General features: G+C 35.4%; 23 protein-coding genes, 2 long non-coding RNA genes and 1 other non-coding gene across 44 annotated transcripts; 12 read left to right on the top strand and 14 right to left on the bottom strand.

Moving 5' to 3' along the window:
- Positions 1-308: 308 nt before the first annotated feature.
- LOC106169627 (acyl-coenzyme A amino acid N-acyltransferase 1-like) lies at positions 309-16,177 on the top strand. Of its 3 annotated transcripts, none has more exons than XM_087004869.1 (10): positions 309-433; positions 1,867-1,997; positions 2,656-2,818; positions 2,942-3,208; positions 3,426-3,595; positions 8,744-8,857; positions 9,568-9,656; positions 13,349-13,439; positions 13,828-14,032; positions 15,347-16,177. In XM_087004869.1, exons 2-10 carry the CDS (start codon positions 1,941-1,943, stop codon positions 15,466-15,468), a joined length of 1,278 nt encoding a protein of 425 aa, XP_086860995.1. In that variant the 5' UTR covers positions 309-433; positions 1,867-1,940; the 3' UTR covers positions 15,469-16,177. The 3 variants fall into 3 exon arrangements, with proteins under 3 accessions (XP_086860995.1, XP_086860994.1, XP_086860996.1); XM_087004868.1 differs by lacking the exon at positions 309-433 and adding an exon at positions 530-652; XM_087004870.1 differs by lacking the exons at positions 309-433; positions 13,828-14,032 and adding an exon at positions 530-652.
- Positions 16,178-17,250: 1,073 nt separating this feature from the next.
- Positions 17,251-24,613, top strand: LOC106169628 (acyl-coenzyme A amino acid N-acyltransferase 1). 2 transcript variants are annotated; one of them, XM_013549151.2, is made up of 10 exons: positions 17,251-17,663; positions 19,291-19,421; positions 19,767-19,929; positions 20,143-20,409; positions 20,597-20,766; positions 20,937-21,050; positions 21,472-21,560; positions 22,019-22,109; positions 22,402-22,606; positions 23,230-24,613. In XM_013549151.2, the coding sequence occupies exons 1-10, from the start codon at positions 17,636-17,638 to the stop codon at positions 23,349-23,351; spliced, it is 1,380 nt and encodes a 459-aa protein (XP_013404605.2). In that variant the 5' UTR covers positions 17,251-17,635; the 3' UTR covers positions 23,352-24,613. The 2 variants fall into 2 exon arrangements, with proteins under 2 accessions (XP_013404605.2, XP_013404606.2); XM_013549152.2 differs by lacking the exon at positions 17,251-17,663 and having other exon boundaries at positions 19,762-19,929.
- Positions 24,614-25,320: 707 nt separating this feature from the next.
- Positions 25,321-26,512, bottom strand: LOC106169582 (histone H1, sperm). Its single transcript, XM_013549074.2, has 2 exons — positions 26,157-26,512; positions 25,321-25,963 (listed from the first exon to the last, which is right to left on the bottom strand). The coding sequence occupies exons 1-2, from the start codon at positions 26,458-26,460 to the stop codon at positions 25,743-25,745; spliced, it is 525 nt and encodes a 174-aa protein (XP_013404528.1). The 5' UTR covers positions 26,461-26,512; the 3' UTR covers positions 25,321-25,742.
- A 569-nt stretch (positions 26,513-27,081) lies between these two features.
- Positions 27,082-33,537, bottom strand: LOC106169568 (extracellular serine/threonine protein kinase FAM20C-like). Its single transcript, XM_024075767.2, has 6 exons — positions 33,358-33,537; positions 32,992-33,084; positions 30,453-30,568; positions 29,912-30,205; positions 29,551-29,632; positions 27,082-29,271 (listed from the first exon to the last, which is right to left on the bottom strand). Exons 1-6 carry the CDS (start codon positions 33,429-33,431, stop codon positions 28,992-28,994), a joined length of 939 nt encoding a protein of 312 aa, XP_023931535.2. The 5' UTR covers positions 33,432-33,537; the 3' UTR covers positions 27,082-28,991.
- Positions 33,538-41,201: 7,664 nt separating this feature from the next.
- On the bottom strand, positions 41,202-51,272 carry LOC106169636 (2-oxoadipate dehydrogenase complex component E1). Its single transcript, XM_013549164.2, has 23 exons — positions 51,043-51,272; positions 50,573-50,693; positions 50,019-50,193; positions 49,638-49,745; positions 49,098-49,209; positions 48,773-48,870; positions 48,486-48,549; positions 48,086-48,159; positions 47,738-47,881; positions 47,359-47,474; positions 47,181-47,256; positions 46,608-46,799; positions 46,170-46,271; positions 45,863-45,994; positions 45,469-45,589; positions 45,040-45,179; positions 44,682-44,838; positions 44,099-44,199; positions 43,659-43,760; positions 42,872-43,117; positions 42,507-42,570; positions 42,247-42,332; positions 41,202-41,838 (listed from the first exon to the last, which is right to left on the bottom strand). Exons 1-23 carry the CDS (start codon positions 51,200-51,202, stop codon positions 41,728-41,730), a joined length of 2,802 nt encoding a protein of 933 aa, XP_013404618.1. The 5' UTR covers positions 51,203-51,272; the 3' UTR covers positions 41,202-41,727.
- A 158-nt stretch (positions 51,273-51,430) lies between these two features.
- On the top strand, positions 51,431-57,460 carry LOC106169563 (tetratricopeptide repeat protein 8). The gene is made up of 11 exons (XM_013549051.2): positions 51,431-51,620; positions 51,963-52,144; positions 52,719-52,878; positions 53,095-53,229; positions 53,633-53,718; positions 53,995-54,193; positions 54,749-54,888; positions 55,219-55,390; positions 55,903-56,025; positions 56,244-56,327; positions 56,653-57,460. Exons 1-11 carry the CDS (start codon positions 51,519-51,521, stop codon positions 56,767-56,769), a joined length of 1,500 nt encoding a protein of 499 aa, XP_013404505.1. The 5' UTR covers positions 51,431-51,518; the 3' UTR covers positions 56,770-57,460.
- Positions 57,461-57,842: 382 nt separating this feature from the next.
- LOC106169603 (fermitin family homolog 2) lies at positions 57,843-94,110 on the top strand. The gene is made up of 12 exons (XM_013549106.3): positions 57,843-58,464; positions 73,568-73,801; positions 76,941-77,152; positions 79,550-79,782; positions 82,907-83,009; positions 84,747-84,854; positions 89,057-89,244; positions 89,532-89,656; positions 90,146-90,252; positions 90,880-91,095; positions 91,331-91,477; positions 91,723-94,110. The coding sequence occupies exons 1-12, from the start codon at positions 58,326-58,328 to the stop codon at positions 92,011-92,013; spliced, it is 2,103 nt and encodes a 700-aa protein (XP_013404560.1). The 5' UTR covers positions 57,843-58,325; the 3' UTR covers positions 92,014-94,110.
- Positions 66,290-70,121, bottom strand: LOC147763456 (uncharacterized). Its single transcript, XR_015332901.1, has 3 exons — positions 69,817-70,121; positions 67,574-67,698; positions 66,290-67,029 (listed from the first exon to the last, which is right to left on the bottom strand). It is a non-coding gene; the product is annotated as an uncharacterized LOC147763456 (long non-coding RNA).
- Positions 94,111-94,154: 44 nt separating the features above from the next.
- Positions 94,155-98,960, bottom strand: LOC106169604 (uncharacterized). Its single transcript, XM_013549107.2, has 5 exons — positions 97,235-98,960; positions 95,782-95,844; positions 95,247-95,440; positions 94,684-94,855; positions 94,155-94,432 (listed from the first exon to the last, which is right to left on the bottom strand). Exons 1-5 carry the CDS (start codon positions 97,329-97,331, stop codon positions 94,308-94,310), a joined length of 651 nt encoding a protein of 216 aa, XP_013404561.2. The 5' UTR covers positions 97,332-98,960; the 3' UTR covers positions 94,155-94,307.
- Positions 96,930-99,716, top strand: LOC112041953 (uncharacterized). Its single transcript, XR_002886396.2, has 2 exons — positions 96,930-97,186; positions 99,525-99,716. It is a non-coding gene; the product is annotated as an uncharacterized LOC112041953 (long non-coding RNA).
- A 7,638-nt stretch (positions 99,717-107,354) lies between these two features.
- LOC106169583 (mitochondrial amidoxime-reducing component 1) lies at positions 107,355-113,839 on the bottom strand. Its single transcript, XM_013549075.3, has 6 exons — positions 113,560-113,839; positions 112,012-112,188; positions 111,312-111,498; positions 109,874-110,014; positions 109,248-109,387; positions 107,355-109,039 (listed from the first exon to the last, which is right to left on the bottom strand). Exons 1-6 carry the CDS (start codon positions 113,781-113,783, stop codon positions 108,928-108,930), a joined length of 981 nt encoding a protein of 326 aa, XP_013404529.2. The 5' UTR covers positions 113,784-113,839; the 3' UTR covers positions 107,355-108,927.
- Positions 113,840-115,529: 1,690 nt separating this feature from the next.
- Positions 115,530-127,794, bottom strand: LOC106169624 (extracellular tyrosine-protein kinase PKDCC). Of its 2 annotated transcripts, none has more exons than XM_013549145.2 (7): positions 127,778-127,794; positions 123,111-123,783; positions 119,427-119,558; positions 118,089-118,297; positions 117,556-117,812; positions 117,097-117,273; positions 115,530-116,481 (listed from the first exon to the last, which is right to left on the bottom strand). In XM_013549145.2, exons 2-7 carry the CDS (start codon positions 123,687-123,689, stop codon positions 116,393-116,395), a joined length of 1,443 nt encoding a protein of 480 aa, XP_013404599.2. In that variant the 5' UTR covers positions 123,690-123,783; positions 127,778-127,794; the 3' UTR covers positions 115,530-116,392. The 2 variants fall into 2 exon arrangements, with proteins under 2 accessions (XP_013404599.2, XP_013404600.2); XM_013549146.2 differs by lacking the exon at positions 127,778-127,794 and adding an exon at positions 125,208-125,475.
- Positions 127,795-128,749: 955 nt separating this feature from the next.
- On the bottom strand, positions 128,750-136,448 carry LOC106169633 (uncharacterized). Of its 3 annotated transcripts, XM_013549160.2 has the most exons (14): positions 136,334-136,448; positions 135,708-135,866; positions 135,198-135,322; positions 134,815-134,967; positions 134,155-134,273; positions 133,738-133,889; positions 133,504-133,576; positions 132,799-132,910; positions 132,491-132,615; positions 132,269-132,344; positions 131,382-131,497; positions 130,867-131,004; positions 130,014-130,598; positions 128,750-129,690 (listed from the first exon to the last, which is right to left on the bottom strand). In XM_013549160.2, exons 2-12 carry the CDS (start codon positions 135,839-135,841, stop codon positions 130,876-130,878), a joined length of 1,314 nt encoding a protein of 437 aa, XP_013404614.2. In that variant the 5' UTR covers positions 135,842-135,866; positions 136,334-136,448; the 3' UTR covers positions 128,750-129,690; positions 130,014-130,598; positions 130,867-130,875. The 3 variants fall into 3 exon arrangements, with proteins under 3 accessions (XP_013404614.2, XP_013404613.2, XP_013404615.2); XM_013549159.2 differs by having other exon boundaries at positions 130,014-131,004; XM_013549161.2 differs by having other exon boundaries at positions 130,014-131,004; positions 136,416-136,434.
- Positions 136,447-142,049, top strand: LOC106169634 (actin-related protein 10). Its single transcript, XM_087004109.1, has 13 exons — positions 136,447-136,598; positions 137,154-137,226; positions 137,653-137,732; positions 138,049-138,157; positions 138,318-138,424; positions 138,629-138,697; positions 138,975-139,054; positions 139,421-139,456; positions 139,777-139,871; positions 140,059-140,132; positions 140,405-140,486; positions 140,614-140,815; positions 141,024-142,049. Exons 1-13 carry the CDS (start codon positions 136,522-136,524, stop codon positions 141,167-141,169), a joined length of 1,230 nt encoding a protein of 409 aa, XP_086860235.1. The 5' UTR covers positions 136,447-136,521; the 3' UTR covers positions 141,170-142,049.
- On the bottom strand, positions 141,445-143,279 carry LOC147763457 (uncharacterized). Its single transcript, XM_087004110.1, has 3 exons — positions 142,866-143,279; positions 142,347-142,462; positions 141,445-141,633 (listed from the first exon to the last, which is right to left on the bottom strand). The coding sequence occupies exons 1-3, from the start codon at positions 143,212-143,214 to the stop codon at positions 141,445-141,447; spliced, it is 654 nt and encodes a 217-aa protein (XP_086860236.1). The 5' UTR covers positions 143,215-143,279.
- Positions 143,280-143,691: 412 nt separating this feature from the next.
- On the top strand, positions 143,692-148,963 carry LOC106160855 (uncharacterized). 2 transcript variants are annotated; one of them, XM_013537621.2, is made up of 2 exons: positions 143,692-143,860; positions 147,805-148,963. In XM_013537621.2, exon 2 carries the CDS (start codon positions 147,815-147,817, stop codon positions 148,643-148,645), a length of 831 nt encoding a protein of 276 aa, XP_013393075.1. In that variant the 5' UTR covers positions 143,692-143,860; positions 147,805-147,814; the 3' UTR covers positions 148,646-148,963. The 2 variants fall into 2 exon arrangements, with proteins under 2 accessions (XP_013393075.1, XP_013393076.1); XM_013537622.2 differs by lacking the exon at positions 143,692-143,860 and adding an exon at positions 147,388-147,658.
- Positions 148,964-149,776: 813 nt separating this feature from the next.
- On the bottom strand, positions 149,777-156,438 carry LOC106160854 (uncharacterized). The gene is made up of 4 exons (XM_013537620.2): positions 156,168-156,438; positions 151,490-151,637; positions 151,122-151,263; positions 149,777-150,833 (listed from the first exon to the last, which is right to left on the bottom strand). Exons 1-4 carry the CDS (start codon positions 156,214-156,216, stop codon positions 150,801-150,803), a joined length of 372 nt encoding a protein of 123 aa, XP_013393074.2. The 5' UTR covers positions 156,217-156,438; the 3' UTR covers positions 149,777-150,800.
- Positions 156,439-158,409: 1,971 nt separating this feature from the next.
- LOC106169611 (estrogen receptor) lies at positions 158,410-170,803 on the bottom strand. 3 transcript variants are annotated; one of them, XM_013549123.2, is made up of 10 exons: positions 170,580-170,803; positions 164,132-164,932; positions 163,011-163,267; positions 162,643-162,756; positions 162,348-162,464; positions 162,010-162,092; positions 161,419-161,686; positions 161,056-161,194; positions 160,645-160,775; positions 158,410-160,225 (listed from the first exon to the last, which is right to left on the bottom strand). In XM_013549123.2, exons 2-10 carry the CDS (start codon positions 164,866-164,868, stop codon positions 159,933-159,935), a joined length of 2,139 nt encoding a protein of 712 aa, XP_013404577.2. In that variant the 5' UTR covers positions 164,869-164,932; positions 170,580-170,803; the 3' UTR covers positions 158,410-159,932. The 3 variants fall into 3 exon arrangements, with proteins under 3 accessions (XP_013404577.2, XP_013404576.2, XP_013404578.2); XM_013549122.2 differs by having other exon boundaries at positions 164,132-164,919; positions 170,580-170,802; XM_013549124.2 differs by lacking the exons at positions 164,132-164,932; positions 170,580-170,803 and adding an exon at positions 163,614-163,862.
- A 4,555-nt stretch (positions 170,804-175,358) lies between these two features.
- LOC106169601 (serum response factor) lies at positions 175,359-185,473 on the top strand. Of its 4 annotated transcripts, none has more exons than XM_013549101.3 (8): positions 175,359-175,862; positions 176,944-177,201; positions 179,546-179,759; positions 180,125-180,241; positions 180,813-180,887; positions 181,126-181,311; positions 183,654-183,709; positions 183,992-185,473. In XM_013549101.3, exons 1-8 carry the CDS (start codon positions 175,464-175,466, stop codon positions 184,079-184,081), a joined length of 1,395 nt encoding a protein of 464 aa, XP_013404555.2. In that variant the 5' UTR covers positions 175,359-175,463; the 3' UTR covers positions 184,082-185,473. The 4 variants fall into 4 exon arrangements, with proteins under 4 accessions (XP_013404555.2, XP_013404556.2, XP_013404557.2 ...); XM_013549100.3 differs by having other exon boundaries at positions 175,364-175,862; positions 179,546-179,765; XM_013549102.3 differs by lacking the exon at positions 180,125-180,241 and having other exon boundaries at positions 179,546-179,765.
- Positions 185,474-188,719: 3,246 nt separating this feature from the next.
- LOC106169602 (acylphosphatase-2) lies at positions 188,720-193,422 on the bottom strand. Of its 5 annotated transcripts, none has more exons than XM_013549105.3 (4): positions 193,014-193,422; positions 192,360-192,376; positions 191,375-191,484; positions 188,720-189,565 (listed from the first exon to the last, which is right to left on the bottom strand). In XM_013549105.3, exons 1-4 carry the CDS (start codon positions 193,273-193,275, stop codon positions 189,439-189,441), a joined length of 516 nt encoding a protein of 171 aa, XP_013404559.2. In that variant the 5' UTR covers positions 193,276-193,422; the 3' UTR covers positions 188,720-189,438. The 5 variants fall into 5 exon arrangements, with proteins under 5 accessions (XP_013404559.2, XP_086859901.1, XP_086859899.1 ...); XM_087003775.1 differs by having other exon boundaries at positions 192,317-192,376; positions 193,014-193,345; XM_087003773.1 differs by lacking the exon at positions 188,720-189,565 and adding an exon at positions 189,591-190,282.
- A 237-nt stretch (positions 193,423-193,659) lies between these two features.
- On the top strand, positions 193,660-213,846 carry LOC106169600 (proteasome activator complex subunit 4). Its single transcript, XM_087003772.1, has 44 exons — positions 193,660-193,853; positions 194,770-194,910; positions 195,263-195,379; positions 195,562-195,606; positions 195,842-195,991; positions 196,213-196,276; positions 196,437-196,511; positions 196,741-196,860; positions 197,254-197,343; positions 197,740-197,798; positions 197,972-198,178; positions 198,424-198,610; positions 198,782-198,871; positions 199,133-199,197; positions 199,375-199,534; positions 200,475-200,573; positions 200,824-200,893; positions 201,081-201,148; positions 201,380-201,595; positions 201,829-201,983; positions 202,228-202,320; positions 202,593-202,651; positions 202,807-202,925; positions 203,392-203,490; positions 203,709-203,771; positions 204,016-204,111; positions 204,306-204,431; positions 204,766-204,960; positions 205,433-205,569; positions 205,814-205,867; positions 206,055-206,184; positions 206,341-206,585; positions 206,883-207,078; positions 207,255-207,419; positions 207,645-207,749; positions 207,999-208,090; positions 208,446-208,577; positions 208,971-209,152; positions 210,105-210,224; positions 210,404-210,480; positions 210,760-210,888; positions 211,299-211,451; positions 211,784-212,065; positions 212,581-213,846. The coding sequence occupies exons 1-44, from the start codon at positions 193,660-193,662 to the stop codon at positions 212,713-212,715; spliced, it is 5,556 nt and encodes a 1,851-aa protein (XP_086859898.1). The 3' UTR covers positions 212,716-213,846.
- Positions 213,847-214,251: 405 nt separating this feature from the next.
- Positions 214,252-219,450, top strand: LOC106169625 (uncharacterized). Its single transcript, XM_013549147.2, has 6 exons — positions 214,252-215,528; positions 215,905-216,045; positions 216,199-216,386; positions 216,717-216,809; positions 217,157-217,306; positions 218,174-219,450. Exons 1-6 carry the CDS (start codon positions 214,484-214,486, stop codon positions 218,858-218,860), a joined length of 2,304 nt encoding a protein of 767 aa, XP_013404601.2. The 5' UTR covers positions 214,252-214,483; the 3' UTR covers positions 218,861-219,450.
- LOC147763458 (RNase MRP) lies at positions 217,544-217,772 on the bottom strand. Its single transcript, XR_015333300.1, has one exon.
- Positions 219,451-219,454: 4 nt separating the features above from the next.
- On the bottom strand, positions 219,455-222,283 carry LOC106169626 (cyclin-dependent kinase 2-interacting protein). The gene is made up of 5 exons (XM_013549148.2): positions 222,117-222,283; positions 220,773-220,935; positions 220,406-220,523; positions 219,922-220,045; positions 219,455-219,805 (listed from the first exon to the last, which is right to left on the bottom strand). Exons 1-5 carry the CDS (start codon positions 222,199-222,201, stop codon positions 219,609-219,611), a joined length of 687 nt encoding a protein of 228 aa, XP_013404602.2. The 5' UTR covers positions 222,202-222,283; the 3' UTR covers positions 219,455-219,608.
- Positions 222,284-222,394: 111 nt separating this feature from the next.
- LOC106169638 (ribokinase) lies at positions 222,395-227,174 on the top strand. 3 transcript variants are annotated; one of them, XM_013549168.2, is made up of 9 exons: positions 222,395-222,598; positions 223,322-223,379; positions 223,750-223,882; positions 224,193-224,256; positions 224,415-224,477; positions 224,852-225,016; positions 225,353-225,444; positions 225,689-225,877; positions 226,230-227,174. In XM_013549168.2, exons 2-9 carry the CDS (start codon positions 223,333-223,335, stop codon positions 226,410-226,412), a joined length of 936 nt encoding a protein of 311 aa, XP_013404622.1. In that variant the 5' UTR covers positions 222,395-222,598; positions 223,322-223,332; the 3' UTR covers positions 226,413-227,174. The 3 variants fall into 3 exon arrangements, with proteins under 3 accessions (XP_013404622.1, XP_086859903.1, XP_013404621.1); XM_013549167.2 differs by having other exon boundaries at positions 222,408-222,598; positions 223,327-223,379; XM_087003777.1 differs by lacking the exon at positions 223,322-223,379 and having other exon boundaries at positions 222,403-222,598.
- A 2,737-nt stretch (positions 227,175-229,911) lies between these two features.
- On the top strand, positions 229,912-233,877 carry LOC106169581 (ADP-ribosylation factor-like protein 2). Its single transcript, XM_013549073.2, has 5 exons — positions 229,912-230,072; positions 230,637-230,747; positions 231,122-231,284; positions 231,591-231,671; positions 232,847-233,877. Exons 1-5 carry the CDS (start codon positions 230,008-230,010, stop codon positions 232,979-232,981), a joined length of 555 nt encoding a protein of 184 aa, XP_013404527.1. The 5' UTR covers positions 229,912-230,007; the 3' UTR covers positions 232,982-233,877.
- Positions 233,878-234,153: the final 276 nt, after the last annotated feature.

Raw genomic sequence — 234,153 nt, forward strand, 5'->3', positions numbered from 1 at the left:
TAAATTATATTTGATATATTGATGTAGTTTGGTGTGTAAAGTCCATGATCCAATGATTGTACAATAAATATTCTTTCTTTGCGCTTTATAAATAATCAAAGTTTCTTTCGGAAACTCTGCTTTCCAATTTAAGTGTGTCTATATGGCTTCTTTTCCTAGTTTTTGTGGGATGTATCTTCTGGACCCTGTTCCACGTCGAGCGTATGTACATGTACTGGGCGTACCGCTATCAAGCTCTGCTGCTACTGTACTAGCTGTTGTAATTTAATTCCCGCGATTTTAGTACTGTAGGTCACCACAAAATCTCATTGGATATCGCGAGATAAAGGGTTGCCCGTTTGTAAAAAGCTCTGTACCTGTACAATAAACCGAACTTATAAGAGAAAACCTTTGACTATAGTACTGAATGTCGGAACAGATTAATTTACCATTGGTAAGTATCAGAAAATCGCCGTTTACCCCAGGAAAATCCATTTTTGGTCGAAATGAACAGCTGTTAATGAGTGTTATCTATATAAAATTTGTTGTTTAATCTTACGTGGTCATGGAAAAGGTTATCTTGTAGACTTTGAACTGTGGTTTACGAGTCGGGGTAGTCCGCGTATACAGCGGTCGGGGTACGATATGCTCCGGAGAATTAGTAGCTTGGTCGGTAAGTACTGAGTAGTAAAAGGAAATGTTAACGTTAAACCTTGAGATTAAAGATCATAAAAGATAGTAAAATACTTTAATGTCATTGTAAAGTTAAAGCGGGGCTAGATAAAAAAAATGTAATAAAAAAATCATAGGACACATCACAGGCCTGTTATTCAGGGTGGGCCTTTTCTCAGGTGGGCCTGTTCCTTTAAACCCCCCCCCCCCCCCCCCCCCCCCCCCCCCCGGGTACATGCAACTTCTGATCTAGGCAAAAACTACCTTTATTCTTACAGTTATAGGGAACATTCCCAAAAAGCCATCATACAAGCTGGCATGGATCAGTTTAACTCTGCAGGGATTTTGGCTAAATTGCACTCAGGTTTACAAGTGGCTTAAATGTCTGGCATGCCTGCTCAAGGCTTAGCTCTACTGGGAAATTAACAATAGTCACTTGAGGGGGCGTGCCAGACAATTTGACTGGGTTCCCATGCCTAGATCGATCCATCTGGATCAGTCTAAGGCTGCGTTCACATGAAAAATCTATTTTCTAAAAATCTATTTGCGGTATCTTGTGATCACAGTCTGTGCCCTGAGTACCCCACGGTGTTATTACGGGCAGCGCGAGCAAAGCTGTAATTAATTCTCACCAGCAAATTCAAAAGAGGGGTTCTTTTTCTGAAAAAGTGGACCTTTTACAATGAAACTTATGTGTACCTAGATCAAATTTTATCCAAAATGGACCTTTTCCTGACAAAAGGGGCGGTTCTTTTGAACCCCCCGAAACCCCCCCCTGGCTACGGACCTGCACAATATCATAAGTAAATGTGAGTGCATTCAGAACAGTGGACTAACAGATCTGCCAATAAAATATGACCAACTCACTTGAATGCTTGTTGTGCAATCCCGCAGGGAATCTATGAGTGGCTGATCGGGAATTAAGCAGCAAGCTTTTTAGTGGGTCATCACATTTGATCTGCAGATCTGTTAGTCTGCTGTTTTGAATGCGCTCCTTGTTAGCAATATCTTGCTAATGATAATTAACTGCCCTGGCTTTAAGGGGACTTTGGAACATATGCTTCTAGGACATGGACTGACAAAACGAAAGACATGCTGTTAGTAAAGAGGTGATTGAGTTTATAATTATGCCTTCAGAATATTGGTGGCAAATACCCAGTATAACATGCTATCAGAATGCATCGTTTTATTATTGATGATCATTTCAATATTTAGGAAAAGGACATATTCAGCTTAACAGTGTGTACACAAATGCAACTCCCAAAGCTTTCTTATCATCATGCAAGCACATGATGGATGTGCCAAAGATTCATGCAGTGCCTGGCAGGGTTTTGATGGACGAGAAGGTATATATACTGGTATTTGTACCCCCCTCCCCCTTCCCCCCCCCCCCCCCCCCCCCCCCCCCCCCCAAAAAAAAAGTACCTATTGTGTCAGGGATACATCATACTGAATGGTACAAAACTTTAACCAGATAACCAAATTAAGACTGAAAATTATTTAATATACTGGGCACAAATATACAAACGCCATGGTACATGTGTGAGTTGTGATATTTAGGCTGTCACCTATACCTGGGCTTCCTCTGAACTAAAGTATTATAGTCACTTGCCATGTGTATGCTAGTACCTGTCCAGTATGTTATTTACCATTCTGTAATTGTTTAAAAACTACAACTAGCGGAGTTAAATAAACCATTTGGTACAAAATTTAATTTATAAGAGTTTTTGTTAAAACAAATTTGTTAACAGGAAACCATTTTCATTCCTCTGATAGCAATCACCATCTAGCTAACTTCAAAAAAGATCTACCAACAAAGATAAACAAGTTTTAACAGATGATGAAACTTGTGACCCATGATCCTTAGAATAGCATTGTAACAATCAATGTTCAGTCCTTTTTTTTCTTATGGATATTGTTTACTACGAATACAGGTAAAGCTCCCTATTCAACCATTTACCTGTCTACCAATTGACAATCTGTTATTTATTTTGTGCAATTTAGGTTGAACTTCAAATCGAAGGTCTGAAGCCTGGTGCTGCTGTCACAGCGAAGTCATTCCTGGAGGAGAAGGGGATGAAGTTTGGAGCTTATGCACATTTTATTGCCAACAGTAATGGAGAAGTGAACACTGCCACATCTCCATCTCTAGGTGGATCATACACAGGTATAGACATTTTGAAAGCAGAATGATTTACTGCCTTTAGTTAGCATTGTCCTATAACTACTCCAAGGTATTTGAGTAGAAAAGTTAAATTAATTATTTTTGTATTTGCTTTTTTTTTGCAAGGGACAGATGCAATGGGATTATATTGGAGTATGGTACCAGAGCCTGGTCAACGAGATGGATTGAGACTGATGAAGAAGGATGTTACAACACCCTACAATGTACATATATCATTGCTCAGTGGGCACATTGACCCATACTCTCCCAACAACAACAAAGTTCAGGTCCCAGTAGCTGAGACTTATGTTGAAAGACTTTATATGGCTGATAATGTGGAAAGAATACCAGTTAGAGAAGGAGCTTTACGTGGAGCGCTCTTTGTACCAAAAGGTACATTGTTTCAGTTGTTTGAATTGTTTTTCATTTTCTGTCAAAAAAATAGTCCTTAAAAATCAGCCTTTGTTGAATTCTTAATACATTTATTTCTTCATTTGTTTTGTTTTTTAAGCCACAGTAGTTTCTGTACATATTGTCTTCACCTGAGTCTGTCCACAGAGCTGAAGGTGTTGCCATTTTGTTATTTTCTTATTTGATTTGTATCCTTTAGGCCCTGGTACTTTCCCAGGTGTGATGGACCTGTTTGGATCAGGAGGTGGCTTGATAGAACACAGAGCTGCACTGCTGGCATCAAGGGGATTTGTTGTGTTAGCATTGGCATATTTCTCCTATGAAGATTTACCAGATGATTTTTTAGATGTGGACTTAGCTTATTTCAAGGTATATTACAACAATTCTTGGTAGTTGTTTCCAGCAATGAAATTTTCACAGTATTAAAATATTATTGTACCACCAACATGAACACTAGGATACAAATGGCAGTGACATATGGTTTTACCCGCGGTCCCTCCCTTCGCCTGGTTCTGCAGCATGTCCAGCTGGAGAGCATTCACATCGAGAAGAGCCGAGGTCTAGCAAGGCCGAGACCTAAATATGGCGGACCTACATGAAAGGAAGACTGCCTAATCCTTTAATGGTCTCTCTACCTCTCACATGGCTCCCCATGTGTCGTCTTCAACCAGTTGAATTGAGCCGAGAATTTATTAGTGTGCCCCTGCAGGGACGACACGCGGGGAGGCATGTGAGAGGCGGAGAGACAATTCACCACTCTCATTCAGAATTGAAGGAAACCCTGCTTATGACAATATTTCATAATATTTTGGTAATATTACAGTGTAGTTTTTATTATAGCAAGAGTATATTTTAAATTTTTATGTACAGACACAGGTGTGTCTGTACATATAGCCGTCATCTGCGTCTGTCGTCGCCGTCGTTGCCGTCGTCGCCGTGCACTTTTACCGATAACACGATAAGTGGAAAACTGTTTTTTCTTTTTGTTTGAAACTTACAGAACTGATGAATATTCATAATACGCAGGTCGAGTTCGAAAATCAGCATGATCGGGTCACTTATATGGAATTTATGCTGTTTTTTCACTTTTTTCAGCATATATGCAGCACTGATAACACGATAAGTGGAAAACCATTTTACCTTTTGGCTTGAAACTTACAGAACTGATGAATATACATAATACAGAGATCAAGTTCGAAAATCAGCGTGATTGGATCATTTTTAGTGAATTTAGGCTATTTTTTCTCTTTTTTCAGCATATGTGCAGCACCGATAACATGATAAGTGGAAAACCATTTTACCTTTTGGCTTGAAACTTACAGAACTGATAAATATTCATAATACGCAGGTCAAGTTCGAAAATCAGCACGATCGGGTCACTTATAGGGAATTTATGCTGTTTTTTCACTTTTTTCAGTATATATGCAACACTGATAACACAATATAAGAAAAACAGATTGGCCAATTGTCATTATACTCACAGGAGGGGCCAATCTTACTAAAACGCAGGTTGAGTTTGAAAATCAGCATAATCAGTTCATTATTTTAGAAGTTATGCTGTTTTTTCACATTTCCTCACATTCAATTCTTAGGCATGTTAACAGTCTCATTATTGAACTAATAAGATACGTAAAAGTGTTTGTTTGACATTTCCTGCATCTTTACAACATTGTTAGTTGATTTTTTAAAAATGATGGTAAACTTGTTATCATGTATTGTGTAATAAAGTGTCAAAAATGGAAATAAACTCATATCATTGCAGTTTGTCAGATGCATTCATCCACTATGTTCAGAATCTCAGAATGGAGGAAGTTGGACATTTAACACTGTTCTATTGATACTTTTCCCATCTCATCAATTTTCTTCATTGGTCATATAAAAATGGCAGTAAACTGTTTATTTTGTTTTATGTTAAAAAAGTGTTAAAAATGGAAATAAACCCATTTCAGAACAGTGCTGTCTTGTTTACATTTTGGCATTTTCAATATGTGACTTTGAAGTTCCATGGGCCTGAAGACTTTTGCTTGTCACATTTTCTGAATAACTATGATGCTAATATTTTATAATTACAAATTGATGGTCATTATGCTGTAAAACATTATGTAATATTCCATCAAAATTTGAAGAAACCCCTATTTTGGGCACTGCTCCCATGATGACCATTTAAGGAAAATCATGTCACTTACTGTTCTCAAACTTACAGGAAAGAAACATGGGACTAAAATACATCTTCAGTAGGCAATGCAGTCTGTTTGGTAAATTTTTCTGGCAATTAAACAGTTTTTTGTGAAAATTTAATTTTTCACATATTGGCATTTCCAAGGTGTGACTTAGAACCTCCACGGGCTTGAAGACCCATGCTAGTCACATTTTGTGAAAATTCATGACACTTATATTTTATTATTAAAAATCGATGGTCATTATGCTGTTAAGCATTATGTAATGTTGCATCAAAATAGAAGAAAACACAATTTTTGGTGCTGCTGCCTTGATGACCATTATGGGAAAACCGTGTTACTTATGACTGTCAAACTTTCAAAAAAGAAACACAGGACTAAAATGCAGCCTGAGTTAGAAAAGCAGTCTAATTGGCTTCTTTTTCTGGAAGTTATACATTTTAGTGTAATATTTATTATCTTTTTGGCATATTCATTGTGGGACTCGGAGCTCCCATGGACATGAAGCCAAATGGTAATCATATTTTCTACATGTCCATCCTATTTATATTCAATAAACAAAAATTGGTGATAATTATTCTCTAATTTATTATGTAATGTTACATCAAAATTGACAACAATCTTTTTGCACTGCTACTGCAAACATTATGAAAAGAAAACTGTGCCACTTATTATAATTTTAAACTTACAAGTACGATTTTTAGGATTGGCCTTCAGCTCATGAGAAAACCAGCTCTATTGGATTATCATGTTTATTGTATTTATGCATTTTTTGTGAAATTTTCATTTTTCTCATTCTGGCACTTTCTAAGTATAAACTTGAACTCTGATGGGCCTGGAGCCTTATGCTTTTACTTTCGTCTGTGTGACCTGTTGTGCATAAGTTGATGTTGACTGTGCAGTTAAACATAATGTATTATTGCATCAGGATTGGTAGTCTCCTATTTTGGGCATTATGGTTTTGTGCTTTTCTTAAGGTGTGACTTATGGGCCTGAAGACCTTTGAGTGGGTCAGTCTGTAAATTACCCTTGGGTATCACTAGATTAATTTCAGAGTTATAAAGTCATTTGCTTTAATAGGCCATTAAATGAGATTACATAAAGCACACTTGTTGATATTTCCCTGTAAACTCCCAAAGGTAAAGCTCTCTGCTAGATTAATAATAAGGAAGCAGTGATAATTATGCAGGTAAATTTTGTTTAATATTGCAAATAAGTTTTAAATATATATATATATATATATATATATATCAAACTGGAAGATTAAAAGTTTGAATAGCATCTTCATTGGAATTATATTTACCTCAAGCTCTGCCAAGGAGGTTATATTTTCACCCCTGTTTGTCTGTCATCCACATAACACAAAAAAGTTATGGACTGATTTTGCAGAAATTTTCAGGAACTGTCGGAAGTGGGCCAAAGAGGACAATGATTAATTTTTGGTGGTGGTCCGGATCAATAATCAATCAATTATCAATAATAATCAACAATTGCTGCCTTGGCAGAGGTCTGCACTCTCAAAGTGCTTTTCTAGTTTTGTTATTTTCCTTTATAATTTTTTCTCAAACACTTGCATTTGTGACTTTTAACTCTCATCTGCCTGGGGCTCTGCACATTTTCTGTATTTCTACATAAGCAGTTGTATTGTTTTTTATGTCTTTAAACATTATGTAATATTATTTTATGCACTGTCATCATTTTTCAAATATTGAGACTTTCATAATGTGAATTTGAACTCTCATGGTCCTGAAACTGTAATCTTATTGAAGGGGTGGATTGAGACCGTCTTCTGGGTCTTCCGGAAGACAGGTTATTAAGTTTATATTGACTGGTATCTATTTTTTTCTGTTGGAAGACCATCAAAATGGAGGATGGATCAACATAGATTCTTTGTAATACTGTCAGAAAATATCTCTGGGTCTGCTCCTGTTATTGACCATGTTACCTGTTGTGCAAGATTATTTTTCTTTTTTTTTTTTTTTTTTTTTTTTTTTTTTGGCAGTTAAACAGTTTTTTGTGAAAATTTAATTTTTCACATATTGGCATTTACAAGGTGTGACTTTAAAGTTCCATGATCCTGAAGACTTTTGCTTGTCACATTTTCTGAATGTCCATGTTACTAATATTTTATTAATAACATTTGATTGTCATCATGCTGTTCAACATTATGTAATGTTGCATCAAAATTTGAAGAAACCCCTATTTTGGGCACTGCTCCTATGATGACCATTTAAGGGAAATCATGTCACTTACTGTTCTCAAACTTACAGGAAAGAAACATGGGTCTAACATACAGCTTCAATAGGCAATGCAGTCTGTTTGGTAAATTTTTCTGGCAATTTAACAGTTTTTTGTGAAAATTTAATTTTTCACTTATTTGCATCTTTATTTTCTGTTTTTTTGTCTGTACATTTGACAGCTTTGCTGCCTTGTTTTCCTTTTTTCTTTTCACTTGTCAAGGACTGTAATTTGAAACTTTTCAGTATATTAATCATGATTTAAAAACTCAGATTTTGTTTTCTAATTTTCTTTTTTTTTTTTTTAGAAAAGTAAAGTGCTTATTATTTTGCAATAAAAATGTGCCCATTTTATTTGGAAAAAGACTCCCACCCCCTCCCCCCTTTGAAATTGTTGGCTTCAGACTGAACTATTTTACCAGAAGCCATATGTTCTGTGAATCAAAATTGACCTTAAACCTAAAAAATGCACCAGAAAATGCACTTTGCACATTTTCATCTTTTTTATGTCCAAAACTAGATGAGATTCACCCATAGTTACCATTCAACTTAATAAGGAATAATATTGAATCAGGAATTTTGCAAAATAGAACCCATTAATTGAACTTTATTCTCTTAACAATTTCTTGTCAAGGCAGCCTCCTTATCAATAAGGGATTTTATGTATCTTCATTGCCAAAATTGCCTTTAACCAAGGTGTTTGTCATGTTTACACAATATTTACGATGGTTATGTTTCACATGGTGATTGACAACAATATTAAAGCACACTTCATACAAAGGTTCTTTACATTATAATAAATTTGGGTATATATGTATTACCATCCCAGCAAGCAAACGACATTGATTCTACGTTGATTCAATGTTGATCCAACAAAATTAACGTTGATTCAACGGTGAATCAATGTCGTTTGTCTGCTGGGATGTGCTATAGTGCTCTTGTTTAATATTAACAACTCTTTTCAACTGCTTATATATATATATATATATATATATATATATATATATATATATATATATATATATATATATATAGTCAGTTTGTCATATAATTTAATGAATGTGTAAAGAAAAATGACAGAAATTATATTATTCTGTCCACAGGAAGGTGCAGAATGGCTGAGTCACCATCCAAGTGTGACTCCAGGTGGTATTGGAGTGATTGGAACATCTAAAGGTGCACAAATTGCTCTGCTCATGGGAGTGCACTTTCCTCAGGTATGTATGTCACAGCCAAGATTGAAGTCCAGGCAGATTTTAAATCTGCCTAGCCAGGATTTTAAATTGTCTAGCCCAGATTGAAATTTCTATCTAGCCTAGGAGAGATTATGATTTAGATCTCGCCTATGCAGACTTAAAAAGTGCCTGGATTTCAATCTTGCCTGTGAGATGTATTAATGCAAATAGTTAAGGAGTGTGGGGTGGGGGAGGATGTAAATCCCACTTCTTGATGTCCTGTGTCTGCCAGTGATTTAAAGTGTAATGTTTGTTTTAACAAAATTAAAATTAAAATACTTAATTAAATTTTTTGATACTGAAATGCACTTTCCTCAGGTTTACATGTACCAGTACAAATTTATGTACTAGTATACTTACTTTTAAACCTCTTCAGGTATGCAATTTACATCAACCATTTTGTAAGTAAACTAGTTACCGTTAAAAGCAGTCCAGCCGAGGCTTATGGTATCTGTAAATAGGGTTCTCATCGTAACTTACTATTATAGTTATCTGACAAGTTGCCCAAGTTGCCAGAGAGATAGAAGAGGGGGGGTGGGGGGGGTGAAGATATTTCATGCAGTATATGTGTATGATGAAGTGTAGTGCTTATGTTTCAAGCATTTGTGTATGGATGCAAAGAGAGAACACACATGTGCACATACACACACACATAAAGATAATTTGCTCAGCTGTTGTCTGTGTGATTTCAGGTAATAAAGGCAGTTGTAAATGTCAGTGGCCCAGCATACCAATTTTTTCAGGCTATGAAGTTTGGGGATGAAATTATTGATACTGTTGAGTGAGTACACAGTGGACTGTGCTACAGCCTCATCCTAATTAGTGTCTTTGGGTGTATTCCCATAGATTTAGATCGATCCAGGGATTAAGATTTAGATCGACCTAACTCCCTGGGGGTTCACGTTAAATTGCAGTCAGCCGAGTGCGCACCATAGTTAATTACTCCCTTACTGTTTTCAGTAGCGGTATAGACGCTTAAGCCGGCTAAGCTGACAGTAATCTAGTGAGACTCCCCACAGGGATAGATCGATCTAAAATCTATGGAAATGGGGTCTTAGAGTGCATTCCCAGAGATTTAGATCGATCCATCTAGATTGACCCAAGTCCCTTGGGGTTCACGCTAAATTGATGTCAGCTGAGCGTGCACGGTAGAGAAAAAATCTTTTTTTAATTTTTAAAAGAGATTTACTAGTAGTCCACTTCAATTATTATTGGGAAGAGATTGATATGAAGGGTATCTCTGCTAACTGCATGCATTATGACAGTCAGCAAAGTTAAAATGGCCAAAAAAAATAAAAAATAAAAATAAAGTGAAGGCTCAAAATTGTAGAAATGTATGAAGATGATACATGTTTGTATGTTATTGGACCACCAGCGTTAGCGCTGGCGGTACACATGGTTTCGGTCCCGTCCGGATTGTTCCGCCGGCTCCGCGGGACGGCTACCGTTACCGCTTCTCCTCCTAGACGGTAAGGGCCCCCGTACCCATCTCATGGATTTAGGTCACCTATAATCTCAACTCGTTCCACGTAAAATTTGGGCTTTGTCGATATTGGGGTCTGGGTGTGGCACTCATTACAATGCACCCTTGTCTAAAAATGGCAAAATTAAATGCTAATTATCTACCCTACGGAAGGAGTTATGGGAAAAATTTCTATAGACGGCTTTCCAAAAGTCATATGTGTAGATTTCAAATATACCCTTGGATTTGACCTTTGACCTTTACTTCAAGGTCAAATGGGTCAAAATTTTCAAAAAAATGAAATTTTTTACGAAAAAAATTTTTTTTGCCCTGTTATTCAGACACTTCACAGACTTAACCAATAATATTATTGGAAAGTGTTACCCTTCAGGTCATCTTTCATCTCCATGAATTTGGGGTCAATCGGTGCATTTTCATGGGAGTAGCGGCCATAAGATACCGAAACTGAAAACTGTCTCTAATTCGGGAACCGTTAATGCTAGAGACCCATTCTTTTTTGCATTTTGTAGAGCATGTAAAGCCCAACACTGGAGGTGGTCTCGGTTTTTTTGTATTCCATACGGTTTTCGAGTTATGCTGTATCAAAAAGTACATATTGGTGGTAAAAGCAAAATGTGCAGTACGGTAATGGATAATAAATTTTGAATTCTGGAAAAATAAAACATAAGGCTTGGCAAAGCAGACAACTTGTGTTCAAAAATGACATTATTTCATCAAATTTGAACTTCTGAAACTTCAGAGCACCTCCTATTTCAAGAATTTTGACCAAAATGACATTTTCTTTATTTTAATTAATTTTTTCTGTGCGAAATTTAAGGCACATTATGGTAACTCCAAAATTATAACATTTAGTCCCTTATATCTCCAAAACTGGCAGAGATAGGTCCATAGTTACTATTGAAGTTGAATAGGAAGTCATATACTGGCAATCTTACTGTGACCTTGAAATTGACCTTTGACCTACTTTTTACCATGAACTGAACTTTGCAAATTTTGCTTCCCTTTATCTCCAAAACTGGCAGAGATAGATCCATTGTTACTATTGAACTTGAATAGGAAGTCATATACTGGCAATCTATATGTGACCTTAAAATTGACCTTTGACCTACTTTTCACCATGAACTGAACTTTGCAAATTTTTCTTCCCTTTTATCTCCAAAACTGACAGAGATAGGTCCATAGTTACTATTGAAGTTGAATAGGAAGTCATATACTGGCAATCTAAATGTGACCTTAAAATTGACCTTTGACCTACTTTACACCATGAACTGAATTTTGCAAATTTTGCTTTCCTTTTATCTCCAAAACTGGCTGAGATAGGTCCGTAGTTACTATTGAATTTGAATAGAAAGTCATATACTGGCAATCTAAATGTGACATTAAAATTGACCTTTGACCTACTTTTCACCATAAACTGAACTTTGCAAATTTTGCTTCCCTTTTCTCTCCAAAACTGGCAGAGATAGGTCCATAGTTACTATTGAACTTGAATAGGAAGTCATATACTGGCAATCTAAATGTGACCTTAAAATTGACCTTTGACCTACTTTTCACCATAAACTGAACTTTGCAAATTTTGCTTTCCTTTTATCTCCAAAACTGGCAGAGATAGGTCCATAGTTACTATTGAACTTGAATAGGAAGTCATATACTGGCAATATAAATGTGACATTAAAATTGACCTTTGACCTACTTTTCACCATAAACTGAACTTTGCAAATTTTGCTTCCCTTTTATCTCCAAAACTGGCAGAGATAGGTCCATAGTTACTATTGAACTTGAATAGGAAGTCATATACTGGCAATCTAAATGTGACCTTAAAATTGACCTTTGACCTACTTTTCACCATGAACTGAACTTTGCAAATTTTGCTTCCTTTTTATCTCCAAAACTGGCAGAGATAGGTCCATAGTTACTATTGAACTTGAATAGGAAGTCATATACTGGCAATCTAAATGTGACCTTAAAATTGACCTTTGACCTACTTTTCACCATGAACTGAACTTTGCAAATTTTGCTTCCCTTTTATCTCCAAAACTGGCAGAGATAGGTCCGTAGTTACTATTGAACTTGAATAGGAAGTCATATACTGGCAATCTAAATGTGACCTTAAAATTGACCTTTGACCTACTTTTCACCATGAACTGAACTTTGCAAATTTTGCTTCCCTTTTATCTCCAAAAACTGGCAGAGATAGGTCCATAGTTACTATTGAACTTGAATAGGAAGTCATATACTGGCAATCTACTAGTAAATGTGACCTTAAAATTGACTTTTGACCTACTTTTCACCATGAACTGAACTTTGCAAATTTTGCTTTCCTTTTATCTCCAAAACTGGCAGAGATAGGTCCATAGTTACTATTGAACTTGATAAGAAAGTCATATACTGGCAATCTAAATGTGACCTTAAAATTGACCTTTGACCTACTTTTCACCATGAACTGAATTTTGCAAATTTTGCTTCCCTTTTATCTCCAAAACTGGCTGAGATAGGTCCGTAGTTACTATTGAACTTGAATAGGAAGTCCTATACTGGCAATCTAAGTGTGATCTTGAAATTGACCTTTGACCCACTTTTTATCATGAAGTGAACCCTGCTAATTTCTTTCTCTTTTAACTTCAAACTTGACAGAGATAGGTCCATAGTTACTCTTGAACTTGAATAGGAAGTCATATACTGGCAATTTACTGTGACCTTGAAATTGACCCTTGACCTATCTTACAAAGAACTTAAATTTGATTGTACCATATATATTTTTTGCAATAGTTTAAAAATTCTTGTTGATTGCATTTTTACAGCTTGTCAAGCACAAAACTGGTGGCTGTGTCCCTTATTTTGTGTATGTGGGGGTCTATACGAATGCGCTTGCTCCAGCTGGTGGTACAATATTCGGAGGCGGTATCACCTCTCTGATCCTCTAGTTAGAAATTGTTTATCTAGAATTGAGCAGGATTTGATTATAGAAATTCTGCTTTCCTGCATTTTAGTCAAGATTATACAAAAGCAACAATGAGCAGTGATGGAATTTGCTTCAAATATATTTACCCAAAGGAAATACAGGATGAATGGGTCATAAAGGTACGTCTTTTTATAATGAAGCTATATATGTACACACTTTGTGATAAAAGGCCTACATAATTATGTAAAAATTACAATCCAATGGCAACTGTTTCTTAAATAATTAGATGTACTGTGATACAGTGAATCATCACCATAATTATTTTATTAATGTTAGGTGATTTAGCTAAAATAATTTTAGGTGAAGGAAATAAATCGAAATGATAGGGTTTTTAATTTTTTTCAAAGTTCTGGGTTTCACCATAATTCCGATAATTGATTGCTAATACTGCTAAGTGTTGTTCACAAATTAAGAATAGTCTTGATGAAAATATAGATTTGATCAATATTTTAAACAGATGGTGTGTTTGATAAATTTTCAATAATTTAATAAATCTACTTACCCTAGGTGGAGCTTATAGAGGTCCCTCTGTTGTTATTTTTTGGTGAAGATGATTCTTTATTTGATGCTCCCCAAAGTGCTGAAATATTTTCTGAACGGTTACGTTCTTATGGACACAAAGACTATGAGATCCATGTATATGATGGGGCAGGACATCTTATTGAACCTCCTTATGCTCCACATTGTCAAGGATCTTTCCACAAGTACCTAGGTTTGTACATTTGCTATGCATACTATATAAATAAGTGATATTGTAACTGCCTATATGTGGAACTCTGTAGATGTTATTGTAGACTTGTTTAAAAAACCTAATAATTTAAAGTTGTCATCAGTTTTTATGGTTACACAGAATGAGACACTATATGTTTTAATGTTCACTATCAGCACCTGCATGTCTTTGCCATAAGTGTCGCCATCACTGTTCACTTCTGGCCATGGGTGAAAGTTTTCAGGATTATGCCCTATTCAGGATTTTCAGTCTCCAGTTTGATCACTTATTTATTTGGTCTAAATGCAATGGGAACTTGCAAGCTACATTTTCAGGATTCTCAGATTTTACAACTTTCACCCAGAATTTAACTCATTAACACTGTAAAAGAAAAACCATGCTCAAACCATTTTCCTCAGACTTACAAAAATTAGGCTAAAATATGACTTAAGTTAAAACCCGGCTTGATTTAATTATATTTTTTTATATTATAAGCTGATTTTTCTTGGGATTATGAAGTTTTTTGTGAATTTTTCATTTTTTTACACATTGGAATTTTCAAGGTGTGACTGAACTCCTATGGGTCTGAAGCTCTGTGCTAGTGACATTTTCTGAAAGTCCACAGTAAAAGCACTGTACAATATAAATTGGATGATTATGCTGACACAAAGGCTATGGTGATGGCTTGATTTTAAATGGGGGAAAATGATCAAGCTTTCAGATACTTAATTTTAGAATCTTAAAAATTTCATTTCTACTTTGTGTGTGTGGTGCTTTCACTGTATTGGGTTAGAGTAGCCTGCTGTTTTGTTGCTACCACTCATGAGGGATGTTCTAATTTTATGAAATTATGGCTTAGAAATATAGTATCTTAAAAAATCATTTATCTTATTGAAAAAATAGATTCAGTACCATATTTTATGCACTGTCATCATGAACACTACAACACTATCAAGAGAAACCATTTTCATTTTTTCCATCAAACTTACATTAAAATTGTTGAGGACTAAAATTCACCCTGAGTAAAGAAACCAGGTGGACTAGATTATTTCCCTTGTTTCAGTAATTATTTTAAGTTTTGTCCTGCATTGATAGTTATAATGTAAATTTGGGCCTTGGTGTCAAGACCCAAAATTTATTTACATGAATCATTTTTGGTAGTCAGTATGTTTAATGTTATAAGCCAAAAGTGAAACTTAATGTGGCATTCCTGAAGTCATATCAGTAAATTAGTTCCATAAATGAATTTTTGCTTAAACAAAGTTTAAGGCCATGTAAAGTTTCAAAGGTGCATTCCTATTTATCTTTTGATTCCAGGAACTAATATGGCATGGGGAGGAGATGCACAGCCACATATAAAAGCTGAGGTCCATCACTGGAAGAGAACACTGGAATTCTTCAGGAAACATTTGTCTGCACCATTGCCCTCTAGATTATGACACATACATATGCATACTTTTAATTACTTATAGAGAAAAAAATATGGATATTTTGACAATTTCCCCATAAACAGCAAGGTACATGTAAAATTTATATAAATGTGTATTTGAGGACAAACTTTGAATTAAAATGACAAAGCATTTCAATGTACTGATTGAAATGGTTTAACACACATTTTGTATACATAACAGATACATACATGGTTTCTTGTTTTATTCAGATAGGAATTAGTGGTTTTGAGGTAAATTCTTCTGCGATTTTCAAAAGAATTTTTCAGCTACAGTAAATAACTGTTTTGTCCAGATATTTTGTTTATTGGCTGTTTATATGCCCATCTTGCTCTTCAAATCTAGTTTATGTAGCAAATGTGTGAAAACATAAACAACCAATTCAGTGACAACAGTCAAGTTATTTGGCAAGATAACATTTTTATCATCAGAATGTTTGCACGTCTACACTTACAGAAATGACTACGCGTTCACGCAATCATCTGTGCCCTACTAATGTTTACACACACTGAGAACAATTACTCGTAAACGACTACAAAAATAGTTAAAAATGGACGTTTTAACAAAGCAAAAGTAAAGAAGAAAAAAGATCTAAATCTTATTTATTGTCTTTTTATCATTCATGAAGGTATCATTCGGTGATTATTTATTTATTTGATGTTAAATATTTTATAAATAAAGATTATTTTAGCCTGTTAAATTTTGTCATATTATCCGTCGTGTGGGTAACTCTCCGTTGCTTTCAATGGGATCAGAATAGGTCTCTCTCAACCTAACATTTATTCGAAAAACAACTTACATATCACCATTCCGCGAATAGGCCTACTTAATTGTTACGCACGTGTTATGTACACGTCAGGCACGTAAGTGCTGACGAATCTGTAGCTGTTCTGACTTCACAAATAGGAGGCCAGATATCTGAGGGTAGGTACATAAATCGCTTAGATACGACTCATTATTTTCTGGATATGGAAAATTTACCACGCGTAATGCTGTTTTTCTAAGTAAGTACGATGAAAAAATTAAAAAAAAAAGAAAAAAAATATTTGCCAGCTACATCCATTGGAAATTGGTCATCGTATTGTAATTTAACACATTCTCAAAGTTCGATTGAAATTTCAAATGAAAGCAAACGAAGGAAGAAGAGAGAGCAAGAGATGGTGTTCGTCTTTGTGTCTTATCTGAAAGAAAAGCTCTAATCTGAGAAAGCCCGAAGTATAAAAGAAGAAATACAGAAAGGGCAACAGATGATGATAATAATAGATTGACAAATGAAATTAGGTACAGAATCCACATTTTGTATAAAAATAATAACAGTAAAATGCAGTTTATACAGAACAAATTCAAAATAACCTAAGTACTGACTGGTTTCATTACCATACAAACGTGCGACAATTGGTCAACAGAACTCCAACAAATCAGTAGGCCTATAAGCTACAGGAGATGATAAAACTTCCGAAGTTGTCCCTTGGCCTAAAAACGCAAACATACCCACGCGTGGTCTCATTAGTGAAAGATAACACGGTCATAACCTTCGCCTACTTATTTATCTGCCAATTCCTAAATACAATATGACCGTAAGTTGGGGAGAACCAATGTTTCTGCTAATTCATCAATGTTTCAATGTTTTGACAGTTACATTTTATACATGTGCGAAAAGGAAGGAGTTCGGGCTTGGGAAGGTCTGTTCTCACGCCACCCCCTCGTTCTCTCTCTCTCATTCTCTTTTAATAACTGTTGTCAAATTTATTTCGGTTATTTTTAGACAAATTTATATCATTTCGCGTAAACACTCTGATGAACAAATTTAAAATGTGTTGTTTCCCCCCGTCTTATCACCAGATTAGTTGACTGGTCGATATGGCGTAATAAATCAAAAGCCTAAGTCACATTCCAATCTGACGGTCGCTTGCAATCATTTTGCGAGCTAAATAAGAAGTAGCTTTAGCATATTTTGATCGGCAACCTGTCGCACACCGGTTGCAACAAGGCTTCGATACCTATTGCAACCTGCTTGCGATTGAGGTTGCTAAAAGGTTGCGAAAAGGTTGCAACCGCAGGGTGATCCAGGCTTTACGTGGTTATGGAAGATAAGAAGGATATCTTGTAGACTTTGAACTGTGTTTTACGGGTCGGGGTACAGTGGTCGGGGTACGATATGCTCCGGAAAATTAGTAGCGTGTTCGGTAAGTACCGGTGTGGCAGGAATGGTAGTCCCAGGAATGGAATTCCGGGGTTTCATATGATTAGTACATGTTCCGGTTAGTCGGCGGAGTCATACATGTAGTATTGCGTATTGTATGGGACAAATGTCTAAAACGGGAAACAGACTACGGTTCCTACTAGCGGACTAAACCATTCCTCTCACATCGTATAGGTCTATCATTAAAATGAAAGGTTGAACCTTGAGTATCTAAAGATGCTTAAGGGAAAACAAGATTTTAAAAATATATATTAAAAATCACAGGACACATCTCAGACCAGTTAATCGGGTTGGGCCTTTTCCCGGCAAAAAGATCGGTCCGTTTGAACCCCCCCCCCCCCCCCTCCGCCCCCCAGCTACGGCTCTGCATCTGCTGATCTCGGCAAAATTGCCGTTACTCTTATCTCGTCGTGCACACTAACAGATTGTTGTATGAGTGTGAAATGTTGACGAGCACCAATGAAGAATTAAAGCATATCCTTTATGTTGATTTGATAACCGAGTCGGAATCGCGATGTACTACAACTAGTAATATACATATGTATATACTGACAGTCAATGAAAAGGCATCGTTTATTTATCAAATAATATTTTAAGTTCCTTTGGCACATTTAGAAAATAACAGAACGTGTGAAATACGAAAATAGTTTTACAGCCCACTCTCTTAAGACCAAACAAGTGCATTTGTACTCGTTTATATGGTTGGAATCGATTCTCGGTCAAAAAAGTACAAGAAAGTTTTCTGATGCGTTTGCATTGACTGTCAGTATATTTTCCAAAATTTATCTTATGCAGTATCCACACACACACACACACACACACACACACACACACACCATATAACTCTTTGATTATTTTCAATATCTTTTCTGAATTTATTTGTGTGGTTACTTTGAGCAATGTTTCTGTTATTAAGATAGATAAGTTTGGCAATTCATTTACACATTAATAATGCTTTTTACATGGAAGTAAAATATGCCATCCATGTATTGTGACGACTGGGACAATTAATTGCAAGGGTGAACATTTTCCGTAATCTCATAGGTCAAAGAGCTTGAAAGTTTGATAAAAAAAAGATGAAAACTTAGTTATTTAATTTTCACACTAATTTATTAAAATAGCAGATATATATACTGATTGAAGTTAGTGCATAACTTAAATTTGTTTAACATTAAAAAGAGTTATTTGGGGAAACTACTGCAAAAGTGCCCAAATATGCCCCATCAGTATATTCACTTTCTCTAGTAATTCAAGTAAACAATGTGGCCATATTTTGTGGGAAAAATATTGAAGCAGGAATTGCCCACTAGCATAGGGGGATGTGGATGGAAATTTTGAACCACAATACCGTCAGAAAATATCACCAATAAAAAGCTAATAATAGTTAACTGCCCTGGCTTTAAGGTGCTTTTGGAAACTGCTTTCCATGGCTTTTTCTACTAACAAAACGACAGACATGCTGTTAGTAAGGAGGTGATTTTGTAATTTGTAATTGTATCTTCTGAACTCAGTAGCTAAAACTGTATATATAAATACATATATATATATAACATGCTACATATGTATCAGCATGCATGATTTATCATTTTGATGATCATTTCAATATTTAGGAAAAGGACATATTCAACTTAAAAGTGTGTACACAAATGCAACTCCCAAAGCTTTTGTATCATCATGCAAGCACATGATGGATGGGCCAGAAATTTGTGCAGTGCCTGGCAGGGTTTTGATGGATGAGAAGGTATGTGTACGTGTACCCCCACCCCTACTCCCGCCCTGCCAAAAATGATAATAATAATAAAGCATGTACCATAGATTGTATAGTCCTGTGACCAGTCCTTAACTTCAGAAAATAAAGACCTAACAACAAAGTTTTTAGAGAGAAGGCAACTTGTGTACAATGAGCTTTCAAAATATATTCTCAAAATCAACATTCACCCCCCCCCTTTTTTTTTTTTTACTAAATGATATTGTTAACCTCATAATTATCCCCTTTTCAACCATTTTTACCTGATTATCAATCTACAGGTACCTATTTTAACCGAAACTTTATTTGTCTAATCATGATATTATTTGTGCAGTGTAGGTTGAACTTCAAATCAAAGGTCTAAAATCTGGAGCTGCTGTTACAGTGAAGTCATTCCTGGAGGAGAAGGGGATGAAGTTTGGAGCTTATGCACATTTTATTGCCAACAGTAATGGAGAAGTGAACACTGCCACATCGCCATCTCTTGGTGGATCATATAAAGGTATAATAGCTGTCTATGATTAATGCAAGTACCTTGAAGATGCATTGTCTTATTATTGTCATATAATTCAGTGAATTGCTCCATATAAGGCCATTTATACTAAAGGACTTACGGAACTTTGCACCAACTATATGTATGTTGTGCAGCACGTGTAAATCAAACTAAATTAATACATTTACATGTACATATAATGTTCCATTTGCCTCAATCCAGGGACAGATGCAATGGGATTATATTGGAGTATGGTACCAGAGCCTGGTCAACGAAATGGACTGAGATTGATGAAGAAGGATGTTACAATACCCTATAATGTACATATATCATTGCTCAGTGGGCACATTGACCCATACTCTCCCAACAACAGCAAAGTCCAGGTCCCAGTAGCTGAGACTAATATTGAAAGACTTTATATGGCTGATAATGTGGAAAGAATACCAGTTAGAGAAGGAGCTTTACGAGGAGCACTCTTTGTACCAAAAGGTTTGAATTATCCTTTTTTTGTCACAAAAATTGAGTTATTTCTATTCAGTCTTATTGAACTGTTAACACTTTTTTTTGTCATTTTTAACACAGACACATTTGCTGCACATATTGTGTCCACCTCCTGAGTCTGTCCACATTGCAGGAGCTGTTGCTCATTTTGTTATTTTTTTATTTGTCCTGCTAGGCCCTGGTGCTTTCCCAGGTGTGATGGACCTGTTTGGATCAGCAGGTGGCTTGATAGAACACAGAGCTGCACTGCTTGCGTCAAGGGGATTTGCTGTGTTAGCACTGGCATACTTTGCCTATGAAGACTTACCAGATACTTTTTTAGATGTAGACTTGACATATTTTAAGGTATAGTACAACAGGTACACTTGATAGCTTTTACAGTCAGTTATTATGTGCATAAGATTAAATATTCACAATATTTTAACATAATTAATTAAGGATAAATAAAAAAGGACATAAATATTTTCTATCAAAAAAAATATATATATAGTCCAATAATATTTTCCTGCCCACAGGAAGGTGCAGAATGGCTGAGTCGCCATCCAAGTGTGACTCCAGGTGGTATTGGAGTGATTGGAACATCTAAAGGTGCAGAAATTGCTCTGCTTATGGGCATACATTTTCCTCAGGTATGTATTTTAAAATATTGAAATAAGATTACTAATAGAGTGTGTGGTGGATCATAGGATGTAATTCCTCCCCCCCCCCCCTCATCTTGATATCCTCTGTCTGCCAGTGATTGACATTAACTTGGGGATGCACTTTCTTCAGGTGTGCATTTACAGAAACTGAATTATATGAAGCCGTTTGTAACTTAATTTGGTTCTTTGACAACAAATATCTCCAGAGAGAAGAAAGAGGGGAGAGAGATTTCATGCAATGTATATGTATGACAAAGTATATTTATAGTGTTTGACATGTGCTTTTGAGCATTTTTGTATGGATGCAAAGATATTTATGCATACCAGTACATGTGCATGCATGCATGCACACACATACGTATATATATATAGAGAGAGAGAGTTTGTTAAGCTGTTTTTATGGTTTCAGGTAATAAAGGCAGTTGTAAATGTCAGTGGTGCAGCATACCATGTTTTTCAGGCTATGAAGTTTGGGGATGAAATTGTTCAAGTTGTTGAGTGAGTTCTATTACTGTGCTACATTTATCAGTAGCCTGACCTTATTTGAAATTGAAAAAGTACTTGTATAGGCAAGAATGTGATTTAGTAATTTCATGTCAAAAAGATTCCTTAGGTATTTGAGTGCTTATTTATGCTTATTTTGATACTTAATTTTAGATAATATCTGCTTAAAAATTTTAATGAGATATACTAGTAGTCAATTTCATTGCCCATGTATATTTAACAATTAATATTGGCTAGAGATTGATATATACTAACTGCATGCATTGTAATAGTCGGCAAAGTTAAAAATGGTAAAAAAAAAGAAGAAAACACAAATGAAGGCTTAATGCTGTTACAATGTTTTTAGCTGTTACAATGTTTGAAGATTATTCATCTTTGAATGTTATAGAATTTGTTTTAGTCTTGAATAAGACAAAATTTAATTTTAGAAATTCTGCATTCCTGCTTTTTAGTCAAGATCTAACAAAGCTGACAGAGTGCGAAGATGGACTTTGTTTTAAAAACATTTTCCCCAAGGAAATAAAGGAAGAATGCATCATAAAGGTATATTCTATTATTATGAAGTTAGAATTATACATATACTATGATAAAAAGCATACTTATGTAGAAATTACTATCCAATAAAAAGTGTTCTTTAAATCATAATTAGAAATATTTTTTTCAAAAGGAAGGTGTTTTAGCCAAAGCAAATTTGGATAAAAAAATGGATGCAAATAATCAGATTTTTATTGTTCTGAATTTTTAAAAAGTTTATTGGGTTTTGCCATAATTGCTTGCTAACACTGCTGGTATGTTTGATAAATTTTCAATAATATAATCAATCTCTTTATCGTAGGTGGAACTTATAGAGGCCCCTCTGTTGTTATTTTTTGGTGAGGACGATCCTTCATTTGATGCTCCCCAAAGTGCCCAAATATTTTCAAAACGTTTACATTGTTGTGGACACAAAGACTATGAGATCCATGTATATGATGGGGCAGGACATCTTATTGAACCTCCTTATGCTCCACATTGTAAAGGATCTTACCACAAGTTCCTAGGTTTGTATGTATACATGAAATGTTATTGTAACTTTTCATACACTTATCAATGTGTAGTTGTAATCAGTTCTTTTTATGAGCAGGGAGACAGCATGTCTTTGGTCGTTAAGTAGACTTATTTGACTAAAAGCACCTGCACCTGTATTTGCCATAAGTGACGCTGTCGCTGTGCACTGAATTATTTTCTTAGTTTTAGTGTTTATTTTATTAATTTTGGTCGTGCATTTATAATGCTAATAGAAATTTCGGCCTTGGTGTCAAGACCCAAATTTTATTAATATAAATAATTTTTTGTATGCAACATTGTATCTTTAATGTTAGGAGTTAAATGTGAAATTTTAAAATTATTTTAAATTATAAATTATTTAAAATTTAAAAATTGAAGTAGTTTCGGTGAACTAGTTTTGCTGGTGTAATTTAGCTTCATTTTTTTGCTTCAAATTTAAGGTATTATAAAGGTTAAAAAATGATTATTCTGTTAACAAACAGAACAGGGTGATTGCACTGCATGCCCCTCCCCCCCCCCCCCCCCCCCACACACACACACACACACACACACACACACACACACACACTTTTTTCTATTCAATTTAGCATCATTGCTATTAATATTTTGATTCCAGGAACTAATATGGCATGGGGAGGAGATGCACAGCCACATATTAAAGCTGAGGTCCATCACTGGAAGAGAACACTGGAATTCTTCAGAAAACATCTGTCTGGTCCTGTGTTCAGTAGATTATAGCAGAGCTGTACATGTACTCAATAGTGCCATATTCTTCTGTCAGCTATATTCAACAGGTTGTTTTCAAGACATATTATGGTATTATGTAGATTTAAAGATTTTAGGAGTTTGTTTCCATATGTGCCAGATGTATATATTCAAGAAATGTAACTATGTTTACACTTAGTGAAGATTTTGAATCAAATATATACATATGTATATAATAGAGGATACAAAACTAACATGTTAATAATTGCATAATTCTGTATCTTATAGAGAGCAAGTGATTATATAATGCATTTGTGAAATTAACAGATTTGAAAGTCTGGCAAATCCAGCATTTTGCAAAGGGGAGCACATTTTTTCCTTCCTAGCAACTATACTCATCTTTGCAAACTTAGAATAGTTTATGGGAAGCAGAGAAGGCCATCGCATTTAAATGCTGTTTTTCTTGTTTATTATTATTATTATTATTATTATTATCAATCTGCTTTATTACTGTATACAGTTATATGAGAATCCCAAGATAAGTATTTAGCCACCACTGAGAATGAATGCTGTAAGTCTATATATAGAATGCAGATGTTTTTCCCTTGATTATGAAGATATTGACATTGTACAATATTTCAAGCCAACTCAGTTTTCTAGATTAATACAATTCAATATTCAAGATGGCTATCATTTTGTACTACAGTTAAATAACATCATATTGTTTGATCCAACAGAATGGAAAATATAAAATCAGATATGTGCTTTACAAAAGTCATACCTTTTAAAAGTATTATCTTCATGTAATTGCCAGAATCCCTCCTTGTTAAGTGTCAGCTATTCCAATAATCTAGTGTTAAGCACTGATAATTTTTTTTTATCTGGCGTTGGTGCAGGGGCATAGTTCGTTAAGCTTGTTGAGTAATGGGATAATATGAACCTTAACATGTTATTAAAGTGAAGCAAGGTAATGCACTTTTGTTTTGAAATGAAGTGATCAAGGATTCTTACAGCCCTTTGCGGTTCCTTGTATTGGAACACGACTAATTTTCACAGCATTGGACAACGCACGCATTTTCCCGGTCAGTAAGCATAACGCTGTAGTGAACTAACAGCAAATCAGTAATATGTCAAGTTAAGGTAGTGTACAATGCGGTCACCTTTGTATTGGGGAGACATTATAAATTGCTGTGTAAACAGGATCACTTCGCAAAAGGTAAATGTTTTATACGATGACAAGGAAAGAACATGCATTGGCGCTCTAAAATTATGTCAATTAAAGGATTTTGAAAGACGTCTAATTTTTATGGTTTTCATGGTTTTATAGACGGAAATATTTCTTTGCACGACAAAATCAAAATCGGTATAAATTCTTGTCAAATTTTGTTTAAACGCTTATTTAGTTTGACGCCAAATCCATTCCATTGTTAATTTAATTTTTCCCAACGTTCCTGCAATTTTTGTCACATAAAATAAGTTCTGTTACCTTTAATCCACCAGCGCTTCAAACAGATTTTGACAGAATAGAGAATCATTCAATTTAGAAGTGTTAGCTGACTTTGGAACTTCAGTGGCCCGCGGTGTGAAGCGCGCATTATTTCTGTACCAGCTGACTGCCTGCATGACCTCGCCTTTACAACTAGCACCGTGAAAACATTTAACAAAAGCGCGTGTTGGTTTGACCTAATTTACGCGAAGTAGTGAATATACATGTTTATCGTTATTTGAGAGGGAAAATTCGATATAAAGTTTTCGTATCTTGCAATGCATTCCGCCTTATTTAAGCGTTTACTTTATTTGATGTAATAAATATTTCTTGACAAATTTATTATTAGCTTATGAATTATATCAAACTGTCGTTTCTTAAAAGATGAACTTTTCCTTTTGTTATTTTTTCATGTGGAGTAATACGTTGCATTTGGCGGACTTTTCGCAAGTTTCCACGCGAGAATATCTTTCCATATTGTGCAAAAAAGCTACTTAAAAAAGAAACAATAATAAATATATATAAATGTTTATTAAATTTTTATAAATATTTTTTATATATATATTACGTTAACATATAAAGATATTTGACACACCTGAGAATAGAGATTCATCTGAACTTTTAAGGCCGTCTGAATAACGTACAAACTTAACCATTTAACAGGTTCAAAACCTTCGGATTTCTCTGAAAGTTTTTGATCTGCCTAGAGAAAAAGAGTACTTGTTTGCCTAGCAATTCAATTTCCAACCAGTTGGAAAGTTGAAAAATTATTTTTTAAAAAGTACCGAACTAGCCGGTTCAAGTATCGTTCTCAATAGAGAAGTCATAACTGACTGGAGATTTTACGACCACTGATGGACGGAATACGGACCAATACTTTAAGTACCGATCAAAGTCAATAAATAATATTTTTAAAGTCTATAGCTTTGTTACAAAGTCTACTTTTTGGGCGCGGCCTTCTTTGGCTTCTTGGCTGCCTTTGGCTTCTTGGCTGCCTTTGGCTTGGCTGCCTTTGGTTTAGCTGCCTTGGGTTTCTTTGCCTTCTTGGCTTTGGGCTTCTTTGCCTTCTTGGCTTTGGGCTTCTTGGCCTTCTTGGCCTTGGGCTTCTTGGCCTTCTTTGCCTTCTTGGGTTTCTTTGCCTTCTTCACTTTCACGGCACCTGTAAAGATAAAAATGATTGGAAATTTTAAAATATTGTAGTTTAGGGTCTAATTGCAGCAACGAAATAAGTGCTTAAAGATTGATTCACAAAATAATTGATATCTTATAATCCATGGATTTGAATTGGGTATAAAAATACTGATCAGAGTTTTCTATTGTAACTAAAATGTAAATATGAACATTTTACTCACCAACTCTGAAGGATCCAGATGCACCGGTTCCTTTGGCCTGCTTCAGAGCACCGCTGGCGACACCACGCTTCAGGGCCAGTCTCAGCTGGGCGTTTACCATGGTGGTGTTCTTGCCAACATTGTAGGTCTTAAGGATGTACTTGAGGATGGCCTGGCGAGAAGAACCTCCACGCTCCTTCAAAGCAGTGATGGCTGCCCTAATCATCTCAATGTAGGTTGGGTGGGCTGCAGGCTTCTTTGGCTTGCTTGCCCTCTTCTTTGGGCTGGCCTTCTTGGCCGGGGTAGCTTGTACTGCATCTGCCATTTCGACTTATTGCTTCTAGATCTTGATTAAGAATCAGAATGCTTTGAAGTACGCGCTGGCCTCCAACTTATTGATTGCGCGCGGACGTCTTAGAACCTACCTAAACAACTTTAGCCAGGTAGCTGAAAAATGGACACCTGTGCTTTCCTATTTGTGTTTGTTGCCTCAAAAAGACTTCTGATTATTCCTTATAATCTGCGACGCTTACCCTTGTCATTATAATAAATGATAAACGAAATATGAAATTTTAGTTTAATATGTTTTTGGAGCCTGTGTGCCACCTGTATATGAAGCTGTGACATTTTTTACAAGAAACTTAGTGTTGCATTTTTTGCCATTCCTACATTCTAGATTGAAATAAATCAAACTCACAGAATCAAACTTGGTAAAAGTAATACAGACTTTTAGTCTAATATCTCCGGTAGCACCATGCAAAAAATTGTGTTCCAAAGTTGTTTAGGAGTGAAGTTAAGAAGGAATGAATGAGACGACAACTAACACACACTTCTGTCTGTAGTCAACGTCATTTAAGCGAACTGATCTAAATTGCAAGAAAAAGACACAAGTTTATACCGAAAGTTGCATTTTTATTACAACAGACAACTAAAACAGATAACAAAGAAGGGGAATTGAAAATATAAAAACCAAAAATTTTTGCGTTTGTGTTTTAAAACAATTTTTTCACACTCTACACCTTGAAGCATTCATGTTTATTCTGGTTGCTAAGGTCGAGCAGTTTGATCAATAAGCTCATATGAGCAAATGGTACAAGTAACATGAATGAGATTCTCCATTAGACATATGACTGGATATGAGAGAAATGATAGATGGTGGACTGTATAACTTTCACAGCCTCATAATTAACGAAATCGTCTTCATTTTACGAAGTAGACAACTGCGCAATTCAGAAATGAAAGGACTAAGTGCAATTCTAACTTAGAGATGAATGCTTTATTATAAAATTAAGCATTTGCTAATTTGTGGTATAAATTTATCTAATACTTTTAGGGATGTGAAAGTTTTACAGTGATTTATGCTAGTGAAATTTCTTATTTCATAATGATAGTTAAAAGAGTTCAGCTGTGAGCTAGCGCGCCGACGAGGTAACGGTTCACCTTGGAAGGTATTGAATTCCGACCATTGAACTATTTGTTTACATTATGCTCGATCGTTTGAATCGCCTCTTTGCAGTACCAATCCAACATGATCGGTGAATAAATATTTGCATTACAAAGAGAACTGTGGGATAAAAGTGTTTGGTGAAAATTTCCCTCGTATTTCGAAATGAAAGGTTAAAATTGCGCCAAAACGGGACACATTCCGAAGGTACTGTACGTTACTGGAACAGCAAGCCCGGGAATAATAAAGGATGGGATGAATTCTTACTTGAGCAGCTACACACAGTAATTGCTATTAAGTTATTTAGATTACTTTTTATTAATGTTATTTCGGTTCATGTTTTCTCTTGTGGGTATTATACACCAAAGCCTAAGAATATCCCCAGTACTTCGAGTTAAAATCTGTATTTTGAAGATGGCATTATTTTTTTTTCTTTTTATACTTCATGGCTTACGCTATAATGTTCAGGTAATTCATCTAGTAAAAATATTTTTTCAATCATAATTATATTAATTATAGAAAGAATACTGCACACAGAAAACATATATGTCGATCTTGTAGGTTTATGTGGTACATGTAGTAGACGAATTATTGAGTATACAGGATATTGGCACCCCACCCTTACTTCAAGCAGTCGACAGTAATGAAGCACATCATATTTCAAAATACATTGTTATACCTGCAAGTAAAATTTTTCTCTTCTCTTGTTTTGCTCTTTTTGTGTGCTTCACAAATACGTGATATTAAAACGTGCTAGAATTAAACGTCCACGCCCCCCCCCCCCCACCCCAAATTGTAAATGCTCGTTTTGATATTCGAGTTGGGCCTGTAGCCAGTGAGTCCATGGAATCAGCACCAGAATTTCCGGTTAAAACACAGACATCTACACAACTTGAACCTGAATCCTGGAAAACTAAGAGATAAAGGGGGTAGGGGTGCATGTAGAAAGCTGTTGTGGTATCGCCCGTCAATATGCAGGTCCCCAACCAGGGAAGGTAGGTTTGAGAGAGAGGGGTCGAAAAAGCGGAAGAGGTCGGTTCCAATCAAAAATTGATCTAGGTCCTACGCCACTTTCCAAGTTGGGACAAATGCGTGGTTATAAAGGACCAGTTTTTCAGAGAAAGAGCCCCGCCCCCCACTCATTGCTTGCTACATGCCTGAAACAGCGATCTGACACACACCTTGAAAACGGGTAGTGTGGTCCGATATACCGGTTAATTCAGGATCCTTAGGTGCCGAGTCTGGTAGTTGGGTAGGCCTGATATAAGTAGAACGTCAGACATATAAAATATAATTGTGAAATTAAAACTGATACGCTTGTCCCAATTTAAGCTCATTCACGCATTGATGTTTACCCTGCTCTGAAATCTATTTTGCTATGGCATTGTTCACAACTCATGTCAACAGTGAGTTCAGTTGCCATTTATGACAACACTTTGCGTGTTAGTTTCCAGTATACACTGACCGACAACGGCTATTACTTTTCTCAGTCGTCTGTTTACAGCATGTAGGTGTTGCTCAGTTAAGACGGGATCAAGTGTATCTCTCCTCATAGAAAATTTTAGTTTACTTCCAAGTTCTAATTCATCTCTCTCTAGTGCTATCAGTCTTAGGTGAGTGGTTTCTCGGATAATGCAGCACTGGTATAAAGGGGCCAAAATTGTCATTTCGTCGTGTGTACTTTTTCCAAAACTGAAAGCGAAAAAAAGTTTTCAACAAGTGTTTTTAAGCATGTTATAAATGTTGAGACTGTAACACAGCGGAACGTGAGTATTCAAAGATAATGATGCTTTCTATTGAATTATTTTCAGCCCTGACAGTTTCTGAGTTACAGTTGTCTAAAAATGCAAAATAATTGTCTACTTATATATTCTTGCTTGACCGCCAGCCTTTTTTTCCAGCTGAAGGCATTACCTCCAGCTGGTACAAAACTCAGGCCACCCTGACAGCTAACATAGGAATTACTTTTACCCTTTTGCTTGGTCGATGAGGAGAGGGAAAGAGTCGGTACCAAAGTTAGCAAATGTCTCATAGTGGTGTCTATCCATATTGCCTAAAAATGAATAATACCTTTTTCTGTCAATCATTTTTCTGCAAGCCTTTTCGCCGTATTTTGGTTTCTAGGGCGATTTGTTTTAAATTTTTCCATAAGAAACATGGAAAATCAACAAGGTTTTTAAACAAACTGCAAATTATCATTTACCCTGTAGTCTACATTTTCCGTTTGTATTATATTATTTAAAAAATAAAGTACCTTATCCTATTGTTTTTACAGTTAACTTATTCTCTTAAAAACATTTCACATATCATTTAAATGCACGGCGACCCATACCTATTAAAAAATCAAGTACCGCCATGTCCACCAAGTCCAACAGCCTCTGTACTTGCGAATATGGGAACACTTTTGTTATATTCTGACAGTACTTATCGTAAACCTCCCACACAGCTTTAGTCTGATGCTTGCTGTAAGTTCTCCGCCAGGGGTGCAACCATGTGTGCCTAGGAGCCACGTGCAGCGGGGGAAGCATGGCCGCTAGGGACGCTTCGATGACGTCAGGGCGGCCGCAGACTGCGTGTGCAGAGTCACAATACATCGCACACTCTCCATGGAAGCACACGTTACCGGCTTTCATTTTAAACAAAGAATCCAATAAATGTATAAGTGTTCTATTTAGAACAATAAAGCTGACAACGCAAATGAAAGCCCATTGTAATAGCATGGTCAACTTGAAGATTTACATCAAAATCTGATATTCTTAATAGCAACAAGTTATAATTGTCAATTAGAACTAATGCCCTCAATCATCAAGGAAGAAATCTCATACATATTATATATGAAACCCCATATGCCTGTGCTAATTCATAATTTTTACCTGGAGAACTAAAAAAAGTCTGTATTAATTCTGCATTTTTTGTTCGTAACAAAACCTCTGCCGTGATGTTAAGCCTTCTCCCGGCAACTGGTGGCGCCCAGTGAAATCCAAGTAATCTGAAATTAAGGATCCGAGATCAGAGATGGACTCTCAGGGGAAGAGATCAGTGTACTGCCATACGCATTTACATTAAGGATAATTTCTATCATTTTTAATTTAGTCAAGATTACTTTTGCAACGGGCGCCGTAAGAAATAAATCGTATACGGTTTTCCTTGTAATTTTTCTTTGACGTAAGTGGCCACGGTCTACGCGTCTTACGCTATTTGAACTACACCTTGATGCTAATTACAAAATGGGGTAGGGGTAAGTCGGCGACTAGACCAATGCGGATTGTAGAACCTTCGGATTGTTAGTGTGTACCCGAAATAACCGACATGTTGTGAAATGCATCAATAAACTATTAAACTGAATAAACCACCACAGGGGCGGATCCTGGATTATTTGAAGGGGGGGGGGGGGGGGGGGGGGGCGGTTTCTAGGAATGACAGGCCGCGGATGCGAAGCCGACCAACCCCCACTCCCCTTAGTGTGGGGTTCGGGGCTCGTTAAAGGGGCCCAAAATTTTTTGATATTTTAGAGGGGGAAAGGTGCCATTTCGCACGGTTTAGAACTATGATTCAGTTAGTCAAAATTCTAATTTCAAGAGGGGACCATTGGTGTGATTTTTTTTCAGAAATCAAAGGGGGGGGGGGGGTCAGGACCCCCCCTGACACCCCCCTAAAACCGCCACTGCACCATGATCTAGTATTTATTACTTCCGGGAAGGAAAAAATAGACACCAATACTGTAACTAATATAATTAAAATAATCAAAAAGGTGTTTTAAAGTACTCTTGATTCTCGTTTGATGTTCATGATGAACTTGTTAATTGATTAAACCTTATTTTAAGAAATACATTCTGTTACACTTGCTCGCAGAAATTTCTTTCAATGTTATTATTTCTAAGTATCTCAATTTGGTTCAGAGAAAAGGAATTGAGAAAAAGTTTTTTATGCTATACCCTCAGAATATAAATTTTGGGCAAATTTACAAAGTTATATAAGAATTATTCCACTTTTTAATTTTTATGTTCCGTTTTCAAAATGAAGTATTCATTTGAAGAATAGGTCGCCAAATTCAGGTCAATATATGATAGTTAAAACCAAAACTAGTCAAAATGTACCCGTCCTATATTTAGAATTATAGGAAAATTATATCCATGAAACAAAACATTTTAATGCGAATTTTGTAAATTTATACAAATTTCATTTATAAATATGGGTTGTTGGATTTTTTCTTTTTTTGTGTGTGTGTCTTAAAATGTTTTTAACTCCACTTAAATTCCACTTAAATTCCACTATTTACAATATGCCAGGTGTATTAGTTATTACGTTTACAACTGTTTCAATATCAGTAACATAGAAAACCGTCAATCACAAAAACATTAAGGTATTATTTATCAGATTCAGCAGATTGAACTTGAAAGTCCTCAAACAGATTGAACTTGAAAGTCCTCATTATTACATGTACTATCTTGATCATTTTTCAAGTTCTCTTACAAGAAATTCAAGCAAGTCAGGTTATCACCAAAAGTCGAGTGATAGCGCCGTTCATACCGTACATTTTGGATCACAGTGCGTTGTAACCAATAAATTCTACCATTCTGAGTGACATAAAAGTAACAGTGGGAACAGTAGTACAAAGACCCTTATACATACTTGTTGTCGTAAATATTCCGTAATTCGACTGCACATTTAGTATTTAATGGCGGTGGTTATTGAAGAAATAGTTATACTCACAAACATGTATTTGTTAAAGTTTCTACGCCTTATAAAAGCTCGACCTTGAAAGTGCGCCAAACATACTGTTGCGTTTACACCCAATCGTGTCCGACTGCCAAGTGAGCATTCCCGAAGACAGATCACATAACCACGAGTAACCTATTGTTATGCAAATTACTACAAGTATGGCTCATTTTAAGTGAGAGGTCGCTACCGAAAGTGTTCACAAATGTTTAATAAATCAGGTGGTGATGCCTTCACATAGGCTGAAAGTTGCGTGTATATTCGTACCTCTTTACGCTAGATGTGACCAGGGAATTATATCGGTATAATTCCCTGGTCACACCTGGCACAAAAGAGGTACGTATTGATGTCGTAGGTGAATTCGATTATGCGCGCAACTTTGAGCGTAAAAAATCATACTTTTCCAAAGAATAAAGCAGCGTATGAAAATGTTCTTAAACATGCTCAAAAGGTTTTATCTCCCTCCGCGTATGCCAACATGAACCACGCCTGCGTACTCGAGATGTATCTACGCCGTAAGTCTAACGGACCCCTACGTTTGTCTGCTTTTGTGCACTTTTTGTCATACGTTAGTGCTATACGCTAAGTGTGATAGTACTTTAAGGGTGAAACAAGTGATCATCATCTTAGTTGACTTCTGAGACCACTGTGCGCCTTTCCAAATGGCATGTGTTAACATTTTTACGGACTTACCGACTCAAATGGAAAGCGGCTATTTCTGCATTATGACGTTCATAATCATTGAAATAGAAAAGATCAGCTGGTGTTTCATAGTCCCTTGGCTGCCTGTAAAAAAGAACATTTAGAAATGCTATATTAAACGCAATAACATCGAAAGGCACTTGCCCGATTTATAATATATTACATTATCTGGATAAAAAAGGCGGCGAACTTCTTTCTAATTTAGATTTCTCAAAGTTTTTCACTACGCTTCAAAGGAATTATTTAGTGTTGCTACATGCTCTGACAATTTAAGTTCTGACTCGAAAGCTTACGTGCGAGGCGCATTCCTGCAGCGTTCTGTGCAAAAACATAAGTTTAAAGATGCACTTCACCTACCTCATAGGTTTCAATGCAGCTTTCTCGCCACTGGAGAATGTAACAAGCAATTTCAACTGTGTTCCTCCGGTCATAGGCTCTGAAAGTAAGTTTCAAACTTCACGACACCGCGCTTTATTAAAAATACCGCGTTCCAATGATCTATTGTGGGACTTCTAATTGTTCGATGTCGAACTGTTACAAGAAACTGATATACTGACCGGCTGCCATGCTATGGAATATGAAAGGTCGGGTTTTGTACTTTGCTGTCTTTAAGAATTTATATATTTGGTAGTGATTCCGCATTACATACTTTATATTCTCTTTATTCTAGGAGTCGAATCAATGACGTAATAACACAGGTTTTTTTTTAATAGTGTTTTTGCTACTTTTCCATCACTGTTCACAGTCAGTTTCGCTTTATTTCATTCAGTCAAAAAAGGTATCTATTTATCTACTGTAATCAAAACTATCTCTCGTAATTATTATATTCTAACTTTACAATAGACCCATTGTCAATTTTTTCATATTTTGAATATGCACGTTATGTTATAGTAAGCTTCTTCGATGTATGTTAAAATATATACCATACCTACGGCATCGATGGGCAAGGTAGCCATATCTCTCAATATGTTCTCCACGACACAACCGCGTTCATATAGTGATCTGGAGGTGATGCTCTGGTAAAATGTCTTCCAGCTACTAACAGACGCATTATTACAGATCCTGAGAATGGTCTGACTTGAGTATTATGAGTATTATGAGATACGTTATCAATCATGTGCCCAAAATATCCACTCTCAAATTTTGATAATTGTGCCATTTTTCAGGAAAAGTGCCTTCTCGGAGTAAACACTGATTTATACGCAACCCAGGGTGCGAAAATATTTAGATTAATTACAAAACGCATTTTGCGCATCTAAATTTTCACACGGTCTCTTATAATCATAAAAACTGGCTTATTTCATTCTTTATTTTTCCAAAATGTGCAAACATTCAATGATCAAAATCTGCTTGAAAAACGCAGTGGACACTCCGGAAAAATGTATAACAACACCACGAAACACAATAAAAAATTCTGACGAGAAAACTCGCTATTACTCAGACGACAGACACTCGGTGTCTAATCAATCGACAATCACCTGACCTCCACCCCAAAACCCCGTGGATCGACATTTGATGAGGTTATGGGTGAAAAAGAAAACCCACAGGCGTCATCCACAGATTAGCATGCGTGATGATCAAATAAATGCGCTTCCACGCACAAATCATAGTAGGCGTTTAATTTGCCAATGTTGCACATCTGTGCCTAGCCTGCGACTAAAACTACACTGCGAAGCTGGCAAATATACAGACACTAAAGAAAAAAAAAACATTCCCATTGCTATAAGTTTTAACACATTCCAGTAAATTGGAACTTTCAGTCTTTTTAGTTGAACGCCGCTCAGAAATTGATACATTTCATAAAAATGTACCGATCATTCTGAGTTTCGAACTGAGCCTAGCAATTTTATCAAATAATAATATCAATAAGAATAATAGCTACTAGTAGTTTTGAACAATACAATACAATAAATTTAATTTCATGTCGGGTATAAATTGATAGGAAACATTAGCTTTACAGCTATTCGCCGACTGGAAAGTTAAACATAAATACGGTTCGACACTAGTAAGTTGAACAACAGGCGTATCGGACAATTACGACGCTGACGCAGTGATCAGAATGTAAGGGGGTTGTGCGTACGTCATCTGCGGCTTGCATTCCCACACATTTTAGATCGATCTATCCCCGTGGGGAGTCTCGTTAGATTAGGCTACTGTCAGCTTAGCCGGCTTAAATGTCTGTCCCGCCTACTAATAGCTGTAAGGGGGTAATTAACTTCCGTGCACGCTCGGCTGACAGCAATTTAGCCTGAACCCCCAGGGTGTTAGGTCACCAGATGGATCGATCTATATCTGTGGGAATGCAGTCTTCGATTGTGCGGTGTTTTTTTAAACAATGTTTATTCAAAAGAAATGGAGGCAAAGCGATAAAAGCATTAGATGCTCTCCATGTAGAACAAAATTAAATAAGTAAATAAATAAAACAAATGGAAACGTATATGCATATACACAAGAAGCAACAGAATAGAATTGTGCGGTATGACGGGAATGATATTAGTAGCTCTCTTATCATTTGAACAGTTCACATTCGCCCCAAATACTGACCCTGATACTGTCTGTTAATCCTAACCCACACTGATCATATGTGGCCCTGGACTTCCATTCTTAGGACAACCATTTCTATTACACAGGCCTCAGTAGCAGACGAAAAGCGCAGTTCATTAAGCGGAGCAATGAGAAAATCGAGGATTTAAACTTATTATTTTACTTTTCAAAATGTCATTAACCTTTTATTTGAGTATATAAATTTGAGTATAATATAAAGGATCTAGTCTTTCTGTGTAATTGAACGAATTGTAGTTGGCTGGGCCATGAAACATTGGCGGGATTTCGTATCACCTTTTCCCCCACAGGGTTGCATGTTATTTTTCGACATCTTTTTGCTGGCTAGTCGCCGCTCATGGCTTAACGCGTCTGTATAAAACTAGGTAGCAAAGCTGCCAAACATACAGACACCAAACAGCAAAAAATGTATGCAAAAATTATTTTTGGAAAACAAACCGGTCGTGCTGATTTTCGAAGGGAATGTACCTTTTACCATAAAGAGCTATTCCCAAAGTTTTAAGTAACACAGAAATATCATTTTGGGTGGACAACAGATGCAACAGCTTCGGCAACGACACGGATAGACATAGGGCCCGTACCTCGAAAGCATCGCGAATAGCGATATCACATAGAGGCTACAATGTATTATATGGGCCGAGTATGGGCGATTTATGGAATCGAGACGCTTGCGCTCGGTCGCAATGCGCGATGCTTTCGAGTTACGGGGCCATGGTGACCAAAATACAGACAGACACTTAGACCATAGATTTTAGATCGATCTATCCCTGTGGGGAGTCTCACTAGATTACTGTCAGCTTAGCCGGCTTAAGCGTCTGTTCCGCCTACTAAAAGCTGTAAGGGGGTAATTAATATGGTGCGCGCTCGGCTGACTGCAATTTAGCGTGAACCCCCAGGGAGTTAGGTCGATCTAAATCTTAATCTAAATCTCTAGGAATGCACCCATACAGTGTATGCAGGGCCGGGTTTGGGTGTCTTGTTGCCCTAAGCACTACAAACACCATGGTAACCCCATGGTAGTGAACCATTAGTACTGATAGTCTTCTAAAATTGCATACATGAGATATGCATATTTGTTTAAGTTTTAATTATTCAAATGCATATAGGCATGACATGTTGTATTTCAGTTTAAGAGAAATTAATTTAAAATGTAAATCAAGATATAATTTAAATGTATTTACAATGAAGTTTTAATGTACATAGGCATGGCATGTTTCATGTCAGTTATGAAAGTTAATTCAAAATGTAAAGAAATGTAAAGGTATAGAGAAATGGAGGTACCCACCTCATTGCAAAATAAGGCAGTGACAGACACAGCGAAATATATAGTCTGAGAAAGAGATAGACTGAGAGAGTTAGAGACATAGTTATAGATACCGCAGAGAGAGATGGAGAAAGAGAACAGAGACCTGAGTTGTACAGTCGATTGAATAAATCATGTAGCAGTAAACTATACCTGCCTGTCTCAGTTGACTTATTGGTGAAAAAGTATCTCTAAGAAGGTGTGTATAACCACCAACTGGTTATTACACCATGCCTGAACAGGTAAGCATGCTTTGCACATTTAAGTCCAATTAATATTTACTTATTATCTATTCTTCTATTATTTCTACCTTTTTTGTTCTTTTCTCTCCGTCATCCAAACATCATTTCTCAATTTTTTAAAACTGTTTCTCTCCCCCCCCCCCCTTTATATACTTTTTTACTGTAGCAGCTTGGTCTGCTTGGTGCCCCTTTAGCCGTGGTGCCCGAACCACGCGCTTTTCTGCCGAAAAAAGTCGGAATGTCAGTAGCACCAGACCGGTTGTAGTTCGGATTAATAAGGCTCACTTTGATACAGCTTAAAAGTACTTCTGTATCATAAATTAACTGTACGTAAAATAAAATGGCGATTTGCACGCTTCTTGGAGATACTCTGTACAAATGGCCTACATTACATACCTACACATCTGTGAAAATATCTTGTGAAAAAACAATCTGTCGCCCTGGTACTTGTGGTAGAGGGTACAAATGACCTACGAATGCGCGGCCCGAACCAACTCTCCTTCCTACTGAAGCAGCGAAAAGTTGGCTTGTTTCATGCGAATACTGACGTACGCTATACTGACTGGCAACTTACTTAGAACTTTTATTTCCTTGCAAATAACATGGATCTGTAGTGGACAACCTTCGAAGTGAAGCACGACTTGAAATTTCCCTGCCCCCGTTGATGGCTTCATTGCCGGTCTGTACAGAATTACTTGTTACAGTGAAACTCCGTATAGTTTTGAATGTTCGTTTAGTCCTAGTTTGCCGTGTTTCTGGATCTTCACAGCTTCCCTTTGGACTCCAGAGCCAGTGAAATGCAAGGTTTCCTGGACCCATTGCCACGTTTAAATATAACAGTATCCCCAACACACTTAAAATAAGACGCACTTTAACTTTCATGTTGAGATTATGATAGTGTGACGGGAAATTTCTCATTTATTCGTTTGGAATCATGAAATTCAATACGCAGAATGACAAAAAGCAAAGTTTAGGTCAAAAACGTCGTCTAGGAAAATGAGACAAAGAATGACATTCACGTTACACTGATGAAATCATTTTACTGATTGCTTCACTTGGTGCTAAACGAAGCTATTTATTTGATATAAACACTAATCACGCAAGTTGTACATGTTTTAACACAAGAGTACAAAGAATAAATTATATACAACGCAGGAATACTTCATGATCTTAAATAGTGCAAAGATATGATATGACTAAAACATTCGGGGTTTCCCCAATATTTAATCGCCAATTTATAATCGTCTTAGTTCTTAACACAACTTAGGAAAAAAGAAACCGACCTAACTATATTGCTTGGCACGGAAATCATTTACAAACATTGTCTGGGAAGGTGGAAGATGTATTGTTAAATGTTAAATTTCGTTTTAATATTCTATAAATGACCATGATAGTTGTTACATGTATGTATAAGTAGTTTACACTTGAAAAACAAGAGGATGGATTTCTAGATAGTATTTTAACATTAGTATCTTGATCTACGTCAATGCATTTCTTTCTCTTATGGTCGCAGGCTAACTGAGCTATATATACTGAGCTGTATATCAAAGATTTCAAATAAAAAATAAAAAATGTGCACAAAAATCAACAATTATGAAATCCTGATTTAAAAACTGGTAGCTATTACATATTCTGTCTACATCAATAAATGTGTTCAGTATATTCGATTCAGTTCAGTGAAATGCTGATATCAACTTAAATATATTTGCATTTGATGACCTTATGAGCATGATATATTAGCGACTAAGGGATGAAAGAGGTGTGGCTGCCTCCTATACATGCACCACCAGTTGGGTTAAGCAAATCGGGGAATAATACACAGATGCAATTTTATTTCAAATTGGTAATTTGTGATATGTGATCACATGAAGTGAACTTGGTATGGTTCAAAAGGAATGGTATTCTTTGCTGAATGTATAACTGCTTTCCATTTAAAAAGATTCCATTCGCTTTTTAATTTTTTTTCCTTAGGATTCCTTCATGGGCTGCTTCTGAAATGGAGCAAAAATAGATATTTGACTCTCATGCAATTTTTTTCAAGTTAATCTAGTTCAAAACAGAAATTTCTTATAAGCAATGCACACAAAATATCAGAAAATACATGTTCCATAAAGAAAAATCTCTCCTTCATCACTGGTGGGTGCAAATTAAGCAAACTGCAGAGCTGATTTCTTATTGGAAGCAATTTTTCTACTTCATCATCCCTAAAACAAAGAAACATGCATTGATATCAAATGGACCAAATATTTTATATGCATCTACATGAAAAATCCAGTCTATTACAAAAAAAATCTCTCAGACAATGATTTATTAGTTATAAACAGCAACTTGCAGAAATTCATGCTGAAAAACGAGAACTCCTCACATGTAATGCGACAAAGTATGAAACTTAATCACAAAGCAATTAAAAAAACAAGAAATCTCCTTCCATGTAGACATGTAAAATTAACTATAAAAAGCAACTAACAGATTGTCTTCATGTTCTCACGAACTGCAACGTGTAACCTTAAATCACAAAATTCATTATGGAACGAGTATACTCTTCTAAATTGAAATGTCAGTTAAGGTAATGAGCAAACTATGACATAAGTTATACTTCATGGAAAAAGTCAGGCATAAATCAAGCCCAATTAGATTAATGGAATTCTTTTGAAAAAAAGTTTTCTTAGAAAGCAAATTTGATCTTAAAAACCATAAGATTCTTTAAGTGATAATTTGACAAAACATACAATGCTTTATCTATAATCAAAATTTAATTAGAGCAGATATGAAGTACCTCATTTTAACAAGTCAAATGGTTATATCTAGAAGACACACATTTGGTCCTTGCTAATTAATATATGTCAAATTAAGAACCTTCTTGACCATTAAATGAATTGACCTCAACTTACCATGATTTTTCACTCAAGAGAGTAAGAAGTTACTCCAAGTTCTCTTCTGGGCCGACCTCTTCATATGTCACCAATGCTTCATACACTTTATATGCAGTCGTCTTCTGGATCTGGCCAATAGCATAGAGATAATAACCGTAATGGAAATATATCCTTCATATGGATGTATATGTATTTTCTTATATATATCTGCAATTGCAATCGATAGCCCGAGGTCCGTACAAATATATTTCATCCTGTACAACGCTACTCCCCGTATGTATGAGCATCATCATTTACTCCATTAACATTTGATTTCTTATATCTATCTTCATTGTTATTTTTAATTTTTGATTTAATATAAACTGTTGTCCATGATGTATGGTGACAAATATGTCTACGCGACCGGGGTTATAACCTTGTCACAATAGTAAAATAATATTCTATAGATTGGCCTTCTTTGAGACCAATTTCTGCAGCAACTCTATATAACAAGAAATAAAATGAACATAAGCACTCGACAACAGCATCATACGTACATCAAACAATGTTATATCTAACGTAAGGTGTTACTGTATATTATGAGGGGAATGCAAAATGCATAAATGATCATTACTCGCTCAAATTGCTGTACATCTTTGAAAAAGAGGGACGAAATAAATCATTTCCCCTTCCAAGAAAGGTCATAAACTAAAAGTGCCTCCTTTTAGTTTTAGTCACTCAGTAAGATACTAATTTTGTAAGGAATCTCGCACAACTATATTTAATTACGTTTAGTCACAAGCGTCAATAAGTAATATCACCAACCAGGAGAAGAGTTCAGCACCTATGAAAGCCAAATTTTTTAACCTTAAAATTAAGGAACATGGACATTTTCAATGTAGTCATTTCTTTTCGGTTAAAACACAGATTGGACCAACCCTGCCAGTGCACATTTTCAAAACATTTCATGTACAAACTCAGACAAAAGCAACGGTCAGTGATATCTATGGTCATCTCTAGTGATTTGATTTTCAGCACTTTGCAATGGTGAATGTGGAAGCTTGCATCCTCATAGTAAAATCTATGATACAGGAACAACCCACTTCACCATCACTGGCTAATGGGTATCTGCATCCAGATGCAAGAAGTCTCTGCTAGAATTAAGATGCAAACTGCATATGAATTGTGTTCATCTGATGAAGAAAAATGCACCTCTGAGATTTAAAAAACAAGAAAAATGTGCATTGTGTTCTTTATAAGCACATATTATTGAACATAAAAAAGAGTGAATCCATCCCCAAAATGCCAATCACAATAAATAAAAGTTACATGATTTTCAGTTCATGACATGAGATTGCAAAACCAGGAATTTAGAAGCACACTATAATATACCTTACTTAATGTTTAAAGATATTATGCATAAAATATCTGACTTCATGGTAAAATTTCCCTAATCACAACCTTTCCTTCATTTAGTGCTGTATCTTGTATGAGAATCAGAACAGATGCTTAATTTATTTTAAAACATTTCAAATGTGTAAGTCTGAATTTGTGACTGATAAATTATTGTTAAATAATTTAAAAATGTAATACTGAATGTTGTTACAATGCTTTATCCTAAGCGCTTAATACTTTCTACATCTTACATCAATCTTACACATTACTTGAAACATTTTGGATGTATTTCACTGGATATGTTCTTCTGACAGTGCATATCATAATTATGATGATTAAACCCATTTTATCAGCACCTTTCTCTGAAATAGTTTTATTTGTTTTTGGCAAATGTTCTTTCCAATATGTCCAGAACTTCTCTCTGGTGCACTTGTCCAATGCCGACTGCAGGTGCTGCCAGCGGTCCACGTCCAACATATGCCAGCTGATTGAAATAGAAATAATAGCATTATTCAAGAGGAATATTAAATCTTTACATAAGAATCTAAATTTTGCAAGTAGCTTCCCTATAAAATTTATTGACCGTATGTATTTCTATAAAGTTCAACGAGTACATGTGCTTCTCTAAATTCTATTTAAACACAAGTAGTTAAAATATTACATTATCTTCTTTTCTTGGTTGCCAGAGAAAGTGTAAGAATTTCACTACTTATTCAAATTTCTCAATTTTTACTGTACAATTCATTTACATTATCCATTCTCAGTTCTTTGTTTCATAAATTGTTTGTTATTTTACAATTTCATTTAAAAATACAGTACAGCAGTCACCAAAAAAGAAAAAAAACCCAGTTTATAACCAGTTTTAAAAAACAAAATTAGTTTTTCTTTTTACCTTGCAGCCGACAACTTTTTCAAATCTTGGTGCTACAAAGGACCAGGCTCCTGAATTTTGGTGTTCCTCCTGACTCCAAATGAATTCTAAAACATCCAGAATATACAGTTTGCATTTGATGAGAATATGATTATCATAAAATTGATATTATTATTCTGGAACTTCATGATTTGAGTACTGGCAAAAAAGCAGTTCATTTTGCAGATTTTTAGATATTATCTGCCATAAATCATGTGTAAAAGCTTGTAATTTTAACCTACCTGTAGCACTTTTGTATTTGTTCAATTCTTGCCTAAGAGATTCTGCTGGGAATGGACAGAGACACTGTTGAAATAAAAAAAAGTTTTGAAATTTGTATTAAAAAGTACACAGTTTTTAATATTATAAAAGTGCTCAACATTTACTTTACACCTGTACCCCTGTCAACAAAGTACATAAGACAAAATCAATTAATAAATCAATATAATTATTAGGCTGTGAACATTTATCTACCCTGAAAAGTAATGTATAATAACTTTCATACACCAGACTTCATCTGAGCCAACCTTTCATTTTCAAAAACGTCCCTTTCCTTATGGGAAATTAATTTAAAGTTCCATTATCTATTAGTATGAACCATACATACCTCAAGTCTGATAAGTGCAGTATCTTTAGCTCCAACTGTTTCTCTCTGTTTATGCAAGGCATAGTAGTGCTTCCCAGAACAGAACACTACCCTCTTGACAGCACTGCCATCTATTTCATTGTCTCCCAGTACTGGACAGAATGTCTTGCCTGGTGCCAGATCCAACAAGCTTGACGTAGCTGCAGGAAGCCGCAATATCATCTTAGGAGAGGCCACAATAAGGGGTTTTCTGAAATTCCGCACCATCTACAAAGCAAACCAACAAGACAATATTCAAATCATTTTTATATATGTTAATAAATCTTTAAAAGTACATTAATTAATATATTATTATAATAAGCAAATAATAATGCCTAAGAAGAGACTGACAGCAGAGCATTATGTCATATGAGATTAGATAAAGTGCAAGGATCCTCAGGAAGTGGGGTTAACTTATTTAAAACCTTCAAAGCTATAAGGGTATGTCATCTTGGAAAAGTGAGATACAAAAAAAAAAAAAAATGGTGAAATCATATTGTTCTATCATATAAGCTATTTTAGTTGATGCTCTGCAGTCAATGATCTAACATAATTTCTGACTCCACTCTTCTCCAAATCTTCCTCCAAATCCAGCAAAATCATGCTTCAATTTATGATACTTTGGGCTACCTCAAGATGCTGCCCATTACATTTCATAGCAATTTTTTGCTCTGATCATGTCTTAATGGCTAAAACTTAAATTGAAAAATACACAAAGTAAAATATTTTATAAAATGAAAGAATCAAAATTGATTTTAAAGGTACCTACCTGCCTCCTGAGGAGATGAAAATACTGGGCAGGTGTTGTGGGATTTACAATTTGCCAGTTGACATCATCCCCATCAAAACCATCTTCCTTGCTATCACATTGCTGATCAAAATATGAAGTTTGTGGTTTGTCATTTGAATTTAAACCCTTCAAAGTAACTGGTGGTGGGTGGGGGGTATGTCAAAAATAATGGATGTCTTAATTCTATACCTTTATGTGACAAATGGTGAAACTATGTTTTGAGGCAACCAACTGTACAAACACAACATGAAAGAAAGACAAGAAGAAAACAAAGAAAAATACATATCACAAAAACTCTTTTAAGAGAGTTTGCTGAAAGCTTTCACAAACTTTAACCCACCATATATATAAAATGATTACAGATATTTGGCTCTCTACATATATGGCATTGGTATACATGTTAAAGTACATGTACCAACCAGTAGGAATCTTTCAATTCTGCAAGAAGAGTGCTCAGGGCCTGCACCATCCATACCATGGGGTAACAACATCACCAAGCCACTCTGTAGGAGCCATTTGGCTAATATGAAATACAATGAAAAAGTTTTGAGTCTAAAATAACAAAAGTCATTCTATTAACATTTGTATGGAATGGACTAGGCATGTTAAAGTAGTTTTAATTATAAATATTGTTGACAATTTTTGCAAAAAAGGACTTACAATCTAATTAACACTTTCAGACATTAAACATTTTTAGGCTTTGTTCACATGGAATGTCTATTTTCTAAAAATCTATTTTCTATTCTCGCTATCTTATGATCATGGTCTGTGCCCTGAATATCCCGCCGCGTAATTACTGGCAGTGCAAGCCAGTTACTTATAGTAACTAATAGTAACTGGCTCGCGCTGCCAGTAATTACGCCGTGGGATATTCAGGGCACAGACCATGATTATAAGACATACCGCAAATAGAAAATAGAATTTAGAAAATAGATATTGCATGTGAATGAAGCCTTAGTCTGTCCAAACATATTAACCTTCAATTTGTGAGCACATACTTACTTTCACCGGAGGCAATGTATGTATCAATTATAACTTGAGCTCCATTGAAAAAATCTCCAAACTGCGCCTCCCAAATGACTAAGGATGTAGGATTTTCTATACTTATACCATATTCAAAGCCAAGAGCTGCAAGTTCCGTAAGAGCACTATTGCAGACCTGTGAGGAAAACAACCATTTTCCTTCTTGTAAAGTTTATACAACAAGATGGATTATTTTGCAGCACTGAACACTATCAATATGACATAAATAATGTTTTATTCAGTATAATTTTTTATGAAATTATAATTATGATATAAATCAATTGAAAAATTATTCAAAATTCTAAAGTAAGTTCAGTAAGTCTACAGTTTCTCAAACCTCAAGAAAGCCCGTTTGATGTTCCGTCATGTGGTTAAGAGGAATGAAAATCCCATCATGCGATTGGTCGACCAGCATCATGTGACGATGGCTGAAAGTGCCCCTCCCTACATCCTGTCCACAAAATCTCACATTGTAACCTGTTATACAAATTTTGCAAAATTACATTCAAGGAGAAATAAGAAAGACAAAGGTTTTTTATAGTTGTTTTTTTTTTCTTTTTTTAGAGCATTCACAACAGAACAATTATCAGAACCTTCTAGACATCTTAGTTTAATTTCCTAAGCACACTATCATAATACTAATTCTGTGTTATTACTACTTAGTATAAATTTAAATGCTGTAACAACTTAATATTTCACATTCCCCAGCAAGTTGCCTTCACTTTAGACTTGGGAATGTAAAATACTGCTTATACTTCCTACTTGCCTTGCAAAAGTAAAGAGCCTACAGCCAAGGCTTCAGTAGTTGCCCAGTCCAAATTAGACCCATCCTCTATCTGCTGAACACGCTTGCCAATGTGATGCTTAGATAGCGTATTATGAACTGCCTGTAAAAATCAAATGCTCCTTTTCAAAATTTTAGATCTTGCCCTGGGTGTTACCACTACAACTAAATATTGAATACAGGTAGGGAAATTAGCAGGATTTTAAAATGTCTGGTCAACAAGACACATTTATTATAACAAAAATCACAAAAATTACCTTGCACATGTATTTATATGTGGAAAGCAAAATGTTATTCTTGAACAGAATTATTCCCTAATATTTGTTACATGTATAACACCACTACATTATTGTGGGGTGTAGCAATGAAACCTCACCACATCATCCTGTACTGCCACAGACTTAGCACCAATATACTTCAGGAGATCAGTGGGCACCCCAGTGTCCCATGTTGTTAGACTGGCAGGTGCTTGGACATAGCCTGACCAGTGCTTCTCCAAGTGATATGCCTAAAGAGCAAAACAAAACTTTAAAAGAATGTCAGCTTCCTCCAATATCTCTCTCTCTTTCTCTGAAATTAGTTTAGATGTTGTAAACTGTTAACAATTTGAAAAATATATATTCAGAATCAAACTTCATAAAGATGCTCTATTTATAATGGAAAAAGTCACACTACACCCTTGCCTTGGGAATGTGAGTATCAATATTGGTCATTTCATCAATGAGTTCTTTGTTCCAACTGGCTACTGCTGAGTCCAACTCCTCCTTAGAACAAAGACCTGCTTCCTGAAAAGGTTTCAATGCAAGATAATATGAATGCACTGGAAAATGATTAAACCCATTTTTAATGAAATGACTACAAACAACATGTACTCTCATGGTACATCCCTTATCATCTTAAAATGAACATTTTGCTAATACATCAGAAGCATGACAAAATGCTTTTAGACTCTACAATATGGGTATGCACTTAATACAAATTTAAATCAGATTTCAGTTTGATAAGGACGAGCTTATCAACCTACGGAAGATAATCGGGCAAAAAAATTAAATGAAGACCAATAAAACTGCATAAGCTTATGCTATGATATTAGTCACTTCTCAATACTTTAATTCACTTACTACAATATTCGTTGCATAGAGATCTGGTACACTGGCTCTGTTCTTGATGATTTCATACATAAGTGGCTGGGTAAACGAGGGGTCATCTAACTCATTATGGCCCCATTTTCTATAACAGATGAGATCTATCACAATGTCTTTTCTAAATTTCTGTCTGTATTCCATGGCAAGCTGGGTAGCTCTAATTACTTCCTAAAATGGAAATTACAAATAGACAGCAATGCTGACAGATAAACAGTTCAAAGTTTAACATATATATCTAATTGTGTCTGTTCATAACATGGGTTAAAAAAACTCTTGATTTTTTGGCAGTTGGTACATCCTTAAAATAGGAGACACAATAATGGTTATCCAAAACTTGATTTTGAGAAGTATGGCTTTATATGTAAATTTACATTTCTGTAAAATAGAATTATTCTCCATAACCTATATTTTTATGTTCTACACATATCTAATGTATGTATGTTCAAATAAAATTATCCTAAAATAGGTGCGCAATAAACATACTGTACACTTAACATATGCTTGGATGTCAACATTTTTTATAAAAATAGTGCTTATTCATGGCTATACCTCAGGGTAATCTCCATTTACATGTATCACGGGACAATCATTCATTTTTGCCAAATCGCTGCAATACAGAGATGATCTGAAACAAAAAACAGTAGCAATTACACAAACTCTCATCATTCGATTTATAAGCAAAATTTCCTTGCTGTTATTGATATACTAAAATCATTTTGAACCATACCTTCCCCTCTCAGATGGCGTAGTGAATCCCAGCTGGTTATTGACTATGAGGTGCACACTTCCTCCCACAGTGAAATGTGGAGTGTTGGCAATCACAAAGGTTTCTGCAACCACACCCTAAAACATTGATTTCAACATCAGTCAGGCTTTTTGTAGGTCTTACTAAACACTACTGTTTTTCCTTCCAAAAATCAAATTGTCATAGTTTGTTTTCCCATTGTAAATCAACAAAACCACAATGCTTACTTATTTTCAAATATAAATCTGAGAATGAGAATAAAAACCAAACATGCCAGCAGTCTGTATATAAATAGTACAAGGAAATCCGCCTCATAAATATATTTATCAAAATGTATATTGAATAAAAAAAAATCCCACACCTGTGCAGAGAATGATGCATCTCCATGGACTTGTAGACACAGCACCTTATCCCCCATCACAGCAGCTGGGTCATCAGAGTAATCTCCATCTTTAAGTGTCTGTTGTCTTCCTCTGGCTTTACCAACAGCTACTGGGTTGTTGGCCTATGCAAACATGACCAGTTTTCATAATTCATATTGCTAACAGCTTTTGCAACATGACCCCGTCTTCCCCATGTCAAAATTTAAACCAATGTGTCATCCTGCCACAATAAATCTTGCTACTTATTAAGATATTCCATGGAAGCTAACCAGGCAGCAGCTCACATTATATGCTAAATTATTGTTGGAGACAAATTATCTACTGACCTCCAGATGAGATGGATTTGGAATCATTGTGACATGGATCTTCTTTTCACCATAATCTAAATCTACTGAAGAAGCTGAAATATTTTTTGAAAAAGTAGCATTTTAAAATAGATATTAGTCCATGAAAATATCAAAGTTAAATCATGTATATTATTGAAGTGATTTTTCATATTTATCAATGCTGTTTTTTTTCATAAAATCTCCATTTGCTGGAGACAAACTTGCTAAATTCAGTCTCTGGGGTACAACAGCATAAATTATATAAATACTTATTATTTTCAATAAACCTACATATTAAAAATATGCATTCTAAAATCTAAATTTATGTAATCAAATTTTGTTTTAATAGTATTAAGGACACAAACATGAATCACTTTTCACCCTGCTCTGTTTCACTTACTTAGATGAGACAAGACATCCCCACTGCCTTTCACACCAGGAGGAAATTCACTGATGCCTTTCATCTACAAAAGAAAGTTGGAAAGGTCAGTGTAAGAGTTGCCAAGACAGTTAAACTCAGCCAATGATTGTATATCTATTTTTTATTCATTATGCAACAGTCCAAGGTTTACCTCTTTCACAGATCATAATTACTACTTCCTTGGATCTATAATAAAATATAATCAATCAAAGTTATATTATTACTACTACATTCCTAAGAACTGAATATTTCAAAAGAAAAAATACCTTCTGAAACATCTGCACTGGTGGAAATTTGAGCATGCATGTCAGCAAATTTAGTCTTCCTCTGTGGGGCATACAAATTATAACATCCTGAATGTTATCTGTAAAACAAAAGCAGAAAGTACTACTGGCATATGTGGGATATATATATATATATATATATAAATGCCATTTAGATTAAAAATCAGTTCATATAAATACAGAAAACAGGTGAACTTCAGCTTGTGTGTAAATCTCTACAACTTGCACTTAACTAACACAGCGATTACTAATTTTCAAGGTTTTTATTTTTCAACATCAAATATTAATATTACAAGTCTGTACTTACACTCAGCAGATCTTTCAAATATTTCTTGGAAAAATCCCATCATGCTCTCTGCTCCTTCACCTCCATACCGCTTCACAGTGGAAAATTTAGTGTGAAGAAAGTGATCAAAAGCCTAAAATGTGAAAAACATATTTCATATGACATTTTCTTTCAGCTTTTTAATAAAATATTATATATCAGATCCACAAAACAGATCCACATATTTTATTATTTAATTTGTATATCACCAAATTATTGAATATTTTGGAAGATTATGAAGAAAGACAGCATGGTCCATTGAAATGCATCTCTTTGAAATTTTTCTAATAAATGCACCATTCGATAACATTCATTTTCAAATAAATGACTTATGTACATTTACCTTTTCAAATGTCTGATTTAAGATGGCTTTTAATTGAATCATACATTCTTTTTACATAATATTGATTCAACTAATATAAATGATTTTATGAATTGAGAAGTAGACAAAATTCATGCCAGTTTTTTTCATAATCTTTAACTTATCAATGCCAATTTAACCATTAAAAAAAGCAAGGGTACCTGACATTTGAGCATAAGGTTTGCTAATGCAATCTTTTTATCCTTTGAAATTTCTTCAAATTGGCTTTCTTCCCATCTTTTGGCAAACCAGTTCCTCTCTTCCAGTGACTGGAATATTGGGTATGAGATTTAATTAAAACAACTGAATGACAGATTTTAACAACATAAATCATACTTAACAGAATATTTTTGTAATCTTGAACTTCTAATTATGATAATATGCACTTGCATTGTAAATTTCAATCCCAGTAGCTTATGAAAATATATTACTAAAAAAAGAGGAAGGAAAACCGAAAGAAACTTTCATTAAAAAAAGGCATAAAATCTTTTAAAAACAATGAAACTGTTGACAATAATAATAAAGACCTCTCATGTGCTTACAGGCAAATGTTCAAATTCCACTGCACTGTTTCCACAGTAAGTTTGCTCCAAGAACTGCAAGACCTCTTCAGTGGTGGCAGACTCCGATCCACTGTGCAGGATGCCATAAAGATTGTGAGCAGTGTACTGAGCCTCACCTAACCCATAGTAGACAGGATCCAATTCTGCACATTCCCTTTTTTGAATAAATGAAAAGATCACCCACATTTAAATATATTTGATCTTTAAAAAATTTAAAAAGTAACATGTAAACTTAATTATGGTCCTTTTATTTCAGGCATGGTTTACTAAATGTAGCTTTCGCACTGCAAACAACCAATTAATGAACTAAAAAGCAAGATGTGAAGTTGTGTAAACTTGACATTTATAAGGATTCAAACACTAGATCTGTAGCATACATGTACCAAGCCTGTCAAGGTACTGGGTATATACTAGCACAAACTACTGTATATATAGTGCCTCTCCAAATGTACCAGTACCATTACACACTGCATCGATAAAGTACTAGGATACCACTTGTTGTGATAAGAGCTTTCGTTCCTAAAAGTACTTACTGTGGTTTAAGTCTCCCTAGGGGATCAAGGGCTGCCTTTCTGTGTCCATGTCTTCGATATGCTGTCACCAATCTCAGTAAATTGCTGTTTTCTATCTGATTTTGGATCAAAATGGGGTCTTCTAATGTCGAAAAATAAATTTTGGAAGAAAAACGTAATTTTATATATTATATTTTGCATATATGACAATATGAAGACACTAAGGGCATAATCTAAGATAGTGGAAAATAAAAAGTTGCATGTTGGCAGAATTGAAACGATCATCCAATCAGATCGCATAATTTTGGCACACCTCCGAATTTTAGTATACTTTGCGATAATAAGTTTTCAACCATGCCCGATCGTCATTAGTTTTAACGACACGTCAATACGATATACAAGCAGTAAGAAAATAAAAAGCAATTACTAAATATGTACACAGTTGTAGAACACGCTGCGTTATTTTAATTGTGCAGTTAAGCAGGCAATACCTGAGCTAGAACCAAGCTCGTTGTTTTCTTGTGTCTGAGTTGGCAGTTTATATCCGTATACGGAATGCTTGGTGTGATAGCAGGCTCCCGGTGAACGTCTAAAGTATGCTGACAAACCCGACAGCCACTGACGTGATGATAATTTACACGCCGACAACATCTGTGTGTCCTGATGTGTGCCGATTCGGTGACCTCGTTTGTTGACCTTGACGGCAAATAATACTCTCGATCCAGAATAATTACCAAATATTAAATGATTCCGAAGGTAATAAAACGACTTATTTGTCCTCTTTTTATGGAAGAAGCAATAAAAATAAATTAATTAATTTAAAAATATTTTTCTATAAATCTTGATTGTTAAAAAACTTTAAGTCATAAAATAATAATTGCCGATGTATCAAATCCCCGCCATATTGAAATACCTGAAGAGTCATTAGAGACAGCCGACTGAAAATTTTACACCGCAATTTTGGAACATGGATCCAATGTTTCTAGCTTATAGTTTTTTCCGAAGACGCAAATTCGAACAGTGTGTTAATCTTTGTACTCAGCTCCTTGAAAAGAATCCCTATGACCAGGTAAATCCAGGTTTTAGTTTTTAGTTTTATGTTGAACAGTCAACTCACAGTCACACTCTCACAGTGACAGGTAGGGGATGTGGACACATATTCTACAAGTAGCACTGAATTGCGAGTCTTCGATACAGCTAGATTATTCAAGTTACACTTAAGTTTTATTTAAATGTTGATTATTGAAAACCGTAATTTAGAATATGATTTTTGGACTGGTATTTTATTTACAGTATATACCGTGTGTATATATATATATATATATATATATATATATATATATATATATATATATATATATATATTGCATTTCAAATTGCTGTGTTAAGAAGTTTGCTCTTCAACATTCAGGCTGCTTGGTCCCTAAAGACCAAAGCCCTTACAGAGCAGGTGTATGTAGATGAAGTAGAGATGGATGAGGAAGGTATTGCTGAAATGTTGATGGATGACAATGCTATAGCACAAATTACTAGGCCAGGCACTTCACTGAAGAAACCTGGAACAAGCCAGAGTGGACCTAGCCAAGGTGTTAGGTAATTAAAAACAATGTTTCTTCTGCAGTTTTTATAAAAGCCAGTTTTGGATTAAAGGTAAATTTACAAACTGACTCCACTTTTTTCAGACTGACTCAACATATTTGCATAACAGTAAATATGTTGAGTCAGTCTGAAAAAAGTGGAGTCAATTTGTAAATTTACCTTAAATCCAAAACTGGCTTTCATAATACAGAATAAAAAAGTAAACCAAATTTTGCTGTTGGCCCTTAAGATTCAAATTCTTTGAAATATGAACAGAATGAAAGGCCACCTGCAGCATCATCAAAATTTAAACTAAGTCATTACTTGATAGTATTTAAGTATTTCTCAATAGGAATTCCTGTAGTTTCCCATTTTAATTACCCTCTAGAAGATCTGTGTTCTAATTCATGCAGATTTATGACACAAGTAAAATTTCAGTTAACCTCATTTCGTCAACTTCATTTGTGTTCTCAAATCTTTGTGTTCTCTTCTTACATTTTATACTTACAAATGTTAATATAAAAATCCTACTATTTATACTGTCACAAATCTGTTTTAAATTAAACATGTCCATTTCTTTTGTATTCAGACCAATGTCCCAGTCAGGGCGTCCCCTCAGTGGTTTTGTGCGTCCAGGGACACAGTCTGGTAGACCTGGTACAATGGAGCAAGCAATCAAGACTCCCAGGACAGCCCACACTGCCAGGCCAGTCACCAGTGCATCAGGAAGATATGTCAGGCTAGGAACAGTAAGTTGACTAGTCCCAGTTGTAGGCTTTCGAAAATGTTTTGTTTTTGATATTGTAGTTGTTGTTATTAAGTTTCTGGTTTGGCTTACTCTTTCCCCTAGACAAACAAGTTTTGTGTAATTTTTATAAAATATAAAATATAAATTACATTTGACTTCAGTTTGCATATATCCCCTCATTTATGAGTAAAAGGGTTAATTAATATGTTTATTTCAGGCTTCAATGTTGTCTACACCTGACGGACCTTTCATTAATCTTGCAAGGCTGAACTTTAGCAAATATGCACAGAGACCTAACCTTGCCAAGACACTTTTCGAGTACATTTTGTATCACGAAAATGATGTGAGAAATGTGAGTATTTATGAATGTCTTGACTTTAACACTTTTGTATTTTAAAAAGTCATAATGATCAATGCATTTTAATTGAGTAAAGTAGGAGGACAAAAAATGTCTGTCTTTGGTTAATTAGCTCAAAAGAAAATGATCATTTTTTTTTTTTAATTTGGTCAAGTTAAGTAAGTGTGTAATATGCAATTGTTCATTTAAGAACATTTGTATATAATATATAAGTTATAAGTAAAAACATGATGTTCCATACCATATTAAAGATGGTGATTTATTGACTGATATAGACTATACAAGGTACTAATTCTATTTTGATACCAGTACCAGGTATGAAATTAGCTTAGTATTTTTATTGTGTAGCCTGATTTAATGTCAGACCCTACTAATATAAACATATGTTGTATTTTAGGCTTTAGAGCTTGGAGCTTTGGCTACCGAAGCCTGCCAGTTCAAGGACTGGTGGTGGAAGGTTCAGCTTGGAAAGTGCTTCTACAGGTATGTTTTGTAGTTGTTATTTTGATATGATGTAATTCATTTAAAAAAAGGGCAAGATGCATGAATATTAAAGCTGTTTAAAACAACTTTTGTCAAATAATTTTGGTCTCTTTTGATGAGGCATACAAATGATATATTCAGCAAAAGATCAGCATAATTTCAAATCTAGTTGTCAAAGACAAAATAAGTACATACATACAAGTACGTACATATGTAAGTATTAAAAACTTGTACGTAATTTATCGAAAGGAAATCACACCTATGGTTTGTTTCCAGACTCGGCTTGTATCGAGAAGCAGAGAGACAATTCAAATCGGCCATGAATCAGATGGACATGGTGGACACATTTCTCTATCTGGCTAAAGTATATGTTAGACTAGATCAGCCTTTAACTGCCGTAGAGATATTTAAGCAAGGTTTAGAAAAATTTCCTGGAGAAACAGCCATCCTCACTGGCATAGCAAGGATATATGAGGTGATTGTGTGGGAAATAGTTTGGAGTAACATTTAACTAGCATCAGGAAAATTATCATTATTATTTTTAATCCATTTATTTTTCTCTATTTATGTTATTATCTAGCTATTATTTTAAAACTATTTATTATCTTATTTTTCTTTGAAACTGGACCTTGCTTTATGATTTTGATAATGATTGCTGTTGGGCTGATATTCAAATGCAATTTTCTTTGAAGTGCTGTATTGGAATATTATGGTCTGAGCATAACTTGTTATATGAGTCCTTTGCCTCATTTATTTTCCTGTCTAATGCAGGTCCAAAAAACATTATTTGTGTGATTAAGGATAGATCAAAGGCATGATTAAAAGGATAAAATTACAAAGGCAGAAGGTTGGGCCATAAATGTCAAGTGATTAAGTTTGTTTTCCCCATGAGTATTTTGAAACAATTTTATGGGGGAAAGTGTTTGCATGGAAGTATAGGGTTTGAAATGAATTTTTATTAATGAAATATTAGGTCATAAATTAACAATACTTAAAAACATCACCACTTTATGCTTCTGTTTTACAACAGGGTTTAAATGATATGGAGAATACTGTGAAGTATTACAAAGATGTCCTTCACTATGACAACATGCATGTGGAGGCAATAGCTTGCATAGGGACAAATCACTTCTACACTGACCAACCAGAAGTTGCACTGAAATTTTACAGGTATGCATGCTAATAAAATTACACGGCAAGTCTTTTTTTTTAATAGATTTTCCTTTGTAATAAGTGTGTGTGTGTGTGTGTGTGTGTGTGTGTGTGTGCGCGCGCGCGCAAAGTGCAGAACAAAATTAGACAAGATTAATGTTCTGCTTGCAATTAGCACTTAATTTTAAGAAATTACACATATAAAATTTATAAATGTTTTCCTTTTTTTCTAATAAATTTTCAACATTTAATGTACATTAGATGATAACTTTTGAAAATCATCACATACCTGAGATATAACCTTAGTGTGTATATGCAGTATTATGAATTATTTATGGATTATTTCAGACGTCTGCTGCAGATGGGGGTCCACAATGCAGAATTATACAATAACCTAGGATTGTGTTGCTTCTATGCTCAGCAGTATGATATGACTCTGACCTGTTTTGAGCGTGCCCTTGCTCTTTCCACTGAAGAAAATGCTTCAGATGTTTGGTATAACATAGGACACATAGCTCTTGTAAGTGAAGAGAAAATATATCTTTGCTCATATGAATTTTTTAAAAAGTCTACCAATATGTTTAGGTAACTTAAATTTTTTTAAAATCATTTTTTTTTTAGTCTTGGAGGTTTCACTAATAAAAATAAGACATTTTCTTTATAAGACCATAATCCAAAAAACATTATTTGCGTGATTCAGGATACAGTGGCAAACAGTGTTGCTTAGAAGTTCATGTACAGTAGCAAATTTTTTCTAAAAATTTCATCAGTAATCTCATTGATTGCCCAGATATACCCTTTACAAAACCATGGAGACTATTACAATCTATAAACCTGTTTTGAAGTCGTAATTTTTTAGAAATGAAATTAGCCAGTATCTGTCCAAGGTACTCTGAAATCGGTAGGATTAACAAAAAAGTTTCCAAATTTCTAGGAAAATTAAGTGTTTGCTATATGTCCTGTTGTGGCTTACAAAATAAGTTGAATTGAGTCAGGTTTTTCTTAATAGTATTTTTCATATTTGATTTGTAGGGAATAGGTGATTCCAATTTGGCATACCAGTGCTTTAGGTTAGCATTAACTAACAACAATGACCATGCAGAGGCATACAACAACTTAGGAGTGCTGGAATTGAGAAAAGGACATTTAGAGCAGGTAACATTGTATAATGAATATGTGAACTGTTCTGTTTATATATATATATATATATATATATATATATATATATATGTTTCATAAGGTCAAATAACTCTTTTTCTTAAGGGTTAAGAATGATAAGTTTTACCTCTTTTAAAAAATTCATGGTGTGTTACAACAACAATAAAAAACATTGCTTGATGCTAGATTGAAAGTTTTCTCATTTTCTGTTTTAGGCTAGAGCATTTTTCCAAGCATCTACAGTATTGTCCCCACACATGTTTGAACCTCATTATAACTATGCAGTTCTTTCAGATAGGGTAAGCTAACTCAAGTTTTTTTTTTTCAATCTTGAAATGAGAAGTAGACATGATTCTCATAATTTTAATTTTGCACTAATAAAATCTACATATTTTCTTCTTACTCCTACTTTGCTATTTTGTATGATTGTTTCATACTGGTCTAAGTGGAAATGCCATTTTATTTGAGTCCAAATGTGTGTGAGGTTAAGACATTATTATAAAAAGATGGTAAACCCAACAAATAAGACGTGACCATCTTTTCAGGAGGCGTGTTTCACAAAGTCTTTATTATAATAGTATGTATGTATTTTCTATTTATTTATTTTTTCAATTACCTTTTCAGGTTGGTGATCTCCAAACAAGTTTCAGTGAAGCCCAGAAAGCTCTGACATCATTCCCAGACCATGCAGATTCAAAGGATTTGCTGAAACAACTAAAACAGCATTTCTCTTTACTTTAGTATGGAGTTTATCCCTTTGATTTTCCTTATCAGTATATTTATCCAAAGCAATGGGATTTATTAATTTATTAGAGTTTGTATGCTATACATAGATGGATACAAGATGAATGTGAAGGCAGTTTGCTGTAACTTTTGCCTGTTGAATTATTACACCAAACTTTTTCTTCAGAATTTAGGCATTTGGTGATTTTTAACTCAGTTCTGATGCAGCCCCCAAGGGTTGGTCCTACTTTAAATGTTCAAAGATTTTTTTTAATTTTTCAAAAACCCAAACTAAAATCAGATGTGAAACCAATTTGAAGACAAGTCTTTATATTTAATATTCTTTATGAATTTATGATTTACAATTAAAATCTGCTTTGTGAATTAATGATTAACATTAGAAAGTGTTTAAAGATATTTTTGTGAAACATTCTTTTACTGAATATCTATTTGTAATGAAGTAATTGAAGTATGTTTTTGCTCTACTATTGTGCAAATGCCTATAAAATAGATTTTTCTACAAGTTTATGATGATTTTGAAAATACACATACAGGAAACTCCGCGTCAAAGCATTGAGGAACGTACTACAATGTAGTACATGTAGTACTATAATGTCTCTATTTCAAAACACTTTGTGCTGGTCAGAGTAAACATAAAAAGTACTGAAAACCGTTATTTCAATAATAAACGCATTTAAGTTTCAAGTCATTTTTTCCCTTCAATGCTTTGTTTTATGTTATCGTGTTGACATTAGGCTCGATCTTAAAAGTGGATCAAATTCCTTCTAGAGCGGACAGTTGTGGTGGAAGTACACTCCCATGAATGGAATAAGTGACGTCACATGTCAAAACTGACAACCTCAATTTGATTGGCTTAGAAATAGGTAGAGGCTGAGATTATGTGCGCTGTTTTTTATCATAACATTTACAAATGGTAGGAATGCATCCATTAAATCGTGTGCTAAAATCATTTACCCTTTTAATAATCTCTTAAAGCGTTTGATCAGTTCGAAGTACCTTATATCTGTAAATTGGGTCAAGAAAAGGTCAACACTACTATGAACCAATCGACGCCTTTGTTTCAATCACAAAATGCCCGCAACTATTTGCATGCTGATGCCCAAATAGGGTCATAGGCATCTTTACGATCACATTGGACTTGATGGTTTCTGGATTTGAGGTGGAATTTGAGCTTAATTTCAGGAAGATTTCTACTTGGTGATTCGTAGGTGCATCACGGCGGCCATCTTTCTAATAATATATCTAAGAGTGGAAGCAGTTTACATCCGGAAGTGGGAAAGTCAACTTTTAGGCCAGTAATATCCCACGAACACGACAAATCTTCGGCACTGGAGGTGCACTCCGGATCTATCGTTGTTTATCATGTAGAGATACTGGTCTTCATAGGCTGGACTTTCTCTTTATAGTACTTAACACACATATTTGATTTTAAGTGAATCTGATTTCACAGAAGAACTATATATTTTAGGATTAACGCGTCGGAACTCGACTAGTACACCATTACTAGTACATAACAGGATAGAGTTATCAAGTTGCTACAAAAACCTTCCAAAATGATGACCGACGGTGGACTTATCGATGGCTCGTGGGAGCTGCAGATCCTGGTTACAGACATGCAGGTAGAGAGAACACTTCGAGTCAAGGGAGACCTGCATATTGGCGGTGTGATGCTCAAGCTGGTAGAGTCACTAGGTACGTGGTATAATAACATCAGTGTAGGAGACCACAAGCAGACAAGCCTTGGGGGCCACAAATTACGAGGGGTTATACCTCGGGCGTAGGGTTCTCATTCCTAACCGGGCATGGGATGAATGTTATTTGTATCATAACCTGTTTAAGTCATGCTGTAACACGCAGTTAAAGGATTAACACCACAGTCATCACAGTCATTTTGTGGTTGGTTGACTTATTAATTGATTGATTGCCAGAGGACCACCCTTGACCATTAAACTGACCACCTTTCTCACACCTCACTGTAGCACCACCACTGTAAACAAGTTAAAGCCAGTAGATGGATTGAGTTTGTATCCCCCTTAGTGCCCTTACACTGACATGTCATGATTTACCAATATGTGCCAATGATTTGCTTATTGCAGATTATTGAATTAACTGCCCTGGTTCCTGTGAAGTTGAATTAATGTTTTGTTTTTCCATAAGAATTAAACACACGTTTCAGGTGTAATGCATGTTTAGAACTGTAATCCAATACTTTTTTGTAAAGTAGTTCCAAGCCCCTGTATTGATAAACATTCAATTGGAAATATGTTCCCTTTTATTCCATGGCAAAGTGAACACAATGCCGTATAATGTTTCTGCCTATATATCAGGATTGAAAAATATACTTAACTTTACGTAAACAAAAAAGGTGTCTTCTGTTTGCATAATATACCTCATAGTGGGCAAGCATTTTATCCACATAGCAACTTGCTGAGCATGTAATAAATATTATGTATTCATTCTCTGTTTGGGGGTTTTCTTGATATGGAGTTTCTTTGATGTCAGTTACTAGTAAAGTATTATCCCATGATATCCCTCGGCAGTAGAACATATTGCACAACAAAGCAGGTTAAACTATTATGATAGCGAGATTTCATGTAGTAACTTTATAATAGATTACTATTCCTGTGAACATGCAGCTATGTGCTATTATGCATGTTAGGAAGTCTTTAGTCAGTGCAGCAGCAATAAATTATTCTTTATTGTGCTAACATGCGGGTAGTATATTTAATCGGTTGGGCAAGGCTTTCCCATGAACATTAGGGTTATGGTCATTAAGTTGGGATTTCTGGGCATCTGAATGTCAGTTAGGGTTCAAGAGAGGTCCTGGCAATCACAGAGAGAGATATGTGTGAGATTGGTAGAGGTTGGGTGCATTTGAATCAAAACACGGATGCCATTATATTCAGTTCAGATCCATAATATATGAGTGTTAACATTTACTTTATGGTGATATTTGCTTAAGCTTAGAAAAGAATATTTTTCTTGTGGACCTATGAATATCATATGTATTTTCAAAATATTTGTGTTCATCCGTCTTTCAGGTTCCTAATACTTTGTATGGAATATTTTCACATGCATGAATGTATCTTTTGTTGTGTGTTTATCAAACTTGTAGATATATTAAAAAAAAAAAAAAAACAATGGAGCCTTGTATGATAAAAATGTCTTGTAATAAAACATACAGCATGAATTTAGTAAAACTGCATATATCAGGATGACTCTTACTCGAGTTGAGAAGACATTACGAGGACTGTGTGATTATGATTCGTGTACCACCCGTTGAGTTTACCTGTGTACAGTGTTGTTATGCCACCTGACAACAAAGTCATTGTTCTTAGTAGAATCCAGGACTGAATATTGAAAAGGATGTTTACAGGTCAATTAGAACACAAGCAGAGCATTATAAGCCCAACTTAGAAGTTTCATATGGCCCACAATCCATATCTACATTAAAGCTTTGAAATGAGACTAAGCTGATGATAGTAATTAGGTGCAGCTGGCTAACTGACCACGGCCATTTATGGAACTCCAAGTTTGAGGAAATAAACTGCTGCTGCAGTATTTATCAGAGGTTATGGAGCTGAAAACCAGGCTCCAGCAGTGACTAGATGATGTTAGCTGCTGTAATGACTGCTTAATGCAGGCCCAAAAAGTATTGGTTGGAGATATACTTCAACATACCAATACTGCTTGTTTGCTTAAAGTTGTGGGTCGTGCTTGTTGTTTGACCCAGTTGATTAAAGGATTAATGTGGATAACCAGGCTGGGAAATCATTGATAAAGACCCTGGGTTTGATCTATCAATTACCTGATGATGTCCTCTTTGCCAAACTCCTAAGAAATGCATGTATATGCTCATAATGAATTATTGTTTATGTCGGAGACTTATTATACATTTTATGTCTCACATTAAAACAGTAATGAATGTTGCCCAATGTCAGTTTGTTCAGCTTTTCTTTTGGAATGAGTCCATGGGAAGTAGTGCTGTAGGAGACAGTATCATATGATATAACATTCACTTGAAACCTTTTGATTTTTGGCAGCAAATTGGGTTAAATGGAAAGTCAGTATATATACAGGCTGAATAATCAGGAAAACAGCTCAGATTGCTAGGCTGTGTTTGCAGTGAGTCAGAGATTCTAGACAGATGTGTAAGAAGTGATTCTTATTGAAAGGCAAATGAAATCACTGACACACCAGGCTAGACAGATAGTACCTCTGGGAGTGGGGCCCCAATCACCTCACATGTTGCCTGCAACCAAATGCTAAGGCAGATAAAGGACTCGGGATAACACAGCTCTTAACAAAACCCACTGCTAGGGAACAATGTTGTGGGAGAAATTTGATCAGCAAGAAGACCTGACATTAATATTGCACAATTGCTAGTGTCTGCTAGAGTAGAAGGTATTCAGTGCATCCAGTGGCTTACAGTTCAACTGTGCTGTATTTCCTTTTCTCATTTTTTTTCCTATGACATATTTCAGCTCCCCATGTCCTTGTTATCAGGAGAACAAGACGCATGGTTAATAAGTTTGAAATGCATTGTGAAAGAATTTTCTCCACTGTCAGCTCCTGGTGGTAATTTCCTATAGAAAACACACTGAAGTATACACTGGCCAAGATCCAGCTCTTTGTTTTGAGATTGCCGGTTGTTTGAGTGTTAAAAAGAGCCCCTGAGTTCTGTTTTGCTTTCAACAGAGAATTGGGATTTTCAGAGTTGGGGGAGTAACTGGGACAGATGCAGTCAATCAAGAATTTTTTGGAAGTAATTCAAGTTGGCTTGTAGAGATTCTGGGTTTAAGGCTCATTAGAGCTGCTCACTACATGATCTTTTTGGCATTAATGAAATGTCAAGGCATTTATACACACTCCGCAGGTTCCTCTCATACCTGTAGTCATGGGTTTGGCATAGGTATTCTGAGAGATCTAGTACAAAGTGCCATGATCAGTCTGCTTGTTTTGAAAATTGGCATTTGTGGCTATGTAAATGTTGAATATTGTGGCAGTTAAGAGTTGTTTTGGTAAATGAGATGGGGAAAAATAAAATGTGTAAGTTTTTGTCAAAATCTGTTCAAAAATTAACCAAATTTCATAGTATTCTTTGTGTTCAATGCTGAAAGAAATGTATAGGATGCTACAGTTGCCTTTAACAAAGCTAATGTGTGTATGTCCTAATATTTTTCTCTGCCAAATCGGTCAGAATGGCATTGTACGAGCTTGGGGTCACTAACTGTTTGAACAGACTACTATTTCAATTCCAAAGGAATTTTTTGGGTTAAGATCAACTGTGCAAATGTTTGCATTTCCTTAGTCTGTGATATAGAATGGGGATGTGAAAGTTTTTACGTGGAGGGAATCTGATTCAGATACATGAAAAGGATATTAAAGTTTGCAATTACATTGATAATGGATGGTAGCACATGGGTTTTGTTTTTTTATTCTGACCATGTTTCATTTTCAATGCAGTATAACTTCAAACAGTTTTTACACTTTGATGTTGAGGGATCTGGGAGTTAATGGTGGATTTAATGGCGTCTATTAACATAAAGAACATGTACGTCCTTAATCCATACAGCAGAGCTTTCCTACATTGCAAAAATCCTCTAGCAAGTGATGTCTCTTACTTGTATTACTGCTTTAGGTGGTACCAAAAATATTAACTTACTGGCTTTTCTTGTATTACAATGGGTAACATACTTGGCGCCAAACTTGCTCCTTAAACTACCCAAAATAAACACCAGTATCTAAACCACAGTTCAAACAAAGCTTTGGCAGAAAGGAAGGCAAATGCACATCCATTCCTTTATAAGAGAGAAGTATTCTTTTCTGTGTTTCACCAGGAAAGCATTTGTTTAACCATAAGAAATAGGAGAGTATGGGGGGGGGGGGGGGGGGGGGAGGATATTCAGTTTCTGGAATTGATATTAGAATTACAGGAAGATATTATAGATTGTACTGAAATGTCCGTCTTGATACTGGTTAATTTGAAATACAACTTTGTGAAATATATACCTTTTGATATCCTATTTACTTCAATAATCATCCAATAAAGATAGTTGAATTATTCAGAGCTACCAATAGATTTTCATAGATTATTCAAGTTCTTATATTGGCCTAGTCATGCTGATATCGTAATATAGAGAGGTTTGTAAACAACACTAGATTTCCAGTTTAATTGGATTTCTTTCAAATGATATTACAGTTAAAAGGATAGGTTTTCTTTTCACCAGGACATAATTATCTGAGTTATCTCAATTTTTCCACCTCAATGTCCTCTGTCACACCCCCCACCTCTCTGATATCCATGCAGGAGAATAATTTTATTTTATAAAACAGAAGTTCTTACATAATTTCATGAATAATCATTTAATTAAACCAGAAAGAGTGTAAATAAATGTGATACTGAAGTGAACCATAGAGAATCTGCATCATTGATGTATGTTTGCTCATGCACACAGTACAGTGATGATGGTTTTCCGGGCTCTTCAAACCCACAGAAATCAATAAAGAAGCAATGGGCAGAGAGAGAACAAGCAAATGAAGTGTAATTTGTTGAAGTAATTGGTAGTTTTTATGATGTTTTGTGCTTTTGAATTGTGTATCTGAGGCAGAATTCAACTGTTCGATTTGCTGTTGATTAGAGTGGGTCATACATATGAAAAGCAAAATAACAGCAACTGTGGTGATCACAAATAAAACAATGCATCATGCAAGTGAAATGCAGATGAAATTAGATACTAGTGTTTGGCTGGGCTGTTTGGCTAAGTTATCAGCCCTATTGCTATGTAGAAATGAGTTAAATATATGAACTTTTTTGGAAAGCTCAAAACAACCACGGTTCCCTCTTAAATTATAAGTGTCTTCAATGGGAAGCATTTGTGTTCCCTCTCCAGTTGATGAAATTATGCAATGTTTTGCGATCAAAATCACATGCTTAGCTGGTCTTCGTTTGTATTGTGATAATATTTATTTTGTGCGCAAGCCCGGTTTGACTTAGATTAACCATGTATGTAACCTTGAATCAGGAAGAATAATTGTTGAAATGTGATCTGAAAGAGTGCATTGTAGCAGGTGCTGTATGGAAATGTGTCTTTTCATTTTGGTTTGGAAATGGGTAAAGAGACTTACACAGTATAGCTTTACAGAAGAAAAAAGGAGAGCAGGGTCACTTGTTAACTAGGCAGACCTCCATGAAGTGGGACTGGATTCTTTCATTTGGCCCAGTTATTTGGGGCCCTGGTTATTTGATATAACTCTTGAGTTGAGGTTTTGATGTTTTGAGAGAGAAAGTGCAGTGCATTAAGTTGAGAGGTAGATCTGGACATCTTTTCTCCCAAATATGGCACCAGATTGCTCACGCAGTTACACATTATGATTTATCTTTAGTTTTGCTGATGACACCCATAAATAACACAAATGCATGTCTGTTTAATTGTTTCCATCCAGTTAGGATGTCAAGATAATCATTAATGACAGTGTTTTTGTGTGGGGCGACCTCCAGTGAATATTACACTGAGTAAGACGCAGCGGCATCTTATCATTGATTTCAATCTATTAAGACAGAAATAACAAGTTTTATTAGATTAGCTGTGTTGGAGGTAAATGAACATTAAGATGAAATATTGTCACATTTGATTTAAGCACTGGGTACCAGTTCCTTAATGTTAATGTGGCATGTAATGTGTTGACCAGTAACAACTCGATGACAACATGATAAAGCACCTGCAGAGAAATAGAAACCGAGCACTAGAGAGAAAGAATGAGCAGGTGCTCCTCAAGAGTACAAATTTTAATGAGATTTCCAGGGTGTACATGTATTCTGTGTATTAATGGCCATTAATATTGGCTGGGTAGGTATTTGAAGGCATCCCTGACCCTGGAGGTCAGCTGCCTAGGTGACTGACTGCAGCAAACAAGAGAGGAGAAGGCATTAGAATTCAAGTCTGTCTCTGTGCAGAAAGGTGCAACTATAGTTAGCGGTTCCAGCTTGGGTCAGGTGTACCTCTGTTTCTATTGAACTGTAGCTAGGTAATAAAATATCACCTGTATGCACATTTTGTCTCATTCAAATTGAAATCTTCCATTGGGAGACGATCACAAAATAACTATCTCAGAGGAAAGATATAAAAAGGATCATGAATGGTGGCTGTGTAGCCTTTCCATCATCAAAGGGGCCAACATATTAGTCAGAGTTTATAGCTTCTACTACATGTGATATGCCTTTACCTTTCGAGATAAATGCTATGTTTTTGCCAGTCTTTCAGCACCACTACATTTGATGCCTTATTAACTGAATAGACAATACAAAGCTCTATGTCAAAGTTTGACTTGCACTGCTGCATCTGATACTTTTTATATGAGAAGAGGGGTATTTGAAGTTACAGTGACCAGTGGAAATTTGAAGAATGTCCAGTCATACATCAAGTATGCAGTGAGGGGATATCAAACCCAGGATGGGAGGGCCAGTGGGTACAGTGGTCACTCTATGGTCAGTCAGGAAGTGAGGCAGTCATCAAGATGGTCTGTTTGTGGCCATTTTTGGATCAAAAGATGATGCGGAAATGTTTTTTGGAAGATAAGATCTGCATTCTTTACCCAAGAGCCAAAAATTTGTTTAGAGTAAATCATTTTGGGCTGTAAAATTGATGTTATCAATGGTTTATCTTTTAGATTACCACAGGGATTCCCATTTCAGTGTCTCTATTGTGGAGGAAGGGGAAAAAACAATTTTGAATAAAAAATTAATGGACATTTGTCATCCATCACTTACATTAGGTGTGTGTGTGTGTGTGTGTGTTTTTTTTAACTCAAAAACTCAAAACTCAAAATTTGGTTTTATATTTCACATAGCTCATATATAAAACTGTTTCCAGTGTTGTATAATGTACTGCTTTGCCTTATTACTATGTGTGTATCAAATATAATATAATTTACTCTAGTTCTAAAGATCACTTCTCTCCTGTAGGCAGATGGGGTATTTGTCTTTATTTGAGGCATCTCTCGTTTCTGTCAACAATGCCTTTTGTGTCACACTATTGAAATATAACTGGTCGTATTGATTGCTTTCTGATGACACTTCTTGCAGACTGTTTTCTTCTCTTTTTTGTTTGGGTAGTATGTTTGGGAAGCATTGATCACTACACTCTATGGTATTGATATATCTTTTGTCCAGTGAAATTATAGGTTTTGATGAGCACACTGAGACAGAGAATCTAAGACAAAACAGTCGTCGTGATACAAGTGCATCTGTAACCTCTATTGTTATAAGCAAGAAACGAGGCCTTATCCTGTTTTCATAAATCTTCTTTTCATAATTAACACAGATTGGATTTTCTAGACACACTGTAGAACGTCTTCTAGATTGCTGCAAATGACATGACCCAAATGATGAATCCAATAATATTTTTAAATAATTTAACCCCCCCCCCAAAAAAAAAAAATAATAAATAAATAAATAAAGATATTATAATGATAAATGTTTTTGCCTGTAAAATGAATATAGAAAGAGGAACAAAAGGGTTCATAACCTAGTCTCCAGAGGATGATCTGAAGCTGTTGTTGAATAAGATGAAGACAGATGGACTTTGGTGGAATATTATGGAAGATTATAAATCAGACCCTGGTTGTCATTAGGACAAACACATATCCCACACGAAGTTTGATAACAAACTTCGAGATGGAAGTCCTCCGCCTCCTTCAGTTGTCAGTGACAAGGGGGTGGTTCTGTTGGTGCTATTCATCTTCTCTTTGAAGTCTTGAAATCCAGGTGGAGGACTACATTACAGGTAGCCGTACATTTGATAAATGAATGGGACAGACACAAGACAGGACACTGTTTATACTGTTCTCTGGTCTTTTTGAAAAGACTGTCATAAGATAACGGTCATTATAGTGTGGAATATTGAATGCCTTCTACAGTTATACTTAAGTGTTTAGACTATGAATGAAAAGTTTTGAATAAAGGTTTAGAATTATATTTGGCTTTGGTTAGACTTGATTTAGTGTGAAGTGATTTCATAAAAACTAAACTGGAATAGAGCATTTGACAAGTTGACCTTTGGAGGATAGTGCTCTGTGTTCCGGTTAAAAAAAAACAAGACCATCAAACTAGCATGTTTTTTTGTGTGTGTATTATTAATCCATATTTATCTGGTGAGTAATCAACCCTTGTCTGAAGTGATTCCCGGCTACATCCTGACAGCTCAGTGTGGTCACAGGATAGTCCTCTTGAAGGAAAGGCATCAAATGTTTGAAACTCTGGAAGTATACAAATACCATGCTTGTTTATTGATACACTATGGCATGGCACTGGCCATGTGGGCTGTGGGTTCACCACTGGCAAAAAATATTGTTTAAATGATTCAACTGGATTTTCTGATTGAACATGATTAATTTAAAATCTTCCTGACTTTTAGTCTCCTTCCTAGTCTTCAGCCTTGTTTATAAACCACAGTTACTTTTGACTAAGTTTTTGTAAAGGAAAATGCATCTGCCAGGCTGTTGACATCAGCTACTACTCTGTACTTGCATGTACAGATATATTTGAATTTGTCAAGTTTCATGTCAAAATACAATACACAACTTTGTATTGAACCAATGTTCATCATTGTCATAAAATTAACATCATTTTCCCTTTCTATTAAAAGAGGTCATCATCATCATCATCATCATCATCCTAATAACCCAACAATTTCACATGCTAATGCACCTTCTTAAAGACAAACTATTGGTCACCTAGGTGGAACAAAACAGTAGAAGATAAGTAGTAAATAAGCCTAAGGATGTAGAAAGTGTCACTCACATGACAGGCGTGGACTATTTTTATCACTGGCAAGGAGTCTCTTTTGAATTCCAAATTAAGCAAAACCAGTTTGTGTGTAACAACAATGTAGCCATGTAATTGTACAGCAAAAACAGCATGTCCATCTGCAAGGGCAAGTGGTTTACCATGTTAAGTAAAGCAGAACCAGACATACACAGTGAAGTACAGACAGAAATCTACAGTATAGTGTCAGTGTGTGTGTGTGTGTGTGTGTGTGTGTGTGTGTGTGTGTGTGTGTGTGTGTGTGTGTGTGTGTGTGTGTGTGTGTGTGTGTGTGTGTGTGTGTGTGTGTGTGTGTGTGTGTGTAGGGGATTTGGTTTTACCTGTACAAATAAGTACATGCAATAGATTTAGACACTTTCGGACTGAAAAGAATGTTCAAGTTACCCTAAGATTCCAGTTAGGCAATATTCATGAATGAATATGGATTACAGCTAACATCAAAGAAAAAATCCGTGACATATTAGATAAATTGACTTTAAAGGTAACATGTTATGGAGAGTCTACCATAGTTCCTGAAGAACTTGAAATAAAACAGGTACATCAGAAATTCAGTTCTCATATTCATTATAGTAATTTTTAAGTTAGGTCAATTGGTTCTTAAGATAGGCTCATTCGTCTGTATTGCTTTTGGCATATATATGTATTGCTTTATTTTTCTGTTGTGTAACCCTGGGGGCACCTGATTTATGGCACATATTTGTACTCATCCTATAGGAAGCTGTATGTACTGTGGTTTTATAACATAGGTGAGAGAACAGGGGAGAGACCTAGATAGGCTGTGAACAGCAGGTGTGGGCCATATGCTTTATCTAGCTTTATCATGAACCCACTAATGTTCTGCTGACTTTCTCACAATGAAGTGGGAGGGAGTTTAGACATCAAATGGAACAAAAAGTTTCCAGCTTTCATTTTGTTTATTATTGGTTTCCATGTAAGTTTTTTGAGGCAGTGTTGTACTTGAGAATAAAGATGTGAAATTTCTTTCAATATGATTCACTGCAAAACAGTTCACAACTGGTTATGACCGTCTTTAAATTGGTAACCTCCTCCCCCCCCCCTCCACCCACCCTAAGGCACCTACACATAAGCATACATACATTGATCATACTGGTAGATGAAATGATGACCATATCTTTCTACCTTAGAGGGGCTCTTTTTTCTTAACATTCACTGAATACTTTGCAAGATAAATGTTTGTCAGCAAGAGGTCTATTGCATTCTAGCATTTAAAAAGAAATAAGACAGACGTTAGAGAGAGAGAGGGGGGTCTGCACGTAGTTTATAGTATTCAGGTATGAAACATTCTACCTGCAGTTGCAGAGAAATCCATGTGTTTTGCTGTAGGGGAGCAACAACTGGTTGCCAAATGGCTCAATTTTTATCATTGGCAGCATTTTTGCTGCCACAACCAGTAGAAAGGATGTGTGAGAGAAAGCTGATAAATTTTTGTTGTCTGTCTTTTGGCACTTGTTCAGAGGTTCTCTGATACTTTTTTGTTTCATTTTCTCCCTGTTTGAGATTGAAAATTCATAACTTAGACATTGGTGTTTGTATTGAAGTTAATGACTTTGCAGATTTTTATTATTATTATTATTTTTGAGAAGGTGGACTTGGTTTGTTAATTTAGTTTTTCATGTGCCAGTAAGGCGTTAGTTACCATGGCAACCTAACTGGGAATTCTTGGCATTAGAAAGGTGATACATGTTTTGTTAAATTGGTAATAATGGATGCATTGTAGTTGATGCTAAAGTTGACTGCGGTTCTGATCCAGTGTCTTCAAGGCTTATATTGCCAGCCTCTCCATACAATTACTTCCTTGTGCGATGGTTTTCTTATTACCTCTTTCTTGTTTTATCATCGTAATTTTGTTTTGATCATGATCTCCAAAGCGTTCTAAAACATTAATTAGCCAACTTCTGCATAGCATCATTATAAATGTGTTCCTGCAATATTCCAGTTATCGATTGAAATAGGAAGTCTGGTTCACATAGGATCCTTAAAAAAAATACTTGTTGATGACTGATATGTTGGAGAAGTATTTAGTAGTGATTTTTCTCAGTATGAATTTCTAAGATCCAGTTCTAGGAGGTCTAAGAAAAGAACAACAGTTGCAGACAAGGTGTGAAAGCATACATAACACCTGTATCTTCCGGAAACTGCTATTGCTGCTTGCTCATTTATTGCTTGGCAAAGAATCAAATGATTAAATTAGTACATACCGCTGTGACAGAAGGGTTAGTTCTCCTACATGGTTCATTCAATTGAAATTACTTCATGGAGTTACAGCAAATGAGGAATGAATAACACTGGGTACACATCACATTGCACTAACTCACCATATGATTTGTATTCCTTAGTTATATAGTGATCTGCAATGTTATGTTTATACTTGAAATCTTCGATTGCTCTTAGATTGCTGAAAATAGAACATAATCATGCTGTTTAGCACGTACCTAAACAGACTCAAGATGAACCTGAGAATAGCCCAGCTGTAATAGATGGGGTGCAGTCTTTCTCTTCCACTCATGGAATTGGACGTGGCATGGTTCCCTTACCTCATTCTACAATATTTTTTGTATTAAAATGTTTTCTTACTTATAGACATGTTAATATGCATGTTGTTGTGTGTATTTATGAAAATGCATTTAGATTTTGCTAAGGACTCTTTGTTTCATCAATTATCAAATGAAACAAGATTCTTGTTTCATTCTTCAAGTGTCTTTTATGTTTTCAACAGTTTCAGTTGGCCTTAAAAAGAAGATTTATTAGGTCGTGTTTTCTGTCAAAAACTCAAAATTGCTCTCCATCAGCTACTAGAAAGTGCCTTATCTGCAGCCTGTTAAGTATGTGCATTGAAATTGCAAACTGGGGGCTTTCTAGCATTAACAAGACGAGTTATCTTCTCGGTACCTTCTGTTGATGTGTACAGGTAGAGGTGAGGATGTAAATAATAAAGAACCAGATGACAATAAACCACAAGAATGTTCTGGGTGATTGTCGTTGCACAGAGATGACTATACAGGCATGCTGTCAAACACCCACCTGGGCCAAAAGGTCAGGAAGAACCCAATCTGCATCACGGCACTTTCCTTCTATCTGGGTTCATTTTTACAATGGAGGAAAAGTGCTGTGCTAACATGGAAAAGATGCTGTGAAGTAGGCAGTATAAGAATTGCACACATTGTCCTGATAAGCACGTTTTTCACCTCTATGGGCTGAATTTGTGGTGAATGCATGAGCTGTGCATGAAAGAAGTGAACCAGTGCTTGTTTTTCTCCCTTGTTCTTCTTTTATTTCTTTTGGAGTGTTAGGCAAAACATCGATATGGATCATCTAATTCACTGCTTGGTGCCTTGGTGTGTAACACTTATTAGGCACATTAGTGTACAAAATTGCTTTAAGTTGAAAAGTTGCACGGTTAGTTAAACAGAGTTAAGCTCCTGCTTAGTGATCAGGTAGAAAGTCCTAGTTGCTAACTCTGTCATTAAATCTAATGTGTCACAGTAGAATTGTTTTCAGCATTCCTGCTCTCTCCAGGTTTTTGTGGGTTTTTTTTCTCTCTAAATTACTGACTCCATAATTATGATAACAATCTTTGGGGGTTGTCAAAAATGATTTGACTTCTGTGTCTTGAAGAACAAAGTAGATATTGGTGTGCAGCTTTGTTGTGTAGTGTACTGGTAAAGGTTTTATTCATCTGCTTTGCCTTGCAACTATCTACTGTACTTTGGATCTTCTTTTCTTTTAATGGAGACATTTAACCTTTATTGGTTATACCTTTCATGCTCATGTCCATTACATATGAATCATTAGCCTTATGTCCTGATCTGGATTGTAGGATATTGGATGGTATCACATTCTCTGTAGATGTTATATTAATTTTCAGCCAAACATCCACCCCTCTTCTCTGTCCCTCCCTTATCTATTCATTATATCATTGTGTCTTTTCTTGAACAGTGAAATTTGAACCATTTATTTAGTCCAGATATATAATATAAGTCTATTATCAAATGTTGTCCTAATGAAAGCAAAGGGAAGAGTGCGGTTCCACTGGAGAGTCCATTACCTTGTCAATGGAAGGCATCTTCAGTCATGTCAGATAACTATCTCTTTGGCATTCACTGCTTAGCCAAGTGCATTGGAAATGTAACTGAAGTGGATGTTGGAAATGTGTACCTGTTATGTGGGCTACATGCACTATATGTGGGCTGTGTAATGTTTTCTCCTTGACAGACTCATTTAATATTGTATTTCATGAGGGTTGCAGCCATTCAGTTTTATATTATTAACTACTGTCTTAAGACGGAAACTGAATAGAGAGAGGATCAAAAGTATCGTCAATAAGCAAGCTGTCATTCTTTTGTGTTCCTGATAATATACTCTTGCTTCACAAAGAACCACTCCAGAAGCAGCCATGTCAATCTTATAAAAATCCTCTTCATTTTTTCTGTCAACTGAAGTGGAAAACAGATTAACAGATGTAAATATTTCTCTCTATTTGCTGAAGGAAATTGTGGGAATATAAACAGAAGTTGTTTTTTGTTGGCTGAAAAACAATGGTCACACCAGCCTTGCTTATGCAGAATGCAGCTTTAAATGTGCAAAGAGCATGGGAACGAAATTATAGCCCAGATATTGTTGGCTGGATGGAGAGAAAAACCCAGCCCTAAACACACACAAAACTTCTGCTTCCAGCTGTGCTTGAAGATTGTAACAGATTGCACAAACTGAATTACACTTTAAATAAGTGATTAACACTGCAAATTGGAAAGAAAATGTTTAAGTTTGCTTTAAATTGAATTGAATTTTGAACTTATGTCGCAGGGGTCTTTGGGTTTTACGTCAGTCATGCATTACATTATTATCAGGGGTCATTCCTATTAAGAAAATACAAAGTTCTTTATGATATTAGGGAAATTATAAAAAAAAAGTTATTGTTCATTAATTGATAAGGGATTTTTGCCTGTGGTTGGCACAGTGCAGATTTACATGTCATTTGCCAGTAGTTACCACTAAGTGGCCTCTTTTATCCATAATTACGATCTAGTTGCAGTTTCTGGTCATGAAAAGTTCAGCTGATATCTCACAGCAATTTAAACTGGACTTAGGCCTGTCTGTTCTACATATATAATTGGTCTGATTCCAGTTGGCTGTACAGTACTGCTGCATAGCATGTGCAAGTAGGTGCATATCAGTAGGTGCATATCAGTGCACTTGAAGATGTCATATCTTCTCTTGAAGATCAGATCATGTTCACAAGCAGACTAACTGGGAGCAAAAACTGCCTAACCGATTACTACTATTTGCTCAAGTAATGGTGTTTGAGTTTAAAGTTAGTCTTGTTCTGAACGCAGCCACTGTCCACCAGTCTCATGGGTCAGTGAGTCCAGTTCTACCTCATGGCTACTGCCCCAGTGTGGTGACCCTGTTCTAATAGAATAGTGAACAAAGCTGCTACAGTTTCCCTTAGCTGTTGATTTAAGGGCAATTTGAGCTGTTTAGTAATTGAAAGAATTGTTTAGCAGACCCCATAGTTCCCTATTAAAGTTAAAAAACAATATGGTGAGGTGCAAGGGCAGATTGAATGAGAGATCACAGATTTAATGCAATGTTGAGCTGTTCATGTTTGAACTTCAGTTTGAAATGATAAATAAGATTTGTGTCTAATGAATTTTGTCTTGCGATTGTTTAATATTGTCAGTGATAAATATTTTTTCTTGACAAAGGCTCAAGATGATAGATGGTTATGATGTTTTTTTTCTTTCTTTTGAAGATTTTATCGGAAATTTAATTTTCACTTTTGATAATATTTCAACAGCTATTAAAAGAAAAGCTGATTTATGAAAATATCCAAAGCAGTGGCAAATTGTAGATCGAATAAACTGATAAAAACAATAGTGGTATTTCTGTTTTTTATGAAAATATATTTAAATCAATATTTAATTAAACATTTATTCATTTCTTCTCCAGAATTCGCAGTGGACTGGTCAGATCACGCATTATGGTGGCCAGAAGAGAATATGTGGTTGTCCAGAACAAGGTCCACCCTGGACCAATATGGCGTTTCAGCCGAGGCCAGGCTGCACTTCACACCAATGCACAAGAATCTAAAACTACAGCTACCAGACCTACAAATAATGGATGTGCGTGCAGATTTCTCCGTCAAAATTTTCGCATCTGTTATACAGATCTGCAAAGAAATGGGTAAGTGGAAGTGTGTTGTTGCTTGCCCCAATATTCACCCTTTTTTTTCCAGAGGAAATAGTTAGCCGAGTGGTTTTCTGAACATTGTCCTGGATTTATGTACCCTTATTAACATTCCACCTGGTTTTCAACTAGCATTACACTTTTGTGAGAAAGAATCTGCGCCTGTTTCATTAACAAAGTGTATTCTATCCCAGATTGGCAATATATCCATATTGCAGTAAAATCCTCTGGGAGTACCAAGTGGTAATGTTTCAATTTCACCATCTACAAAGAGCTATCATAAATATTAACCCCAGGGCAGGTATTTTATAGATGTCATTTCTTTTTTGTGATGATGGCCTGACATATCTGTATTTAGCAGAGAGGGGAAGATCTCAGCCTAAAGCAAATGCCTGTGTTTTATGATGGACAAGGCCCTGTGGAAATTTCCTCCATCACGCTGCTACAATAAAGGGGTGTTTCTGACAGGATAAACCTCTTGCCAGATATACATTTTTGAAGCTAATCAGTAAACCAAAAATATTTATCAGATGTTTTACTTCTAAAGAATGTTTTTATGTATATTTTGCTCCCCTTTGTAGATTGGAGCTTGACTGATAGAATGTTTAGCTCTTTTTGGATGCTGCAGGGAAAACAGAGATGAAAGTCTTCTGATTTATTCACATATACTGATATTTGGGTATTATATTTATCCCACCCCCACCCCCACTTCCTGTATAAAGCTGTGGCTGTGCGCCTTTGGCACTTGCATTTTCAGAATTTTTCCAAAGGTCCACTTTCATCTCTGAAAACAAACGCAAGCTGCAGGTTATCTCCTGTCAGTGTGCAGCTTGAAAACAGAAACCTCAAATCTGTTCTTGCAAACTGCCAATTTACTCCATTCCTAGGAATACAGGTTTGATACTGTTATTGTAAGTGCCTGCTGTCTTAAACTTGGTGTCTTTAAGTCAAAACAATGTGTCATATTCAATCAGTATAGAAATATTCATCCAGCCAATGTCACAAATTTATCTCAATTAGCATTGCTTCTCTGGCCTGAAAATTGAAAATAAATGTTTATCTAAGATTTCAAATTGATCCACCAGCAAGCCCTAGGGAAAGTGTGATCAGTTCTCTATTGTTCCTCAATGGATTCCATTTCTTTTCATTCAAAAAGTGTCAAAAACATGATTTGAAATCTGCAAGATGGTTTTTACAATGTTATATAGACAGATGGCACTTTTTTTTTTTCAATATGCCCTTGCTGTTAGCATGAATTTTTTCCCTATCACCACAGAACACATATTTTCATCACAGATGGGAGAAAATTTGGGCTACTCTTGTATGTTTATTTGACAAAGGAGAAAATTCCATTAAATGGCTGTAGTTCGTGCTGGAATCCATCCTTTCCCCTGCAGAGATGGGCAAGCCTCCAGGTCTACCTGAACCAGGTGGTAACGGTGAAACCCCTGGAAGAACTCTGCTCACTGCTTGTTAAAGCTAACAAATTTCTCTGCTCGGCATCTGAATTGCATGAATCTGCTAATTCATCCTTCCCTTTAAATGAAAAGTTTTGGCATTTGGAATTTTAGAATTATTTCAACTTGCTGATTTTCTGTACTCGTTTTCTATCTTTCCTCTTAATATGAAATTATGTTATATTAACCAAATGGCATGTTTCTTTCTAGTTTGGGTTTAATGGCCCTTTCTCTGTGGATTAAGGAAAGTGTGTTTTGAGAATGATAAAGGTTGCGGGGCACCACCATGAGCTCACAGATAGGGCTTGAACACCAGTGGTTAACCCATGATATATTTTCCCAGACATTAATGTTCTCATTAATTATAATGCAATCCAGTGCATTTTCACCGTGATATAGCCAATTTTGCAGAACAGGGTTTCAGAAGAAGGAATTCCACAGTTAGATTTATTATAGTACTTTTAAAATACGTTAGATATTTGAAAATTGTCTTGAATAGTTAGTTGAGAGTTCAGGAGTCTGTGGTAAGCCTAGATATTGTGTACATAAAAAAATAATAAAATAGATCCAACATCTTTCTTTGGGTCTGACAGCCTGCTGGCCAATCTTCTCAGGAAAACATCTGGGTGATAATTCATTAAACTGAGAGCCTGTTTCTATCAAGACAAGTTTTAAATCTAAATTGGACAAACTAGCGATATCAGATAACCAAATAGATTAACCATGAATTTAAAAGTCTCAGAAAGACTGTTGAGTCTGTCTCTCTGCCGAGAATGATTTACAGAGAGACCCCATTTGGGCTCAGACTTGTGGATCCCAGGTTAATCAATCTGGTTATGGTAAGGCAGGTTGGTCTGATCTTTGATCTAAGGTGATCATGGTGTGAACATGCCTGGAGAACATCCATTAGTGGTTGGAGGCAGTAAGTGTTGGTAAAGGGAATGGTTGAAGTGGACATTCATTAAAGAGAGATAAATTACACTGGCCGGGGCATCTGGTTCAAGAATACTTACTTTTGCAGGCAGAAATTGTTTTTGATGTGCTTGATTTCATACTGAAAGTTAGAATGAGCACTCCTGGATTCTTTTAATTTTCTTAAAAATTCAGAAATCAAACTCCAATTTGAATATGTCTGTGTATGTGTGTGTGTGTGTGTGTGTGTGTGTGCATGTGTGTGCGTGAGAGAGAGAGAGAGAGTAGATGAGGTTTAAACCACATACTGTATATATGTTTTTGGTTCAGTCTCAGGCAGTGTGAGTGAAATTACATGGTTGAAGAGGACCAATAATAGTTAAATTGCCACGGTGTTCAAGTGAACTCCATCTTGTAGAGCACAGAATGCACTCCAGTCAGTACTGTGTGATGATGTTGTTCATCCACAGGTAGAGCTGTTAACATACCTAGTTACTCAGCATGTGCTTAGATGCTCCTTACATACCTGACCTTTTTCCTGTTGAAGGAGTAAATCAGGACCCAATTATAGTCCATCATATTTTATCAATGTGTATTTCTTTTCATAAATAAATAAAATATGAAATACTTTGAATAATCCAGGTGACAATTATAGGTTAACTTATAAATTTTTAGCCTGATATCAGTTTTAGACTGTTCATTTGGCAATACATGCTTTTTGGCAGTTGGTGAAGGATGATATCAATAGTAATACTTTTCTCTTTCAGGTATCAGGCACCCAGAAGAAGTATCACTGTGGAGGAAAGTTGACAGAGATGAGCTGAGGAACAGAAACAATGTCCAGAAGAGGAGAAGACAGCCAGACTCCCCCTCAGGGACCCTCAGTCCTGGGGGTGGGGGCACCAGTCCGTACTTAACGATAAATTCTAACCACAGTGGAGACTCTGGTCAGGGAGGTCTCTTTCCCAGAACACCGCAGGTCAGTAGATCAACTGCCTGGTGGGGCTAGGGTCAATCATAAAATGGTTCTTTTCTCTTGCATTAATACACTCCATGTTTTGTCACTAGGTGTTAACATTATCATTTGACTTATGTATTACATAGAATATTTTATGCAGATCCCCCATTCCTCCCTCTCTCGGGCCACTTTATAAAGATTATTATGAAAAATTCTTTCTGAGATGACTCCTAAACTGGTGATAAACATGCAGCTTTTATCTATTGACACTGTTGCCAAACTAAATTGATTGGACATTACTGGTTTGTTCTGGATGTCCTCAGGGTTCAGATTTTTATCTCTTTTATATAGTGTGTGTCAACAAGTGATGACAGCATGGGTTTACTGACTTAGTTATTTGTGCTATGCAGATGACGAACCAAGTCCAAGTTTAATGAGTCTTAACCCAGAATAACCTATGTTAATAGGATGTCAGTGTGTGTGTTTTCTGCATACTTGAACATAGATGTCCAGTGGGGGCTAAGTTCCTGTAGAAAAAAAACTCATTATACATTCAACAAGCGTGACTGAGGGTATCCATCAATGCGCCCTTTACCTGTCATATATCGGAATTTCTTAAAGCCATTAACACCTGAGGAATTCTATGGAAGCAACACTGATAAAAATAGGCGACAATTTTGATACCCAAAACAGGTTTCGACATGACATTGCGTGGCAATGTCAACTCGGGTTTCTTCCTTTTTTTGTGCCATGGTTTTACATGAGGATATATTTTATCCTTAGTTATGTCTGGGGAGGTCGGCTAACATGTTCTGCATCCGTGAAGATGTCACCACAGAGAGCTGTCAAATCCTATTACAGCCAAACTGTGTTCTATGTAGACTTGAGATTAACATAACATTGGTGTGGAACAGAAAAACCCCAGTGGTGGAAGAACTTGCATAATAGAATTTGCTGTAGTTACCACCTGATGTCACTGTTGAGCATTAGTGAAATGTGTCGTGAAATCATGGACACATAGTGTATGTGGAATAAAGTGAATAGATTGTAGTCAACACTTTTGCCCCCACTCCCACCCTACCCCTCCTCAGTGTTTGGGCAGTTTAACCCTTCCTGACCACATTTATTGACAACAGCAAGGATACTTAATTGCTCAACTCCTAATAAAAATTACTAGTACTAATGCCTTCATACTGGGGTCAACCTTGGTGGAAATGACTGTGGATTGTTTAATTATGGAATTAGAATAAGGATATGAGGAAATGAAGGAATGGTAGATGATGACCTCATTAAGGATATATTAAATATTTTATGTGCAGGGGACATGAGATTTTTCATTGAATGGGGTCAGTTGTTTTAGCTGCTGTATTGTTACTGTGGTGATAAGCTACATACTTTTTAAAATGCTAAAAACACCCCACCTTGTATGTGAAGAAATATTGGCTAGGAGGATTAGCCTTATTCAAACCTTGGCAAGCTCTGTTTGCAGCCTTCACTTTCTGGTGTTTTTCTTTAACTCCACCCAAAACCAGTCATAATAATCAGCTGTTCAAGCAGAGAAAAATTTTCTTCCACTGTCAGATCTTAACCCCCAAAATCTAAACAAGTTTTGAAAATTGAATGTTGTCTTCATGAATTGCAAGAAGGCAGCGAGTGGCAGAGAACTATGAAAAAAAGCAAACCAGAGAGGCTTGAAAATTTTATGAAGGAGAAGATGAATGGCTGGGTTTGATCAGTACATTTATACCAATGTCGACCTGTATTGACTCCCAGCTATGCATCACACTTGGTTTTAGAAATGAGTGATTATGTTAGCAAAGAGGAGAACGGGAGTCAAAATCGACCCATGGGGAGCAGAAACTCATCCAACAATCAATAAAACCGCATCTCCGTGTACTACTAAATCATTATTAATATCTATCTAATCAAATAACTTGCGGAAGGCTGGGGACCGAAACTGAAACATCAGACCCATTGCTCAATTTTATGTCAAAATGATGCAGGCTGAGCATCAGCTGTCTATTATAATAATGATAAATTATGATAGCCAGTATTTTCTTCCTATATTTCATTAATTGAATAATGTGCTCCTTTTAGATTTACAGAAATTTCCTTTGGCCTATATTTGTTTTGTATAGTTTAAATTGTCATGACAGCATACGGACGTGATTACTACAATCATTCTTCATGCATTTAGAATATTGACATTATATCATGGTTATCACGATGACTTTTTAAATCTCATATGTAATTAAGAGTTTTGTAATGAATTGGGATTTAAATAACAAAAAGTAGATTATATTTTTGATATATGAATTACAAACTTACTTTGAATAATATTTTTTGTTGCAAATGAAATCTAAATCATGATATTATAAGTATGTCAGTTAAGTTTATGATGATGTCTCTGTATTTCAGGGCACCCTCTTGCGGCCAGGTGGTTCCACCCCTGGGTCCCCTTTCACCCCCCACACTCCAGCCTCCCCCTACAGTTACAATGGCACCCTGTCCCCAGGGTCTATGAGCAGTCTGTCCTTTGAGGGCAGCCTCGAGACGTCCCTCATCAACAGTCCACAGACACCTAGCAGGGAAGCCTTCAACCATCTTTACAGACCCAAGTCATATGCTGATAAGGCAAAAATGAATGCATGGTAAGCCTACAGGTTTTTTCGTACAGAATAGAAAATGAGTTGATACTAAAGCAAAATTGAATTTATGGTAAGCCTACAGGTTTTTTTAACAGAATAGATAACAAGTAACCACTAAGGCAAAATTGAATGCAACTGTGTTTATGACCAATTTGTTTTGGAAGATTCACAGTTTGAGATAAAACAATAATTGTTATTACAATAAGGACAAAAAGTTTTCAAATTTTCATGAAAGTTTGTTGTTTTTAACCAAAGCAGTATATGGCAGATCTAAAAATGGCATAAATTTTGTGCAAAGGTTACTGGGTAGGAGTTCTTTTGAAAACCCAACTCAGATGGAGAGGCAGTTGATATATATTATATTGATAATGATGAAGCATCGTTAGAGAGACTTTAACCTTTCGAGTGGAGAAAGAAATGTTCTTACTCTTGGGTACATGGATTGAAGTCTTGTAAAATGGAGAGCTGCTTGCATTGATTGCTCGTGAATTGACTTTTATCTGCAAGATTGATGTAATTCAGTGACTTTCAGTTCGTGTTTTTGTTTTATTTTCTAATCTTAGCTCAAGAAATCAAATGAAACCACTGATAGTACATTGTCCTTCGTCTGACTCATTCGTTTGATTCTGTAGAAGCTTACATTTTCAGGTCTCCCAGCAAGGAAATGAAAGGCATTTACAAACAGATTTGTATTCTGTTGTTTTATATTAGCTAGAGCCCCTCATCCGCCTACGAAAAAAGACATAAAAGCCATGCAAGAATAACGACATATTGTCTTGGTTTTTCTTGGATGCATTGGAAACTTTGCATCTTTTATTACCATGAGGGAGCTCTTCTCCTCGAGCTACTTTTTTCATGACTGCAATTATGCAGGGACATGTCTGTACCCTATGGGACTTTTTTTTTGTACCTGGCCCTCCATTCAAGTTGTTTGTGACTGATTCAGCTCTGCCAGGCTTGAATACATTTGTATGGTAGGTGCTTCAGAACTGTGAGCCCACCCAGGAATCTTTTAATTCACGTCACTGGAAGTAACATTATCCCTTCACTGCTGATAAGACATGGTCAAAAAAGGCAACAGAGGAGATAGCAATAACTTCTGTTGTGCTCCTCTCTTTGTTTTGACCGGGCAATATCTTTGCTGCCAGTCATACTTTGATAATTGGATGAAAATGTGTTGTTTTTTCTTCCTCCGTTATTACTCCTGGTTGTCTTGTATAAAACATGTTTTCTATTTTTACAGCTTGGTGTTTTCACCAAGACAAATAGTTTGGAACCTCAGAACATCGGGTTGCATGGAGATAAGATGATGGCATGTTGTTGTGGTTATGGATTTTAGACATAATCATTTTTATAGAGTTGGAGCCAAAAAAGAGAAAGTCATTTTAAATCCTATATTGTTATACATCATCAGACTCTTTTTGTACAGGTTACTCATGTTTTGATTCGACACTTTGGTCTACAGTCAAATAGTTTAATTAGTTTAATTTACTAGAGCCATATTTATAGTAATTTTTTCTGTGAAAGGCAACATTCAGTTTCATTTTCTTTGCACTGTTACTGTATAAACCTCAATCTAAAATCTTTTTTTTTTTGTAAGCAAATTTTATGGGGAAAATGTGACCGTAAAGATGTTATTTTCATGACAAGAACAGCATATCTCACCCCTTGGACATTGCCTATCATATCAATTTCACTTCCTACAAGAAATCCAATAGAAAGGCTCACAATCATGAGTCACACAGCCCATAGAAAATAATCCATTAAACTGTGATATGTCACATGCTGGCTTTGCTTTTAGGGAAAGTCACAGAGAAAAGTTTGATGTCTTTACTATTGAGTACTCCTGCTGTGTCTCTTGGTTGTCCATTGGCTCAATGTATCACATTCATGTAGTAGTAAACAGTGGGGGGCTCTCTGGCTGTATTGATGGCTATCACACAGCATATTCAGTGCCCTAGAGTCCTTGTTCAAGCTTCATGGGACTTTTTGTGTTAAATGTGATTTTGTCTCTCTTTGCAGTGAATTTAATTTTGTAGCTTGTGTTCTCTGTTATACTGCCTCACTCTGTATAGCAGGATATTACAAGGGTTTTTATCACAATTGTTTGTGCTATTAATTGTGTTATTGTTGTGTAACATTGCTATTTATTATGCACGGCTGTCACCTTGATTGTTTAATGAATCTTAAAACTACAGGAAATGACTCAATAATGTCACACTTGTGTTAATGCAAGAAAATTCAAATTGGGTTAGTATTTTCAACAAATATAATAGCCATATGTACACCTTGGAGGTTGTAATATGTAGAGAAATTTTCCCTATAGTCTAGTACTTAACATTGTATTAATGAAACCAGTCATAGCCAGAAGAAATAGATTCCATAGTGTGGTTATACAAGGGTTGTCAGAGTTAGCATTATATTGTCACCCTGAAAGAACTATGTAATTGCATGTAATAGGAAGGAAATTGTCAAATTGTATTCAGAAAGAATACAGGGAATACATGTGTATGTACTTCATATCACTGTCTGTTAGACATGTAAAAACACTCAGTCTCGTCAAAGTGGGTGAGCAGCTATAATGATTATGTCAGTCCCATAAGATATAAATTGTAATAAAATGACGCATAGTAATGTAATGTTACAGTCCCACAACTTCCTGTTTTTTTTTTTAAGTTTTCAGTTATCTCCAAGACAATTTTGTTATGTGAAGTTAACTGTACACTGTGTACAGACTCAACTGAAATTGGACCAGTGAAAAATACTCAGTTGCCAAATTATTTTTCATTCACACACACACACACACACACACACACACACACACACACACATTTAGTTTAGATACATATTTAGTGAATGAAGATTGATATTCAGCATACATTTGTCTCTGCCCTTCTCTTCAGTGTGGCTGTTTGATATCTATTATTTTAATTTCACTTTACAAAATAGCTTCTGAGAATTTTTTTCCAATTCATACACTTGATATATTATAGATTACCAAGTTTTATACATTAGAACATAAACATACCAGAGATTTCTGTAGAAAATAAACAAAAGTGGCTAAAAAAAAAAGACAGGATTGGCTACAAATAAAAGGTATATTAATTTGATTGTTGCCATATTTCAGGTGGTTGGATTCTTCAAGGTCCCTTATGGAACAGAATATCAGGGAGAACGACACAGTCTTACTCAAATTCAAGTTTTACAGTTTCTATGACCTGAATCCAAAGGTAAGATTCCAGCAGACAGAAATGCTCTCAATATATGTGCACTTTCAAAGAATTCTTGGAAAAGCATAGTTGGCCTTCATACTGTATGCATGTAAATGAATAAGGGTTCTCGGAAACTGATTCTCAGAGCAAATTAGAGTATAGTTACATACAGACCACATATATTGTCTCAGTTTCATCTGTAACCAGTTAACACTGGTCAACATGTCATTGCTACAGGATTGAATAAGTAATTTATTGGCTCTTGTGCATGAATACTGTGTAAATTATAGCATGGCAGCCCAAAACTTGACATTTCTGTTGTGACTTTTGGCTCAGAACAGGAAAACAACCAGACAACTACTATTTCCATACCATACCATAAGTTTTCTTCATGTCTACTTTGTTTTTCTTATTGGAACATGAACTTCTGACAAAGTATCTTTGGGTTTTTAGGACTTATCTGATCAGTTTTATTGTTATGGGATATGTTTGGCCTTTGGAAGATCTGTCATCACTTATTTCCAAAATGATCTGTATGTTGAGTACTCTAAACATTGCACTAATCTTTGCTTCCCTGCTATCCAATCTAATACATTCATACCCTGTAATCAAATAAAGGTTGATCTTTCTGGGGCTTATACTGATAGAATGATCTGGAAAGTTTCTCTTTTTGTTTTGGAAATCTTCTGAAACTTGAGCTCTAAGATTTCCAGGTCTTTGAAAAAAGCTAAGGCAGCAATTGCACGTAATTTCTAGACATAACAATTTGATAAAATCTGGCTTTCCAGTTGAAAGGTAGTTAATAGTTGAAAAACAGAATTAACAGCATTTATTATCTGTCCTTTAGAAACCATCTTGCATATAATGAAGGAAATTTGTATTTGCTTTTAGCATGGGCTTGACTTGAGGTATTGAATGAAGGGAACCTTTGGAATTGATAATATTTTACACAGGTCTATAGTGTGTTGTCTGGAAAGGTTTTTCGAATATGGAAGCTTTTATCAGGATGTTTTCCTTCACAATTCCTTCCTGGGCTCAGTTTTCCTTTTAGTGTCTGTCTTGAGTGGAAAAGAATCTCGCAGCAGGAAATGGATGATGCAATGTCTTTTCCCAGTAATGTTCCATTTCAAATTGAAAAAGCTATACTTAATGATGCTTGAATAGAATAAGGGAATCTATTTTAGACTGACATTTGATTGTAAATCAATGAAGATCTGCATTTTGACTTTCAGTATGGTATTTTGTAATATCTTAGGGATCTCAACTTACACTCGAAAGGGCTTTGCTTATCGTCTTTCTATTGCAGCAGTTCTTAGTTGAAGTGAGAGAAAAAAAAACCCAGCAACATAATTATTGTGTACATTGAATTGCTTCTCCATTATGTGGATCAAATGTGAATGAATGAAATTGGAGACTTTTTAATTTGTATAACATAACATTATTATAACATAATTCAAAGAGAAAATGTCATTAAGTTACAAAAATGGTTGAAGGTTAAAGAAATTTTGTGAAGTCTAGAAGAGCCTCTGTTAGAGAGTACAGAAACTGCACAGTCTGAATATGTAATGGTACATAATGCATGCTCTTTTTGTACCCACACCCTGTTAAAATACAATTTGATTTCATGTATATGCATGATTTCTTGAAATTATTGGGTAAAAAGAATAAGAAGAGCTTAGTATGGTGTAGAGACTCAGCTGGTTTGTGATTGCCTGTTAGAACCGATTGTTGAATCTTGCTCTCTTTTGTTTACAGTACGATGCAGTGAGAATTAACCAAATCTACGAGCAAGGCAAGTGGGCATTGATTTCAGAGGAAATTGACTGCACAGAGGAGGAAATGATGATGTTTGCTGCTCTTCAGGTATGACTGATGGTTACATTTAATCCTGTTTATTTTTCCTGGCAATCTCACATTGGGGGTTGACTGCTCTCTAAGGCATCAGCAGTCCACTTTTTATCAGTCTCTTCTTCAAAGACCCATGCTGAAGTAGGGCTAGCTGTCCAAGCTTGTTGGTTTAACCTTTTCTGCAATAACTTTATGTAAAAGCTTTTTGGAAATGTGCAATAATGTGCTAATGAAAGCTGTTAAAATCCTTTAATCTGTCAGCTACCTTTGATGTTGCTTTCCTTTCATCATTGATTTTTCTCCGTTTTGTTGTTTTGTTATTAATGAAAGAACAGTTTATCTTACAAAGCATTATATTGAGCTGTTCTTAGGATGGATAAATGGATATAAGATTTGGTTATCTGTTTCCAAGTTAATCACCTAAACTTATGTGGTTCTTGAAATAACAAAATACAATCCAAATAGATAATGATGTTGTCTTATAGTGTGACAATATTTTATTTTGTTTCATTATTGTACCACCAGCGTTAGCGCTGGCGGTACACATGGTTTCGGTCCCGTCCGGATCGTTCCGCCGGCTCCGCCGGCTCCGCCGGTTCCGCCGGCTCCGCCGGCTCCGCCGGACGGCTACCGTTACCGCTTCTCCTCCTAGACGGTAAGGGCCCCCGTACCCATCTCTTGGATTTAGGTCACCTATAATCTCAACTCGTTCCACGTAAAATTTGGGCTTTGTCGGTATTGGGGTCTAGGTGTGGCACTCATTGCAATGCACCCTTGTCTAAAAATGGCAAAATTAAATGCTAATTATCTACCCTACGGAAGGAATTATGGGAAAAATTTCTACAGACGGCTTTCCAAAAGTCATATGTGTAGATTTCAAATATGCCCTTGGATTTGACCTTTGACCTTTATTTCAAGGTCAAACGGGCCAAAATTTTCAAAAAAATTAATTTTTTTACGAAAAAAAAATTATTTGCCCTGTTATTCAGACACCACACAGACTTAACCAAAAATATTATTGGAAGTTGTTACCCTTCAGGTCATCTTTCATCTCCGTGAATTTGGGGTCAATCGGTGCATTTTCACGGGAGTAGCGGCCATAAGATACTGAAACTGAAAACTGTCTCTAATTCGGGAACCGTTAATGCTAGAGACCCATTCTTTTTTGCATTTTGTAGAGCATGTAAAGCCCAACACTGGAGGTGGTCTCCGTTTTTTTGTATTCCATACGGTTTTCGAGTTACGCTGTATCAAAAAGTACATATTGGTGGTGAAAGCAAAATGTGCAGTACGGTAATGGATAATAAATTTTGAACTCCAGAAAAATAAAACATAAGGCTTGGCAAAGCAGACAACTCATGGTCAAAAATGACATTATTTCATCAAATTTGAACTTCTGGAACTTCAGAGCACCTCCCATTTCAAGAATTTTGACCAAAATTACCTTTTCTTTATTTTAATTAATTTTTTTCTGTAGGAAATTTATGGCACATTATGGTAACTCCAAAATTATAACATTTAGTCCCTTATATCTCCAAAACTGGCAGAGATAGGTCCATAGTTACTATTGAAGTTGAATAGGAAGTCATATACTGGCAATCTTACTGTGACCTTGAAATTGACCTTTGACCTACTTTTCACCATGAACTGAACTTTGCAAATTTTGCTTCCCTTTTATCTACAAAACTGGCAGAGATATGTCCATAGTTACTATTGAACTTGAATAGGAAGTCATATACTGGCAATCTAAATGTGTCCTTAAAATTGACCTTTGACCTACTTTTCACCATGAACTGAACTTTGCAAATTTTGCTTCCCTTTTATCTCCAAAACTGGCAGAGATAGGTCCATAGTTACTATTGAACCTGAATAGGAAGTCATATACTGGCAATCTAAATGTGACCTTGAAATTGACCTTTGACCTACTATTCACCATGAACTGAACTTTGCAAATTTTGCTTCCCTTTTATCTCCAAAACTGGCAGAGATAGGTCCATAGTTACTATTGAACTTGAATAGGAAGTCATATACTGGCAATCTTACTGTGACCTTGAAATTGACCTTTGACCTACTTTTCACCATCAACTGAACTTTGTAAATTTTGCTTCCCTTTTATCTCCAAACCTGGCAGAGATATGTCCATGGTTACTATTGAACTTGAATAGGAAGTCATATACTGGCAATCTTACTGTGACCTTGAAATTGACCTTTGACCTACTTTTCACCATCAACTGAACTTTGTAAATTTTGCTTCCCTTTTATCTCCAAACCTGGCAGAGATATGTCCATGGTTACTATTGAACTTGAATAGGAAGTCATATACTGGCAATCTTACTGTGACCTTGAAATTGACCTTTGACCTACTTTTCACCATGAACTGAACTTTGCAAATTTTGATTCCATTTTATCTCCAAAACTGGCAGAGATATGTTGATAGTTACCATTGAAGTTGAATAGGAAGTCATATACTGGCAATCTTACTGTGACCTTGAAATTGACCTTTGACCTACTTTTCACCATGAACTGAACTTTGCAAATTTTGCTTCCCTTTTTTCTCCAGCACTGGCTGAGATAGGTCCATAATTACTATAGAACTTGAATAGGAAGTCATATACTGGCAATCTAAATGTGACCTTAAAATTGACCTTTTACCTACTTTTCACCATGAACTGAACTTTGCAAATTTTGCTTCCCTTTTATCTCCAAAGTTACGCTGTATCAAAAAGTACATATTGGTGGTGAAAGCAAAATGTGCAGTACGGTAATGGATAATAAATTTTGAACTCCAGAAAAATAAAACATAAGGCTTGGCGAAGCAGGCAACTTGTGGTCAAAAAAAAATAACATTATTTCATCAAATTTGAACATCTCGAACTTCAGAGCACCTCCCATTTCAAGAATTTTGACCAAAATGACCTTTTCTTTATTTTAATTATTTTTTTCTGTAGGAAATTTATGGCACATTATGGTAACTCCAAAATTATAACATTTAGTCCCTTATATCTACAAAACTGGCAGAGATATGTCCATAGTTACTATTGAAGTTGAATAGGAAGTCATATACTGGCAATCTTACTGTGTCCTTAAAATTGACCTTTGACCTACTTTTCACCATAAACTGAACTTTGTAAATTTTGCTTCCCTTTTATCTCCAAAACTGGCAGAGATAGGTCCATAGTTACTATTGAAGTTGAATAGGAAGTCATATACTGGCAATCTAAATGTGACCTTAAAATTGACCTTTGACCTACTTTCCACCATGAACTGAACTTGCAAATTTTGCTTCCCTTCTATCTCCAAAGTTACGCTGTATCAAAAAGTATATATTGGTGGTGAAAGCAAAATGCGCAGTACGGTAATGGATAATAAATTTTGAACTCCAGAAAAATAAAACATAAGGCTTGGCAAAGCAGACAACTCATGGTCAAAAATGACATTATATCATCAAATTTTAACATCTCGAACTTCAAGACACTTCCCATTTCAAGAATTTTGACCAAAATTACCTTTTCTTTATTTTAATTAATTTTTTCTGTAGGAAATTTATGGCACATTATGGTAACTCCAAAATTATAACATTTAGTCCCTTATATCTCCAAAACTGGCAGAGATAGGTCCATAGTTACTATTGAAGTTGAATAGGAAGTCATATACTGGCAATCTTACTGTGACCTTGAAATTGACCTTTGACCTACTTTTCACCATGAACTGAACTTTGTAAATTTTGCTTCCATTTTATCTCCAAAACTGGCAGAGATAGGTCCATAGTTACTATTGAAGTTGAATAGGAAGTCATATACTGGCAATCTTACTGTGACCTTGAAATTGACCTTTGACCTACTTTTCACCATGAACTGAACTTTGCAAATTTTGATTCCCTTTTATCTCCAAAACTGGCAGAGATAGGTCCATAGTTACTATTAAACTTGAAAAGGAAGTCATATACTGGCAATTTACTGTGACCTTGAAATTGACCTTTGACCTACCTTACGATGAATTAACTTTGATTGTACCATTTTAAAATAAAAATTTTTTTTTGCATATTTTGAAAATTCTTGTTGATTGCATTTTTACAGCTTGTCAAGCACAAGACTGGTGGCTGTGTCCCTTACTTTGTGTATGTGGGGGTCTATACGAATGCGCTTGCTCCAGCTGGTGGTACAATATTCGGAGGCGGTATCGCCTCTCTGATCCTCTAGTTTTATTTTAATCTTCAGCTCCAAGTTTCTCTGAGGGCTAACACTGACCAACCAGATGGGGACCAGTCCAATTCTACCAATGAGGAAGGAGATGACATCGATGCTGCTCTAACTGACCTCCAGGTGTCACTAGAGGGCTCTCACATCACATCACCAGGGGATATAACCAGGATACCCGAGCTGCAAGATTACCTCAAGTTCTTCAAGTAAGATTAGAAGGGGTAGTAGGTGGAAACTCTTGCAGCTGTTTACCTAGCTTGTCCTTGTTAAATGTTTAAAATTCCATCATGATGCAATTCCACATAATTCAGCTTATTCCTCAGTAATGAATTTAAATTATAAGAAATGGAGATTTTTGTCTTGCACCAGTTTTAAAAAACTAATGCTGTCTCATACTATAAAAACTATAACATAGCTCTTGTATATGATGCTTTAGGAAACAAAAATGTACATTTTTTTGCTTATGTACTGTATTTTGTTGTTTCATTTTCAGGCCTAAGAAATTGACATTTAAGTCATTCAAGAAGTACTGGTTTGCATTCAGGGACACACATCTTGTGATGCACAAGAGTAAAGAAACCACGAATGGACAGCCCTTGATGAGGGTCAACTTGAAAGGTAGAACAAGTGTTTATAGGAGAGAAATTTGTTTTTATTAAGACTCAAAATTTACTGGGATATGAAAAGTGTGTATGTTTAAGCTCTGAATAGCCAAGTTTCTTGATGACATCCAGGTACATATTTCCGAACAATTTTTCAACACATGCCCACAGAACTAAACTTCCCTTCAAGACTTATTTCTAAAATATATCATATCTTTAATTTCTATTCTTAGTTTGTCGTATTTTGATAGATTTAACTATATTTAACTATATGCATATCAGCATCTAATTCAAATTCTTTCTTAAAATCTAACCATATTTTAACTCAATGGATAACATCCAATCATGCTATCAATTTAGATAATACAAAGTAAATAGGAAATGAGAATTGCAACCTTTCATTAGTAGACTCACATTAAGCAAAAATGTGAATTCCTCCTTATCATTAGTAGGCTAATAAAACTACCATTGATGGTTCATTCATATGATATGATCACTCTTTCAGGATGTGAAGTTCAACCAGATATTAACATCACATCTCAAAAGTATGGAATAAAGCTTTTTATTCCGGGGCCTGATGGAATGCAAGAAGTATGGATCAGATGTGAAACAGTAAGTTTATGTTTTAGCTCCACTGGTATTATTTAGTATCAAGAAATGGTGCACCAGGCTTTTTGGATAAAAATGTTTAACTGAAGTCAATCACATCAATCATATCTTTATGTTTTAGACCAATGCTTACTTTCTGTTAGTGACTACTCTGGACTTATTTTGGACTTTAGTAGACCAAATTTCTGGGCTAGAATGGTACTAATTTTCGAGTTAAAGTTCTTTTGTGAAACTGACCCCAATTCATCATTTGCTGTTCATATCCTCTCATGGCATTACATGATAGTCTACTTGTCTTTTCATGTTCACTTTTGGCAAATTATTTTAAATTCTTTACCTTAAAATGATGCATGAAGAAAGATTACACAAACAAATATTTCACGTTCTTTACATAAATCCTTTTTACAAACATAGAGAGAGCCCATACATATGCCCTCAATGAAATGAATATTGAGTGCAACACAAATTTTCTTGAAATGTTCTTGCTCTACTCAAAGAAAAAAAAAACATTGTTAAGAGCTTGTGACTTTTTTATGATGGAAATTTTAACTCTGTAAATTAACTAACATGTGAAACCCTAAACTAAAAAATATGTATAAACATATATTTAATTTTTAATTCCCCTTCCAGGAAGACCAGTATGCCAAATGGATGGCAGCATTCAAACTGGCCTCGAAAGGCAAAACTATGGCAGATTCTACATATGAGACAGAAGTCCAGTCCATCCAAGCCTTTTTAAGTATGCAGCGTCCAGCCCCTGCACCTGCGGTCAACCCAAACCAGCTAGACATAAACCCAGAAGACTATGTGGCACCAAGATTCTTTAAAAAGTTCAAAACAAAACAGGTAGATAAGGAAATTTAAATTGAATAGCCAGTTATTCAGCATTTCTTTTCTACACTATAGTAATGTAGTTATATTTTATAACTTTTATACTTAAAGATGTGTGAACAGAGCATGTTGAATTTGAGTGCATGAGAAAGTTGGGAAACTTCTATTTTGCTTCGTATACAAATTGTTAAGTGAGAATGACGATGACGAAATGTCATGAGGTAAGATTTCCTTGTTTTTTTTATTCCAGCTCGTGCAGAGAATAGTTGACAGTCATGCAAATGTGCGGGATATGACATTGACAGAAGCCAAGCTCAACTTTATCAAGGCATGGCAGGCCCTGCCTGAGTTTGGCATCACCTACTTCCTTGTCAAGTTCAGAAATAACAGGAAAGAGGTAGGAGATGATGCATTTTTTTTTAAATAAATAAATAAATATATTTATTTATTAATGTGAAGAAAATGATGTGGGTGTGGTTGAAAAGGGATCAAATTTGTAAAGTTGTTTTTTAAAACTCTGTTTAAGTAAAAGAAAATGAAAAAAACTGTATAATTAATACTTAGTTGGTATTGTTGCCTTCAATTTGGATGTTATTCAGATGTGAACTGCTTTCTGACAGAATACATTTTTGTCTTCTTCAGGAGCTTGTTGGTATTGCTCACAACAGAATCATGAAGATGGACCTCAGCAACGGAGATTGCTTGAAGACGTGGCGGTACAGTACAATGAAAGCATGGAACGTAAATTGGGAAGTCCGCGAGGTGCTTGTGCAATTTGAGGAAGAAGAAGTGGCCTTCAAGTCACCATATGCAGACTGTAAAATTATACATGAATTCATAGGAGGATACATTTTCTTATCCATGCGATCTAGTGACAAAAATCAGACATTGGACCAGGAAATGTTTTTCAAGCTCACTGGTGGTTGGTCTTGAGGATCTTCCCTGACAAAGACTGCTAAACAAGTTTGTGTCCTTCTAAATGTAAATTGATCAGTTGGCTGCCAAACATTTCTCAATTTTACTGTATCTTAAGTTTGGGATCGCTATGTATTTTCCATGGGGAATGAAAGAAAATAAAAAAGGTGATTTCACATGTAATAGAAGTTCATATACACTTTTAGTCTTTGCCAAAGCTGTCAGTGCAGTCTTCGGTCAAATGAACATTGAAGTAAAAACAGTCTTAGAAAGTTATGGACAGGCAGCAAAGATACAATTACAGACAATGTAAATAAACCCTTCACTGAAAAAAGAGATGCTTGGAATGGAACATTATAAGTGATATTGAACAGTTGTACACTTTATGTTAAAAATTAAATGATATTCCAGGAGTATTATTCCTGATGGAACCGACAGATAGAATGGCTGCTGGAGATTGGATGTAGTCTTATGCTTGCAATTCTGTATTTGCAGTATCCTTGGTGTAGCTGAATTTTCATACGTATGTGAATGGCCTTTCTGGTTACCCTCATTATTTGTACATATGCAACAATGTAGCAGGTAACTGTTTCAAACTACTTTACTGAAGATGGTATGTAAAGAGAAGCTTACAACTAACAAAAGCCACAATTGTTAAAATGCTGCTTTCATATAATATACTTGTTTTTCTTTGTTCACCATGGTAGACAAGTTTATGATATTTAGGATGGATATGGAAGAGGGAAATTCAGACCATTTGCTGGTTTGTTTATAAGATACAAAGTAAGAAAAAAGCAGGTTGAGTCGGATTCTTGACAGTTTTCATGTTATGTGTAAAAATTTTAACTGATAGCTCTTATTTATTTGATTGACATAAAGACATATAAGTCCAAAGGGGAAGTGAAAAGAATTAGTTGATCCTCCCTGCACTTGAGTGGTGTGTGACTTGTTTCCCTTTTGTTACATTACTGTGCAGGTTATTGTTATGAATTATGCAGTTTGTTACTTTTTAGAAGGAGAAAAAATGGAGAAAAAAAAGACATGGTGCTCACCAGAATAGGAGCTGTATAGTGTAAATTCCTAGAAACTGGATTCAAATTTTATATTATTTTTATAAATAATGTTATTAGGTCATGCCAGTGTGCCAATTGAAACACACTGGTATGTTACCTTCAGTTTGTCCACATAGATTACTTATCAAAAAAAGTCCCAACTAATCTTTAGCCCTCCCATATATACATACATTAAAGGGATACATATAAAAAAGGTTAGTTCTCTTAGAACTTGTAGACATTGTCATTAAGGTATTACTAGAAAGTGCAGACTGTCGAAGGACTTTAACACCCATCAATTTTTCCAAACATAAAGTAAGTAAATATATTTTAGAATTACTTCAGCATGTTACTGATGATACTATCATTTATGCATTTCTAATTATTTATATCATTATGAAAATATTATTACATTGATTTTCATTATTGATCATTGATAGGAAAGTACTCGTTTGTACTGAAAAAAATGAAAAGGGAGTTAGATTTCCCTTTTTACCATTGCTATTTTATTTCTTCTGTGGCAGAGTGTTTATAGATAAGGGATTAATAAAATGCTTTGTCAGGTCACAGTACAAGTTTTGGTGTAAAATGTGAGCCTTTTTGTGCAAAGCATCAACTTATGTGACCCAAACCACTTATTTGATGTAACGATCTGAAATTAACAACTTCCGTCTATTTATTAAGTGAATACTGCCTATATTAGTGCCTTGGCTTTAAATTATGCCATGTTTATGCATTTAAGCCTGATTTCTCTCTCTCTCTCTCTCTTTCTTTGAAAGGGATATAAAAGGATACTTTAATTATTTTATAGCAATCCTTACGTTGTACTGCATTTGTTATTTGGTATACACATTATTTGACAAAATCACCAACCAGCAAGAATGGTGTCTTATAGTAGAACTGATGTGTGATGTGTTGTCTCACATTTATCACTCATAACAATTATTATCATTACTATTATTAGTATTATTTTATATTGAATTTTTTGGGAATGTACATATATTTGAAGTTCTTTTTGAAACCTGTACAGCTATCAAAATAAAAATAATAATCTGACAATTGACTCCTTGTATATTAATTTTCATTTTTGTTCTGATATATATATATATATATATATATATATATATATATATATATATATATATATACTACCGCCCGTTATAAGCTTTTGTACGTAAATCTTGTGGGACGGATTGCAGTAGAGCGTATGACAAAATGGATGTGTTAGTTGTGATGATAAGCGCGCAATGGAATTCCACGTTATTTTAGATCGATGATGGCTCCCATAGTCTCTCCCAAGGCTTCTTTCTCAGCCTCTGACATCTCACGAACTTCTAATTTTCCATCCCTGACATTAGCACCAGGGGCATATTTATTGATAGCGCCTGGAATAGTAAAATTTAATGTGTTTCTCAATAGAATTTGTACGCAAAACCACTAAACTTTGATGTCTGGTACTTCTAAAAAGAACAAACAAAAAAGGAATCAAACGTAATAAAGGCAAAATAACATTTATCTAGCACTTTGTACCTTATATTGGCGTAATTTTGGAAAATATCACGATTGATTTAAGGTGTAGAAATTATTATTATTAATCAAATTACTTATTATACTTATTTGTTCTTTAAAAACTCACCTTGAACAAACTTATTTGGCGAAGCTTTTGCTGAAATCTTTCTCTTCAAACAGCAGCAGCAGGCAATGATCAACACTACGAATGCCAGCGGAATCGCGGTGGAAATCGTTGGTATCACCACCTCTTGTACCATATCCTTAGTCTTGGCGCGCATTTCAATTTCTTCGACAACCTGTACCAAGTGAAGAATTTCGACACCATCATACCACATAATCTGCTCACAATCACTTTCTTTTGAGCATTTTGTGCAGTCCAAATTGAGATATTCATTGGTATGAAGTTCAAAGTAAAAGTCAAGTAATTGCTATATTTGGCGTGGCTAACTTTAGCCAGTCAAATTATTACAAGGGAGCCAAGGACTAATTCGTTACCAATATACATTATGATCACGAAGTCCATTACATCTCGTTTTTTACTGTAGGGGCGAGGTGTTAAATTTACCAAATTACGAATTACATATCTTGTCAACAAAACAAACAAGTATCTAACACCCTTTTAAAACACAGAGATACAGCGCTTACAAACAGTAAATTTCCTTACAAACCGCAAGATGTCCGTCTTACATTGTAATCGGGAACATTAGGTTTGTTCCCTTGCTTGTCCTGTTTTGGAGTGGTCCAGTCTACCTTCCAGCTTTCATCATCAACGACCCATCCCCCTGATGCACGCTTACGTCTGCTATTTGTTTTGTGCACGAAGTCTGACTGACTGGCATCAACCTCTCTTTTAAGAATAATGTGGTCTTGGTTTTCAATATCTAAACAAATGATAACATATCATTTGCATATTTTATTTTTCTTAATTTTCACCCCCTTCTCTCTCTCTCTCTCACTCTCTCTCTCTCTCTCTCTCTCTCTCTCTCACACACACACACACACACACACGCATCAAAAAAGAAAATGTACGAACATTCTTCATAATGCAGATCTTATTTGTTTTGTACATAAACAGTAAGATTTACCTGTATATGAATAAATCAAAAATTATACAAGACCCATACAACTTTATATGACGAATGCAGTTAGATAAGTAGCATAACACAAAAATAAAATGCCATTATTATTTTAATGAGAGAAATTTTACAAAACGGCTACCAACCTTGAACAGCAAAATTCTCCTCGTGATGAATTTCTATCGAAATTTTTGCACCATAGGTTAAACCTGCAACTCAAAGCAGGAATGTGTGCGATATATTTAATGTCATTAATAAACTCCAAAGGCAATCAATGAATGAATGGTGTAATATTTATCATTTCATTGCCAGTTTTTGATATTTAAAACTCACCTGAGAAACCGAGAAAAGCAATGAAAAAGATTATTGCTTTCAACTTCATTTTTGTTTTGTTACCATGGACTTGAATCATCAGTGTTGTTGATGTCATTACGTCATAAAATATCATTGTTTACCTTGTCATGTCGTCAAATCCGATTGTTTACATCATCACGTCATAACTAAAACTGATAACGTCATGTCAATGTTAAAGAAATGACGTCATAAAGTAGCACTGTTTAATGCGTCATAGTGCTAACGCAATACGTCACAGAATAATTGTCACCATCATCACGTCATAAATCAATTGATTAACTCAAGTAAATAACCTCATGCCATCATAATATGTAAAAAAAGTTAGCAAGTATTAAAGGCTATTAGGGCATCGAATCACGTCACAGAGAGTAATTGTTTGCGTCATCACATCCTTCAATGTAAATGTTTTAACATTTACATTAAAACGTTTGAGCGATTTCAATTTCGAGACTGTGCCGAAAAGTCTAAAAGCGGCTCTCGGCGACTTCTACTTTATACAAAAGTAGTCACTAAGTAATGGAAATTGCTGAAACAAAGAAGCCCGTGTCTCATAAGGCGCGTCGAAATACTGTGATAAATAGCAAACATCTGGAAAATAATAAAACTCTGTTCATTAGCTTGTTTTAGCGATGTTGTTTACAAGTTGCAGTAAAATATGACCCCAAATCGTGTAAAATTTTAAAGTATGACGGGCTGGATCCAGTAATCGTAGCAACAAAACTGTCTCCGTGCCAAAAGTATGATTTTAATAAGAATAAGATATTTGCTCTTATTATGTATCAGTATTGCAAAAGTATGCACTTTCAATGTTGCTGAATTATGCCTAGATTCTATGTAAATTTGTGTACACTGTCAACCACTATGCGTATGAATAATAAAGTAGTACTCAGCGCTTTTTTCAGACCCTTTAACATAGCTTCACGTCTTGGTTATTCAATTATCAAGGTCATCCCGTCTTATGGCGGCATTCTGCTAAATATATCAGGTAATATTACCATATAACAGGTACTGACAAGTGAAAATTTGGGTCATGCCCTACTTTTTCATGTAAACAAAAAATGTTCACAAAATATGTATATCGTTTCACAAAACTTTCGTACTGTGCACCAGTGCCACTTAATTTTGCTTCGTTGGATGGATGCAATGTAGATATTTATATTCGAGAACGGCATAAATACGCAAGTTTCAACACCATAGGTAAGATAAAGTAAGATTACACTTCATGGGGTACTGGCTTACTGTTACCTGGATTCTGTTCCTGCATTTTCTTTATGAACTGTTCAGACGATGTTTTAGCGTTGTGCAAGGGGGCGTTTGGGCCATTTCTGGTGTAAGGGCACATAAACGGCGAGTGAAAAATGGAGAATGTTATGATCTTTCAGCACACCGTATGACGATTCTATGGCGCCACCAGATGTTTTACCACTGGTTGTCCATACCAGAGAATTTTGTTGGTCTCCATGAAGGTTTTACCCATCCTGAGGTCATTCTCAAAGACAATGTTTCATTGTATTGTTTAACGGCAACAACAGCGGTATTTGTTGAAACCCCGGAAGACGTCGATATATATGACCCAGATACAGACCCCTTCTTGTATCATGCTCAGCTGAAATATGCTAAAAGAATAATTGTAATGCCAATATTATCCATGGTACGAGTTGCTGAGAAAATAGGAGATCTCAAGTATAAAGTGATGTTTCTGACGAATATTGGTCGCTGTGGATCCACTTTTTTAGGCCAAATATTGCAGGCCGTTCCTGGTCTCATTACTTTTGCTGAACCGGACACATTAACCAACCTTGTTTATTTAAAACCAAAGATATCTGAAGAATTGTATGATAAAATTTTAGTTGCCATGATACGCGTATTATGCAAGCCAATGCAAAGAAAAGTATCCATGATTGCTATCAAACCACGTAACTGCGCCGTCGAGCATGTTTACAAGATTTTTAAATATTTCCCGGACATTTCTCACATGTTCCTGTATAGACAAGGATTGGACACGATAAAATCATATGTACGTTGCTTCTGTGGACCGTCTCTTCCTCGGTTTTTGTATACGGTTCAATTGAACACGGTACTACGCTTCCTCTTCCCAGCTTTTGCCAAGTGGCACCCCAGTCACCATGTTTATTCTGGAGACCAGAAATACCGGTGGGCAAATGAAGAAAAGTTCTGGTCGTCTGTAACTCCATTCGGCCTCTACTGCGTATTCTGGATTGAGCATTGTTCCAATTATGTGTCTCATGTTGAAAGGGGAGTGCCCATAGTTGCTCTTTGCTATGAAGATTTAATTTCTAATTTTGATGCTGCATGTGACGCAATGGCCGAATATTTGGACTTACCAAGATACTTAAAAGTTCTTAGTGCTGGGGCTCTATGCGTCGATTCTCAGAGAGGGTCGCCTTTAAGTCGAGCATCTGTTAAAAGTAAGGTACAACAAGGATTACAGTGGGACAAGGTTACTGATGAAGCACGGCACGATATTGATTTTGTTTCTGACAAATTAAGTTGGCCCCGGGTTTGGGAAAAGCGCTATCTTCCCAATACCTTGCTTCATTGACTGGATTCTATGCTTTTATATATACAAGACTGAAAGAGGTATCTAAGTCGAATGTAAAGTTAAATGTCAGAGAAGGAGAAAATATCACATATTTTAAAGATATGAATTACTAGAATAGTAAGTAAACTTCACTTTAATGTTGAAACTATGACATTTTATGAGCTAGCAAATCATCTGAAATTCTCATCTCTGGCTGCAAATTTATAGTCCAGACAATCTATGGTTTGATTGGAAAATAATTGCCACATTTTTTACTTTACTTAGGGTATTGTAAGGAAATCTAAGATGGCCACCATTCCTTAAGAATACTTGTGCATGGGTTTCAGTTTAACTGCCAGCAAGACATTATTATATGTAATAAACTTTAGTGTGTTTCTCAGTGTTTATCATATTTCTATTTCCCCTATGATACTATGATATACATCTGCTATGTAACAAGTGTATATCTTTGAGCATTTTGAGAAAAAAAAGATGGCACCCATGTGCTTTAGAAATACTAGTAGAAATACTAGTTTGTGGGGATTTACTTGTTTTCCCAATGCAAATGGCAGTCGCCTCGCGGTTTTCTCATAAAACCCAAGTGAATTCACTTGGTGTACAACAAATTTTTGTCATAGGGATATTAAGGAAGTGAGAAAACACTATCAAACAAAACTAATTTGATAATGAACACATATCTCCCTAGCAGTAATTGAAACTCAATGTACTAGTATTCCTAAGGTTAATGACATCCATCTTGGATTTTGTTAAAATGAACACTTGTTTAATGTTATCCAGCAGATAAACAGACAGAAGAAATAAGGTAACTGAAACCCTCTGGAAAATGGCAGACATCTAGATTTTTCTCAAATACCACAGGATACACACTTGTTATTAACCAAGTATGTATCACAGGGTTAATAATGTTGTGGCAAAGATTGAGGAACAAACTGAATTTAATTGAAATTTTATAATGAACCATATGTTTTTCAGGTAGGCTAGTAATTGAAACTCGAGAACCAGTATTCGTATGGCAATTGGCGGCCATCTTCTCAAAATCCTCAATGGATACACACTTGTTAACCACTAGCAAACTATGAAAGAATTTATGAGGATGTCACAAACAATGTGAAACAAACCAAATTAATTATTTTTATTTTACAATGAACCCTATGGCAAATGACAGCTGTCTTGGATTTTCTCGCTATCCACCAAAGATATATCACAGATATAAAAAGGATGTAAAAAAAATGAGGAAAAAAACTGAATTTTACTTTATTTTTATTGACCCCATGAGTTTCTCTGGCGGTGCACACATCTGGGGCTAGGCGTTGGGCTTATTAGACAGATCTTGGGTCCCTGATGGGCTTCATATGGACTGGCCTATTTCATGGGTCGCTACGTTTACACAATGTACACTGTCTGTTGTTGAGAATGCATATTTGAGCCTATTTGGACTAAATTGGACTGTATGGTATTCTAGATTGGTTGGATTAAAGGTTGCCTATTTTGTGGCCCTTTATCAGAAAAAAAACTTCATTAGCCCAGTTGGACCGTATGGATCCTAAATGGGACCTTTATTTTAGGCCAACTGGGCTTGCTCACATTGGACCCACATGGAGCTCATGGAGGGACCCACATCACAGCCATTATTGCATGTTGACTGGACTTATTCTCAATATAATGGTCCATTTAACTTTTTTTTTAAAGTATGCAGAAGTTTTTTTGTTCAAGTGGAACTTAAGGAACATCAATCTAGCAACCAAAATAAAAATAAAAATAAAAATAAGTACTAGATTTATCTGTTCTCACACAAAAACATGAACGGACTTGATTTTTAACCTTCATTCCTGTCACTAGTGGCACCGTCTCACTTTCTCCAATGGATCTAGATAATTTTTACCAAAGTATTGGAAGCGAGTAGGGTGTCTAACGTCTCAAAAAATGTCCTGAATGTTTATTTAAAATAACTCATAAAAAGCTTGTGGCTACTTTCATGGTGTCGCCGGATTTTTAAAAAATGAAAAACCTTCGTTACCCTTTTGGCGCACGTCACTATTTTTAGTTGTTTGATTTTTAAAATATTTTATCCATTAATAAAATCTTCAATTTAGATTCACCCATTATTACATGTAGCAAGAGAATATACAGGACGCAGTCAAATGTTTAAGAGGAAACATTTTCATAGAAAGTAATTTGCAAAACCTTCGTTAACAGGCATTGTGGAAAAATATACTTCAGGTTAAACACAAAATGCGTCAGTAAAATAAACGTGCATTTCGTAGGCCTACATCTTATACTCCTTTAGTGCAGTCTAATTTTTATTATTATTAATAACATGGGGATATTATCCCCAAAAAGGTTGTTATTTTTAAAACTTCCGATACCAAAACAGGCTTAATCTACTTTACTTCATACCCGTACTAGGCATGAATTTTATTTTTTTCAATGGTTTACTTAAAAAAAGCCACTTTCTTTCTGTCGCTTGTATCACTTTCTTTCTGTCAACAGAGATTTAAAAAAAAAGTAAAATTTGCGACTATATCTTTTACGTCATTTATCACTTTTTTTTTCAAATGGACCTATATGTTGAGAATCATCATCAGTCATCAAGAACGGTTGGGTTGGCGCCGAACCGCCGTGCCTCCCTCGCAAAAACTCTCCACTGGTCACGGTTCTGTGCCATTCTGTCCGCTTGACGCATTGACCCACAGAGATCCGTCAGATCATCAACGCTGTATCGCGTTTAAGGTCTACCACGTCCTCGAGGTCCGTATACTGCCCCCAAAAGTAATGATTTTTTTCATTTGCTGGTCTCTCAGAATGTTGGGAATGAACGAGGGTAATTGAAACCCATGAATCGGTATTGATATAGCAAATGTGTGCAATCTTGTATTTTCCCAAAATACTCTAGCATACTACTTGTAACCCCTTCATACCAAAACGCCTACAATTCAAGAAATAAACAATTTTATACGCATTTTGTGGTATGAATCCTGTCTTGGCAAACATATTAAAGATCACATTCTGATGCTAATTATACAAAAATAAGGTGGCATTTGCCGGTGTCTTTACAATTTAAATGACATTTTACCTCTATTGAATTTAATTTGGAACATAAATTTGGAACATCAGATAAGTTTGGGTCGATAAACAGGGGCGGTTTAAGGCCGTCTTTTGGGTCTTCCGGAAGACGGTCAGATTTTCAAGTTTACATTGACGGGTCTCTAAATTTTTCGGTCGGAAGACGGTCAAAAGTGGAGGGTGGATCAATAAAGATAACTTGGAAGACTGTCAGAAAATATCTCTGGATCCGCCCCTGATAAATGAGAAAATGTGGATATCAACACCTTTTTTCCTGTACAGATACATATTAAACTGGAGGCATTAAAATCTTTTTTATCAACAGTGAATGTCGGTTTTGAATTGCTGAATTAATTATTTCACAGAGAACGTTTTCCTACCGTCAAATTGTCGGCTCTACTCAAGAGCCTTCCTCAGAACAAACTGGTCGTGCGCTGGTGATCAAACGCTGAGATGTTTTCATTAACCAGTTATCCTATGAATGTCCCCTACGGGCCCCCAGGCCCAAGAGGTCATCATAGATGTGGGCCAGCTGGTAGCGTCCCTCGTCCCTATTGAAGTTCTTTAAAGTTCTTATATGTATGGCCTCCTTGACACCTCTGGCGAAGTCTTCGCTTTCCTTGTCTATTATTCTGCGCTGTCCTAATCATTGATGGACGAGGGGCGCTACCAGCTGGCCCACATCTATGATGATCTCTTGGAAAAACTTTGTCTGTGTAATAATTAATTCAGCAATTCATGTATATATACCAGACTGTTGAACTTTTTTTAAGGAAAGTCAGTTTTGTTGATATATTGTTTGTATAACTGTAATATAACTTACTTTTATACAGTGTTTAAACCTTTGTCAGTATGGTATGGGCGTGCCACAGAGGAGGGTATTAATGAATTAGATGGACCTACTGATACATTCAGAAGAATAGTGGGGCTGAATCTTTCCTCTCTTAGAAGCATTTATGCCATTATACAAAAGTGGTTTTCAAAACCGAAAAGGTTGTGAACGATACTGCTCTCCCCGCAAATGAACTTATTTAATTTCTTCCAAGCAAACTTTTAACTCTTATAGGAAACAAATAATCATACTACACTCTGGTATTCTGTTTGAGCAAGGAGCTAAAAATATGATTCCATTAATTAATCTGCAAGATAACATTCGTTTGCCTTTTTGTGAAATGAGAAAGACTTCGACAGCTCCTCTCTCTCTCTCCCTCTCTCCCACACACACACACACACAATCACACGTAATCAGTCTAGTCGAAAGAAAGCCACACATAACGCTCACCTGAAGGTCTGCCGTCGTAGAAGAGGCCTAAACATAAAAAAGCGGCTCCAGGCGACGTCGACCTGAGACAACGTATAAGGTAAAATATTTAGGGCTACCACATCACGTCATGATGTGTATTAGCCCGTCCAGGATGTCTATTATTTCTCTAAGCAACCTGTGGCTACGAAGCATATTTCTAGTTAATTATGAAAATTCTGGCGCATGCCTATAACTTCCATTGAATGGTCGAGCTTGTTAAAAAATAGAGTGGGTATAAACTAAAAGAAGAATCCGTGCTCTAGTGGGTAATAGGTGAAATTGTCGGAGGATGGGTGTAAGGTGACTGTCACAGTTAAGGTCACGAACAGGGATATTTTGGATGCGCTGTAGACATTTGAATTTTTCGCCGATTTTCATCAAGAACACCCATTGAGAAGAAATTTGCAGTGGTACAATCTAAATGTGACATGTGCCTGGGCTTGGGCTGGATTACAGATTTCAAATATTAAAAAAGGTTCTGGAAATTCAATCGAGCACTTGTTGCTGCGATGATGGCAATAGATTAATAATTAGAAATAAGCACAATAATTCTGACCAATGGGAGCACACCAGTGATTTCAGCGTTGAGAATCTTTGCGGTCAATTGGACTCGAGAAGGGCATAAATACGCAAATTTCAGCAGCACAGGTAAGATAAAGTAAGCCTAGACATCATGAGGTACTTGCTTACTGTCACTTGGATTCTGTTCCGGCATTTTCTCTATAAAATGTTCAGACGATGTTTTAGCGTTGTGCAAGGGGGCGTTTGGGCCATTTCTGGTGTAAGGGCACATAAACGGCGAGTGAAAAATGGAGAATGTTATGATCTTTCAGCACACCGTATGACGATTCTGTGGCGCCACCAGATGTTTTACCACTGGTTGTCCATACCAGAGAATTTTGTTGGTCTCCATGAAGGTTTTACCCATCCTGAGGTCATTTTCAAAGACAATGTTTCATTGTATTGTTTAACGGCAACAACAGCGGTATTTGTTGAAACCCCGAAAGACGTCGATATATATGACCCAGATACAGACCCCTTTTTGTATCATGCTCAACTGAAAAATGCTAAGAGAATTATTGTGATGCCAATATCATCCATGGTACGAGTTGCTGAGAAAATAGGAGATCCCAAGTATAAAGTGATGTTTCTGACGAATACTGGTCGCTGTGGATCCACTCTTTTAGGCCAAATATTGCAGGCCGTACCTGGTCTCATTACTTTTGCTGAACCGGACACATTTACCAACCTTGTTTATTTAAAACCAAAGATATCTGAAGAATTGTATGATAAAATTTTAGTTGCCATGATACGCGTATTATGCAAGCCAATGCAAAGAAAAGTATCCATGATTGCTATCAAACCACGTAACTGCGCCGTCGAGCATGTTTACAAGATTTTTAAATATTTCCCGGACATTTCTCACATGTTCCTGTATAGACAAGGATTGGACACGATAAAATCATATGTACGTTGCTTCTGTGGACCGTCTCTTCCTCGGTTTTTGTATACGGTTCAATTAAACACGGTACTACGCTTCCTCTTCCCAGCTTTTGCCAAGTGGCACCCCAGTCACCATGTTTATTCTGGAGACCAGAAATACCGGTGGGCAAATGAAGAAAAGTTCTGGTCGTCTGTAACTCCATTCGGCCTCTACTGCGTATTCTGGATTGAGCATTGTTCCAATTATGTGTCTCATGTTGAAAGGGGAGTGCCCATAGTTGCTCTTTGCTATGAAGATTTAATTTCTAATTTTGATGCTGCATGTGACGCAATGGCCGAATATTTGGACTTACCAAGATACTTAAAAGTTCTTAGTGCTGGGGCACTATGCGTCGATTCTCAGAGAGGGTCGCCTTTAAGTCGAGCATCAGTTAAAAGTCAGACACCACAAGGATTACAGTGGGACAAGGTTACTGATGAAGCACGGCACGATATTGATTTTGTTTGTGACAAATTAAGTTGGCCCCGGGTTTGGGAAAAGCGCTATCTTCCCAATACCTTGCTTCATTGACTGGATTCTGTGCTTTTATATTTACAACACTGACTGATGTAACTAAGTCGAATGTAAAATCAACATGTTAGAGAAGGTGAACATATCACATATATCAAATATAAAAAGTACAGTAAACATCATTTTTATGTTGAGACTAGGACATTTTATGAGCTAGCAAATCATCTTGAATTCTCATCCTGTCTACAAATTGAAGTTGGTGGCCAGTTTGTTCATACCATTGTCTTATTTTTTTTTTTTTTTTTATTTCCTTGACATTTGGTTTGGTTTATTATACATTTTATACATATGGTGGTCGTTAAACCTGCAATGCCTCTAGTCGCTTGAATTTCAAGATGGCCACTGTAACACTCAGCTTTCCCATAATATGCTGTCCTTGTGACAATTATGTTACATTTATCAGTCTTAAATCTCATCTTTATTCATTTTGATATGCTGAACATAAAACTAGAATTTTTGCCACTTACGTGCATACTTGTATAATATTATATTTAATTTTATATACTTTTTTACTAATGGAGAACCAAAAGGAATTTTACAATTTTAACCATGAGGAACATATTGTTTAAAACATTTATAAGTTTCGGGTGTCTGAAATTGTAAAATTCTCAAATGATCACCAAGTAAGTAAAAATATAACCAATTATTTAAGGCCTAATTATCAATTTAAGGATGTATGCAATTTCATTTGAAAATTATCATAAGATAGTTTATTATATTCGGAAAATGTTTTGTTGCTAATATGTTTATATCTTTGGAGATGCATGCATTGCAATTAGGATGTTCATTAGGAACTATATTCTTTTTTCACGTTTTTTTTTTAATTCAGTCAAAGCATATGTCTGTGGGTTTAAGGGTGTACGGCATCTTCCCACAAACGCCTACAATTCAAGAAATAAACAGTTTAATGCACATTTTGTGGTCAGGTTTCTAACCGTCTCGGCAAGCATCGACTTTTGAAGATATCATTCTGATGCTAATTGTATGTATATTTGGCGACATTTGGTGGCGTCTTTACTGCCAAATGGACAAAACTAGCCAAACCGGTGCGTTAACATGACAATAGACAGGTGAAAGAAATATATCTTTTTAAACCAATAACTTTCCAACAGTGTTGAGTGGGCAAAAAATTAGGTCTTAGTGCATTCTACAACGAGGGATTTTAAAACACTTGAATAATCTCTATCAGCCAAGAGCTTAAAGGTACACATCGGTGGAGCGTGGATTCCCAGTAAAACATATAAACCACTTCTATTAGTTTCTTATATGACTCAAATAAAATCAACATGTCAAGGGATAAACTGAATAAATCGCTCGATCTGCCATAAAAGAGCTATAGACTTCTCCTTTCTTTAAATTTTTGGTCAGTAATTTAATCTACTTTCGTGACCTACTTTATTGATATACAGCATAGAATGCTTGCAGAAAAATCCGTTCAAATATCATCTTTCGGATAAAATTAAACAGTGCATTTTGGTAATTCTCTTATTTATACTACTTGAAACTATATACTGGCATTTGGTTAGCTTTTGTGGCAAAAATTGACTTCATATGCATCTTTAAAAATATTTGATTTGATAAATTAATTTGCAAGATGACGTAGATTTGCCTTTCTTGTGAGATAAGGATGACTTCGACAATGTGTAAAGTCTGTTGTGTCATTTACATAACAGTACGTAGCTCAGCGTAGTGGGAGCAGTCGTCCAGAATAGTCACCTGACAGCTTGACACTGACTGTGAGAAGAGGACGCAGGATGGGCGTGGTGAAGTCGCTAGGCTGTATGTTTCTCTCAGCATTGCACAAATAGGGGAGACCGGGGCTAGTTGGCCCCCCATCAAGTCTCCTTAATAAAGTTACTTTAAGATGCTAAATTATTCATTTGGACTCACTGCCGACGCTTTCTTAGCACTGTCTTAGCTTTACAAAATGATGTGATCATTTCTTTTGCCCCATAGTTACTTTGTCATAAATTAATGGGGGGGGGGGGGGGCGGGCAACTTACCCCGGGGTCCAACTAGCCCCAGTCTCCCCTACCTTGTGAAAATAATTTCTAGTATCATTTCTTTCATAACCAAGTTATAGGCACTTGGCAAAATATCAAATTTCTAGTGTTCCCTTTTTACAGTATGGACGTAGGTCTCCTATTTTAAACGCCAACCAGCCCCCTGACCCCCTCTCTAAATCCGCCACTGTAATAATATAATAATAAAAATTGAACACAACTGTGAATTCATTCAATTTTATTTTTGGGCACTTCAGCATGTGAAATGCACCTCTATATTGGAATGATGTAATTTTTCTCCAGGTGAATGGCCTCATTCCCTGATGAAGATGTCCTGCTAGACATCGAAATATTGGAGGTAAAATATTAGCTGTTGACTGAAGAAAAATTACATCATTCTTATAACATAACACAGATGATGAAATTCTTCTCTTACCTCTTTATTCGGTTTGGGTGTCTAGCATTTTCCATATTTGTACTCGACATGCACACGTAGATCTACTTTTCCTTATAAGGAAGTTGACCTCTACAAACAAATGCCGGTCAGGTAGAGTCGGTAATTTTGCTGACGCTACTTCATATACTGTCCATACCGTTTTATTACCAAATACAGACAATGAAACAGGGCTGATGAAATAATTAGTCTAAAAATAATTTAGTTATTGAAAAAATGCACAGACACAGTATCTGTCTAGTATAAAAGGGTGCTGAATATTCTATTTATTTTGAAAGCTGATCGATACATTAAGGCCCCTTTACACTGGACGGCGTCCTTTCTGCGTTCTTTCTGCGATCAAAAATGTGGTCAGGACGTTCAACGGTCGCCAAAGCAATTAAATCGTGTCTAAGTGTAATGCCGTCTGTGCGTCCTTTGAACGACCGAACCTTGATTTTACCTGTAAAACTGAGAGCGACCTACATGTAGCTGCCTTTTACCCTTGTAAAAAAGGCAAAATATTCGTTTTATAATAACCTCCAAAAAATGGATCGGTTCATGAATTTTAGGGGAAAAAACAATCGGAGGCTGATATGAATCCACTGTTGCCCTTAGAATTCATGTCTGGTGAAAAATACCTCAGCACGGCCCCGTTTGAGAGTGAAAAAAAATGACCCTCACCCGCCCCTTCCTCCCCCCGCTGGCGTGGGCCCCGAGAAATTTTGTTATTTTAGAGGTTGAACGGTACCACTTGGTACGGTTAACTATAATTCAGCTAGTCAAAAATTCTAATTTCAAGAGGGGACCATCGATGTGATTTTTTTTCAGAAATCGAAGGGGGGGGGGGGGATCAGGACTCCTCTGATCCCCCCTCTAAACCCGCTACTGTAGGATTATTTCTGGGCAGAAGCGTGCAGGATCTAGGTGCTTCATATTTTATTTTTAATAAAACAAATATACAAAAAAGTAAAGTTTGGTCCTTTCATATCGCACTCTACTATGTTTCATTGCGGTTTACAAAAGACTGAGCCCTCATAAAAACTGGCCGTAAACTATCTCTCCTCCCTCGGGAAGATGAAGCCCAGCTGACGCATTAGGCGCTGAAAGCTAGCAAAGAATATATTTCATTGCCAGAAGTACTATATCCATTACATATTTCAACCCTAAGCGCACAGTGCCTAGAGTAGATGCACCATGAAGGAATGGTGTGTCCGTGGACAGGGTTGAACCCTCGTCCTACTGGTTCACTCCAACAACAAGGTTTAAATGTGTGACATTTGCATGCCCTTTATAAAGACCTCCAAATTTTCTTCAATTAATTTCGTGCACTTCTTTCTTTCTTTCTCTCTTTTTTTTTTTTTTTTTTTTTGGGGGGGGGGGGGCAAAAACCTACCATGATAATTCTTACAAATATTCCCCTATCTACTTAACATACATGTATAAGTTGTTATCTCCATGAGTAAAAGCTTATTCATTCTACATGTAATGAAAGAATGGAAGTGCAGCAGGCAAAATATTTTCACGTTAAAATCTTTGCATATATTATAAAATGACTGTCAGAACATTGTTGCAAAGACTTTGTCTCCAACACAGACTTTTCCCACATTATCTACAACAAGGTTGATAGCAAAGACGGGAGCATCGCCACAGCCAGGGTGAAGACGGTAACTGGAAAGGAGAGAAAGGTGTATAGGGTATATTCAGCGGATAAGAACGCACCTAATTCAAAGGTATAATTCTATCTAAATCAACAAAATTTCACTCAATACCTCTTATTTATTCTAATCACCAAATTTACTGACTTTATTCTAATCACCAAATTTACTGACTGACTTCAACCTCAAGTAATACAAAAGAAGAAAGAATCCAAACATACTTCCTCAGAGTTTTTAAAGGCTCCATGTCTTTATCTTTCTCTCCTTTGTCAGGGTCTACTGTAGTCAATGTACACCTTGTCCCCAACCTGACATTTCTGAACTTGGTCTCCTTGCCAATGTACACTTCATGCCATGTATCCTGAAATATGATTGAAACAGACTTACATAACTCACCACATATAACTTAATTACAAACACATTCATCTTGAAAATGATTATATTTGAATATAAAAGGAAATTAACAGTATTTGCTCTGATAGATAAATACTGGAAAAACAACACAGGCTATCTCTAAACTATATCTTCTCTGTTCTTGAAACAACTTTCAACATATTTGCTGAGATTGATTGCGACAGAAAGGTCTCTAGCTCATATATATCAGCCCTTTATACTAACTAACTACTTGACTATTTGGATTTAAAAGAAGGAAAATATTTGCAAGAAATTTAGTATTTGATATCTATATCAGGAAAAGTGAAAAAACAACAGAAAGATGTAAGAATTACATTGATCTTTGGACAGACTAAAAGCTTTTACATACACACTGTGCTAATTTCTACATATGTCCTTTATCTTCATTGAGATACAGCCTTTTTTTAAATAGCTGAAAATCAACAAAATTTACCTCCGCATAGGCCCCACAATCTTTCACCAAGAAATTTGGTCTAAAGTTCCTAACCTCTACCTTCTTGCTCAGTCTGGTATTGACATCAGCAATGGAATTTTCAGACAGCAGCATGAATGGTGCCCAGTCAGCAAAAGCTACCTGCAACAAATAACTAAAGTGAGAAGGATGAACAAGCATATCAAAAGAAAATATTGCCACTGTCACTTGTAAATTCTCAGTAATGATAAATTCTGAGCAATGTCCCTCTCCCAACAAATTTATATTTATATTACCAAACTAGATGGTGTCGATGAGTAGCCATCGCATATTCCCGCACTTCCCCATGGAGCAGCTCATCCCTAGGGACCACTTACCACACACCCACATACACACACACACATACGCACACACATACACACACATCACTGCTTCATCCAAAGGTATTTAAAAATATAAATGTAAAAAAATCTACAATGTTAAAAGAATTTAGAATCAACCAACCCCCAGGGACAGCCCAACCCCCTGTTGCACTAAAATTCAAAAGTGCACACATTTCTGATGATGGGTATACTAATCACCAAAGTTTCAACTTCCTACCTGCAATGGTCTAGGAGAAAATAGCAGAAACTACAATATTCCAATATTCCAAAATAGCAGAAACTAAAATTCCAAAGTGTATATGCACATCCCTGATGACGGATCTTTCAATTCCCATAGTTTCAATTTCCTATCTCTAACGGTCTAGGAGGAGATAGCAGAAATTACAATGTCATAAGTATTTAGAAGCAATCACCCCAAGGGACAGCCCATTTCCCTGGTGCACTAAAATTCCAAAGTGCCCATGCACATCCCTGATGATGGGTAAACTATTCACAAAAGTTTCAGCTTCCTAACTCTAATGGTATAGGAGGAGATAGCAGAAATTACAATGTCATAAGAATTTAGAATCAACCACCCCCGGGGGACAGCCCAACACCCTGTGGCACTAAAATCCCAAAGTGCCCATGCACAACCCTGAAGCCAATTCCCAAAGTTTCAACTTCCTACCTGCAATGGTCTAGGAGCAGATAGTGGAAATTTCAATGTGATAAAAATTTAGAATCAACCACACACCCCGGGGAAAGCCCAACCCCCTGTGGCATTAAAACTCCAAAATGCCAATGCACATCCCTGATGATGGATCTTCCAATTCCCATAGTTTCAATTTCCTACCTGCAATATTCTAGGAGGAGATAGCAGAAATTACAATGTCATAAGAATTTTGAATCAACTACCCCCCAGGGACAGCCCAACCCCCTGTTGCACTAAAATTCCAATTGCACGGAAATTACTAACACACAGATGCACGGACGCACAGACGGGTGGGATAACATGATCCCCGACTTTTGTCCCAAAAGTGCAGGGATAAAAAAGATTTAAAAAAATAAATGAGCCAGGTCAAATTGCAAATTCTTACCACGTCTTGGTCTTTAGGATAGGATAACACTGGATCTGTGCCCAGATTCTTGTTGAGCTGTCTCATACAGTCTGTGATGTCAGGGTGGGCACATACCAACCTTGTGTCTGGTCTCTGGAGGAAGGCACTGAACCACTTATCTGCCTCAGCACCACACGACATGGCAGACACCTCAACATCCCAAATGCTGGAAGACAACACTTTGGAAGAGGTCCCAAATACTGAAATACTGCACTGTATGTAGCTGTCATGACAACTCAATGGCCCATGCAATTACTTTAATATAGCACATGGCTAAAGAAATAAATTTATGGTATAAAAAAAGCAATTTTTGTGATTGACAGACATTGTGCAATATAATTCATTTACCTCCTGTTTAACCATAAAGACTTTGTAGCTTTGAAAGAAAAAATCAAAATTTGAAACATCAATCCCCTCCTCCCCCTCCCCCCCCTCCCCCCCAATTCAAAGAGGATCATGATGGCAGGAGAGAGCAATGTATCTTTGATAAGGCTATACATTTTTTTAATTACGTAGGCTATTACACTAATTTTATTGCATTATTTTGAAGGAAAGGATATAATGTGATATTGACAACAGACAAGATCATACAGGGTACAATTTGTGTTCAAATTCTGTTTTAATGAGGGTTTCGCCTTCTTTCCTTCTTTTGCCTTATAAATAAGAAAGTTTTGCTAACCTGCACTTGACGATCTTATCTCTATTCACAGGTTGAAGAATCTCCAGCTTCAGAGTATTCATTCCTGGGGCATCCAGACTCAGGTTGTTGCCAATGATGCTTGGCTGAACCAGAGCCAGGCGTGGCAGTTTACGCTGACTGAGAAATTTTCCGTTCTTATCAACAATCATCCAATGCCTAAAAAAGTGAACAAAAATGTAACCTAACTTGAAAAAAAAGGAAGTTTATGGGGTGTTTTGATACCTAAACTGATATGGACCTGTTTTCTCAAATATACACATTTGAAAAGTAAGCTAAGTCTACCCTTCCCCAATGAAAAAGAAAATTTTGCATTGTAATAGACAAAAAATAACTTTTTAAATTGTTTCAGGAGTACTATAATTGTTTTCTATTCATATACTTTTGAGCTTACGATCAATTTAATTTACAAAATTAAAAACTGAAAGTGAAGATTCATCTACTATTTTGGTAAATTAACAATATAAATTATTATTAATAGGCTAATTTGCATAGGCCTACTTGGAAAGAAGTATTTAATAGATACTTTAAAGTGTGCAATAATGAATCATTTCTAAATATTGGTTTTCCAGGGGGGGGGGGTTGAATTTTACATTTTGGGCAAACACTAAAACTACCCTTACTGGATCTAGTCTGTTTCCATTCAAATCGATATTTATTTTCAGCTGTACCGGTGTGACAGGAATGGTAGATCGCTAGGAATGCTAGTCCTGGACCCCACGTGATAAGCACAGGTTAGGGTTGGTCGAATTACTGGGTAACGGGGTTAGTATATGGGATGAATGGGGAAAAGGACTTCGATTCCCACACAGGATAAGATATAACGCTTGTCGTGAAAAGGCCTAATGTGCGCATGATTCAAGTGTTAAACTTTTCAATTTCTACACTAAAAAAAAGCTATACCTGACAGAGCTTTCGATCACATCCGTGATCTTCTTCAGTGTGATGCCATATGGGACGATCACTGCTCACCACTGAAGAAGATCACGGATATGATCGAAAGGTGTGACGACCCGATATGTCCGACAGGCCAGATATGTCCTACGACCAGAGAACAGGCCAGATATATCCGACAAAAAAGAGCCAGATGTGTCCGACAAGCCAGATATATCCGACAAAAAAGAGCCAGTTGTGTCCGACATATTCTGGCTTGTCGGACACAAAAAATAGCCAGATGTGTCCGACAAGCCAGATATGTCCGACAAAAAAGAGCCAGTTGTGCCCGACATATTCTGGCTTGTCGGACACATCTGGCTCTTTTTTGTCGGACATATCTGGCCTTCTCTGGTCGTAGGAAAATATCTGGCCTGTCGGACATATCGGGTCGTCACAAAAGCTCTGTCAGGTAGGCCTATAGCTTTATTTTTTTTAGTGTAGAAATTGAAAGTTAACACTTGAATCATATCCTATGACTACACAGATGAATTTCCATCAGAATAATGTGCGCAGTTCGTTTTAGTTTTCCTGATACCACGCATGCGTTATTCAATTCATCAAAGTTCAAGTACAATTCAGGTGACCTTGTCTCACCTATCTGTGACGGCCCCGGTCCGCGAGCCGTGTCTCGTGCAGTCCATCTCTTCCACTTTGATCCCCGCACAAGATTTAACGGGGTAGACATACAATGACGATATCTCTCCAACACATACTGGTTCAGATCGCCTCTTCTTATTGATCCAGTACAGTGTTATAAACTTGAAGACCGAGTTCAGTAGCAAAGAAGCAAAGATGCAAGCTGCTTCGTCAACCTCCATCCTGTAGTGCAATATTGCTATGCCTGTGCTATTGACATGGTATTTGTACACTTGGGTACACGTGCCTAGAATTCGCAACTAACGCAATAAACAGACTGTCGTGGTGTCTCTCTCTCGCAAGCGCTGCATTTTACTGAAAACCACAAGCTATTCCACTAAGGCCTACGTTTTACGTTGATGGCTGGTATTTCCGAGAAAGCAATCAATCTGATTCAGGGTTGTCGTTTTATACATCTTTTCTTTGATCAACTTATTTAACGGGAAAATATTCATTTTCAAAGAACATGTCTCATTCCAGTGGCTTATTAATATGATTGGGCTGGAAAATGCCTTTTTGGGGTTTTCGATTTGAAGGGACTGATTATCCGAAAGTAATTTCTTTTTAAACCAGAGGGAAAATGCTCTGCTCAATAATTTTAGATTAATTTAACCATAGAAGGTTTAACCAAGAAATTAGATTCTTGGTTTAAACAAGGAGTTATAACTCCTTGGTTTAAACTTGGCCAAAACTATATGCTGATATCTAGGCTACACAAAACATGTACGAAGACTTTGTGTGAAAATAATTTGCGTAAAATGTGACCGATTGGCAATTATGACATGAAATCAGTCTACGCTTAGGTGAATAAAAAGGGCCTGTCGTAGTGACAGCTATTCAAAAATTCATCAAGAAGCTATGGGAAAACTGTGTTCAGATGAAGGCAAAAGATGAAGTAGAAAATATGGAAATTAATGTAGCGACAATGCGATCGTAATCCACTTTAGTGGAGAATTCCCCGTGCACAATTTGTCTGCTTTTACTTAAACTGCATGTCCCATATTGCCTCATGTTTTACTCAGTAAGATGTCTTCTAAGCAGCCCTATCCACCTTCGTCCCGGTTCCTCTAGTTAGGAGGTTAGTAAGGAGAAAACAATGACTGAATGAATTCCAACTGTTCTGGTGACTTAGCTGTAAGCGTTGTGTATGTCAGCAAAACACGAACATTTTCAAGGAGTACTTTGCCTTTGGTTGTCTTACCGCAGGAGGGTCCCATTGGGTATTTACGTTACCCGTGGAAGCCACTGTTTATATCCCGAGATGCGTGAAACGTATTCAGTGTGATCCGAAAAACACCCCGTTCCCGTGACTCGTAAAGGATACCTTTATTCTTTGCCCTTCATGATAAAAAGTCATTATTATATACCCGGTTATTCGCAATTTTCAGGATTATCAGTGAGATATGAATAAAGTTTTATTTACTGTGATTTGGGAATTGATGATTTCATTTCCCGTGAACTGTGATCACCACCCCCAGTGGGACCATTCTGCAGGGTAGATTACACTGACAACCTCAAACAGTTATTTTATTAGTGATGTGTATGCCTATAACTTTATTGACCACATTTTTGGTAAAAGGTCCATGTATCACACTTTTATTTTTGTCTTATTTTTAAACTAAAGAATAAGACAGCAAAGCTGGTAAATATACAGACAGTCTGATCCTGTTAATTTTCGACAGGTGCCTGCAATTTATCAAACAGAGCCACTCAGCAAATTAACCAAGAAATTAGTTATTTTAAGCGACGACGTCGGAATATATAATGAAAATTTGAGATGATTTATCTATTTTGTGCTTATTATGAAAATGTGATCATTCAGTTCGCACCATCTCTCTCTCTCTCTCTGTGTGTGTGTGTGTGTGTGTGTGTGTGTGTGTGTGTTTGTGTTAACGTTTGCGCGCGCGTGTGGATAAACAATAAAGATCTTCAAATGAGAGTGAATTTATTTTTGCCATATAAACAGAATACATATCACAAGCGTTGTTTTCGAGCAGTAAACTATTATATCAGATATTTAAAAAACATGACACATATACAGATTTTAATAACGTGCAAAATGCTGAAAACATAATGTCACATCGGATTTCGAAAGCATTATGTACAAAACATGTTCGATTACTTTTATATAAGCTGACATCTAGACTTATGTCTGTATATCAAAATACTACGTTAATGAATCGGTGAGTTTGAAATGACATTTATAAATGCATCTTTATGTTATGTGATCAAAAAGCATTTCTGCCAATGCTAGTATAAATGAAACAAATGAAATGTTTATGAGACATGAATTTACAGTAAATGATGAACTATTTCAGAATAATTGTTACTTCACACATATATAACGCTTCGGTCTCACTTTTACCGGTCTTTAAAAAAAAAGAGGGTCCGTGTAACATAGAGTTCACCCTCCATAAGATTCATACAGATTAGGCTAAGCATGGCGTGAATGGGCCAAAATTTTGGACGGTGCTTACCTGAACCAACCAATGGGAACCAGACCCTGTATCACAAGGGATTTTCTCGTACATGACACCGGCCGCACACTCACATCGATAAACGTATACAAGTTTGTTAAAATATCTGACTAGCTGAAACGCCGAATAAGCACCGGGATAAAAAAAACAAGTACATGTGACTCATTCAGATGTTTTATGCACTTAAGATGAAAACACTACATTTTGGGCGTTTTATTTGCCAAATGTTAACTTCAAAAAAGTTCAAGAATAATAACCATAGAATCATTGGCAATGTCATACAGGTGGGCAGTACGGTTTAAACGTAACGCTGATTAATGCGATCCTGGTTTATTACAAAGTCTTGTGCGAGGATTCTTTGCTGGGAGTCCTTTGTTGTTTTTTAAATGCACAATTGTCCTCCCTGAAAATTGAAAAAAAAACTACAATGTTCATATGCAAAAAGTTCATTTCTAGCAAGTGATATAACTGCCTAATGTACATATTTTGTTGTGCTCGTTCGTTTAAGTATGTCGTAGGTCTGGATTTTAAAGGCACACAATGCGCGTTTAGACCTCTATGTATCAAAAGAGGACTTTTTCTAGAAATTTTAGCTAATTTCCCTTCTTGCCAAAGTATACACTATCTCAGACTATCGGGAAAATTACGGACTATAAACCCACTTTTGAACTCCAAATTTCTTATTTTACCGCCGTAAGTGAAATGCAACAGTCTCAATCTTCTTTATACACTCACTACACTTTGATCTTAGCCAAAAGGTTGAGAAGCTCAAAAGCTAAGAATGTAACACTAAAATCAGCTTTATGGGTTCTTATTCGGTTTTGTTTATGCTATAACTAAGCAATTGCAAGAAAATGTAGAAATCTCCAGGAAATTAGACTTTTAGTCTATAACGGTCTATAACGCTCAGTGTCTTAAACATATGCATATACATGAATTCTAAACCTGATTCATGAGAGTAAAAGTATTTGTGTGTGTGTTTAAAGATGTATCATATTTTACGTGTACAATTATTTACCTGTCCACGACTTTTGGTCGGACATAACAAATCCTTTGCAGTCTTTGTCTTTGTCACAAAGCATTTCAGCTTCTTTTTGGTCAAACACGGATATATGGCAATTTCCACCAGCCACTGAGTAGCGACATCTATAGTCATACCTGCCCGGGTAGTCAAATCCGTCTGTGCACTCATAACCTAACAAAAAAGTTTAGATATTTTATTAATTTCATTTATTATTTTTATATACGGGTTACATTATTTATATTAACCGATAATAGGTCGAGAGGAAACTGAGATGTGAGGGAGATGTTCACTGAGATTTAACGTTTTTATCCAATATGATCAGATGCTATTACACATTTTTGCATTTTCTATGGCATCCTTTTTTATCTATAATGCAAGAGGTGTTAATGTGTATCATGACGTCATTTTCTTTTCACATCCAGTATCCTTAAAAAACACACTTTAATACATTACCTGCTTCGTAGTCACTTTTATCGAGACGGTTAAGGTGAAAGCCACTGGAAAACTGATGCACCAATGTATCTAACATTGTGGATAACTCAGCCGAGTTCACTGTGGCGTTACTGAACCCCTTGATGACGTCATTCACGTGAGCTTGTAGTGGTTTTGGAACACCATGTGGAAGAATGAATGTTGTAAAGTGACGACCAGCGTTAAATATATTCTTTTTCTCGTTGAGTCCAAAGCATCTTTGGTTTATGCAGTGTGTTCTGCAATAGGTAATTTAGATATAGGGTTGGTGCAATGTAATCGTTATTGCAATCAAATACATGTATGTTACAATATCATCCGACTACAACCCTTTCATTTTTTCGAATGAGACTCGATTGCTAAAACTACTAGTAAAACATACTCTTAAATCAAATAACAACAGCTAAAAGCATAATTAACTAGAAGTACAAATATACAGCGAAAGAAATGAAACTGAAATGACTAAGAAAATCTTAGATTTTTTAGTTCCAAGAAATGCCTCGAATCTCACTAACCGAATGGTATAATTGGCTGAAGAGAAAGGAACATCACAGTCAGAGTTCTTTTTACACGTCACTTCCTCGAATCCGACGTCATCCACGTCAGACAACTTCACTTCACCGCCAACAAGCACAAACTGCTGACGTCGGAAATCGTTGAGTGATAAGGAGCCATATGGGGAGTTAGCTATGTAGTGTAATAACTGTCCTACGCCATGCGAGACCTGAAATACGAGAATATTGTACAATTCTTTAATTCAAATATGAAAGATATATTCCGTGATAAAAATGCTACAGTCAGTAGTCTCCCTACAATGCAGTTAAACAGTCACAAACAGAAACATTTCAGGTAAGCCCACCATGGAATATAACACCTGTAGATATATAAAATATTAAAAGTCACCTTTTCAGGTATTGCTGAAAAGGCAACCTTTGAACCCTAACCATGCTTTTAAGAAAAGTATCAGGTATCAATTGTGAAAATTAGATAAATGCCATGAAAAATAATAAAACGACAAAATGCAATATGTTTGTAACAAGACAAACATTGCCATAATACCTGTATTCATTGTATTTTTATTACGATTATTATCTAAAAAAAATATCTATTTTAATCTGCTTTCGTGTTGTTGGGAGATTTCTCTCATAAGTAGTTCAAGATTGACGTCAGTCTGCAGTGGCAGGAACCCAAAGCAGATTGTACAAATGTCACAGCTTTTTTAAAGAAGTGACAAGATAATTGATGATAAACGGGTCATTTGGAGGTTTTATCTAAGAAGAGTCACTGTTATCGCTCGAGGCCTCAGGAAGACATCTCATACCAAACAACTTTAAATAACTCATAGACGTTATCCCATCGATAATATAGCCAGTTAATATGCTTTCCCTTGAGACGCCTATGTCTCAAAAACTTATTCATTTATTTGAGTTTTGCAAACATAATGGAATATTTGGCATTAATTGAAGATCTGATTTCTACACAGATCAAGAATTGGTCCCAGACAGATAAGCACAGATATATTTTGTTTCTAATAAAATGCAGATGTCGTACTATGAGAGAAAAGTACACCCACAGTCCAATCTTAACGCACTCTTGCTTGTCTTATTGTTCCTAGATAAATGTGAATTTTATGTGTCCTCTTCAGTGTTAATCTTTTTCATTTTATTGAATTCCAGAAAGACTCAATTATCGCAGCTAATACAATTACGCCCTGAGAGCATTGTCGTGTAGTCATAGAATCAAATTTCATTTTGATTCAACCCTGAATTTGAACTTAAAACGAAATTAAACAAGCTGCCACCTCGTATTTTAATAATAGCTTCATACCGGTGAGAGGGAATTCGTTCACTTACTCTTAATCTGTCCTCCCATGACATTTGTAACAGTCGAATAATGTCGATGTTTGTGCCTAGCTCGACAACCATGGAAACCTCCGTCTCTGGACTCCCGTCGTACGGCTTGTTTGGAACACAATAACCCAGTACCTGTAACGTGAATGGGGAAAGTTATATATAAATATATATACGATTTTAAACAACTAACCCACCTATATTGCCCATCACATTATATAAATATTAATAAAACATCACCTTCTTTCTAACACGATAAGTATTTATTAATACAAACGGTACTAAAACGTGTGTGAACCGCAATTTTTAAGAAATAGATATAATCATTATTGTAACAATTAATATTATTATTATAATAATAATTATTATTATTATTCATGCGGGATACCATAATGCCGTAATTGTGCATTTTCAATATGACCAGTCAAATAAATGGATTTATTTCATGATTGACTTTTCAGTTTGGGTTGCTCTAATACCGACAGATAATTGCAATTTACTTTTTCTAGCTGTAAATGATTTCGTGAAAAAAGAACTGTCGGAGATGTACAGAAAAAGAAGGCTCAGCATTAGGTCACTAATTGGCCCATGTTTGCCAATCACTGGCGCGCAGCTGACGTAAACATCACCTGAGAAAATATTGAGCGCGAGACTGAAAGAAAAATATTGTGGGAAGCACAGCATGCTCATCATGCACTCTCCTTCATTCATACCCAATGCCCAGAGGACAGGAGAGAAAGGATGTCTTTTTTTACATATCAAGAAAAAATTATGCGTCAAATTTCAGGTCCGTAAGTATGTGGGAGGGAAGGGGGGGGACTCGAAAGAATCGAAGCCAAAATTTGATCTATGAATACATTACGCAGTAAATAGGTCCTCTTTTTCAGAAAAAAGAAAGCATCTTCTTTCAAATTGCTGAGTTTCCCCCTAAATACACATTAAGGTGTATGGTATATAAGGTATAATAAATATCCATTATATGTGTGTGAGAGTGATAGAGAGACACAAATTACCGTCACATCAAGGCGCAAATAATATCGTCAGTATTTCGATATCTCTCATTTACACTCTTACAAAACATCGTCAATATTGCGATATCTCTCATTTACACTTATAAATGGAACTTCACAACTAAGCTACAAGAAACACTTCAGGATAAAGAGGTGTGAAAACATGGCATGTTTGTCCTTCAGTTATCTTTCATACCAACAGGTACTAACAGACAGAGAGAAACACTTTCAAAACATTTCGTTTAAACGATAAGCAATTCTGGCACACATCTGCCATATCTTCCAGCGAGAAGTGAACGTCCAAAATAGTAAAAAAAATGATGCATATGCAACGTTACAGAAATTATAGTCAGTGCTGATATGTTAGTAGCTCTCCATAATACGCACGTGCACCATTTGTATTTTAGGCTGTATTCCCAGAGCTTTTAGATCGATCTATCCCCGCGGGGAGTCTCACTAGATTACTGTCAGATAATCCGGCTTAAATGTCCGTCCCGCCTACTACAAGCTGTAAGGGGGTAATTAACTTTCGTGTCCGCTCGGCTTACAGCTATTTAGCGTGAACCCCCAGGGAGTTAGGTCGATCTAAAGTAGATCGATCTCATCTCTGGAAATGGGGTCTTAGACATACGGGTACTGGGTACAACCAAAGACAGATCGGGAGAGGGGGGACATCATATCCAGCAAAAGCAAAAACGAGACAAAGCAAGAACATTTCCCATCCCTGTGTTCTACATAAATTTAGGTATAACTTTCTAAGTATCGCTTTATTGCCTTAAATTTGCAAAAATCTTGGATTCGCCAGCGACAGAACGATCCACTGCATGTAAAGAAATTTGAGATTTTACATTCAACGTTTATATCCTCTCTCCGTCAATCCTGTAGCCTAAATGACAGAGGCAAGGAAACATTTGAATTTCAAGTGTTTGCAGTCGTCATTCTAAAAGCTCTAAACAAAAATCACTCTGCAGTAAACTAGTTTACTGTTTCCTACACGTCTTTCGACAAGATGCTAGGCAGTCTGTATATTTAATCGTTTTTGTTTGACGTTGGCAGTTTTCACAGTTAAAATACCACAATGTTTGAACTGTGAACGTCTATTGAGTTGGTGCTTGTGTACGCCAGTGGCTTTTTAATTGGAAAACATACACCAAATCAATCCTCCTCTGTTGCCATAACTGACATATCATCGAGGATGTAAATTGTATTTAAAGCCACTTTCCAGTGGCACGTGTCATGATAAATGCGTTCATAAATTGACATACCACCCTTCTTTAAGAAATCAGTGAGCAAATTTACATGATGTGAGACGACTTGTAATTATGAAACAAGCCAGGGATCGATTGAAATGTTAGGAAGCTTGTAAGAAATATAATGCAAGCTTGAAAGCACAAAGCTTTTGCTCATGTGACTAACTTCTAATTACATTGGAATAACAATAGCTATTACAGTTGTATCTTGCTGTTCACAATTCCACCCGCTGAAAATTAATATAAACGTAATAGGTGATAATTTTCAACTTTAGGTCTTGTTTGTGATAACAACTTTGTCGATTCAGTTCAACCACAACTAATATTTTAACAAACAAGCAAATACAATTCATCCCTCTTTTCTCGTGCTTGATTCAATTTTACCAAATTTCCTTGTAATAGAACAGTAATGACTTCTGCCCCAAATCCAATTCCAGTGATAGATTCAGGGACGCTCAATCGGAAAATTCCATTAAGTCTTCCATTTAGTGTCTTTGAGGCCATGCCAACGTGGTAAGCTTACGTGCTAGCAATTACAGAATGCCACCGGTATTTTCAAATATTTTTTTTTTTAATTTCTTTGGCTAGGAACTCGACTAATTGCCAGAGAGTCGTGTTATTGACAGGATGGTGACAATGTTAAAACGCAGAGGAGAAGACCATTACAGCGTTATGTGAAACGTATTTAAAAAGATAAAGGACAAACAACCATATTATTCTTCCAACAAGTTTTATAGGGGAAATGAAATTAGTCTGATTGTTTTATAAAAAATAATTTGAAACTATAAATGTTTGACAAACTAAAATAACTATTAGATTGATATGAATGACAGATCGTGACTGAAGACAAAAAGGGACAGAAATACTATATCAGATGGTAACTAATATAAGGTACTTTTACCCACCCTGCCCTTCTCTTTCCACATACACATATGCACACACACTATTCACTAAAATGAATCTTCAGTGTTGTCAGTCTGAATTATGACAATACGGAAAATAGGGAATTAACAGAAAATTTCTCCGCCTCTCTCATTTCTTCCGCCAAGAAGATCTATTTCTAGGGCTGAATTAACTCCACCGAAGTGAAATTAATAGCGCAGGAGTAATGATTTAATACACAGGGTCAATACACAAGGCTGGCGTTTGAAAGGGCAGGTAAATAGATTGAAATAAAATAGGGCTGTATGAAAATACCAATATTAACCACACAATGAGAACACACAAGAAAGTTATAGAGAAAACCCCGGTGGAATCGTCTAAAACAAACAAACGCTTAAATCAGCATAGGTAAATACACTAAGTAAATATATACAGGTAATGGACGGATGCGGCAAAAGTCGAAGGTTAAACTGAAGAAGGTCCGAGAGAGAGAGAGAGAGAAAGAGAGAGAGAGAAAACCCAAACGACATAATGTATTTACCCACCTTAACTACATTCTTGTGGTTTAAGCCCTGTAATAAAACAATTTCTTTTAATATTTTCCGAGCTGCCTTTGCATAACAGAATGCTAGCGTCCTGCCGCTGTTTTTTAAGCAAGTGGTCACGTCACGCCCTGTAACGTCCACTGTTTTTAAAGCCATCTCCTGGCCTTTATGTTTTACTTTGTAGACAGCTTTAGTCCAGCCCGATGCAACGTATTCCTTATCAGTAAAGTTCCTGACATCATCACAACTCAGACCTCTGTGTGTGGATAAAAAACTGTGATAAGAAAGGTCTAAAGCATCTCCTTTATTGAAGTCCTCTGAGCTAGCACGCGTGTCCTCCATCAACTTTCTCAGATGAGGATCACTATTGCCACTGAAAAGGACTGATTCTCCTTGAACCCCGAGTCCCTTTATCTCGTCTCTATCTTGTAAAAACACGTCTCTTAATTCCTCGTTCCCTTGGGACTCGTCTGTTAATCCATAGTGGATGAACGCTATGTTGCTAGCCATGAAAATGATAGTTAAAGTCGTGGAAATAAGGAGCGACGTTGGATAGCGTCTTCTCTTTTTCCACGCCATCTTGTTCTGTCAGGTAAACGAATGAATTAGAGGGAATTATCCTAAGCTCCTTCGATCCATGGTCTCACGACGCTTTCCCCCGCCGGGAAGCATACTGAAAGAGAAACCCAGGTTTGCTATGAGCTGCATATTACTTACTGCAAAAACACGTGACTTAAAACAGCAACCGCATTCGCCAGTCACCAATTAATTACCATTTAATTGACATGTCAATCATCTTATCTCAACAAAAAAAATCCCGTGTAGTAATGAGCGGGGTGGTCCAACACTCCATTAACAATTTATTTACACGGCTATTTGCACGTCGACTGCGGTGTGCATTGAATTTCTTTTCTTTCATATGAAAGGGGCGAGGATTCGGTGAACAATAGGGGGCCCGGACTCATTTCACTCCATTTGCCATCAGAGTGAAAAGGATTGGAAGGAAAGCAAACTAGGCCCGACTAATTCAGCATCTCGGCTTTCAGTCTGTCGGATTAACCCAGCTTAGGAGCGCTGAAAAACAGCAATTTTAAAGTTCTGACTAAGACTTCTTTTTCTGTGGTTGGCTGTTGAAATAGCTCGGTAAGGGTGTGAGTACCGATGTGCTTCTAATCACCTGAAGATGACGTGACCATGAATATGAGGCAGCGTGAAGCCTCTCTGTTGACAGGTGCTATTTCATGCTTCAGGATCTGCCAACAATAGAAGCCCAATACTTAGGGTGGGCACCCTTAACACTGATTACCTATTAATTGGAATGTGTGGCAGATGCTACATACCTGGGCTGTCGTAGTCTCACAAAGCCGTAACGAGTTGGAATCCCAGGTCAAATTTGTGCACAGAAATTTAGATAACCCGAAGACTCGTTATTTAGAGTTTTAAAAAATGTATTGTGTCCACATAAAAAGAGTACCGTGTATGTACCACCTTGTATCTATTTTTTTCAGTTCTAAGGTATAAAGATGCAGTGGTTTAACAAATATAATGGTTATTTGTATAAGTATGAATATCAGCAAAAAATCACTGTCAAAACTTAAAGGAGAATCATGTTTTAAAACACACACTTCTCTCCTCGTATAGCTGCGTGCGTCACCAATTCTACTTTCGAAATCTATATCAGCACATTCATCATTATCGAAAATGTACTTGATATATCAAAGAAAAAAAATCAGAAAAGAGGCTCTAACATTATCCGACCTTCACTTTCAAAACAAACGATGACTTAGTTTGAACAGCTAAATGTCAGGCAACGCAAGTTTGCCTTGCTAATGGTCTGCGCTAGACAGCGATTGAATTTCAAGTTTGAAATGGAAATAGAGACCCGGGGAGTTAAGACTTGGCAGTGGAGGGTAAGTAAACATAGACGATGTCTTGGGGTGTGAACTTGAACGGGAATTTACAGTCATCCGACACGTACATTGGGTTGTCAAGTCACTTAATGAAATATTCGGAAATTTATAATTTTGTTCGACGATTAAAAAAAAAAATGCAAATTAAAGTGCAATTCTCCTTGACCTGACTTGACCCCATACATACCTAGACAAAACAAATACCTTGTCAGACAGCAAAAATTACGCTTCTCTTTAAATCCCCGTGTTTTCTTACATGTAGTCTTTTTCCTAAAGAAACTTCGACTTCAAAAAGTGGTTCAGTAGAAGTCATTACTTAACATTTTTCACTACATGAAACCGACGGCCTTTATAATACCACATAGTTCCCTCTTTTAAAATATTAGTTGTCTTTCGTGTCGCGTGCTCATGGCATTCTTCATATTGTCTCCATATTGATTTAAGAGTCGATAATGATCGAGTAAGCATTACTCTAGGTTACCAGGTGCTCACAGTGGCCATAAATACTGACTAATGATTTGCTGGAATACGGCAGCGCTCTCAGCATGCCACTAATTGAAATCCGAACCCACGTGATTGCCAAGGGACTCATTAAAATCATGTCGGTTCCCCCAGCACTTGAAGATTGACATGTGCAGGAAAGGTTAAAAAGTCTAATTATAGACGATCACGCACTCAAGGGCAATTCAGAGAGAGAGAGAGAGAGAGAGAGAGAGAGAGACTTTTAAGGAAGAAGAGAAAAATACCGTTTGAAATTATTCAAATTTCGTTTATAAAAATTGGTGAAAAAATGCCACCACACTCTTTTTTAGCATTAAGTATAAATGCAAGCACCAGCACCGTTTTATTGTACACTCACTGAAAACAATATTGATTAAAATTTTTCCCCTTATATCGTCACAGATTAAATTAATCGAGAACACTTTCGATGCCACAACACACGACACGAAACTGTTCATGCAGCACTTAGTTGCAATAATATTTGACCAGCTTTCTGTTTTTCATAGAAACATCTATATTTCGTAAGAATTTATAGCGTCATTTATTAACATGGTGGGTGTTTTCCTCATACACGTGAAATATGCATGCCCGTGTTTTATTTTCTTGGAAACGAAAATACGATCTTAAATTATATAACAAAATAAATGAGTTAATAATAACACCGTCTACCTCTTTCATCAATTTGAATAAGCAGGATACATAGTTAAATATTTGCGTTAGTTAATAAGAAGTATGAATCCAAATTAGTAAAACAATTAAAACATGAGTCATGTACCTATTCATTAAAATATGTGAAAATCTCTGAAAATCTTCATGTGCGTGGCGTTATTATGCATGAAGGACACGATCACCATCCATCTTCTGGATAAAAAAAGAAGTGTACTTAAAGTAGCAGCACCACATTTTGGACACCCTATTGAGCCTTCAATTGATACAGGAATAACTGCTAGTAGTCAGATATACCCAACAAAATGCAAATGAACTGTATCCTGTCTGATAAAATATTCAGATATTCAATTTAACACTTTACAGGTGTCTCTCGATACAAGTTATAAAAGTTTAGGGAACGTTTGTGACACAACATAAATCAAAGATTTGGAAGAAGGAACTAGGGAGGTAACTAGGGAAAGGAAAAGACGGTACAACGTACCTCGACTGTCGTGCCAACTTGGTGATTTATGTCGTCTTCTCTCGGGTCACATAAGCTGGCATCTCCCACATGCTATTATAAATTTAACTTTGATCGCAATCTCATTTTTATTTCTATATTCATATTGGGTTAGGTGTTTTAAGAAGGGTGTGTGATTTGTGATTTAAAATGTGGTTATTATTTAAGAGAGCGAAATTGGGTAGCTTTTAAATTAATCGTTCCCCAACACTTCATATATTAATAAAGATGGCAGTTCATTAATAACACCGCAATGTTTTAATGAAGAGTCGCACTGCTAGCATTAAAATCATCGCGCGATTCTTTTTGCCATTGCTATAAACTTGGCTGAGGAAGAAGTTTCACATTATTAACCAAAATCAGTTACATTTTCACATGTTTTTATTTGAGGCGAATAGGTCTCTTGGTAGCCCCCCTTTTTTTCTTGCAGGCCCACGCAAATAATTTTGCCCACAAAGCACGCAGATAATTCCGTACTTTGAGCCGTCCAAACAAAATGCATGTATGACTAAGGGTTCGAGATGTAAGTTGGCAAAGAAAAAGAAAACTTTTTCTAGCATACACCAGTCACTTCAGGTCTACTCGGATGCAAATCAATGCCAATTCAATCTGATCACAGCCATGTACTCTAGTATCTGACACTTTTGTTCGTTCCAGACCTATGCCAATATTTAACAGCCCTTGACTGCGCTGTTTGCGAGTTTGTACATTGTTCATTATCCCAGTGGCAACTTCTTCGTGTGGTACCCGGTATATTGTAGGCCCTTAAATCATCAAGTTTAATCCTCTTAAAAACTGGATGAAGTGGCTGACTACAAAATGTTCCTCTAGTGTTCTTACTCTTACTATAGTGCGTTACTTACAGAAGACAGTAGAACAACGCACTTTTCAGACAATAACCGACAAAATATATCTAAGGAAGAAAACAACTTAACCAATATACGAGTATTATTAAGAGTAATGAGTTTCTCACACATGGTTTTAACACCAGCCGTTTAATTAAAAAGTGTGCAAAAACACACGTGTCTGATTTTCACAACCGTCAGTAATATCAAGTTGTTCCGCGACAATAAATGTGTAATACTCACCACAGCGATTAGCTCTAATCTGAAATAACATGTCTAACCAGACTCAAAGGGTAACTATTCAACCTGTTTTCTAGCTATGCTTGCGGCTGTCTATCACATCGACCTGACAGATGGAATGCGTACGTTTCCCCGGATTCACCTGTACTGTTGGTTTTGTGGCAAACAATTTGTCAGATTAATTAAAACGCTACGTGATTGACAGCTGTATTTTAGGGGTATATAAGAACAAAACAAAAACAATGGCGATATGGTGAAAACTGAACAAATAAGATGATGAAATGATTGGTAGAATTACAGTTAAATAATATAATTATCGGGTTATTGGTAGAGTAATTTTAAAGGTTACCAGTCACGTCGCATTTAACTACAGTTTAAACGTTTTACCAATAAAAACATCAGTAATTTCTGTTTTAATACTCAATTTTCCCAGCTAATCTACAAAACAAACGTCAAGAATGAATAGTGTGTGTTCGCAGGCTACCGCGGACATGGCAGATATATTAATGGTTTCCAACATCAGCAGAAACATGCCAAAGCGTTCCATCTGAAGCGTTCTTAGCAGGTATTAATGGACGTTCCACAAGCAGCTTGGCGACCGCGTGTGGTGAGTCCACTGGGTACCACATGTCACAGAAAATAACATGTTAATCACAGAGAAACTACAAGGAAACAGAATTACATGCCATGTTATCTGCTTGTTGCCATAAGAGGAAAAGAAGGAATTAAATATAATTACTGTACAATAGATTGTAATACTAAAAGGGAATATTATTATTTAATATAATTACTATATAATAGTTCGTAATATAAAAAAGGAAATATTATCTGGGAATATAAAATTATAGCAAAGGGAAAATTTGAGAAATATGGAATATGCAAAAGAAGGAAACGAAGAAATAAAAGCCATGCGAAAATTCAGAAAATGTTACTATGCAAAAATGAACGTTTTGGGGAAAATAAATCCAACACACGTAATCTTCCTCTTTTATTCTGAAAATACTTCCCCGTACAACACCTTTCCATTTATCTTTAAAAAACACTTCATATCAAGTCAGCAAGAATTTTTGTAGTGGCAGTTCCCACAATCTCCTCTCATCAGAAAATACCACAAATATTGACATTCAGTTTTGATTTTTCAGATTACCCAGCACTGTGTACAGGGGTGCGTTTCCCAGTGCCACCGACGTCTGTTTTCAACCTAGAAATGCCCCCAAGTTCCTTTGTACTTATATATATATATATATATATATATATATAATTATGATGGGTTCAAGGTTTGTGTTATTCTCTGCCATGCAGAGTGGGTTAAAATATCATATTGCAGATTTGGGGGTCTCCTATAATCATCAAAATATGAGTTAGTTATAAAACATTATATGATATCAGAGTCTACCAGTAAGTATTAAAATTTGCCTAGGTTAGAGTAACAGCTAAAATCAGAAATACTTGGCAGTGACTTCCAGTGAGTACATACACGGTGTTTGGGTGCTTGGGCTAATAAAAAAAAAAAAAAAAAAACATTATGCGATAATTTTTAACTAGTAAAGATATTTCAATAAAAATGGAAATGATAGCTTTTAATATTACAAATACAGTGCATGCAGGGAGACCAAGTGCTTCAACATGTATGTACCTGTTTGAGAACAATCAACCTTATAATATCTTTTTTTTACAAGTGTCACATTCAAATTACCAACTTACATCCGTTTCCAAATTTAAAGGAACACAGTGTTGGCTACCCAAGTTTTTTTTTTATGTCTGACTGCATTTACTAACAGAGATTGCGTGAATTAACAAATATGCCAATAAATCACACATTTTGTGAAATCCTTTTTTCTTTTATGTGAAATGTGGCAACAGGTGCTTGTTGGGTAAAAAAAATCATTTGTATATATAGCATCAGCTACTGTACACTTAGGCTTCGTTCACATGCAATGTCTATTTTCTATTTTCTATTTTCTATTTTCGGTATGTCTTATGATCACGGTCTGTGCACTGAATATCCCGCGGCGTAATTACTGGCAGCGCGAGCCAGTTACTATAAGTTACTATAAGTAACTGGCTCGCGCTGCCAGTAATTACGCGGCGGGATATTCAGTGCACAGACCGTGATCATAAGACCAAGTGCGCTGCCAGTAATTACGCGGCGGGATATTCAGTGCACAGACCGTGATCATAAGACATACCGAAAATAGAAAATAGAAAATAGAAAATAGACATTGCATGTGAACGAAGCCTTAGCAGAATGTTGTTGGAAGCCCACTGACATGGCACATTTTGTTCTGTTAAGTTTGCCTACAAAAATATCACATTATTTGTTTAAAAAATATAACATTATCAAATTCAGTCAAATTTGGTGATCTTGGCATTATCATTATAGATATATATATGACTATAAAATTATAAAGAAACTTTGTAGGTACATTGACAATTGTTATACAGTCAGTTTGTGTGTTTCTTCCATTCAAACTGGCCAGACTCGGCTGAAGATGACCAGTTGCACAGTTCACAGCAGTAGTGTAGTGAACACTTGGATTTTAGCCAATAATATCACCTTTTTAGAATTTATATGAGTTGTGAAATGATTTTGCTTTTCTGGAACCTGGTGCAGAGTTCACATGCAGGTGCCATGGGCTGTAGTAAGACCTTAAAACTAAAGGTTTGCTGAAGTTTTTTATGTAATGAGTCCAGCATACAAGTGGTATGAAATTCAACCCGGCATTTCTCATGGGGTACCATTGTTTGTTACTTTTTGACACCAGGGACCTTTTTGGGTACCAGCATGGTCAAGTCACTGTGCATGATGTCACATGCAAACCACCTTTGAATGTAGAAACAGTAACAAATTATGATGACATCAGTATTTACAAAATAAAAAAGGATCCAGTGAGACCTGTTTATCTATGTGGCAAGTAAAAACAATTTACTTTAAGCAATGCAATTTCTGGACCCACTACAGTACAAATATAATCTCTATTTGGCCAAATGACCAATTTTGAGCTCCAGTGATGATTTTTTTTTCTTGGGACACACTGATATCAAATTGGCAAAAATATTTAGAAGCCATCAGTGGCTTGGCATATTCATACGTTTCAAGATCACCAGTAACACAGCACAGTGATGGTCCCAGGTTTTTCTGGTGAGGCAGTGATTAGTTTGGTTTCAGTGACCTGCATCAGATGGAGTCTTGTGGGCTGCCTATGGACAACATTATACTTTCTACCCATCTGAAATTTAAATTCAGTCTTCATTGGATGCATCATAAGATACAATTTTTAAAAAAATAGTGGCAACCAAAAATTGATACAAGACTTAAAAATATATGCTAAAAACATGTAGAAAGTACATGATGAAAGACAGGAAACAATGTCATACAATGTAGGTGTTGTCTTTTAAGGAATATCACAATGTAAGAACTAAGACTACAATTCAAACCATATTGTTTCAAAACAAAAATCACTAAAGCAAGGACACACACACACACGCATGCACACACACATGCATATGCACACATCACACATGCATGCACACACATGAATGCATACACACACGTACACACACACAGACACATGGACTGAGGGAAGGATGAATGAAAGACACATACCCTATAATTCCATATGACAATCTTCTTCTGGTCCCCACCACTAACCAGCTTATGTTCATCAATATGCAAGCACCTCACCACTCCAAGATGTTCTCTCAAAGTATACATCAATTCTCCTGCAAATAATGTACATTAGTCACTGATATGATTTTTATGTGACTTGTCACAACTCATTTTCTCTCTTGGACCAGCATGCCAAGAAAAAGAACACTGACAGATTGCAAAGTCACATCCAAATTAGAATACAGATGGTTTAAGTTAACAAACAGTGCATTATCTGTCAAAACAATTAAGATCAATATCTGCAATGCATATGTACCACTTCTAGCTTTTTTTAATTATATAAGAAAACTGTGACTATGGCAAAATTGGCAAAAGTGAGATGTTAGGACCACATAAGTCTGACAACAAACCTGTCATCCTAGATTTTTATAGTTAAATCTTAATATCATGAAATAAATAAATAAATGAATTAATTTATATATAGTTTTTATTGAGGGTAAAAACCTCAATATAAAATTTATTTATCCCATGGCCCTCAAAGTGTAAAATTCACACAATTGATTCCTACTAGGCTAATAAAAATGTAATTTCATACGAAGACAGACAATGTTTTAATATATAATGTTAGTTGTGAATTCTTAGTTCAGCAATATCCCTTTATAACCTTAGTGAACCCCATCCAAAACCACTGAGAAAATTAACATGATTCTGTTTTCAATTTCTAATTTTCTCATTTTTACTGTAATGGGCAAAATTCACCAGGGTCAGATTATGAAAATTAAATTTGTCTTAATAAAAGTTTTTTGCTCATTGTGTGCCTTTCATATTTTTTCACATTCATCACATCTGACACAACTCAACTACCACATTTCCTACTCTCTCACCTGCATGGGACCATATCCTGACTGTGCTATCAGAAGAACCTGATGCAATCACAGCATTGTTATACACCAAGCAGTACTGAAACATTGAAAATGCAAACCTGTATTACATATATGCAACAGCAACTTAAATACTGACACATAAAATCATCTATCTACTTTTCAAACTCCATGCAAACCTTTCAAAAAACATGTAGTACACATTACACTTGCTGTAGTACCTACCACTTCCCCTGTGTGTCCCTTTAAAGTCCGCACACACTCTCCAGTCTTTGTCTGCCATATTTTCAGAGTACTGTCAGCACTTCCACTGATGATTTTCTGGTCATCAAACTGACAGCAATTCACAACTAAAAAAGGAAATACCATCCTTTACAAACATAAATACAGTTTGAACTTTGAACTTTAATTGTAAAGGGGTGCTGTCAAAACTGTCAGAGAATTTCTTTTGGGAGGAAATAATGAAAAAAAAAATCAGATGATCATCAGACTGTATTAGTGACTGTATAAAGTTCATGTTTTTATTGGCAAACCTTCAGTGTGCCCCATCAAAGAGTGGACTCCATGTCCCTCAGCTATGTTCCACAAAATCAAAGTGTTGTCCCAGGAGCCTGTGAGAGCCAAGGAGCCATGCACTGCCAAAGACTAGAAAGGCAAGGAGAGATACTGAAGAAATTCTTAATTCATTACGTTTTGTTGTCAGTAAATATTCGGAGGGATATTGGTGGTATCAGTTGAAAATTAGACAAAGGCCAGACAGTGAAGCTTGCAAATAGACAGATGCTTAAGAGAAATCTTCCTGATTATTTCAAACTTAACCTGCCTTTCCTACCAAGCAAAGCTTGCTAGTAAATTTACAGTAAAACAAAAATATGCTTAAGCACTTATGGGCAAATATCACAAAATGCACAAAAAAATCTAATGACAGTACTAAGCACCTGAACATGCTAACTTTCAAATATTTTTATCAAATAAAACTCCCTAGTTAAATTAGACAGCAGAGCTGGCAAGTTTACATGCATATGACAAATATGATAAAACATCATACCAATGTATACAAAAAAAAAAAAAAAACAATAAAATAAAAATAAAAATAAATAAATAATAATAATAAAATTGTCAAAATAATCCAATTAAGCTAATTTTTTAAAGAACCTGTCTTTTAACCAACAAAGCCACCCAGAAATGTTATAGAATGTGCAACAGGAGCACTTCTGTATAAATAAATGGTGCCTTACCTCTATTTCATCAGTATGCCCCCTTAAAATGTACATCTGCCTGTCATCTGGCACACTCCAAACCCTCACAGTCCTATTAAATGCACACCGCCAGTTTACTTACAATGTTAAAGAACTATTTTTATAAAGGGAAAGATGTAGAAATGAAATTGACTTTATCAAACAATTCATTAACTTATTCAATGAAAATTATATGTAGAGCGTGAAAAGCAAAAATGATTAAAATTAACTCACTTGTCAGAACTAACACTTATAATAGTTTCTCCATCAAATTCTAACTTGTCCACACTTCCAGTGTGACCAAAGAATGACTGAAGTATCTGACCAGTGGTAGAGTCATACACTCTGATCCCACTGTCTGCACAACCTGTCACTATAATGTTACCCTGAAAAAAAAAAGACTTCAATTAACATGGAATAATACATAATATAAGCTGCTACACATTTATGCACAATAAATAAATAAATAAATAAATGATTTGTAATTGAAAAATATGGACCATAAATTAAATTTTGTTGTCATATTTTTACAAATGGACAGAAAATAGAAACAAAAAAACATGTACAAAGTCGATTAATTACTAAATTGTATAAAATTGGTAATACGGCAAAAGGTCAAAAATTGTGTAAAAAAGTACAAAATCCCAATACCTTGAATTTTATTGCTGTAATCACATCTGAATGTCCTTCTATCTTAAATAGGCAGACATATTTATGAAGATCCCAGATACGCAGAGACCTATCACAGCTTCCACTGACCAACACATGACCTGCATGAAATAACACATTTTCTTTTCACAAGCTCTGCACACCTTGAGATTGTGACTTAGAGTATTAGAACTACATGCAGGTGGACAGTTCATTATTCAATAAATTATGATTTTTATGTGAAATGAATAAATAAAAATTATTATAAATTATATGCAATCAACCAGTACAGTGTCATTTAGGGAAACTCTTGTTTTATGGAACAAATAACTTTGCAGTATGTTTGTTTGGTCTTGCTTTGAATTGTATGGTATAAAAAAATAATATTAGAAAACCAAGTAAAGCAATTTTGAATTTCAACCATCAATCTTGTGGCCTCCTCTTTTAAGCTGATTAAACTGATAAAGAAAGATCTCTCTGTGTATAAGGATATCATTAAACAAGGCCGCATGAAAGATGTTTGTTTTTCTGGTTAAATCCATAAAAATATATATACTATATAAAACATTCCTTCTGTTTTGCACAATATTTATATATATTTATCATATTTTGTATATTATAGAATTAAATATATATATTTATCTATCTAAGATATTATTGTACCATTGGAGTCAAAGGCAGACACTTGGTCCGAGTGTCCTCTCAGGATGGGAGCCACCAGATAACGCCCCTTCTCCCAATTCCGTAATAAATGATGTGTCTTTATAAAAACAGCTTTCCATTTCTTGATGGGTGGAAGAGAACTTTCTAATGGCACTGAAAATAAGAAATGTATGATTTTTGAAACTAAGCTAAACTAAGACTTTTGTCTTAAGATCTCTATTATGAAGTCAAATTAAGAGTGCATATACTTGGGATCAAATATATCAATCACTCAACTTCATTTTTCTTTTGGTGATATTTTTCTATAATACCAAAATCTCAATTTTTCAATGGTTATATGAGTAACAGGCATCTTTCCTGCTATATAACATTTCACTTATTACCTTCTAAGTCAAATATTGGAGATGTCCCTGATATTGAGTGGCTGCTACCCTGTGAAACATTCTCAGAACACAGATCAAAGGTCACGCCATACTTAAACCATCCACGAACCATGCAATGATGGAGCCTAGAAAAAAGTATTTACAGCTTTGAAAGAATCATTAAAGTGTGGTTAGGTAATCCTTAATAATAATTAAGGCTGAATCTAGAAAAACTGTAGTCTCCACTGTAATACACCCTGACTTACAGGGCCTGCCTGCCTATCCCATTTTAGAAATGTAAGACGAGGTACAGTACATGTAAGTTCTCAGTGTCCTCTGAAATTCAGGGTATAATCCTGTCTTTGAAAACTTTAGACTCCATACTGTATGAAACTGATAATGTCAGTTGGTATATGTAACCATGACAATAACATTTACATTTAACAGACATTTTCATACACTTTACATGAACATATTTTGAAATCCATGAAAATAAATTAACTTTCCATGGTAGTCTTCAAATTTACTTACCATAAAGAGCTTCCACTTGTCTTTTCCCTCCATAGCTTATTCACACATCCAGCTTTACTAAGCTCTGATGCAGTGAGATATGAAAGGATTTTCTCTGCCAACTCATGGGGTAATGTGGCTATGAAGTCTACCATGATAATTCATAGACATTTTGCTAACCTAAGAAATAAAATTGATTTAAAAAAGAATCAAGGAAAAACCAGTAATTTTTCAGTATTCCTTCTTCCAACCTATGTATAAGTCTCTGTTTATGTATTTTTATCTAAATTCAATTATACAGTGATTTTGATCAATTTCTTTACTATTAAAATTAATTAGATCGACAATTTACTTTCGATGTTTTTAGGAGAAACTTTTAACCCATTAAAGTACAGGTTATTTCTGGGGTGAATATCTGCCATAATCTCCTTGGTAGAAGTTTATAAGTCTCTTGCAAAAACTTTTTTAAAAAACTAGTATATAGTCTACACTTTCAAAACTAATCTATATGAAAAGCAGAGGCATTGATCAAAGTCAATACTTAACTGATCAAAAACGACCAAGTTTGACTTAGTATTTCGATAATATTTTCACTGTTTGGTATTGACTGACTTATCTCTCAATACTAATGCAAATTTAAAACTCACCCAAACAATTTCCTCAAAAAAGTAACAAGAAGATAAGATATTGCAGTGTAGAAAAATTTATGTAACTAACGACGCCTCATACTTGCCGCTTGCACAGGAAGTTAATAAGTTGTCTTGATTCCTGCCTTCAATTTGCGGAGAAGAACTTCCTGAAGTTTCACCTCAGTTAAACCTGCTGAGAGCACAAAATGCCACTGTATGAAGGGATTTCTTATGCTGGTGACAAAAATGCAGTGATCATAGACATTGGAACTGCTTACACAAAGTAAGTGAAAACATTGTTAATATCATCGTGGTTTAATAAGTTTCTGCGTACGTATTTTGCAGGTTACTCCCCGCCTCAAATTCTCAATTTCTCAAAGATTGATTGGGAGACATACGTTTCTGTGTTAAATGCTATGTTATTTACGTGTTTTATTGAAACTGAAAGGCGTATGTCGCTTAGAGGCACCATGGCAATGTTACACTTTGTAACATATAACGATATCTGAAGTGTGCTAAAAGTAAAACCACGCAGGTTAATTGTTCCTCTGAAGTTCTCATACGACATGCATTGTGGTACATGTACAAGTACAGGTAAGTACACGGTTCCTTCTGTGATTATAATATATTTATAGAGGGTTTCTCTTTCATTTTACTGTTTATAAACATTGGTGTTTTATGGTTAAAAGATTGCTTTTTTTTCCAGTTTTTTGTAGGAGGGATTGTTAACTCAATGGAAATTGAAAACCAATCATTGTTTTCAATCACCAGAATTAGTAACACAAGGTGAAAATATAGTACATTTAACATGTTAGATTTCATGCATCTCTCATTCCAGGTGTGGTTTCAGTGGTGAGACAGCACCAAGATGTATTGTGCCTAGTGAAATAAAGAGATCAAGTAGTGGACAGGTATTGATATGTGAAAACTTGATTGTCAGTCACTGAACAGAAAAACAGCATGTCATTTTAGCTCAGTACCATGCATCAACAACCAGTCCAACCCTAAGCTTTTCTCTTTGTGATTTTTAATCTATGCATTAAAAAACCAACTGATTGATAAATTAAATGATGGATGCAAACATGTGAACATGATATATCCAAGTAAAGGCATTGTGAAAATTCGGGATAACATCATCCATTTTCCCTGTATTTCTCAAGAATGTTACTGCTTCTAACATACTTTAAAGCTAGCTGTGTGCCTGATATCATGTTACTAGTTGCCGCTACAAACACTAATAAGAAGCATGATATCTTGTAATTAAGAAGGTCATGTAAAACAGGACTAATATTTTTGTGTACTTAAACTTTATTTTATTCAAATTAATTATATTTTAGGTTGTAAAAGTCCATCAGTATAACACAGAAGAAGAACTTTACGAAATTCTGGTTGATTTTATACACATGCTGTACTTCAGGTGAGTGCTAACAAAGAACATTATACATGTATGTTGGAGTTCATGTAGTTCCTCTGATGATTTCAATGTATATCTCTGCACTGGTCAACATTGATTTTGATTATAGTTTTTTAATGGCCACAGTAACAAAATTGCAGTTACAAGAAATAAAATATTTTTGTTTCAAATGAATTTAGAATTAGGTTATACAATATTTGTAGGAAACAGGGCATGTGCTTTTATATTTTTAATGTATTAATGGAGCTACAGAATTTTATTTATTTTTTTTTTTTTTGCAAGAGCATTTTTTGGTATTCAGTCATCTATTTTCTTTCAGACATGTGCTGGTGAATCCTAAAGACAGGCGTGTGGTGGTGTGTGAGTCTCTCCTAACACCCACTGTATTCAGAGACACATTGGCAAAAGTACTATTTGAGCATTATGAGGTTTGTAGTATAAAATGTATGCAGTGAAAAAAACTTTAAGTCTTATTTAAATCTTAGTGATAAAGTCAATCACTAAACTATAAAAACAGAATTTCACCAGGGATGAATCTTTAATAGATTTGAATTTTACTGAAAACATGTTATTTAATCTGTTTTCCAGGTTCCTTCCATTCTCTATGCTCCCACTCATCTGGTTTCCCTGTTCACACTTGGAATCTCATCAGGTCTCGTCATGGATGCTGGGTTCACAGAAACATTTGTATTACCCATATCCTTTAAAGTCATTCTGTTGAAATTTCCTGAACAGGATTTGTTTCAAATGTCACAGTTTTTCTGTGTTTTCAGCGTCAAGAAATCTAAATTGTCAGTATGGTTAAAATGTATGATATAAAGACCATTTATCCATTTTGTTAGACAATATTTTGAAAAATTTATAAACAAATGTGGTCTCTGTTTCCTTAACAGCTGTTACATATATGAAGGGATACCAATCCTGAAAGCATGGGAGGCTATTCCTCTTGGAGGGAAAGCGATACATAGGTATTTGTGTCCAGTAGAATTTGTATAAAACAGATAGAAAACCATTTTGTGTGCTAAATTACCAAGAGATATTTTCAGTTTGGTGTAAAATAAGAAAACAAAAAATAAAAATAAAACAAATATCAGAGCATAACTTACAATTTATGAACAAAATTTTACATGTGTTTTTATTTATAAAAACAATCTGTTTAATCTGTTAACTTTCCTTCAGAACATAAAATTGATTACAATAGATTGCTCTTATTTAACACTGAATATCATAACCATATTTTTTTAGAAATTTAGAGAGCAAACTAATGGGATCTGCAGTTGTCAAAACACAGGATGCTGAAGAAAGGCAACTGTGCTCTGTTGTAGGTTAGTAAATACAATAATACTACAGTGAACGTGAAGGAGAAAAGACCCATATATGATGTACATGTACCTGTGTCTGAAAGCTAGATCCACCATATTTATTCATTTATTTATTTATTGCAACATCTACCATTATATAAGTTAGACAAGCCTCTTTTCAGCAAGGCATATATGACATCCAGGTTTCATTCACAGTTGTGTGTATCACAATCACCTTTGTCACTTGCGGAAATATTTTAATTTTACCAATAAAACTGACCATACTAAGAATGAAAATCTTAAGAAGAATCTCAACTTTTTGAATACAATACTGTGTATATACCAGTATATTGTATGCACCTGTTATATTGACACATTTATGTGTTCCAGGTTCATTATCTGAAAATATACTGGAAGACATCAAGGGTAGGGCAACTTTAAGTATTATATATACTAAATTGTGAGGTAATTGATAGATTGAGATATCACAAGGGGTTTGCAGCCATATTGACATTGAAGGGTTCAAGATATCTACTTGGCATTTTAAGAGCAATTTTGATGATTGAATGATAAAAACAAACTATTGAAATTGTCATAAGGAGTATGTGCTCAGAACCAAGATGTTTTTGAAATAGTTAAGTTCATAATAGAAAGCACTATTTTATTAAGTTATTTTATTAAATTATTTATTAATATTTATTAATTTTATTAAATTATGAATTGTTATACCTTGTCTGCCATTCCAGTGCGGTGTTGTTTTGTAACCAAGATGGAGCGTGCCAAGCAGATCCAGAAGTTTATGCTACAAGAGAGTGGGCTAACAGGAGAATCAAGAGTTGAGGTAAATAGACAACACACAGTTTGGAATTCAAAACAGTTTGTAATGTGCACTAAAATTTGTGTTGAAAGTCTTATTGGAAATTCCACGTTTAGTTATTTTTGTAGCAGTATGGCTGTTGAAATGTAGCAGTTTCTTTAAACAAATTTTGACTTCTTTCTCACTGTGGTGTTTTTCATGTTACTTGCAGGCTCCTAAACCTCCACCTGATGTAGAGTATCCTTTAGATGGAGATAAAATACTTCACATTGAAGGAAAGATAAGGTGATTCAAATATATTATGTGAAAAAAACTCAATATTATGTCAAATATTTGAAATCAGAATTAGGAAAAAAAAGACATTAAAGTTGAACCACAGACTTTGTAGTCTGATCAAGACACATTTTGTTCCTTTGTCAGCATCATCATACTTTTAGTAAATGAAATGCACTTATCTGTTATGAAAGAAAGATGGATAAATACAGTTGCACATATTTTTCTGCCTTTGAATTTGAATAATTTTGTAAAAAAATTGATTCATCATTATTGTTATCAAGGGAAAATACCTGTGAGGTTTTGTTTGAGCAAGACAATGAAGAAAAATCGGTGGCCACATTAATATTGGATTCTATTATAAAGGTAAGATGTACCAATACTTTCAAATTGGTTAAATAGTCTAATTGTGATGAAGCTCATTTGAAATGATGAAAAACTTGTACTTGGTTATCAAAAAATAATTTAATTTTTTTTTTATTTGATATTCCAGTGTACTATAGATATGAGGAAAACTCTGGCAGAGAATATAGTGATAATGGGTGGAACAGCTATGCTGCCTGGTTTTCTCCACAGACTACAGAGTGAGTTGTATGACCTCCTGAGCAAGAACAAATACAAGCAACAACTAGCCATCAAGAATTTTAAATTCCATCAACTTCCATGTAAGGAGAATTATGCAGCATGGCTGGGAGGTGAGGATACAGTTTGTTATATAATTATTATTTTAAAAAATAAATAAAAACATTTGGTATATATTCCCAATTAAGTACATTTCTACAGTATTCAGTGTATACATTATTATTATTTACATTTTTCAAAAATACTATACATATTTAATTGTTTATGTTTTATTTGGGAACTGATGTGAATATGTTTATCCAAAATCACTTTGTACTACAGGTGCAATGTTTGGTGCTTTGGAGGTGCTTCAAAATCGATCACTCTCAAGAGAACAGTTCCAAGAAACTGGCGTTATACCAGACTGGTCTTCTCTCGGCTTTGAAGAAGAGAGTGAAAGGGAGGAAAAACCTGCAGTGAAAAGATGAACTTTTCCATCAACTCAGTGTAGTGACATTTGATGTTGTATGTTGTGCCAGTTCCAGTGTAACCATTAGGATCTTGCAGCAGAACTGATGCATCTAGCTAAAGATGAATGATTTGAGAACTCTGCTAATTTGGTTTCATTCACTTATTTTTTGCTACAAGATCCACTGTTACATACACTCCAACTTTCATTTTTAATTAAAAAATTTCTTTGAATCACTAGTAACTTCATCCTGTGTTGTCCTGCATTACATGTGCGTGTAATATGGATACATGTTTATATGTCTGCACCAGCACTAGATGGAGTCTGTTTCTCCTTGTTATCTTCTATATTATGGAGAGAGCTGTATTTATGAGCATTCAGCTTGGGTAAAATGTGTGGTCGCCGTCGTTGGTGTGATAGGCTTGTATTGCTGCCAGCATTGCTGTCATCTTGAGTCATACCAGACGAAGTTAGAATCCCTTCCTGAAAGATCATATTTATATTTAGTTTATTTGACAAAGATACTTGCAGAAATACATTCTGCATTTTACAGATGTTGATTGGTAATTTTACATAGATAAATCTTACATGTGTATGCTCTTTTCACATTGAGTGTTACATTTTAGCGGTACATTCTGTCGGGCGCACTTTGAGAGACGGCGTGTTAAGACCTCTCAAAGTGTACCGGTACAGACTTGTCACTAAAGTACACAGCTCGATGCGAAAAGATCTTATGCGTTGGTGTCAGTTACTAAACCGAAGAATAATGCAAATATATAGAATCGTGATGGATTGAAGGTGTTAGGGTTTTCAGCTTATGGTCTTTTGGCTTTCATTTAAACCTTGCACGAAAGAAATGCCAGTTTGTTTCAGGTATGTAAATAAACGAAGAGACTGCACTGCTTTTGTTATTTTGGTTATTGTCCTTATCTAAAATTCTGAAGTCTTTGGAAATGAATTGAGTGCGAAAAAAAATGATTTTCTCAAAATATGGTTCGGCTGCGTCAACCAATTTATCAAATTTGTCCGATATAACCGCAATATTTTCTTTTCTTTTTATGCAGATTAAAAAAATTCACCCAATTCTATTCCGATGACCGGAAACATTTTCTTATTTTTTACATCTAAGGCAGTATGGATATATCGCGGTAAATGCATGCATCTTTTTAGTAGTTGTAACACTGCCCCATACTTACCGAATGGAGTCTGTCTAATATTTCGTTGCTTCGCTTGAAACTGCTTCGTGGTGGTCCGATAACATTTTCCTCTCTTAACTTTTTGAGGATTTGGTCCTCCGAAGATTTTGCACTACCTAAAATATGCCTTGTGATAGATTCAGAAAGTTTAAACTGCATATCATATTTCAAAATCACTATGTCGTTCCAAGTTTTTGGCCAGAACTTGGCAATTATTGGTTTTCTCATTTCTTTAAAATTCCAAATAATTCAAGAATGATTAAAGTATTTTACTCGAAATTTGATGAAAAGAAACTCGCATACTACCCTAGGGTTCGTAAATAAAATGACGTTTTACTCAAAGAAACGTAGATCCTATTGAACATGAGAGTAAAATGTTGCGTAATATTTCGTGGTCATTAAGCTCTAGTCATGTTATGATTATAGGCTAAGTCTTCGGTGTAGATCTACATTTGATCAAATTGCTTCAGTAGGCCTAATCATCAAAGCTAAAATCTATGCTAAATTCGGTTTACTTGCCTGACATGGATAGCGGTGAGTGTACAGAGGTCAAAGGTTCCAAGTACGGACTTGAGTCAACCTGCAGCGGACGACGGGGGTGACATGTTTCTCCACACGCAATATCCTGTTCATCCTCCTCAGTCTCATCATCTTCCATGTTCGCCGCATCAATCTGCTCGAAATTATGCGCTGACTTTTTTTCATCGGCGACCTCTTCGGAGCTAGTGCCGTTACCACCGCTTCCAATGTTGTCATTTTTCAACTCGGAATCGTCAAGGTGTTCAAGTATAAGATTGTCTTTCTTGCTATTTAGAGAAATTGACTTTATTTTCGTTGATTTAGATCTACGTGAAATGACCGCCCCCATGTTGTTAGCGAGAAAGTCAAACGCCCCTATCACGCGCACGACGTTCAGATGTCGCGTATTTTACGTCACGCCAGGGACAGCAAATGATGATAATAATGATAATACATTTAAAAATGAAATATGAACTAAAAGTAAATTTAAATTAAAAAAACTTAAAATTATTAACGAAGAAGAAGAAGAATTGTAAAATGAATGAAATGCTCATAGATCAAATTAATTACGTTGTTATGGATTGTCTTTGGGTGATCTTACAGGACTGATCTACGCCTATAATGCATAGGCCTATAGGTACGGATCACAAAAATTTTCGATTAACTTAAGCATTGTATGTGCCTATTTTAATTAAAATGTGATTTCTTTATAATAAACGCCACGCATTTATTACCTCTTGTCATTGCTGCAGTAGTTAAAAATATCTTCCTGTATGGACAGAGAGCTTTTGTAAAATCCTAATAGGTGTCGTCCACAGCGCATTTTTCTTCCCATGATGCACAGCACATTTTTCCATTAAGGCAATTGCATGTGCATAAATATTTAATTTGATGCTGAACCGTCTCCCAGCAAATTGATTTTCATACCTACTGGCACTGGAAAATAGACTAGATCTACTGAGAAAAGAAAAGAATTGAAATTCATATTTATAAAGGTAAGTTTTCATATCACTTTTATCACATATCTGGACACGAGAAATTTATCCTACATTGTATGTATTTGATTTTTAGGGGAAGGGTGGATATATTATTCAGGAATGCGTCTTGAAAAAAATGGATGTTTTGACTATTTTGACAATCAAACAAAGATTTATATAAATAAATATGTACATCATACTTTAATATTCGTAGGTCTTCGTTTCTTTAAAAACCTCAAAGATGTAGATTTTGGACTTGGTATAAGGTTTTCAATATTAGCTTTAAGAACGAAATACACAAAAGATATGCCAATTAGCGAATAACATAGATAACTTATTCATAATATACTCTTATCAAGCAAAAAGACGGATTCAACGCAAACCTGAGAATGTTTTTTGAGAAAACTGCACTGAGGGGCAGAATATCAAAATATTTAGAGAAGCCTGCATTTAACATGAAATTTGATTCTGCATTATATCATGCTGCACATACGAATATCTGTTGCTTGAAGGTCAGCACCAAAACCACCGGGCAAAAGCCTAGGATGTCTGACATTTTCAAGGGGGAGGATATTTCCTTTGACATCGTACATATAAAATGAAATATGCACTGTAGAATTAATACCTAGTACGTTTTCTTAAATAAATTATATGACAGACGAGGAAAACGTCATTAACAAGAACCCCAATTAAAGCGTATCCTCTTATCCTCTTATCACTAGCACCTGAGCTGGTCTTGAAGATTGAGCTGGAAGCAATATCATTCTACAGCATTTGTATTACTGATAAAAATATGCTGGTGTAAGATGTTTTATACTTCTTGTCATAAAATATTACTGGCAACGCAATAAAAAATCGCATACTTAGACTTCAGCTTTCAAAAGCATTGCAAAACAGAAAGGCATTTGGATTACCTTTATCTATAAGTTGGTACCAAGGTATGGTTATTATGTCATGGTAATACGTTGGCTGGAAGTGTGACAACTATTATCTCAACACGGAAACGACATGTCATAATATTCAAAGACCGTGTGTTAGCTGTCATGTTAAATTCACCCAAGCAAGTTGGGTCTTATTTTATCTTTTTAATTCCATAAAAGCAAAAATAAAAAAGGGAGATCTCATAAGCAAATTGCAAACAAAAAGAAAAAAAGATAAAGAAAACGAAAATATTGAAGCATTTGAAGCAATGAAACCGAAACAGCGTTGACAACGACTTGTGTATTTATATTCTCAACCGATCTGTTGTGTTGGTCATCTAATTGCATTCTTGAAATATTAACCTCTAACTGTGGGGCTTTACTCTGGTTGATAACGGTCTACAATTGATGTGAACATGCTATAGAGTCGCCACATAAAACAGCAAAGCGATAATATTCCCATTAGATGCAGTTCCATCGTCATTATGACTATTAAGTTTTCGTTTTGTATGGAGGTCTATTGTTTTCAGCTAGATTTCCATAAACAGAGCGGTTTTTCTTTATTTTTCTCTGTGTTTTTTTTTTATATTATAATCATTACGTCAATAATGATAATAAATAACTTTGGCATATCAACAACTGGTGCATAATATATAAAAACATAACGATGAATCTTTGTTATTATTATTATAATTGAATTGTTTAAAGGTTAAGAGCATATTCGGCACAGCCGCGGTCGACCCTGGAGCTAAAATGATGAAAAGAAAATAATGATGTTAACAGCTCATTAAAACAACTGCAAGATGTTCACATGCTTAATCAATGGAAAGTGATATCTTACTCGCTGCTCGTTGGTTTAAAATGTTACATTCACGGCAAATAGTGACAGAGTAGAAAGGCAATAGAAAGCACAAATTCAACGTATTTAGGCTGTATTAAGTCATAAAAATAATTAATTCATCTCTGCTCTATTTTACTTAGATTAACCTTTAAACAGTTCAGACCAGGAATATAGTTGATATATAGATAATGTATGTTACTAATACTTTGCTGTCGGTGATTCAATATCAATTGGGTGCGGTGAGATTGGCTGGGAAGATTGAAGGAACTCACCTGTACTCAACTGAGCCAGAATTATTAAGTAAAGCGTTGTTACTTTATATTTAGGACATTTTTTTACATCTCTATGTCTCATCCTCCAGCATTGTGAATTATCATGCGCATTTCCTTAAATGTTTAAAAGTACTCAACTGGGAAATCGATACGGCTTCAACTTGGTGTATATGATGCATGTAAATAAACTGCAATCTGAGTAAACTGTAGACGCCTGGATACCAATGTATGCCCTAGAACGTGAAATAAGTCTGCGGGTTAATTCTATATTTATCGTCATTAAATATATTACCCATAAGCAATTAGCTGTCACAGAATTATTTTCCTAGGGGTTTGGGTTTGGTTCACTTACAGACCAGTTTTTGTTCAAATCTTGGATTTTTCTGAATCTAACATATCATTATTGGTATCAACATCGCCTTTGTAATGTTGTGTTACTTGTGTTTTTAACGTGTCAGGGTCTTTGTGCTATGTTAAAAACAAATAGGCTCATAACGTTCGGAGTTTCATTTTGAGATAAAAAAAATGAAATTATACTGAAAAAAATCCGATGTTTCGGCTTCTTGATACTGACGGCGTGGGCCTTTCATTTGCAGTGGAAAAGTATTTCACTGGGGGCAAAAAAAGGTTCCGCCTCTATGATTAACCCAATGTATCCCTTTAGAGAAGATATGATACATATCAAAAGTTTGATAACTTCCTGCGGAAATGATATATAGCATGACCAAAAGGGCTAAATTGCGGTACTTGTCAACATGAGTTATGGTCATTTGATTTATTGTTTTAAATGAAAATATCTGCTTTAGGTCTGGTTGCTTTATGTTATTATATGCACAATAATAGGATTTGAGGATATCTCTTTCCCGGCACATTAATTTCTCTGTTTGATCCTAAATTGCCCAAGCATCAGCATCAAGCATCAAATTAAATTATAATTATATTTTTAAGAATTAGATGTTTGCTAGCTGGTATGTTTGTACCTTTAAAAAACATTGTATTTAAGCAATATATATATATATATATATATATATATATATATATATATATATATATATATATATATATATATATATATATATATTTTTTTTTTAATGCAAAATTCGTGTCGATGGTTGCTTTAATCACAATAGGAAAGGGAAAGCTATCTTGATAACTCATTCGACTCAGTCATCTGTTATTGAGAAACAGGCAGGCAGTGTTGATAATCGTGTTTATTCATGGCAAAGAGCTGACACTTCAAGCGACGACACAGAAGATATAACAATTTGAGTGCATTATTTCATATCTTCTCGTTATTGTTCCACAGTTATCACATTGTTTCGACCTTTGATCCCATTCAATTTCGCCATCAATTTCGTGTTAATTTGATTTTATCGCATTCGAATGTTTTTATCGATATGCCGGCGTTAGTGTTCAGATATGGTTGTCCGATAGACGATTAACCATTTGCGAGAAATACACAGGTTTTATTGTTAATGTACTGAGCAATATTTCTTTCAGTATGCATTAATCCTCCATCGGACTTTGGGAAACCAGAAAATTCTGTGTCGCTACGATAATTCAGCACCTATGAAGATATAATGCCCAATCGTGTAAAATATTGACTAACCGCTTTATCAGAATAATGATATGGATATGAAGAGATACTCAGACCTATTAAACAAGCACTGGCAATATTTGAAAGTATAAAACGGTCTTGAATCTCGTTATTTGACACAAGTCTCCTGTCTGTGGACTGAAAATTACTAGAACAGGTCAATCGGTCTGAGTAAATATCAAAAAGGTAATATATTATTTAATACCTTAAGGAATATATTAGACTCACATAACTTTTAATTAACTTCGAGGACCTTTTCCATGTAAAGTTCTATAGGCCTATGGCAAAGTTATTATTTAACGTAAGTTTATATCGATGTATCATAATTTCAGAAATAGCACAATGGACAAGTGTATCGTTGACGCTGACACGGTCATACTAGACTGGGCAAAGAAGTGGTATGATGAAAATATGAAGAAAGGACTGGAAAAACTTCATAAAGGTGAGAAACTGGATTGGGAGGCAATCAACATTGACCTTAAAAAGCAGGTGGGTGATGACAAGCTTCGCTTGGTGCCCGATGAAGGCGCAGATATTGAAAGGGACGAAAAGATCAGCGATGAAGATGCTTCCACTGGACCCAAACAGCAACGCGCCTACGTGCTGTTCCGCTCCTGCTTCAACAACGACACATGCGGAGATCAGGAACACACTCTGAGAACAGAACGCAGAACAAACTCCACGTGCCAAGTGTCCATTTCAGAAGGATGTAGAATCGGCGGAGGCTTCAGTTTAAATGTCCCAAACCCTGTGATTGAGGCTAACGTTGGTTTTAGCAAAGAACTGGAAATTACAGAGGGGAAAGAAACGACTACCGAGCGCGAGTTGACGTGGACCCTTGACAGCCTTATCAAAGTTCCCGCCAAAACCAAGATCACTGCAGAAATGCAGGTGAAGGAAGCAGAATACCAAGGGAAATTTGAGCTTAAAACGTATATAAGGGGACGTTTTGAAGTAGTCTTGAGTAAAAACGGCTGTCACCTTGGTACAATCAAAGGTTCCAATCTGAAGAAAGTTTTTACCAAAGAACACGGTTTCAAGGAGGACGCAGCAGGGGTGTATATTGTAACACGCGGTACCTGCCACTTTCGATACGGCATTGAGCAAAATTTGCGATTGTATGAAGAAAAACTTCCTGGCTGGGAGGACCTGAAGAGGAATAAACAAGATTAGTGGCCAGGGCTTACAGTTTATTACAACCTGGTGCGTCGGCATATATGCGTGCTGCTTTACAACGCTTAGTTCACTGCAAGCTAGAAAGAACTGTCAGAACGTTTGTAGAACATTCGATACATTTACAAAGGCATATTAACCTTCGCCTCTGCCAAGTGGAAAGGATTTATTAATGTACGTGCATGTGCATTCTGACAAATGTACATCCCGACAGTTATCTTGCATTAACGCTCGTTTCTATTTCTAACACTAAAGAATAGATGTTTATAATGTGTTGCACAGTCGACAATTGGAAATTAAATGTGGTAAGCTTTTTGCTTTTTGATATGTTTCACTTCGAAAATGCACTGATGTTATGGCTGTAGTGAAAATCCAGAAAAAATTAACACGACATCCGACCATTTCGACCCCAGTTAAGTGCTTTTCACTTTAGATTGATAGTTCGTGTATTGACATCGAAAACCATACATTAATTTATCTGATTATTAAAGTGTGCTGATGGTATGAAACAGACGCAAAAACCTTGTCAAGCATCAATATCTCAGCTGTTAAATTACGAAATTCTCTCTGGGATTTGATTGTCTTTCTTCATTGATTGTGCTAATGGGATTAGAACAATCCTTTTAGAATTCAAGGGTCATTGCCGCATAAATTGCATGTGAACAGTACAAATGTTAACATTCGTAAGCTATATGAAACGCGAATGCATGCTATGAGGAACCTCTGGGGGTTTACTCCATATCATACAAAATCAAAATGTGCGTGTCTCACCAAACGCATTCAGGACGAAAGTGGAGCACAGCCAACGTCTGAGCACAATCATATTGCCCTGTTTTTTCCCCTTTGACATACCATTTTTTCCCCATAATTTTGAACTGTAAAAGGTACATTTGACAAGACTAAAAACTGGATCCATTACCAGACTTACCTACAAGGGCTACAGACAAAAGTAGTTTAAAAAAATGAAGGATGTTTTTTTTAATAAGTGATTCAGACCAAAAATAAAAGGACTTTATGAAAGCATTTTTCAATGAATATAGTATTATGAACTACTTTTTAAATCTTTAGTGTTCAGTAATTGACCGAAAATACCAAGTAACATATTAATAAAAAACACAAACACACATAATATATAATATCTATGCTTTACTACACTGTTTAACCAATAGGGGTGTCAAGACAACAATACACAAACCAAATGAGCAAGGTTATAAAACTGCAGTTAAACTAGATTAACTATAGAACTCATCACAGTAAGAAAAAGGAGGATGACAGTTAACCACTGTCAAACTTCACATAAATGTTTAATAATCAAAATGTAAAATAGCAATTGTTAACCAAGCATTCCATATTAATGCATCTTTCTAAAACTTTTTACAGCAGTTATTGGATTTCTTTACAAATGCATGAAAAATGTTCAATTTGCTATGTTCATCACATTTGTATTTCATGTCTACCTCCAATTTCACCACCTACTAGCAAATGGCAAAGTGCATTTGCTTGGCTGGCAAGAACTTTTTATTCTCTACAAAAACTTGAGCAAAGTATTACTATCGTTATTTAAAACTTATTGTTTACAACATACTTGGTCACTAATCATTATCACTGGTAAATATTAATAATACATCCTTGTATGACTAATTTTTATAATGCTGAATATAAAATGGATAAACAGCTACCTTGTACCAGGAATCACTACAAAATAATAATTAAGTGGATAAAAAATTGAGTTATTTTCATGCTATAGGAATAAGGCAAAAGACATGTGGACTCACATATCTTTTAGTTTTAGATATAAAACATGTTCTAAGCACCAATTATCGAAAAACAAGAATTAATTTACAATACATTTGACTGGTCTTGTTTACTGGCCTAGTTTAAATTACCACCAAAGATATTTTGAAACCGGTTTCACATGACCAAGAAATCATCTACAATTTCTCATCAATAAGTTTAAAACAATGTATTAAAAATTACAGGAAAATGAAAAATATGATTTGATTTTCCTCTATGCACAAGCTACCACTGACTCTGTATAAAATTCATCCACCACCAAACCCACCAAATTCACCATTCTGATTCTGAATGATATTGTTGTGGTACTTAGAAAAGGAAATTCTTACATATTCTTTATAAGAGTCTTCTTTTGGTGCTTTCATTGGTAACATAAATACACTGTTAGCTTTGCCTAAATAAAAAATGCAATAAATATAATTAAATACAAACATGTAATTCATCATCTAATTATCCATTCAGTGACATAGAATATACAAATAATCAGATAATGTAGCTGTGGTGAATAGTTAATTGGTATAGTTCATTATGTGTATATTACCAAAAGTACACTATGCAGATAAATTAAATCAAGTTACCATTTTCACAACAAGTATTTTAATCCGTAATCTCCTATCTAATTGCCTAATTGAAACTTTGCAAAATATAAATGACAAATTACGTAAATCTGGATTTTGTTTACCTTTTCCACCTTTATGTAACTTTTTGGTTCTGGTTGTAGGTCTTTTCCACTTAATTCACTGCATTCATTATCATCAAACACCAAGTTATAGCGTAGTCCATTCAGAGTTCCACCTTTCATGGTCACCACAATTCTGGCTTCACTGCATAAATAGATATGTGCCATATGTGAGTTTTCACTGGCTTACACAGCATGATAAAATATCCATATAAAACTTACCTAAACTGGCAAACTTACTGATTTGCAGAGTACAACAAGGTGACTTAACATTAATTTAATATAACTTAATCATTATCTGTGATGGTTTGAAATGGATTAGCTGCTTGAATATTACACGTACACAATAAACTTTTAAAAACTGTAAATACCTGCCCTTGCACTCTAAACTTGATATGTCAGCATTTTTTGCCTTTTCTCCACCAAAAGTTTTCTTCAGCCCACTGGCTGGCAGTAGATCATCTATTGTCACTGGGATTACTACGTAGCTATTCTTTCCTTTTGTTATCATATGCGTGCCTGCAAAAACCCAAAGGCCTTAATCCAATACTAGCATTTCTTTGATTTTCAGAACAGAAATGATATTTTTGATAAAAATTTCAATAGTGCATTAAATTACTTTATTTTCTTGAAAATTCATAAAGCTAAATATACAGTAGTTGTTGTTTTCTATAAGATAATATACATAGTTCATCATAATTTTAACATACTAGTATATACATGTAGAGTGAACACAATGACAACATATCTGACAACAATGTTTACATCAGATAAGACAATCAATCACTGATAGGTAGTCAGTGCATATTAAGTTTGCCATGTGTATGTCATGCATGTGTGAGTAGTTTAAATCTTTCAATGAGTACTTCATGAATTGGTAACTAAATGAAAGCAGGGCCGTAGCCTCCGGGGGGGCAGGGGGGGCAGCTGCCCCCCCTGGGATTTGAGGTGCAAAAAAAAAAAAATAAATAAATAAATAATAATCGCAAAGGTAAAAAAATAATTGCAAAGTTGGTATCAATTCTGTGAGAAAATGCACTCATGGCCACTAGACAATCATTCAACAATCGTGGGAGGGGGACACCCCCTCCCACAACCTCCCCCGTCGGAGGCTTCGCCCCCTCGTGTCCGCTTACTGCCCCCCCTGGCATTTTGCTCAGGCTACGGCCCTGGAAAGTATAAAGTTCTCACAATAAATCAGCTCATTCTTGTTATCATCAGATTTTCACCTAATGTAAAACAAGGACTTCAAAAGTCGTAGCTACATCATGGCCTGCATGGGCGACTACAGACTTGAAATTATCTCTAAGCATCCACACACTGTTACTCCCCCCGAGCATATACATTATTACTCCAAAGCATATTGTTCTTCACTGGTAAAAAAACTAGAGGATCAGAGAGGCAATACCGCCTCCGAATATTGTACCACCAGCTGGAGCAAGCGTATTCGTATAGACCCCCACATACACAAAATAAGGGACACAGCCACCAGTCTTTTGCTTGACAAGCTGTAAAAATGCAATCAACAAGAATTTTCAAAATATGCAAAAAAATATATCAAAAGTTCATCAAAAGGTAGGTGAAAGGTCAATTTCACAGTAAGATTGCCAGTATACACCCTGAGCTTCAGAGCTGACTTGACACTAACCTTTTCACTGTAGCCTATCTCCATCGTGTCAAGTAACCTCTGACGAAAATAGTTTGACCTAGTTTATATAAGCCAATCGAATCCATGTTTCAAAATTTTTCACCAAAGTTTGGTGAAAACGCTGATTGGTTGATCGTCAATCGGCAATCCTCGGCTGATTCCGCAAGCTTCATACTAACAACATAGTTATTGTCGAGTGCGGAGACATCCGAGTAGTTCCGAGTGGTTCCGAGTGCATAACCGTACACAAAGAAAGCATGGAGTACATCGGAATTGAAACCAGAGCAGTATGATGCCCTGCATCATTATCTACTGAGGGATGATGTATTTTGCGTGCTGCCCACAGGTTACGGCAAGTCCCTGATATTCAGCCTTATCTTTGATTGGTCCGGATTTGAACAAAGCGCGCTTTGATTCGTTCGCGTTCATTGGCTAGATCGTTCAATGAGTCATTGAGTGCGGGCTTTAAATTTGATTGGCGGGCGGCGGGAGCACTCGAATCTGGTCAGAGGTTACTTGACACGATGGAGATAGGCTACAGTGAAAAGGTTAGTGTCAAGTCAGCTCTGATGCTCAGGGTGCCAGTATATGACTTCCTATTCAACTTCAAAAGTAACTTTGGACCTATCTCTGCCAGTTTGGGAGATAAAAGGGAAGCAAAATTTTCAAAGTTCAGTTCATGGTGAAAAGTAGGTCAAAGGTCAATTTTAAGGTCACATTAAGATTGCCAGTGTATGGCTTCCTATTCAACTTCAATAGTAACTATGGACCTATCTCTTCCAGTTTTGGAGATAAAAGGGAAGCAAAATTTGCAAAGTTCAGTTCATGGTGAAAAGTAGGTCAAAGGTCAATTTCAAGGTCACATTTAGATTGCCAGTATATGACTTCCTATTCAACTTCAATAGTAACTATGGACCTATCTCTGCCAGTTTTGGATATGAAAGGGAAGCAAAATTTGCAAAATTCAGTTCATGGTGAAAAGAAGGTAAACGGTCAATTTCAAGGTCACATTTAGATTGCCAGTGTATGACTTTCTATTCAAGTTCAATAGTAACTATGGACCTATCTCTGCCAGTTTTGGAGATAAAAGGGAAGCAAAATTTGGAAAGTTCAGTTCATGGTGAAAAGTAGGTCAAAGGTCAATTTCAAGGTCACATTTAGATTGCCAGTGTATGACTTCCTATTCAAGTTCAATAGAAACTATGGACCTATCTCTGCCAGTTTTGGAGATAAAAGGGAAGCAAAATTTGCAAAGTTCAATTCATGGTGAAAAGTAGGTCAAAGGTCAATTTCAAGGTCACATTTGGATTGCCAGTATATGACTTCCTATTAAAGTTCAATAGTAACTATGGACCTATCTCTGCCAGTTTTGGAGATAAAAGGGCAGCAAAATTTGCAGAGTTCAGTTCATGGTAAAAAGTAGGTCAAAGGTCAATTTCAAGGTCACATTTAGATTGCCAGTATATGACTTCCCATTCAAGTTCAATAGTAACTATGGACCTATCTCTGCCAGTTTGGGAGATAAAAGGGAAGCAAAATTTGCAAAGTTCAGTTCATGGTGAAAAGTAGGTCAAAGGTCAATGTCAAGGTCACATTTAGATTGCCAGTATATGACTTCCTATTCAAGTCCAATAGTAACTATGGACCTATCTCTGCCAGTTTTGGATATGAAAGGGAAGCAAAATATGCAAAGTTTAGTTCATGGTGAAAAGTAGTCAGGCGGCTCAGTCCAAATTTTATCCAGAATTGTGCAAAAGATGATAACAGCATGAAATTTTCCACGATGAATGACCATTGGGTGTTTGTCAACCCCCTGATCCAAAATAGATGAACACCCAATGGTTATTCATCGGGGAAAGTTTCATGCTTTTATCATCTATTGCACAATTCTGGAAAAAATTTGGACTGAGCCACCTGACTATACCGTACTGCACATTTTGCTTTCACCACCAATATGTACTTTTTGATAGCGTAACTCGAAAACCGTTTGGAATACAAAAAAACGGAGACCACCTACAGTGTTGGGCTTTACATGCTCTACAAAATGCAAAAAAGAATGGGTCTCTAGCATTAACGGTTCCCGAATTAGAGACAGTTTTCAGTTTCGGCATCTTATGGCCGTTACTCCAGTGAAAATGCACCGATTGACCCCAAATTCACGGAGATGAAAGATGACCTGAAGGGTAACACTTTCCAATAATATTATTGGTTAAGTCTGTGTGGTGTCTGAATAACAGGGCAAAAAAATTTTTTTTCATAAAAAATATTTTTTTTTGAAAATTTTGGCCCGTTTGACCTTGAAGTAAAGGTCAAAGGTCAAATCCAAGGGCATATTTGAAATCTACACATATGACTTTTGGAAAGCCGTCTGTAGAAATTTTTCCCATAACCCCTTCCGTAGGGTAGATAATTAGCATTTAATTTTGCCATTTTTGGACAAGGGTGCATTGCAATGAGTGCCACACCCAGACCCCAATACCGGCAAAGCCCAAATTTTACGTGGAATGAGCTGAGATTATAGGTGACCTAAATCCAAGAGATGGGTACGGGGGCCCTTACTGTCTAGGAGGAGAAGCGGTAACGGTAGCCGTCCGGCGGAGCCGGCGGAGCAGGCGGAGCCGGCGGAACGATCCGGACGAGACCGAAACCATGTGTACTGCCAGCGCTAACGCTGGTGGTACAATGATTGACATAAAATATATAAAAGATTTGACTCTTTATTTCTAAAACTAACTGTGCATGTAAATATCCTGACCTGAAGGTGACATATTTTTGGAATCAACATTTAAAAACCAACTGAAGGGGAGTAGCGATGCAGGGACGTACATGTACTGATGGGGGTAACATCTTAATTATACTCGGTAACCGGGGGAGTAATTAACCTTGTACGTGGGGAAAATGATTCTTCATGCATATAATGTATCTCCCAAACTGAAATCTCATAACTGTGTTTGCTCAAAATCTGTATGTATCACACACGGGTTTTGTTGAAGAATACTTCAGTTGGAGGGAAATAGGGCGTTGCAGGTTCATAAACGGGTTAATATTTATTTATTACGTTATGGGAGTAGGGGTCAAACACTTATACAGTACATGTGTAGCTGGAAAAGTATATCATTGCTTAACTTTAAAAAGAGGGAAGTGGGAATAACCACTGATTATGAAATTTAATCTGTGTGAAGGAGGGTTCTGCAATGTTTAACTGCAATGTTACTGATATCCTTGTACAGTGAAAATAAACAGTACAGATGATAACACTGCCAAAATGTGACATATGAAGTACATCGATATATACAACAGCCAATTTGACTAGTTCATCACAGCTGATTGTGATTTGTTAAAGTGGAATGTTAGTATAATCCCTAGAATATCAAAACTAATGCTGGGATCAATGAACTTACTGTAATTCACATCAGCAATTGTTTTCTCACGCTCCCCTCCGTCTGCCATCCTTTATTTCGTCACGCCTAACAAGGTATAGCTTCACGTTCAATTGTCACCTTGTAAAGCTGATGAACATAAAAAGCCACGTGAAACGACTCTTATCACTTGGCTATCATATTGCAAAAGATAGACCAAAGTCAGTTAAAAAGTATTTTAACAAATCTAAAATATTTCACGGTTCAATAAAAAGAGGATTTGCTGATTGTAGTCAGGAGACATGCCATATCAGATCCAAATATGGTGGCCACGCGCCATCTCAGGCTAGAGATCGGCTGTCTTCTCGGGCCACATAATTTAATACCAAAATGCTTCTGTCAAAGTGAAAATGCGCAAAACCAGTTATTATCATTGCCCTCCACAGTATATCACGTTCTAATCAATGCTGTACACAGGACATCTAATACAGAGATTGTTTTGATATTTCAATAAAATTTTTAGTCCAAGACCATAGGGAGTATTTACAACCAGTTGATCTATGGACTAACTAGTCCATGGATCTAATATGGTGTGCAATTGAAAGCAACCCACATAATCCCTTACAATAATGTGATGGATTCCCTGCCTCTCAGCAGGGGCAGAACAATGAAATCTCGACACATGCTTTCAAGTGGGTCATGCCAAATTTAAACAGGTTGTGAATGCTCCCAAACTCTGAGAAGATACAGTGTAGATGCAACACAGTTCAAACCAAAACATTTAATTGTCACACCTTGCCAAATCTGTGAAACACCGTGAAAAACAAAAATAAATTCATACTTTTAAACCATACTCAGTCTGTCAAACCTGATGAAAATGCACAGAGATGAGAAATAATTTACATTTATCTTATCTATAATTTACAAATTGTCAAACTTTCTAGTGCATTGAAACAGCGAGAGTAACAATTCATGAATGCCATTGTGTGGAAAATGAAGCATAATTTATGCAAAAGACATCCTGACTTATTTAGCCAAAGTTTTTTTCACCGACTCATTTGAGTTGTTCTTTAGGTGGGTGGATTTGCTGGAGTTGTTTAGATATATTATATATATGTGAAACATGTTATGTAATGATAAATTATGTTTAATACAGTATTAAGTTTTTTCTCTGTGTCATTTGAAAGAGTTACTTTTTGTACATGGTGTTCCACAGGCAAGTAATAAAAAAGTACTCTTCATCCTCCAGACTTATGATGTGGTTTATAATTTTTTTTCAAATGGAGTTAATTGGTTAACTTTCAGCATGGCAACCAGCTTCAATATGCAGATTGTGACTACTGAATTTGTTATGATACGAATACATAAGTCTTTATAGTTTGTGTAGGAGCTGCAGCAAAGAGGCTTTGCATTCCAGCAGAAGACATGGATGGCAAGACCAATGCACTAGTAATTTCAGTATCTTTGCTGGTATCTACTCTGGTGTCCAAAATATGCATTGGCACTCAATATTAACCGCCCCATTTCATCTTTCGGCTACAAAATGATTATTTTCATTTTTCAGTTTAACAGAAATACAATCAAGATTTTTTTTCAAGGTTTTATTTGACTTTCATCTTAATCATTTTCACTTAAGGTACAGCTGAATATATTCATACACATGAAGACAATAACAGTGTAACCACCTTAAATAATTTTGCCTATTTTGAGAGTATTACTAGACACCACATAAAGGTTACATGCATGAAAAATATAGGAATTTTTCTTACCACACAGGTGCTAATTGCTTTGTTGGTTTTACCTGTGTACAGTTTTTGATGTTATTAATAAGACACTGCTACAAAAAGACACAAAACAAACAAACAATGCTCATGCATATACATAAGGCTCAAAACTTTAAGATAATATAAAGCATGGGTGGACTACCAGTAACACAGATAAGCCACTTCTACTTGTTTCTTACACAACTTAAATAAAGTTGACATGCCAAGCATAAACCAAATAAATCTCTCGTTAGCCAAAAGAGTAGCTTTGAAACTGCAACTTTTTCAATTTTTGGTCGTCCTGTTCATGAGGGTCAGTTAAATGACAAAGCACTGTGCACATATTGCTTTATCATCACTCTTACTCCCAAATATGGATGTATAGCTGCCCATGCAATTGCACTTATTCACATGAAACTGCTTAGGAATATTTACAGCACAGAAAGAAAGCAGCAAAATTTGTTACTATATAATTAAGGCAACATGAAATAATGTCCTTTGGTATTTATCTCAGTTATACAACTTGAAACTACGTGGCAAAAATTGGACATGAATCTCCAAAATCAGAAAACCAGTTGTAATCATAAAACTTGAAACCAATCATTTTCCCTAATGTGTTAAAATACTTTAAAAACAAGTACCACTAACATGGCCAAGAATCTCAGAAATTCACCTATAATATCATATACATAAATCAAAGCTTAGCACTAACCTGAGAATTGAAAAGGTGCAAGTAGAGCAGAAAAGAACCAAACTTAACATATTGCAGGAAGTAGATTTCTAATTTTTCTCATGTCATTGGGCTCTATAGTCATAATCACCAACGTGAAGTGCAGGATTGATGAGGGGATTCCTTTGTCAGAGCTTGAACAACAACGTGGAAAAAAAAACACACACACACACAAGAGTGCACTGTAGTTACATTTAGATTATTGGCCAATTTCAGTTAATGCACTCAGTCAGCTTAACAAAATGTTAGCAATTAAATGTGCATGATAAAACTTTGACCAGAAAGTTCAAATATCACTATAATAAAAAACTTTTCCATTTATTACACACATGTGGATATATTCTATTTATGCTCTAACAAACACTTAAGACAACACTATGATGTAAAAATAGAGATCTTTGGTGAATTTCTTTAAAGTGAATCCGTTTCATCCTAAATGATCCCCAAACCTGCCTCTTAAAAATGCAATTAATCTGTAAGGTGGCAGCTAATATTATACAGATCAATCTGTTTGTGCACAATGTAGAAGCACCCTAATCCCATATATAAATATACATACATATAATAAACTTAGCAAGTATTAAGCCACAACCATTGAAAAAAAAATAGTGAAATATACATACATGAAACACACAAGGCTCTGTTGACACTGGTTTAAATACAAATCAACGTACATTTATGTCTAACATAAGATTTATTCTAAAAAAAAAAGAGATACTTAACCAAATTTACTAGGTTCACTAGATTCACTAGGAACATCTCACAAACAGGAATTAAAACAAGCCATCCATCCGAATCCCTACTGAAACACCTTTACGACACTTTTCCAAATAATTTTTCTTCTGGGGAGGGCATTCCACAAAAAAGTGAATTTGAGTCATATCAGTGATGCACACATTTTGTGTAACATATGGATAGCTGTTTTATAAATTATATTGCTTTCTAATTACTGTTGATTTCTTTCCACATTGAAGGGTACTATAGTTTAAAAAAGAAAATATAATTAGGGGTTAAGTCAGATTTATGCTAATATTTCACAAAATGTGTCACTGACTTGACACAAAGATGGTTTTTAGTGGAATGACCCTTGGTGTATTACATGATGCTGTAATGCTGTTGGCAAAATTGAAATAACATAAAACTAATAATAACAATAATATATTTGTTCCAAAAATTGAGTGATTTTTTTTCACTAAAACATCAGCAAACAAAAATAACAATAACATTGCATCCCTCAAGCTGTAAGATGCAACTTGCAAGATTATTTAGTCACCATTAACCATAAGGTGATGCTTCTCAACCAATATCCCCAACCTATTTTAGCTTCCCTAGCAAGCTTAAGTCTGAAAAGGTGTCCGTGTTTCTTTGTGCTTCTAACATTTCACTCAACAGTTCACAAACTGGAAACAAACCACTGCTCTTAATATTGTACACTAGAATCTGGCCTTCATGCGCAATGCGTCCAAGTGATGAGAGAAGCAGTAACAGATGTGCTGAGCGAGCTGGGATGTTGGGTGCAGTGTAAGTCACATAGTCATGCAGGGTTTTCATGTACTTCTCCTGGATTTGTCGAAGCTTACTTTTTTCTTCTAATCCTAAAACTTTGTCTAAAAACAAAGATGTTAAATTAGTACTTATGCATTATCAACTGCAATGCAACCTTATCTTGTTAAAAACATAAAACTTCATATTGAAAACTTATAAATATTTCGAGAAGTATTTAAAACTACAAATTCTTTAGCAAAATACAAAAAGACATGATGATGCTTCCGGCAGATAAAATACTTCAATGAAAAACAAAATACTCCAAGTTGACACATTCTCATGAATGCCACATTTATTAATTTCTAAACTATTATTTTTATTATTTAATATTCTTCTGTAAAATTAATCCTTTATAAATATTAAAAATGCTTCAAACAATTATCCGAATATTTTTAATTTGCTCAAATATTCAAAAATGCTTTAAGACTTATCCTAAAGGTGGATTTAGAATGAAAGGCATAGACCTGCATACATATCTCACCTGGATTAAACAGAGTGAGAGCCATCAACAATACATATTCCTCTTTGGTCACTTTAAGCTCTCTGAGGCGTTCTACAAATGACATCATTTGGGCACCATAACCCTTGAACCCCATCGCATTTACCATTTGACTGAAAAATGTTAATTCCCCAATTTAATTTTTCAAACATGAAAACTGAAGGCAAATATTATATATCATACATATTTTCTATTTATTTTCCGATCCAATCTTACACTATTGAAGCAGCAGGAAGATGACATTGCCTCTTTGACCAATGTTAAGATGACCCTATGAATTAAATCATTTTAGTTGCAAGTTAACTCTACCATCAAAATAACATCATAAATACTATTAACCTTAAGCACTGGAGCTGTAAAAAAAAATGAGAACTAGAAAGCTGGTGCACCTACATGTCAATGATAAAGTTTGGTCCTATATACAGCTTTCCAGGGAAAGGTATACATCTATATGTAAATCTGAAGAAGCAGGTTTCAAACCAGCTGCATTCCAGAAGATGAACTTGGTCATTCAGAGTCAAACTGCAATACTCTGAAAAAGTACAGAACTATTAGAGCTAGCAGCAGAGAAATGTCAACTGATACTTCAGCTTGGCTTAAAGAACTGACAAGGCTTTGTAAAAAATGGCAATAAGTGGGTCATTTCTTTATAACATTCACAAAAGTATAACTCACCTTTCAAAAAAATTTTTTTACAACACGACAGCATTAATGACTGATTATGATCAATTTTATGATACAAAAATTATGTCATACCAGGAACTTGTTTTGCCCAGTTAATGTTGTTGATGAGCTCTTTGTCAACACAGCTTATCGCTGGCATCAGATACTGCTCTAGAGTTGTGTTTTCACTGAAATTGACAGCTAAATCTGGTGCATGTGGCTCAATTTCCACCAACTTTGAGACCAACTGTAAAGCTTGTGGGATTGCTTTAGAATCCTCTTCTATGCTCTTTGTTGGGGTAACACAAGGCTGAGGACTAAATGATTTCGCGGATCCAGAAGAAAATGTTTCCTTTGATAACTAGAAAAAATTTTTGCACATAACATATACATTACCTCATTTTAATAAATTTGAAATAAATGTTATAATATGATAAGAAATCAATGAAGTTTTAATCACTGTCTTATTTACTAGGTTTTTACTTCACTCTACTCAGGGATGTGAAGACTGATTGCTGGACATTGACAAGTTTTGGGACTGGTTACTAACTAAATGACACTTAAAGTTACAAATGTATAAAATAGGTAAATTGCATTCTGTTTTCATTAAAATTACATCCTTTAAATATTCCACAAAATTCCATCAACTGCATACAAAAAGTGCCAAAGATTACTTTAACAAACCTTTTTTGCACTGTTTCCTGTTCCATCTTCTGATTTTCTTTTCACTGCAGTTTTGGACTTATTCCCTGATCGTGATTTTATAGCTAAAAAAAAAACGTTAACTAGAAAGCAAAGATAATTTCAACAGATATTTTTTATACCTACAGTCTATGTCTGTCAGACCACAGCCAGTAACATTACCTCATCAAATAATTTTGATCTACTGTTTTATACAACAAAGTGACTTTCTCATTCAAAATTGTAATAATATAGTATGTAAATCATTGTGAACATCAAAACTGTTGATAAAACCAGAATGCAAACAATGGAAATCACATCTAAAAATGTCAACCACTTACAAGTTTTGCACATTCCTGCTTCATTGCACTTTCGCAAGCGACATGCTTGACAACTCTTTCTCCTTTGTTTGTCTATCATACAAGTGTTTGTTGCCGGGCAAACATAATCCACATGACCTAGAATGTCATAATTGATAATCCACCAACTTAAATTAAGTTGAAATTAAGTTAAAATTTTAATAAGAATTCTATTTATCATATTTCTTATATAGGTCAGCTGTTTACTATGTTATATGGAATTATAGTATTCAAGTTCTTATTCAAGACAATGTCTGGTATGTAGCTGAAATAATACCTTGAATGCTTCTTTTGAAGAAAGCTTTGCAGCCCTCACAAGACCATACTCCATAGTGGAACCCAGAAGCAACATCATTACACACTGCACAAAGATGACCAGATGACCTTAAGCCTAAAACAAGAAATAAGTAAATAAATGAACGTAAAAACATGCTACGCAATCAATGAGTTTTATTAATTACAGTGTACATTCTTATCAACAATTTTTTTAAATGTTAAAATCAATAGGAAAAGTTAAAATCTGCAATAAGATTCTGTAAACAGGCTTTTTTGCATAAAAGGTTAATGATAACTTTGAACCATGCTCTATATATCATAGGACATCCAACATATTCTCTTTGACATATATGCCCAGGCCAAACTTACTGTTCAAACTCGTATTTTCTGTCTGCCCGCTCTGACTGGCCTCTGAACTCTGTACCGGGTTTGGAGGAGACGATTCTTCCTTCGTCAGATGATTCGGCTGCATGGCATCATTGCTTTGATCCCGACTGTCTGCAGGCCGGCAAGGAAGCTGGCCGTTGTCATTTGATTGAACAGCACTGTGCCTGATCAAGGGCTGGTTAGCTTGGTGATAACCTGTGGCCTGTTGTCTATGTGAATCCCCAGTCACATGTGTAGCTCTGAAATACATAAGCACCTTTTCATTATTCATCATAAATACAATTACTGACTTAAAAATGAGGCCATTGTGTCATTTTCAATCACAACAAATCAGAATGCCATAAGAATACTTGTATATACCTGTAATAAAAATACAATCAAAAGAAGAAAAAAAAATGGGATGATATCATTTCAGTTACTCCGGCTAACAACTCTCTTTCCTGATTCAAGCTCATTAGCCTATGGTCAAAACCATTGCAACATTCTTAACAATCATAAAGAGTTAACGACCCACCAAAACAATTTTGAGGGCGTCACACAATTTGTTTACATAAGTAATTTAGGTGTCAAAAGAATGCCACATACCCATGACAGTGAGCTTCCAGTACCGCAAACAGCTCTTCCATACGTTATTTTCCCAACACAGGGTCAAACTATTGATATCTTGTCCCAACAAAAATAACAACCATGTTATCCTCTTTGGTGATATATATAGTTTGGGTTTGCTCTTCCGTTTAAAATCCAAACCATTGTGCTGCGAGATACTGTCCAAACCCTCACCAAAATGGCTTTACGGGCTCACAGCAGTGAACTCATTACCTTGACCCAGTTTCTAATACCGTAAACAAATCTCATTGCAGCGGTTGTGTTTTTGGCGCAACTGTAGCATTCTAAGTTGTCCTGTACGTGTATTTGTTAATATAGTTAGGAGCATATCGTATTTTATTTCAGGAAAAAATATAAACCGGTAACTGTACTCAAACTCTCCATTCGTACATGAACTCATGTGCCTTGTTAACTGTGTTAAAAGAAGTTCTTTAAATGAAAATAAGCAAATAATTCTATGGAAAATATTCACAACATTTCCAAAAATTTATACTCACATTTGTGAATCTAGAACTGAGCTTGGAGTCCGGTATTGATGGCCTTCACTTTTCACACATATTTCCTGCTCTTTTGTATCACCATGTTTCTTGCCAAAGCTTTCTGTATCTGTCACAGCCAAGTCTTTCAATTCACAGTCTTTCTCATAGGGAGTAGAAATGCTTTGCAGAGAATGTGAATATCTATGGGTGTTTGACTTCTCAATTGCATTTAAATAAGACGATTTTTGTTCATCTGTTTCAAAGCAATGGAAACTTGGGTCTCTTTTGTTTTTATTCATGGACTCCAATTTCACATCCTTCATAGTCCCTGGTGTGAAAAACTTGTCTGTTAGTGGTGACTTGTGAGTATGAGATAAATGAACAATTTCTGAAAATGGAGACATTTTTTCCCTTTCTTCACTGGGAAACAAGTTTGTCTCAGTGCCTTTCAGTTCATGAATTAAATTTTTTATACTTTGTTCAGCAAAACCACTGTTATGGACTAGGTTAGGAGAAGAATTAGTGACATGTTTGTCTGAGTCAGTGTCATGATTTCCAAAGAGCAGGCCCTTCAAAGGTTGTTTCTTCATGTTTTCTACATGTTTGTCTTTTCTTAGATCTATAGGTGCTTCCAAGCTATCATCAGAATTTTCAGTCATTGTGGAATGATACATTTCATTTCTCTGCTCCTGTTCTTTCATCAAATCTGCCAGCCAAAATTCCTTCCCATTCTTTGGTCTTTTTGGTGGCGGCATTTTGGTTCGCCCTTGTGTCAAATGCCGTAATTCAAAGTGTGGAACTTTAAGCTGAAATTAATCACTTAAATAGTGAAAAATGGAGAAAAATATTTGAAAAATATAATAAATGTAAATACACTTCTACCATTATATGCAAGCTACAGACTACACAGCACTACTGACATAAATTTAGTACAGACATGGAGGAGGAAAAAAATTAAGTCTCAGGTTCAGTGGCAGCTATGAGAGGTTTAAAACAATTTGCATGAAAATCTCATAAATTTTCAATTCAAAATTTAAAATCCGAATATCAAAAAATATTTCTACTTAACAAAACTTCCTTGCAACTTAAAGGGATAACAACTGTTCACAAGTTATATATATTCCACTATAAATGCATTGTAAACAGCTCATAGAAATATAATAATTATCATTTTACCACCAAAAAAGGTGTTGAACACAATCATTCTGGAATTTGTGTTTGCCATCACACCACGTGACCTCTATAGATGGCTACACTCTGTAATAATCTCTTATGAGAATATTACAGAAAAGCAAACTTTTTAGAAAAAAAAAAAACAGGGACTAACTTTGAAGGTGGGAATGGATTAATTAACCATTGGTAAGTATGGGAAAATTGTCCTTTATCCTAGGAAAATCCATTTTTTTGGTCAAAATGAACAGTTGTGATCCCTTTAAAAGTATACAAAAATATAGTCAAGCAGTTTATGGAGTAAACTAGAAAAATCAAGCACAAACAACAAAGGGAATAGTTCACATCTTTAAAAATTAAAATTCAAACAAAAAATAAGAGTAACAATGCAATTAATAAATAAATCAACAAATATGAAGCACAAATTCAAAAATATACAGGACTGTATGAGGGTGTACTGTTAAATCATCGAAAAAAGCATCGAAAAAATAGTCTGTTACTGTAAATTTTTATTTTTTTAAAAAAAAATTAATTTTTTTGAAATCAAATTCTTAAAATGGGAACTTTCCCATTGAATGGTAGCAGCAAATAGACAGCAAAGCTGACACATATACAGACACAATACAGGAAACAAGGCAGCAAAGCTGACAAATGTTCAGACATTCAGAAAAGAGTGCACCAAATAATGTTTTGGCCAATTTTGATGCACTATTGCCTAATGCTTTAAAACGACATAATCACTCTTACCCTCTGACATTATGTACTACAGGTAACATGGATATTAAAAAACTAGCAAGTTATTCAGTTTCTATGCTATAAAAGCCACTGAAAATGCTAATGTGTGAAAAAATATTCAAACAAACAAAAAAAGAATAATTACCGTAAATAAAAATGCTGATTTTCGAAAGCAATCTGCCTCTTTACCAAACAAAGCCACTCAGTAAATTTAATGTAAAACAAAAATATAGTTTGGCAGTAATGGGGCAAACATAACCAAAATTGTGCAAAAAAATAAAAAATAAAAATAAATATATAAAATAATAATAATAAAATTAAAAAAATAATAATAATAACAGTAAATATAAACCAATTGTACAGATTTTCGAAAGCAACCTGCCTCTTTACCAAACAAAGCCACTCAGTAAATTTAAAGTAAAACAGTTTGGCAGTTATGGGGTGAACATCAACAAAATTGCCCAAAAATCCAGAATAATTACCATAAATGTAAACCGATCGCCACAATTTTCAAACAGAACCTGCTTCTATGCCAAACAAAGCCACTCAGTAAATCTAAAGTAAGACAAAAATATTATTTGAAAGTTATGGGGCGAATGTCGGCAAAATTGTGGAAATGACCAGAATAATTATTGTAAATGTGAACGGATCATGCCCATTTTCGAAAGCAACTTGCTTCTTTACCAAACAAGGCAATTTAGTAAATTTAAAGTAAAACAAAAATACGGCAGTTATGAGGCAAATGTCATGTGTCCGACAGCGACAGCGATGGCAAGGACAGGGATAGACAGATTGATCAGAATATATGCAGACACTTACAGTATATAAAAATGAAAATTGGTGTACCCTTTTGTTCTTTTTTTATACAGAAAAAGCATTACAAATGCAAAATATATTTTAATGATTTCAAAATTATGTAACTGAAAGACCGACGCTTTTTTCCATTGAAAAGATCGAATCTATAACGTATTATGTTTGGGCCATGAAAACATGCTCTAACTGAAAACAAGCAATAGGTTAATTTATGTGAAAATTTCTGTAAAATGCCAAGAAAAATACTGTTATAAGCACAGATTTTCAAAGTCTGTAGGTAGATAAAATGAACAATGATAAATTCCTAAATAGCTTTTGCAGGGACGACGCATTGAGAGGCGTGTGAGAAGCGGAGAGACCATTACAGGATTAAGCAGTCTTCCTTTCATGTAGGTCCACCATATTTAGGTTGTGGCCTAGCTAGCACTCAGCTCTTCTCATTCTGAATGGCCTCTAAGGAAGCTCTATACTCACACTTGCAGCTGTAGCTGCAAAAAATGTGTATCTTTTTCTTACTGAATAAATGATAAATATACCATCTGGTTAAAAATAATAAACCTGCAGTGACTGTAAGAGGACATTAATAACAGATGATCCGAGGATCTACAAATCCACGGATCATATATGGTGGACCCAACATGAAAGAAGAGCCAACTAATCCACTGATGGCATCCCTGCCTCCACACGCGCCATTAAACATATTAAATCACTGCTCCGAGGTTTAATTGCTAGACCCCTGCAAGGACAGCACATGTGGAGGCAGGAAGACCATCAGTGGATTAGTCGGCTCCTTTCTGTATACCCTGTTACTTCATCAAATGAAGTTAGACACAATTCAATGAAACCATTTTATGTACATCATTTTGGTTGATGGCAAAACTGAAAATGGATATTTATGAAAAACAGTACTTTTAAGTACAAATCATAATATCACACTCATTGATTTCTCTTGTGGCTTTTACAACAATTAGTAGGTATATACAAAGATGTTGACAACAAAATCTTTATCAGTCCAGTTAAATAAGGACATGACTACTGAGTAGACCTTGGTAATGTACAAATCCCTATGTTATTTACGTAAGTGGCCTGCCTTCTACTGGGTCACATGAGGTAAGAGGTTGAACAAGGTACTCCGACTTCATCAACAGGATATCAATACAACAACATGTATTGGTGATCACAGATTTGAAAGAAATGTACTAGTAATAAACTGTCATTAAGTAGTTCATAGAAAATCTGATATTTCCGATGTTTATCATGACATATGACGGAATCACAACTTCAAGAAATATAGACAAAGGGATTTGGCTTCTTTAATAATTGCCCAATCTATTTTTAAAGCATAATTAGTGCAGCAGCTAAGGATACTTTCCCACCAGCTGTACCGTTCAGTTTATCACATAACATGAGTAACACAGGCAGTTCACAGAAAACATAAAACAGCAACTCATATGACCAATCTTATGACACATAAAAGTATATTTGTAAAATCTATCACAGACATTTGGCCTACAGTGTGACGTACACGCAGGTGAACAGGGCATGGAAAATGAGAGTGAAATAAAAAAGATACAAATCTGACTGCAGAGTCAACTGACAGCAATTTTCTTAGCACTCTGACCCTTCAGTCACTGGTACCATAACAATCATATTTTGAGACTAGTACGGTTAGTGAACACTGCACCATTAGAAAACATGAGAGAAATAAGATTTCTGTGATATATGAGTCAAAGAGACTGTACACCTATTAAGTAAGCTTAGTTGTAATTTTTTAACACCAAAAGGTGTCAAATCATCTTTTTTTTCCAATCATATTTTGGTTTTATTGCATGTGTACCATATTTTGTTATTAATGCAGTGACCAGGCCACATCTTTGGACTTTGAAAAAAATCAATAATCACCTGTAAAATGTAAGAGACATGTTTACTTGGTTGTTGATATAAGAGAATGTGCAACTGGTGCAAAAAGGTTGCACGTAGTCATCATATCTCTGTCATCTTGAAACAGACGACCTATTAATATGCCATCTCCCATATCTAAACACCAGACCAATGACCTTTTATATCCATTATATAATACACACCACCACTGAAACACCATTGAAAGGACACTGATATTACCAGTAAGCCCAGTGACTACTGAAAGGGCAACAAACGGTCATTGAACCTGCACTGGCCGCCATTAGATGTCAAACAGGGTTACAGGGACCCCAGTTATGAAAAGTTTTATTGTTCTGAGAGGTTGTTTGTATCAATTCAACATGTTTGCAAATTTAACAAAACAATGGTACGCATGCAATATGTACATTTGATGTGTTTATAGGTTCCTAACAGTGTGTTACTGAGGGTTTTCAAAGCTTCCACATGCAATACAGTTCATAAAGTTGAAATTGAGTAACAGCTAGTGCTTTGGGCAAATAGGTCACAAGGTAAGAAGGTTGCATTGTACCCATCTTCAAAAGCTGGTTACTCAATTTTCATAACTTGGAGGTCTGCGCATTTCAGATATATTCTGCTGTTAATATATGGCTTATGAGGGAGATATTTTGCACTAAGGCTTATGATTATAACAGTCACTATAATTTCATTTCTAGGCCTGTGATTAATCAGGCACAAAGACCAGTTCCAATTTCTACATGTGCTGGTATATATCAAAATTTTCCTGCTGTGAATTTATTTTCACTACATTTGATACAATATTTTTTGCATTTCTAAATATTTCAATTATTAATTTTGTGTGAGTGTGTTTGTGTGTGTATTTTTTGTATTTCAAATACTTCATTTTAGATAAAATATTCATGGAAGATAGCTGGGACTATTGCTATTGATAAATAAATGTTTATAAGAGTATGGAGACCTCTGAGCATACTACATATATATCAACCGTGTTTTGTGGATGGTTTTTGATGGCCTACTAGGAGGTTGCAATTTTATAGAAAGTTATTTTATGGAAGTTAATGGGTAAAACAAAATGTTTATCATAATGTATACCCCATATGAAAAAATAAAATAAAGATATGAGATGCTTACAATTTTATAAAGTTATTCATCCCTCTCCACCAATTCAGTGTCCTTTGTTTTGTTTTTTTTTTTTTTGCACCCATTATCAATTCACTCATTTTTGGGTATACTGGCTATTAAAAAACATTTTTTTAGGAATTTGGACTGACTGTCAAACATGGTAAAATGAATACATCAGCATATACTAGTATTTGTCATCCAAACAAGTTATTTATTGTAGTTCCAACATTTTCAATTCATTGTTACACCCTTTTCAACATATTATGGATATTGTGATCGCGTTGCAATTTAGTGCATCTTATTTTTTAACAGGGAAGGGGGGGGGGGGGGTAAATTTTGACCAGCCATGGACTAATCTACAGAGTACAGTATGAAAATCATGGTTAAATTTTCTGTTAACATTTGATATCCATTATGTGTGCTTATACATCGGTTTTTCGGTAATGGCTGTACGGTATTCTAAAATTGTTTTCTGTTATTTTAGATTCATTTAAACAGCCGAGTGTTAACTGAGTAATACAAATGTACTGTACTGTATATTATCTGATACATGTATAAACATTTGTATGCTCGTAAGTTTATAAGACTGTCATCAACCTACCTACGCTGTGTATAATGGTTTTATAACCTAAATAATAATCTACATTCATATAAAGGATAACAAAGATGTGTCTGAAATTGGTCGCTGTCCAAAATGTCATTGTTCGTTAGCAATAAAAAAACTTACCTGATTCTGTTAATGGTACGTTTCTGTTGAAAATGGCTGCATTTTCTCGTCTTTTGCTTCTGATTCGTCTTCCAAGCGTTAAACACTAATTTTATACAAATAAAACCTGAATGCACTAACAGTACGCAGTCTCCAAACTAGTATCTAGAGCCTTCGTACTCGCTCGTCCTTCAACTATATTACAATGCCTTGTACTTGGGCCTAGAATATAGTGCTCTTAGGTCATGACGTCAGGTCAGGTTGACCCGGTCAATGCCCGCTCTAGATTCAAGTAGGCTCTAGATGATAAACATCGTCTGACACTACTGTCGATCTTGTGATCATCGTTTTCGATTTCCTAGCATGCTAAGAGACAGTACAGTATTTTAATTCGTTTGGTTTAATTCAGATGACATACTCCTTTTATCTTTCAATTTCACTGTCTAGAACTGTTTGACATTTCCGCACTTAAAGCAAATATGCCACCAGAGTGCGCACATATCACTTGTGTCTGGTTGGCTAACACGGCATACCTCCAGCTATTGGTCTCTTTATGAATCTCATGGCTGCTATTGCTTGTGACAGTGATTAATAGTCTTATGTCGACGGTCTGCAAAAGATAATTCACGGTTCTCTCAAATAAGCAGAAGTGTAACAATATACATAGAATTTAATAGTATATAATTATATGAGATATTTTTTATTAGTCAGAATATATTTGAAAATCACTGCAATCTAAAAGGAATTACAATAACTGGCGTTAGTAAAAATAAACATTTTATGGCATATTAAAGCAGTTTAAACAATGACATATTTACTAGTGCTTCCTGTTTACTGGACTTGTACATCTGGCAAACTATATTTTTAATAAATAAACTGTCTAAAATGTCTTAAAATGGTCCACTATGTTCATTTTGTTCCCATGAAAAGTTTATTTTAAAACGCTGACAATTTTACTATTTTAGGCCTATGTACATGTAGGGCACCAATTTTAAAAATCAAATAAAAGAAAAGAATGCACTTATCAAAAATATCATTAAAGTTTACGAATGGCACCAAATCAAGAGACACGGCGATAGGATTCAACTATTGAAGTATAACTGTTGTAGGCCTACTTCCATGATCCTAGCTAGGGCACTGAAATGAAAAAAAAAATCCTTTGGTTTTGTCTCGTTAAAGGCTTAATTTATTTATTATTGTTATTGATATTTTGTGCGGGGGAGGATGGGCAGGCAGGGCCGTAGCCTCCGGGGGGGCAGGGGGGGCAGTTGCCCCCCCCTGGGATTTGAGGTGCAAAAAAAATAATCGCAAAGGTAAAAAAAAAATTGCAAAGTTGGTATCAATTCTGTACGTGAGAAAATGCACTCATGGCCACTAGACAATCATTCAACAATCTGTTTACAAAGGTGTACTGTTTTTAGCCAACTCACTTCATGCCAAAAAGCTCACCCTCCCTTAGTGAGCTATACCCCAGGCCAATTGGCGTGTTGTGTTGAAAAAATGACTGTACTTATGGCAAAATGAACACACAATTTCTGACTTCTGATTGAGCATTAAAAAACAGTTAAAGTGCACCAGAATGCAGTATTATACATACAGTTTTTAAAAATTTTCCACACCGTGGGAGGGGGACACCCCCTACCAAACCCTCGCCCCCTCGTGTCCGCTAGCTGCCCCCCCCCCGCCTGGCATTTTGCTCAGGCTACGGCCCTGGCAGGGAAGGGGGAAGTCTAGCAAATATTTTCCTAAACAAAACGATAGATTCAGCCTGCCCCAAACTTAAGTTATGCAAAAGACACGCTAGGAAGCCGAAAAATTCGTCAAAGTGCCTTAAATTACGGAAAGGAAATTATTTGAATCTGTCGAATTAATTAATTCTTCCCCACCCTCCATGATCACCCCCTGAGATCACTGACCTGTATGTACAGTTCTCATTTAAGAAATAGGCATTTAAAAGCAGTACTAGTAGGGCCTATTAGAGGGAAATATTAATGGGATTAACAAGCACTTGCCCAATTTTCATTACCTCCGCCAAGGTGGTTATGTTTTTGGTTCCGTTAGTTTGTCTGCCTGTCTGTCTGTCTGTCTGTCTGTTAGCAGCATTACAGAAAAAGTTATGGACCGATTTTGTTGAAATTTTCAGGAACTGTCAGAAGTGGGCCAAGGAACAGATGTTTAGTTTTGGTGGTGATCAGGATCAATAATCAATCAATAATCAAAAAACATAAAACTACGTTATGGACCGATTTTGATTAAATTTTCTGGAACTGTCAGAAGTGGGCCTAGGAACAGAATATTAGTTTTTGGTGGTGATCCGGATCATTAATCAATCAATAATCAATAATCAAAAATAAAAAAAATTAAACCATTATAGAATGAAAATTTAGAAGTGAAACGGCATTGGGTGGAGACTTTGCTGTCTTGGCGGAGGTCTGCGCTCTCGGAGTGCTTTTCTAGTTATAGGTAGAATGTTAAAGATGGATATTGGTCAACTGCGCATCGTCGAAGGTCTGCCAGTTGTTCGCTCGGTTCACACGTTTTTCATTAAATCCATTATGAACTATATCCAAAGCAAATCTTTTGATATTTGTCACCATAATATTAAAAAAGTTGAAGCCTCTAATGGAAGATCCTCTCACTAATTTTTTTCTTTGCGTTTTAACCATTGTCGATAATTGGCAGGGGCGGAGCCAGGATTATTCGAAGCGGGTGGGGTCGCGGATGCGAAGCCGACACTGTACTGTACATGTATTATTTATCGCGATTCGTGAAGCACCCCTTTCTCGTGACTCGTGAATACGGGTATTTATTCTTTGTACTTCATGAGTCATTATACCCGGTGATTCGTGATATTTAACAGGCATTTTCAACAAGATATGAATAATGTATTATTTATACTGTGATTTGTAAATTGATGCTTTTTCCATGCATCGAATTCTGATCAATATCCCCCTTCCAATGGGACCCTCTATATTTTTTGTAAATTTATGTAAATTATAGTTTTCTAGTACGAGAATACGCAGTTTGTTCTACAAGTCCGCTGTAACCAAAAATATGCCTCTGTTCCACACTTTGGACATGAAAGCAATTACCGAATATTGAGACACTTCAATAGTCTGCTGTTGTTATACATCCATTCATACAGAATAAATTTGTGCTCTAAAGCGCACATTGCAAAATTTGAAAACTATTTAAGTTTTTACATTATATGTTCTTTTTTTTTTTTTTTAATCAACCCTTTCTTTACTAAAATGCGCTTGACTTTCAGTTGGAGTTCACACAGGTATAGTCTTGACCGAGATTTGTCAGTAGACCAGTAGCATTATTATTATTATTATTATTATTATTATTATTATTATTATTATATTTTGCAGTGTGTTTGTGTATGTCCAAGTTTTTTTCCTGCGGTAAACACAGTAGGGGTTAGCAAACATGTATTGTAGGTTGTCTTTATTTCCGTCTCTGGCATTTATCATATCTGATCCAGAATTGAAATAATTACAGTGGCAAGCTTGCTGTTCAGCGTTTAATATCATTTGAGTGACTTTCTGTTATATGGAGCATATATTGACAAGATGTTGTTTTTATATGCTATATAATGGTATAATTAATTTTATCTTTGAATATCGGATGCGTGGGTGTTAGCTCGTGTTAAAAATTTTCAAAAGAATTTTTAAAGAACGGTAACTAAGTATTTTGAGTTTGACGGTGTTCAGTTGTCACAGAAAATTGACAATACTTTGGCAATTTCATGATAAGTGTGCTTTTTTATAGTGGTTTAAAATCTAATAATGCAATCTATGTACTATATTTTCGTGGTCCCGATAGTAATTCATATTGATATCTATACAAGAAGTTATTATAGACCTCTGGTCCTACCTGCAGTGATGTCTTTTCGGTTTTTTCAATAAATGATGACAAAAATCCTTAAAACATTGTATACTTTACAGTATTTATTTGAAAAATCAAAATTTGCAAAACTCACACTAGCCTTGGATCCATGATACATGTGTTTCCTGGCTCCAAGCTCAACCTTAAAGGGGTCTTAACAATATGAGCCAAGTTAAAACTTATTGAAACATGTTCTGATGTATTTATATCATTATTTTCAGCCAAAGTGACCATACAGCTTTTTGTTTACTCGGTAAATACCGTCCGGTTTGGTGTATTCCTGCATCAAGCTCCAATTAACCACGATCGAGTGAATTTACTTTTTCTTTACAAAATTTAAAGTAAGATCTCTATTTCCTCGGTGAATCTGTGATAGATATTAATGAGAAAATGGCGAAATTTCAGGGGAGTCCGTTTTTTCGCTCTGTGAGTGCCTGGCCATCGCCACGACCCCTATGAGTACAAAAAAAATTAGCGCTCTAAATCTGCAGGCATCATTGTTCTTTCATCATTTTTTTCTTTTTTAAAGTTAAAAATCAAATGTCTGTATATAAAGACAAGCGAGAGGAAAAGTCTTGTCAGAACAATTTCAACTATTGCTCATAAATTTTCTGGCCAGGTGAATGAAATACTGGCAGCATGTTCGTTGTTTACATCCGGGTTCGACACGCCCACCCTTATTTGGCCCTGGAAACCATATATGGGAACCCCTCGTGGCCAGTGGGCGGAACACTACCATATTTGTGACCATGTGCGCATGGAAAGTAAATCCCATATGCCACATTGCAAGTGTCATTTCTACCGATAGCACATTAAATATCATGCTAAAAACTTGAAACGGCCTATGATCAACATTTAGGAATAGATCATGATAGTAGAAAGATATCAAGTGATGTTTATTTGGGGAACAATCTCAGCGCAGTAATATCCTCGTGTTTGTCGTCGGTGAATAGGCCATTCCTTTTTCGTCAGGAAAGCAGTCCGCGTGGTTTCTATCCGCTGACAACTTCTAGAATGCCAAACTCATCACAGAGTCAGAGTCAGAGCAATCTGTCTAGCACAACGTTTCAGAATATCCAGGACATTTTAAACAGTGGCGCTATGAATGCTACATCGGCTAATACATTCAACTTAAGTGTATCTAACGGAGGTCAATTAATGAATAACAGAGGCCTTCCAAGTATGAAACACAAACGGGATGTTGATGAAGCAGGTCTAGATGAAGATTCAGACTCCGATTCTGAAGGAGCATCATCCATGCAAATGAGTCCGCAGCCACAGCTGACCAGTTTGAATGGACTTAAACCGGGAAAGAAGACGAAAGGAAGAGTGAAAATCAAGATGGAGTTCATTGAGAATAAACTTAGAAGATACACTACATTTAGCAAGAGGAAGACAGGCATTATGAAAAAGGTAGATATAAATATTATTTTAAAAAATGGAAATAAATGTTCATAAATGTGACAACTTAGGAACATATGTGACCAGTGCTCTGAGGGACCAAAGAGCTCTTAATTATTTAAATGAAAGTATTTTTAGACATGATTAAGTTTGCTTATCAATATGTTGAGGTCCTCTATTATAAATAGTTTAAATTATGCATTATCAAAATATATTAAGAGGATTAAAAAATTTGGTCAGAATTTCATAATTAAAAAAAAAAATAACGGAAAAATATGTTGTGTTTTAGTTATAATCAAGTTCAACTGTTCTCATCGGTCGAAGTGGTTGAGTATTTTGTTAAACTTTCAATACAATATGTGGAGTTGTGAAGATGCAGTATAATTGGAATGTACCTGTGCTGTGCCATAATAGGCACCAGTACATCTGCCTTAATAGGTACATCTGGTTTTAATCAATGAATGAATAGATGCACATTATGAGTTTGTTCTGCTAAGTTTAATTTCAGATTATTTTGATATAACACATATTGTTTTAAAAATAACCGTAATGTGATTGTTAAAAAATGAAGGGGTGAATTGAAAATAATTTTTATGTTACGTTCTGTACTCTTGCCAAATACGCAGTTGTGCAAAGAGCTGGTTCCACGCTGAAAAAATGTAATCAAATTATATTTTGCAAATCGTCATAAATTTGTAATTTGAACTTCAAATAATTACATTGGTATTCCTTTCAAAAATTATTCTTAATGAATTTTCATTTTATTTGGCAGTTACCTGTAGAATACATATCTCAGATATGGCCTGTTCAGAACCAAGGTGATCAAATATGGCCACTCCACTTGAAAGTTTGGAATGTAACCTCTGGGGGAAAGCTTTCAAATCAATGGGTCAGCCATATTTGATCTGCGGATCAGTAAGTCTGTGGTTCATCTTGGTTCTAATCAGGCCCATATATACCTACTTTGGCAGGACACATGTACCTTAAGTGAAAGATCAATTTTGGGATATCCAACTTTTTACAAGATTTTTCTCTCTGAACACTGGTGGTTGTTATTCATATTTATTAAAGAAATATATGGTTCTCTTTGCAGGCATATGAACTGTCAACTTTAACTGGAACACAAGTGATGTTGCTTGTTGCTAGTGAAACTGGCCATGTTTACACATTTGCCACACGCAAGCTGCAGCCCATGATAACAAGTGAGAGTGGAAAGGCACTGATTCAGACATGCCTCAATTCTCCAGATCCACCCCCAGGAGCAACTCAGAATTCTCTGGATCAAAGAATGAACCCCACTGGCTTTGAAGAAACAGAGCTTACTTACTCTGTATCTGAAGAGGAAAGCAAGGTTATGCTTTTTGCAGTTTGATTTTTTTTTTCTGTAAAAATATCTCTTTTAGTATTGTGCACACTTTAATTAACTAAATAGCATTTGCATACAAAAAACCTTTTCTTTATCATTATAGGAATTTGATTACAATGTGTTTTGCATGAAATTTCTTAGGTCCTGTAAAATGAGGAAAGGGCATGATTGAGTATACTGGCACATTGAAAATAGCATTTCTATAAATTTGAACCATAGTTTAGAAAAATCATTTGAGAATTTCTGCATATATGAATTGTTCATTTACTTTCTCTTTGGTTACTTGAAATGTTAAACCGAAACATATAGTTTTTTTTCTCTTTTTAAATTTTTTTCTCTTTTTTATTATAATAATTTATTTTAATTTAACCTTCACTGAGGTATATGGTGATTTTAACACCACTTTCTTTTGTTTTTTGAACAATTTTAAATGTTTCTGGTCAAAAATTAGATTAAAGCACCAAAAAATTTAATGAATTTTATCTGGCCATTGTGTGACACTTGGTTTTAATACCATGTTTTCCATGTGTAGTTAATTTGCATTTTCCTCACATGGGGTTTCCAGACTTTCCAAAGCAGTTTAATCCTTCTTTGTTTAAACTTTGCATATGGTCTTCCAACCCTTATTAGGGTTCACTATTATTTTAAGCTGGTGCCAATATGGTTGGCCAGTGACCGTATTTGTGTGAAGGCATTTGCTTATGGTGTATGAAATGGGATATCTGTAAAGCATTTGGCAGGCATGCCCTTATAAGGCTTTGACTAGTATGGTAGGAAATGTAACTTGATACATGCCTGAGAAGGTATCTGGTAAAATGCACCAAAAATACACTCTCTGCTCATCAGGAGCAACTTTCCCTAATAGATGATCTGTAATTGACTTAACCAGGTAGATGAGATTGGCACACTACCAAAAGCAAACCCCATGCAATTTTGGCCCAAGGTAATATACCTTTTGCAGCTGTTCCTTCTTTCACTAAATATGCATCTACCTGTAGAAGTCAGTGAACTGGGATTTTTTTGCATGGCTCTTACCTTTGATGCCGCTTGGCATAAAATAGGAAGAAATAAAGGGGGAACTAAATGAGAAAAAACAAGAAGTTGCTGAAGTTATTTATATTTGTTTCCTTTATTGGTTTTTTTGTTAATAGTTTAAACAAGGAAGTTGTATCTTTGCCATTTTCAAATTCAAAATTCCAGCTGTGTGGATATTTTAAGAATAAATGAGGATTAACTAAACCAAAGGCTTAAATAAAGCAGGAAATCCAGATATCAGGCCCCAGAGATAGGTTTTAAACCTCCAAGTTTAACAGCTGCGAAGGGTGATAATGATATGGTTTAATGCAGTCAGGACCATATTTGGAAACAACATGGTAAAGGGGTGGGAAGGTCAACCTAATGTGGTGAGCAACTCGCGGCAGACAAGGGCACACCAATGTGTGGATCTTTGAGGGCAGTTCATTTAGAAACAACACAGCCATAAATATCACCAGAAACACAGGTTACCTGTGTGTATAAAGACACTTTATTGGCATGATTTATGGCATCCTTAGTGAACACACCCCTAGGAGGTAACACACAGTCATGTGGCCTTTTCTTAATTTCAGATAGAAATGATCTTTGTGTATGTCTAGCTATGAATTAAATTATTTGTTGATTAAAAATGAAAAAGAACAGGGACAAAAATATTCATTGAAAACTTTCAACAAAAAATTTCATTGGGTAATTTTGTGGTAGTTTGAATACACGCATTAAAATGAAAAATTGATCATAGTCAGGATGAAACTTGTGTATTACCAGAAGCATTTATTCAAACAGCATACTAATTGAATAAGGGTAAATGCGCATGAATATTCAAATTTAAGAGGGCAGTTCTCAGTGATACAATGATATATTATAACCAAACTAAGAATAATCCTCTTATCTCTTTCATTCTGCAGAGAGCAACATATAGCATATCAAATAATAATAATATTTTTGTTTGATTTTGATGAAAATCGGAAATCCACTAAAGAGAGGATTAAAAGCATGCAGTGGCCAAATATAAATTTATTTCTGTGTCCAATCCCAACTATGTTTTCTGCCCATTTGTAACTAAAGCAAGGAAGCAGATATTAACAACAGCAATAAATAGCGATTTACAATATCAACATAGTTGTGCTATAATTCTAGTTTTTGTTTTTATTTTTTAGTGAAGTCTTGAATGATGCTTACTTGGCATGATAGTGTCAGAAAACTATGCCTATACCATTGTGCTTATTCATTTAAAGAATGAAAACTAATTCTAACATGACAGAATAATGTATGAACCTGTGTGTATATGTTACAGACTCCAGAACCAGGCCAGAAATATGTAATGGCAGGTGAAAGCATTACACAATCCCAAGGTGGGCAGCAGCAAATGTCATCAACACCTCAGACCATCTCCATGACAACATATTTACCACCTGCCTCATCATCTGCTGGCAGCACAAGTAATACGTCAAAACAGAGCAACTTTTCTATGCAGTTACCTACTGGGAATATTGCAACAATATTACCAGGTAATGGTAGGTTGATATTTTTATTTTTTGATTTATGTCAAATATTTCGACGTATGTTAAAATACTTAAACATTCCCTGGAGCATAATCCAATGTTTTAGTAGTCATATTAAGATGAAAACTGTTTAGGTTTGGTTATTTTAATATTAAAATTCATATTTAATCTTAATTAAATTGTATAAAGCTTAATAACTGACTGACAAATAGCAAATGAAAATCTGTGGTTAGGTTTAAAAGAAATTCAAATATATAAGCTTCAAATTATATTGCCACCATCTTTCGCCCTTCACCTTGCTTGCTTGCATGCTAGTCTTGATTATAATCTGATGCTGCAAACAATGCTCCACTCTGTCCCATTCCCTTTAGGTGTCCCTCCTGGTACCCCTTTTGCTATTGGTCCTATACAACAACAACAAACAATAGGCCAGCAGCAGCAAACTGTCTACAGATTCCCTACACCTGCGGGAGTGATGTCCTTTGCAGGTAAGTTGGCCTTTAATGCTCATGCTCAAAACTTGCTTGGAATACATCTCTGCCATTTTCTCTGACACCCAAACTATATTGTTTCACAACTTGCATATCCCTTGTTTTGTTGTCATATTTATTGTATGGTAACCGCTAGCATCACTAATAAGGTTGAAAGTTTGCATACCTAACATCTAAATTATATTTCTGATGCTTTCTCTTTCTTGTATCAATGGCTCTTATGCTGAAAATAGTATGCATGCTTTGAAAATACTTTAAGGAAAATACAGTTTACCATAACAAACCTTGTATGTATGTGATTTTTATGTTGTCGACTAAGTATATGCTGTGACTTTTACGGACACTTACTATAATTTAGGTATTATTCTCGTGCCTATTTTACAGCCTCATACAACAGCAAACAATTCAGTTTGAATTAAAAAATATAGAATGTCAGTTTTTATTAAACAAGGCATGGTTTTATGCCAAAAGTCGTTTTCTTAGTGTAGGTTCAAAGATAGTACTGAGGTTATTTTGTAGTGGCCATAATGACATATGACTTCAATATTTTCTTTTCTTTTAAACACAGGCCTTCCGACAACAACAACATCCCAGTCAGATGTTAATCAGAATGTTTCAAACACTACACTGTCAGTCATGTCTGGTAAGATTGATCTTACTTTAACTTGATATTATTTGTACTAGTAAACAAATAAATGAAATATATGTATGATGTTCACTTTTAGGTCCCTCTGTGGCTTTTTCCCCCCCAGTTTTCCTATTAAGTAATCGTCTAGCAAGCTTAGGTTCTATGTATATGACTAACAAAAATGTATTATGGAAACCAGTTACGTGAGCTATTGATTTTCGAAGTACCCTGCATAAATGTTGTATGGTTCCAGGGAACACCACGTCTTCCTCCAATGTAACACCAGGCACAGTAATGTACCAGACTCCTCAAGGTGTGGTGTATGCCACACCCACTACCATCCAGCTTAGTGCCCTAGCGGAGGGTGGTTATGTACTTAACCAGCCACAAACCCCTACAGCCATTACACTTGCACAAGACCAGCACAATGGGACACAAAGTAAGAAAATAAACAGTAAATATGACTTAAGGCAGAGATGAAATTGGTTTTGATGTGGTTTAGATGATGATACAGTGATCAATTAGTAGCCAGCCCAGCAGGAATCCTCCTTACTATGTGAATTGTAGTTTGCATAGATTGATTTCTGTTGAGCTGGTGACGTGACTGTCTAAAGGCTAAAGCATAATTTTAACCACTTTAGAACCTGTTTTATATCTGCCATCTAGCGTCAAATCGAGTTTTGGCTTCTAGTTGCGTTTTGACGACTAGTCGTATTTTGCCGTCTGATCTGATAACGACGACGTCTAATCATGTTTTTAATGCGTGAAATTCAGAAATGCCTCGTTAAATTCTAAAGTATCGCCGTCTGATCTGATAACGACGATGTCTAATCGTGTTTTTTATTCATCTGATCTGATAACGACGACGACTTATCATGTTTTTAATTTTTGTATAAACCGCCGCCCATACATAACAATGTTTTTTTCTTTTGACCAGCATACATTAAATTGCTTGCTGTATGAGAGAAGTTATGTAAAACAAAGATGATATTTGGACAAAAATTATATTTTCTGCAGAGATTCATAAAAATGAGGGAGACAAAAATTCTTTCTTGATGTCATCTTATATCAGCTAGTGATGCTAGGGCAAAACTTCCTTGTCAGCATTTGTTATGTTGAAGGAATGATGATACAGCTAGGGAATGTTGATCTATTCTTTTACACCTCTTCTTTAATAAAAAGAAAAAAATAAGTAAGAAAAGAAAACTTACATACTTTATTTAGATATGTCAAGGAGCATTCAACACATTTTCTCAGGGTCACTACAAAACAACTTGTGAGTGTAAGTTCAACCGATGCTATTCCAACACAAGGTTTTTATGGAAAGACCAAAGCTAGAAAGTGTAAAAGACCACATTGGTCAGAGTTATCACATTTTCAAACTTATTTTGTGCTGTTAACAGGTGAAAGTGTTTAGAGCAATAATCAGAAACATCTCTAAGGCAGTAAAAATAAATTGCTTCACAGTGGCAAGTCTTACTTGTTCAAACAAACCATGTGGGATCAAAGTAGTTCCCAGATACCTGTATGGCAACCAAATCAAATAAGGCTGCACTGTCCAAAATTGAATTGAAATATGTTGAGCTGTCAGAGCACAGGAATCAACAAACTAAAGGGTTTATGTTATGTTGTTCTCTAAATGCAAGAAAGATGTTATATACAAATGAGTACGATCTGAGGCCCCTTTCACATTGAGTGGTATGACTGTACCTGTCCACTTTGAGAGATTGCAGACTTAATAGCCCTGTATTTAATAGAATTACATAAGAAAATTAAATGGCGCCCCCAGCCCCCTTTCCCAGTATGCCAGTTAATTTAACTAAATAGCAAGATGTGAACTTAAGGGAGGGCTTGTGTAAAAAAACTATGGTGTAACTCTGTGTTAGGATCTGTCAAATGGGATTGATCCAGTAAATTAACTGCTTGATGTGAAAAAGATATGCCTAAGACATTCCAGAAATTTAGATTTATTTCTGTAAAAAAAAAAAAAAAAAAAGAAATGAAAAAAAAATTAAATTTAAAAAAAAAGAAAAATAAAATAAAAGAATACCTGTCAGGCCAGAAATAGTAGTATCCTGTTTAAAAGCATTAGATCATGCATTCTGTGTCATGACGTAACCTTGAATTACCATCTATCACTGCCTTAAGGATATTGTCACCCTTCGCCCAAAACTCCTTATTTGCTGCCTTACATACATTTTTTGGGTAATAAATAAATTTTCAGAGTTCATTGTCTAAATTAATTTTCGTGATAAAATCTTGTTCAGGGATGAAGTTATGCCCCAAACAGATTGCCATCTCACCTCAAAATAGAAAGGTGTTTAATTGACACATAAAGCTTTGAGTTACCAGTGCATACATTGCAACGCAAAAATCTAAATGTCGATCTTTTATATCTTCAAGGTTTTTTTCGTATTTTTAATCAGCACAAAATAGATGCATTATTGAATAATTAGATGCAGGAAAAACATTTTCGATATCTGGATGATGATAAAGGGTTACAATATCCTTAAAAGCTTGATTAATTAAAGGTGGTTGCATGTCTCTAGTTAAATCACATTTCTGTCTGAACTAAAACAGATATTATGCAATGCACCATATACATTGCACTCACTGCCTTGCCCCTATTCTGGTTTATAGATGGGTATTAACTCAGGAGTAAGGTGGAAGTGGGTAATGGACATTTGATGGACTGAGATGGTGCTGGCACAGCATGTAGATACATTGTATTATGCCTCTCTTAGTTTATGGCAGAGTTAACTTAACATGTTTTATTTTCAGATGCAGCTCAACAGTATATCACCATTCCAGTCCCTGTATCACTTACCAATTCACAGGTAAAAATTGAGAATTGAAGATAATTTTTTTTTCTGTTTATATAGTTACTTATTGTGATTATGAAATGAGTTAATTTTAACTTTTGCATTATTATTTTTTTTTTTTGTTGTTGTTGTTGGAAGTTGAATTGAAAGTTTTAGATTGAATGAATGATGATGAAAAGAATTAAACATTAAGGTTAACAAACTGCACAATTGTTGGTTAAATTGTGAGAATATAGAGTACATAATACTGCTTTTTGTTTCAGAGTTTACATTCATTGCTTAATATTCTTTTCACAGTTGCTGCAGCCGGTTTTTACTCAGTCTGTATCAGGAGACTCGCCATCCACTATGACATCACACTTAGCAACGACTGAGAAAAGAAAGTAATGTGTACACATTTACCAGTATTACCATTGGGGAGATTTATGCCAATATTGAAATTCAATGGACAGTTGGATTATAATTGGTTGAAATATATGAAGAAAGTCCAGGGTCCCTTGTATTTCCTTGGAAGGCAAAATTGTTGGAGATAACCAGTATAAGTGAAGTTGTGAACACCTACTTTTTTATAGCATCAGTGCCCAGTTACATTTTACTATATGGAGTGGGCATGTCAGTTTACCTCTAAATATCCAGTTAATATGCCTGTGTGCGTGCATTCAATTCAGTAAGACTTGGTGTGAAAATATCATGACAATCCTGAATCCAAGCATTTTAATAGAATGATTGTTCCAGTAATTATGCAGTTCATCTTGTTATGCTATGCAACAGGGTTCGTGGATCTACATGCCACACATCAATCTGTAGGTCATTGACTTATCCAGGTCGTGGAGTTTAGTAAGGTTGTTGACTGTTGATTTCAAAATAGGTTGGACAATTTGAATAGTGTTAATTATATAATGCATGTAAATAAAACTTATTAACTTTTGTATATGCAAGATACTGTAAATATTCTCAGTGAAGTATAGAGGAAATATTTGATGATGCAATTTCAAGAACCTTGGTAATATTTTATCAGAATTGAAAACGCTTTCTTGGTTTCATCTGAAGTTTTATCATAATATGTTATCAGTTTTGCAGACTCTGTTGACAACATTTCTACTTTTTCTGATTACTTACTTACTAATCCTTTAAAGAGTTGGTTATTAACTGAGAAATTAGTTCATTATTAGAGCTGATTTGTAATTTATGTAAATTTTGTTATCTGAACTACGCTGCAGATTTATTGAACCAAATTTTATATGATACAAAATGTGTGCAAAATGTCCACAAAATCAGTCTATTATTTATAATGAATGCTTACCATATAGTCTATTTGTTTATAAGTAGTTGAAATAATTGCACATCTGTTAATTTATATAGCTTATTTGTAGTTTTCTATACTGTGACTGGATTCAGAAAAGAAAGGATTATTGTAATAGGACCCAGTTCTCATATATTTCAACTCTGGTGCCATATATTATTTCTGTCTGTTGTAATGTGAGCATGTTGTATTAGATTACTTTCCACAAATGAAAAATATCTGAAGATGTATGATCATGAATACAAATATTTTGGTTGTTCAAACCACAAAGTAAGCCGTTAGGTTAAAGGTCTCTTTTGATCTCAATTGACAAACAGCATTTGAGTTTGGTAGACGGCTGCTGCTTTAGTCACAAAAAAGCAATTTACAGTGATATCAACTTTTTGTAAAGTTTCTTTTGAAATTGTGTTGCACAATTATATTATCTTATAATTCTACTTATATTAAGTGCTGTACATAAAATGTCTTAAAACATGTTTTGCTGGTTGATTTGAAATAATTCCGTGGTAGGTTTTGTTGAAATTTTGCATCATTCTAAATAACGAAGTCTTCTCTCCAAGGCAAAAAAAAACAAGGCAGCAAAGCTGTCAAATGTACAGACAAAAAGCAGACAATAACAATGCACAAAATAGGCCACTGTCAATTCTGATGCAAAAGTACATTATGCCTAACTGCAAATTCAACATCAAATTTTAATTATGCTCAACAGGTAATACCAATGTAAGTGAAATGTGTAACAAGCGTAAGGCTTCAGGCCCATGGGAGTACTAGTTCACACTTTGAAAATGCCAGAATGAGAAAAATGAAAATTTCACATAAAACTGCTTAAATTCAATAAGGCCACACTTTTTTATTTTTATGGATGACATCCTCTGGGTACCCCAAAATCGGTGCGAGAGGGCGAAAAAAAAAAAAACAGTCCAAAAAAAAAAAAAACTGCTTAAGTAAAGGAATGCTGTCAGTACACAGCTGGAAACACAAATTTAACCACAGAAACACGTATCAAACTAACAATATGTCTTTATCCATGCTCTCAAAATATTAAAGCATTGTGAATACTTCGTAGAAATGTAAAAAAAGTCATGAATTGATATACTTCATATTACCAAATCTATTTAAGGTTATTTCATGCATTCATTTGGTATAGCAATCAATAAAACAAATATCAATCAAACAGTGTGTCTTTATTTGTATTCTCAGAATATTAAAACATTTTGAACACTTCACAGAAATGTTTAAAAAATGATGCAAAGATATGCTTAATACTACCAAATCTATTAAAGGTCATTTCAGACGATGCCATTTTGTCAACTTCAACTCACACGAAGCAGCTAAACTGTCAGGTGGCCTGTCCGACCTTCAGCCCACCAAATACCTCGACGCCCTTGTCGACCCTTTTTTCGCTACAGAAAACCTGGTATTAATGTGCTGCTTTATACAGAATGTCACAGAAATGTTTCGGCCGCCGCCAGCCTTTCGCACAATTGTAAAAAGGTGATATCTCCATGCCCAATATCAATGGCATACCAATCCAAAACGATGGCGCCCGTTCTCTTTATGACTTTTATTGTTGTGTAATTTGAAAGTAATCCTAGAGATGAATTTGACAGCAAAGTGGCCGCATTTCCACGTGGCGAAAATACGCATGCGCAGAAAGCTCATTTCCTTGCAAATTCAATAACAACGTTTGCGACAACCGACTTCGTTGGGGACTGGGGGGGGGGGCTTTTTTTTTTTTTTTTTTTGGAGAACGGGCGAAAATCCGTGCGCGCGCAGGATGTCATCCATAAAATTTAAAAAGTGTGGCCTAATAAATGATAACCCATTTGAGCTGGCTTTCTTATTTGAACTGCATGCCAATCCTACAAATCATACTTGTAAGTTGAAAATAATAATAAGTAACACAGTTTTCTTTTCATAATATTTGTAGTAGCAGTGCAAAAAGATTTTTGTCAATTTTGATGTAACATTACATAATAAATTACAGAATAATTATCACCAATTTTTTATTATTGACTATAAATAGCATGGACATGTAGAAAATTTGATTACCATTTGGCTTCATGTCCATGGGAGCTTCGAGTCCCACAATGAATATGCCAACATGATAAAAATAAATATTTCACTAAAAAGAAGCCAATTAGACTGCTTTTCCAACTCAGGCTGCATTTTAGTCCTTTGTTTCTTTTTTGAAAGTTTGACAATCATAAGTAACGTGGTTTTCCCATAATGGTCATCATGGCAGCAGCACCCAAAATTGTGTTTTCTTCTATTTTAATGCAACATTACATAATGCTTGACAGCATATAACCATCAGTTTTTAATAATAAAAGATCCATATCATGGATTTTCAGAAAATGTGACTAGCATGGGTCTTAGAGCCCGTGGAGGTTCTAAGTCACACCTTGAAAATGCCAATATGTGAAAAATTAAATTTTCACAAAAGACTGATTAACTGCCAGAAAAATTTACCAAATAGACTACATTGCCCACTGAAGCTTTATTTAAGTCCCATGTTTCTTCCTGTAAGTTTGAGAACAGTAAGTGACATGGTTTTCCTTAAATGGTCATCATGAGGGCAGTGTCCAAAATAGGGGTTTCTTCAAATTTTTGATGCAATATTACATAATGTTTAACAGGATAATAACCATCAATTTTTAATAATAAAATATTAATATCATGGATATTCAGAAAATGTGCCTAGCAAAGGTCTTCAGGCCCATGGAACTTCAAAGTCACACCTTGAAAATGCCAAAATGTAGACAAGACAGCACTGTCCTGAAATGTGTTTTTTTTTTTCATTTTTAACAATTTTTTTACATATAACAAAATTAACAATTTACTGCCATTTTTATATGATCAACTAAGAAAATTGATGAGATGGGAAAAATATCAACAGAACAGTGTTTAATGTCCAATTTCCTCCATAAGAAGTTTCTGAACATAGTGAATGATTAAATCTGACAAACTGCAATGATATGAGTTTATTTCCATTTTTGAAACTCTATTATACAATACATGATACCAAGTTTACCATCATTTTTACATAATCAACTAACAATGTTGTAAAGATGCAGGAAATGTCAAACAAACACTTTTGCGAATCTTATTAGTTAAATAATGAGACTGTTAACATGCCTAAGAATTGAATCTGAGGAAATGTGAAAAAACAGCATAACTTATAAAATAATGGCCCGATTATGCTGATTTTCGAACTTGACCTGTGTTTTAGTAAGAATGATTACTCCTGTGAGTTTCATGACAACAGGCCCATCGGTTTTCCTTGGAATGTGTTAACAGTGTTGCATATATGCTAAAAAGTGAAAAAAACAGCATAACTACTAAAATAGTGGCCCGATCATGCCGATTTTCGAACTTGATCTGAGTCTTAGAAAGATTGATTACTCCTGTGAGTTTCATGACAACAGGCCTATCGGTTTTCCTTGAAATGTGTTAACAGTGTTGCATATATGCTAAAAAGTGAAAAAACAGCATAAATTCTACAATAATGGCCCGATCATGCTGATTTTCGAACTTGACCTGCGTTTTATTAATATTAGTCAGCTCTGTAAATATAAAGCCAAAAAGTAAAACTGTCTTCCACTAATGGTGTTAACGCTGAAAGTGCACGGCGACGGCGACGGCGACGGCGACATGATCGGCGACGACAGACGCAGGTGATGGCAATATGTACAGACACATCTGTGTCTGTACATAAAAATTGGATTCTTGTAAAATGCTCCAGAAATTGGCTGCCACCTGTAGTTAGTACTCCAGATTGTTTGGCCATCATATGACAGTGCATTTTGACAATTGTCTTTATTTATTTGGGCATTTTTAATGAAATGGAGTTTGGGCCCAGTACCATCTTCCTGAATTTATAACAAAATACTACTTAAAACTCTCTGCTGACTAGAGTATATTTTTTTTAACCATTTCAGCAAATGAGTACTACAGTAAACTTCCATAGAGTGGGAAATGGCCTTTATACAGTTGGTGATATTCATAGAAGACCAACCTTTTTGTGTAAATTATATCTATTAAATCAAATCCCTTAAATTTCCCTGATGCTCTCATTGCCAATGAGTACAGACACGATTAAAGTCATGTAAAACAAATATTTAATAAACAAATCAAAAATAACAATCATAAGTTGTTATAATTTAAGTTCCTAAAAATCAACAATACTTAAAAGGAAACTTCCCAGCTAACTTGATATGAATATGCCATAAAAACTATCATAAAAAAAAAATTCAATCAACTGTAATAAGAACAGAAAATCTTTGATTTTATAATTCTTGGTTCAGGACGAGTGATGTATCAAAATATTTGATGACAAGCATGAACAAAGAGAAGGTCAAAGTTTTTCTAAAATCATGTCACAACTGCTGAATCAGCGGTTTGTCAGGAATGGATGGGATAAGGGAAACTCATTCCTGGATTAATACAAGTAAGAGTAACGAACAGAAAACTCCTGGAAATCTAAATCCATTACTGTCTTTTCATTACTGAACTGGCATTTGTCAATCATGCTTGAAGGACTGCCCGTGTATCGCAACCAGTGTTTCCTTAAATGAAACAAAAACAGCAACATTGTGTGAAAATAATTTTATTTGAGATTCTATAGTATTACTATATCACATCAGCACAAAATAGGCAGGTGATAAGTATAAAAACTTGAACAAAACATAACTACCTTACAATAATTTTTGAATCAAAGGTGTGGGGGGGGGGGGGAATAGCAATCTTGCCATGCCATGATGCAGTAATAATTTATGTCAGTTGCTTTCCATTCAGAAAGAACCTTACATTCACATATATAATAAAGTGAAAGTACAAAATATATGTTAATGGAACAATTTAGCTCTTGTCAGCCCTTCTAAGTATGTAGATTTTAACAGCAAGCACTGGCAAGCAGGTGGTGACATTTTGAAACTCGATGAACAATCAACAAGTTGAGATTAAAAGGTAAAGCCACAAATTAAAACAATCTAAGTACAAATACGGAATGTAACATTATTTTCATTGCCCTTGAGAGCCATATCAGATTTTTTGCACTGTCACACAGGAAAAGGTTAAGACAGCCGTACTTTTGCTGAGTCTCCAGACAGCACAGTATTTCAAATAAATTATCAAGATTGATGTCTGTTGTATGGTTTGGTAACTGCTGTCATTTTCTTACATTAAATGAAGAGAACTCAGTTTTTTCTATTGTCCTTTCATTTTTAAATTCACTTCTTTCAATTTTTGACTTTGGGCTGCCTGTCTTCTGAAGCCATTCTTTCCTGTGGACAAACAAGATAAACACTTCTATACAAACAATGAAACCCGTAAGAAGATTTATTCATAAAATACAGTTAAAATGAGGGAAATCTTATCAAAAAGTCAGTAGGCCAAACATTCATATCATCTATCATATGTGAAATGTGAAAAACATACGAAAGCTTCAATTATATTACAAAGACAATGACATTGACTCCTATATGTTTGGGGTTGAAGGCCTAAAATGTCGCTGCATCATTTTTGATCTCCCACTTAAAACTGTAAAATTATATTTTAAATGAATCAAAATGCTGTTATTTGCAACATACTGCAGTTCTGTATATACTAGGAAGTTCCCAATAAAGTTTTCACAGCACTTTTCCCCAATCAGTGAAATGTTTTCCCAAACATACATGACTGTAAATAGTTTAATATGCCAGGAAAGATAACTTATTCAAATTTAATTGGCACAACATCCCGATACTTTACTCTTTTTTTAATGTCAGTCTGGCGAGGAAAAAGTTTGGCAACTATGATGAAAATAATGTTGGCATTTTTTGCTTGCCTGGCGATATCATTCACTTGTCACTAATAATTGGACAAGTCATATTGTAAACCCCTGTATATAAGAAACATGCTATTGGGGGGCATCGCAATTAGTTTTTTCTTGTCTATGTGTGAAAACAGGGGCTGGCTTTGCCATTTGGAATTGAAAATGGTGGGAAGGAGGTAGTTCTCAATTTGCAATCTGCACAAAAAAGGATGCCATCTCAAACATTTTGTGCAACAAACTCACACATCAATATTCAGACCACACCATATGTGGTTGTTAGTCTTCACAATAAACTGGCCACTATCTGTTAGAATGATATACACCACAGCTGTATCTCAGACCTCTAGATAGTGAAAAGGGTTTGATTTGAAGGCATATGTTATCAGATAGTTTTGTACAGAAATATATACAGGATTATCTGCAGAAGAGGGTGGGTTGAAGACACGAGTGTGTGCGAGTCAGTAAGACATAACAATGGGGGTGCAAGATACTTGTAGGTGACACACAGAGTGTACAAGCATGTTAGTTTTATACACAAATAACTATAGGATTATATACCTACATTTCTTTCACTTTGCTCTCTTTGCCCTGAACCTGGCCCTTCACAGTGTTTTGTGGAGTGTTCATCACCCAGCCCACCAGACCATACTGTGTGGCAGTCTTCATAGTGTACTGAAACAAACAATGCATTTTTTATAGACTGAGGTTGAATTGAAAGCAGCAGGTGAGACATGAAAAATACAAAGTCAACCTTTCTTTAAAATAATAACATTTAATTTACATTTATTATATTAATAATAATCTTATAAAGATAAGATGTATAATATACTATAGATGTTGATTTATTTTAGGTCTTAAACAGATGCCAAAAATATATATTTCTATACATGTTCTAGTAGTCTGGGGAAAATCAAAATCCACCTGTAAATGTTACACTGTAGGGCAGACACTGATTGGCATGTTACGTTTTCTGTTAATGTACAACAATGCATTTCTAGAAGCTATTAAAAGAAGTCTTGGAGCTTTAAGTACACAGGAGTATAATTAGGGGAAAGTGTACAATTGGTGTTACTATACTTATGGAATGTGTTGAGGGTCTCCCTTTCAAAATCCATTTCTTAATCCTTTTTTGAATCTGTACAAGTACCTCTGTTTTGACAAAGGACCCAGTAAAAAAAATTCACAACCTCTTTCTTCTGTTTTGAATTCTTTTAAGTACACTTAGTATATTTATTACATGCCCAGATTAAGTATACTAGTTTACAACAGAAAAAAATCATGAAGTATATTAGTGATTGCATTTATGGAGGAGAAAAGCACAAAATGTGATAAAGCAATGGTCTTTGTCTGATGAGTAGATTTGACCATTCTTGGAATGACCAATATGTTAATAAATTTAAGTTGGGATTTTTCTTGTGAGTGGTAAGTTAGATCATATACCCAAGTACTTATTGATTATTCCAACATGAAATGTACACCCATGCTTGTTTCTCATATAACATACAGTAACTACATGTATACCATCTTCCTGCTTCTTTTATACACACCTTACGGAAGAATACACCTGTAAAAAGGAAATCATCATTTAAGATGGATGTTATAGACAGATATTTTCTCTTTGGAAAGCATGTTTCTATCAATTACTTGTATATACAGGGTGGTCCATAAAGAACAATCTATTTTAAATTGAGATGGAAAGTAAAATATGGACCAACCAGTACATGAAAAATAATTTTATTGCCATACAGATCGATATTCGAACTTCTGCTCATAATTCAAATTACTACAACCCACGGTACAGAAACATCTGCATTTTCCTTTTAAACTCTATCCACTTGTAGCGATTTGGGGTGAGTGCAGAAAAATCACCGACCAGACCAGGAATCGAACCCGGGACCCCTCGCTTACAGGGCGAGTGCTCTTACCTACTGAGCTACCCGGCCGGTTCTACCTGCCCCTGGCACTACACTCCTCCCCCCCAAATGCCGAAAGACGCGAGCCCTATCTCGCAACACCGCTGCCACCATTGTAGCGATTTGGGGTGAGTGCAGAAAAATCACCAGCCAGACCAGGAATCGAACCCGGGACCCCTCGCTTACAGGGCGAGTGCTCTTACCTACTGAGCTACCCGGCCGGTTCTACCTGCCCCTGGCACTACACACTTGCGTTTCAAAAAAATTCCACTTTAATTGTTAATCTACCTTGGACTCTGCCAAACACTTCAAAATCTACCGAAATCAGCCTGCTCATATTGTCACAGGTATCAGTATCAGAATTGCAAGTTTCCTCAGAGTTCTCAGCAACGCTCGACACAAAAGGCTCTCTTAAACTCTTAGACTGAAAATTAGCTGATGTTGTCTCCTCACAAGATATACTGACAAGTTCGTATATCAGTATGAAACATAAAATAAATCTTGCGGTTCTACATAACACTGAGTAACAACCCTCCACACACACATACATCAAAGGGCTGTTGTCGTATTCGGCGATCGACAAATAGTAATAAAACCATTGGATGACCGAATATCTTTTAGTCCAATCAACTGTTTATAAAAACGATGTAGGGACTTTCTGTCGGTCGTACTTGTACTGACTACTTTATCTTGCTTTGAATCTGCTACCCTAACGTGTCTGGCTATAAAATATTTTTCGTCGAAATTCCAGTTACATAACGTAATTTGCAAGTATGCAAATATGATCTTGATTTTATCTGATGTTGAAGAATAGCAGTGCTCCTCAGTGCCCCCTATCGGTCTTGCAGTGAAATTACAAATCATGGCCACCACGGGATAAGCAGAGTCATGCATTTCGTCAGTCAAATCTAGAGTTTGCACTTATTGCTTAAAGATGGACGAATGGGAAGAGAGACTGGGGTTTAAACCCCAACGAGAGGATGTCTACAATAAGTTACTGCCGTACGCTGAAGGACTTGACCAAGAGTCAGTTGAACAACTCGCGGAAATCAAAACCCATCTGAGCCGCAGCATCCAGCTGTGTGATGTGAAAGTTGGTGTAGTACACTGGGTTAGCCAACTGACCAAGTGAGTTGAAAATCCGAATGTTATTATTATAGTTTATTTGGCTATATACAGTTTATTTCTGTTAATTCATAGGTTAATTGATTCATTTGGTCAGTGAGAAGTTATTAGTTATGTAACTGTAACTTAAAATTACATTTAGTTGTCATTAGTGCAGAAATTTTCAACTTTGTTCATCTCACTTTTGAAGTTAGTATACATTGTTGTGAAGTTCAAATGTGCCTTTTCAAGTATGCACTCAAACATGGGATTTCTGTTTTTATTTGAAAAACCAGTTAGACATAATGCACTGTAAAGCATGTAACGTATGTGTCCTAATATGTAATATTATTACTATATCCCACTTTCATTGCTTGGAAAGTATTTTCTTTACAATGGTAGTGCTAGTGCCATTGAAGCCTGATAAATATTTTAAAATGTTTTTTTTTTTACAACTTATCATTTTTATTTATTGATCCCCCCCCACCCCCCAAATAAACTAGTATCCCAACCACTGATTATATCTTTTGGTTTTTCTTTGAAATATAAGCGGATTTTACATTTTCATTTTCTTCTTATCTTGCTTATCTAGATTTTATCTTTTCCATGCTTATACTGATATATAATGATATATATTTAATTTATTGGCATTGCTGACTCACTTGTAATGATGAAGCATATTTTGATGAGCAAAATATGTCAGCCCAAATTCCCCCTGATTAATGGAAATAAATACCTTTATCTGAAATAAGAATAAACGGGATTGTTTGTTCACAAGTTTTTTCTTAAATGGAGCATTAATAGATTAAAAAGGTAACAGTATGTTTAGTTTATTCTGATTTATGCAGTGTCATGTTGCTGCAGCTGTTAATGTAACATGTTTACTGTTGAATTATTCCAGAACATAATTGTTTTTCAATACATGTTATCACTTTTCCAGATACATAAGATGCCACGGTTTAAAGTTTTCCAAGGAGGACCACATATGCTTCGTGAAGATTCTATTTGAGATGATTACAATACCAGATCTTGAGTTGTCATTAGTGCAGAAATTTTCAACTTTGTTCATCTCACTTTTGAAGTTAGTATACATTGTTGTGAAGTTCAAATGTGCCTTTTCAAGTATGCACTCAAACATGGGATTTCTGTTTTTATTTGAAAAACCAGTTATACATAATGCACTGTAAAGCATGTAATATTGTCAAAGAGGATGTATAAGAGAATCGTTATTACTTGCCATTCAATGAGATTGAGCATAATCATAAACTATATAGATTCATGAAAAGATAGTGTTTTTCTTTGGCGTGTGATTATTAATGCATAGCTGATTTTTTAAAAATACTTGTACGTATATTCATTTTGCCCTGTTACTATTACTGGTGAAGCTGGTATCTTAAAGAGACATTAGTACAACCTATGGAATTGTTATGTAGGAAAAAGGAGTTGCTGTCCAGAGAAGATTTGGAATTACCTTGGAAACCTCTCTATAAACTGGCAGAGGAAGTGTTTTATTCTACATATGAGCCTCATGGTCTGGCTCTGTTTCCTCCGTAAGTTGGATGTTAGAGTTAAAATTTCTTGTAATAATTCTAAATAATTAAAAATTGGATTGCATTTCAGGTTTATCTGAAAATGATTGTGGCTTAAAATCATTTAGGTGATCAATAAACATAAGTTATATTCACACTGTATCTTGCATTATTGACACTAATCAAATGTTCTTATTTTATAGGACCATTGAATCACACATCAAAAGTGTTGTTAGGATGGCTCGGCCGTAAGTATTTTCTCAATTTATATCTAGAAAGATTTGTTACACTAAGTGTTGTAACAGAATGATCAGAGAACACCTGAAATGATTTTCTTTTTAATCAGAGAAACTTTCCTGCACGATATAGATAGACCATGTTTATACTGTAGGTTAATACAAAATATCCTTAGTAAATGTACAGTGATATTGATTTTATGCAAAAGATAAGGTCCCTTTTCTCATTATTATCTGTCCTTCTCAGGTATTTTTCTGTGGAATCGACACAAGAAATGTTAGAGGAGTGGCGCCCTTTAATGTGTCCATTTGACACTACCATGGGGAAGGCAATGAAATATTTTGAGTTGTTTCTACCAACCATGCTGCCCCCAGAGCACCATGACAAAGGCTTCAGGTATTATTTTACACATATATGCTCAAAACCAGACATACCTGAATACAGTTCATTATAAGATCATTAATGTTTCAGTCCTAGATGTGTGTTAATCCTCTTCAAGTAGCAGTGAAGTAAGGTATTACACCATCATGGCTATCTACATTTCCGTAACAAAGCATTAGTCTGACAATGTGCTTGAAATTGTATCACCAGAGTGCATAATTACCTTGTCATTTCAGGCTGTGGTTTGAAGAATTCATGAATTTATATGACTCTGCTCATAATTCCCCATCATGGGAAGCAGTAAGTAATGTTATCTAGTGAACAGTACTTTTAATGCACTTTGAATATTATAAATGGTTACGTATATTGTAGAAGTTATTCACTATATATATATATATATATTGAATTGATACATACAGAGCTAATGAAACTGTTCTCTCTCATAATTCCTTTGTTTCAGAATTTGGTTGTGCTGTTTGCCAGACTAGCCATTCATAACACTGGATATGTAGACTGGAACCCATACTTGCCCAAGGTTAGTGATGGTTGGTGATTTGGCTAGCTGGTTTAAAAAATGTGCAAATCATCTTAAGATATTTTTTGGCTTAAACCTGTTGCAATATTTTTGATCTACTGAAACCATAGTTCCTATAGTTCAGAATTGTTGTGATTAAGACTAAACATTTTTTGTTGGAAAAGTTTAGATTGACTTCAATTTCATTTGTCTTGGTGTTTTTTGATCTCGTGTTTTTACTTGCTTTTAGATAATGACCCGCTTTCTGCGTAGCTTTGATCTGAATGTTGGTACAGCTGCAGTTCAGGCCAGTAGACCCCACAATCACTATGACCTGTCAGTTGTCACAATCTGGATATCATATCTAATGGTAGGTACATGTCGCTGTGAAACTTTTTTTAAACATCAGTATAGGTTTTTGTAGCAAGAACAACTTAATTGTTTATAAATACATATGCTTTTTGTTGGGACTAATTGCCTATCAAAAGGGCATATGAAGTGTCTCGGGAGATAATTAAATTTTTTCAAGAGTGGATGAAAAACCTATTTTACAAACAGTTTATTTGTTTTGCACATTGAGTGACAGACTAAAAGATTTTAATCTACTTGGGTGATTTAGTGTAATTTTTATATAAAATTATGATTTCTTAATGATTCTGAAGAATACGTGTAATATTTATATAAAATTATGATTTCTTAATGATTCTGAAGAATACTCTTCTTGTGTCATATTTTTAATTAACAATTTTGCCATGGTATTTAGGGAGGTGACAGTACTGTACAGGATCATCTAGAGAAGTTGTTTAGAGCCATCGAGACCTTCTATCATCCCTCTAACCATGGGAAGTGGACAGTGAGTAGCAAGTGACAGGACTTATTACAAAATAAAACAGTGTGTGCCACTTGGGTTTCATTGCCCGAAGAATGCCCTTCTTTGGTTCTGATAATTTTGTTATAATGGATCTTAAGATTTTTCTTTTTGATATTTTTTGTGTTTTAAAGAGGCATACAATGTATGCAAGTCTTTTATGTTGCAAAAAAAAAATTTTATTGGAAATTTTGGCTGTTTTATCTTTATCACCAAGATATACCTTATCCAAAACTGTTGAGAAAATCATTATCTATAAACCCCATTTGCAAACTCTAAAGTTTTGAGTTAATTTTTTGCTATATTAACATCTAGGGTTCATTATGTGTTTAAGTAATAATCTGGTTTTAAGGTTTGCTAAATTGTGATTTACTCTTGCAGCTGAAGCTGATGTCATTTCTGTCTAAACTTCCACTGGCAGTGGTGAAGAGGGTGCATAGGTAAGGTATACATGGCCAAGTGCAAAGTGCAAGAAAGGTTGATAAGGTTGAATCAGTACTTGTGTGCTAGGTAATGATAAAGAGAAAAATACAAGTGAGTATGGGATTTCAGTAATAGATCGTTGTCAGTCTGTGTGTTTATTACATATAAAAATGATTTAATCTCTCTGCAGGGAGAGGCACAAGAAGCCATCTTGGGAGCCACTGGCACTTGAGTCCCACCGACTGACAGATGAACAGATCACCAGATTTGTCAAGAGTATGAAGGATATAGTGTTCCTGGCAATGTTCAGTAAATATGGGAGCTCTGACTCAGCTGCTGCCATGCACAATCTTGCTCTTCTAAGACCAGAACTCATTATACCTTCTTTGTTGGAGCAGTAAGTTGATCCCCTATCATAAGATCTATTTTGATATTTTTTATTTCATTAATGCTATGAGATATTGACCATAGGACATTTTTCATCAAGGATAATATATCAAGTATGGCCTATAGTTTAAAAAGTTGTTAGCGGTTTATGGTGGCCAAGCATGTCTGTTCATAGGATACTTGTGGGTTCGACTTTAACAGTTCAAACATACCAAAAAATATTAATGTTAATAATGACATCTTTAATATTTCCAGGTTATATCCATCTTTAGAAACACTGACAGAGCCCCACCGCCTGACTGCATGTATGAACTGTTTGAATGCAGTGGCCCGCTCCATGCTGTCCAATACCAAGTGGTACCCTGACGGCAGGAACCACTTGTTGCCCATCCTGAATCTCAGTCTGCCAGGCATTGACCCTAATGATTTCAAGAAAAGTCTGGTAAGATCACAGACCATGAGTGTGTACTGGTAACTGAAAACAACTAAATAAGTTTTTAAGATAAGATATAGAAGCTTTAATATTTGAGATTGTAGACATGTGCTAAAAAGAATGTTAAAAAGTTACAGAGAAAAACATTTTTACTTTGCATTTTTTTTTTTTTTTTTGCAGGTGACTTTTCAACTTCTTTCTACATTTACTGCAATGGTTCCCTTTGTGGACTGCTCAGGGGCTTCACAGCAAAGACAGGATTTAGATGAGGTAGGAAAAAGATATTGCAGATTTGTATTTTCAGCCAGGATTTCTAGAGGGAGAATAATTGGCATCGTATAGTAATTTGCTCTAATTTCAAAGTTATTTTTTGTCAGTTGCAGTTGTGACAAGAAAGAGGTTTTTGGCATATAGAAGGGAGGTTGTGTGTTTTCAAAATCTTTCCATATATCTACTCTGTGTCAGGTGTCTATCAGAGTATTTTATTTTGACATTATACTTTCATGACTTTGAATCTTTTTACTGTTTTAGAATGAAATGGAGCTTTGCTCTGCCACTGCCCAGTTTGAAGATGTGGTACTACAGTTCTTAGACAGGTGATAAAAGCAGAAACATATCAAGTAAAAAGCACAATGATGTGAAGGCTTTTGATAGTTTTCTGAATGTTCGTGTGTGTAATTTCAAATATTATACTTTAAAGTGAGAATCCTGTTCTGATAACATTTTCAATTGTTTAACAAGCCTTTGGAAAACACTTCTGTTTTTAATTTTAGGGCCTTTGCAGTGATTGAGATGAACACTACAGAGGTCAGCAGTTCCAGGACTGGGAGTTTGTCAGAAGTGCGCCTGAATCCCCAGGAACTGATGATCAAAGTTGGCATGTTTTCTACTGTCAATGCAGTGTTTCAACAGTGCTCAGGGCCAATATTTGATGTAAGTTCATCTCCCTACGTGGAAAAAGTACCCTAGGTTCTAGATTCCGGTATTGCCAGCTCGATCTTGATTTCATATATAACCCATAGTAGCAATACCAGGCTCTAGCGAACAGTGGCAACTCGGGGGGGCGTTCTTCTTCAAAATTCTGCCTGGGGCGCTTCCATATTTGGAAGTCACACGTCACAGCTGTGTCCGCCTGGATCCATATTTGGAAGTCATAAGTCTCGTACGTCACAGGTTTGGCCGCCTGGAGCTGCCTTTCCCGCCTTGCGCTAAAGTCTCGTGCAGGCGAGACAAGAAGCAATTAAAGTGCCTGACGCGGAGTTAGAAGTTTGAATTGTAAATATCTTGCAGTCGAAGGTCAGTGCCACAATACAAGCAACATTCTGCTGTAAAAACTTATTTTCGTGTAGCCATTGCGCAGCCCTTATAGTGGTATCGGGCATACATTGTAGCTGTCAAATTTGGCACACAACAAGCACATGTATTGTGCACGTGTATATCTCAGGACTAAATGTTCTTTGATAAGCAAAAAATACAAAAACATTGGATATATCTTTTCTTTCCGAAGAATATTATTTATTTTTTCATTTTACATCTTAAATACAGCAAATAAAATTAAATAAAGCAGAATTAAATTTGTTTTACGTTTTATTTTGGTCTGATGACATTCAACTGCATTTTCACTGCGGAGCAGTTCTATTTGATTGATGGAAAACTTTCATGGCCGCTGGTCTTCAGAGTTAGTAAAAGCGACTCCGCCACAAGGTATATTTAGCAAGCTAGCTTTTACGTTGCTCTGACACTCAGGGTAGGAAAAAGAGTTCTGTATGAAGATTTGTATATGCAGAAACATCTTACATCTCTTAAGGGATCTGTTATGTAAATGATTTCAGCTTGCAAAATATGTTGATGTCCTGTTTTATTTTTGTTACAGTCAGTTCTCCATAAGCTGTTCAATTATGTGAGCTCTAGTCTGTGTGAGATCCGTTTGGCTGGGAGATTTGTTGCAGACTTGATAAGATCAGCAGCTAGGGTGAGTGGAAGGTCTTCCATGTTTTATCATGGACAAATTGTTTAAGAATATGCCGCCAAATTTATGATTTTTGTCAAAAAAATCTGTTTTGACATGAATGTTATTATGTAGAAAAGATACAAATGTTAGAAATACATATTTAAGAACTTGAATTTAAAGTGATTGAATTTATAAAGAACTCTGGTCTGAAAAAGAAATCAAATATTTTGTGTACACAAAGGTTAGTTTTGGAAGTGTTTTATATTTACAGGCAAGTCCAGTGAAGACTTTGAAGAAGTTTGTGCCCTTTTTCTGTAGGAACATCAAGGAGCTAACAGAGAGTAAGTCAAAAGCAAACTTTATAGTAAAATATTAATCAAATGAGGTATTTAGAGCTAAAAATTTTAATCATTACTTAGCTAAAATTTTAGATTATTGAAAATCATAATGAGAAGCTGAAACTCCTTTCTTGTGACATGTTAAGCTTGTATAACTTGACTAACTCATGTTTCTTAAAATTAATTCTAGGTGATGATGTTCAGAAAGAAGAGCATTTAGATGACTCTTTGCTCTTTAATCTGCAATTATTATCAGAGGTATCAATTTTTAGATAATTTGTTCCTTTTAGAATTCAGCACTTCACAACTAAGATGTTTCACTATCCTTTATTGAAATAATTATAAGCTATAAGGTTGCTAGTTTAGACAAGTCCCTCATTTTCATCCCTTGAATTTTAATGGTGATATTATTTGCCAATAAAAAGTACCATTTTTATATGTTTATGAATTTTTAATAAAACTTGACCATGTTAAAAAAAAACATTCCAGGTTGTTCGGTGCGATGGAAAAGCTTTTTTACCATTTAAAGAAGATCTTCTACACATACTGAAGAAAAGTCTTCACTTGACGTCTAAACCTGGCTATGAATTGGCCAGAAATCTGTTGACCCACCTCTTGAAAGCACTGACCCTCATTTACACTGTGGACTACAGAAGTGTGACAAAAGATTGGGATGCTCCTCTGGCTGAATATTTGCCTATTAGGGTAATGATAACATGTAATTGATTTGGAAGTAAGCTTGAGAGAGAGAGATTAAAACAGACAAATTTGATTCAGTTTTCAGAATAAAAAACTATTACCTTCATTACCAGACTTTGTGCCAACCATCATTGCACCTAAGATTCCCTAAATAAAACAGGTTGATACATTCACATTCACATAGTGTGAAAAGACAGAAAAAAAGGAGAGAGAAAGAAAAACTTTTATCCCAATTTCAGGATTGGGCCAAACCTGGTGATCTTGACAACATGGGAGTGGAATGGCATGTCCCCTCTGAGGAGGAAATGGAGTTTGCCAAGCAACTACTGGAAGACTGTCTACTTCCAGAGCTACACAAACTGGAGCAGTTCTGTAATGGACAGAAAATGGACAGGTATGAATCATAAAAAATGTGTAATATTGAATAGTGAAAAATATTAAGTTTTGATGTAGGATTCTGTTTTAACTGAACAGGTAGGGGAAAATCTACCCTTTGATAATTCTAGATAATAAACCATGTGCACTAGAACTGGTGAAAAAGTTTACAATGTACAATTTTTATTTAATTTGACTTCGAAGTTCTTGTCATAACAGAAATATGATTGCAATTGTTGCAGTAAGTGTTATGTGTTTTTCAGGCAAGAAGTGATTTGCAGTCTTGGAATTGTTCAAGAGACTATATCTGGTGCTGGAAGTGTGTTTTCTCCTCTTTTAGGAGAACCCATTCAGCTGTAAGTATGGACTTGAAACTGAAAATCCTAAAAAAATATGTATTGAATTGCATTTCATTAGCTGATGTTTTCCACTTTATTTTTGACAATTATTAAATAATTGGGTTGAAATGTTTTGACGGCATTTCACTTTTTCAGAACATAAAGCTGTGGCTGGTACAATGATTTATGTATTTAAATTAAGAAAAATTGAGAAGTATCAACAGATTTAATATTAAAAAAAGTTTTAATTTTGGAAGAAAAGTACTTTTCACTGACACATATTTTTTCAGGGCTGAATCTGAAGTGCCATTACGCAGATTCAAACACATATGTGGATTTGAAAATCAGGGTGGGTTTATTACTAGACTTTACCATAGATGATTAAATACTTATATATGATATATTAGGTATTTGTATATGTTAAAGTATTTACAAGATTTATTAGATAGTTATTGATAAAACTTTATTAAATTATTCACTTCAGAATCTTTTTTTTTTATATAGTTGTGAAACTGAATGGGGAAGAAGTTCGGCCACTCATCCTTAGAACAGTAAAAAGGGTACTGGCTCATATTTTATCTAGCCATGAAGATGATACCAAAAGTTTATTTCATATTATACAGGTAATGTGCATATATAATCTTAGTGCTAGTTTCCAATATCTTTTTTTGTCTCATAATATTATGGAGGTAATGATTTTTAAAAGTTTTTAAAGAAAGATTCCTGGGAAGAAAACTAGAGGCAGACAAAGGCTCCTATTTCTAAATCAATTAAAGAAAAACAGGAATGAACACACAGGAATGAACACACAAATAAAAGTATGGGATGCAGCAAGAAATTGGACACTGAAACTGCCATTAAAAGTCGCCGAGGGTTGAATTGACCATGGCACCAGACAGACAGACAGACAGAAAGTTTTGGAACATGAAGCAAGTGCAGGTCACAATGAATAATGTATAGAATATAACTATAAAATGCAATTATTAGAAAAAGGCTAATAATATTTCAATTGAGTTGTCGGTTAAAAAGTCCAGTTAGTGGTATTGATGATAATGTAGTGTAATTGAAATGATGATTCTTATTTTCCAGATCTACAACTTGTTGCTGTTTTACAATGGGGAATGGAAAGAAGAATTTGAAGCAAGATGGAGGAGCTTCCATATTGTGAAGAAAGCAATGGGGAACAAGGTATGCAGACAGAATTATCATGTTTTAAATTCTAGGAATGCAAAATATGCATTGATGTTTTGCATGTTTGGATATTTTGATGTCATATTCCTTTGGATGATTTTGAAACATAAGCTAACAGATGAAACAAGTTAAATTGGTGAGAAATGTATTTTGGAAAATAATAAGCATAAAAAGTCTTTCATTCAAAACATTCTTTTTGAAAATGTATATTTTAGCTTCAAGGGAAAAAACAACATCTGAGAGCAGTGCTAGTGGACAGACTGCAGTTGCAACATGAGGTTAGTTTACTTATCAATTAAGGCCATTTATTTCACAAATCTGATTTTTACATTCTGTCTTCACTCTTTTTATATAGTGTTATCTCAATATATTGTTATGTAATGCTTGCAGTGTTTAAAACTCACTTCTTGATTTGATGGCATCTTTTTGTTATTTTTGATAAAAAATCCACTCTTTAAACTTCTAGAGTTAAGTGTTGCCATTCTACTCTCTGTTTTATCAAATGTTGATGTTGTTTTGCAGTGGCGCATGCTGAATCGTGTGGACAAAACATTTACGGATCTTCACAAAGAAATCTTTGATGATTTACTGACACTGTCTGTTAGTAGATACAGAGAGGTGAGACATGATACCCTGTAATTTACATGTAGAGGCTATTGAAAAAACAAGATAAAAGTTAGAAAATGTTTCCCATTCGAAAATTCATTTTAAGATTACATCATAACATTTATTTAATTTATTAGTTTTTTGATGGATATATGACTAAGATCACACTAGACATACATAATGTTTTATACTTGGACTTCATATAGGTAAGACAGAAGGCACAAGCAGCAATTACCAAAGGCTTCAATTTGTTTACCTACTCGTACAAGCTGTTCTTGTCTGACATCCTAAAATATCTCAAGGATCCCACAATGGAGCACCATCAGTTCAAGGTGGGTATTTTAAGTCCCAAATTGATTGAAATGAGGCAAATGTGAATTAATTAAGATACCAGGATATATAATCTAGTTGTCACTGGGCAAAAACCTAAGTACTATCTATATCACCTTGTAATAACATTGTTATCATCTCTGGTCTGAATCACTTGTAAGAAAAAATGTTAAGGTCTTCAGATTTTATGTCTGTGCCAACCCCATAGCATGTGGAATGACATGCCACTGACTATATTATTGCAATGTAGACAAATGGCTTCTTTGACTATAGCAGGGATTCAAATTTCCACTAAAGTACACTTGATCTTATCATTTAATTCTTTCAAAACTCCAGGGTGGTCTATACCTGGTGCTGGGGACAGTGGACAAGAGGTGCCTTGCCACCAAGAGAAGCTGGGAGATTTTGAACCAGATATGGCCAGTCTTGGTCCAGGCTCAGCACTCTGAGAAACCATCTATACTGAAGCTCATCGATGATATAGCTGACAAAGTCCACAAACACCTCACCACTGTATCTGTTAACATACAGGTAAAAGTGTTCATTGCAATTACAAGTAACTCTTTTAAGCTATGGTAATAAGTTCTTTTAACTAGATAGCTGTAATGCTTGAGCTCAGTAAAATATACTTTTAATGGCTGAGAAAGGGCACCAGGAACGTTGTGTTCAGTGTTTATCAGTTATTATCATTTCAGTGTTCATTTTTAAATATCTTTTGATATAGCTAGCTTTCTGGAGTATTAAGACACAAGTTTAACAATTTTTATTTGAACAAGACAACTTTATGATATAATACTTTACACTCTCAGACTGGTACTAATGTTATGTGCATGTGTCATCATGATCCCTTATGTATGTGTATGTATATCTATTTATATATGTATTTAATATGAATCAAAGATAAAAAAAGATTTACATAATACATCCTACATAGAGTACGGAATAAAATCTTAGTAATTATAAATCTTGCCAAAAATATAAATCAGTCCTTTTATTCCCCCAGGTACCTCCCCATTGTTTAGAAGTTGCCCAGTTGCCCTGGAGCACCCAGTTACCAAAGCCAGTACTGCCTCCAGCCAACTCAGAGGAGATGAAGCATGGACTAGAACAGCAAGAGGAGAGGAATAGCTGCTATACACAGTAAGCTGCTGATAGTTTGCAGTCTGTGGATTTTTTTACTGACATTTGATGTATTTGTAATGAAATGAATGGGTGTTATTTTCTATCTGGTAATGCTTAACTGAGATGAGAGCAATGCAGGAAGTGAAAAATGCAGGACTTGAGGTATTAATCCAAAAAAACACCATTATGTAAGACATAACGATATCTCTTGTAGAATATTTTACAAAAAATGCTTAGTAATTCAAATTGTTTCTCTTTTTAGGCAATACTATAAACTGGTCAATACCCTGGTTGAACTTGTAGAGGGAGGTACATTGTAAGTACTGAAACAAACTTTGCCTTTGTTCTGGTGTAGATGAAAAACTAAACATGTTGGCTAAAAACTAGTAGGTTGACATTGATATCTTATTTGAAGCTTATATTAATTAACTATGATATGGCCGAAAGTCTATTCTGTAAACTTGATGTGTGTTAATTTTACATATAAAAATTACTTTTTACAGGCGATGGAAATTTTACCAGATTGCAATGGAGCTTTTAGCCCTCATCATCAGGCATGATGCCAAGTTGCCTCAAAGTGCTGTCAACCTCTTTGTCAAGAACATGGCCAGTGAGACGTTGTTGATTAGAAAGGTATAACATTCAAAACTTCAACCAAGAATAATACAACTCTGACTTACATCACCAGAAGATCATGCTTTCTAAAATTGGTTTTCAGTATCAAGTTTTTGTTGTTTTTTGTGAGCTGAGCTATTCATCCTGGTATAATAGATTTGAATTCTGTTCCAGCTTTCTTTGGGTGCAGTGTCTTCCATTCTGAAGCAACAGAAGAGAAAGCATCCGCGCATGGTAATAGATCCCTTTGCTGTTAGTGGCTGTGAACAGCCTAGCAATGGGCATTCTTTGCCAGGAGATAGCAGACTGGATAATGCATGGCTGCAGTATCGGTCAGACACTCGTCCAGATACGCTGGACAAGTGGGAGAAGACTGTGTTTGTGGACAAAACACATTGGGGATACTACTGCTGGCCAAAGTGAGTACATAGGTTTTTTTATTATTATTATTTTATTTTAATATCATTGAATATTTCTTGTATGGACTACATGATATGCTTATTTGAATAACAGTTAAGATTTTTTTATTTAGGAGTATGGCTATGACATGAAGCAACCTAAAAAAATATGGTTTCAGTTCATAATTACTGTAACTTTAAGTTTATTTTGGAAATTGACATTGGATTTATATCAAAATTTTACTAGATTTTGTAGCCACCACAGATGAATCAGTATTATTTTGTACATCTACTGCAATTTTTCATTTTTTTTCCCAGAAATATGGAAGTATACGCTCCATACTCACAGCAGCCAAAGTTAGGGAGAAAGAGAGAAGAGTTGGAACCTGAAGAGCAACCCATATATGATCATTTTACTAGACAAGACTTTGTTGACAAGATGCTGGGATTTCTATCTCTAGAAGAAAATAAAGGAAAGGATAAATTTTCTACCAAACATTATACTCTTTTCAAGGTAAGAACTTGATTAGTGTTCCAAAATAAGATATGAACATAAATTATATATTTTAGAAAGAAACATCTCTGGATTTACACATCTGTTTTAATGTATGGCATGCTTGAAAATGTATTGTCAATTCATTGATGTTTTGAAGTTTATGAGATACCATATTTTCTCTCAATCTCTTTCAGGGATTGTTTAGGAATTTTGATGATGCCTTTCTGCCATATCTTAAACCACACATTGAGAAGCTTGTTGCTGATACAAGTCATGATGGTCATGACAGCAGCCAACGCTGTGCTGCTGAAATCATTTCTGGGTTGATTAGAGGCAGCAAACACTGGACTTTCGACAAGGTGAGGTCAATTTTTAGTTGGACTTAGTTTGCACATTTAGAGTTGAGAGCAAAAAAAACTGGAAAAGATGGAATTCTTATTGTTAAACAAGAATGTTACTAGTACGGAAAAGATTCTTCAAAATAAACATTGTTTTGATTGGTGTTTCAGAACCACCATCAAACACAAATTATGATAAATGACAGAACATTTATTTCATATATGATTTTGCATGTTGTTTCATAGGTATCTTCCATGTGGGAATGGTTGGTTCCAGTTTTAAGAACTGCTATCAATAACATGACCACAGAAAGTGTGACTGACTGGGGCACTTGTTTTGCTACAGCATCAGTAAGTCATTATACAAAACTGATTACTAAGAAGTGTAGATAGTGTTAATATTTGCATTTTCTAAGTATGAATCTAGCTTGTATAGATATATGGAAAGCAATTGCAGCACTTTACTAATAATATTGTTTTGGTCATGAATAAAGAAATTCATGAATTTAAGCAAGCATATTTTTCAGTATTAGAATTTAAGATTTTTCGTAAATTTTCCATTTTTGAATATGTATTTGTAGCTGTCTTCTGAACTTTCAGGAAAGTCGTGATCCGAGAAAACTCCATTGGCTATTTGAGGTTTTGATGGAGAGCCCAATAAGTGGTGCTGGAGGGTCCTTTGGAGATGCAAGGTCAGTAGTAAATTACTTGAATTTGATATACATTTTGAATATGAAAAAATGGCCTTCCTTCTTTCACCTGTAAGGTAAAATATACCTATTCTACAGGAATACTTGAGCATGCAGTATGGCTTGTCAAAATGTCTTACTACGCCTGTTAGACAATGACAAATAGTTAGTGAAAAGGTGAAAATTAAAGGAATGAAAGCCACTTAAAGATTTCAGTTTGCCAGTGCTTCTCAAATATACTTCTATTAAACAATAAGAGAAATCTCCTAGTCATAAAGAAAAGATGCTAATTTAAAAAGGCTCAAAATAAAAGTGATTTGAAGTTTGCATTTTGTGGATACTTTACTTTTTGTTGCAGTCGTTTGTACGTACTTCAAGGTGCATTGGCACAACAAGAATGGCGTGTTGCAGAGTTGCTACATAGACTTATAAACTACCTCATCCCTCATCTGAAACACCCTTACAAAAATGTCCGAGATAGGATTGGAAGGTGGGTCTTAAGGGCAGGGGTTTCTCTTTTTCTCCTGTTGTTTGCTGTGATAGCACCAGTTAAATGGCATGCAGTCACAGGGCTATTTCAAGCATATTTGACATCTAATCACAGATGATGATTATATGGAATATACTTTATATTTCTTTAAATACACAAACTGAATTTTAATATCAGCTTGATTGGTTTATTTTCCCCCAAGAAGTTTTGGCACATTTTGTGGTGTTTTGAAATCCTCAGAGTTATTGAAATTTCTGTTTTAGTATTCAATATTTAATGGAATGTTTGTATTGAATTGAAGTACTAAAATTTTTCTGTTTGCTGTCTGTACATTTGTTAGCTTTGCTGAAGTAGTTTATAAGATAAATATATAAATATTTTGAATGTTTTCAGTGTTCTCACTAGTATAAGTGTGTCTGACTATACTGTGCCACATGGCCTGCCAACAAGGTGCCCACAAAGGAAGGAATTCATAGAGGGTTTCTTGCCACAGCTTGAGGTGCTAGAAGATGTTGAAGATAGCCCACCTCTCTCTATAGCAACTACAGAGAAGATGGAAGTGGACAAAGCAACAGGTAAACAGAGTTGTGATGACTTTAGCAGAGTAGAGAGGTATTACTTGTTTTGGGGGTTATAAATTAAACAGTTGAAGTGTATTACTTTGGTGGTCAGTGATCTGATTTGTCTTAAACATTCAATCATGTTGTTTTTCATGGTCCATTTTGTTTGTTGGCCAAATAAAGTATGTTAGACATATGATTTGTGATTGTAAGTCTCTGTGGCTATGGGCTCATCACTTGTCCAAGTTGTCCCTTATCTCTGAAATCACAGAGTGACCCCAAGGTTTAGGTCCATAGTTTATTATAAAACAAAATAAGAGATGAAAAAAAATCACTAACAATAACAATTTACGCCTTTTCTCAGCTTTAGTCCTGAAAGCAACCTATCATGATATATATAACCAACCATGAGATTCAGATTCAGAAGTATATTAGAACATACAACTATAGTAATTTAAAAACAAGTTGTGCTGCCAATGCAATCACTGGACACTCATGTTGTGACAATAGAGCTAAGTTATTATGTACAAAATGCAGCATAAGATGTAAGAAATGATTAAAAATTTAGATATTTGTACTAGTACTCTTCAGCACTTTATGATGTATACTGCTCAGTTTGATATGTGACCTTTCGCAATAAATAATGGCCACATGTCCTGGCATATAAATCTTCCTGTAGTGCATGACAGAAGTATTACAATAAATTTAAAGTAAATATACACAGAAAATAATATAAACTACATGCCCTGACAGTAGATACAAGTGTTTACAGTGAGAGCAAATCTGAGACTTGCACAAACACACTCAAGGAAGAAGCAACCTTGTCCATGAAAGATGCTACTCTCTATGAATGAAAAGGAGGATAACACAAGTCTCCCAATATCTATGTTGGAGCAGATTGACACACCTGTTGTGGTATATGATATATTTTTGCATGTAGTAGACTGAATTACAATAATTTTTCCAGATGATGTCACGCCCGATGAAAAGATGGAAGTGGATGATGAATCTGCGGCAAATAATCATGTCAAAGAAGATGCAGATATTGATGATCCAAGGAAGAGTGCCATCAAACTCTGTAAAACAGGTTAGGGCATTCATGCCAATCCCTGCAGTAAAAGACCCATCTGTCTGTGGCATATTACTGTGATTAAATGCATATCTGACAATTATGCATATTGAACAAAGATGTCAGCTTTAGAATCTTTGATGTGAGTGAATACAAAATCTGATCTTACTGTATTAAAATTAATTTTCATCTTTTAGTAATGAAGTATGTCCAGGGGAACTTGAGTCGTATGTTTCACTGCCAGTCACCAGAACAGCTCAAACTTTTGCCTGTGGTAAGGCCTTGAAAGTACTTAGAAGTATATAGAAAATGCTATTTGTGAATCATTGATATATTGTATGAATTACTACATTTGGCTATACAGTGAGTGATGATGAAGGATGCTGTCAAGAAAATATGGACCAATCATCTCACTTCTGTGAATACATTAAAGATGAAATTTATATGGGTATAAAATACCACAGTTCTTTCCAAAATGTAAATAATATGTCTTTTGTTATTATTATTATTATGTGCAATATTTTGTATTTGTTTTATTTTATATACTTTTTAGATTGCTCCTCTGAATAGTGTGACTGGGGATGATGATCTCAAACGAGAGACCAGTGTCACTTTAGCATGTATGGCTCAGGCATATATCTCACCTAAAGACATAAGCTTAGCTTTAGCTATTGCTAAAGAGGTAAGGCTAGACAGCATTTCTCTCCTTAAGCTATGTCCTCCCATCTTTATCATGCCATTTTAGATATTTTGAATAATCTTCAAAATAATTTCAGGCTTTAGAAATCTTATTTAATTCTGTAAAATTGCAAATTGAAAAAAAAAATTACACTTTTGATGAGGTGTTTTAAGTCTCTTTTTTGTTGCAAAATTCTTTAAAAGAGGACTTGGCTTCACTTTTTTCTGTCAATTGTTCACTGATGAGACTTTTCCGACTTTTGTCAGAATTCTGACTTGTTCAGGGTCATTTCGGTCCTTCTTGTGAATCGTGTACCCTGGACCCCTGGCCAATTTTCCTACTTTTTCAGTGAGGACTGATCCGTACCTGATTGTTGCTCAACTATCAATCCTGTTTAACATCTTTTATTTTAGGTGTCTGGTCTGAAGTCTTGGCATGCCAGGTCAGCCATCTTGCAGTACATACAGGTCATGGTGTTCAGCAACCTGTTCAATCTTCAACAGCCTGAATATAAAGAACATGTGAAAGAACTAGTGCTGCACTTGCTATGTGATGATCAGCTAGAGGTTAGAATTTTAACAGTGTGTTTTTGTGTGTGGATGCATGTATGCACTAAGAAATTTCAAACACCTCACTCATTCCAAAGGTGTTTCAGATACATGAAGTGTGGTGTGCTTAGCTGGCCTTGCCTCCTTCAAGACTACTGTATTATCATAGGTCATTTCTGATGAAATAGGACATTGTAGTTACTATAAATTGTTATATGTCTTAAATTGTTCTAAATTTTGAGCTCAAGTACTGTTTTAAATAGTGCAGATTTAGATTAATCAAAAAAAGAGTAATGTTTTGCATTTCCTAGGTTGAATGTTTGATCAAAATGTATATTATTTATATCCAGGTGCGAGAAATGGCTGCTGTAACATTAGGAGGATTTCTTCACTGCAAATACTTTGAGATAGACCATGATTTGCTGCAGCATTTTGAGAAGCTTAGTAGTACAAAACTGAAGAAAAAGCGACGTCTCTCTGGGCCATTGTCCTTGGAAAACTTGCTAAAGCGCCATGCTGGAGTTCTGGGACTTAGTGCTTGTATACAAGCCTATCCATATGATGTTCCTGGATTCATGCCACAGGTTTTAATGGACCTTAGTGACCATGTGGATGACCCACAACCAATTCAGGTGTGTAAACTCTGAAAAAAACATTATACTTTTACCATGATTTCAGTCTCATTGTTTACTCTCATGTTAAACATATGTATGTTGGTGTGCAGGTCTCCCTTTTTATTATGATATTGAGAAAATGTTGTTTAAACATATTTTTTTCAACAAAGTCATTAAATTATAATCCCCATTACAAGGTCTCATACTTTTGATTTTCAACAAACAAACTCCTACAATTTTCAACAAACAAACCCCTACTTTCTTAAAACATTTCAATGCTCATTGAATACCATCAGTCAAATAAAATGCCTCAATGGTGCTATAGGAGGTCTCCAACGTGTTTGTGGAAAGTGTAAACATAAGAACTTACAACAGTTTGCCAAAACAGATGAACTTATTTCAACATAAATCTCCTATAATTGCTTGCAACAAAATTTTCTGCCCATATAAATTCAAATTTGTATTGTAGGTTAAAGCAAATTTCTATTGCAGCCATAACATGTTTTATTAAACAGAAATATTTTGTTTCCCAGATGACTGTAAAGAAGACTCTCTCAGACTTCAGGAGAACTCACCATGACAACTGGATGGACCACAAGCAGAAGTTCACTGATGACCAACTTGTGGTACTCACTGATCTTCTGGTTTCACCCAATTACTATGCTTGAGGCAGGACACACACAAAAAAAAAACAGTTTGCCACCTACCAATGATAATCACTTTTTATAAACACAAATTATTACTAATTCAATGAATTTATTGAAAATTTGGGCAATCGGTCATGTTATTCAAGGTATAATAAGGGTGTAATAGGGTGTTATACTTTAATCCAACATTAAGCAATATTGTTATTTATTTATTTATTTTAGGTAAAAAATAACCACATCATTCATAGCACAAAACCATAATGTATGGATCAGTATGAAAGACTTGTGTAGGTCTCTTGATAACATGTCATACCCATGCATAATAAACAAAATATGATATGTATTTGAAGAATGGCTGCTTTTAAGGATTAATTTACAGAAAATCTTTTAAGTTCTTTAAAAGACAGTTTATTACAGGATGTCTTCGATCATCTTTGTTTGTCATTGATTTTAGTTACCTTCAATTTATAATCTCATGCAATGAGATGGCAAGTTATGAATATTAATGCAAAGGTTTAACTAGCATAAGCTGAATTTGACCCAAGAAATAATTTCATTATTATTATTGAAGAGAACTCTATATAAATTAACTAAGGTAGAAACATACCTGATTTTTTTTTCAGTGTTGGTTTTAATTGGCTGTTTATATGAAACAGCAGATAACATTTTTTGAAAACCCCTCATTGTATTCTTGGTAAGAATTTTTTAATATTATACCAACCCTCATTAAGACCAGGGTATCCAATCAAGCACATCTGTTAAACATTTAATATATTCATATAATCACTCCATGGTGAAAGTCTGACGTGATAAAATAGGAGTGCCAGAGACAGGAAAGTGTTCAAAATTAATTGAAGAACATGTATGTCTTAATTCTGAATGTTTATTATACACATTAATCAGACTTTACAGCCTATTGTTAAAGTTGGCAGAAAGGTATGGATGTTTTTGAGCCATGTTATTTGAATAGAAGAAGAGACAAAAAAATGGAGTCCAAGCTTTATTATATGTTGTTGGGAGTTGCCATTATGGCGCTTATTGTCTGTTAATCAAGTTAATCGAACAGTAATAGATATTTTACAGCAAGTTAACACACTAGAAAAAGATTTGATGGCAAATTTACAAGAAAAAAGTAAAACGTACAAATATTCATTTTGTTGTTGTTGAGTTATGTGCATAAAAGTAGTCAGAAATTTGTTATTTTTCAGTGGTGGATTTTTTTTTGGGGGGGGGGGGGCGGAGGGTCCTGACCCCTCCTTTGGTTTCTGGGAAAAAATCGCACCAATATTCCCCTCTTGATATTAGAATTATAAGAGCTAAATCATAGTAAACTGTTCTAAACTGCACCAAATGGCACCGTTTGCCCTCCAAAACACCGAACCCCACACCAAAGGGGCAAGAGCCGGCTTCGCATTTGAAGCCTGTCATTCTTTAAAAATAATAATTCTAGATCCGCCACTGTGCTTCTAGTTTGGTTATTGCACAACACGCTCAATGTGACAGGTGCGACAGCATCGCGAACGAGGCATTATCGCGGAAAATGTGCAAAAAAACATCACCGACACTGCCACCTAGCGGCAATGACGCAAGCAACGTACTGGTTGTTGGAATTCGCGCCAACGGGATCGCGCATTTCTGTCAGGAAATTTTCGAAGATTGCAAATTATGTGTTCGTAAAATTTCGCAATATTATATAACGAACGAGAGGAACTATTTTCACAGTCGTCGTACGGAAATAATTTTAAATTAAAAGGGAATTCCTAAAGTGACCTAGATCTGAAAAGCCAATATGGCGGACGAAGCTGATGATGCCGTGCATATGATTCCTGGACAAGGTATTGTTAACCAGCCAGATATGATCACGGAAGGGGTTGTAAACGAAAACGACGGAGAAGAGGTAAATGAGGATATTCTTCAACAAGCGCTAGAAGAAGCACAGGAAGAATATGACCATGCAACCGTGGTGTACTCCGATGGAAGCATGATCGCTAATTCGAACGACGTGATTGTAAATAGCCATGTAGATGGTGTTGGTGAGGTGTACGAACAAGACAATGTCGTCTATCATGTAGTTGACAACACAATGGAAGCTCAAGATCCTTCAACCGGTCTAAGTACCACGCAAATAAGTGCAACTAGTGAGCCAGTTGTTGTAAGCGATGGCAATTCTGATATATCTCGCCAAGTGGTTAATGTTGTTCAAACAACTCCAACAAACATTGATCCTGCTGCACCCCTAGGTACCAGTGATAATCCCATACGAATTGTGCAGCAGGGAAATCAGTACACTTCTTTGCAGCAATTAAGTGCAGAACAGGTAGCCCAGATAATGCAAGTTTTGCAAAATCAGCATGTTGCCAAAAAGACACAAGAAAGTAGCTCAGGTTCGAGTGTTTTGTTTAATCCACAAACTAATACACGGATAGTTTACAGAGTCATTCAACCATCTGAATTACACAAGAATGGATCTGGTTTAATATCAACACCTTCTCAACTGACACGCACCATCTCTCAACAGACTCCAGGCAGTGTCACTGGGACAAAGAGACAGTATCGCAAAAGACATAAAGGAGAAGACGACGATAAAACTGATGGTCCAGAACTGAGTAAAGAGGAAAAAGAAGAGAGGAAAAAACACCGACCAAGGACAAGATCTGGAAGGGTTTCAAAACCACCGAAGCACATGGTGCAAGACTATAAACATATTCATCCTGTTGACTGGGATGAAGACATGGATGACTCAGATGGGGGATATTCAGACTTTAAATATAGTGAAGAAGAAGATGACGAAGGACGACAGAAAGACCACAAAGACTCAAATTATATTCATCCAGGTATTAAAATGGAGATGGAATCATTTTTAAAATACCTTGGCTTTCACACTTTAATATTTTGAAAGAAATATGTTAATTGTCTTTTTTCATTAAAGGCTTCCTGGAGAAGTATGTGCAGTTTCTGGAAAAAAGAAATAAATTGAAATATTGGTCCCTTATTGCAATCCTTAGTGTACTTTAAGAGCATTCACATCTGGGATACGTTAACTTGGAGTCTGCCTAAAAAGCGCAAAGGTTCATTGACAACACCTGTTTTGAGGACTGATGTTCTGTTTAAATACATGATTGCAGTGCTCAAGATGTCAGATTTCAAGGGATGCCCTTATACAAGTAAATGCATTTTATTCTATGTCATACATTTTGTTTGTTTTTTCAGGTGTTGGCACTAGCAGAAGGAAGACAAATAAGTGCGAGACTTGTGACAAAACTTACATTGGACGTGGCGGATTAGCCAGGCACTACAGACTATATCCAAGTCATGGGCGCTTGGAAGATGATCCAACACATTCAAATTCAGGTAAGTAAAAACACTTTTATGTGTCAGTCCCATTTTTCTTAAAAGCAGACTAACTGTATATTTCAATTTGTAGTCATTTTGTAACTAGAGGTACATACTTATCTTGTTTATATGTGCTGTTTGGGTAATCCATACTAATATCTGTCACTTCAGAGAAAACCAACGGGCTGCTTTCAGTATCAGAGGACAGTAACACTCAAGACTCTTTCTCCAAAAACACCACAGGCACCTCTTCTGCTGTCATCAAACCAACCAGTAATGTTTCCAGGGCTATGAACCGAGCGAGAAATTCTCTACTTCAAGAAAACAATCCACATAAAAGAAAAGCTAAGTTGAGAGATGTGAGTATTGAAAGAGGACTAAGAACATTTTCAGTGTGAATTCAACAGTAGGATAATCAGGGTGCAGATAAACCACTTTCCGACTGCCGGGTTGCAGTGAATTTCTTCTGTTATAAATTAACGAGCCAAATACTCTCTTTTGGCTTTAATGAAGACAAACTCTTCCATGTCCAGCACGTAGAACAACAAGGTAATTTAAAGTTGTGTACATTGGAATTTGAATGATGAGAAGCGATTTCATTGTATAATTATTTCCCTTATAAGTATTCTATTTTCTGTCAAGTTATACAGTAAGGACAGCTAATTGCAATTTGATACATTACATTTTAGATTGTCCGCCAGTGTGAAAATGAAGAGTTGATGGAAGTCGTCCTGCCAAAATTAGCCAAAGTAATCACAACGTGGGAATTTTTATTTATGAAGGTATAATTATGTGTGTGTTTTTTTCCCATGTTCACAACAACCAATGAAAATTGAGTTGATAAATAGCAGACATCAATGTCATCATTGATTCAGGCTACAAGCATTATGAATCATTTTGCTTCTGTTCTCTTTTGTTAGGTCTTTAAGTCATTGGTGAAGACCTAAAGGAAGTAAAAACCTCAATTCATCATTGTTTTGCTTGGATGTAGTGTTTGCCAATTACACATCCAGTATGTGCACTGGGTTTGATCTAAAACTGCAACATTCATTGGGTAGAATTCCATTACTGTTACTCTACATGAATTATAATGATAGATGTTTTCTTTTGTCACATTTATTTTCTTTAGGCTGAATCTAGCAAGTCTGGCAAACCGGTCTTCCAAGAAATGTTCAAAGAATTTGAGTCTCTGTTTAAACAAATGCAGAAGTCATGTGAGGAATATCTCCGTCCATTACCAGATGGAGAAACAATTACAGCTGCTTCTAAGCAACTTGAGGTGAGAAATTACATCTTGACTATTTTTACTCATTTTAGGGCACTAACATATTGCAATATGCCATGAAATGGCATTATCAAAAGCAAGCTTTCAGAATTGACTGTATCACAAAAAAGACCCGGGTTGTGTTTTTAACCAGAATGAATGTGCCAAATTAGATTTTAGCAGCAATATGGGTTTGACAGTTTTTGGAATTCATATATTTGGGAATTTTTTTCCAACTTCACAAAAAGTCTAGATACTTTATGAGTAAGCCCCATTGTGTTGGTGTGACATGCACACTACTTGCATTTCTGTGCTTTGACAAACACCTGACATTCCCAATAGCTCTGCTCAAAGAGCATCTTCGCTATATAAGTTGGAATAGAAGTCAAGCTATAGTATGCTAAGACTAGACACTCTCTGCCACAGGTCTGGGGACTTTTCCCAAAGCAAGCTAGCTTTGACGCAAGTCTTTCAAGTATCTATGATAATTTATCATTTGACAAAATAACCCTTTTATAGGGCTTGTTATTTAATTCACTGTTTTTGTGGCACAAACACAATAAATATATTTTTTTTATTAAGGTCTTGAATATTCAGGGACAAAGTTTACAATCTCTGAAAGCTTTCCATTTCAACAACTGTGCTTCTCTTGTGATATTGATTAAATTTTCTGTAATAATGGTTATTGGTTTTATTACTAAATTTAAATGTAATTCCCAAGGTCAAGGTCAGGTTTATATTCTTAGGTTGGGACCTTGTTTGATACAGAGTCGATGTAGGAGTTTTGAATAGTAAATTTATAGGCTGCAAAGAAGAATAACTACTTATAAACATCAAAGAAATTATTGTTTTTATTGTTATTTTTACTTCCACTCATTTCAGATTACTGATACGAAGTTGGCAGAATCTCTAGGTTTGAATGACAGAGTGTACCTCATAAGAGATGTAATTCCAGCAAATTCTGATGACAGTAATACATTCCACTACAAACTGCTCACTGCAGATGCTAGAAATTTGACTTCAACAGCAACAAATAAAAGGACACTTGAACTGGTTTCTGCAGATCAGCTTGTGACACAACCTTCAAAGAAAATGAAAGTGAAAGTTGATGCACCAGCTGTAACAGTTTTACCCTCTATGCACCCAGAGATACTTGAAAATCAGCAGCCAGAAGAAGCAGTTACCACACATGTAGAAAAAGTCCAGCCTACAAATAACGAAGCAATTGAGCAACAGCAGGTTGTAACTCATGATCCTCAGTCTGCTACTATTGAGGTGAACAGTGAAGAGCAGCAAGTAGTGGATGAGAATGGGGAACTGAATCACATATTAGAAGGACAAGAGATTACCGGCGAAAATGTAGAGACGCATGTTATAGACCCTGGAGCAAGCATTATCCAGACAGAGGATGGAACGATCTTGATTCAGAATCCAGATGGCACCACTGTACAACTCCATGCTGATCAAGGAATTCCACTTGAGACTGTCCAGGCTTTATTAGCCATGGAGAACGATGGACAGATACAGATAGACCACACAAGTCAGGAGGAATGTGTTGATCAGCAATAAAATTAGCCTTTGCGTCCCAGTTGTAAGGATATTGCTGTTGTGTCATATTTCAGGGTTATATTTATTTTACAGCATGGCACATGGCAGCTTGTTTGGATTGTGCACAATAATACATTTCAGTACAGATTCTACTTTTTCTTCCTTACAATTTATTTCTTGCATTTATGTATTCTTGTCTGTACTGAAGTACTAATGAAAAGGGACTGAACAAATATACATTTTGAAGAATAGGTATTGGATCATTTTTTATTGTAGGATATTAATGGCATGTTGTTATTGGCCCTAATTTGACAAAATGTCTGTGCTTCTTATATTAATACATATGGCCACTGCAGTTGAATTGAACAATCTTGTGACCAAATTAAAATGTAGGATATAACAGTGTGAGCTGTTGTACATATTAAATTGGCTGCTGACCTCGAATTTTCTAAAAAAAAATTATTTTGAAACATGTTATTGATGCATGTCTTTCATTTGTATATAAGAAGTGTGTGGTTTTTCATTGATTATTCACTAGTAATCTAGTTCAGCATTTAAAATTGTACATTTTCTGTATACTACAATAAAGTAATAAATTTTGTAAAGTGACAGCAATTTGACAAATGGTTGCATTTATTCAAAGTAAAGAAAATATCCATGTGCAGTTTGTCCTGCTATCACAGCATGAATGCTCCAATTTTTTTTTTACAAAAGCTTAATTTGCCTTATGAGATCATAATTAAATTTACAAAAATTATTTGCAAAAGGTCTACCTAAATCCTGTTTCCACCACCATGCTCTGTATTAAAATGTCTGCATTTTTATCAATATAAGGCTGGTGGAGCCAGGCTGAGGTGTAAAACATTAATTTTTCCCTATTCTGGACATGTGCTACATTTTGCACAATTGTTGTCTTCAGTTCTAATTCTCTGTTAAACATGGCAAGGAGCTCCTCTGAGGCATTATCTGAAAAACAGTTTAAAAAGTACAAAATATTATTGAAATCCTCTTAACTTTAAAATGGATTTAACAGGATTTGTGTCGCAATTTAAAACATGATGATAAATTATATTCGAACTTACAGAACTCTTCTATTGGCCATGTCTGAAACAGAGGTTCTGCACCTCCTACACATCGATGCCATTCCAAATCTCTAACGCCTTTTAATGCTGCTGTCACTATCTCAAGCTTTTTCACAATTTTATTCTGCAACAGAAGTATGTGCTGATAAGAACATCTCATGTTGAATTAATGGAATCAAAACACTGACAACATCCACTCTGTATTAAAGGACATATCCAATAATGTTTTGCGCTTTCTTTCCAAATGATTTTTCCCAGAGCAAAAATCGTGCTCTGGTAGTTGAACAGTTAGCTTGTAATTCTACCTTGGTATTTGCTCTTATCTATGAGATCATTGGGCTATGTGTTTTAGAAAAAAAAGTAAAATGTACTTGCAATCTTGGTTTTCTAAACAAAATATGTTAATGTAACAAATATTGAACTGGCTATACTCCAATTTAGTAACACCGAATACATTTTTTTCAGAAAGTATCTAAGTGTATACCATTCCTTCTAAAACAGTATCAAGTGCCTTGCACCATGTTTCTAGCTCTTCTGGCATGGAAAAAGTATTTCTTGTTACACTGTCCTCTTCATCATCTGCAGAACTCGTAGAGTTGAATCTAAATAAGAAAGAGCACACCTTTTATCAATAAATTGCTTCTAGAAACCAATTGTGCATAACACACAAGATACACTGTCACTTTATGTGAAATGACCAAGGCATTTTACTAATATCTAAACTTGTTGCAGCAATACCATTCATTGTATTTTTCTGTCACTAGATAAAATGGATGCTTTTTTAAAGTTTCGTCCTTGATGTTTTAATGGTAAAGAACAAGCTAACAACATAACTTGGCTCTAGCTCTTACATTGTTTCCAACTTCAAATTTGCAATCTTGTTAATGATGGACATTCCCTTGGAGCTCAAAGCATTCCAGCTTTGTACATGATTATGCCAGTCAGCTGCACTATCTTTGACCTTCCTTGCACTGCCTGTAAGATTACCAGCTTGTGGACTCCTTGTCGGACACTCTAAAAGGATTTTATTTGAATTTTTACAATACACTTTTAAGTTATTAAAATTACATTATTAAAATAATAAAGCTTGTGTTTCAAACTAAAAGGAATATAATTTGGGGATTAAAATTTTGGCATACACACATTTCTGCATTTAATACTCCATGGGAAACAATTATAGGTGGTGCTTATTGTTCTTTTTTGCAAAACACCATGAAAAGTGCCCCATGAATGTCTTATTTTTACAAGTTCAACACCACCTGCTGCTTCTTTACAACCGCATCACAAAATGACCTGTGTTGACACATTTAAATTTCTAGTCTTTGTTCATGATGCTTTTTACAAAGTTGCACCGATCTAGTCACTCACTAATATGTTCCAGCAAGAAACCTGAGGTCTGTAGACAAATTGTTACTTAAGCTGGTAAAAATGCGCCTAAAAACTTATGGTGACATTTCTTTTAAATCAGCAGGTCCAAAGAAATGGAATTTATTACCAACAGAAATCCGATCAATAGAGTCTACCAAACATTTTAAAAAAGAATTGAAGACATACCTATTCAGGAAATTTTTTGATTAATCGACTTCTAAATTTTATAGTAATTGCATATTTGCAATAAGGCTGTTCTTTTTTTATCTAGAATTGATTATTTTTTCTTAACAAACATATTTTAGTTATGTACTGCAAGTGCTTTTATGTGAGAATCCGTATGTTTTATCTAGAATACTCTTATTTTTTATTTATTTATTTATTTATTTTTTGTCATTAAGTTCTGTAATTTTTCTTTTATCTATTCCTTATAATTGATTTCTTTAGTAATTGTTTTATGTATATGTAAAGTCTTCTGAACATGTTATAATGGATTTAAGACTCAAAATAAATTAATTATTATTATTATTTAAATTGGATGACATTGCCACATGGTCTATGTTTTGGTGATCTAGAAAAGGTCAATAGTGAAAAAAATATAGGAGGAACTATATAATGATATTCATTTAAGTTGTTCTGACGTGCATAAAACAAGGACTACGAATTTGTTCATGATCAGATATGTAACTTTAAGTGAAGCAGTAATACTAGTGCTACTTATTTTCAGATTCCTGGCATAATTAGAAAATAACGCGTGGTCCCTCTGACCCTGGCCACAGTAATCCCACCAATCTCATTGGCATCTCCTTTTGTAAATACACTAGTACCTTGTATGGGTGAAAACAAGGAGTTTGGGCTATTGCCCGCGGTGTTCTCACTCGCAATTGAGGGAGATCTTGCTTGACTGCTCATGGTCCATGCCGTGGATAAGATAGATGTTATTCGCGGCCGGTTATTTGCACATGTCCGGAAGTGACCTGATAATGTTTTTACTATCCGCAGTTTTGAAAGTTTGCGATTGTGATTGGTGTACGGCATGCGTATTCACTATTTTCAGATTGCAAAACAATTTGGAATTGATGCACTTTCTTATCAAAATATTTCTGAATTAAATCAAATTAAGTTATGATTAACCACGTATATCGAACTACATTTATAGAGTCAAAAAGGTAAGAGTGCGGATTGAGTAATATGTCTGCGCCCTGATCGGTCAAACTACGAATCATTTCCCGGCGAACGTTTGTCTCGTGAATCCAAGTACATGTGTTTAAGTTGATTCTTGGTATTCAGCCCCACAAAGAATAACCCTGTAAGTATTGTTTAGATTCAGACTCATTGGTAGTTTACATTTATTGTCTTTTGCATCAAATTATTGTCTGAACTTACAGATGCCGCACAAGGACAGACGAAGGTCGTTTTCGGCTTTCGTAAATCCTGACCTTTCGGACCTTTTTCGTTGAAAGTCATTTTATGGCCTTTTTGGTTGAGTAATATGTTTCTTTTAGGGAAAAGTGATACACAGATTGTTTCACTTAAAATGTGATTTTACTGCTTTTGCCCCAGATAACAAAGTTGTGTATAAATGCGTGCCTGTAAGCAGTCAACTTGAAGTTGAAATTAATACATACAATGTAGGCTAACAACGCATCTACATGTACATGTGACCTGTCACTTGTTAATCAGACAGTGGTCTAAGTGCTTTTGTAATAACGATTAATTAACTGATTTCTAACTTAATTGATGGATTAACTAATTAAATGATTTACTTATTAATTTATATTTAATCTGTCATATTTTTCTGTAAAATAAGACATAGTTTTAAAAATTTCTGAATTTGGCACGATTCCAGTTGAAAAAGACTGTGTTTTCCAATTTAGTTTAAAAAAACCATTCCATTATATGGAGCTCAGATTTGAAAGATAAGACCCATGGCTTTTAAAGAATTGTAATGAAGAATAGTGTATCCATTAAGAAATGTTTTTAAAAAATCTGCAACACAAATGTACATATTTGTCAATCATTGTTACTTTTGGTCAGGAAAAAATGGCAGATATAGTTGTTGTCGGAAGTTGTATGACAGATTTGGTTAGGTAAGTCAAAGAATACGTGCCACTTACAACTCGGCTGTCTCCTTGATCAGTTGGTTATTCAGTTCTGAAGAAATATAAAAGACTTTAATAATTGAAATTAGACTTTCATAGTGTCAAAAACTTGAGCAAAATTAGTTCATTGTTTTAAAGCAAGTGTAATGAAATTCCCATATGTAGTCTACAAGTGTATTGATATTCAGTATAATCTGACATACCTTGAAAGTGAATTTTACTTGTTTGTTTTTGGATTATTTATGCCTTAATTAAGAAAAAATGTGCTGTGGTTACTAAAAGTAACAGCAGTTTTATAAAGTACATTCCCTCTGTTCATTTTGATGTGCTTTAGATCTTTGTTATCTTAACCTCTTAGCTTTGTACCTGAACTGCCTAAACCTGGAGAGACTCTCTTTGGTAATAAATTCTTGACTGGTTTTGGTGGAAAAGGTGCAAACCAAGCCGTAGTTGCAGCTAGACTGGGAGCAAATGTAGCAATGGTGGCTAAGGTAAGAAAAAATAATAATAAAAAGGTTTTTTCTTCTGAAATATATATTTCATTAAACTTTTCACCAAGAGGAAGTCTTTAATATTACATTGAATTGTATATTAAACGTTTTCTTTTCTATTCTCCTTTTGATCATTTATCATGAATGATATATTTTACTGTTGTGACCATTATTTTTAAAAGTCAAAGAAAATTGCTGGCTTCTGCAGATGATATTGATATTCAAGAAATATGGCTTTAGTAGATGTTGGTGAATTTTTTTATGTATATACAGAAAGTGAGTTAGTAGATTTAAAAAAGCATATTTTCAGGTAGGAGATGACAGCTTTGGGCATAATTACATTCAGAACTTCAAGGAAAACAAGATTAATGTTGGTAAGTGAATTACTTTTTACATTATGTAAAATAAAAATTAAGTTGTGGAATCATGTCTATATTGAACCATATTTTCATGCACAACGTCACATTTAAAATTCTTAAATTTGCACTGTCATGTGATTTTAAATTTGGAGTTAATTTTTTTCTTCTTGCAGACTATGTTTCAACCACCAGAGAGGCACCAACTGGGGTAGCACCCATATCTGTCACTCCTGATGGTATGTTTTGCCTCAATTCAAAGTGGGATCCAGTGTGTGCATGTGTGTGCGTCTCAGGAAATCAAGTATCTGCTACACCAACCCCCCCCCCCCCCCCCCCCCAAAAAAAAATGTGTCTTGGACCCACAAAAATGTTTGATATACTTCAAAATTATATAATTTAATCATTAAAAAGAACTTCGGTTAACATGTCCTCCCTTTTGCTTGATCTGTCAAATATCAAACAATTCTGCCCACACTGGGGCCTACAGAAGCAGATATATTTCTCTTATTTTTGTAAAATATTTATTTGGTTGTAAACCACATGAGATATTGAAATATGTTCTCTAACCTGCATGTTACCAAATGTATTTATTTTTATATATTTCATATAGGTCAAAATGCTATTGTGATAATCAGTGGTGCCAACCTGTATCTCAGTGAAAATGACTTACAGAAAGCTGAACCTGTCATTAAGACTGCTAAAGTGGTACTCTGTCAGCTGGAAATATCCACAGAAACTGCTCTAGCAACACTTAAAATGGCAAAGAAGCATGGAGGTATGTAATCTGTTTGTCTTTTCAGGTTTTGCACACCTTTTTCTCACAGTTGCTGTGGTTCCACTTCAATGAGGCCTCATTAACATTAATTGCTGTTGTTACTTGAAGTTGGAAATAAGTTGTTTTTTTAATTGCCGAATCATTTACTTATACAATTGTATAAATACTGACTAAGAGCATGTGTGTATCCACTGATTTAATAGGTCTTTATTAATTATAGCTCTTCAGACAGTTATTGAATCACCATAGAGGAAAAAACTTTATTGAGTTGATTTTGCCTCAAAAAAATATATTCAGAAATTATTTTGATGAAAATGAGTCTCTGATATATTTTAGTGAAAACAATACTCAATCCAGCCCCAGGGCAACAAAACCTAGACCCAGAAATATATGCAAATACTGATATTATGTGTCCCAATGAATCGGAGGTAAGGTCAGTTTTCTCTTGTGTCTTTAGAATTACATGCTGCATTTTTTAATGACTTCTTCTGTTATGTTCATGTGGATAACAGAGTTATAAATGATTTTGTTTAGTTATTACCTGCAGCACCCATAGAAGTAATCATCTTTTTCCGAATGTTACCCAAACCTTCACCAATAGACTAGGTGGTTGGATTGCCAGACCTGGTGAGGGGGTGACATTATTTTACAACTTTTCCTTAATATCTTTAGGCTGCCAAGATAACTGGTATAAATGTTGACACCATGGAAGATGCTCACAAAGCTATTAAATGGCTGTTGGACCAAGGTTGTGGCATGGTTATCCTTACACTTGGGAAGAAGGGTTCTGTGTTTGCAACCAAAGAAAACCCAACACCTATTCACATACCAGCCAAGCAAGTCAAAACAGTTGACAGTACTGTAAGTGTTACTTGTTGCTTCAAACATATGTTGAAAAACTACATTGAGGTGAAGCCTATGGGTTCATCCCATTTAAGTTTATATGATGAACAAGCCTCCTCTTGTTTCCAAGGCAAACACAAGCTATTCTGTTTATTACTCAGTGCCAGGAGGATGGGTGTTAATCTGTTAAACTGATCGCATTCAGCAAGTCCCCACATAGTTAGATTGATCTATGTAGACCAAGAGTTTCAGTGAGAATGAACCCTAAATCAAGAGTAGTTTCTTATGTAATTTTTCTTGTGATGGACAAGATGTTTTATTGACAACTAAAACTGATGAAATTACCTGATTTCTAAATATTTTATTCTAGGGTGCTGGAGATGCTTTTGTTGGTGCACTTGCATTTTATTTGGCACATTACAGTTCAATTGATCTTCAAGAAGCCATTCGTCGTTCTGGGGAAATTGCAACTATCAGTGTACAGAAGACTGGCACCCAGACCAGTTATCCCTGGAGAAAGGACATACCACGAGATTTGTTTAGTAATCATTAATGTCAATCCAATTTGTGACTTTGTTTGATTTTTTTTCATAAATTTAACATTTCTTGTTGAGCAATGGTTGGTATGCAGCTAATGTAGAGAAAATGTGTGAAAAAAATATTAAAAGCAGATACATGTGCATCTATAGGATTTTTGTGTGTTTTCGTTTGCCAGCATTTAATGGTTTGTGACCAGGTCACGTGTTTAAATAAAGTAATCTGTGTTCTGTGATTGTGTATCCAGCCTATGATACTAAGCTTGTTGTTGCATGTTAAATGTTCATCAATTTTGCTTCCTTGCAATTTTAATGGACTGCTGTCTTATTTTCCCTTCTGCAAAAATTGGATAAGTATCAATCAAGATGTATATGAGTATTATCTGGACATCATCAGTGAACATTGTAATCGGACAGAAAATTGTAATCTAGAAGAGATGTCTTACAATTTATGAAATGGATGAAAAGAAAACATTGTTTTACTGTGGTGTGTGTGTGGTGATATTGTATGTTTAAGTGACTTCTGATTATTCCACAGGAGGTAGGATAAATGTATTGGAGATCATAATTGATTTTATTTTGAAGGATATCTTATGACATGTAACTGTCTTGTGTATATTATTTAGTGTAATTCAAATAGCTAGCATAACTCGTTTTGTGTTGTTATTTGAATTTTTTTTCAAAGCTACAGGCTTGTAGACTGTTCAGATGCAATATGGTGCAAAAATTTCATTACTAATAAATGTTATAAGTGCAACTTGTATGTGCAATGTAAATAATCCAGTGCTTGTATTAGTGCTTTAGGTATCTTTGGTTTTGGTTTCTCATAATAGGACCCTTGAGAACAGCCTGCAGTGATCATTATATGTGAATGCAGAGCTCTGTTTCAAATTTGAACTCAAGTTTTTCTGTGTAACTTCAGCAACTTGAAACTTAAATGCAGTTGCCGATATGATTCTGTTGACTTAAATCAGAAACAGAGGATGTGGTATGCCAAAGCCATTCACTTACTGCTAGTTGCTTCAGAATGCTATCTTATATAATGCAATTGATTTATTGTAGTTCTTGCATATTACCACCTTAGAGCGCATTCTCAACGAAGTAAGCCAGGCTTTACAAAGCCAGTGACCTAAAAATGGCAGACGTACATGAAAGAAAAACCGCCTAATCTTTTAATAGTCTCTCCGCCTCCCCACACGTCGTCCCTGCGGGGTACAGTAATTAAATCGCGTCTCCGTTCGCCATGCGGAAGCTACCTGAGAAATATTAAGTGCGCATGCTCATCAGTTAAACTCGTGGTGAAGAAAGCATTGCGGCTGAGGGCGATCGAAGGAAAAAAGCTCTTCTGTTCTATTATCTTTGAAAACAGAGACGAAAAAGGAATAATTTGGCCCGTAGAGCAGCAATGAATCGACTATCTACGGAGATAATATCACCAGAGATATTCACGGAAATATTAATGTTCGGAGCCGAGATTTAATTACTGTACCCCGCAGGGACGACGTGTGGGGAGGCGTGTGAGAGGCGGAGAGACTATTAAAAGATTAGGCGGTTTTTCTTTCATGTACGTCCGCCATTTTTAGGTCACCGGCTTTGTAAAGCCTGGCTTACTTCGTTGAGAATGCGCTCTTAGTCTCCTTTAATGATGCAAGTAACATGAAAATTTGTGCTTAATTGTATAAATACTTATTATAATAATCAGCTTTTAAATGTTGATTTATATCAAGTACCAGCAGTTGACCAGTTTTAGATATTGAGAGCTCACAAAATATAATTTGGGATCAATATCACTGTAAAAATCTTTTTCATTATTATTGATTATTTCTATTGGATTTATTGGATTATGTTAAACAGTATTTCCAGGTGCCTTTGATCCAGTTGCAATGGCTTAACTTAGTACTGTTCTATCCCATAAGATGGATGTGAATTCTGTCAGTTCACTGATCAGGGAATATCTTCGCTATTGCACTACCCACTGGCATAACCAGCACATGGTGTAGCAACAAAACTTTGATTTTTGGTCCTTTTGGATGTTGCGGTTAACAACAGCAGCATAAATTTCAATTTTTCTGGTAGTATTGCAGATTTTTTCAACTAGCCCTTTTGATTTTGTATATTATAATGAAAATTTTTTATCATTCTGGTGGCCTTTCTATGTTTGTTAGAAAATACAGAAAAACTGAAGTTCAAATTGGCCATTTTATGGATGTTATGAATTGTGTATGTGTAATCTGATTCCTGATTAGAAGGACCCAGTTAGTATGCCATAATTGCAATATCTTCTGTGATAGCTCTTTACTGCGTTAAGCACCAGCTCACTACTGGAAAAGAGGCAACTGTTCTTTTCGTATTTGTATAGTAGTATGCATGATAATTGTTTGAAGTGCTGGGGGTGTGAAAAATTTGAATTTTTCATGATGGTTTAGCCACCATACAAAACATTGGAGTTCCAAGAAGTACAATGTACATGTGATCACGCTTGTACTAGTACATTTCCTTTGCTTTTATTATATTTTTGCCCTATATCAGCTACTAGTAGCTGATATAGGAAAACATGACAAGGGTCTGATCTATAATGATCAACTGGATTTTATTTTACTGATACTGCTGGACACATGGCAGTAGTTAAAAACTCTGGGGGTCTTGTCACTACACTCTCTGGCAGTTTTTTTCCTCTTGTATTGTTGATAGTGTTAAGGTTGTTTGCAGAGACCACTGATTTGAATGTTATTAGTGATTTTACAGTAATTTTATACTGTTACATTATGATGATTTGAGTATATTCTTAAGTCAAAATTACACTCCTCTCAATGTTATTTATCTATTGTTATTTATTGATGCAGTAAGATGTTTCAGAAATATTGCTTTTTAAAGTAGATGCTAAGCATGTATTTACAAATCATGATAGAAACTCTTGGTTTTCCGTGTTTCACATATTGTAAAGTTTTGTTTCTAATAAATCTGTTAAATTTTGAATCTTGCAGTTTTTTTAAGTGTGCTCCTGTGTACCAGTATATCATGGAAAATAACACATACTGAAAAATCCCCAAAGAAAGATTTCCCCCCCATATGCTCTCTTATAATTGTTTTGGTCTGTGTATTCTTTAAAATGGGCATTTACTTTTAATCACAAATGTTTACCATGGCAAAGGTACAGGTATGTTTGTTATCTGCTTTTAATCTTTCATCCCAGCCAGTACAATAAATATCACTTCTCCAAAATTTATTTTAATACATTAAAACAGTCTTTAGAAATTAAAATAAATGCTGCTTATAAAACATGATTAGCAACACATAGATCTATTGTGTTTTCATTTTCAAACATTAAAAAAATATTTTGTCTGAAATATTTTGTTTCACCGCACGTGGACTTCCTTCCTAAATACATTTATAATTTAGTCGTCCAGCCCTACCGTCGGGCATTATTTCTTGATAAACCTCTCTGTTTGGGCTAAAACGAGGCTGATGTGTGGAAGTGTGCAGACATATTTTGCTAAAAGCTAACATGGAGAGTATACCGCGTATTTATGGATCCTAGTCATCGGAAGGTTTGTGCTTAACTCCTTGCTTAAACGGTTGGTGAATTACTGTAGTCTACACAAAGTAATTACGATGGGGTTACTGACAATATTGAAGAAGATGAAACAGAAGGAAAAGGAAGTTCGATTATTGATGCTGTATCCTTACTGATATAAGCACTGGTATTGTATCTGGTGATCCAACTTGGTAGAGACATATTTCAAACGATTATAATTTCATCCATCGAATATTATGTCCTGCGGTTCTCGCCCAGCAGTGAACCGAACCTGGCAAAACCATAATGCTATTGTATTATATTGGTGAATTTAGTTATTTTTAGAAAACTACGTGTGTATGTCGTTATTGGTGCTGGTGCTGGTGGTGGTGGGAGGGGGTGGGAGTGCAAATATAGCGTCACCAGTCTGGTGTTCTTGGTTACCGAGTTAATTTTGAGCTCACTAGTAAAATGCATGGAGATTCAGCTGCTTAGTTTATATATTTTGTTAATTAGTAAATGTTAACTTAACTTGAGCTTAATAAGTTGTAAAAATTATAGCCGTCTTAGCCCAGCATTTAAACCATTTCAGAGGGGAAGCCGTATATATGCGATTTAATGGTAGCAAACACATTTACCAAGGAGTTATAACTCCTTTCATTTACTAAGCTTAGCGTTACATTTGATAGTAACAGTGTGACATGAGTGTGCCTTAACTCAAACTCAGAGGTTTGGATAATGCAGGCAAAACCACAATCCTAAAAAAATTCAACGGAGAAGATATCAACACAATTTCACCAACTCTGGGCTTCAATATAAAAACATTAGAACATAGAGGGTAAGTTCTTTCATTAATGCAAATGATATTCCAGTAACCATCTTATTTTGAGATGAAATAATTAAAATTTCCTGGTTGATTTTGGGTTAATTCTTTGGAGGACACCTTGCTCTGCTGCTGTATAGGTAATCAGTGAAATTGTTGCTTTAGCCGGATTGCTTTAAGAATTCATCTAAATAGGACATATTATACTTCAGTGAGGAGTTGGAAAAATATTTTTATGATTTGATACATCTTCCGTGTGCTTAATATTGTATGTATTAACTCTGTCACAACAATAACATTTGAGGAATTTTTATCATACTCTGAGAAGTTAAAATTATTTTAAATTAACAATGTATCAGTAACGTAACAAAATGCCTTGCACCTTTCAGATTTAAATTAAACATTTGGGATGTTGGAGGCCAAAAATCACTACGGTCATATTGGAGAAATTATTTTGAAAGTACAGATGGTCTTATATGGGTAGTAGACAGTGCAGACAGGCGAAGATTATCTGACTGTAAAGAAGAGTTACACCAGTTATTAGTTGAAGAGGTAAGAATACCAGGAGTGCACTCTATGCAATCTTTTCCTGAACTATCAGAGGTAGATACTTTGTATAGGTATGATGTCAGTATCTCTTCTATGACAACATAGGAATTAGAAATTTACTGATTTGCACAAATTTCAGGGCTTAATTTTCATGTCAGCTTTTATTGTATAGCATCAATCAAATGATTTCAAAGACCATTGTATCATGTAAAGGTGTAAAGTTCCTTTAAATTGGATATTTGAATTAAAAATAAAATTCCTTGATTCTCCTAGTTATTTATTTGCTATGAATTGTTTTAAACATTGCAGAGGTTAGCAGGTGCAACATTATTAGTATTTGCAAACAAGCAAGATTTACCAGGTGCATTACCTGCAGAAGAAATCAAAGAGGTTTGCCATGTTTAAAATTTTGTAATCCAAAGAAATCATTTTGATATATACTGAACAAAAATATAAACGCACGAAACTAAAATGGTCAGTTGAAATGGATAATCATGAAATATGCCCAGGTTGATGCTTTATTTGTGAACTGATGGATTTGTTTTGATCAATTATAGTGGTCTGGTTTCACTTGGTAGCTCCCCGTGAGTATACTCAAAGGTTCAGTTTTTACACCCATAAGACTAATGGAGCATGATGGAGTAGAGGTCAATCTGCAAGACCAATACACATACACTCTCTACCCTCTAGGCAATAAAAGGACACACCAAAATGTGTATTTCTGCCACTTGTCAACATGCCACAGATGTCTGGAACTATGAGGGAGCATGCCATCAGCATGCTCAATGCTGGCTTGTCAGTAACAGAAGTTGCAGCATGTCTGAATGTGCATCATTCCACCGCCAGCCGTCTGGGAACACGCTACAGAGACACACAAGACCATTAGGAATCACCCTCATGCACCATGTCGCCCAACAAACACCTGTGGAATGTTCTGGATCAGAGTTTTCAGCCATCATGTTCCAGCTCTCGAGAATGTTCGCCAACTGCGAGTAGCACTCCAGGAGGAAGGGGATAATATCCCTTAGGCCTCTATTGACAACTTAGTGATGTCCATGTGCCGCTGGTGTACTGCTCTGCACAAATTTAATGGTGTCTGTGAACTCAGGATGTTGACCCCCATGATGTATTTGATGCCCTAACTCTTGGACTATGCATTTAAACTTCCCCTAATGCTCTCAAAGTGATGTCTATTTGTCGAGAAAAATATGCTGTTATTTTTGGCTATATACTCTAGTTCCATATATGAAAATATATCTACATATTCTTTCGTGCATTTATATTTTTGTTCAGTATATTTATGAACAGTTTTTGTAAAACAGTAAGCTTGATTGGATGAGATTGGAACTTCCGTAAAAGATAATATAATATAATCTTATACAGACTATTTATAATTTGTAATCTTTCAGTTTGCTCAAATATAATTTTCTAAGATATTTCAAATATTGCTACATTATGGATAATTTTCTTTGTGAAGGCTCACAGCAAATGTTAGTTTTAGGGTTGACACTCTTCATTGTTCTTACTGAAACTGATTGTTATTATAGTACCCTTTTTCATTTCAGGCTTTAGAATTGGACCTTATCAAGACGCATCACTGGTTAATTCAAGGTTGTAGTGCTGTGACTGGTGAAAATTTACTACAAGGAATGGACTGGATCATACAAGACATTTCTTCGAGAATTTTTACTATGGATTGAGCTCATTTAAAAATAATGTATTAACATTATTGCCAGCGAAGTATCATAAAATAAGCAAAGAGTGTACTAGTTGGTATCACCCTTCGAAATTGTTTAAAATTTGAAAGGTGAATATATTATAGAGTTGAAAAGTTTTCAAAGGAGACAATATTTTAAATTATGTGCAGAAAGAAAAGTGATGACAACGAGTCCTTTGCAGTACTGCCTTTGTCATAGAAATATTCAAAATCTGAACAAAGCTAGTTTTATGTAACTTTCATCATCAAAATTTTAATTGTAAATTATTTCTTAAAAGTTCTTTGTTCCAGAAAGCTGTAAAATATGACACTTGCATTGTGTAAGATAAAGATGCAAGCTACTTATGGGTCTTCTTTTGTAAATAATCTTAATCGTATAATTATATAGTCAAGTCAGTGTGGACAAAGACCCCATTCCCATATATATTTAGATCGATCTTTCCTCCTGGGGAGTCTCACTAGATTGGAGTCAACTTAACTGGCTTAAATGTCTGTCCCACCTACTAAAAGCTGTAAGGGGGTAATTAACTGTCGAGCATGCTCGGCTGACAGCAATTTAGCTTGAACCCCCAGGGAGTTAGGTGGATCCAGATGGATCGATCTAAATATCTGGGAATGCTCTCAAAATCACATTCCTGCATAAGCATTACAGCACAATGTCACCTGCTGTCTCAACAGACACAATAAAGATTATATACACCTAAAACTTAGTTTTGGTCAGAATTAATTTGGAATTATGCTAAAACATTCTTTGTCATGAAATTAAATTTGTTGCAGAATAGACATTTATACTGGCTTTTGTTGCAAAAAAGTCTTTTTATTAGAATATGAAGCCTTTTATTCAGTTACATTTTAGAGGATTAAAAATATTGAAAATCCCTATGGAGTTTTTCACTTAGGCCCCATTCATAATAGGGGACTAACTAGTCTGAGGGTTAAATATGGTGACCCACTACAAAGCTGGCCGACTAATCCACTAGTAGACACTGAATAGATACCCCGTGGGGAAGTATTCAAGTGGGTCGACCATATTTAACCCTCTGACTAGTAAGTCCCCTATTCTGAATGGTACCTTAGAAAGCATTCAGAACAAGTTGATCTGTGAATCAATATGGCCCACCCACTTAAAAGCAAGCTGCCTAATCCCTGATGTAT

Source organism: Lingula anatina, chromosome 2 (genome assembly GCF_051362555.1).
Source record: "Lingula anatina isolate TDL-2025a chromosome 2, LinAna3.0, whole genome shotgun sequence".
In the NCBI taxonomy this organism is placed as follows: Eukaryota; Metazoa; Brachiopoda; class Lingulata; order Lingulida; family Lingulidae; genus Lingula; species Lingula anatina.

Bases quoted from the DNA above. Each gene is read 5' to 3' on its own strand.
- LOC106169627 (XM_087004868.1), top strand. From the start codon at position 625: ATGCTCCGGAGAATTAGTAGCTTGGTCG. The intron at 8,858-9,567 runs GTATGTATGTCA...GTGTGATTTCAG, and splicing joins TGGGAGTGCACTTTCCTCAG to GTAATAAAGGCAGTTGTAAA. The intron at 14,033-15,346 runs GTTTGTACATTT...TTTTGATTCCAG, and splicing joins ATCTTTCCACAAGTACCTAG to GAACTAATATGGCATGGGGA.
- LOC106169628 (XM_013549151.2), top strand. From the start codon at position 17,636: ATGCTCCGGAAAATTAGTAGCGTGTTCG. The intron at 17,664-19,290 runs GTAAGTACCGGT...TTCAATATTTAG, and splicing joins GAAAATTAGTAGCGTGTTCG to GAAAAGGACATATTCAACTT. The intron at 19,930-20,142 runs GTATAATAGCTG...GCCTCAATCCAG, and splicing joins TCTTGGTGGATCATATAAAG to GGACAGATGCAATGGGATTA.
- LOC106169582 (XM_013549074.2), bottom strand. From the start codon at position 26,460: ATGGCAGATGCAGTACAAGCTACCCCGGCCAAGAAGGCCAGCCCAAAG. The intron at 25,964-26,156 runs GTGAGTAAAATG...TTATCTTTACAG, and splicing joins ATCTGGATCCTTCAGAGTTG to GTGCCGTGAAAGTGAAGAAG.
- LOC106169568 (XM_024075767.2), bottom strand. From the start codon at position 33,431: ATGACCGGAGGAACACAGTTGAAATTGCTTGTTACATTCTCCAGTGGC. The intron at 33,085-33,357 runs GTAGGTGAAGTG...TCTTTTTTACAG, and splicing joins GCTGCATTGAAACCTATGAG to GCAGCCAAGGGACTATGAAA. The intron at 29,272-29,550 runs GTAAAAGTAATT...TTTCGCTTTCAG, and splicing joins CTCATCGACCAAGCAAAAGG to TTTTGGAAAAAGTACACACG.
- LOC106169636 (XM_013549164.2), bottom strand. From the start codon at position 51,202: ATGTTGTCGGCGTGTAAATTATCATCACGTCAGTGGCTGTCGGGTTTG. The intron at 44,839-45,039 runs GTTTGAGAAACT...TTTTCCTCACAG, and splicing joins ATCAAACGGGCTTTCTTGAG to GTCTGCAATAGTGCTCTTAC. The intron at 41,839-42,246 runs GTAAAAAGAAAA...TATTTCAATCAG, and splicing joins AAAAAGTTGTCGGCTGCAAG to CTGGCATATGTTGGACGTGG.
- LOC106169563 (XM_013549051.2), top strand. From the start codon at position 51,519: ATGGATCCAATGTTTCTAGCTTATAGTTTTTTCCGAAGACGCAAATTC. The intron at 53,719-53,994 runs GTATGTTTTGTA...GTTTGTTTCCAG, and splicing joins CTTGGAAAGTGCTTCTACAG to ACTCGGCTTGTATCGAGAAG. The intron at 55,391-55,902 runs GTAAGTGAAGAG...TTTGATTTGTAG, and splicing joins ACATAGGACACATAGCTCTT to GGAATAGGTGATTCCAATTT.
- LOC106169603 (XM_013549106.3), top strand. From the start codon at position 58,326: ATGATGACCGACGGTGGACTTATCGATGGCTCGTGGGAGCTGCAGATC. The intron at 73,802-76,940 runs GTAAGTGGAAGT...TTTCTCTTTCAG, and splicing joins ACAGATCTGCAAAGAAATGG to GTATCAGGCACCCAGAAGAA. The intron at 84,855-89,056 runs GTATGACTGATG...TTTAATCTTCAG, and splicing joins TGATGTTTGCTGCTCTTCAG to CTCCAAGTTTCTCTGAGGGC.
- LOC106169604 (XM_013549107.2), bottom strand. From the start codon at position 97,331: ATGTGCCCTTACACCAGAAATGGCCCAAACGCCCCCTTGCACAACGCT. The intron at 95,845-97,234 runs GTAACAGTAAGC...TTTGAGTTGCAG, and splicing joins AATGCAGGAACAGAATCCAG to GTTTAACCTATGGTGCAAAA. The intron at 94,433-94,683 runs GTGAGTTTTTAA...TTACTATTCCAG, and splicing joins GCCAAATAAGTTTGTTCAAG to GCGCTATCAATAAATATGCC.
- LOC106169583 (XM_013549075.3), bottom strand. From the start codon at position 113,783: ATGGAGGTTGACGAAGCAGCTTGCATCTTTGCTTCTTTGCTACTGAAC. The intron at 112,189-113,559 runs GTGAGACAAGGT...TCACTTTTTTAG, and splicing joins ACCGGGGCCGTCACAGATAG to GCATTGGATGATTGTTGATA. The intron at 111,499-112,011 runs GTTAGCAAAACT...GTTGTCTTCCAG, and splicing joins GATAAGATCGTCAAGTGCAG to CATTTGGGATGTTGAGGTGT.
- LOC106169624 (XM_013549145.2), bottom strand. From the start codon at position 123,689: ATGGCGTGGAAAAAGAGAAGACGCTATCCAACGTCGCTCCTTATTTCC. The intron at 117,813-118,088 runs GTTAGTGAGATT...TACCTATTGCAG, and splicing joins TCAGCCAATTATACCATTCG to AACACACTGCATAAACCAAA. The intron at 116,482-117,096 runs GTAAATAATTGT...TTCAATTTTCAG, and splicing joins CGACCAAAAGTCGTGGACAG to GGAGGACAATTGTGCATTTA.
- LOC106169633 (XM_013549160.2), bottom strand. From the start codon at position 135,841: ATGGTAGACTTCATAGCCACATTACCCCATGAGTTGGCAGAGAAAATC. The intron at 135,323-135,707 runs GTAAGTAAATTT...ACTTTTTTCTAG, and splicing joins ACAAGTGGAAGCTCTTTATG to GCTCCATCATTGCATGGTTC. The intron at 132,911-133,503 runs GTAAGGCACCAT...TTGCCTTTCTAG, and splicing joins GGCATACTGATGAAATAGAG to TCTTTGGCAGTGCATGGCTC.
- LOC106169634 (XM_087004109.1), top strand. From the start codon at position 136,522: ATGCCACTGTATGAAGGGATTTCTTATGCTGGTGACAAAAATGCAGTG. The intron at 136,599-137,153 runs GTAAGTGAAAAC...CTCTCATTCCAG, and splicing joins ATTGGAACTGCTTACACAAA to GTGTGGTTTCAGTGGTGAGA. The intron at 139,457-139,776 runs GTAGGGCAACTT...CTGCCATTCCAG, and splicing joins TATACTGGAAGACATCAAGG to TGCGGTGTTGTTTTGTAACC.
- LOC147763457 (XM_087004110.1), bottom strand. From the start codon at position 143,214: ATGGGGGCGGTCATTTCACGTAGATCTAAATCAACGAAAATAAAGTCA. The intron at 142,463-142,865 runs GCAAGTAAACCG...GGCATATTTTAG, and splicing joins CTCACCGCTATCCATGTCAG to GTAGTGCAAAATCTTCGGAG. The intron at 141,634-142,346 runs GTAAGTATGGGG...ATGATCTTTCAG, and splicing joins TATTAGACAGACTCCATTCG to GAAGGGATTCTAACTTCGTC.
- LOC106160855 (XM_013537621.2), top strand. From the start codon at position 147,815: ATGGACAAGTGTATCGTTGACGCTGACACGGTCATACTAGACTGGGCA.
- LOC106160854 (XM_013537620.2), bottom strand. From the start codon at position 156,216: ATGGCAGACGGAGGGGAGCGTGAGAAAACAATTGCTGATGTGAATTAC. The intron at 151,638-156,167 runs GTAAGTTCATTG...GGGTTTTTGCAG, and splicing joins AATTGCTGATGTGAATTACA to GCACGCATATGATAACAAAA. The intron at 150,834-151,121 runs GTAAACAAAATC...TTTTTTATTTAG, and splicing joins GTTACATAAAGGTGGAAAAG to GCAAAGCTAACAGTGTATTT.
- LOC106169611 (XM_013549123.2), bottom strand. From the start codon at position 164,868: ATGCCGCCACCAAAAAGACCAAAGAATGGGAAGGAATTTTGGCTGGCA. The intron at 162,757-163,010 runs GTAAGTTTGGCC...TTCTTGTTTTAG, and splicing joins AGAAAATACGAGTTTGAACA to GCTTAAGGTCATCTGGTCAT. The intron at 162,465-162,642 runs GTATTATTTCAG...ATGACATTCTAG, and splicing joins CTTCAAAAGAAGCATTCAAG to GTCATGTGGATTATGTTTGC.
- LOC106169601 (XM_013549100.3), top strand. From the start codon at position 175,464: ATGCCAAACTCATCACAGAGTCAGAGTCAGAGCAATCTGTCTAGCACA. The intron at 179,766-180,124 runs GTAGGTTGATAT...CATTCCCTTTAG, and splicing joins AACAATATTACCAGGTAATG to GTGTCCCTCCTGGTACCCCT. The intron at 181,312-183,653 runs GTAAGAAAATAA...TTTTATTTTCAG, and splicing joins CCAGCACAATGGGACACAAA to ATGCAGCTCAACAGTATATC.
- LOC106169602 (XM_013549105.3), bottom strand. From the start codon at position 193,275: ATGTATGTGTGTGTGGAGGGTTGTTACTCAGTGTTATGTAGAACCGCA. The intron at 189,566-191,374 runs GTAGGTATATAA...GTTTCATTTAAG, and splicing joins GAGAGCAAAGTGAAAGAAAT to GAAACACTGGTTGCGATACA.
- LOC106169600 (XM_087003772.1), top strand. From the start codon at position 193,660: ATGGACGAATGGGAAGAGAGACTGGGGTTTAAACCCCAACGAGAGGAT. The intron at 204,432-204,765 runs GTGGGTATTTTA...TCAAAACTCCAG, and splicing joins TGGAGCACCATCAGTTCAAG to GGTGGTCTATACCTGGTGCT. The intron at 207,079-207,254 runs GTAAGAACTTGA...AATCTCTTTCAG, and splicing joins AACATTATACTCTTTTCAAG to GGATTGTTTAGGAATTTTGA.
- LOC106169625 (XM_013549147.2), top strand. From the start codon at position 214,484: ATGGCGGACGAAGCTGATGATGCCGTGCATATGATTCCTGGACAAGGT. The intron at 216,046-216,198 runs GTAAGTAAAAAC...CTGTCACTTCAG, and splicing joins TCCAACACATTCAAATTCAG to AGAAAACCAACGGGCTGCTT. The intron at 216,387-216,716 runs GTGAGTATTGAA...ATTACATTTTAG, and splicing joins GAAAAGCTAAGTTGAGAGAT to ATTGTCCGCCAGTGTGAAAA.
- LOC106169626 (XM_013549148.2), bottom strand. From the start codon at position 222,201: ATGAGCAGTCAAGCAAGATCTCCCTCAATTGCGAGTGAGAACACCGCG. The intron at 220,936-222,116 runs GTACTAGTGTAT...AAATCCTTTTAG, and splicing joins CTTGTTTTCACCCATACAAG to AGTGTCCGACAAGGAGTCCA. The intron at 219,806-219,921 runs GTAAGTTCGAAT...ACTGTTTTTCAG, and splicing joins ATGGCCAATAGAAGAGTTCT to ATAATGCCTCAGAGGAGCTC.
- LOC106169638 (XM_013549168.2), top strand. From the start codon at position 223,333: ATGGCAGATATAGTTGTTGTCGGAAGTTGTATGACAGATTTGGTTAG. The intron at 224,257-224,414 runs GTAAGTGAATTA...TTCTTCTTGCAG, and splicing joins GGAAAACAAGATTAATGTTG to ACTATGTTTCAACCACCAGA. The intron at 225,878-226,229 runs GTAAGTGTTACT...ATTTTATTCTAG, and splicing joins TCAAAACAGTTGACAGTACT to GGTGCTGGAGATGCTTTTGT.
- LOC106169581 (XM_013549073.2), top strand. From the start codon at position 230,008: ATGGGGTTACTGACAATATTGAAGAAGATGAAACAGAAGGAAAAGGAA. The intron at 230,073-230,636 runs GTATCCTTACTG...ACTCAAACTCAG, and splicing joins GAAGTTCGATTATTGATGCT to AGGTTTGGATAATGCAGGCA. The intron at 230,748-231,121 runs GTAAGTTCTTTC...TGCACCTTTCAG, and splicing joins AAAACATTAGAACATAGAGG to ATTTAAATTAAACATTTGGG.